Source organism: Typopeltis vanoorti, chromosome 4 (genome assembly GCF_054136105.1).
Source record: "Typopeltis vanoorti isolate ZY-2024b chromosome 4, IOZ_Tvanoo_1.0, whole genome shotgun sequence".
NCBI lineage: Eukaryota > Metazoa > Arthropoda > Arachnida > Uropygi > Thelyphonidae > Typopeltis > Typopeltis vanoorti.
Window position 1 is genome coordinate 47,560,417 of NC_143552.1, and position 288,358 is coordinate 47,848,774.

The window sequence follows — 288,358 nt, forward strand, 5'->3', positions numbered from 1 at the left end:
TTAGTCTTCCACACAAGCCACCAAAAAGAAACAGGAATGTCATATATAGATCATAATGGTTTTACAAGAAACTTTAAAGAAACCTCAGAAATATTCCATATCTCCACACTATGTAATAAAAACTGAGGCTTAATCCTATGCAAAGTTTGGTCTGATTTCATTAACATCTAACAACCGCAGACTTGGGATATGATGCATTATGCCACAGAATGAGAAAGTGACAGCAACAAGTGTAGTGTAGTTACTATATACACATTGGAACAATGTATATATAGTAACTAATATAAGATTTTTTTTTTCTGGTTACTTTATCTGTACTATTTGGAAGTTCTAATATTTGCTATGTGTAATTAATTTTTTTCTAGTCTTTTTTAATATAAGTTTTGTGCTCCTGATGATTTAAGTCAGACAACTTACAAAACTCGAGTTACATTGTTTATTCTAATAAACCTGTTATATGTTTAGAAGCATGTGATCTTAATACCAGAAATTAACTAATATTTATATTAGTTAATTTCTGGTATTTACCATACAAATTGATTCATGCTCACAGCATTCATAGCACATTCCACACACCCACCACCAGTCTAAAAAATGTACTCTTCATCCCCTTCCCTTTTGTTATACCTTTACATAACTTCCAGGGATGGCCTTTCATTCTTTCAATCTTGCTTTCTACTCATTTTATAATCCCATCCATATTAATCTGGTAAAAACTCCCTTATTAACTTAAATGTCTATCATATCACCTTTTTTTTTTCCCTATACACCAAACTGTGCAGTTTACATTCTCTACCTCTCCCCATAGCCAACATTTCACAGTTTTGATATTGCTGTGGTCGCTCATCTCTAGGCTATCTCCCGTGTTTCTACATCAGAAAGGAAACTAGATACATATTTGAGATAACATTCCATGTGTGATTTAACCAGTTTATTATCATTATTATATGGGAAGTTGTATAGAGACTAAAGACTCATTATAAGAGGTACATACTAAGCACTGTAAACAGCACCTATTGTATCTCAGGCAACTTATTCACACTTTCCAAGTATATCCTAATGACAAGTTATTATCCTAAATGTAACTTCCTCTTTTGACTTTTTAGAGAATCTAAGGAAGTTACTTTGTAGTTGTTGTTTAGACTGCACTTGTGAAAGTCTCATTCTGTTCAGATTTCGAAGTCTCTCATTCATTCACACAGTATGTACTCTTATGCTATAAATCAGTGAGCAACAGTGGTCTGTACACAGCAAGTATGCTAGATGTCTCACATATTTAACTGTACTATCATCCTTGGATTGTTATTTATGAGGAGTAAGAACTCATCCCCCCCCCCCTCATAGTACAATTTTTTTTAATGCGACCCCTTGTCACAAAAGTTGCATAAATGCCTAATCCATTAGCAATGTGGGAAGGCTAATTTTTTTTTTTTTTTTTTATATATATTACCTGGTTCGGAAACGCTGCTCTAGGCCATACATGAAACTTTTTAAGGCCATGTCAGGCCTCCAATAAGTAGGATAATAGTCTCATACCAGGCAATGAAATTCATTTACCACTATAAGATGCATACATGCATTCCTATGGCAGAATTCAAACCTGCAGCCTGTTGGTTGGAGAGTGATATACTAACTACTCATCTAACCTGGCCATCAAGATGCTTCCAGACATTGGACAGTGAAACATTGTAACCTTTTATTGATATCAGGTGTTTAGTCATAACTAAATGCTTTAGAAGAAATACATAAGTAAGAAATTTAATCAATTATTTATTAAACTATTTGTTAATCATGTGCATTTATCTCCTAATTTTCGACCTTTGTATGCAATACTTTATCAGCCCCTTATACTGATGTATCATGGTGATTAATATTATTCTATTTTGCAGTGCTTCACTCACAGAAATCTAGGATGGAAAATTCATGTTGTTAATAGTGGTTCCACAATGCAGTTCAGTGATATTGCCTCATCTGTACCTCACATAATTACAAATTTAAGTGTATTTATTGCTGTAATAATGTTGCAGTAAATTAACTACTGTTAACACAGTATTTCCAGGTTTATAAGTATGAAAAATGTTATTCTTCAACCTTGAGGATGATTGTAACGCTGTTATCACTTTTATATTTTTAGGGTGTATATATATATATATATATATATATATATATATATATATATATAATATAACATTGATTAAAATGGCAAATTGTTTAATCACCTAAATTATTGTATTAAAAACAACTAAATTTTATTGCACTAGGTTGTATCATGCAGTTATCAACTGAAGTTAAAATTCTGAAATATTCAGACATATAGTTTTCAGTTTTGTCATATATTTGATTATAAATGCATCATACTATTTCATATTCTGCTGAACATCAGCCTTAACTAGTCATCCACGTAAAGGCTATTTTTTTCCTTCTCTCACATTCACTCTCAAATGTCCATGTTCAATCATTATTTCCTTGCCATATATTATTATTATTATTATTACCTAATATCCCATGGAGTCAAAGACTCATCTGGGAGGTCCTTTTATCATACACACAGCTCATCATACCGTGCTTTAAACACACTCAAAATTCTCTGCAGACACCACACTCTCAGGCAAGGCATTCCAATTGTTCACAACTCTGCATGAAAAAAACCTGCTTCTCACTCCCCTACTCACACCCTCTTTATACAGTTTCCAGGAATGACCTCTGGTTCTCCCCTGATCTCCCACTATTTTCTGTAGAACGTCTACAGCACTGATCCTATAACAACTCCTTACTAACTTGTAGGTCTCTATCATATCTCCCCTCTTCCTCCTGTCCACCAGACTCTGCAAGTATTGATTTGATGTTCTTTTTGAAACACCCTGTATCCTTACTAAGCATAAATTCTGCATCCCATCTTTGTTTTCCAAATTTTAAAACCTTACATTTTGCAACATTGAACTCACATCCCCATTATTGTGCCCAATCACTCAATTTATTCAAGTCTTGTAAGGCCACAACATCTTCTCTACTCTTCATGGTTCATCCCAACTTTGCATCATCCACAAACAACTGAATATCGACATCCAAATCTTCACCAATATCATTAATATACAAGTTAAACAGTAATGACCCTAAAACAGACCCCTGAGGCACTCCACTAGCGACTTTCCTTTTCCTGGATATTGCTCCCCCATACACAACTTGTTGATACCTATCAGATAGCCAGTCTCCAATCCAATGCACCAATCTTATATCCAACCCCCTCTGCTCTAGTTTGACTGTCAACTTATCATAAGGTACTCTATCAAAAGCCTTTGGGAAATCCAATTATATTACTGTGTATCCTTCTCCTCTGTCCAAGGAAGCAGTCACCTTATCGTAATAAGTAAGTAGATTACTAAAACAAGACCTCCCTTTAGCAAATCCACGCTGTCCATCAAAGATAATACCATTGTTGTCAACCTAATTCTGGATCCTAGTTCTCACAAGCTTCTCCAACAACTTAACTATAACACCTGACACACAGATAGGCCTATAGCTTGATGATTAAGTTCTATCACCTCCTTTATGAATTGGTACGATCTTGCCCTCCTTCCACTCCTTAGGAACTTGACCACTGCAAGTCTCGTATTAAAAAAATATTTCAAGGCTGGCATCAACTCCCTGGCACATTCTTTCAGAATACGTGGTGATTATCAAGTCCCACAGTCTTATTTACATCTAGTTTGCTCAACTCCCCATTTACCTCTTGGTCACTTACAGTCTGTCTTTCCTCCCCATCATCAACTGTTCTCAATCTCTTTATGAAGGCACATTCACAAGATTGAAAGACCTTTATGAATTAAGTATCTCCACCACACCTCCCGCAACAGCTGTCTTTATACCATTTTCTCCAATGAATGTCATCCTTCTATAATCATTCTTTCTTTTGCTGGCTACATATCAAAAGAACTCCTTAGAATTCTTTTTGGCTTCATTAGCTAACTGCTGTTCACTTTAGCTATCCTCACCAACCAAGTCACTTGCCTTGCCTGGTCTTTATAATCCTCGCTGAATTGGTTATTTCCACTTCTCTTGTGCTGCCTCCATAATGCCCTTTTTCTCTGTATCGCATGCTTAATCTCTTTATTCATCCATTTCACACCTATCTTATTTAACCTTCTCACTTGGAATATATTTAGACATTGCATCTACTAGCACTGCAGCTAACTCCTCATTCCATGGTACACTAGCAAGCTGTCTTCTGAGCTCTTCATAATCCACCCCCCCCCCCTTGTACTTCCACATATACCCTTTTCTTACAGAGGTCCTCACACTGCTTGCAACCACCCAGGTAATCACCTCATGGTCACTCTCACCAATTGGTGGGTGATTTGACACCTCATTTATAATTACATCCTCTGAGATTACCAAATCCAAGACCTTCAATCCTCACGTGCCCTCTGTTACATACTGTCTGAAGTAGTTATCCCTTGAAAACTCAAGAAACTCATTTTTTTTACTTTCAGTTGCTATCTCATCATTTCAGTCTATATTGCCATAATTAAAATCGTCCATAATGATCATCCTTTTCTTATTTGCTTGGCTAATTTGATTATACATTTCATAGTCACTACCATCCGCATTACCTGGTCTATAACAACATCCAACCAAGTATTTCATTCCATTCATCTCTGTCTCACACCATACTGCCTCAATACCACTGGCACTATTTCCCTCTTGCAGCTCTACTTTGTATGGACATAACTCATTCTCTATCATCAATAGTACTCTCCCTCCCTTTTTTACTCCTTCTATCCTCATGAAACACATTATACCCTTTCATCTCTATTCCTGTCAGGATGTCGTCCTCATCTAACCATGTCTCACTTTTTCCAACAATTTTTGGGTGAACAGACTCAATTAGTGCAACCATTTCATCTTCCTTGTTTCTTACACTTCTAGCATTTGTATACCAAGACAACAGCTATTTCCACTGATACCACTCATTCGATGTGATCTCTCCATACTCAACTGGGGCCATTTCCCTTTCTGCTTATTCATTTTAGAACACTCTTCAATTCCAGCTGTTTCTTCTTGATCCCAGGTCATCCCATTCCTTTTCTGTCTACACATGTTCTCACATCCACCTTTCTCACACACTTTCCTCGTTTCTCTGTTCCTCTTGCACACCCATTCTCTCATTTTCTATACTCATGCCACTCACTTCCTCTTTCATAACCACCTCTATCTCTCCTGTCTTACTCTCCTGCTCTTCCACATCACTTCCCACTTGATCTGATTCATTCTCCGTACTCACTTCTCTACCTTCCAGCAGCAGTCTTTCCAAGCGACTCGCACCATAACCACTCAAATGCAATCCATCTCTCTCTCTCTCTTATATAGTTCACTTCATCCTTAAAACTCATTACACACACATTAAGAAACTGTACTCCCCTCTTCTCACACATTGCAACCAACATATCATTCATAATCTTTGCTCTCTGCCTCATCTCATCACAGTCATTCCTAGGCAACACTCTTACTACCTTTCCTGTCACAAGCATATGCAAGTGATCTTTTGTAATAAGCCAATTTTAATGGTCTGCAATAGCAAAGCTGTATAAGGCATTAGAAGGAGCTTTAATGTAAATAATTTACAGCCTATTCTCACTATAACAAAAACACCACTATTACAAATATACTTTGTAACCTAGTGAAAAAACTTTCTACAACCACTATAACAAATTCATTCACTATAATTAAATATCAACAAAATCTTAACCAAGTCCCTGTAGGTACAATATCATCATAATCCTTCCAGAGATTTTAGGTGTGGTGTCCAGTTCTAGTCTCATTCCATCTTTTCCTTGGTCTTCCTTGACCTCTATGTCCTATAGATAGGTCGTGCTGGAATATCTTCTTGGATAGTCTTGAGATGGTCAATCCACATCTCTCTCTCTCTGTACGTTTTATCTATTAATGAATCTATTTTAAGTTCTGTATGTATCATTTTCTTTTTTGTCCTAGAGTGTAAGCCTGCTGTTCTGTGTAGGAATTTTATTTCTCCACTTTATATTATTTTTCCTTCTGCTGTTTTTAGATTCTCTACTGTAATAAAGGTCAAAGTCTCCACTAAGAGACCTTATTCTCTGCTGATGTTTTACAAGAATAAGGGTCTTTAAGTTCTGGCATTCTTTTGAACTTGGTTGGTTTTAAAAATATTGATGATTTATCTTTAAGAAATTGGAAAATTTAACATCAATGTCAACTTTATTTGTAAATATACATCCAAAGTGTTTGAAGCAGTTAAGTTGTTCTAAAATTTTATTTTCAATCATGATTTTACTTTCGATTGGGGAGAGAGTCCTTTATAGCAATGACTTCCATGACTTATCTCATTTTCCATACCAAATTTTTTTAGCAGTGTTCAGCTATAATATTTGGTCATTTGTAAACAGAGATCCATTATCAAGTTTAAATGCTGGTTTTATATTTTCTTCTATTTCTTTACTATTTTCATTGATATAGATATTAAATTACATTGGCAATGGGCTTTATTTATTATTTTGTTTCCATTCTGTAACTCCTTTATCGTTTCGTATGTCAGTACTGTTGAGAGCTGCTGATTTGAACTTTTAACTTCTTGAGTATTATTAACACCAGACCTCCATTAAGTCAAATGACTCATCATGGGAAGAACACACTGTTACACAGAAAGCCTATCAAACTGTGCTTTAAACTTATTCAATGTATCTGCATTCACCATAATGTCAGGTAATGCATTCCACTCCCCAACCTCTCTCCAGGCAAAGTACCTGTCCTTATGCCCCTGCTCACATCCTCCTTATTCAGCTTCCAGGGATATCCCCCACCCCTGGAATATCTCAATCATATCCCCTTTCTTCCTCCTATTTAAATAGCTTTGCAAACCACATTCCCTCTATTTGTCTTCATATCCCACATCCCACTTCAGATCTTTCTCCACCACCACTCCAAGGTGTCTTTTGTCTTCTCAACTTCTTCCAAAATTTCTCCACCAAGCATGTAGTTTTCATTTTATTGTTCTTCTTCTTTTAGCTCTACAACTCTTTATAGGTTTTGGCTTGCTTCACAATGTTTTTCCATTCTATGCTATTATTCAGTGCAGTACTTTTCTAATTCTTAACTAAGAATTCCAAGGTCTTTCTCAACTTCATCTAACCATCTCTTTTTAGCCTCTTCTTTGTCCAATTATTTTCCATTTATTTTTTTTAACTCCTCTATAATTCATATTACTTATTCATAATTTATATTACTATGAATAAAATTCACTTTAGCAAATCATTCATTATAAACTATTCCTGGTTCCTGTGGAATTGCTATAGTGAGAAGCAACTGTATTTATAAAAGAATTTTTAAATTCACATGTTTATAAATTCATCAATCAATTAAAGGCTTTTTTTTTTTTAAATATAAAGACATTACAACATCTTATGTTTGAGCATAAGATTTAAATTTGCTCTGTCATATAACTTGTATCTTACTTATACCAAACATTCCTGTGCATTTATATTTGTAACAATGATATCATATTTATCTGTAAAAAATGATGTCCATCTGTAAAATGTAAAATAATTGAAATTACTTTTTTGCAATGTAAACATTTTCCTTCAAATTGGCTTAAAATAGACATAGGACTATTGTATTGAGTAATTGATATAGTTAGCTTTTCAGTTTTCTTTGTATGTAGATCCTACTTCTTTAAGAAACTATTCAAATACAATGGGGAAAAAAGCTAATTGGTCAATATTATTTTGAGCCAGTACTTTTAATCCTGTATACAATAACTATTCTGATCATTTTGCTGCACATTGCATTTTCATCGGCTTTACATCTACTCCTTTTTGATAAATAGACAGTATGTGTATTTAATAGTCTAAGCTAGTTACAGTATTAAATGGAATTTGAAAAATGTTTTCCTAAATAACATTTTCCCATATGAGCATTTGTGCAGCACTTCTTTAAACTCAAAAAAATCCATAAGAATTTGTATTTTTTAAATTATCATGAAGATAACATTCAAGAACATGATTTTAGAGTCCTTTCTATATTCACACAGATTCTGTCAAAGTATCTTTCACTTTTAATTTCTTCTGCAGCAAGAATAGTTGTTGGCAAAATGCTATAGAAACATCATCTTCCCAACATCTGGTAATACTGATATATTATACTAGAAAGAAATTATGGTCTTGTCCTCATCCATATTTTAGCCAAGTGTAAGCAAACAATAATTGCTGCATAAAGTATCATTTGTGGCTCTTCAGATGCTTTCTTTACTGAAAGATTGACTTCAACAAAAATTGTCCTCATTGCCCATGATGATGGAAGGCATATATTATTACATAGAGAACATTTTCCTTTATTTATAGTACAAGTCAGCTCTTATTAGACAATGACTCCTATTATCATGAAAAACTTCCCAATATGTTGGAAGTTTATTTAAAATGGATCCTTGAGCACTTTGTGCACTGACTGTTTGCAGTGTCAAAGCAAACTTACGAAGGTACTTTTTTCATAGAAGTATTTGAAACATTTCTTGAGAGTAACATAAACTTACTCAATACACTGAAAACACAGCTGGGTGTTAAGTACCAAATAGACCTGTTCAATTTAAACTATAAATAAAGATGGTATAAATCACTCTTGTTGTAGTCAATTGTTTTATTGAAAAATATAGATATTTCCTCTTTCCTTAGTAAAATTAAAATTTGAAGCTGTAAATACATTTCCCTGAAAATAACATTTACAGTCAGTTCTCATTATAGCCAACACCATCAGAGTGAGCTCATTCGCTATACCACATGAATGTTGTTTAAAACTTGTAAAACTGAGTTGACATACTAACAATAATAAAAGCAGGAAAACACACATAGAAAATCTTGATTTTTAATTGTAAAATTTTCACCTATGTTACACAGGCATCTTCAGCATAGAGTCCTCTGGAATAAGACAAATTCTTTTTATGAGCAGATTTCTTATAGAAGACCTTTATAAGGAAACTTGTGAAATGTTATTCCATTGCCCAAACTTAAATAGATCTGAAGGTCTACATTTCTCTCCTTTAGATAGTACTTTTTCTATCTGCCATCTTTCCTAATTTGTTTAATTATATATTTTAGTTAGGAAAGTGTTGACTGTTTGTTACCTTACTGTAGCTACTATGGTGGCACTTTTTAGAATCTTTCCATTATTTGTGTAATTTGCTGTTCGTATCAGTAATGAAAATTTTACATTTAAAGATTTCTACGTAAGTTCTTCATCTTTTATTATCCATCAATGCTATTTTATTTTAAAAGGAAATTCACCACAGCAAACACTCCACCAAAATAAACTATTCCTTTGGTACTATCAAGTTTGTTTCAGTGAAAATCAATTGTATTACTTTGTTAGATCTGCATAGAATAACATCACAGGAAATCTGCTCTTATCAGCACATTAGTGATGAGTCTTCTGACTCCATGAAGATATCTGTATAATTATAATAATAATAACATTGTACCTCAAACTCATTTTGACTTCTACACTGTTTCTTCTAGAAACACATTCCACTCACTAACTTTCAGAGATGGCTGCTTGTTCTAGCTCTACTAGAATTTATTTATTTATTTATTGTTTATTTATTTTAAATTACTCATTTTTACATACTAATAATGTATTATGTATTAATTTGATGTGCTACAGCATGAGGGCAAAAAAGTTAGGAACCACTATTTTAAGAAACACAAATTCACTTTGGGGGGTGGTTAGGAAAAGTTATAAAGGATTTATAACTTAAAGCATTAAAACTGATGCAATTTAGAATAAATCTGCACTATCTGTAAAGTTTTAAGTGGATAATATTTACTTTAAAATTATTTGTAAAAATATTGCATTCTTATATATGTATCATAATATTACATTTGATAATGTTCTGAAAATATCCTACTAGTAAATAAAATTAAGCTGGGCCCCAGAATGTTAATTAAATTTTTATACTTTTAAAAGAAATAAAATAATACTACTGATTCATCATGTACATTTTTTGAAATAAACATGAAACACAAAAGACTCCTTGTTTGTCACTGATTCTATTTTGTGTATAGTTATACTAGCATTAAGATGGTATGATAACATGATTCCACGATGAGTCTGCCAACTCCATGGAGGGTGTAATAATAATAATAATTCAATCCATGATTTCATGGAATATAGAATGGCTCCCTTACATACAATCTGTTACAGACAAGATCTCAGTTATTATATCAATAAGGCTTTCATCAGTGACTTTCTAACTGGCAAACAAGATTAAGTCTCCTTCACCCTCCAAACCACCCAAGAAACCAGGAATATGCAAGATCAACTGTTCTTGTGGAATTGGCTGTGTGAGACAAACACGAGTTAGCAAAGATATGCATGTCAAAACACGATAAGGATGTGAGGGGAAAATAAGCATAATCATGGACACACAGACATCAAGTATTATGGTACATAATGGACAAAAGTAGCCTACACTGATTACAATTTTTTCACACATAGTATTCAAAGAATCATCAAAGAAATTAAACCCTAATCAATATAACAAGATACTCTACATCGTTTTGGTTGTCTTACATCATAAACACAATGTGATTTTTGTTGGAAGTTTTATCACTTGGTTATACTATAAATTAAAGATGCCAAGAAATTATATTCTTGGTTAATCCTTTATCCAAGTATAAGCAAACAAAGTTTGCCCCTGAACTATTTTCAGGACTGGGCAACTCATATAAAGAAGCTAATGATTTCACATCACTTGCCTTCGTATCCCATAATGCAAAGTACATAATCTTTACAGACATCTATAATAGCATTATGGGAAGGGTTACTCAGACCAGTTTATACCTTCATTGAGGTCTTATCAGTGGGAGCCAGACCCCAGAGGTGATACCTTCAGGCACAAACTTTGTTTGCTTACATGTGGATAAAAGATTAAACCAAGAATATAATTTGTTGGCATCTTTAATTTATAGTATAACCAAGTAGAAAAACTTCCAATAACTGTCTCTAACCCAGAATATTTTAATAAGATGCGACACCTTTTGGTTACTCGTATGTGGAAATATGACTTCTGCATTACTTCAACCAACATATCACCTCCAGGTCTGGCTCTCACTGATGTGCTTTTGTGCAGAAGTGGTTGCTTTCCCTGGGATATGAGCTTTTGCTCTCTTAAGGTTTCTTCCAGATCTAGCTCCCGCTGAGAAGGGGTAAGGGCTTAAGATCATGAAGGAGTTTTGCCTTGAAAGCAACTTTAGTCTCTGGGGGATTGTTGTTTTTTTGGCAAGACCAGTATTGGGACCATGTCAGTGGGTGTTTTTCCCTGGAATATGAGCAGCTCTGCTCAGTGGTAGGGTGAGCCTGTCACTGAGTGGAACAATCTCTCAGTCACTCGTAGGGAGTGGTCTGTGGGATTGCCTCATTTTTAGAGATGACATTATTTATACACGGAAGTGGTCACAACATTGAGATATGAGCAGCTCTGCTCAGGATTGAGCCTGCCAATGGGCTTAGCCAACATTGAGGATCCCTCTCCGTGGCCTTAGTATCTAGTTACTTAGAGTTGTAGAGTACCTCCCTTGATGTTCTTGGAGGTACCATGCAATAATAATTAATGAACAAGAAGTTAGAGTGGTCAGACAGACTACTGAGAATTTTCCAGAGTACAAATGGGCCTAAATCCCTTCATTTGAGTGGGGGGGGGATACAATAGTAAATAAAAATGCTTTTCAAAAGCTATGTTGCACACTATTGTGCAATTCAGCAGTCATCTGTTTACTTTGTATTGGGGACTGCTAAATATTAGTAATAATTACTATACAATATTATTATTATCTAATAACATACTATAAATATGTCAAAATGGAAAGTACATGGAAAAAGTTAAAGTTAAAAAAATGATGTCATAAGACAAATTGCAAGAAAATGTAAAAAAATTAGCATACATTTTTACAAATACTTCAGTTGTGAATGTCATCAACCAGTCATCCCTATCATTGTCACTGAAAGCAAATGTCATTGGAAATGCAATCATTTGATTCTACAAATATACTTGCATCAACAGGCCCTTGCTTAACATTTGTGGAGCAGGAGTACATGGAGACCACATACCCTGTGTAAATATTTAAGTTATGAATCTAGTCAACAAAACACTAAATAAGTTTTATCCTCCTACTTTGACAAATATACTTTCACAGCAACAAAAATCTAAAACTGTGTAAAGCTATGGTTTTGTTTTTTTTTTAAATTGACAAAATATTAAAGATGATTGAATTTATTATTGTGCATGTCTATGTTCTGTTGATCGGATGATGTTTGGATGACTAAATTATGATGTATAAATAAAATATATACATCATAATACATATTCCATAAAATCTATTTTTCCATAATACTGATTCTGAATATTTCATTTTTTATTTAATTTTTTTTTCTTGTGTCTGTATTTGTGATATGCTAGACTCTCTACAAATGCCAAGTTCTGCATTAACACCATCAGAATTAAAAAAAAAAAAAAAAAAAAGATTAGTATAAATGAAAGATACCAAGGAATTATATACTTGGATGAATCCATTATCCAAGTGTGAGCAAACAAAGTTTGTACCTGAAGTATCTTTCAAGACTGGGGCCACTCAAGTGATGTGCCTTGCATCACTTGCCTTAGTATCCCATAATGCAAAGCACATCTCCTTGCAGACATGTATAATGCTATGCATTAAGGGAAGGGTCACTGCCCAATTTAGGGCTCCTCAGTGTAAGCCAAACCCAGAAGTGACACACCACGGTAGAAGTAATGCAGAAGTCATATTTCCATATACAAGTATGTCAAAAGTTGTCAGACCTTATTACTGAAATACTCTGGATTAGAGATAGATGTTGAAAGTTTTTTCACTTGGTTATAACTATAAATTAAAGATGCCAGGAAATTATATTACTAAGGCAACTGATGGAAAGTAATTAATTAGCTTTTATATATAATCTCTTGGCATCTTTAATTTATGTTAAATCGGCATGTTTTTAAGGGGTAATTTCTGAATCATCAGAAAATTTTAAATAAGTCCTTCTTTCAACATCAAAATTTGTAACAAAATACATATGAATTTTTAGGAAATATTTGTCAAAACATTTTAAAGAACAGAATAGAATAAAAAGGGGGAAGAAGGGCACTTAGACAAACTGGTTCTATAACATTAGCAAAGTTCAAGAGAAACTTATCATTGTTGTATGAATGCATTTTGAAAATGGTCAAAATCCTCTCCAAGAAAATGCCATTCTAAAACTAAGCACATTATTAAAAAAAAAAATTATAGGTAGAGCTGACAGATTTTAAAAGGTAATGAGAGAAAATTCTGTTCAACTTATTGAAGGTGTATTGACAGCTGATGTTGATGCTAACAATAATAATAACTGCAATGAAAGTGATATGACTGCTACTGAAAACTAATAATTATTATTGTATGGGCACCTCCATAGAATCTGAAGGCTCAATGCAGAGACCCAATTTATCCACACAAACTATCATACCTATTCTTGATCCCATTAACAAAATGGTAACAACTGACTGGTAACCCACTCCATTCATTCACAGCTCTCCAAGGGAATAATCTAGTCCTCATACCCTTACTAACAACACTTTTACTCAACTTCCTGGGATGACCTCTTGTTCTGTCCCCTCTTGCAAAGTACTGAAACATTTCCCCTGCATCAATCCCATAAAACCTTTAAGTAACTTAAATGTTTCTATCATATCCCCTCTTTTTTACCTATCAACTAACATCTGCAGTCCACACAATCTCAATTTATCCTTGTAGGAAACCTTCCAGAGACCACTCACCATTTTGGTTGCTCACCTCTGAATCTTCTCCACTATTTCCTCATCCCCATGAAACGCAGGATACCAGATCTGAGCACAGTAACCCAAATATGTATCAAGGGCTTATAAAGAGGAATAACTTCCTTATCTCTGCTTATTATGTTTTTCAATAGCGAAGTAATCTTATAGGCTACCTTAGCAATATGTCCTATAAACTTCAACTCTTTCTCTACCACCACCCATAAATCCCTAGCTTCTATTTCCTGGAGTACAGTTTCATCAATATGGTGCACAGCTTATAATCTATTTTTCCCAAAATGTAATTTTACATTTCGCCACATTAAACTGACACTAATTATTATCTTTTGCCCATACTGACAGCCTATTTAAATTATCCTGCAAGCTCTCGACATCGCCTTGATTCACTATTACTCTAATTTGGCATCATCAGCAAACAACTGAATATTTCTTTTGGCTTATTTTCTATATCATTTATGTACAAAATACATAGTAGCAATAAACCTTGTGTCACACCACATCATCACAAGCCTTCACCTAGATTCTGCTCCTCTGTATGCCACTTTTTAATATCTGTCCAGCAGCCAATCTCTTATCCACATAAGTGGCATCATATCCATACCCATTTCTTCTAATTTGCCTAAATGAATTCCATGTGTTATTCGGTCAAATGTCTTGGCAAAATTCAGCCGAATCTTCATATAGCTATTTCCCCTTGTCCAACTCAACTGTCACTCCCTTATAAAATGTTAGTTAATTACTAAGGCATGACTGAGCCTTCACAAAGCTGTTGCCCCTCAGAGTATCACATTCCTGGGATGATCAGAAAGATATGCATCAGCAAATTGGAGGTTAAATGATTGTTATGGGGAACTTTAACTATGAAGAAATAGAGTGGAAAGAAGAGATCACATGACAGGAAGGAAATGGAATTTATACACCTACTGAAAGATAATTACTTTAGGCAGCATGTGATGGAGAGGAATCGAAATGCAACAGTATTGGACCTGGTCATAGGAGCAGAAGACCTATCCACAACTAAGGCGGCTACATTGCCTTAAATTTGGACCATGTGGTTTTGACTTAGGAAATTATGAAAAATGAAGAATATTCTGTCAAGAATGTTTGCATGTAGAATTATAAGGCAAATATGACAAGCTTAGGAGGAAGCTTGAAGCCCTGCCTTGGCATAAAAGCCTGTAAGGAAAGGATGTTAGTAGAGCATGGGAGATAGTTAAGTGTCATCTGTAGGAAGCTATATTAAATTGTATACCTAAGGTAATGAAGGTTAATCAGGTAGGAGTTAGATGGATAAGTAATATCATTAAGCACAACGTCAGAAAAAGAAAATGCTGTGGGAGATATAGAAGGAGAAAGATGACCAGTATGGTAAGGAAAGCAAAATCAGATTACGAGAAGAAACTAGCTGAGCAGGCCAAGGGAAATCCCAAAGAATTCTTTTGCTATGTGGCAAGTAAGAGGAAGAATAACATTAATGAGTGCTGATGATCACGAGGTGACAGAAGCAAATAAAATAGTTAAGTTACTCAGGGCTAAGTTACTCAGATGTCAGTTTTTTTGGGCCTCATACCAAGGCCCCGCTCTCAGAGGAACCTCACACTTTCAAATTTAAGAAAATTTGATAATAAAATTTTTGATGTTTCAGAGATGTATTGATATTGGAAATATTTTAGTATTTAACTATATGTATTTAATGTTTGTAAATTATGTTTAATAATTTACAATTTTAATAAATTAAAAATGTTTAATAATTTGATATAATTTATCAAAAAATCATAATTTTTCTATAAAAAAATATTTTTTGCGAATATTTTGGGACCCTACTAAGAACTTTTCCCAAGGCTCCGTAAAACATCCAGCCAGCCTTGAAGTTACTGAGTGACCACTTTGCAAGGCTATATCATACAAGCGAGGTTAATGCTGTAACATATGTGACAGACTTATTGGAAAAAAAGGTGGATGAATTGGAGATTCTTAAGATATCACATAATCTAAATACTCCTATTGAATTAGATGGGATATCAGCTTGCTTTCTCAGGGAAATGCACAAAGGAATTGAATGCCTCTGACTAGACTCTTTAATTTGGGTCTCAGCTCTGGTAATGTTCCACTGGAGTGAGAAGAGAGCACAGTCACCCTCTTATCGACATAGTAACTACTGGACAGATATCAAAAAGTGGTATGTGGAGGAGCTGAATGCAGGCAAAAGCTGGTAACTAGTGGTTTGGTGTAAGGTTCATTGCTAGAACCACCACTGTTTAATTTGTACACAAATTATATTGGAAATAACCTGAAAGGAAATATTCAGTTTGCTGATCATGCAAAATTAGGCAGAGTAATAGTGAATCAAGACAGTGTGGAGAGCTTGCAGGATGATTAAAATACGCTGTAGTCAGTATGAGCAAAAAGATAATTAGGTGTCAGTTTAATGTAGAAAAATGTCAAGGTATGCATTTTGGGATAAATAGATTAGACGCTGTGTACCATATTGATGGAATTGTATTCCAGGAAACAGATGAAGCTACAGTTTTAGTGGTGGTAGTAGAAAGAGTTGAAGCTTAGAGGTCATATAATAGAATCCACTTTATGAGGCCTTGATATATCCACATCTGGATGACTGTGCTGAGGCCTAGTCTCCTGGGCCTCTTGGGGATGAGGAAGCAGTGCAGAAGATTCAGAGGCAAGCAACCAAGATGGTGAGTGGTCTGTGGAATGTTTCCTATGAGGATAGATTAAGGGTGTGGGGACTACAGAAGTTGGTTGATAGGTGAAAAAGAAGGAATATGATAGAAACATTTAAGTTACTTAAACAGTTTTATAGAATTGATGTAGGGGAAATGTTTCGGCACTTAGCAAGGTTGTAAAACAAGTTCACCTGTAGAAGTTGAGTAAAAGTGTGGTTAGTAGAGGCGTGAAGACTAAATTTTCCACTTGGAGAGTTGTGAATGAATGGAGTGAGTTGCTAGAGACAGTCAGTGCTCTATCTTTTAATGAATTTAAGGAGAGGTATGGTAGATTGCGTGGATAAATTGGGTCTCTTCTGAAGAGTCTTTGAACTCCATGGAGGTGCCTGTACAATAATAATATTCCTATCCACCCATTCCTGAATTCTCTTTTTGACCAATATTTTCTAGTACTTTAACCACCACTTCTGAGATACTGATTTGTCTATAATTTGTTATTGCAGTCTAAGAACTTCCCCTTATGCAAGGGAAATTTTTTTCCTCTTTGCACTCTACCAGAGCTAAGACTTAAATCAGAGCCTAGTCAGAGTCATTGCCTCAGTTCCCTTGCACATTCCCTCAAAACACAAGCTGATATGGAATCTAATCCCATAGCTATGTTAACATTGGGATTCTGCAATATCCCAAGAACCTGGAATTCATCCGCTTCTTTTCCCACTTCAGTCTTTCATATATGTCACAGCATTAACCACACTTGGATGATACTCTTGCAAAGTGATCACTCAGTAACTATTTTATCTGTTTCTGTCATGTCATGATCATCAGTACTCATTAAAGTTATTCTTCCAGTTTTTCTTCTTACATAGCGAAAGAACTCTTGAATTTCCATTGGCCTGCTTGGCTAGTTTCTTCGCATTTCTTATTCTTCTGAAGCTCATGCTTAATGATATCACTCATCCATCTAACTCCTACCTGATTAACCTTCATTACCTTAGGTATATATATTAATACTGCTTCCTCTAGATCAGTGCTTCCCAAACTTATGGATGTAAAGGCCCTTTGGAAAAATTTTAATATTTCACGGGGTCCCCCCCATTGAAAAAAAAAATTGTAATACATACATATTATTATAATATTTATATTCATTACAAGGGAGCCTGTGTAGTTCAGTGGATGTGGTGTTTGCACACCACGACGCTTGGCCGCACGAAGGAAGACTTGGTTTCGAGTCTAGTCGGCGACTAGAGGAAATTTTTTAAGCCTTTTTTCGACCGGTTCCCGAGTTAGTCGATCTCTGGCACGGGCAAGCGGGTTTTTCCTCCCGGAAACTCGGGTTTTTCATCCCGTAAGATCAAGAAAATCGACCGTAGAACCCACATTATTTCAGACATTAAATACATTGTGTTAGGGACCACGAGATGGCGGCACATTTGAGCCATCTCTCTTCACTGTGTACTGCTTAATTGGTGATAGCCTTTGGCCATCTATCTCTGATTGGTGCCAGTGGAGATTGAACTGCCCACTCAGTCTCCAAAATGTTAGATAGGGCTAAATGGCCTCGCCTACTCCCCGTATACAGGAATAAAAAGGCATTAGCTGAAAAAAAAAAACTATTCATTACAAAACATTCACAGCGAATATTGCAAAAATATGAATGAGCATATATTTACTAATATTCATTAAGCGCCGAAATATGCAGGAAGCAAAATTTGTGAACCAACACCAATGTGTGATTTTTTCCATTAAAATATAAATAATAAAAATTAAATACGTTTCTTTTAAAATAAAAAAAAATCTACTTAGTTTTAAAACATTTTAAATTCGTTTTCATTATTTCATGGCCCCCCTCAACAAAATTAACGGCGCCTAAAGGGGCTGTGGCCCACAGTTTGGGAAGCTCTGCTCTACTCTAGCTGACCCTTAAATATATCCCATGCACTACTAACATCCTTACCCTGCAATGTTTAATGCCATGGTACAGATTTAAGCTTCCTAAGCATGTCATAATCACCTGCCTTGTAGTTCCACAAATATCCCTCCTTGATAGAATATTCCTCGTGTTTTACAATCTCCCAAGTCAAGGCCGAATGGTCATTTCACCAATCAGAGGCAATGTGGTCACCTTGGCTATGGATAGCTCTTCTGATCCTATGAGGTCCAATACTCTCCCACCCCTAGTCCCCTTTGTCACATGCTGCCTTAAGTAATTATCTCTCATCAGATATATAAATTCTATTTCCTTCCTGCCATGTGATCTTTCTTCTTTTCAATCTATATCTCCATAGTTGAAGTCCCCCATAATAATCACTCAACCTGTACTCATTGTACTAATTTGGTGAAGCATGCCTTACAGGTCATGTGTGGAACTCCCTTAACTATAGCAACAACCAACTGTATATTTTGTCTTACTGGCCTTAATCTCATACCAGATTGCTTCAAATGAACAGCCAACCTCCTGTCTCCTATTCTTTTTGGGTTGTAATTCAATTGCTATTGTCAGCAGTACTCCCCCCCCCCCATCCTATCTTCTCTAAAAATACTAAACCCTTCACATTCAATCCCTGTAACTACATCATCTGCTGTTAGCCAAATCTCACTAATGCCTATAACTTTTGGCAAGGTTACAATAACCAATGCCAAAAACTCTTCACTCTTGTTCCTGATACTTCTGACATTAGTATATAGAGACTGCAGCATCCCTTTAGTCCGCCACCCACCTTTACTTTCTGAATTGGCTACCCTATTCGATATTTTTGCTTGAGAGACTAGATTCCTCACTTGGTCAATCTCACACTCACATGCTTCATCTGTGCCTTCACGCAAACTCACTTGCTTCCACCCTAATTCCCACCCACCAGCTGGTTGGCCAAGTGTATCCGCTTTCCAGCCAAAAGGCTGTAGGTTCAAATCCTGCCATATGCATAGATGTTTGTGATTATCTGTGAAAATACTAATGGTGGTGGTTGGCGATAGATGGCATTGGTGTAGATGATGAAGGTAGTTGCGAGTGGTGGAGACAGAGAGTTGTAGAGTAGGTGCCCTCCCTCGATGAGTCTTTGGACTCCCTGGAGGTGCTATGTAATAATAATAATTGCTTAAGTTTCCCTGAATTTACACTTCAGCATGCTCAGTGAACAAAGCTCTTTCCAGACACCTAACATCAAAACAATTTAGATGCAGTCCATCAGCATTGCACAAATCCTTCTTTCCATCAAACAGATCACGAGTCCTACATCATTCCTTTTGCACAATCTACGTATAGACTCATTGGCTATCAATGCCCTGCTCCTCAGTTCGCATATATATCATAGCATAGTAGGAGACTTACAATCTTCATCTTTTTGCAGTTCAGTTTTACCTCCTCTAACAATGTTGTCCTTTACATTCTCCCTCATAGAATACGTCTTGCCTCTCAAATCATTTGTACAAATCAAAACAATCATTTCCTTCCACTTACCTTTTTGCACCTGGGTGGCTGGCATTGCCAATATTATTAATTTTTGCACCCAAAAATATACAAAAACAGAAGAAATACAGCTAAAACCATAATATGGGAAAGCTCACCAAGATTCTTGGGAGAGATTTATTAATAAAATAGAGGACATACATGGAAGACATAATATAGCCTACAAAATATTAACCACGCTACCGGCCAGGACGTATATATACGTCCACATTTCCAGGGATGCGAAGTGCATATTAAAATTGTAATACCATTGATATTAAATTGAAATTTATGATGGATACGAAGCATTTGAGGGTGCATATTTGATCTTTAATGGCCGGGAAGGTGGTTAAGGAAATTATACAACAAAGAAAGAGATACAGCAGAAATCAACATAATACAAGGGAAACAATGGACAGAACATTATAATTTATGGTATGATCCAAATTTAATAACTCAAAACAATGAAGAAATCAGCAATGATATAGAACCAATAAAATTGGAAGAACTAAAAGAAGCAATAAAAGTATCAAAAAATAGAAAATCAACTATATTATATGGCATAAATACATAGCTTTGGAAATATCTGGAGAATCGACCAACCTTTGCTGGCAAAGGTAACCTTTGCTGGCAAAGGTTGGTCAATTGGTAGAGCTTCTGCTACTAATGGTTCATGCAAAAAGTTAAGCAAGTTTGAATGCAGTTAGTAGTTGAAAGGGAATCAATCATTCAATGCTGATGGCACACTCTCCCTCGATGAGTCTTTGGACTCCCTGGAGATATCCTCCTATCCTATCCTTCTCGTCCGTCCTAGGACGGGTTGAGTCCCCTCCTAATGAAGGGTTACTGGTGTATTAATGCAGCCGGTTTGCCACTCCTCTGCTGCATTCCCTAAGGGCAATATTCATGACTGTAATCTGTGTGTGCGAGTTCATGGGACTGGTTTGCCTGATCGTGGGATGAAAAACTCCTGCTGTCCATGCCCAAGACCGGCTAACTTGGCTATGGCTGAGGAAGATCCTTAAGCTCCTCACGTCTTCGACGGGAATCAAACCTAGGACACTCCTTTCCCAGGCATATGGTTGTGAAGCACATAGCCATTAGGCTAACTGCGCAGACCTGGTCACATAATAATATTTTCATCACAGATTCTTAAAATTAATAAATAACTGTTGGAGGAAATGTGAGGTTCCATCAGATTGGTTAAAAGGTAAGGTTATATCTATATTTAAGAAAGAAGATAGAGATGATTGTGGAAATTTCAGAGGAATAAGTTTATTAAATGCAGGTTACAAAATTTACAGTAAAATCCTGAATAAATGACTTCGAAATATTGCAAGCAATCTACTCAGAAGAACAAAATGGTTTCAAAAACAGTTAACCAGAAGAACTGTTATCAATACAATGCTATATGCAGATGATCATATTATATTACAAGACAATGAAGATAACCTTCAAAAATCAGTTTATGAATTAAACAAAATAAACCACCAATACAATTTAAAAATTTCATAAAAGAAAACAAAAGTCATGGCATTTAAATGTCAGGATCATATCTGATCCAAAATAGTTATAGAAAATAAAATAATAGACCAGATGGCAAAGTTTAATTATTCAGACTGCATAATAAAATATTTAAAAGATAAAGATATAGATGAAAAAAATAAAGAAATTTCAGAAAATCTGTGGAACAATTAAAATGACTGAATAAAAAAAAACAAGGCAAGAATCTCAGCTAAAATTTTATAAATTAATGGCCACTACCACTCTGTTACGTGGTTCAGAAACATGGATGGTTAAAAAGAAAGATGAAAATAAAATACAAGATACAGAGATGAGATTTTTAAGAACAAACAATGCACAAAATTGGACATATAAGAAATGATGACATAAGAAAAGAACTAGATATTTAATATAAAAATAAAAAGATCAAGGAATATAGAGAGAAATGGAAAGAACATCTATCTAGGATGGAAAGATTATTGATAACCAAAAGAAGTGGACAGATATAGATCAAAGGGAAAGTGAAAGAGAGAAAGACCAACAACAACGTGAAAAGACCAGTGAAGCTAGAACAGGTAAATGCCTAATCCTTGAAGAGAAGAAGAATATATATATAAAAAAAAATCAGCCCCACACACGAGAGGTCCCAAGACCTATGACACGACAGTACCATTTGTGGGTAAGCGAGATGGAAAATAGGAATGTGTTGATGTGCTTTTTGAAAACCAGAAGGTTGTGGTCATTGTGGAAGACTGCTCAAAGGAGCAGAGATGTAGGAAATGAAGGCAGATGATGAGAAGTTGGTTCGATGAGTTTGGAATTGAACTGTAAATGTGTGGTGACTAGCAACTGCCTGTGTTTGTATGAGTACAGGCAAGTGGAGAGATTATAGCGGCCAGTTCAGAAAAGCAGTGCCCACGAAAATACCTGTAGAAGAGGCAATTCGATAATAGAACATGTATGGGGAAAGTGACTGGAGGAAGTGGGTTATCAATTAAGAAAACTGCTCACTTCTGCATACAATCAAGCATTGTGAGGGAAGTTTTAGGTGCTCAAGAATTTGAGCAGGAGAGAAGTAGTTTGGAACATAAAAGCATACCCAACTTGATGGGTTCGTGTCAAGATAGATTGCTTGTGAAAGTTAATGCAAGGAGAGAAAATTGGTCCTAGCTAGCAAGAGGAATATTGTCAAAAGTGAGGGAGAGAGCAGAATAGCCTCTTTCTAGAAATGAGCCAGGACTGCATCTTGGTAGTATTAAAATTCACTAGGTTATCCTCACCCCACTTGAGAACGGAAAGGAGATCAGTGTTCACAAGATTGGTTAAAGAATATCTTGAAGCAGGAGTTACCTGAGCACTACATGGGTTTGAAAATTAAAAAGAGAGATGGAGAGTAGTACTGTTGTCAGCAAAACTATCAATAGGACTGGATGTTGGGGAGAGAAGATCATTAATGTGCAGTAGGACGAGCGTAGTATGCAGTACTGAGCCCTAGAGTACATCAGCATTAACTGAGAAATCTGATGAAAAGAAACCATCCAGGCCGTAGTGAACAGCCAGAGAGGAAGCTGCCATTCCATTCACAAGGGGGGGGGGGGGAACTCCATAGGATCGTAACTGGGTAAAGAAGCCATGATGCCAGACTCGATCAAATTCCTTGGAAATATCAAAAGCGACCACTTGAGTTTCTCAGAACTTTTACATAACTTGCATCAAGGTGGGTGAGGTTAGCAAGGATGTCTGCTGCAGAACGAGAATTGCAGAATCCATATTGATGATCATCAAGTAACTGGTGGGCCTCCAAGTAGTGAAATAGTTGGGTACTGATGAATTTTTCCATTATTTTTGAGAGAATTGAGGTCGGAGCAATGTGATGATGGCTGACTTTTATCTCCCTTTTTGGAAATAGGATGGACAAAAGCTTACTTCCAGGCTATGTGACAGATGCCAGATGAGTATGACAACTTGAAGAGATGATGCATGACAGGAGTGAGTTCTGAAGAAGCATGAGTACAATTGGAGACCATCATCAAGGCCAGGAGACTTATTGGTATTAAGGCTGCCAGAGATTTTTCTGATGTCTTTCTGGTGAAATTTCAGAGTAGGTATACTGCAGATAGTTTGTGAAATGGTATTTCTTCCTTGGTCGTGTATGCTAAAGTTGGAGAGAAAAAAAAAACTGATGCCAGAAGGTCTGCTTTTTCCCCCCTTCAGATGATGTTGCCATATATCATCAGGATGTGAGAGAGAGGAGGAAACAAAAAAGTGGAAGAAGTTGTTACGTCCCACAGATTTAGGCAGGAGACAAGCTTAGTTAGACAAACTTGACCCTTACAAAGCCTGCTCTGGATTTGTTTATTGTTTTTTATTTTTTTTTATTTATTTTTTTTTTTTTTCATCTGTTACGAGCTGTAACGTAGGCTGAGTGAGAGAATGGAGTTTTTGACTGGAGCCATTAGGCATATGTTGAGTTTTTTTTTTTTTTTTGTTTGTTTGTTTGGACAGCTTTGGCATAGTTGTTAGAGAACTATTATTAGATCAGAGCAGATGCTAGAATTGGAAGAAATAATTACACCATGGAGATGAGGCATAAGAGTCCCGAGGTCATCCCAGTTGGCACTGTTGTAGTACCATAGGATACGAGGCTGTGGATGACTGGAAGAAGAGTAATCTATATCAAAGGAGACATGGACAAGGTTATGGTCAGATTTCATAAGAGGAAATTTAACATCACCATTTAACATCAAGTACAAAGAATGGGCAATTTGGGTTAGATCATAGATGATAGCTAACAGTTCAGCTTATTTACCAGCTTGGTCTGTGAAGTTGGAAAAGTCAGTCGGAATTTTGGAGGTTGAAATCACCGAGGAAGATTATCTCATTGTTCAGGCAGTTAGATTGCATATGATCGACTTTCAGAGATAGGTAGTGACAAAGGTCAGTAAAATCATCAGTTTGGAGAATGGTAGAGACAGTAAATGAAGGCAATAAAGTGAGGTAGGGAGATCTTGAGCCAGAGAAGATCATATAAAGGAGATTCCAGTCAGATAATCCTTGGCATGGGATATCAGACTTGACAAAAGCACTTCTTGTAAAAGGCATCATAGAAGATGCAATGAGGAAAGTGGAGGTGAGACATTTTAAAAGGTGCCAGTTCTGGTTTAGTGATAATAGTATATGAGGTATTTTGATGAGTGTAGGCAGTGGTGCACATCACTGATATTGGAATTAAGCGCCTAATGTTAGTGAAGTCAAGTTGGAAGTTTCTTTTTTTATTTTATTATTGTGGAGAATTCTGAGGTTTTGTTGCAGTGAATTTTTTTGCAATTTTTGTGAAGTGATTTTGATGGTTTCAGGTTTCTTGGAGTTTTGTTAAGGAAAATCTTTTAGCTGCATTGACTCTGGGATTTTTTTTTTTTTTTTTTTTTTTTTTTTGTATTTATTGTTGATCATGGTCATGAGTAAACACAGAATGAGAAAATTAAAGAGTAGGAAACATGCAGCAGGAGTGATGGACTCAGGAATAGCCACTCCCTCACAATGGGGAATGGAGTAACCAGACCTCAATCCAAGCATGGGATCGTACAGTTCTCTCTGCAAGCTGCTTTCTCGGACTCTCTCCAGCACAACCTGGCAAAGCAAACAGCAGCAACAGGAGTATTCTCCAGTTGATCAAAAAACCTGAAGAGTTACCATCTGGTTCAGTCTCATGGCCAATGGCCTGCGAAAATCATTTTACAATGGTCTTTCAAATCTGATTAAAAGATTTGAAAGGAGGGAAAGAGAATGGGAAGGCATTCACCCACACATGCAGGAATAGAAAGTGGGGTAACAGAAACCCCTATTCAAGAGAAGGTTCGTGCAATGATTTCATGCCTCCAAAAAGTGGGGTGGTGGTGTTTCATAGGACCATGAAAGACATCTACCACCTAGATGGTTGAGGAGTTCCTGCAAGCCTATTCTAGTAGAGACTATAAGGTCATTAGCAAATGCCTATCATGGTGGCACTACTGCAGAACTGTTGTTATTATTATTATACGGGCACCTCCATAGCATCTGAAGACTCATTCGGGGAGACCCAAACTATCCACGCAATCTATTATACCTCTCCTTGAACCCATTAACAGATAAAGCACTCATAACTGACACTGGCAACCCATTCCACTCATTCACAATTCCTCAAGCAAAAAATCTAGCCTTCACATCCCTACTAACCATAATTCCACAGTTCTGGTCCCTCCAGTCAAGTGCTGAAACATTTCTCCTGTGTCAATCCTATGAAAGCCTTTAAGCAACTTCAATGTTTCTATCAGATGTTGCTAAGACTGATTGTGCACAAGGAATTATAGAGTCAATGTCTAGCAATGCAAAGGACTGTAGCGAATGTAAACAAAATTTGACAAATGGAGTAACTGTTAGTGCATCTCTTTTTTCTCGTCCACCAGTACTCAAGGATACGGTGTTTAGAAACAACGTTAAATGCTATGTTTGTTTAATGTATACCTCAGGCTTTCAGAAAAACATGTGTATGAAGTTAAGGAGTATTTATGTATGTGGGAAATGTAAACTAATTGAAGAAATAATATGTGAAAACATAAGCCAGAATGTGCATGAAAATGTGAATGATTCGGTGATGAGTGAAGAACCGAAGTGCAGTAATAAGATTTTAGGGAAATTTAGGGCACTCTGGAGCTCACTGCAGATGGCACAGAGGGAGATTGGGGTGTTGGATAAGAGAATGGAAAGGATGAAATTGGTATAGAGATGGATGGACAGAGAAAGGTTAAGGTGATGGGTAAGGTTAAGAAAATAATAATAGGGGATTCAATGATTCGTAGAATAAAAACCGGAGATGTCTTTAAAGAATGTTGGCCGGGAGGTACGGTAGAGTGTGTAACTAGAGCTGTAAAGAGAAGTGATGTGTAGATGAAATGATTTTAATAGTTGGGACGAATGATTTGGGAAACAGCATAAATAATGTGGCAAGTGATTTAAGGGAGATGTTAAAGATTGCTAGGTTTAAGAGTGTTAGGATGTCAGTGTGCTGCCCAGACATGATAGTCAAGAAATGAGAAGGAGGGCATTGATGATGAATGAAATGAAATGTTAGCTAGGATGTGTTGGAAAAAAGGGGTGGGATATGTGGATATATGGGAAGAGTTTTATGGGAGAAAAGAATTATATGCCAAAGATGGTCTGCATTTGAATAAGTATGGGAGTAAACTTTTACAGAAGTTACTGTTTAATGAACGTATGGGGTAGACCAGGGAAATGAGAGTTATTAGAAGGGGGAGGGTGCGAGGACGGTTGTCAGAAATAATGGCAGGAAAGTAGAGTTAGCTGTAAATAGTACTAAGGTCAATAATAACTGTGATATGGGGAATCATTGCACTCAGAATTTTAACGGTATTCAGAGTGGGCTAATTCGTACACCGTGTGATTATGGGAAGAAAGAAGTATTGCAGTTTATGTATACTAATGCCTGAAGTATTCGGAATAAGTGTGGTGCATTTTTGTCATTACTTAGTTCTACTTGGCCAAAAATTATAGGAATTAGTGAGACTTGGTTAACTAAGACTGATTTAGTCATAGGGCTTGAATATGAGGGATATAGTATCTTCAGAAAGGATAGAGAGTACAGAATGGGGGGGGAGGAGTTTTACTAATGATAGACAAAGTGTTAATGCCAAAAATGATAGAAGTGCTTCAAGGTGACAGACATGTCGAGGGTAGTTCATTTGAGGCTATTTGGTGTAAGATAGAAATCAACAGGATGAAATATGTTGGTTGCTGCTATAATCCAAGGGATATAAGGAAGAATGTAGATGGTATGCATTGGCAAATTCGTAAGATGAGTGGAGGATGTGTAATTATTATGGGCGATTTTAACTATGGGGACACAGATTGGGAGAAGGAATGGTCTCAAGGAACAAAGGAATTGGAGTTTATACAATTGTTAAAAGATAACTACCTGAGACAGCATGTAATGGAAGGAACAAGAGATTTGAGAGTGTTAGATCTGGTCATATCAGTAAGTAATTTAGATACACTGTCTCCACTTGGGGAAAGTGATCGTGTGGTCTTGACTTGGGAGACCGTATTATATGCTGAATATTCTGTTAAGAAGGGTTATATGTGGAATTACAAGGCTGGTGATTATGACAAGCTGAGAAGTCAGCTTTCAAAAGTACTATGGCATGAGAATTTAAAGGGGAGAGATGTTGATGGTGCATGGGAGATTATCAAGGAGTATTTAATGAAAGCTGTATCTGACTGTATTCCCAGTGTCAGGAGGAGGAATCAGGTAGGAGTAAGATGAACGAATAATATTATTAAGCGAGAGTTGCAGATAAAGAGAAAGTTGTGGTATAAGTATAAAGAAAAAAGGTGATGAGCATTCCCATGAGCAGTTACAAGATACGGGCAAGAAGGGTAACCTGCATGGTAAGGAAGGCCAAAGCTAATTATGAGAGGAAGCTAGCTGATGAGTCCAAAAAAAATTCCTAAGGAGTTCTTTCCTTATGTGGCAAGTAAAAGGAGGAATAACTTTGGAAGGATGACTTTAAAAAGTGTTGATGATAAGGAAATTACAGAAGCTAATCAAATAGTTGAGTTGCTTAGTGATCATTTTGGATAAGTGTACCATCTTGATTGTGATATTGCAGTGCCGCATGTGTCATTGACTGATGAGAGTCTAGTGATAGAAGAATTTGAGGTGCTTAGAATATTACAGAAACTTAATGCTAACACTGCCATTGGGTTAGATGGCATATCAGCCCATGTTTTAAGGGAATGCGCAAGAGAATTAGCACCTCCTCTAACTTGGCTCTTTAATTTAAGCCTCAGTTCTGGTAAAGTCCCAATTGAGCAGAAAGAGGGGGGAAATTATTCCACTACATAAGGGGGGCTCCAGGACTGAGGTAGCAAATTATAGACCAATCACTGTATCGGGAGTGGTGGTTAAGGTTCTGGAGAAATTGATAAAAATTAGAATTCAGGACTGGGTGGACAGCAATATGATACTTTTAAGTTTAAGGGAGATGGTAAATCCCGTATTATTCTACAGCCAGGTACGAAACTCAGATCAAAATCCTAGAGTTTCATGCTGAAAAAACTATCGGCGAGCCCAAGTGTAAGTAATCACTTGGGGTAGTACAACACCAGGGCAACTCGGAGCAAAAACTTAAACTTAGGTCGCCGGTAAAATAGCCTTTTGGCTTGTTATAGTAGTAATAACAATATATAAGTTTAGCAATTTGTTAGTAGAGGTATATGTAAGTTGGGTTCACTTAAAACCTTGATATTCCAGGTTTACCTACTCACTGATGAGACCTCAAAAAGGGTTGAAACCGGTCTGGGTAGTGACCTCTTCTCATAATGTGAAACAGTAATACATCTCCTAGGAGCTGCATTTTACATTATGAGAGAATATTAAGGATAGTGACGGATCTTGCTCCACCTTTGCTCTGAGTTGCCCTGGTGTTGCACTACCCAAGTGATTACTTACACTTGGGCTCACCGATAGTTTTTATTATTATTATTATTATTATTCAGGCCTCCAAGGAGTCAAAAGACTCATCGAGGGAGGTCCTTTCTAAGACATAAAGTCTGTCAAGACTCATCGAGAGGAGGTCCCCCCCCTGAGAAACACAAAGTTTATCATACCACTCCTTAAACCCACTGACCGTTCTCGCTCCCACCACTCCATCAGGCAATGCATTCCACGGCTCAACCACCCTCCACACAAAGAAACCACTCCTTACCCTCTTGCTCACAGTTTCCTTTTGTAACTTCCAGGGATGGAAGTTACGAAAGGAAACTTCCCGCTGATCAACCAAGCGAAAGAACTCCCCAGTGTCAACCCTGTAACCACCTCTCAACAGTTTAAAAGTCTCAATCATATCACCTCTCCTTCTTCTATCCACCAAACTCTGCAGTCCACATTCTCTCAGCCGATCCTCATAACTATCCTTGTACAGTCCTGAAACCATCTTTGTCATCCGTCTTTGTATACTTTCCACAGTTAATTTATCCCCTTCAAATCCTGGGGACCAAATCTGAGAACAATAGTCCAAGTGTGGTCTGATCAGAGACTTATACAACGGAATGATAACCCTCTTATCTCTGCAGGTCAGTGTCCTTCTCATAATAGCAGCAATCCTCTGTGTTACCTTCACCACCTTTGCAATATGTCCCCTAAACTTCAGGTTTCTATCAATCATCAACCCCAGATCTCTTGTCTCCCCTACTTCCTCCAGTATAACTCCTCCCATAGAGTATGCAGCATCCCATCGATGTTTCCCAAACCTCAAGACCTTACATTTTGCTGCATTAAACTGACACCCCCATTCATTTGCTCATCTATCTAGCTTATTTAAATCCTCTTGCAGGGCTACCACATCTGCACTATTACTAATAATCCTTCCAAGCTTCGCATCATCCGCAAACAACTGAATATCCCCCTACAATCCACTGGCTAAGTCATTGATATAAAGGTTAAACAATATAGGTCCTAGTACTGATCCCTGTGGGACCCCACTTGTAACCCTCTGCCTCCTGGAAACTGCTCCACCATACACAACTCTCTGATACCTATCAGACAGCCAATCCTGAATCCAGTTGACCAATCTGACATCCAGACCCATGTGCTGCAACTTAAATATCAGCTTATCATGTGGCACCCTGTCAAATGCCTTCGCCAAGTCTAAGAAAATTGCAGTATATGCCTTTCCCTCATCTAATGCTCTTGTAACTTTATTATAAAAGGCTAGCATATTGCTAAAACAAGAGAGTCCTTTCACAAATCCATGTTGATTCTCACAGATAACATTACCCTCATCTGCCCAATGCTGTACACGGTCCCTCACTACTTTCTAAAAGATCTTAACAACTACTGATGACACACAGACTGGCCTATAATTAGACACTTCCAGTCTGTTACCACCCTTATGCAATGGCACTATCTTACCTTCCTTCCATTCCCTGGGCACCTTTGCCAAAGCCAGACTTTCATTGAAAAGCCACGTTAAAGGTATTGTCAATTCCCTAGCACATTCTCTCAAAACTCGTGGCGAAATACCATCCAGTCCCACAGCTTTACTGACATCCAGAGTACTCAGTATCTGAAACACACTCTCCTCCTGTACCTCCAGACCTCGTACCAGTCCTATCCCTCTAGCATTAAAACTGACTCCTCTAGGATGAAATACTCCAATAAAGTGTTCATTGAACAATTCCACTATGTCCTCTGCATCAGTCACTCTGTTCCCATTTTTATCCCACAATATCATTCTTCCACAGTCATTTCTCTTCCTACTGGCCACATAGCTAAAAAATTCCCTAGGATTTTCTTTGGATCTTAGGGCCAATCTCCTTTCATATTCCAGTTTCGCTTTCCTTACCACACGAGTCACTCTTCTGGCCTGTGTCTTATATTCCTCATGCATCTCTTCACCTGTCTCCTTATATCTCTTCCATAGCCTCTTTTTCGCATGCAATTCCTGTTTAATATTGTTTGTCATCCACTTTACTCCAAATTGCACCCTCTTCTTCACTCGTGGTATACAACTTACCATTGCTGATAACAAATATTCTTTCACAATTTCCCACGCACTGGTGATATCCCGGCCTTCCAATTCCTCCCTCCATGAAACTTCCCGAAGTTGACGTCTAAGACTATTATAATCACCTGCCTTATAATTCCACATAAGTTCCCGTCTCTTTGATACCCCTGCATGTCTATTCATTTTCCAAGTCAAAACCATATGGTCACTCTCTCCAACTGGTGGGAGAGACGTCAACTCAGTTATTATCAACTCTTCTGATGCTATAACCAAATCCAAAATTTTTGAACCTCTTGTTCCTTCTGTTACATGTTGCCTAAGACATTTGTCCCTCAAGAATTCTAGAAATTCCATTCCCCTATTGTTACATGCATCTTCCTCTCTCCAATTTATACTACTGAAGTTAAAATCTCCCATAACAATCATTCTTCTTGCACTTGCCAAACTTAGCTGTCTAAACATCTCCTGGTCCCCATCCTCTGTGCTCCTGGGTCTGTAGCAACACCCCACTAAATATCCTGTCTTGCCTACCTCTACCTCACACCATACGCTCTCAAAATCATTTGTCTCACTACCTTCCAAATTCTCCACTCTTAGAGGACATAGGTCATCACTTATCATAAGCAGCACCCCACCACCACGCTTTCCCCTCAAAAAATTCTGCTGCCCGCCCCCAAGACCAGCTAACTTGGCTATGTCTGAGAATGATCCTTAAGCTCTTCACGTCGCGACGGGAATCGAACCCAGGACACTCCTTCCCCAGGCATATGGTTGCGAAGCGCACAGCCACTCGACTAACCGCGCGGACAAAAATTTCCTCTAGTCACCGACTAGACTCGAAACCAAGACTTCCTTTGTGCGGCCTAGCGCGGTGGTGTGCAAACGCCACATCCACTGAGCTACTCCACTGATCTTTTTCGGCATGAAACTCTAGGATTTCGATCCGAGTTTCGTACCCGGCTGTAGAATAATACGGGATTTACCATCTCTCTTAAACTTAACTTATGTCGCCGGTAAAATAGCCTTTTGGCTTGTTATAGTAGTAATATGATACTTTATAAGGGGCAACATGGTTTTTTTGAAGGGTAGCTCTTAGCAATTTGCTTGCTTTCTATAATGAAGTAACAATGGAGTTGGATAAAGGAAATCCTTTTTCAGTGATACTGCTGGACTTTGCAAAGGCATTTGACAAGATTCCACATAGAACTCTGTTGTATAAATTGGATCAAATGGGTATGGATCTGAGGCTAGTGATTTGGATAAGGGGGTGGCTAGTGGATAGATATCAAAGAGTGGTTTATTGTGGAGCGGAGTCCAGTAGAAGGCAGGTAACTAGAGGTGTGCCTCAGGGCTTAGTGCTTGGTCCTCTATTATTTAATTTGTACATCAATGATATTGGGAATACTTTGAAAGGAGATATCCACTTGTTTGCTGATGATGCAAAACTGGGAAGAGCGATAGTTAATTCAGATGATGTGGATATCTTGCAGGATGACTTAAATAGTCTGACAGTTTTGGCTAAACTAAATGGCTGCCAATTTAATGTGGCCAAGTGTAAGGTGATGCATTCAGAAGGATGAGATCACATGCTGTTTACTATATTAATGGAACTGAACTGCAAGAACTTGATGAGGCTAGGGACTTGGGAGTTATTGTGGACAGAGAACTTAAGTTTCGAGGGCATATTGCAAAGGTTGCCAGAACTTCTCATCAGATTATATGATTATTGAAGAACACACTGACGAGCAGGGATAATGAAGTGATTGTCCCACTTTATAAGGCATTAATAAGACCTCATTTGGATTATTGTGCACAGATCTGGTCACCTGGATTTCTTGGTGATGTGGAAATGATGGAGAGGATTCAGAGGTGGGTTACGAAAATTGTTGCAGGCGGCCTGTGGGATGTCTCCTACGAGGATAGATTGAAGGTCTGTGAGCTTCAAAAACTAGTTGATAGATGTAGGAGAGGAGATATGATAGAGGCATATAAATTATTAAAAGGGTTTTATAGGATTGATACTGATAACTTTTTTAAGACCAGTGCAGGAAGGGAGAGAACGAGGGGGGTCATCCCTGGAGATTGTGTAAGAGTGTGGTTAACAAGGTGTTAGGAGATTTTTTGCTTGGAGGGTTGTAAATGGGTGGAATGTGTTGCTAGAGGTGGTTGTGAATGCTTCATCTGTGAAAGTTTAAGGGGAAGTATGGCAGGTATTGTGTGAATAACGGTTAATATGTCAATGTTGGGTCTCCCACGATAAGTCTTTTGATTCCCACCTTATATAATAACAATAATAATAATATCCCCTCTTTTTCTCCTCTTAACCACCTTCTGCAATCCATACATCTTCAATCTATCTTCACAGGGAACATTCCACAGATAACCACTCACCATCTTGGTCACTCACCTCTGAATCTTTTCCACCACTGCCTCATCCCCAAGAAACTCAGGGGACCAGATTTGAACACAGTAATCCAGATATGGACATATCAAGGCATTATAAAGAGGAATAACAACTTCCTTATCTCTATTTGTTAATGTGTTCTTCACAGTGGCATAGCTAGAGCTTTTGTCACCTAGGGCGGTCCCAGAGTTTGTTGCCCCTCTCAATACACCAAAAATACTACAAAAAGTCAAGACGACGTATAGGGAAATAAATTAAAACACTATATTTTTGAAGTAAAACTTTAATTTCAACATTCTAAAATGTTATTTTTCTTGCTTTTCTGTTAGCAAAATCGTCGATGACATTGGTGAAGTCTATTTCATAGTAATTTTCAGTAAGGAAATACCGTGAGTAGACATATTACTAACTATTATAATAACGGAATTAACTCACGAAAATTATTCTTTATTCGTAGAATTTTCACCTGAGTATCACAGGCATCATCAGTACAGGTACAAGGCTAATTAAACAATAACTGTTATATTCACAAAGTGCCACCTAAGTAGCTAAGGTTAAATTTCCTAAATTTATTTAATTATTATTATTATTATTTATTTTATTTATTTTTAATAATTTAAATTTAATTATTTAGTTATTTAATTATTAAATAATAATTATTTAATTATAATAATTAAAAAATAACAAAATAAAATAATTTTTAGTTTTTTATTTATTTTATAAATATATATATGTGTATACAATTATATGTTAGTACTTTATAAAGCAGCAAATCTTTCCTATCTCCCAAGGGGGAAACACGTAGACCATCAGATCTGTTTAGGTTAGGGGAGTTGAAGTAATGTTTTACATGTTTCTTTGTATAGCCATTCCATTAGGAACCGGCTTTTGTGAATGACTTTTGTCTTGTTCCACTTAACTCTATGTCTGGTGTTGATGGCATGTTCTGCAATTCCAGACTGTTCGGGTTCAAGGTACTGGATGTATGACTGGTGTTCTTCTAACTGGACCTGAGCAGATCTTCCTGTTTGTCTGAAATATGATAATTCACACGAGCAGGGAATCTGGTAGACGCCTGGATAGCTGAGATGTGGGAGCTTGTCCTTTGGAGACATTAGGAATGTGGAGATTTTTCTGATGGGTCGAAAAGCCACACAGATATTTAGTGGTTTTAGCACCTTAGCTATGCGTTCACTAACCCCATGTAAACAGGGGGATAGTTATGTGTAGGTTCACGTATACCTATCCCCTATGTATTTGAATTCTTATTTGAATTTACTACGGTGTATTATCGTGGCTTTCTTCCACCGTATTCTATGGCGGTATCCAGCGCATGGTCTGCAAGACCAGAGTGGCTGTATTGGTGAAACCGGATATAGTCCTTGTGTTCTGAAATTCTGATATTAGCTGTCCTGCCTGTTTGACCAAAGTAGGAAAGCTTACAGCTGCAAGGGACCTGGTATACACCATGTAGGTCTAGAGGGGGGGGTCTTTAGTAGTGCAGATAAGGGATGCCAATTTTTTATATGGTCTATAACAAGAAGTTAAGTCATGTTTTTTTAGGATTTTTGTAATTTTTTTCTGAGGTGCCTCAGATATAGTGGTGATGGATTTAGCGTAATCCTTGTTGTAAGGGGGAGGGGGGGGGGTTGTGGTTTATTGGTTTCAATATTTTTGTGATTTTTTGGGGGGGTAGTCATTGGCTGAGAAAGTGTTGAGAATGTTGTGGTTAGGGCATTGTCATTTGAACAAATAAGTTTAGCCCTGTTGTGTAGTGTCTTACACAACAGGGCTAAACTTATCTGTTCAAATGACAATGCCCTAACCACAGAACTAAACCACATTCTCAGCACTTTCTCAGCCAATGGCTATCCCCCCCCAAAAAAAAAAATCCAAAAAATATTGAAACCAACATTGCCCGCTAGGGGGCACCATCAGGACTTTTAGGAGAAAGAATAGCTTCCTGCTTCGTCCTCATTTACTGTTTGTTGTGCTTGCATGCATGTGTCTTGTTTTTAAGTTCCTGTGAAAATGGCAACGTGACGTTGCCAAAATATTGGAAGTGTATTAAAATTTATTTTAATGTATATCCTAGTATAAATTGTAATTTCCTTAAGCTATTTAGTAAAAATGCATAACCAACGTCTAAGCCTTTCCACAAGAAGTAATCTCATGGGCTACTTTAGCAATATTTCCTCTAAACATTACTGTCTACACTACCCCTAAATCTCTAGGAAATTTCATCTATTTCCTGGAGTACAGTGCCCATCAAGGTGATACACGCTTTGTAATCCATTTGTTCCAAAATGCATAACTTTACATTTTTCCACATTCATCTGATAGCCATTATCTTTTGCGCATACTAACAGCCTATTTAAATCGTCCTGCAAGCTCTTCGCCTAAATTAACTATTACTCTACCTAATTTTGCATCGTCAGCAAGCAACTGAATATTTCTTTTCAGGTTATTTCCTATATCTTTTATGTACAAATTAAGCAACAATGGTCTCAGCATTTAACTTAAGCCACACTAGATTCTTCCCCTCCATGTGCTATTTTTTGATATTTGGATATCTGTCCAGCAGCCACCCTCTTATCCACATAATCAATGTCATATTCATACTAATTTGCATAGCAGATTTTCATGTGGTATTCTGTTAAATGCCTTTGCAAAATCCAGCAGAATCATCATGTAGCCATTTCTCTTATCCAACTCTGTTGCTACTCTATTATAAAAAGACAGTAAATTACTAAAGCATGATCAACCCTTCAACAAAGCCATGTTGCCCCCTCATACAGTATCATATTTTTATCCACCAATTATTGAATTCTCTTTTAGACAAATTTTCCAGTACTTTTACACCATGCATGAGATACTGACTGTTTATAATTTGCTACTGCAATCTTAGAGCTTCCCTTATGCAAGGGAATTGTTTTGGCCTCTTTCTACTCCCTTGGAACTCTACCAGAGCTGAGACTTAAAGAGCGTAGTCAGAGACACTGCAGGTTCACTTGCACATTCTCACAAAACCCTAGCTGATATCCCATCTAATCCCACAGCTGTATTTTCAGTGAGATTCTACAATATTCGAACCTCCAATTCATCCATCTCTGTTCATGCATTAGTGTCTGTCACATATGTTAAAGCAGTAACCTCACCAGGATGATATATCCTGCAAAGTGTTCACCTATTATTATTATTATTATTATTATTCAGGCCTCCATGGAGTCAAAAGACTCATCATGGGAGGTCCTTCCTAAGAAACACAAAGTCTATCAAGACTCATCGAGGGGGAGTTCCCCCCCCTAAGAAACAAAGTCTATCATACTACTCCATAAACTCATTGATCGCTCTCACCACTCCATCAGGCAATGCATTCTGTGGTTCAACCACCCTCCATGCAAAGAAACCACTCCTCACCCTCTTGCTCACAGTTTTCTTTCGTAACTTCCAGGGATGGCCTCTTGTCATCACTCCTTCCCGCTATTCAACCAAGCGAAAGAACTCCCCAGTGTCAACCCTGTAACCACCTCTCAACAGTTTAAAAGTCTTAATCATATCACCTCTCCTTCTATCCACCAAACTCTGCAGTCCACATTCCCTTAGCCGATCCTCATAACTATCATTGCACAGTCATGAAACCATCTTTGTTATCTGCCTTTATACCCTTTCCACAGTTAATTTATCCCCTTCAAATCCTGGGGACCAAATCTGAGAACAATAGTCGAACTGTCATCTGATCAGGGTCTTATACAACGGAATGATAACTGTTTTATCTCTGCAGGTCAGTGTCCTTCTCATTATTGCAGCAATCCTTTCTGTTACCTTCACCACCTTTGCAATATGTCCCCTAAATTTCAGGTTTCCATCAATCATCAACACCAGATCTCTTTTCTCTCAAACTTCCTCCAGTACAACTCCTCCAATGGAATATGAAGTGATCCATCGATGTGTCCCAAACCTCAAGACCTTACATTTTGTTGCATTAAACCGATACTCCCCCCATTCATTTGCCCATCTATCTAGCTTATTCAAATCCTCTTGTAGAGCTGCCGCATCTGCACTATTACTAATAATCCTTCCCAGCTTCGCGTCATCTGCAAACAACTGAATATCCCCTTGCATTCCACTGACAATGTCATTGATATAAAGGTTAAACAATATAGGTCCCAGTACTGAGCCCTGTTGGACCCACTTGTAACCCTCAGCTTCCTTGAAACTGCCCTACCATACACAACTCTGATACCTATCGGACAGCCAATCCTGAATCCAGTTGACCAACCTGACATCCAGACCCATGTGCTGCAACTTAAATATCAGCTTATCATGTGGTACCTTGTCAAATACCTTCGCTAAATCTAAGAAAATGGCAGTATATGCCTTTCCCTCATCTAATGTTCTTGTAATTTTATCATAAAAGGCTGGCATATTGCTAAAACAAGAGTGCTCCTTCACAAATCCATGTTGACTCTCACAGATAACATTACCCTCATCTGCCCAATGCTGTACACGGTCCTTCACCAACTTTCTCCAAGATCTTACTAACTACTGATGACACACAAACTGGTCTATAATTAGACACTTCCAGTCTGCTACCATCCTTATGCAATGGCACTATCTTACCTTCCTTCCATTCTATGGGCACCTTTCCCGCAGTCAGACTTTCATTGAAAAGCCAGGTCAAAGGCACCCTAGCACATTCTCTCAAAACTCGTGGTGAAATACCACCCAGTCCCACAGCTTTACTGACATCCAGAGTACTCAGTATTTGGAACACACTCTCCTCCTGCACCTCTAAACCGCGAACCTGCCCTATCCCTCTAGTATTAAAACTGACTCCTTCAGGATGAAATACTCCAATAAAGTGTTCATTGAACAATTTTACTATGTCCTCTGCATCAGTCACTCTATTCCCATTTTTATCCCACAATATCATTCTTCCATAGTCATTTCTCCTCCTACTGGCCATTATCTAAAAAATTCCCTAGGATTTTCTTTGGATCTTAGGGATAATCTCCTCTCATATTCCAGTTTCGTCTTCCTTACCATACTAATTACTCTTCTGGCCTGTGTCTTATACTCTTCTTGCATCTTCTCTTCACCTGTCTCCTTATATCTCTTCCACAGCCTCTTTTTCGCATGCAATTCATGCGAAAAAGAGGCTGTGTTTAATATTGTTTGTCATCCACTTTACTCCAAATTATGCCCTCTTGTTCACTCGTGGTATACAACTTACCATTGCTGCTAACAAATATTCTTTCATAATTTCCCATGCACTAATGATATCCCGGCCTTCCAATTCCTCCCTCCATGAAACTTACCCAAGTTGACGTCTTAGGCTATTAGAATCACCTACCTTATAATTCCACATACGTTCCCGTCTCTTTGATACTCCTGCATGTCTATTCATTTTCCAAGTCAAAACCATATGGTCACTCTCTCCAACTGGTGGGAGAGATGTCATCTCAGTTATTATCAACTCTTCTGATGCTATAACCAAATCCAAACTCTTGTTTCCTCTGTTACATGTTGCCTAAGACATTTGTCCCTCAAGAATTCTAGAAATTCCATTCCCTTATTGCTACATGCATCTTCCTCTCCCCAGTTTATATTACTGTAGTCAAAATCTCCCATAACAATCATTCTTCTTGCACTTGCCAAACTCAATTGTCTAAACATTTCCTGGTCCCCACCCTCTGTACTCCTGGGTCTGTAGCAACACCCCACTAAATATCCTGTCTTGCCCACCTCTACCTCACACCATATGCTTTCAAAATCATTAGTGTCACTGCCTTCCAAAGTCTCCACTCTTAGAGGACATAGGTCGTCACTTATCATAAGCAGTACTCCACCACCATGCTTTCCCTTCCTATACTGCCAAAAAATGCTGTACCCAGTGACTTCTATTCCTGTTATCATATCCTGTTCTGTCAACCACATCTCAGTGATCTCAATAAATTTTGGTCAGGTTGATGCTATCTGCGCCACCAATTCCTCTCCCTTATTGCGGATACTCCTGGCATTAGTATATAGCATATAAATGCCATTGTTTCTATACCCAGCATTATCCCCTCTAGACTCCACTGGGCTCAGTGTTACCTGATGTCATCCCCCTTCTCCCAAGTACCCATTCCCAGAAGAGGCCACCCCTGCTATCATCCTCCCTGGGTCACACTGACTCGTTCAGAACAGCAATCTCTCCAGATGCCTTCCTCATTCAAATGTAAGTGGTCTCTTGCATACAAATCCTCTCTGTCCTCAAACGCACTCCAAGTATCCACATATTGCAGTCCTATGTTGTCACACATTCTAGCTATTATATCATTCAATATTACCGCTCTTCTGCTCAGTTCGTCATTATCATACCTAGGAAACACACACACACACACGCTATCTTTCCTCTCTGTGTCTTCTTTCGTACCACCCCAAGCAAGAATCTCATATCTCTTGCTGCCCTATTTACATCACCACTCAAGTCATTTGTTCCCACCATCAATCATCTCATCCACCCTTTCACCTCTCTTAACTGCCAAAGCCACCCTTTCAATCGTTCCTCCTGGCAAACACTCCTCATGCATCCTATCTTGAACACCATGGATCATTGAGTCCCCATACATTATACCTCTTACCATTTCCTCTCTCCTATTGTTTCCATTTTCTCCTCTTCTTTCATGCCCATACCTCTCTCTTATTCCCTCTCTCCTACTGTTTCCATTTTCTCCTCTTCTAGCACTGCCATACCTCTCTCTCTCTCATTCCATCTCTCCTAGTGTTTCCATTCTCTCCTCCTCTAGCACTCCCCCCATGCCTCTCTCTCTCTCTCATTCAGTCTCTCTTACTGTTTCCATTCTCTCCTCTTCTAGCATTCCCATACCTCTCTCTCATTCTGTCTCTCCTACTGTTTCCATTCTCTCCTCTTCTAGCATTCCCATACCTCTCTCTCATTCTGTCTCTCCTACTGTTTCCATTCTCTCCTCTTCTAGCATTCCCATACCTCTCTCTCATTCCATCTCTCCTACTGTTTCCATTCTATCCTCCTCTAGCACTCCCATGCCTTTCTCTCATTTCGTCTCTCCTACTGTTCCCATTCTCTCCTCTTCTAGCATTCCCATACCTCTCTCTCATTCCGTCTCTCCTACTGTTCCCATTCTCTCCTCTTCTAGCATTCCCATACCTCTCTCTCATTCCCTCTCTCCTACTGTTCCCATTCTCTCCTCTTCTAGCATTCCCATACCTCTCTCTCATTCCCTCTCTCCTACTGTTCCCATTCTCTCCTCTTCTAGCATTCCCATACCTCTCTCTCATTTCCTCTCTTACACTGTTCCCATTCTCTCCTTTTCTAGCACTCCCATACCTCTCTCTCCATACCTAGTAACTTGACTATTTTATGTGCTTCTGTCACCTCATGACCATTATCACTCATTAAGGTTAATCTTCCATAGTCATTCTTCCTCTTACTTGCCCCATAATGAAAGAATTCTTTGGGATTTCCATTGGCCTATTTGGCTAGATTCTTCTCATAATCTGATTTTGCCTTCCTTTTCATGCTGGTCAACTTTCTTCCCTGAGCCTTGTACTGTGCATGAGTTTGCTGGTCATCTTTCTTCCCTGAACCTTGTACTGTGCATGAGTTTGCTGGTCATCTTTCTCTTTACATACCCTCCATGGCATTTTCTTCTTTTGCGGCTCATGCTTAATGATATTACTTATCCATCTAATGCCTACCTGATTAATCCTCCTTACCATAGGTATACAATTTAATATTGCTTCCTCTAGATGACCCTTAACTATCTCCCATTCACTACTAAACATCCTTACTCTGTAGTGTTTTATGCCATAGCTCAGATTTAAGCTTCTTCCTAAGCTTTTCATAATCCTTGTAGTTATACATATACTCCTTCTTGAGAGAATATTCCTCATGCTGTACAATCTCCCAAGTCAAGACCGCATGGTCACTTTCACTAATTGGAGGCAATGTGGTCACCTTCGATATCGATAGCTCTTCTCAACCTATGAGCTACTCCAATACCCATACCCCCTAGTTTCCTCCAAATGCTGCCTCAACTAATTATCTCCAAGTAGGTGTATAAATTCCATTTCCTTACTGCCATATGATCTTTCTTTCTTCTAGTCTATATCTCCATAGTTGAAGTCACCCATAATAATCACTCAACCTGTACTCATTGTACTAATTTGCCGATACATGTATTTCAGATCATCCATGGAATTCCCTGGTCTATAGCAACAACCAACCATATATTTTACAGTAAGGTTGGCTAGCACTGGAGACCCATTGTCTCCGGTGCTAGCCAACGTTTTTCTGAAAGATTTTGAGGGAAAGGCCATTTTCTCAGCGACACTGACACCCAAAATCTGGCTACATTACATGGACGACATTTTCCTAATTTGGGAGCACAGCCCAGAAAACTTAAACCTTTCTAGGTCATTTAACATTTTTCATCAAAATATAAACTTCGCTTTTGAACCAGAAGTTAATGGTGTTTTAGCTTTTCTAGATATAAAACTTACTAGAACAACAGATGGTCTCAAGATTTCTATCTTTAGAAAGCCAACACACATGCCGATAGATACCTACATGCTTCGTCTCACCACTATCCCCCCCCCCAGAAATTAAGAATTATTACCACACTAGCTCATCGGGCAAGATCCTTGTTGTCAGAAGAAGAGGAACTTCAACAAGAACTTAGTTACCTCAAAAGGACTTTGTTAAATAACGGTTACTCTCCTAAAAATATCTATAATCGTCTTAGTGTACGTAATCAACATAGTAATAAAGATAACTCAAACCCAACAGCCTACATCTTCTTACTGTATATAAGTTCTCTTTCTCCTAAACTAGCAAAAATCCTGAAGAAATTTAATGTTAAAACATATTTCTCCATCTTTCCAAAACTCCGATCTTACCTCCGTCAACCTAAAGTAAAATACAACCTTCTTCAGTTCCCAGGAATATGCAAAATCATTTGCAGTTGCAAATGATTTTATGCAAACCATATTATGGCCAGACAGAAAAGTCCATCTCTCTCTGCCTAGAAGAACATCAACGTGACATTTCTTATAACAGAGTTCGTGCTAGTGCCCTATCTAGCCATTTTATTCTCAGCCAATACCAATGTTGAAGGACGCAACATCAAATAGACTGGAACTTAACTTCAAATATTCATAAATGCTCCGATGAATTAGAAAGACGTATCTTGGAATCCAAAGAAATAGCTCTCGACCCTGCCCATCTAAACAGCAATCTCAGTTACAGCCTGCCCGATTCACATAGCGCTGTAATCCAGTTTTGGAGCACTCGTGATATCATTCATACTCACAGTGCTTCGCACCTTAACTAACGCTCGGACTAAATTTCAAACACAACTACTACTTGTTCTAAACTCTGTTTTGTCTAAAGTACAATATATTTTTAAGATGTTGTTTTCTCCATGGTACTGTATTCACCTGACGAAGTTGTCATTTCCGATGAAACTAGTAGTGAAACCTTATTAAATCTCTTGTATTTTTTCTTGGTGTTTAAGTCGGTTAATAATTATAAACATGTCATTTAACCGAGTCAATTAATCTGTAAATAAACGCACACAGGATGGCCATAATTAAAAAAGTGTTCAGAGCCCTGTGGCGAAAAAATGCATTGGGAGAAATTCAACTAAACTTGATGTAAGTACACTCTGGAACTTGGGAAGGAGTTGATTTAAGTAGATAAAAAAAATAGTACAAAATTATGCCACCAAGGGACATTAGCGCTATAAGAGCATGGTTTGGGATTATTTAAATAATAACTAGAAGAGACACAACAAATCAATTTTCATGTTCATATAACCAATGGCGCACTCAGGATTTAATCTTGGAGGGGGCCGAACACTCAGGATTTAATCTTGGGGAGGGGGGGAGAGTTGAGTAGATGATTTGAGAATACACACTATGCATCGCATATGACCTATGACTGAGCATCTGCAATGATTGCTAATTTCTAAGTAGTATAGAAATAGAAGACACGACGCAACATAAATAAAAAAAATGAATTTTAATTAGGAAAAGATTTTTGGAAAATTTTCTAGTGTTTTTTTCCTTTTTCTTGAGTGGCGCACCCAGGGAGGGGGGTCAAGGGGCACTCCCCCCCAAAGGAAAATTTTCTAGTGTTTTTTTCCTTTTTCTTTTTTTTTGGGGGGGAGTGCCCCTTGACCCCCCTCCCTGGGTGCGCCACTCATATAACTTACCGATGTAGTTCAGTATGCCCTCCTTTCAGATGTTCTAAGAACTGAATTCTGTGAATGACATTTAGTACAGTGGAATGAATGCAGCCCATGAAGCATTGATTTGCCTCACATGCTGTGTTATTCTGTCTTTCATGGTTGTTAAATCAGAAACATTCCTCCCTACACCACAGGTATCAGATGAGATCAGGCAAATAATGTGGCCATGGCGTGGGAAATCATGCAGAGACGTCATGAGGAATTTTGGGCCCTATGGCCAGGAAAGAAAATTGTGCTGTTCTTAAAAAAAAAAAAAAAAAATCTCAATTTTTTCGCTTATGTAGAATTAGCGCCTATGGCCTGGGCCACATTGGCCATAGCCTCACTATGCCTCTGGAGAAATGCACAACTAATCACTCTGTATTTTGGGAAATGTTTTCGTAACATTCACTGTACTGGCAATCCAATGCAAGGTGGCGCTCATCCTGCATGAATATGATAGAGTCAAGGTACAATTGACAGAGACAGTATAAGTCACAGAGCCTGTGTAGCTCAGTAGATGTGGCATTTGCACATCACAGTGCTTGACCCCACGAAGGAAGAAAGACTTGCTTTCAAATCTAGTCAGCGACTAGAGGAAATTTTTCTAAGCCTTTTTCTGACTGGTTCCCAAGTTAGTCAATCTCTGGGACGGCCAAGCAGGTTTTTTCTCAAAACTCGGGTTTTTCGTCCCGTTAACTCAGGAAAATTAACCGTAGAACCCACATTATTTCAGATATTAAATATAGTGTTAGCGACCACGAGATGTTATTGTTGACCGCCTCTCTTCACTGCGTGCCACTTAATTAGTGATAGCCTTGGGCCAGCTATCTCTGATTGGGTACCAATGGAGATTGAACTGTCCACTCAATCTCCAAAAGTTAGATAGGGCTAAATCGACCTCGCCTACTCCATATACGGGAATAAAAAGGCATTAGCTGATTTTTTTTTTTGGTACAAGTCACTAGTTCTGTTGGGCGAAGTTCTTCGAAAATGTACGGACCGATAATAAAATGATGCAGTGAAACCACACCACACTGTGACTTTCGGTGAGTGCAAAGAAGTGTGATAGAAATGCAGCAATTGTGTGAGTTAACACTACCATTAAGATAAAAATGTGCCTCACCACTCCACAAGATCTTCCACAGCTATGCATCATCCACCTCCATTTGAGCTAAGAATGTCAGGGCAAACCATAGTCGAGTTTCCGCATCATCATGAAGCGAAGCTTGAATATGGGAGATCTTGTAGGGGAAAACCTCATCATTGGACGCAGGTTTTCCACACAGAAGAGTATGAAATGTTTAGTTGCCTTGTTATTGCCCAAACACTGCTGAACCCTTGTGCGTTATTCATTCCGTGTTCCACGACGGCAGTTGCAACTTCAATTTATTGACGAATAATCCATTTGCTGCCTGGTCTTGGCCTCACTGCTAAAGGTCCACTATTTTCAAATCGTAAAGTATTTTTTCTAAGATTTGTTACTGTCATTGGACCTTTCCTTCTACCCTTCAAACTTCGGAATTCTCGAAGGGGGCATTAACGTTGTTGATAGTAAAGCTTGACTACCAATGCACGTTCCGGTAAGATGCGATCCATGGCATTTAGTCATATCAGAATGACGCGAATTCGTTTCGGTCTTCTTTATATCCACAAACTCCACATTAGAAACTGTGAGATTATAAAAATGTCAAGCGATTCTAGGGCTAATTGTCCGCTGGTGGCCGAATTTTGTACTTTTTTCCCCCCTGTAAATCCAAACCCCATGTTCCAGAGTGTACTTGCACCAAGTTTGGTTGAATTTCGTCCAATACATTTTTAGCTACAGGGCTCTGAACACCTCTTTAATTATGGCCACCCTTTGTGTGTGTATTATATATAAATATCAGTACCATCGATAGGGTGTAGCATAGAGGCAGCCTTCCTCACGGCGCGGCTTAATAAGGGTGCTCGTTCAGCCATATTGCGGTAGGCGCCGACGCTACGCTAACAATTCCTGTTAGCATAGCAAGTGTGGAAAGAAGTTTTTCCAAGCTTAAACTGATGAAAAATTATCTGCGAACAGCAATGACACAAGAAGGATTGGTTGGTCTAGCAACTATATCGATAGAGGTGGACATAGCTTATAATTTAAATTTAGAAGAGCTTATAAACAGTTTAATTAATATTATTATGTAATCGTTTTGCATTGATGTTTCTCTTGTAATAAAAAGAAAATGGCAATTGGAGATTTTCTTATATTTTTGTCTTATAATCCATCAGGGGCGATATTTAATCGTTTTCCTCAGGGCGCAATCTAATCTAGCGACGGTCCTGATAAATATATATTATTATTGAAGATGTAGGTGATGATTGTGTACAATAGAGTATTCTTTACTGATCACAAATAGCAAAAATCAATTTAAACATTTCCATATTGAAAAATAGCTTCACATTATTCGCTTACGGATTCTTATATCTACTGCAAAGAGAGCGTTCATTTTCTGGTATGTAGCTGATATCGAACGTGATGATAAATTGCTGTAAGTGAAAGGAGATTTTAGTTCAGCGATGAGAATTTATTTCAAAATTAGAAATTTTGTCAATGCTTTTTGTTGTTGTCGTTGCACTGGCTTCATTGAAGGTGTCAAATAAGCAGAAGAATTATTTGCATCATTTGAACTCTCATAAAGAAAAACTAATTCTTGTAGGGTAAAAATAAACAGCGTAATATAAAATGTTTTTGGAAAATATCAATATATCTATATGAATAGACATAAGTCTTAGTTGATTTTCATTATTCTTGATAGCGATGTGTTTAGAATATAAGTGTGCTAGAATAAAAATCTGGTTTTGAGCAGGAGAAAAATCAGTACTACAGAAAATAAAAGTTTACAAAATTGCTTTCAGATGTAAGCTGCAGTTAACAAATATTATTGGAGAATATATGTGAAAAAGTCTGAGAACGATAGCCAAATCTAGAGATATAATGGAAATTTTTAAATAAAATAATAGATTCGACCAAAAGAGCATATAGTGTGTAAGGATAGAAAATGAGTTTCCTAGTCGTCTCGAGAATTTCAAAACAGTTCATAAGAAAACATACAGAAAATTTCTGGTGAATATATATGCATGAATTAACACTCTTAGACAGCTTCCAAATGTGTGAAAAATTATACGAGTATGTACATAAATGCGTGCCAGGAAAACGTTCTATTTATTTAGTTAAAAACGCCTTTCAGTAGAGAACTCTTAAGTAAAAAAAGATCACAGAAAGTTAAGTGATAAAAACGAATCATCATAATCTCGGCTATCCCTGGGCCTTCGCCTGGAAGTATGGCCGCTCACAGAGACAGTCCGTGAATTGACCCAGATAGACTGAATTCGCAGAGCATGTCGTCCTTTCAGTGTTGGTGATAAAAAATAGCTTAGTCATCAAACAACTATGGCTAGTAATGATGTACAGTACAGTACAGTGCAGTGCATACCTCTCCCCCCACACACACAAACAAACTTTTTTCAATCTAATTGGTTCCTGGATATAGTCGTAAATCGAACCCTAATATTCACATAAACTGAGTGTCATGAATTGGAGTTACGTTCCTGGAAATACAGTTTGAACTGTAGAATATAATATAACATAACACAGTCCATTTGTTTATTCTGTAAAATAATCCTCATCATAGATGAGACAATGAAAAACTTAAGTTCTATCACTTGCATCCCAGATTCGTGAACGCTTAAAATTTCACGTTTCTTTCCTAATGTTATTGCTTTCCATTTCTTTAAGAATTTTGTATCCGAAGATTTAATCTTCCCTCTATCAGCTTATTTTTGAGGGCACATAGATGCATGGTACTCTAAATTTTAAATTAAACTGGCAAACGAAGAGTGAAGCAAATTATAACAGTTCGCTTCAACTGCATGTCGTAGGCTTATTTCATTTTCACTGTGAAGCATATCGACAGATTTTTATTTTAATTTTTTAACGCAAAACTTAATTACTGAATTAAAAAAGATCATGTGAAATCAGTTATCAGAAACCATTCACATTAGTGAGGATGTTCAATTCTTAGTTGTGAGCTGCGATTTCAGTCAGTCGCCCACTTGCTGTTGAAGCAAAAACATCCCGATCGCTTCGCTTCTGCAGCCCAGCATTTCATAGTCAAAATGCAAAAAACTTTTGCCAGTCGTAAAAGCGGTCCAATATATTGAGGGCGACAGCGAAGTCACTGTGAAAAATAGGCGCCATGCATATATTACAATATGCAAGATTTTCCTTACCCAGTTGCTGCTATCTCCAATACCAGTAATAACACCAATAGCGCTAAAAAGTTGCTGCATTAAGAGAAACATCGCCGTTTCAGTGAAAATCGGGCAAACAAGGTGAAATTTTATGAAAGATTTGGAATTATGGATGAAGTAGCTATGGCAATGAATTTGGTTGTTTCGGAATTACACCTGAAATAACTAAAACTATGAAGCCAATGTAATATATCCTGCACATTTCGTTTGTTTTCTGACCGGTTTGCCTGTTTTGAGAGTTGAGAAACCAGAGTTTCCGGAGAAACCCCCATCACCCTATATGAGACCAGCCAAACTCGATGAAAATCCATATCAAGGTTCTTCGCGTCTTTGACTTTACAGAGGAAAAATTCTTACAGAACAAGTAAGTGAGGATCTTGTTTTTGGCAAAACTCATTTCTTGCAAATTAGACACCAGAATACACTCCAAAAGCCTGCTAAATCACTAACAGTCTGAAGTTATTGGTCTGAACTGTTCACACTGCCAATTATTGCTCTACATGAAACTTCGTCCCATACAGAGATACTACTTGTTATGACATGCTGGAACTGCATTAATTGCATAATACAGTTTTTCTGACGTGGATGGAAAGGAAAATTAATGTTTGGAATGCCATAACAGCTAGGGTTCCATTTGTCTTACAGAAAAAGCTGTAAGAGTCGTACATAAAACTACAGACAGGCCATGAAAGTTGAGAAGTTATTAAACATATATTTTAATAAAGTACATTCATCTGGAAGAATCCAAGTTGCAGCAAAAGATAAAACATTCACTAGGAGACAGATATTTATAAAACAGATAAAAAACTGATGACAACCTGGGGCCGAGTACGGGTCTCATTATTGCCTCTGTAGGTAAATCGGTATCGACGATTCCGTTTGATTGAAAAGACCCGGGTTCGAATCTCGTGGAGGACTCGAAGAACCTTTATACGGACTTTTGAACTGAATGATGTGAGTCAGTCTGTCCCATAAGGATAGACTGACAGGTTTTTCTCCCTGAGAGTTGTGTTTTTACATCCTTGAAACGCAAATCGGAGACAATTCACAACTATATTACATCGGCCGTAAATAAATAAATAAAAATAAACAATACCAAAACAAACGAAAGAAAACAGAACTTACAGACTGTGAAAACCCAACAACACAATGAACCCAAAATTAACGAAAGAAAATAGAACAGAGAAATTTTGATAATCTGTTATTGAGCACCAACATGAATGCTTGATTTTACACCAGGGAAAGAAAGTCGCTACCACCTAAAGATTTTCGCAACACCCATGGTGCATTTGGATACGAACTCACAGCCTGTTAATTGCGTGTGTCTGTGTGTGCACGCACGTTAAAATGTTGTAATGCAGAAACTGAAATGGAAAAATGTAGTTGAAAGAAGGAAGTTGTGAAAAAGAAGCGTAATTTGAAACGGATTAAGCTAAACATCCTTTAAATACTATCCCAGCTTCAATAGTTTTTAAAATGATTGTCATAATTTTTTGCATTGAAGTTTTTCTACGTCGGGTACGGATGGGATTTTGTACACCTATTAATAAATGCTTTGTTGCATTTGTAACAAAGAATCTACCATTTCCATTTATGTTATTTCGCACCTTTTGCCTACAACAATACTTCATTTTTGATTGTGTGTCATTCGTTCGATGATTGTAACAATGCCTCCTGGTCATTTCTTTGGCTATTTCTGTGAGATACAGATGCTATTTTTTCATACTCTTTACATATGTGTACTGCTAAATAATTTAATATAGATTAAAACTAAGTAATTTGACAAAATATACTAGAATTGGATTAAAATATATAAGTAGAAAATAAAAGTGACTGGAAGTATGACAGGAATTATGCGTGTTTTGGGACGTAAGTATTTTGTTTCATCAAACGTTAACAGAAATATCAGCAAGTTTTTCTCATATAATGGAAATATTTATCAAGTTTTTTCCAATATAATGGAAATATTTAGCAAGTTTTTCCAATATAATGGGAATATTAATCAAATAACTGAAACGATTAAAATACTAGTAACCTATTTCATCTAAATCTGTTTGGATTGTAAACGTACGAATTTATTTTCGTTGAGAAATCGGTTGTAGACAATGTGGTTCAATTCTATTCTCACAAACATCTTTAATAGATTAGTAAACTAACTGAGCAGTAACCTTTTCGTTTCTTGTAGGAATTTGTCCATCTGCGGGATCGAACCCAACTTCACCATCACACGTCCGAGGATTCAGATAAGTAATGCGTTTAAGAAAAGACGGGTCACCAAGCAGATCATTGAAGAAACTCAAGAAGAATGTTCAAGACCAGAATCACCATCAGAGATCTTCCTTTGTAGGTTTTCAAAAAAAGGCTGCAAAGATAGTTTGGGAAGAAACAGAGAATGATGAAGGAAGAATGACAGGAATTATGCGTGTTATGAGACGTAAGTATTTTGTTTAATGAAACCGTATCAAAAATATTGGCGTGCTTTTCTCATAGTAATTGAAATAATTACCAATTAACTGAAACGCTTTAAAATGCCAGCAACATATTTCGAGTCGGTCTGTTTGGCCCGTAAAGGTACGGATTTATTTTCATTGCGATATCGGTTGTAGATAATGTGGTTCAATTCTATTCTCACAAACATCTTTAATAGATTAGTAAACTAATTGAGCACTAACCTTTTCGTTTCTTGTAGGAATCTGTCCATGTGCGGGATCGGACCCAACTTCACCAACTTCCGTATCGATCTTCACCATCACAGATCTTCGCATTCGGATAAGCAATATGTTTAAGAAAAGAGAAGTTACCAAGCAGCTCATTAAAGAAACATTGAAGAAGAAAGTTCAAGACCAGAGATCATCCTTCGAGTAGGTTCAAAACTACCCGAAGAGGCTGCAAACGCAGTTGTGGAAGACAAAGGGGATGATAGAGGATGCATTAAAGAAAATTTTGCTCCTTCCAAGAACCCACAGACTGGCATTGAACTCGGAAAAGAAACTACATTTAAGTAAGTAAAGCCGAAGCATTTTGTGTTACATTCTTAAGATTTTGACAAATTACACGATATACGAGTGTATATTATTATTATTAAAAAGTGTCGCTCTATTTAAAGGAAGTAAATGTATAATTGCTAGAAATTACTCTTTATTATTGCAGTAGTGTTCAGAATGACTTAGCAGTCGTTTTTCATTACAGACCAGATAAAGAAGATTTAAAGACCCATCTGAAAGAACTGAAAAGAAGTAAGCGCCGTCGCAAGTTGAAGGCTAAACTGGAGGCTATGGCTTCAATTGGATGCCTTTTCTCTCTGAACCAGAAAAGTGGATTGTAATCCCGAAGGGATTGAGAAGAGTTGAAAGAATGCGGTCCACTTACTTGCCCTAAGAAAATCAGCAGAAAGGAAAAGTCCAAGGACAAGCTAGAAGCAGGAATAAGCGATTCTCCATTGAGTCAGGGAGAAACAAAGTGGAAACGCAAAATTGGTTTTCGTCGTATTTTTAAAGCGGTGAAATATATTACGTAAAAGAATTTTTCACGCATGAGTGTACTCCAGTGTCTGAGAATTCCCCACTGAAGTTGTCTTACCGGGAAAATGTTGTTTCGCATTTTCTTTTAATAAGGAATTTATTATTTGATATGTGGAAAGAAAAAAAAAAAGCCAAATAATTGGAAAACTGGAATAATCCAACCAATATATAAGGAGATAAGGTGAGTTGGCAGAACTATAAAGGAATTACGTTAATGAATGTGACATACAAAATTTTATCAAGTATGATATATAAAAGATTAGAACCATATATAGAAACAATAATAGGAGAGCACCAGTGTGGTTTAGAAATGAAAGATCCACAATGGATAATATATTGATGCCACGAAATGTATGAAAAATGTTTAGAATGTGATATAAAACTTTATAATTTACATATTGATTTCCAACAAGCATTTGATAAATTAAATAGACAAGAAATGCTACATAACTTGAAAACACTGGGAATACCAGGAAAACTAATTATATTAATTAAAATTACATTAGAAGGATCCAAAGTAGTAGTTAAAATACAAGGGGAGTTAACGGACCCCTTTGAAATAAACTGTGGAGTAAGACAAGGAGATGCACTTTTCAGCAATAATAAATTAAATATTAAAGGATTTATTAATAATAAATTAATACAAATGTGAGCATATGCAGACGATATAGCAATAATAAGTTGCTGGAGAAAAGATTTAGAAGAGTTTGAAGAATTTAATAGAAACGCTAATGAAGTTGGATTACAAATTAACGAACAAAAGACTAAATATATGCAATATGGAAAGACAACAAATAAAAATATTACAAAATAATATATATGTGATTATAGTTTTGAAATTTTAGATAGTTTTAAATATTTAGATTCATTAATAACAACAAACAATAATATATCAGAAAATATTAATAGTAGAATCATGGCTGGAAATAAGTGCTATTATATTTATCCAAAGTTAATGAGTAATAAGATTCTTAATCATAATTCTAAATTAAAACTTTATAAAAGAATTATAAGACCTGTAACAACATATGGATCTGAAACGTGGCCATTATCACAAAAAGATATAGACTGAGAATCTTTGAAAATATATTGATCAATAAAAGAAGAAAAAATGGAACATGGAGAATTAGAACAAATAATGAACTTGAACAACTAATTAACGGTTAAGATGGCTGAGATATATAAAGAGAAAGAATAGCTTCGTTGGGACATATAGAAAGAATGTTAATAGAGTTAAAAAATATTTGAATGGAAACCATTAGGACAAAGGAAGAAAGGTAGACCAAGAAAAAAAAAAAATGGGTTGGTGATGTACAAAAAGATCGTACAACTTTAAGAGTTAAGAATTACAAGAATATTGCACAGAACAGAAAACAATGGCTAAAAATTGTTTTGCAACCTAAAACCGATGAAGAGTTGTCAAGCTAGAAGGAGAAGGTTTTATGGGTGCCCCAAAAAGTGAGTGGGGAGAATGTTATTTAAAGAATTCTAATAAGACTGTTTCACCGTCGCCGACACTACAGCAAAAGGAATAATAGAAAATATATTTTAAAAGTATATTTTATGAATATAGTTCATGTAAGTGATTTATTCCTGTTTTTTTTTTTTTGGGAGGGGGTACAGCTGTCTCCGTCCTGGATTGCCGTGTTTATGGGAAATAAAATAAGAGAAGCACAAAAGGAAATTAATGGCACTTGTAATCTACTGGATTAACTAATGCAAACTGTCGTGCCACCACTGACAAAACTGCATTGCAGTTTGATTTTGAACACTACAGAAGACGCCACTGTCACTAGGAAAATGTTCCAGGACCTTGTAATGCCAATTTTTCTAAGAAAGGCTAGTCTTGTGCTGGATGACAAAATGTTACAGGTACAATACTTTCTACAAAACATTCTACAATTCAAAAGAAATTGATATCCTCTCACAGAAAAGTGAATCTCTTCTACCTCTGTGACCCAGGAAACCAAGACAGAAACTCCCTTCCGTATTAAAAGAAGTTTCCTATATTCTCTCTAATAGAGAAGAGACGGGGAAAGCTAACTCAATTCCCAAAAGCCTGTTCTATGTGGTTGAGTGATGAACGATTTATTATTTTTTTTATGGAGTTCTGCATATCTGTGAAATTAATTATAATAAAATGCGCTTATCATGCAATGAGTTTATTCTCTTTAATTTTCATTCTTGTTCCACACTGCATTTTTGGAACATGCCTGAAAAGTTTAGAATTTTGAGATTAAATATCATTCCTCCAGTGGTGCTCATCGGTTCGAATGGCCCTGTATCTACCAAATCGTGTTTTTGTAATGATAAGGTGGTCATTTATAAAGTAGTATGCAATCAAATGATATCCCTCGGCTGAACACAAAAAAGACTGGAAATATGAACACGTGCATAAAAAGACTGGAAATTTGACAAGGAAGTAGGATTTCCGAGGGTAGTCTGAAACGTTCTCGGCCTCGACCATAGATGGCAACACTATTGGCAAGATTTCTTTTTCAAAGTTAGTACATCTGTCATAAGCATCCATGTGAAATTGCAACTCATTCTATCAAGTAGTTTGTTTCATGCAGCTGTCCGAGCAAAAGTGTTGTCTGTATTCCTTGGAATGGATAAATTTGAGTATTGTGCGGTTATAAAATCCTTTCTAAAAGAATTTATCTATTATTTATAAATATAAAATATAAATAATTATAAAATCTAAAATTCTTTGTAAAAGAAGGTATAACGCCAACAAAAAATTCATTCGAAGTTCATAAAAGTTTATGGGCACTCTTCTCCTTCGTTTTCGACAATTAAGAAATGGACAGCCGAGTTTAAACGTGGATATACCAGCCTTGAAGATGATCCACGTGAAGGACGTCCAAAAAGGTAACAACACCAGAAATCATTGATCAAGTGCACGATATGGTATTGGATGACCGGAGAGTCAAAGTGCGTGAAATTGCTGAGACTATAGGCATTTCAAAAGAACGTGTAGGTTATATTTTGCATGAAGAATTGCAAATGAAAAAAACTTTCCGCAAGATGGGTGCCGCGCTTGCTCACAACAGATCAAAAACGCACTCGCATGAAAATCTCTGAACAGTGCTTGGAGCGTTTTAACAAGAATAAAACTGATTTTGTGCTTCGATTTATTACCATGGATGAGGCTTGGATTCGTCATTACACACCACAATCCAAACAGCAGTCAAAACAGTTGGCAGAAGCCGGTTGTTCAGCGCCAAAGAAGACAAAGTCGGTTCCATCAGCAGGAAAGCTCATGGCATCGGTGTTTTGGGATGCTAAAGGCATTTTGTTTATTAATTATTTTGAAAAGGGTAAAACTATAACCTGGGAATATTATTCCAATCTTTTAACCAGACTAGACGAAAAACGTCGTGAGAAAAGACCCGGTTTGCAGAAGAAAATAAATCATCTTTCATCAAGACAATGCATCTGCCCACAAAGGTGTTTCGGCAATGGGAAAATTAAGGGATCTGCACTATGAATTGTTGGAACATCCATCCTATTCCCCAGATTTGGCTCCCTCTGACTTCTGTCTCTACCCGAAACTAAAACTCTTCCTCGCTGGTCAGCGTTTTTCTTTGAATCAAGATGTGATTGCAGCTGTAGAGAGGTATTTTGCAGATCTTACCGAGAACCACTACAGGGACGGGATAATGGCGCTGGAGCATCGCTGGAATAAATGTATTAGTCTTAAGGGAGATTATGTTGAAAAATATAAATAATTTCGAAATTATAAACTGGTTTTTTATTGTTAGGCAAAGAACTTTTCAGACCATCCTGATAACTGTCAATCTGGAGAAATTTAAGTACATTCGGTAAAGAAATGATGGTACCCTTGTGCAGTGCTCTGGTGAGACCGATCTTGGATTATGGCTTTGGTAATCAGGTTATTTCTGATTATCTTGAAAATAATTTAATGTTCACAAAACGGTCATAATAAGAGTATTGATAGAGTCTATCTTGAAAATTCCAATAGGCTGCTTCGTTTTATGACTGATACCAATTGTGCTATTTATGTCATGGAAAATGCTGGTCACAGACGAGATGCAATAGCAATGCGTCTATAATTCAATAAAGATATTAAAAGTTTTGATTCTTCTTCGGAAGAGGTAATACCGACCGTGGTTTAGATAGCAAGTGGATTGGTAATACATGTCTACTGAAGATGCAAATGATTTGAAGTTGTCTGAAAAAAAAAAAAGGATCCTACCATTGAAGAAGTTATCGAAATGGCAGAGCAGTGAAGTATGAAAGATGAAGAAACTGAAGAATTTCCTACCCTACATTTATATTCCTGACACATTTGAAAAAATTCTCCTTTCTAAAAAAAAATAATAACTATGATTCAAATTTTGAGCTGAGATCGAACATCTCAACCATGGTGAGGAATGACTTGCCATGAGAATTGTTATATAACAGTTCTAATGGCAAGTTATTAGAACATTATATTAGAACAAATAATTATAACAGTTTCATAAATTAGTTTATAGTAATTATTCCACAGACATTCGTCTCAGTTGCACTTAGTTGAGCCCAGACGTAATGGCGCGTGGGGAGGATAAGAAGGTAACGAAGTCAGAAGTAATATGAGGAGTTAATTTTTTAAAGTTAGCTAGGAAATTTGAATAAATTGTCTTTTCTTAAGTTTTTTTTTTTTTTTGTTATAAGCAGTGCGAATTTTACGACGACAGATAGATGTTATGGGTTGAAGGGATAGGTTAAATAAATAGAAATATGAAAAACTGCATGCATGTGTGCCCAAATGTGTTGTAAATGGAAGGAGTATTACCTAAAATTATAAATTATTCCAGATATTTAGTGTTTTGACTGTTAGGATGTCATTGTTGAAATGGGGAAGAAGATAGAAGTATACAGAATGAGGATGAGAACGTTTTGTCTTACAGAAACGATCCTATTATTTCTTTATTATGCAGATATACAAATACATTATTATTTGACACCTCCACTGCGCGAAGGCACAGTGGTCTAATACACGATATAATTCACTATCCACACACACTTATCATTTTAAGGATAACAACAAACGAAGGCCACCAATCTAACTGTAAAATATTATTCCCAATTAATTTTTTTTTTTTCAGACTGTTTGAGAAGGCAGAACGATATTTGTATCATGTAAAAGGTGCAAACTCCGAATAAAAATCTTGTATGTGTCGCCATTGGTATTCTTGTTTTTATTTGTGTCGCAAAGTGATGATTTGGTTTTTGTTCTGATTCATACTTATTACCGTCGTCATGAACTATTATTAAAGCGAAGCATATAATGCAGCTGAATAAAAAAATAAACAATATTCTTTTTATTTTATTAAAAAATACTATGCTCTTATCAAAAATCAATGCATAAAGAGAAGTCCAGTTTCTGTATGTATATCCACATGCGTTTGAAAACTTGCTGTTAGATTTGCTGTATGTAAAATCCTGCCACTATAAATAAGGGACAAGTAGGCACGAATGTATACTTCAGTTTTTTTTTTTTTTTTTTTTGTCAATTGGAGGAGCTGACAATTGACAAATGGTTCAGGGGGGCAATTCATCGCGCGAACTACTGATCGCGGAAAAAATTCGCTGAAAACTGAAATGATATTGCATTGATATCTATATATGAAAAATAAATGCAATGCAAGATAATTTTCGCAATTTTCACAATATAATTTTATTCTCTATTGATGTATTAGTCCGCGCAGTTAGCCGAGTGACTTTTCGCTTCGCAACCATATGCCTGGGAAAGGAGTGTACTGCGTTCGATTCCAGTCGCTGAGGTGAGGAGCTTAGGTTCTTTTTCGGACATAGCCAAGTTAGCCGTTATTGGGCGCGGACTGGAGGGTTTTTCTCCTCAGTTTATCTGGGGTGTTTCCTCCCACAAGCAGGCAAACCGGCCTTGAGAACATAACGCCTCTACAGATATAGGACAGGATGGAAAAAAAAAAGTATCATTTCATGGGTGCCACTGTCATTTAAAAATAGCATCTCTAATAAAGAACAACAACAACCAAACAAAAAACTCTGCTCTGACGACATCAAACAACCAAGAAAAATTTCATAAGAAAGATTCTGGTAATTGGATCACGTTTATTAAGATAAATAACGATAAAAAACAAACCCGACAAGTTTCGTAAGTCAAACGACTTACATCTTCAGGGGTTATAGGTAACTAAAAGTTTAAACACAAGAAATGAGAAATTACTCAAAATAGTTCATTCTATGCAGTTGTGGCAGTCTAACTGTTCATTAAATTAAATATCCGAATGCAGATTCAGTGCAATGCTAAGTTTGAACAATGCTGGATGCTGTCACGTTCTGTTGTCCACGTTCACTTTGTCCGAGGTCTGACTTAGGTATTTTTTTTTTTTATCAGCGCTGACCGCCTGAAAAAAAATCGCTGAAAACTGAAATGATATTGCAAGAAAAATTTGCTGTACAGCGTCAATAGTGATTCAAATAGTCTGGAGGTATGGAGGAGTGTCTGGATTTGCTAGTGGCCAAGTCTGCAGCGAACTCTGAGCTACGCTGAATGAGCTATGATAGCATCATGCAAGTGTCTTCAACTCAAGATGCCCATCGAAACATCTTGTGCGGCCTACAAAGATTTGTAATGCCGGATTAGGCCACTAAGAACCTGAACAGGGTTTAAGTTTGTGGCGTAGATAGATACCGTTTTCGTGGTGACTTTCGAATTTACATATCTGCTAAATAACGTACACAATTATTTCATTTGAAGAACAAAAGTGCCATTGGGCCCAGAAAATTATTCATTTTTTTAAATAAAAAAACGTGATGTTATAAGAAGGAAGGAATACGCTGAGATAATTTCATTAAAAAAATGATAGCGTTTTAATTTTTATTAAAATTTAACTTGAAGAGAAACCCTAATTATTTGGCACAGGAGGAATTATTTTGAAAAATAAGTTCACTGTAGCATCACATAATTAAGAATGCAGTTAGAAGAGGACGATATGCAATTATCCAAATACTAAGGATAATGTTTAAATTTTTTTTTTTTTTTTGTTTGATTTAGAATATGGCGGAATATACTCTTATGCTTGTGATTATTGCAGTCTGACTATCATGTGCTTGCTGAGAAGTCAACAATACGAGAATAAGTCAACTAAGCACTTACATTGTCATGAAAAAGATCCAAGAATCTTTCTTTTGTACCTGTTAAAGGATTTTCTTTGATCCGCTGCTGGAGATGCGGTTGTCTGAAAAACCCCGTCGCAGAAGTGGGATTAGTGCTTTAAATCCGCGAAGGTTTAATCGACTCTGCTTTCTGCATGACTGAACGCTAAAGAAGTAGGAGGAGAGAAGTGCAAAACAGACAGAAAGGTGAGAATAGGAATGATCAATGGCTTTACCGACTCCGCCTTTCGTGTATTGCGACACAAAATACAGATTCTACATTTCTTACCAGGCTTCATGTGTGGTAGAATACACAGTAAACATGCAAGAGTTACCTACTAACAATCGTAATGTATGATTACAGATAAAACCTGGTGGTGGCGGGAAGTTTCAAATCATTTTTCAAATTCAGATTTGCTAACAGTTCCACTTATTAGTTTTTCAACTTTGAAAATATTTGGACAAAACATATTTCAGAGGATCAAATAAATTTCAAATAAATTTTGAAATATATAGACTTACCTCGTAGGCATTCCGTTCTCTTATGAACAGTTACTCACTGGAGAATTAAGGGTGTTAACATTTTCTGAGCTCTGCAGTTTTTCATTATCGGACATGAGTATTTGAAAGGTGCTAGTGAATGGAAATAAATCTAATTGTACTATTTGTAGGGGTATACATTACATGTACTTAGAATATTTATATATAATATAAACTAATTTAATTTAAATATTTATACATAATATAATATAATATAATTATATACAGTATTTAATATTATATATAAGGCGGGGTCTGACAATAAAGTAATATGATAGCTGGAATCGATAGCAGCGGTAGTATGATGTACTAAAGTACAAAAATGAGCGACAAACATTTGGACAACGACTCAAGTTTTTAATGAAACCAGGATAAAATTAATCCATGTTTGCGAAGCTGACTGATCTAGCTCTAGTATTTTTGAATAAGGAGATATTACATGAAGGTATGAAAAAAAATTGTTAATGCTCAACAATTTATGCAGAAGTCCAATATTGCAACATAAGGAAATTTTTTTAAGTGAAAAACTATTGAATAAACGATGAAATAACAAAACTTGGAAAGCAATTTTTTTGTAAAAAAAAAAAATTGCCGTATCCTAGAACACCCTCCATATTTATAGGGCCTAAACTCTCTTTATTCTTAAAAAAAACTGTCTCATTTCTTATGTTTTTAATGTTAACCCTATCCACAAACGATTATTGAAAATCCATATCACATCAGGGCTACACTTGTAAGATACAGACGTAAATCTGTTGGAAAGAAAATTATATCAAAGGTTATGGAAAGGAATTTGTGCTACTTCGAATGTTATCACTAATTTTTAATGTGAATCTCACCCATGAAAAGCTGGAAGCCTATCGTACATTTCCGTTGGTGGGCTAAAGCTAGATAATCCGCTGCTCTAAAGGCAACCCACTCTTGATTGGAGGGCGACTACTTTATCCGTTCGGTCAACCGGGCCAGCAAGATTACAAGATAATTTATTGAATATGAGTTACCTCTGACCTCACTTCATTGCTAAGGAAAGTCCCCCCCGGGGGGGGCTATTTCTTCCTGTTCATCCTGAGAGAAAGTGTGTATGAATGAATGAAAGACATCACGAGAATCTATGCTGTGTCTAGATTCGAACCCGCAACCTTTTGCTTGGAGGGTGGACGTTAACCACTCGAATAACAGCATCAGGAACAGTTATAAGTGTCACTGCCTTGCATTCACCAGTCTTGAGATTTATCTTTGGTGAGAAAGCAGAGCCAGTTCGTATACCATCCAAGATAAGTGAAATCTTTAATAAGCACTTTAAAAGTTGAAGGTGAATTAGTTGATCTCATATGGTGAGAGAGTTTTTTATCTTAAAAAAAATTAAGGCAAAAGGAGAACTAATTTACAGATATAATATACTAGCCTTAGTTGCTTCTGTTGTAAGGCAAAGGACTGGATTAAAAAACAGACGGAACCTACTTATTTATTTATTATTATTTTTTTTTTTTAAGCTGTAAGTTTTAATTTCTAGGAACATTTTGGGAAGACTGAAAGAGAAAGTTCAGTGGTTTGCAGTTGAACTGTAAACGGATTTAGGCAGCTGCTGCTTGTGATTTAACAGCCTTAGTTAAGAAATGATGGATGACAGTTAGTGACCTAGCTTCAGTGGAGGTATCTGTAGAAAAGAATGAGTGGGAAGTGGCGGTCATTACTCGACTATATCCTTAACTGTGGTGGAATCGTCATTAGCTGGTGTCTAGGTGAAACAAAGAATATCTTTTGCTTTTATTTGATAATCGGAAATTGGCTAAAACGGTATACCTACTATACATACTATTTAGATCTTTCTGCATTTTCCTTGCAGAAAGCATATATCCACTCCATTTTTTTTTTTTTTTTTTTTGACATTCCGGCTTTGTCTTTAAGCTATTTCCTAAAAGGCTCCCAAAATATTTATTTTCATTTATTATAAAATAAATATTTAACGCCTTTTATTCCTAAACCGATCTGGCAGTCTGTGTAGCTCAGTGGTTTTTCGTGTTTTTTGTGTAGTTTTTCGTCCCGTAAACTCAAGAAAATCGACCGTAGAACCCACATTATTTCAGACATTAAATATATTGTGTTCGAGAGACCACGAGATGGCGGCACTTGTTGAGCCGTCTCTCTTCACTGAGTGCCGCTTAATTAGCAATAGCCTTTGGCCAGCTATCTCTGATTGGCTACCAGTAGAGATTGAACTGCCCACAAAAGTGTCCAAAAGTTAGATAGGGCTAAAACGGTCTCGCCTACTTCCCTATATGAGAATAAAAAGGCGTTAGCTTTTTTTTTTTTTTTTATTCCCAAAAACTAAATCAAGGCTTTACTTAATCAAGTAAAGCCTTGATTTAGTCTTCACTGTTCAGGAGATCGGAAGGCAGCTGATTCCACCCTTAACGGAACACTGAGAGTAGAAAGCTATCATTTCACGTCAGCCATTTCGTGGACCTAAACCATAGCAGGTATATATTATTATTCAAAATCGTGTATGCTGTATGGTAGAGTTTCTAGGTTTAAATCTATACTTGCCTGAAGCAACCAAATGAAAAATAAACGCCTAGAAAGGTTTTCTGTGGAATTCAATTTTTCCCTATAGTTTATTTCAAAACTTTAATTTGCATTATAATTCAGGAATATATATATTCACAATATTGCTTTGATTTCTTGGGGGAGGGAGGAGACGATCGCTTCTCAATTTCTAGATATGCAGCAGTAAGTTTGTTTTTTTTGGGGGGGGGAGGATCTTGGTTCTCCCCTACACCCACATGATAATAATAAAATATACGGAAAAGTCACAGTCGGGTTGCGAAAAAGGTATGCCTATGTGTGTGCGTATAAGCGCTGGGAAAAAAAAAAAAAAAAAAAAATCGCCTGTCAGAATTATTTAGTTTTTCTGAACAGGAATTATGAAGCTTGTTGTACTGTACATTTCTGTACTACCTTTGAAAAGTTGAATTTAGAAAGATGACAAAGCATTCTAACTGTTATTAACAGAAGTGCAAATACTTTGGATTACTATTAATAATAGTCCAAAGATTTGGACACGTGATCATTATTAAAAATAAAACCACAAAAAAATACTCGCTTCATGTTGAAAGATTTATTTGCAGAACAGCTCTCTTCTTCGATAACCAGCTACACTGGTTATCAAAAGCTAATTCAAAATACTTAGTCATTTTGATTTTATGCGATAAACACCTTAATAATGTCGGAGTGGATAACCAACTAGGCTGCGGATGGTCTGGAACGAAAAACATTCATGTTCACCGCGTGAATAGCGGTGAACATGAATGTTTTTCGGTAGCAAGTAAAATTCATTGCCCGGTTTTAGACCACCGTCAACACTACTCCCTTACCAGAGGCTTGAATCCCTTGGCAGGTTCATGGTATATGCAATCTTTTAAATTTAACTTGCTAGGAAATATTCGTAATAGTATTTCTTTTCGTTGTAGTTTTGTAGCACAAAAAAAAAAACAACGTATTTTGTGATATTATATACAGTATATATTGTATATCATATGAAATTTTTGGCTCCGGTTACTGGGAGAATTATATAAATCTTTTCACGAAGTGAACCGTATTAATATTTTTTCTTTAAATGACCACGTACAACGGAATACTTGCGTTTAGAAGTTTTAATTGCATACATTGTTCGCTCAACTATTAAGGGCATCTTCAGTGCGAAATTAAAAATTAAACAAGCCACAAGTAACTTAACTGAACCTAAAATGTTCAGGTTCGTGAAACAACCTGGACTTGCCAAACAAGCTATATCTGTCAAACACGGATTTCTTTGACAAAAGACAAAGTATTATGTATAAAGAAAGCTGTAAAATAATTAAAATGAAATATATATTGATCTTTAATTGACCATGATTTATAAACATCTAATACCAACAAGTTTTGCCGACAGGGCTGTCCGGCTTCTTCAGGGCTTATAACGGTAAGAGAAAAAAAACTCAAAGTGGCTAGTACGGAGAAAATTGAGTAAAACTAATCGTATAAATTAAACATTAAAACAGAACGTGTAACATTTACACGCATGGAGCGTGTTGTGTTAGTCACTGTTATGAGAGCACGTTCTGTAGTTTTGAGCGAAATTAAATTCTGGCAGACTGAGGATCTTAAAGGTTTTCCATATGCCGGCTATTATCATTCCCTGGTTTCTGTTAAGATTTTCTCCAGGACAACGGAAATTTTATAGGTAAGGCATGGAGCTGCTGTCCCAATCAATGGTATGGTTAGTAATCGCGAAATGACGGGCTAGACCTGCGTTGTCTGTTTTGTTGTTATTAACATCTGCTATATGTTCTTTTTTTTTTTCGGATTTCGAGGCTTCTCGACGTCTGTCCTATATAATTTAGACCACAAGCACATGGGATGTTGTACACTCCAGCGTGTTTGAAAAAAGCATTAATGTCATCTTTTGGGGATCTTAAAACGTGACGGACAGTTTTGACCGGTTTGAACGCAATTCTGATGTTGAAAGGCTTAAAAAGTTTTGCGATCTTTTCGGACACTGTACCTGCATAAGGAATAACTATTGATGAACAGTATTGAGTGATGGTAAGTTGTTGTTGTGGAGGGTTTCTATGAAGAATCTTGTTGATTAAATTCCTTGGATAGCCATTTATTTTTTTTTTTTATTAATGTCTCTGATATATGAGTAATTTCATCATAGAGTTCTTTTTCTTCTGAGATGATGTTCGTGGCTCTATTTTTGAGCATATGTATTATGCTGAACTTCTGGGAAATATGGTGAGTTGATTTGAAATTAAAGTAGCGTCCAGTGTTTATAGTTATTCCTTATGCAGGTACAGTGTCCGAAAAGATCCCAAAACTTTTCAAACCTTTCAACATCGGAGTTGCGTTCAAACCAGTCAAAATTGTCCGTCACGTTTTAAGATCCCCAAAAGATATTAATGCTTTTTTCAAACACGCTGGAGTGTACAACATTCCATGTGCTTGTGGTCTAAATTATATAGGACAGACGTCGAGAAGCCTCAAAATCTGAAAAAAACATATAGGAGATGTTAATAACAACAGAACAGGTCTAGCCTATCATTTCGCGATTACTAACCATACTATTGATTGGGATAGCAGCTCCATGCATTACCTAGAAGATTTCCGTTGTAGAAATTTCAAGGAAGCCGTTATAGTTCTCCGTCCATCGTATTTAAGAGAAAATCTTAACAGAAACCAGGGAATGATAATAGTTGACATATGGAAAACCTTAATAAGATCACTCACAGTCTGCCAGAATTTAATTTCGCTCAAAACTACAGAACGTGCTCTCATAAGAGTGACTAACACAACACGCTCCATGCGTGTAAATGCTACACGTTCTGTTTTAATGTTTAATTTATACGATTAGTTTTACTCCATTTTCTCCGTACTAGCCACTTTGAGTTTTTTTTCTCTTATCGTTATAAGCCCTGAAGAAGCGGGACAGCCCTGTCGGCGAAGCTTGTTAGTATTAGATGTTTATGGTCAATTAAAGATCAATATATATGTCATTATAATTATATGTTTGAATGACCAAATATAATCTAAACAATGAACAAAGCTGTAAAATCTTGCTATTTCACCCTCATCATAGATTCAAGTCATCTTTTTATGGGAAATTGTTCTTCCTCACAGATGGCCCTAGTTATTTTATTTATTTATTTTTTTTAATTAATACCAACGCCGTCGGGACTTTGTAACAGGTCCAGACTACGCTAACAATTCGAACATGTCAGGCACGTTCTCATTGTTGATCCCCAACTTTTGAATCCGTACTGAAGATGACCTTGATGGACTGGACGAAAATTTTATGTAAATAAAAAAAATAACACACAAGTCCGTGCGGTTAGCCTAGTGGATTTGCGCTTCTGAACCATATGCCTGGGGAAGGAGTGTCCTAGGTTCGATTTCCGTCGACGACGTGAGGAGCTTAAGGATCTTCTTCAGCCATACCCAAATTAGCCGATCTTGGGCGTGGACAGCAGGATTTTTTTCCACCAGTTTATCTGGGGTTTTTGATCCCACAAGCAGGCAACCCGACCCCGTGAACACACGGGCTACAGTCATAGGATATCGTACGGCAAGGAAGGCAACGGGAAACCACCTTGCTCATAATCATTTCCCTAGTAGGGGCGGCTCGTGCATAGGCACTGCGGAACTGCAGCACCCCCAATTTTTCTTGATATATAAATATATTTATTAATTTATTTATATTTGCTTGTAATATTTAATTTTATCATCAACAATTCTATACAATTCTCTTATTTTGTATAAAAAATAATAAAAATCCGTCTTATAGCACTTAGAGGGGGGCGAAGGACGCTAGCAGCACTGTGTTTACCACAGTGTCATATTGCTACGCGCGCAAGCATATGCACGTCATAGTGAGATGCGAGCTATTAGCGTAAAGCGGCACTGTTCGTCGCTCAGTGGAAATGCGCGACGGCCAGTAGTCGAGTATTCGTAGCGCTTATCGTGTTTACTCCGTCTCTTTAAATATTTGGACATTACAATTAAAGACATAACATTTGTTATAGTTTTTATTGTAGAACGTTATTGGAGTTATGATAATGGATTTTATTTTTAAGTAATTTTGAATTATACCAAACTGTATAATTTTATCGATAATAAACAATATTTTTTCATGTTTAATTTTTTTTTAAATTTTGATATTTTATCCAAACACGTGTACACTGTACTTACAGTGTGTATATATATTTCGAAAGTTGCAGCAACCCCACGATTTCGAGCCACGAGCCGCCACTGATGGTAGCATATAGCTACTGGCCGTATCGCTGAAAGAACAGACTAGAAAACTTATAACGTCGTAATAACTTTTTAACTTTTAAAAATTGTTCAACAATACACGTAGTTCGAGTACTGTTCTGATACCTGAGGTAATAATATGTGTAATAAAGGTTTGGTAATTCCCCAATATCTAGGCATATTGGTCTATCAAAATCGTAAGAGTCATGTAAAACGTCCGGAGAACTTAAGAAAATAACCGTCCTCCATTATTTTAGTTGCTTGAACCGTACGTTTTGGCTAGTAGGATTGATTTTCTTCTGAATGCCCCGGTTTTCCACTCACAAACAAAAAAACATGCTTTGATCCATTTTATGCAGGTATAAAGAAGAAATCCGAGTAATTTGTGGATTGGATGCCGTTGCCATCCTATATAACTTAAGCCTCCTGATGAAAAATCAATAATAATATATGTTATGAACAATATATGCCGGATATTTCTGTGGGGAAAAGAACACTGTAAGCTACAAAATTTACAGAAAAAAAAACAAAAAAAAAACTATGCATCATAAAATACGATAATCGTTTATCAATCATTGCATTCCCTTAAATTAAATCACTCTCCGCTTAAACGCCCTTATATATATGAATAAGTTGATCATCACGAACTTGACTAATGCCAACTATAAGAATCACAGTAAATCTATTTGGTGCTGTTCTGAGTAATGCCAGCTACACAATGTTATTACGGATTAGATCTAGGTGCTGTAATTTTCAACGATTCATCAGAAAGACCTGGCAAACATTTGATTATCTTTCCACCACTTGTCCATCCATATATAGAAAGTCTATCAACAGTTCGATAGATATAAAATTAACAGCTGCATGTGCTTAGGAACAGAGGACGGATGTGTGAAAAATAAGTTCAAAAATATTTTCATTAAGGTTAGGACAATGTTTACTGGACCTTCAAGTAATTTATTGTTATAATCTCAACAGAAAAAATTACCATTACTTACGATATTATGACCTTCACTTGAGTCAATCCAGTCAAATGTGCATTATATATTTAAAAATCCAGTAGTATATTTTAACTAGTATAATCAAATAGATGTTTTAAGAAATATAATAATTTCACGAGCTCCTAAATGCGCCGAAAGCCGACAAAATAATAATTAGCGTATGCTGGCAGAATACCTGGTATTTCCCTGGGAGGGTACCTCTGGCCAGCTCAAATATCATCAAACTATCATCATAACGCTAATTGCGGATATAGACCATATTGGTCTGTCCCTGTCTCATTATCCATCTAATATCCTTTTTTTTTTTTTTTTTTTTTTTGAGGTCTACCGGTCTTCTCTTTCCAGTAACTAGAATAATATTAATCATCACATGCAATTACCTGATCTTACCCTGCCTAAAACAGTGACAAAAATGAAGTGTTTGCCTTTACGCAATGAAATATTCCCACGACTCCAACTTTTCCTCATAAAAGTAACAGTATCTCGAAAACAGATAAAAACACATTTTAATCTTCACTTACAAAACAAAAGTACATTTGTAACAACGGAGTCGCAGTCGTCATTACCTGACAAAATTAAAATCTAATTTAGGAACCGAGCGGACGAGTTAAGCACCTTGCAAAAGAAAATAAAGACCTCGAAGGTCACAGCGACTGTTCAAGAAAAAAGGTATGCCGCTAAATGGTGTCGTTTAACAAAGGTTGCCCGCAAACTAAGTGTTTTATAGTACCGTTTAGCGCTCTACCACAAACCACCCTTTAATGGAGAAACAGGGTGGTGCCTAAAAACTGTCACCAATAGCCCCTTTAGGGGCAGTAGTCAAGCCTGAGTTGTATATCTTGTCCGATGTCCGTTTGTTGACATGAATACGGTTAACCGCAACAGACCTTTGGCGACCACAAATGGCCTTCAGATAATTGATTGTAGGTGCGACATTATTTAAGTGAATATTTTTACTAGAGTGTTTCCAATATCGGCTGCTAAAATGCTTTATCGAGTGCTAGTGATGCACAGGTACAGCGGAGATTATAATAATAAACGTCTGCTAATGGAATAGCACCAAGACTAATGGTTTCACAACGTTATAAATTATTAAAATACTGATACCTGTGGCTTAGTGTTTTACGATGTTCCTGTATATATGCTAGTAGAAAACGAGATTAAGTAAATTACGTTACACTGAACTGGATGATTATAAAACTGCCGCACATTTTATTAATGACTGTATTTCTCTTTTCTTTTTTTTAAATTATTTTCTCGTTATCTCACGTATATATATATATATATATATATTATAGAAAAGTAAAAAAAAAATCGTATACAAAAAAAAAAAAAAAACCTCTCGCTCCTTGAAATTTGTCAATTGAATTATAGTGTTGGTCTCTCTCTCTCTCACACACAATACCATTAAAAGATAAAATCTGTATAAAAAAACGAATTTACTCTCAGCTTAAAATGGCAAATTAACAACATTTTGTTTTGATAGAAATTAAATATAAATTTATTTAAATTTCTGAGTGCTAGAAATGAAAATATAAAATATAAAATGGCGATATTATATTCAAGCGATTCTAAATAGACGTAGCAGAAACTCTCCCATAATACTTTTTCATTGCAAATCAAGTATTTGTCTGTTATAACCAAATTTTCATTTATGTTTCACTGCTTTATTAAGTACTGTCGAAGTCAATTATACGACAGAAAGCACTAATGGGATAATAGTTTGAAATTCAGAGGTACATTTAGTAAAATCCTACATTTCCATAAATTTAAAAATACTAGTCTTTTTTTTTTCAAAATTTTCTCATAATATGAAAGATAACATTAGCAGCTCTTGTCAACGGTGTTTATATTTTTCCTAGACAGAACCTATTGGTTATAAATAACAAGGTAGGTGGATCCAGGCACGATGTAGCCAATAAACATTCGAGTATTATCAAACACCCTAGGGAAAAGCTACCAATGTGAGGTAACAGCCAGTACAAAGACATCCCATGAGACTTATGGTGTCAGATTGTGCGCAAAGTCAAAATGATCAGTTCGCACGACACAAGGCTTGGAGGACAAGCAACGTGATTTGTTTCTGTAAAATCGGAAAGTATCTCGAGAGGTACGCCGACGTTAGCACAGGCGGTTTACGATCCGGATTCCATTCGTTGACAGCAGTTACCGAATATTTATAAATAGTTAATATAGTTTAGATTATGCAAATACTATTTGTATATTATTTCGTACGACAGTTGTGTATTTTATATCTGCGATATAAGTGAGCATTTCCAGGATTTTCGTGTGTAGTTATATAAAATTTGAACAGCTAAACTATGTTCAGCTCCAGTGATAATTCGCTTCTGGCTAACATGAAAGAGGAGAATTCAAATACTGCTACACTTCCGTTATCGTGGGCTCATCTCACCATGAATCAAAGGTAGGCTAAATATACTATTTGCTTTCCTATTCAAGTTTTACAAATTCAAATCTTTAAGTATCTATACTCTGATTTTCATGAAATTAATATCAAATAATAAATTATACTTGACATTATGTATAATATGAAGACAGTTAATGTTTTTTTTTCCCGCAGTTCTTAATATAGTTTAGTACCAGATAATCTCTTAATACAATAGTTTAATCCGAATTCTGAGAATTAGGATTAAAATGGTAATCCTATATTACGAACACACTGAACGGATTACTTTACTCGTTAATGGGTTTCAAAATCTGTGGGGAAAACAGAGGAATAGTATTCTCCCTGTTGTGAAATACAACTGACCATGAGAAAATATTCCTGTATCTGGTTTCAACCTCATTTATACATGCAATCTTACAGCGAACCTTATTGCATAAACTGTGGTTAAATCAGTTGAGTAGCGAAAAGGGAAATGACATTTATCCCACGCTGTCAATTAGGGAAGGTGACTATCATTATCTATTTCGCATATATTCCAACATATGATTCTGGGGAGCAAAAACTTTGCCTTTACTTCGAGCGATACAGTCCTTTGTTGATATCATTTTTTTTTTTTTATCTTACATAACCTGCCATTATTCTTTTGATAATATCGGCAGGTCATGATAAAGAATCTCAGAAAGCTTACAGCGCTCCCCATTCTAATTCAACCTCCAATAACAAATGATTGATTACTTAATCAACTTAAGTAAATTTGAAGGTTATTGCTTTCGTAGTGTAGTGACATGGTTATCATAACCATATGGATATATTATACACTACTATGAAATAAAGATTTGGACAGTACTATATTTCAGAGAAACCTAAATTGTACACACTTCAATAGTCCGTGGGACCTCTTTGGCCTTGAACACATTTTCATCAGATAATTTCTAATTATTATATTAATGCCACGAATGAATAGGCTACTGATATCGCACATCCTATGATAACACCTTTCAAAGTTCTAAGTTTTCCAAATATTATTAATATGCACTAGTACATTCGACTCTAGATGTTTTTGTCTTAAACAGCAATATAAAGGCACGTGACGATAAAAATATACGTATCATATTATATAAATCAAGTGGATATTAGATCCAGCATTATTTCAATGCCGAATGTAGAAACTATTAAAGTTTCTTACGAAATTTGACCAGAGAGCTTACGGTAATACACTTACGAGTTGCCCCAGCGCGGAACTTATAGAAAAATGATCGCTTGCCCAAGCGTCCATATGTTCGCCTTCTATTGGTCCATTTTTTAGTAAATACGTATATGTTTCATTCTTATACATGGGATGCCATATTTATTTCAGCATAGTGTTTCCTATTAACTCAGGTTCAAGGTGGCTTACCTTCCAGTATCTGAACATTACTGTATGACTGAACTGTAAAGAAATGTATAGTTAATGAAACGTAATTAATCACTCGATTTCCGGAACATATTGTAGGATGTTAAATACCCTTAAAAACAAAATTAAAAAAGACCCTTATCCCTTGTGGTCGATACATTGCACAAGATGATAAACGGCGTTTTCCCTCTTGATAATTCTATATGGGAATGTCGATGCCACATGCTTTCGTGGGTCAGATTAAATATTGAAATGCAACTTCTGTGCCATGAGCTTCACAGCGAATGAAATTTTGAATTCAATATAAAGTTCTTTTAGTAACGATGCGGATGTAAGAATTGAATGTTCTCGAGCTAATCTATGCCATAACAATGTAACCTCTTGGATATCGATGATATGAATTGACATCCTTGGAATCAAGTGCTTTAAAAAATTTTTCCCTGGAAAAAAAAATTATTTTATTACTTGGTATTCCACAACTTCTGGTAAATTTAGACTCATCTTTGCCTTTATAGATGCCATGAAGGCTACTGACAAAATATGGGGTCCCTGTAGGCAAAAGTACAGAAACTGATGAATGTAAACAATTCGAAGCTTTATTTAAAAACACATGCTTCTAAGAAAATTAATATGCTAAGCTGACCAAGATTTCTACGTGGTATCGTAGTTTCGCTCTTACTTCTACTGAGAGGAGCTCAAACAGCCGTTGAAAGTGAACACTATAACCTCACATGAAAATTCAGCTGTTATAAGATTTTTTTTTCCCCATAGCGAATACGGCTGCAGTTGCACTATAACGAAATTGTATTACTGCTAACCTAAATTTACTTAACTATTTTAAAAATATTAAAACGAAAAATGACAATTTTAATAATAAATAGGCAGTTTAATTTAAATAAAGTAAGTGAAAAGTGAATCAATTTTTTTATTTCTCATGGTTTTGGTCTGAGTGATATTGCATTTGATTTTGATTGATTGCATCAGATTTTAGTGTAAAACATAAAAAAATCCCGACGATTTCGTCAAATCTTCCCTTCCTACTTGTTTTCGATTAATAAGCTGGAACCGGCAGTACAGTTTTTTGGTCGAAAAAATTCATGCAGAGACAAACTGAGTGAGTGTACTGGTGGTGGGTAAAATCAGGGAATCTCCTGTACATCACTGGATAACTCGCGGATAGCGAAGCGTCTTTATATATAGATACGAACCTATAGTACATTAATGCTATGTGTCCGCAAGGTAAGGGTTTATGCTTGAATGGATAAGTTCGTGGTTTGCTTGCATTCTTTTAGTCGATGGACCTCCAACAAATCAGAAAATGTCACTCAACTTTGAAGACCAACGAAAAGTTTCCTCTAGTTTGGAACCACAATTCATACATATGTTTTCCACTGAATGTATTCTCTTCGTTACAAGTTTTGAGTGAAAGACAAATGACCTAGCCGAACTTTATCTAGTCTTACATGAAAATCTCTCCATATGTTAATTACTGAATATTCAATCTACTTGTTTGATGAATAAAGACACCCTTGTGACACTTCTTATTTCGACACCTTCACCTGACTTGTTCATGCTTTCATTACCTGCTGCTGGTTTCTCAAAGCAAGCAAGATGTAACCGATTTGGAAGTAGCGTTAAAGCTGATTAAAACGAGTCTGAGTTTCCTTTTTCATGCCATCAAGGTCAGGACTAAGCCCCTTAGGATAAAGTTATTATGCTTAGCAAACACTTTGTCTCTCTGCCTCTTACCACTCCTTCTCATTTACCGCTAATACGCGTGAATACATTCCATTGACTAAACAGTTAACGCTATTTGCATGTAACACACGTAAAGTTACATTTCAGTCAAACGAAAATCTTCAGATAAAGCATTAAAAACTATTATTTGCGAAACTCTCAAGGAAGTATATTTCACATGAAATGCTGCAAGTTAAAAATAATTTACTTTAAAGGATGAGAAAATGAGGTTTGTTTCCATTTTGCTCCCGTAGTGCTGAATTCTCGTCTGCTTTAAAAAAAGATATTCTTGTGGGTTTTTTTTTTAACGATTAGAATTTTTACTATCAGTAACGTGCATTAATATGATTCCTATATTTTATTGGCATTGTTAACGGCAGAGGTAGCTAAAAGAATCTCGGCCGCGGAGAATTGCAAATAATTATTTAAAAACATTTTTACTCCAGTCATATGCAGATAACCATTTTGAATTCAATTCGGTCGAATTGAATTCAACGTCATATATCTCAAAAAATATCTAATAAAAATGTGAAATAAGTACTGTAAAAGTAATTAATAATTATTTGGTACTTTTGCTGCCATTATGATACACGAATTTCAGAACAAAATTTATTCTCAAAATCAATGTCAGTAAAACTGCCACTTCCAGATTGCGGCCATTTCTTGTACTCTCCATATTTTTTAATATATATATATATTTTTTTTTTAATATATATATATATATATATATATATATATATATATATATATTAAATGAGAAAATGAATATGAGAAAAAAAATATACACACAGAGATATATTGAGATGTCACATAATTTCAGACAAAACAGAAAAAACAGTCAACCAACAAAGGGTCGAACTTGGTTGAATTCAGGCCGGCACCTTTTATTGTAATCCGATTAAGCCGAAATGCTCAACAGATCTTAAGCAGTATTAGAAAGTGCCACATTCCAAATATCATTAAAATTGGTTTAGACGAGTATAGGTGTTGGGTATATGGCTGGGAAAGGAAGATGAGGGAAAAAAAATGAAAAACAAAACTTTTTGGGCATTTTTCGCTATTTACAAAGTATTTTAGTTAATTTTATTAATTGGAATTAACGCACAAAATTCAGCAGCCTGTTTCCCGTAGAATGTCAATAACGAAGCGATAATATTCAACTTATTATTATAAAGCACTATAGAAGATTGAATTTTAGCCCTATGATTCTTGTAATAGCATGACTCGCTATAGTAATTGGCTTGGTCACTGCTGCGTTTAGTTACCACTGTCTAAATTTTATTAACCTAAAGAATTGTAACTAAAATATTATAAATAAAAAAAAAGTTGATCTTTCAAATATTTTTATTAATATACATTATAAAATCGGAAATAATCTAATATGTTGCACGTTCTATTTTTTTTTTTTTTCCCCTTCAGCATGAATAGATTGAATGATATACGTCTATTGAAACTGTGGTGAACACAAAATTGTTTTGTGTTCACCACAAGATCCAACCGATAGTCTCAGTGGTTCCTTTTCTGAGTGATTTATTATTTTAATGTAAATCCCACTGACGAAAGATTCCAAACCGATAACAGATTAATACGGCGGATGGGCCAAGGATTAGATAATACGATTCCTTTCTCTAGAGACCACACATGAATTGTCTCAAGCTAATTCAGTCCTCCAATAAGCGGGAAATGAAATTCATATAACACCTAAAGACTCACCTCCATGCTCGCAGTGAAAACTTGACGTATGACCTATTTCAGGGCTGTCCAACCTTTAGTAATTCGAGGGCCGCATCATAATGCGTATCTGGTAATTTGGTGAGCAGCAGCGATACAACCTAGAGAGCTGAACAAACGAACAACACTAATCGCGCGCTCACGTTCCCCGTGAGCGGCCAGAGCATGCGCGTTAGAAAAAAAAACAGTATAAGAACATTTTATATATAGTACGCATTCCATTCAAATTATTATTTTATTTTTTACGCTCGTGAAAATCAAAACCCACAGGAGGGCCGCACAAAATTGAAGTGCTTTGAACAGCCCTGACCTATTTGGTTGGAGAACGGGTACGCTATCCAGAGCCAACTAGGAAGATCTTTACTGTGTTAAGTTTTTCTAACAGGACTTTTTAGACTTTGTGATAGATACTAATTAGGACACTGCACTTGATTCGGATGTGATTATGGAAAATTCATTTACATATGGGACTCCCCTTCCCTCCACACAAATACATGCTAATTAAAGTTCACATGCATATCACCACTCATGAACTGACGTTTTGACAAACATCTTGGACAGAGTCAGATATAATAATTAATCTGATTATACAGACTACAGCTGCTTTTTTTTAAATATTAAAAATGTGAGTGGTATCACCGGAGAGGGGTGGGGATTTGAACGGTCTCGTGATACTGATGCGAAATCGCTTAGTATGAGTTACGATCGTTGTAGTCCACTGTTACTGAAATATCTAGTACATCTTACACACACCACTGCCCCTGCGCATAAATCTTAGAACCGTGGTTCCGAGACTAATACTGGTGACGCCAGTGTATAACGCTAGTTCTACTTTCTTATGAATATCTCTTGTTAGATTAGCACTGATAAGAAAGTTGAATGGTCATGGTTTAGGAGATTTATTTAATTAAATTACCCATAAAGAACTAGTGCGCACTGGCTTAAACATTCATTAAATAAATAAAAAGAGATGCAAAACCCAAAAGTTTTCGGAATAGCGGTGAATTACATATTTCGTCATTAATCAGTTCAACAAAATCACTGCTTAGTTTTGTTGTTGTTCAATTCATCACGAAAGGTCGAAAATCGACAGCACATTTACAGCATGCACACACACACACACACACACACACTACAGTCGCATACGGTAGTTTAGATCTGAGATATGCAAACTGCTTTAGGAGAGAATATTAAAGCAGATGGAGTTTTTCCTTTACGCCTGGCCGCAGTTTTTAATATTATTTTCCTACTATGAAAAATGAAATCAGGTGCCTGTGTAGCGTTAACTTCCATGGCAATAGATCAGCAGAGAGGGGAAGTTATACCTTCGATTATTGTCGCTGACTACAGAAAAATTTTCAAAGTCAGGTATAAAATAATTCTGCCTATTCTCTTTTTGAGGAATGAAATAACGTTAGAGGATTTTATCTTATAATATGAGAATATATCAAGTTCGCAACTTTGACCTCTCGCTTGTGGAGAGAGAGCCTTGTTTTAAAAGTACGAGTAAAACAACAATACGTGACGCTGGTCTTCGTTTTTTTTTATCTCATCAAAAAATAAAGTCTGTTCGTAATCAGCAATTTGTCGAATTATATTTTTAACGATTTATGTTAATATGCGGAGTCTGAAAATTCGAAACTTCTAAAGAATTTGATTTCTTTGTGATGTGACATTTTCTAGACATCTCTTTCCCCCTCAGTGTGATGTACTGGATACATGTTCAATGCCTTCCCCCCTCTTTAAATTTCCACAGTCACTTTTAACGAAATAAAATTGTTGGAAATAAATACGTATACTTCGTGGCATACTGAATAGGTACGACTTCCAGTGTATGCAGCTTTTGTAGATTATGACAGGCTAGGCTTGCTTCACATAAGATTACAAACACTTAGTCTGCTGAAATATTGAGGGCTCCTCCAACAGACCCTTCCTTCCATCACAAAGTGAGATACCAACACTCAATGGATTGATCTGGATTAGAAATTTTTGAATAGACTTGCGGCATTTGATTTTGGAGCGTTCACAATATATACTGTTTTCAGCTTTTAGCTGTGAGAAGATGAAGCACTAACTTTAACTAAAGTGATTTAGAACTCTAAGAGCGCTTCGAAGTCAGAACACTATTTGGATTCTTCTCCCCCCCCCCCCCTCACGAAATATTTATCATGTTATATGCAAAAAACGTTATTGAACAGCTAGCATATTAAGTTTGGATCCATAGACTTTCGTGGCATTGCTTATTTTAAGGAATGTTTTATTATTAATCCTATAGTTCATGACTGCTAATCCCGCTTGGTAAGGAATTCAACAATAACGACGTGTAGTTGTAACTACAGAAATACAATCACATAAATGTTGAATATTGTATTTGTCATTGGTTGTCAAATGCATTTTCAAGTACCTAATCTGGAACTACTGTGTGTGTGTGTGTGTGTGTGTGTGTGTGTGTGTGTGTGTAAAAAATAAAAATAAAAAAATTGTCGAAAAAAATAAATCGAAGAATTTTACAATCCTTCGATTTATTTATTTTTTTTTTAAATTAATTCTCGTAAATTGAGTACAATTTATAAATATTGTGCCAAACCATTATATGGTACAGTAAAAAACACGTTAAATATTTGATGAACCATGATTAAACGTTATCTATGCTATAGCGTAGTCTCCATAGCAACGCTGAGGATGGAGATGGGTAAGTAGCGTGCAATTTCACAAGATCGTCTCGTCCATGTGAGGTACAGATCTATTTCTCTGCAGGATTTACAAAGACTACGTCAATCACCGCTCGAGAACATGAAAAAATATACAGGCCACGCCACTGAAGTATACTGTTTTACTAATCACGATGAATCAAAACCATTTCAACAGGCCTTAATAGTAAAATTCCGGAATTTAATATGAATTCTTCCAAGCAGTCGTACCTAGAAGGACGGCTTTTCTGATCTCTTTGAACGCTAACGCTAACCGCAGAGATTAGAATAGGCGGTAGTTGCAAAAAATACGACCCCACATTGCAAGAAAACCCAGGATTTGAGTTGTCAAATGAATGTAGAAAATCTTATCAAGTTATAAAAATGTTAAATATATATGCAATGAGATACCATCAGAACAGTTAAGAGAATCAACACACTTCTCTGAACTGAAATACGAGGCCCGTTTTCAAATTCAATACATTTTAGTTAAGTGTTTTGAAAATGTTTTCATCAAATGAGTTATGTGGTAGACGTTTTCAATTTTCTGGCAATACCACCATGAATGTTGACTGGCTCATTTACATAAAACCTGCAGAGTGGAAGCATTGATATACAGTATATGAAACCGATAAATAGGTGGAAGCCTTTGACTGCATTGACAGTATTGAACTGAACATTACACTTTTGACCTTCCTTCCTATTTGAAATCCAGAGAACTAGTTAAGTGGATCTAGAAAGTTAAGTGTCAGTGAGAGATCTTTGAGCATATCAAGAAAACCGCCTACAGATGGAATTTCAGGGAGACTCTTCCAAGAAGTTACATCATTGTAGATATTTTTTGTCAATCTCACCCATGAAAAGTTGGTAGCATGGTAGCTACACTATAGTACAGTATAGTATACCTACGAGTACTATACTATAGGTACACTTTCAGGGATAGTAGCGTTATTTAACACATTTAGTAACTCGGATAGGCTAAGCATATCATATTTCATATTCATGAAAGAGATGGTTTAAATACAACCCCTTCCCAGCTCACATAATTTGATATTATGTTTCCTAAAGTCTTTAAGGTTTGATGATAGACACAGTTGTTTGAGAGTACAGCGCTGTGGTTAATGATATCACAATATTCTGAAAACAGTGACGTTAGAGGAAAAACAACAAAAAAAGTTGTTACAGATAGTTATGGTGACAGCGCTCGACTGTCACCCATTATCGAGAATCGTTCAAAAACGTGTTGAATATAATTTGACATTTTTGTGACTATTTTCGATACAGTGATGTTCTCAAAAACACTATTACGTATCCATTCTCTCTGATGCCAACCACAGCCTTTTCCCCTTTAATAAAAAAAAAAAAAAAGGGTAGAGGGCAAAAAGAAAAGCGAAACTTGTACGCAGTGTCAAAAACTTGCCTACTGTGTCGACGTTTCCTGCTGATCTGGACTGGAGCTACGAAGTAGTCAAAATGTTTTACATAATTTGTAAGCATATCTTACGCTTTTCTCTCTGATCTTCTGAGGTATTTGAGTTTAGGAGTTAATTATTAAGCTAAGGGAATGGGGAAGTTACCGCACAAAGCAATCTCAACTGTCCATTAGTTAGTCTAACGATAGGGACAAGATTTTCGCATCTCTCCCCCACCACACACACGCGGAGAACGAACGTATTTACAACATATGCAAATTCACACTATGTCAGCTTGGTTGAGTGAGTAATAGCGGTTCTCCGCCCAATAGCCTGCGGGTTCGAATCGAAACTTGGGCATGGATGTTTGCGATCATCTTTGGGTGGTAAATAATTTCACTGCCCGATGTGAGACCACCGCCTTCCTTATTCGATCCAGGAAGAAGTTCCAAGTTTGGTCTTAAGATAGGGTTTCCAGATCATGTAAAAATAAATGAAATAAAAATCCTTATTATTCCCACGGTACTAACGTATTATAGGTGTACACAACCTTTCGTGAGTGGAAGTCGCATAAAAAATAAACAAACTTAGCCCACGGTCTTGGTTATCTTAGGCGTAATATAAATAACCCGATAAATCCCGCTGGACTAGTTTTTTGGTTCAAATTTTTAAGATCTAAGAACGCATGTATAATTGAGACTCTTCCGAAGAAAAATGAGATTATTTTGGAATTAAAATATTTTTCATTACATGAAATACAAGTAGAATGATATGATGTATAGATAATATTCCTTGTAGATTAAGTATATCATGTGGCAATATAATGCAATGATATTTTTCAAATCACGTTGACTAATTTCCGTGTGTGTCAAGTGTCATCTCCATCCAGTATGGTTGGCTATTATGGATCTCCATATAGTGTCGTATCTTGGGCTGCTCCCCGCACAGTGCAGGCACAGCCAGTTCTTTATGTTTTTGTGTGTTGCTCTCTTCCTTTCTTTCGCTTGCCATCAAATTTTTCTTCTAATAAATCTTTTAAGACTTTCATGCCCTACAATATATATTATACCCCATTGATCACAGTATTAGAAACTAAACATTTTCCAGGGTATATTTATTTATAGAAGTATACGAATAAACTGAAAGACATTAATAAAACTGGAATAAGATTCAAGCGCATCAGACAAGTGGCATTTAGAATAAACTGGTTGATGGTGTTAACGAAGATCGTTAACATCGGGCATAAAAGTTCATGTAAATACCTATGGAGGAGTTGAATGCGAAATTAATAAAGGCAAAGCAATTTCATAATATAAAAGAAAGGAATACCGTGTAAGAACGATCAAGCTTTGGCTTTGATTACCTCACGTTTCCGGAAGAAAAACTTCTCTGACTGAAAATCATGGCTTGTTTTTCACGCATCTAACAAATATTTTATTGAATTTGGTATTTATAATTTTTACAGAAATTTGTGGTCTTCAGTTTAGTTAATCGGCCTTGTTTTAATGATACTATCGAGCAAAACGATACACAAATTTTATGTTACAAATGACAAATATTCAAAAATATGTAAGCCCTCCCCCCCCCCCAAAAATGTATATATATATTCGTAGTTGGTGTGAGACAATCAACCTTAATCTGCTCACTGGAGGACTAAACGTGTTTCGAAAAACGTACCATGTATGATTCTCTCTCATATTATATATATATATATATATATATATATATATATATATATATATATACAGGGTGTTCGGGATAAATTTGACATATTTATAATTAATTATATTTTTCCGTAAGTTACATGTATTAACACACACTTCTCTTCATTTAAAAGTTTGGACCCTTCTTCATTCATATACAAGATGTCAGAAAGGATGAATAGCTGGAACCCACCTGAATCATGGAAGAGAATAACTTGTATCATGATGATTCGTGCCCGCCATCAAAATATGGATATTACGACTGCTGCCCAATGCTCCCTGAATACAGTAAAAACAATCAGGCATGAACTAGAGACTTGCAATGGTGACTACGAGGATGTAGCAAGAAGAAAGATCCCTAGCAGACGATCTGATTGCGTTCGTACAGCAGAATTCCTCGCAAATCTGCAGGAACAGGTGTTGAAGAACCCTGGCATTGGAATTCGGGCTTTGTTCGTGGAGTTGCTAACTGTAGTCAAGCCCTGGTTAACAAGGGTAGCCAATGGTAGGCCGTATGTATGGCAGCAGGATTCGGCCCCTTGCCACACCTCTGGGAAAAGTCAAAAATGGTTGTCTGAAAATTTCTACGACTTCACCAGTCCAAATGTTTGGCCTCCAAACTCCCCAGACCTTAACCCCATGGATTATTTTGTATGGGGCGCAGTTGAAAAAGACACCAATCGCACTTCCAGTAATACAAAAGCCCAGTTAATGGATAAAATTAAAACAGTTTTTGCGGCCCTTCCCAGGGAGACTGTAGCATCAGCTTGTTCGAGGTTCCGAAGCAGAATTGAAGCTGTGATCGATGCTAATGGTGGTTATTTTGAGTAAATCTTGTTGATAGTATTGTAATTAACTCTGCCTGTAAGGTTTTTTTGTCAATTCATTAAATTTAATAGATACAAAGAAGATTTTCTTTTTCCTTACGAAACTGTCAAATTTATCCCGAACACCCTGTATATATATATATATATATATATATATTCCGAGCATGCAGTGCACACCCGCGGAATAGCAATATCACCGATATATTTTTACATTTATTCCTGTTAATGACTCCCCTAATTGCTTCATGGATTCTCATGATTACTAAAATTGAACATAATATACTAATGCTTCATGAAGCCAATTTTCGATGCGTTAACACTGCATCACATTCTCGTTCACAGCCCGGGTGTGCGGTCACAAATAGGGATACCTATGAGCCCTTTGAACAGGCGTAAAGATGGCGCAACGGATCAAATTCTTACTGTTCCAATGGTTTTAAACCACCAAGAAGGCGAAGCAAGGCGTACGCTGAGACAAACAGCACCCAGAAATCAACGGCTGTAACTGGTTATTGTGTCGATCAATCCAATTGAACGCTGTCATTTGTCATAAGTTGTGTTTTTTGAGTTTCATCTGCTTTAAACTTCACGCACGCAAATATTCGTGAAGTGTGAACAATCGTGTTTAGGACACCGATATAGATTAGTTTTTAATATATAATTTTCTAGAAATAATTTATAACTTTTTGTCCATATTTACAATGGGAAACATGACGATCCTGAATGTCCCGTTTTCTGCCAGATCTTTTGCGGATTGTATAATTGTAGTTGAAGGAGGTTGGAACTTGTATATAAATAAGTAAAACTAGTTATTTCAACCTTTCTTTGATTCATTTCGGAAAAATAATAATTTCCCAATTGGTTACATTTTCCCGATTTCTCTGCGTATTATATGGCTGCATTTAAAAATCGTAACAAAATTCAAATTATCCGTGTCTCACTCTCTAATCTCACCACGAAGCGTAAACTCTGTGCTTCTCACATAAACGGCATGCGTGATGCACAGCTGTTGTTCATTTGTCCTTTAGACTTTCCATATTTAAAATTATATTAATTGATAAAGTAAAGCATTCAAAGTTATCCTACAATTAATTGCACTCGACCGATTAAGATGAGTGCTGAATGCGGTATGCACTCTTAATTCATACACCAATAAAAATGTAATCTACGGTCAAATTAACGTGAATTTTGTAGCGCGGGTTGCATAAGCCACACAACAGCATACCCAACCGAAATGGGCACGAGACGATATTTATTTATTATAGATTTGTGATAATGAATTGCATTGCTTTGTTTTAAATAACTTTTTTCTGATTGCGTCAGGTAATTTCTACACCTGTCAATTTTTGACTAGTCTTACAAGAATCACGTTCTCCGAGGCTGAATGGTGTGTTAACAAATAGTTGTTTCTGGTATCTGATTTTTTTTTTTTATTAAACTAAGGAACGCCAAATAGAATAGTTTCATAATGTACAAGATAGGTGCGATTTAATCTTAACAATATTGCAGTGAAATGTTGCAATTAAATCGGAAAGACAAACTTGTATATATATTTATTTCTAGACAGGAGACTAATTCATCGCCGGTGTGATAATACCAACCCGCTTACTGGAGGCTTAAAGTGGCTCGAAACGCGTACCATGTATAGTCTCTAGAGCAGCGTTTTAGGATTATCCAATCCTTTACTGAGCTAAAATATACGTTTATGACCTTTCGTGTGATAGTGGTATTCATATTTTTTTTAAAATATAATTACATTGACTAATTCCACTGTAAAATAGTAAAACCAGTTCATATATTTAAATCGAAGCAATACTTGAAAGGCAGCCTTAAACAAAACTAATGATCATTATTACTTCGCCAAATCTTTTTAAGAATCTTGTACGTTAAGCGAAAGCGAACTGACATCAAAGAGGGCATTTACCGTATTGACATATCTTCGGAAGTGAAAAGGCTTTTCTGAGCAAGAAAAAAAAAATCAAAATTGTCTCAGCAAAATATGTACAACCACGTTGCTGCTAAAATTAGCTATGAGTTTATTAACAGGCATGGCTAATTTAAAAAAAAACTTCATAAACTAACAAATCTCTCCAGTGTGTGTGTGTGTGTGTGTGTGTGTACACACACACATAGCACCTATATAGAGGTGCATACAATAATTATATGCACCCTTTTGCGTTGCAGTATTCTTAAGCTTATTCTGATTTCCCACCCGAGGCTCGTTGTCAGTGTTTCCTGAAATAAGAATGCAATGCGTGATCTCATTATTTTACTCAAGGCCATAATACCGAGAGATTAACTCGCAGCCGCTGCTCTATATACTGAAGTTTTCTAATTTAACTAGATTTTCGACAGCTTTAAGACGCAGCAATTTCACATGCTTTTGTATCAGTTATTTTATCATTTGTATTTCTAGAGTTCCAGTTCTAGCTAAAACAACGAATGGCATTGCTTTAAATTCGCCGTCTGTCAATGCACTTACTTTCAGGCAACAACCTATTCGCAACGACGAACGTCTGCTTCTCATTCCTGTACTGACCAGAATCGTATTCAGTTAACAGGAATTACCTTTCGTTTCGTGATTTGAGGTAATCTCCCTTTCATCTATCATTCCAGATCCGTTCATGAATACGCATCTCTATGACGCTCCTCCCTTTTCACTATTTTTCAAAAGCTATCGCTCACAGTCCCTTTACTATCGTCACAGCTAACATCTTTACTCCTGATGTTTTTACCGGCCACTGAATCTGAAACTTCGCAGAAATCAGTTGGTTCTATAGAGGCATTCGACTGCCAATGCCGATCCTCTTCAATTCTGTGCGTATAGTTCGATGAGATATGGGTCGAAAACAGCCTCCATTAAACGATTTGGTCAATTGCTGGCATATAGGAAGCTCTGTTTGTCCATACAAGTCTTCTCGGACAAGCAATGTGGGTTATTTTTGACCACAGTGTTTAAACACCAGGAATCTCACGTTTTGAGAAACCAGTCAATTCTGCTGTTTTCAAAATCGTGAGTCCAACCAGATGGGCACCCAGAATAAGCTGTTATTCGAACTCCGAAAAATCCTTTGTTTTTCCCATTGTGATCAAACTGTTGACGATTACTGATCGGCAGCATTCTTAAATAGTTGCCTAGATTCTGCTTCCCAAACTTATGGATGTGAAGGCCCCCTTAGAAAAATTAAAATATTTCACGGCCCCCATCGAAGAAAAAAAAAAATCGTAATACAGACATATATTATAATATTTATTATATTTATATTCAATTCAAAACATACACAGCGAATAGTGCAAAAATCAAATGCAAATATTACATTTTTAGCATCTTACATACACATTTGACATGGCACACATTTAGTCTTAAAACATTTTAAATCTGTTTTCATTATTTCACGGTCCCCCTCAACAAAACTAACGGCCCCCAAGGGGGGCCGCGGCCCACAGTTTGGGAAGCGCTGGCCTAGAACACGTGGTGACGCACTTCACGTTTATCTGCATAAAGGTTTCTAATTCAGTGCCTGGTATGTGTATAAGATGCATTTCTTAATATTAATATGTATAAATGCATTTCTTCCAACAGTTATGTTGGACCTCTTTTAAGGACTACAAAATTATGTGAGCAGGAGAAAGTTGGGAGAACAGGGTAATACAGAAGGCACAAGAGCCTCGTGCGTCTGTGCATAAGTACAGCCCTGACTGCCTCGATTATTCGACATCTCAGTTTATTCGACACGCTTACATGATGTCATTTCAAGCCGGTTTCATCTTATCTATTTACAGTGTTGCAATAAGTGCGTATTTGCCACTGTTGCCTCTCTATCGCTGTTCGTTTGTCTGCGCTATTGAATCATACAACTGTGACGGCGATTTATTTTTCAGTTTTTTTTTTTTTTTTTTGTAAAAAAAAAAAAAAAAAAACGCAAGCGAAATGAAGAAAAAAAATTGGGATTCTTTTAACTGAGCTAAAAACCTGAAACTTAAAAAAAAAAAAATAAATAAATAACAAGACGAGTCGATGTGAAACCCGAACTTGGCATGGAGAGTTACAGTTGGCGATTGGAATAAATAACTCCAATTATGGAATAAACACTAGAAAAAATATCTTGGTAAGATTTTAAATACTCTTCTTGATGTAATAATGGAAATGATATGCTAGACATGCTAAAGAAAGTGAACTATTTACTGGATCGCAAAATCATGGGATAAGATTGAACCACGAAACCTGGTAAGATGGAGAAATTGCCTCGGAAAATGGTGATAATCTGCTGCTTCTCTTACAAGAAATTCCATGTATGAGAAAAGCAAACGATAACAGCATGCAGGAATGGATGCAAAAAGACGAGCAACAAGAATCACCTGATCATGACACAATTACTATGGTAAGTGGAATGAGACTGAAGATGAGGTGACTCCACGACTACCGTAGGACTAGACAAAACAAGTCATAATGAAGACGTTAATGCCCTTGAGACAGTACTGGCTTACGCTGAACACCAAGAAGAGGCGACTGCTACTGATCCTCCTGTTGTTGAGACGCTGGCGGGATCTCGCTGCAAGGAAGAGAAATAAAAACACTTTTACAATGGCTACTGTATGAAGAAGAAACAAAGATGCAAATTGAACGGAAGTTCATTTTGCATTTTCCCTCCCACATCTGCCATCTCTGTATTATCCAACGTTTTCGTTTATCTGAGCATCTGTCGTTCCCGTTTGTCTGATATGGGAGACTACTGTACTAATAAGTAAGCGAAACTACAAGGGGTATGTTTTCTTGGTGAGAAAATATAACAAAGATTGTACCAGTTTTGCCTGGAAAAAAAAAAAAAAAATTCTCTTCTTGTTCTAAATGGAAACTTCAGCATAGCAACAACACCTTGTTATCTTGTTACCTGATCAGTTTTTCAAAGTTCAAACATTAGTCACTAGTAGTAGTACTGACGTACTGGGTAACTAGACTGCGCAAGTAGTATGGGATGCACTTCTGACCAGATCAAGATCAAGAGGAGATAAGGGATCGTGTCGTGGGTGTTTGTCGTTATCAGATATAGATAAGTGACGTCATTTGTTATTTCTAAATAAGTGACGTCATTGTTTTGAATGGAAAGGAAGATATATTAATGGGTAAGGAATCGTGTCGTGATTGGTGGGACACTTTTGACCAGATCAAGATAAGATAAGGAATCGTGACGTGAATGTTTGTTGTTATCAGATGAAGATAAGTGACGTCATTTGTTAGTTGTAAATAAGTGACGTTGTTGTTTGAATGAAAAGGGAGATATATTAGTGTATAAGGAATCGTGTCGTGATTGGTGGGACACTTCTGACCAGATGAAGATAAGATAAGGAATCGTGACGAGAATATTTGTTGTTATAGAGTTTGGAATTTCGCTGGGGCCCTCATATGTCAGGGACATCACGTGGTGTGTTTGGTTTATTTATTGCATTGTGGGTGATATTTAGAGATAAGAATCTTGACGTTATGTGTTTGGAAATTTCTGGGGAACAGATGTCTCTCTGGATGTCTATAGATGGGTGTACTAATTTCCAATACATTATGGGGTATTTCTTTCCTGTTAAAGGGTGGGAATTCTTAGAGTAGAGTCGTGATGGGGGCCGTGTTTAGGATTTTCTGAATAATTAAATTATATGCTAATGTCACTCAAACATACAGTGTTTTTTTTTTTTTCTTCTATTGATCGCTGTACTAATTTTCCAATACATTTTGGGGTATTTCTTTCCTGTTAAAGGGTGAGAATTCTTAGAAAAAGTTGTGATGGCGGCAGTGTTTCGAGCTTTTCTGAATAATTTAATTATATACTGGTGTCCCTCAAACACACACACTTTTTTTCTTTTTTTTTCATAGCTCATCCGTATTTTCTTCTACATTCATATTCTAATTCAAGTTCATATTTTATTCATAATTCATTCGAATATTTTCATTTGTCTAAATTAAGATCTTAAAGTTCAATAAATAAATAAATAAACAAAGCTTGTGTGAATTCACGGTGATTTCAAAAGTGATCTTACTTAAACATACATAACACATAAACAACACTGTTTGTTCTTTTAAGTTTACATGGCGACAGTATTTCGAGCTTTACTGAATAATTTAATTATATGCTGGTGTCTCTACGGCATTTTAAAATAAATAAATTAAAATAAACGGACAGTTAAATGGATTGCAAAACCTTTTGTATGTATTCTAGAAATTCTAATGATAATTTAAAATTGCTTCAAGCTTTCCAGAATGGCTCTTCTAAATACGAATATTCCAAAATAGTTGAATTTTATATCCACACCACAACACAAACACAAAAACGAAATTTTTGTAAATACTGTAACCTGAAATAGTTTAGTACTTCTTACTTTAGATTTCACCCCGTAGGATCATGCTATGTTATCGTCATTAGCAATATCCCCCCAGCGAGCGGTTTTCTTCAAAGGGGTCCTTCATGAAGATGACGAGTCATATCCCTAAATTGCGGTATTGTTCAAAAGGTATCATTTTCCCAAGTTTGGATGTTTCTCAAATACCTACATATGACTAAGTGATTAGCATTCACATGATTGTGATGACACATATCCCAAAATTATTCATTCTTTGTAGGAAATTATTGCTGTAGTAAATTAATGCTTAGATTTATTTTTTTAAAACCAATATTGACTATTAATTTTACATGCGATTCCTCGTGCTCTTAACCTATTTCTGTAACTGAAATTTATTTATTTTATTTTTTTTTTCTTTAGCATTAGTAATTTTAAGTAACGGAAATGTGACAAATAAGGTTTTGAACTCGCGTTGCATTTTCTTTTAGAAATTTCTTTTGCCAGCACAACAAATAAAGTTATTTCTTATTATTTCAAATGAATATTAGCTCTGTAATATATACTTGGTTAATTTTCTATGTTACCTTTTATTTGACTGTAATATTATTAACAAATGGCTCTGTAAAATAGCCAAATTCTTACAGTATTGTAACTTTACAGGTGAAATCTTCACTAAAATTCTGGCTATTAATTTAATACCTGATTATTCCTTTTGCTTCCAAGAGTTGACAGTTTCTTAAAATATTTGAGGGCTTACATGAACAAATAAGACTTTTAATTCAGTGAGTCAAAAAAAAAAGGTCTCTGGTTAGTTTGTGGCATGAAATTTCACAAGGAAAAAAAATGTTATGGTCTTACTTAAAATTTTACTTAAATTAAACTAAGACCAGAAGAGCCATTCTGGAAAGCTTGAAGTAATTTTAAATTATCATTAGAATTTCTAGAATACATACAAAAGGTTTTGCAATCCATTTAACTGTCCGTTTATTTTAATTTATTTATTTTAAAATGCCGTAGAGACACCAGCATATAATTAAATTATTCAGAAAAGCTCGAAATACTGTCGCCGTGTAAACTTAAAAGAACAAACAGTGTCGTTTATGTGTTATGTATGTTTAAGTAAGATCACTTTTGAAATCACTGTGAATTCACACAAGCTTTGTTTATTTATTTATTTATTGAACTTTAAGATCTTAATTTAGACAAATGAAAATATTCGGATGAATTATGAATAAAATATGAAACTGAATATAGAAGAAAATACGGATGAGCTATGAAAAAAAAATAGTGTGTGTGTTTGAGGGACACTAGTATATAATTAAATTATTCAGAAAAGCTCGAAACACTGCCGCCATCACAACTTTATCTAAGAATTCTCACCCTTTAACAGGAAAGAAATACCCCAAAATGTATTGGAAAATTAGTACAGCGATCAATAGAAAAAAAAAAAAACACTGTATGTTTCAGTGACATTAGCATATAATTAAATTATCCAGAAAACCCTAAACACGGCCCCATCACGACTCTACTCTAAGAATTCCCACCCTTTAAGAGGAAAGAAATACCCCATAATGTATTGGAAATTAGTATACCCATCTATAGACATCCAAACAAAACATGACGACAATGACGGATGTGTGTCACCCTGGGAAAATTCCAAGATATCTTATCTCAAAAAGATCGCCCACAATTCCATAGGCAAACCAAAACACCATGTGATATCACAGAGAGACATCTGTTCCCCAGAAATTTCCAAACACATAACGTCAAGATTCTTATCTCTAAATATCACCCACAATGCAATTAATAAACCAAACACACCACGTGATGTCCCTGACATACGAGGGTCCCCAGCGAAATTCCAAACTCTATAACAACAAATATTCTCGTCACGATTCCTTATCTTATCTTGATCTGGTCAGAAGTGTCCCACCAATCACGACACGATTCCTTATACACTAATATCTTCCTTTCCAATTAAAACAATAATGTCACTTATTTACAACTAACAAATGACGTCACTTATCTACATCTGATAATAACACACACCCATGACAAGATCCCTTATCTTATCTTGATCTGGTCAGAACTGCACCACCAAATCACAACACGAATCCTTATCTCTAACATCACCTATAATTCGATACGCGAACCAAAACACAAGAACTGACCTCACTGACACAAATTCCCCCCCCAACCCCCAGGGAAATTCCTAACATTCCAAACTCATGACGTCATCAAATGAACAACCAATCACGTCACGATTCCTTATCTTATCTTGATCTGGTCAGAAGTGCATATACTACTTGCGCAGTTTTTCGGTTAAAACAAAGTGATGACAAGATTCACTTCCTTTTGCATGCTTACAAAAACTGATGAGAAAGATGGGAGAAAAAAAAAACGATCCTGATTAGCAAATCAATTTTTTAATACTAGTATTGAATGATTACCTTTCCTTATAACAGAAGTGAATTTCAGCAACTCGGATTTCAATAATAAAAAAGCCTGCCAAAGAATAGCAAACTTTATCCGCTTTTTCCCAAAATAATGCCGAAAACACATTAAAAAAACTTTCTTATAAACGAGAATTTAAAATAAACAATGTTTACATCATGTGATTTGAGCACGCGTGTGTGGGAGGGGGGGGAATTGTAGAGTTAAAACGCCATTTTAGGGAAGAAATTCTACCTTTTTTCGTTTCAGACCAACGACCATCTTCAGCTGAATAATCCCTCAGAAACTTTTCAAGCGCTGTGACGGTATTCGAAACCGCGTCTTTCCAACTAAAAGGCATACATCGCGACTATACTACCTCACAGCAGACAATGAGAATAATCTAATTTAATGTATTATTTTTGATAACTTTTCCAAAGCTAGAATTTTCAGCAACGACAACGCCCTTTGGATGGAAAGAATCCCACGACGGAAATAATCTTCATAATGGCTTTTCAACTAAAGTTGAGCGAGTTAGTCGCCCTAGAAAAGGTTGTTGCAGAGGGTTTTCCTCCCATAAACTGGCCAGAAGAACACATGCGCTTAACAGATTGCGTATATTCTTCTGACCTACTATTAGTTTCTTCAATCGTAATGGAAAACACAACACAACCCAATACTTTGTTGTCCAGAGCTCTAAGAACCAAGGAAGTCCGTAATTTCATATCTGAATTACTCTGGGTTAGATTAAGTTACATGTGCAACTGTCAGAAAATATTATAATAATTTTCCGTTACTATATATTGAAAATTATTTTCAAGACGTGCATAATATTTTTAAAGAAAGCAAATATTTTGTCCTGCAGACAAGCATTGTCTAAGGTGGAAAATGGCAGTTTATAACATTATATTTCGTCATCAGAGAAGCATTTATCTGTTGCGATTTTTTTTTTTTCTCTTGTGGTCATTGCATACCTCAAAGTATCAACAGATTGCTCATCCATCTGCGGAGTAAATTCAATAAATGAAAGCATATGGAGGACACCATTAACTGTTTGTAGGATATTCTTACTGATTGTTTGGACACAAGATAATGGCTACAACAATTCGTTGCGCGATAGATTTAATGTTTTTGTGAATAGCTGACAAAATCCCTATTTTCCCAGTATAGGTGGAGTTATTTTAGATTAGTAGTCATCAACCTTTCATTTTTCTTCGTGAACTCCCCTTTTTATATAGAAACTGTCATTATTTGTAGTTAGATACCTCATATTAGCACACAAATAATGAAGTATTTTTGCCAAATGTTTTTTGATTGAAACAAATCTAAAATGAATAGCTTTTGAATTTGTCTTTTGAGGAAGAACCTGTTTTAAAAAAGGGGGGATTCAAAAGAAGAAATACTATTTGAACATTGTGTCTGCATCCAGATGGTTACATTATTTTCAATTTATCGAGATGCCAATTGAAAAAAAAAAAGCTTTCTAGAAAATATCTACGCAATTTGAAAAAGGAATAATTAAATTAAACCGCATTTTAAAAGCGCTAGATGTTTTAAAAACTCCAGACCCTCAAAAGCTCAGTGTGTAAAATCTTTTTCAATTTTTTTTTTCGTTTAAAATCACCCACAGAAAAAAAACAAAAAAAACAAAAAAAAAAACGTTAATACACTGTAGGAAGCTAAGGATAATCAAGAAACTCACTTTAGCACTATAATACCACTTTAAATGAAGAACCTTCATTCATATGAGTTTTTCATCTGAATGTGAGGTAAGGGCCATTCTCATAGGAAGTGACAAGAATTTCTTGTGTTTTTATCCCGAAAAGAGAAATAATCAAACGGCTATTGTTTGATTATTGCCTTGCTTCCGCTTCCATTTCAAACAATAACCAACACAGTAACAAAGTAACAACGATGTTAAGTACTCAGTTACCGAAGCCAGCTGGATTAGTTATGATTCTTCGAAGGGAGTGGGAGTCTAGTAGAATTTGGTCATTTGTGGAATGCTCCCTAAACGGAAGTAATCTGTGAGGCTCAGTGATATTTATTTCCGATGTGATCAGATGCAACCTATTTTCTCACAGAAAATCAATTAAAAGTATAGGTCATGTTTTTCCACGACAGCGTTCATATCACTGACTACTTGATCATGCACAAGCAGTTTGATATAAAAAAGTGACTTTTTCGACCGTAAAGAATCTTATGTAATTTCAGAGAATGAAAGCCTGCTTTTGTAAGTTTGTTCCTAAGTTCGAATTACCGATTGAGAACATTGATGAGTGATGGCGAATTATATCCGTCTTTTAGAAGTGCAAACATCCACACTGCTATTTGATGAAACGTGATTTGATAAATATTTTGACATTTTCAAAACATTCGTTAACTGTTCATAATTTCATGCAAGAATTTACTTGTAAATAGTGAAATAAGAAATTCGCAGATGTATACTATGTTGAAATAATGTAGTCGACAAGATTTCAAGGAAACTTAAATCACACGCACCTACCTATAGCGTGGGGATACATCCTCCTTTGGCCGATGATCATGCTGTCCTCTTTTTAGTATGTTTTCCCCGCAGTTTGTGATGAGTCAGGTGCTTTGAACTGTTCTCTCTCTTCTGTATACACGTAACCATCAGGCCATGTAACGTTAAATAAATACAATAGCTTGGCTCATCTGACTCTGTTTATCCCAAAGATGGCCTATGGAGGTGAAAAAGAAAATGACTGTCGGTGTATGTTAGTCAAGTTTTTTCATTATTATCATTCATGCTTTATCTCAAGTCTCAACAGCACATTTTATTGTTACACGATGTATTGAAAACAGACGCGGTCCAGTTCCGTAAAATTGTATTATAAATGTTGCGTATTCGTCTACATCCATCCTTTCAGGCAATACAATCAACCCTAGTCAATACATTGATAATATTCAGATCCTGACAAAATCAGATATCTTTTTTGGGCGGACTTACTCCTCTAGTCTTTTCTGGCATAAACATGCTATGTTCATAACTTCCTCAAAAAGTTTCCACTCAAGACACGTGCATCTGCTAATACAGCAAATCCCAAATCTACCTAATATTAGATTACTTTTTTCATACTTGAGGATGGTGTCCCTAAAAAGGTTGACAATACAGAAAAGGGCAATCCCGTTAAAATATTATCTCTCCCACTTACCTTGCCATAGGCGTTCTGTTTTTACCTTACTTCATAAGTATTTTCAGGAGCGCACTGCCAAACTGAAAACGATCGTTACGCCTCTTTCTTTTTAAGTCAGTGAAAATACGAGAGGCTGTTGGTTAATATCTACATACATTTCAGCCTTAAACATGCTGTATCAAATTCTTCTCTTTCATACCCTACCGCTGTTCTCTGAAACGGCTTTCCTTATACTGTATTCTAGAACTACAATCTCCTGATTCTTAATCACTTGCTCATATAGACTTATATGCTATAGGTTTTTTCTATCTATCGCATGTCAGACGATTCAAACACCATCAAACTTGAAATATTATGCAGTTGGTTGCAACACATTTAAGTATTCGCCACGTACAATAGCTTATCCGCTATTGTACGTGGTATATCGTATTGTAGTTGCGATATATTGTAGTGTATATATCGCAATTAGTCGCTCAATATAAAGAACTTTCAACCCTCTATGAACAGCCAAGATTTCTTTATATATCAGTATTGTAGTCTGCGCAGTCGATTTCGCTTGTTAATTTTTGGCTACGTACAGCTTTCTTTCAGTAGAAACCGAGTGGAGCTTTATGTTAATATTTTTCTACTGAGATTTCCGTTTCACTTTTCGAGCACGCTTGATGTTAGTTTCTGGATTTTTCTGAGTTCCCTGGCTGAGGTAGAATCCTCGCATTCGCATCAGCTAATAATGTTGCTTCCACTACTGATTCGGGATGATTCCATCTTTTATGAAAGTCACATCCATACATGTTCAAAATTGGACACTAATATGCCATCCTATGATGCATCTATTGTGAAGTCCGTAAGTCTTTCTGATGAATAAAGTAATATTAAATAAATAAATATTATATTTGGCTATTCCAACTGATGACTGGTATCTATTTCAAGGATTTCAATGACGATGTTACGAGACAAGCTTTTTAATATATATGTTTATTTCTGCTGACTTAAAAATAAATAATAGTCTGAGATGCAACCTTTATCATTAAGAACAAAGAACATAAGAGGAGAGTTCCCCCTTAGCCAGATGCCACATTTACGCGGTGTTCATTGACGCAAAAAATCAATTCAAGCCATATTTAATACTTGATATCTGCATACTGCATATGCAGTATTTCAAAATGGGGTGGATATCAAAGTTAATTTTCTCCTTTTTAAAGTAAAGTCACACGGATGTTACTTTAACAGTTTTAATTTTTTTTCCCGTTTAAAATTATGCTTAACAAACACATAGTCTGCGCAGTTAGCCTAGTGGCAGTGCGCTTCGCAACCATATGCCTGGGGAAGGAGCGTCCTAAGTTCGATTCGCATCGGTGACGTGAGGAGCTGAAAGATATTCCTCAGCCATAACCAAGTTAGCCGGACGTGGACAGTAGGGTTTTTCTCCCAGTTTATTCTGGGGGTTTTCATCTCGTAAAGCAGGCAAACCAGCCTTGAGAACTACAACTTTCTTTAAAAAGGATTCAAATATGAACGCCTTTTTAAAGAAAGCTGTGAAGCTATTTTACACCGACCGAATTTAAATCGAAATAACTCTCTCTCGAAGATCTGGGAGACTTATTTTATGTAATCATTAAAAAAAAAATCAATTATCTTAAATATTAATTAATTATCATTTTCTATCATTTCCTAGCGCGCGGCAACAATGTATTTTAATAGATGATCCACCGAATGTTCGTTATTTGTATTCCATTCCTATAACTGTTTGAAACGCTGAAGATGTACTATTAGTTTTAGTATGAAATATCTGTACCTTATTAATTAAAAGTTATTACTGTGCTCTTACGTGTTCTTTTAATAAAGAAACAGAAATTAGGAAACTCACCCATCAATAAAATATTACTTTCATTGTATAAGAATAAAAAATATTATGAAAATCTAAATAAATAATACATAGATCTTTCCCTCTTTTACCTTTACGGTGTCGAGGGTTTCTATTCCTTATAACCGCAACCGTTATACGAGGATAAGGTGGTTGGCCTATGCCTCCCAGTGTATCCTATGTCTGTAGAAGTGTTACGTTCTCAAGGCCGGTTTGCCTGCTAACGGGAGGAAAAATCCCATATAAGCTGGGGAGAAAAATCCTGCAGTCCTCGCGCAAGACCGGCTAACTTGGCTGTGTCTGAGAAAGATCCTAAGCTCCTCATGTCAGCGACGGAAATTGAACCCAGGACACTCCTTTCCCAGGCATATGGTTGTGAAACAACCAGCCACTCGGATAACCGCGCGGATTAATACATAGATACATAATAAAATTATATTTTGTGAAATTTATCTTGCACAGTATTTACTTTTCAAATATCGGTATCAATGCAATATCATTTCAATTTTTTGGTGAATTTTTTCAGCGATCAATAGTTCGCGAGATGAATTTTTCCTGCGATGAACTGTCCGGACACGGAATCCATCCCACTGTGGCATGGATATTTGTAAACCTGTTTGTAATTTATCTTGTTTATTGCCACGCGGCTAGTAAAAAAGGCATCGTGTTTGGTTGAGCAGGGCTTCTAGTCTCTTCCCGTGCAGTTTTATTTATTCACATAAAAACGCACGTACCCAATGGCTTGTGTCCAAAAACGCGAATGTGGACTCTAAGAAATCCACTATGGATCGAAACAATCTCTTTTTCATATATTCATCAAATAAAGTTAAGTACTAAAAGCAGATTTAAACACCCAAAATTGTGAACTGAAAAACAAAAATAATATTTAATAGGATATAATCAACCAGAAATAGCAAATTTTTTTTTGTTTTTCCCCCATGGCAATTAAATAAGATAAACTACTCCACTCCCCACTCCATTTAACATATTATGAACCAGGAAGCAAGCTCATGAGTTTTTTAAACCCAAAGAAACCAGTACTCGGTCATGTTGTGGCTTCCAGTGCAGTTTTGTTTGTTTATTTAATTTTTTAAGTCTTGACTTCTTAAAATACACATGGTTTATTATTATTATTATTAATTATTTTCATTATTTGGTCGAATCGGCAGGGACAATTGAATTTAAGACATCCCCAATAATAGAAAAATAATCTGGCTTCAGAGAAGGAAGATCTTGCATGGATAATATCTTTCTTTACGACAAAAATCTCAAAAAATTGTTAGGAATAAAGAGCTCCATTTAGTTTTTGTAGATCTGGAGAAAGCTTGATACTGTCCCAAGGAAGACAATGTGACAGATATTGAAGAGAGCAGGAGTAGATGAAGGTACAGTATAAAATGGGTGCAGAGAATGTATCGGGGATCTACGCCTGCTATAAAGATTGATAACAAGCTTACATAAGAATTTACTACTAGTAACGGACACAAGCAAGGATGTTGTATGTCACCAACGTTGTTTAAGATCTAATTGGATGCGGGTTTGGATGACTGTAACAGATGCGATGGAATGGTTACATCCATAGGAGACCAAGTCCTACATTCTCATTTTCGTTGATGATCTGGTAATTTTCGCACAGGACAAGGAGGATATAGAATACCAGATGAGAAAATTATTGGATACGTATATTTGGGGTCTGCAAGTTAATTTGTTAAAAACTAACTAATTACCTACTAGTTCGAGGTGGGAACTATAAAAATCAGTGGATGCCTGTAAATATCTTGGCACCATGATGGATAATTCCGGCCAGTGTGAAGTGGACATGGCGTTTCGAACAAGACAGGCACGAGCAGGCTATTAGAACCATGAATGGTATTTTATGGAGTCATAAGGTCTCAAGGAAAACTAAGAAGATGCCGTGGCATGTGTTTACAGAGCGTATAGTGGCCTATGGATGTGAGTGCTGGCCACTTATTAACAGCCAGAGGAGACAAGTAGAAGTTATGGAAATACATTACTTCAGACGAAGTATGAGAACTACCCGTATGGATCGTCTAATAAATGCATATATTCGAACAGAGATGAAAGTTGAACAGCCTGTTGCGAGGAGGATAGAAGTACGTGCTTTGAAATGATATGGGCACGTTTAGAGAATGACAGGAGAACGATGGCCATTGAGAATTTGGACATGGCGGGGGGGGGGGGGATCCAGGGCTACATAGAAAGCTACCGTTGAGAAAGAGATGGGGAGATATAGGATGAGTACTGAAGGAATCGTACAGATTAGAATCTGAGAAAACAGGCAGCAGCTGATTTTCTCCAAATCCTGATTTTTTCCAAAATCGCGTATTATTTCAGCTAACTATCAAGTCATCTACCAAATACTATGCCATCACTACCTTCACATATCCAGGTATATCAAAATTAATACTCTTTTTAATAAAAGAGTAAGTACTTAATTTTAGCCAAAGGTTGGAAAATACAGAGGCAGCTACATGAAAGTTTTAGAGATATTAATTGGATATAATTTTAGCTTGTTTAGGAATTAATAATTTACTTTTATTTTAGGTTACCGATATTACTGTTGCAAGCTATGAAAGAGCGATCTAAAAATCTTACGCATTCATTCTGTCAGGCATATCATATAATCTGAGAGATTGTTCTCTAGTCTATTTGGTTAAAAAAAAAAAAAGCTTTCCCCAGTTTGGAAAAAGAAATTATAAGGAAAAATAAAAGAATTGATTTTAGCTTGTTTAGGAATAACATTAAGATATTTTATTTTGGTGCGACTTGGACCACTTTAATGTAAACAGAGCTGTGAATAAGCTTTCCTTCCCCGCTCTTTCATCAAGTTTGCCTTCACTTTATGAGAGGACGCTAGCTTCGATCGATAAGTATAAAACTGAATTGTTTTTTCATATAATTCCAATGTCAAACCAGAAAGCAATCATCAAAGAAACGCATAACAACTCCCAGTAAGTGGAATACTCCAGTTCATAATTATGAACTGGGAGGGGGGGGGGGGAAGGAGCGGAATGATTTCGGATACTTTAGTTCTCTTTGCAAAGAGATCTGATTTCTTCTGGGTTCTATGACTTCAGTCAGCGATGCAATCTGGAGCTGTAGGTTATAATTTGTAGTGACGAACTACACATACACTAGTATGTCAATGAAAAAAAAAAAAAAAAAAATTGCTTATATAGTTAAATACGGGACTCACTCTTTTTTTTTTTTTTTTGCTATCATGATTTTTATTTCTAGAAAAAAGCTGCTTAGCGATAGTATCACCGTCTTGTGCGCAACGATGGCTAAGTAACTATAGGATAAACTGTCTGAATAAGTGGAGTGTAACGGAGTAACTGCCATTGCTCACAAAAAGCAAGATTAAAATTCAAAGCAATCTAAACATATCCCACAGATGTATGTTATTCAGGATACATAAAAATAATGCACACATTATCAAGTTTGCTCTTGTTATTAGATTTGTAAATAATTGACATCATAACTACAATATTACAACTGAAAGACCGTAGAAACCAAGATAATTAAAAGATCCGGAAAAAATGATGGAATTACAGATGCCAAATACGTAGAAGATTATCTCCCTACACTAAGCTCTTCCCCAATACTCTCTCTCAAATCATTAGGTGACAAAGATTCCCAATGAGGTAAACCAACAGGTGTAGGTTCGACCCCCCCCCCCCCGTGGCACAGATGTTTATGGGAGTAAGTAACAGATCATTTTCAGTAAGACTTTAATGGATGGAAGCTATAAGTGGCTCGAAAGGTACTATGTTCGCTCTCTAGAGTAGGCTCTCTCAAGTATGTAATCTTTGCATCTTTCAAAAACGCTTCAGCCTCAGGATTGAGAAAAAACCTATAGTAGTTAGAATCCAGGGTTCTAATTACTATAGGTTAACAACTCTCGTGGGTGAGAGTAGCATAATGTGTGTAAAATTGTGAACCTGAATTCACGAAACTCAACAATATTTCATGCTTTTCCCATACAACAGTTTTCTGATGAGGTTCATGTTGCTCCTGTTTGGCTCTACATAACCAAATAGATTTTCAGAGATTTCTATACCCTTCAGGCTTTATGCAAATCTGATATTATTTATCGTGTGCTTCCTGTCTTAAGGCGATGCGGCTCCCCCCCCCCCCCCTTTGTAACTATAGTAGATATGAATACAAGTGGCCATAAAGTTTTTTTTCCTTAAGTTGTATGGATTTCTGTTTAAACCAGATGCAAAGAAAGGGCCAAATTTTCTAATTTCCTGGTCAGACAGCATTTATTGTTTATGCTTTTGCATCAGGGTATCTGCTAAAGCGCTGTGCTACTAATGCTCAAAGTGTCTGTTATTTTTTTTTTTAAGCTTAAAATTTAGGATTTATAAATCTTTACTTTTTTTCTGCTGCCATTCCTGGAAGGTCATACGCAAACACAAAATAACCGACAAAAATCTACGCTTCCCTTTCACTTTTTTTTAATACAGTAAAAGTCAGTCATAAACAAGTTGTCAGTAATCAAAATAATAAACTTTATAACTTACTCATTAGGACAACTTTTTTCATTCCTCTAGTATTTGAGAAACGGAAACATCACTTAGAGATTATGACTGTCGAATGTTAATTCAGGACAAAGCAAGAAGATCAAATAAAACAGAATTAACTGCAATACAACGATTATGATTAGTCGCAAGTTCTATTAACAGATTTCGGAATATAGTACGTTATTTTATGTTTAATTGTCAATTGCCAAAAGGGATCTAATAATTCGTGCAACTTGTTACTATTACTCCTATACGGTGGGAAGCTAGTTCATCTTGAACATTGTGCCCTCCACTCACTGACGGCATAACATGAACATTATTCGGATTCATTTCTTTCACAGTGGTATTCAGTCATGAAAATAAATATCAGATGTCAGTACAGTACTACCATTGATAATACTATGTTGCCAGTAGAATGCGGCTAACTCAGAATTGTGAATGAAAGTCAGAAAAATGGAGTCATTTTGCAAAAATAATGAAAGAGCAGATATGACTGGTAGAAATATTTAGGCAGTTGTAGAAAATGACCTAAACAAAATATTCTTTTATAGATCATTACGGTACTGACAGTGCATTAAATAAATAAACCTTTTCATAACATGGAGCGAGTGGTGCATAACTACATAGAGGGGGGGGGAACACTTTAGTAATGGTATTCATACCGGAATGATCATCTCGTGTAGATATAGAGTTTACTGACCGGTAAAGTTTGTGTCTTCTAACTTTAAAGGAGTAGTTATGGTACTTTGTTGCATACCGTAATACATGCGATTATTCCTCGTGCTGTTCAAAGTCGTGATATGAAAGACTACATACCAACTTGATAATGTCGCAAAATAACGAACGTAATACAAGAACAGTAACTCTTAATTAACCAATATGCTTCATTTTATACTATTGAGATAACGTTTTTAAAACGTTAGATTAGACCAGTGGTTCTCAAAGGGTGCGCCCTAGAAGATTTCCGGGTGCGCCCTGTGGTATTCAGAGAAATATGTGTCCAGATATAAAAATAAATAGTTACTCTACTATACCTTTTCATTACGGATATACCGCTCTTTTTGTCAACACATCATTATTATGTTAATTAACAGCGGTTTTTTATATGTTTATTATATGTTATAATAATATATAATTATTATAACATATTTCTCAGAAATTTGTATATAGTGCGCCTACAATTATTTGTAGGATTTTAAATGCGCCCCGACTTCAAAAAGTTTGAGAACCACTGGATTAGACTGACTAACTTTAAAGATTGGCGCCTTCGTAGTGCAGTTGGATGGATGATGCAATATACATTCTTTGGTTAGAAAAGACCTGGGTTCCATTTTTGTCGCTGACCCGAGAAACACTCTCTCGGATATAAAAAGGCATTTTAACCGAAGGTGACATGATTTTTATCGAGTTTTCACCCGATAAACCTGTGATCGTAATACTGGCCTGTAATAAGATGCTTGAGCGAAGGATTATGTGTACTGTCCGACCACAAATGCGAGATCACTCCACACTTCTGCGCATGACAGAAGGCTAATCCATTCCGATAATAGGGTATCAATGTGTTTCGTGGGATGAGTGTTTATTATTATACGTCAGAAAATGAGCTTTTCTTTTATGAAAATTCTAGTTTTTAAAGTGTAACTAGTTTGCTTGTACAACAGTTGGGAAATTTTACGTATAAAGCGCGCGATTTCGCGTGTTGGTGACGAATTCGTACATCGCCTTATTACTTTCTCCCCTTCAACATGAATTGACTCTTAGCAATCTGCCAGCCAGGGTTCTCGCATCTGTGATCTGAAAGTAGTCTAAAGGACTGAGATGTTGATATATATATATATATATGTGTGTGTGTGTGTGTGTGTGTGCGTGTGTGTGTTTTGGGGGGGTAAGTACGACATGGAATTTTTTTGGTAAGTACGACATGGAATTTTGAAGGTTGAGAAAATATTGGGAATCTGGAATATCTTGCTCTTGAACAGGAAAATGCCTGGCAGATAAAGCAACTGCGGGCCACGAATCGGGACCAAGCTTCCCGGTATAATAGCCAAGCAAGCAAGCAGTACCTCTCGCAGTTATTAACCAGCAAAATGACTGAATATCTCTTCCAGTTTTCAGGCACCGTTCCGTGCAGTCTTATTTTCTTTATATGATATGACGCCCATCCTTTTAAAGATTGTAAATCGATATAGTACATAGCGCCATGGTGTTTTTTTTTTTTTTTTAATTTATTTTATCTCGCTTCTATAATTAGAAGATATCCTCATAATGCCATATTTCTGTAATACCTCATCACTCTTCTATGGATAGTCTCAGATTCATAAATTTACCTTTTAAAACAATGGACATTGAGATACTTCGAGAATTAAAGAGAAAATAAAGAAAAATAAACAGAATACACCTAAACCTCTTTTTATGCGATTTTTGTTACGAGAATTCGGAGTTATGCGAATTGGGATATCAAAAATATTTTTTACGCGATTTTTATTCACTTTTACGAGACCAACCTAAAGTCTAAGTTAGGAAATAATCCGTAATTCAAGAAAATTCTAAGAATTTGTAGAATTGCATTCTCGTTTCAATTAAGAAAATTCTAAATTCTTACGAATTTCATTTATTGGGAATTCCTCGAATTACATAACTGACTGCGCATAAAAAAGCAGTTCTTAGCAGTTTGAATTTGGTGTTTGAGTAGACAACACAGTTACCGCATTTTTTGCATTTTTTAAGTGAAATCAAAATAAAAATCGCGTTATGAAATTAATAATTTTGCCAAGAAATAATAAATGGTAAGCTATATGTAATTTTCAAACTTTCATTTCATTAACCGAAGATTTTAATCCAGTCCTCACATGATGTTGCCGCTAACAAAAAAAAAAAAAAAAGGAAAGCCGTTTCCTTGGATATAAAAATTCAAATTTTAGATCGTCTTCAAATTGGGGAAGGTGCGACAGCTGTGGGTAAGCATTTTTGGAGTCCGTGAATCAACTGTCAGATCTATAAAGAAAAATGAAGAGGCTATTAGAAAAGCGGTATGTTCCGGTACAAAATCGAGTGCGAAATTATCATCATACACAGGAGATGTTGTTCTAGAAAAGGCCGAAAAAGCTTTAGTGATGTGGATAGAAGATAAATGTACAAAAAAGAATGCCAGTTGACGGAAATTCCATCAAGCAATCAGCATTGAGATTTTATGAACAGATTAAAAAACTGCAGCCAGATACTTCATCTCAATCGAGGAAAAAATATGAATTTCATGCAAGTAATGGTTGGCTGGCTAAGTTTATTAAAAGACATGCTCTTCATAATATAAAAAGTAAAGGTGAAACGGCTTCTGCTGATGAAACAGCTGCTAAAGCATTTTCACAAAAACTTGCTAAAATAATTGAAGATGGAGGTTACACTCGTGAACAAGTTTGGAATATGGATGAAACCGGCCTTTTCTGGAAAAAAAATGCCAAACAGAACTTGCGTATCAAAAATGCAAAAAACTGTTAGTGGAGTCAAAGCAACAAAGGGTCACATAACACTCCTATTTTGTTCGAACGCTTTAGGAGATCGGATGTTAAAACCACTGATCATAAATCGATCATTAAGACCACGGCCAATGAAAGGCGTAGATTTTCAAAAATTGCCAGTTCATTGGATGGCCAACAAAAAAGCTTGGGTGACCATTGATATTTTCACTAAGTGGTTTCACAAACATTTTATGCCAGAAGTTAGACGCTATTTGAATGATAAGGGTCTCGAATTTAAAGTGCTTTTGATTCTCCATAATGCACCCGGTCATCCTGCCATAGAACACCCAAATGTGAAATTTTTTTTTCTGCCGCCCAATACCACATCATTGCTACAACCTTTAGATCAGGGTATCATTGCGACTTTTAAAACATTATGTCAGACGAACATTTCAGTACGTTTTGAACAAGCTAAATGATGATGAAACACTGTCATTTATGGATGTGTGGAAAAGATTTTCAATTATGGATTGTATTGATCAGGTTCGATTATCGTTATCTGAATTGAGACCAGAAACTATGAATGCATGCTGGAAAGCTATTTGGCCCGCATGTGTTAAAGAGAATGCTCCTGTTCCCTTCAATCATACTGCAGAATTCCCCAATATAATAAGTTTGGCATGTGAAATTGGCGGAGAAGGATTCGATGATCTTACGTCGGCAGATATCGAAGAATTGTTAATTGATAAACCTCTTAGCGAAGACGAAATAGTGGAGATTGTTTCTGAGACTCCTGAAAGCGAAGAAGTTAATGATAACGATCAAGATAATCCTACTTTTACTGCTGATATAATTAAAGAAGTCTTAAACTGGCCAGCAATTTAGGCAATTATTTTGCCCGACATGATCCAAATGAAGAACGTGCTGGGAAGTTTCACGTGAGCTTAAGTTGTTAATGCCTTCATACAGAGAATTATATCGCGACTTATCTAAAGCATCAACACAGCGATTAATAACTGAGTTCATGCCTAAAACGACTGAAACACCCAGTGGTACTTTTGTTCAAGACATGACAAGAAGAATTCCACAAGTTGAGGCGGAAGTCGATGACGATAATACCATATCTAGTAGTTCTGGTGATATTACAGTCTCACGAAAACAAAAGCTTTCGTGTTTATTGTCAGAAACTGATAACAAATAACATAATTTTTTTATAAAATCCTTAGCAAACAACTGAAATGAATATGTTTTTTTTTAAGTTATTAAAATTCATTATATGTATGTGTGTTCTCCATGAAATGTAAATAAAAATCTTATGATCCTAACGAATTTAATGTTTGTTGTTTTCATTATTTTGCTTATATTTCTGGTTTGGAACCAATCTTCACTTTTTCTATGGAGTCGGTAGTTCTTTTTACGCGTAATTTTTTAGGAACGTATGTATCGCGTAAAAAGAGTAGGTGTAACTTACAGATTTACTTCATTACAAAAACTTGATTACTACTTTGAGGTTTAATGAAGCAAATATGAAGAGCTAACCTTGATACATTCTTCTGGTTTTTACAAGTAATCGGAAAACATTGAGCGATTTAATGCGACGTAAGGCGTTTTGAGAGATTAGCAGGAAAAATTGAAGTAAGAATGAACTAGAACATAAACGTAATACATTCGATATCAAATTAATTGATTTTAAATAAGTTACACACACACACAACAGTAGCGAACAAATTAATCCGAACAAGCCGAATTTTCGTTTTGTTTTTGGATTTGGTTCTGGTCGAATGCTGCGTGTTTTAACTGTCTCTACGATGTTTATTAACAGTGTTTAACAACGTAACCTACCACCGTTAATTCCTTATTCGACCAAAATTCCACCGATAGTTGTGGTTGTACATATCATATTGTAAACATTTCTTTGTTAATAAACCCGTATTTACTTCATAGCATATATCGTTGCAGTTATTCACTACTTTTATTTTTTTAACAGAGAACACTTTTGGATGACGTAAGTAAAGCAAAGAATTATGTGTCGAAATCGGATGTACGATGTGATGCCAGCACTTGCAATATTCTGAACTAGTTAAAATCAATAGATCATTAGGGATTAATTGTGAAAGGAAATTTCCTGCTCAATTATGATGAATTTCCCAGAACAATTTAAGCAACATAAGAAATAACTATAAAATGAACGATGCAACCTTTTAGATATGTTTGCGAAGAAAAAAAAAATCATCACCTTCATTCTGATCATAATTTTTCAGGGGATCTTAAGTAAGATCCCCTCTTCCAAATATGATCAAAATCTGACCATATTTGGATGTTTTTCGTTATTTTCAAGTTGCTTTAGTGCTTTTTAACTGGATTTAACTTTACAAAATCTGGCATATTATATCCTGACTAAGCTTTCTAGAATAAAAGTGCCTGGCTGATAATATTCAACCTAGAACTGGAGTAAAAGAAGGTCGAATTTTGTTATTAATGTAACATATGTAGTCTGTCAGTTACTCACTGTAATACTTAGTTTAAGATTCACTGCCACGGTTTGATAATCCTATTTAATAATCTGATCGTAATAAAAAAAGAAGTAAAGCAATATTTAAAATAGGTTCTTTTTGCATTGTATTTCAAAAGTTACGGGATGATTTTTTTTCCCCATCTGGGATTTGGTTATGGTACACTAGATGAAATGGTATACTATACCATTTCATCTAGTGTACCATAGTATATCTGTAAACTGGTCCTACCCTACTTTCTATCTTTTCTTCTTGCCCCCCCCCCCAAGTGCTATTACAGTATTCGAGGACTAGGGATGAATCTTTTCTATTCTACTATTTCCTTTCGCTTATGCAGTGGGAGTCCGCCTTCTCTATTGGATATTCGCCTCGCCTAGTAGGCGAAGACAAGGGAGAGGAGATGAATACCACCTGTCCTTAAATTACCCACTATTAGATATGAAGGAAAGCTTACAGAATGTCATGCTAGCTCGGTCGTCGTCAGGACAAACAAGGTCCGCATCATCTTTTGGAGATACCAGAAGAGATAAAAATGTGCTACTAGTGACAATGCAATGACCTTTCCATGCATATAAAAATATTTAAACATGAATTTCGTATGAAAAACAGTTTTATGATCGGAACATGGAATGTTAGATCTTTATAGCAACGTGGTCAACTCAAGATTCTGCAGCAATAATTAGCACGCTATGAATGGTCCATCATTGGATTATGTGAGACAAGATGGGCAGAATCTGGAGAATTAACAACAGAAGAAGGAAATTTCTTCCAAAAGGATGGCAAGAAGGACTTTTCCTCATCCAAAAAATATTAAGCACTGTGTCATAGACTTTAAATCTGTAAACAGTAGATTTGCAGTAGTAAGACTAAAGCGTAAACTACTAATATTTATCATACACGTATATGCAACAGCAACTTTGTATAATGATCAGGAAGTGGATCACTTTTCTGACCAGATCAATAACATGATTCGTGAAACACATACGAAAGACTTTCTAATAGTACAAGGGGATTGGAATGCAAAAATCAGATTAGATATAGCAAGGAATTTTCTTCCCGTTGTATGCGCTTCTGGATTAAGAGAAACAAATGACAGGGATATGAAACTGACAGAATTTGCTTTGCAGAATGATCTCACCATAACACACACCTTCTCCGTATAAAAAGGTTATGAAAATAGACCTGGATCTCCCCAGATGGACGAACACGGAATATAATTGATTATAGTTATAAAACCTGTATAAACTCACCAAGAACAAGATCTTTCCCGGTGCTGATACTGGAAGTGACCATAATTTAGTCATAGTAACATTTATGCTGAAATTTGGATTTAGACCCACGAGAAAAATAAGTGAAAACGTTTAAGCGCAACTAGAATCAAATACCACTAAAGAATTGTTTAAAACAAATCGTGCTTCTGCACTTTCTGGAATCTCTGCTGACTCTCTTGGTCATGATACCTCTTATCAACAGTTTAAGGACAGTTATTGAAGCAGTTGAAAATATCCTGGGAAGAAAATTAAGTATTAATAAACCTTGGATTACCCACGAAATATTGCAGCTTTGTGATCAGTGGACCAGTTCGGCACATTGGAAACAACAATGAACAGTTACTTAAATATAAAGAGCCAATAGGCTTCATTTCGGCGATATAAACATTATTCAAATTAGGGGGATATTAAATCCCACATTGTTTTAAAACCGAATAAGAAGCTCAAAGATTGGAATCAGAGAGTTTCATGCCGAATATAGTAAACTATATAGTAAATAGTAAACTATAAAAGTATCGGCGAATACTAGCGTGAGCTAATGCAAGTAGTCTTAGTACGTAGTACAATCTCGTTCAACTCGTTGCAAAGGTGGGGAAAGTTCTGATCGCTATTCTTGGTATTTTACATAATGTAAAAACACATTTCCTAGGAAATGTATGCTGTTATTACATTACGGTGGGAGGTCACTACCCAGACCGGTTTCAGCCTTATGAATAAGTAAAGCCGTCTCTAAAAATTCGGACGATCCCTAGGCCACTCAATCGTGGGCGAAAGACCGTCCATCTCAGTGATGGCCTTCCACCCACACGCCAGCAGAACCGCTCAAATTCCGAAGAAAAGCATTCACCGACAAAGCCCCTCACCGGACCGTGCCGGAAAACACTTGCCCCGGAGACTCAAATTGCTCCCTTAAGGCAAAAACCTTAAGAGAGCGAACTCATAATAGCCCCCCACCGGTTTCAGCCTTTTTTGAGGCTTCATCAGTGAGTAGCTAGACCAACTAGATACAAAAGGTATAGCGAAAAGAACTTATATACTCTGCTATACGAGTTGTCAAACAGGTGCAACCATTAAGTTACTTAAATATAAAGAGCCAATAGGCTTCATTTCGGCGATATAAACATTATTCAAATTAAGGGGATATTAAATCCCACATTGTTTTAAAACCGAATAAGAAACTCAAAGATTGGAATCAGAGAGTTCATGCCGAATATAGTAAAGTATAAAAGTTTCGGCGATTACTAGCGTGAGCTAATGCAAGTAGTCCTAGTACGAAGTACAATATCGGGTAACTCGTTGCAAAGTTGGGGAAAGTTATGTAATAACAGCATACATTTCCTAGGAAATGTGTTTTTACATTATGGAAAATACCAAGAATAGCGATCAGAACTTTCCCCACCTTTGCGATGAGTTGCCCGAGATTGTACTACGTACTAGGACTACTTGCATTAGCTCATGCTAGTAATCGCCGAAACTATTATAGTTTACTATATTCGGCATGAAACTCTCTGATTCCAATCTTTGAGTTTCTTATTCGGCTTTAAAACAATGTGGGATTTAATATCCCCTTAATCTGAATAACAATGAACAGTATAATTATCCGAACAGACAGATTAAAAAGGAGGTAAAGTTTGTTTAAAAAAAAAAAAAAAGGTTATCCAAAGAATGCGAAGAAATTCAGGATAATCTTCAGAAGAATAGCTGTACAATAGCATACCAAATAATTAAGAAATTAACAAAGCCTTTTGTTGGTAGCAGCTGGATAATTGGAACAAATATTACTGATTACAAAAAATATTGAAAAGATGGTATGATTATTCAAGTAAACTATTCAAGTGTGATAATAATCTTGGACAAAAAAAAAAAAAAAAATTAGAGAGAACTGTCCTAATGATAACAGAGAACAGTGATTATTCTAAGTAGAAAGCCTTTTAACATCAAAATCGGGAAAAACAGCAGGAACTGACAATATTCCAACAGGATTACTCAAAGAAGGGGGGGGGGGAGCATTGTTAGTTCACTCCACAAAATTTGACAGCAGGTGTGGAACACTCAGATCTTGCCAAAAGATTGGTGCACAGTTATCCTTATTCCCATTAAAAAAAAAAGGAAATATCAAAAAAATGCAATAATTTTAGAACAATTAGCTTCATCAGTCACCCAAGCAAAATATTTTTGGACATCTTTACTCTCACGTATTGAAGCAAAAATGGATTTCAAATTTTAAGATTTCAGGCTGGATTTAGAAAGAAAGGGAGCACAATTGACCATATATTTACGCTCCATGTGATTAGAGAAAAATATGTACAACATAATAAAGTACTGTGTCATAATTTTATTGACATACAAAAGCCTTTGATTCTATTTGGCATGCCCTTTGTAAAATTCTGCAACATTACAGAATAGACAACAAAATAATATGACTGACTGAATATCCCTGTACTCATCTTCTGAAATGATGGCTGAAATCAAGGGGAATTATAGCACTCCCTTTCCAATGGAGCGTGGAGTAAGACAGTCATGCAAATTATCACCAACATTAACTACTTTCTCGAATATGTTGACATTACGAAGCCTGCACAGCTGCGATATTGGAGTGACAATAAGAGGAAGAAGAATAGACCATCTAAAGTTTGCTGATGATATTGATTTTCTTGCGTAAACAAATCAGATCTTCAGGAAATCACCACAAAAGTAGCTTATATTCTTAAAAATATGGCTTAACCATGAATACCCAAAAATCAAAATGACATATCTGTACTTCTTGATCAAAAAGGAAGTTGTGTACAGAAACTGAAAAAAATTCTACTTGAGGATTATTTCAGTTTGCAATCTATTGCAAAAGCAACAACATAATTCCAAACTATTCATCGATGGCTTGATCTTCCATTACAGAGAATGGGCACCGCGCAAGTCAGCCCCCCCCCCTCCCCCATAATTATTCAAAGTAGTGTTTGGCTTGGATGTAGTAGCCTGTATGCGGAATCCAATGTATGGAGTTCGACAGTTCAGTTATAACCCATATAGCTGTGGACGACTTGAACTCCTGAAAGGATGATGTTATCAGTTTCTATATTTTACTGGCATCAACTATAATTGATCTCAAATATTTAAGTTTTGCTGCAATCGCATGAAATAATGATTTATTGTAGCACATGATAATACTTCACTGCCATCACTATAGAACTACAGTCATTTAGCGTACATTGCACTTGCCGTACAAAGTGATCTGTCATCAGTTCAAGAAAGAGGAAGGATGACACCTAAACATTTTTTTCAAAGTGCGTCGTCAGACTCGCTGTCGAAAAAGGGTCTTGTAAATCCTATTTATTCAATGCTTCTCTTTCGATGTTTGCTACTAATCTAATAAAACCTAGTATCACGGTGTTACATACTATACGACGTTAATGTTAAACAAAATAGACAGTACAGAAAACAATCACTTTCAGCGGTTCAGATTAAAATAAAATACATTTTGTGCTATAAATGGGAGAAAGCATTTCTTTAGTTAAGTACACAAAAGACATTATTTGAAAAGTCAGGTAAGAGAGAGAGACAGAGAGACCACATTTTCTGGTACTATAAAGTCAGATCAATACAATTTAAATTTATCTCTGCTGCCATTCTTGACCTTTAGTTTCTACGCTTTTTTTTTTTTTTTTTTTTTTTTTTTAAAGTAAACTGTTGAATCAATGTTCGCATAAGGTGAGCCATATTTCAACATGATGATTTGAAGAATTTTCTAAATTGTTTTGCTCATTATAAATCGTTTTAAATTTGAGGTTTTTTTGGGGGAGGGGGGAATAGACTGATTAAATTCTGAACTTTAAAGAAGGGCAACAAGAAAAAAAAATTGCCGGTGACGAATTAAGATCCCAGGATACCAATTCCGCATGGAAGGAAGAGGGAGTTACAATAATTATGACACTAAATAGAATTTATGGACAAACTAAAAAAGTAAATAGTATAAAAAAGGACAAAAACGGATGATTTATTATAGTAAAAAAAATCGTCACCTGTGCATACAAGAAATATTCGTAATTAACATTATGCTACCATATACAGTATATTCTTTGTGCACATTGCTTGAGATGCTCTGGTCGTCCATGCATTTCTAAACTCTCTGCCGTTCGTGAGTGTTTTGGTATTGTTTTCTTAAATACTCCAAAAAGAAAAATACTCTGACGTTTGCTATTGACATTCTCCTATTATGGAATTTATTATTTTTATCAAGCAGTAATGAAAGCACAGTGGTAAAAAAACACTGACGAGGCATGCAGTCAGGAATACATATCCATACCTGAAGTAGAAAAAGCCTGAAATGTGGAAAGGCAGCAGGAGTAGATGATATTCGACCAGAAATGCTCAAGTATGGAGGTATAAAAAGTCTTACAGTAGATGCATTGCATAGTTCAGAAGGTCTGGACAGAGAGACGAATTACAGATGATTGGAGTAGAGCTCTCATAGTACCCATATATAAAAAGGGAAATAAAACTGAATGCGAGAATTACAGAGGTATTTCCTTATTGAGTGTTCCTGGAAAGATATATGCAAGTCTACTTGAGAAACGGTTGAGAAGGATTTGGGGAGAGAAGCTTGAAGAACAAGCTGGATTCAGGCCAAATAGAGGCTGTCAGGATCAGATTTTCACTTTACTACAGAAAAAAAAAAGAACTTGACATTGTCAGCATCCAGGAATGCGTTAGCAGAGCTAATCTCAGGTGGTACGGTCACTTAAACAGAATGGGAGAGGAAAGATTAGCAAAACAAGTGTTCTCTGCCAGGTTGGCAGGAAAGAGACCCAGAGGAAGACCAAGATATAGGTGGATTGATATAGTTAAAAGTGCCTTAGAAGATAGAAATATAACATCTGATAATGTTGAAGTCTTGGCAAGTAACAGACTGATTTGGAGGAAAATTGTAGATAGGGGGTTAGTAATGATGTAATTTTTCATGTAGTACTATCATATCCTGTACACCCTTTTAAGGTATATATCAGGAATTTGATGATGATTATTATTATTTTTATCATTTACTTCTCTTTGCTCTTGCATTAACCTCCGATATCCCCACCCCCTTCAGTGACAAGAATTCAAAATTCTGCAATTTCAGGTTTCTGGCTCTGCCTTTTCCCTCAAATATAGGTATACATTGTCAATACGTTTGAGCAGGGTGTTCCCAACCCTATGCCCGCGGGCACCATGGCGCCCGTCAACCAATTTGTGTGTGCCCGCCGCTGTTCAACCGTGTGCCGTATAGTTTGAAATAATCACACAACAATTCATGGCATGCTATATGACGCATGCGTTAATGACACATGATGAGTATTAAACGCTGCAATGTAAAGCAGACGCACATTCGAAGTTGTTCATTCCAGTTTAAGAACTGGAATATCATCATATTCTCCTAATTATGAAGCACTGGCCAATGAAATGCAATGCCAAAAATCACACTAACTTACATATATATTTAAATTTTTATATAATGTAAACTTTTAAGTAATAAAACATTTGATTATAATGTAAACTTTGTATGTATTCATTTAACAAAAGAATTCAAAAAATTTGCTTGAAAAAATAGATGGTGCCCGTCGCCCAATCGGTATTTTAGAATGTGCTCTAGGAAACAAAAATGTTGGGAACCCCCTGCGTTTGAGAGTTGACATGAAAAGTTCCTGCATCAGTGGGACTCACACCAAGACGGTCAAACTCATTTTCGCTCTCCTTCAAACTACTGTACATCTCTTCGTTGCCGTTTTAATACAAGGAAAGCAAGTATGAAAAACCCAATGCAGAATTAGGAGTAACGCCACCGTTTCATGATCAGGTAAATGCTGGTCACCTTAAAACTAAATATGTTAGATAGCAATTACAGCCTTAAATTATACAAAATATTCTTCCAAATTTTGATTTCACGAGACCTCTGTTGCTGTTCCCGCTATCTTAATACGAGTACTGCTAAACGTCAGTGTATTCCTCAAATAGTGACCGAATTTCATGCAACTATTGGGCTAGAAATACAGTACTATTGTGTTTCGTAACACGATGAAAATTAAGCTACTGAAGATTAATATTTTACATGGTTCTGAGATCAGCAGTGTTTTGAAAAAAATATTAGAGTCTTTAAGTTTCGGTAATTATGTTATCTCAGCTTCATTCCAATTATCAATATCTTTTCCCTTAAAAAATGTTCATTGATGGAATCGCCTTGACTCAGCGCATTTTGGTTAACGATAGCAGTCGATTATTCCTTCTGGTAAATTCACATTTACCCGCAAGGAATAATCGACTGAAACAGTTCTAGATGCAAATTTGCAATCTTTCCATTTTCATATCTTCACCAGTGAAATATGGTTGATAGAAAACTTTTCGAAATTTACTTTTATAATATCGAATACTGCTACTACTAAGTTTACTACTAATAGAGATCAATTTGGTGATAGTTTTTGTTCATGAGCTGAAAACAAACTATATGAAATTAGATATTTCTTTGGAGAAAATATTCAAATATTAATTCGAATGAGACTTGGGACATTTATCTCCTAGCAGTTAACGCTTTTCTCTCTCTCCACACCTTTGAGTAAATTACTTTAGCAATGTATAACTCAAAAGTCTGGCCTTGTGGAAATTTTTCGGAGCCAAAACAAATGCACTAAAAATGTATGGTATATTTTTAAATTTGGTGTTCCACTTGGTTATGTAGAATTAATCAAAAGATATGCTACAAACTAAAAACAAATTACATTATATTATATTTTTTGATTGAAGTGTTTTGTTTTTTTTTGTTTGTAACAACAATGTGACTGAATATTTGCATAATTCGCGAATGCTAACTTTTTATAGTACATTGAATATATCTTTAAATTATAGTTATTCCAAATTGCTTTTCGCTAATTCGGTCTTTTATAATAATAATAAAAAAAAATCACTTACCACAAAGTAAAATAAACATCAAGTGTGCTCCGATATCGTCAGATTTTTTACAGATATAAAATTAATCATTTGCCACTGAAAGTCTATTCATCAAGCGGTGTACTAGAGGCAGGAAAACATCGGAATATGACTTCTCACTTATTTGAATCCTACGTTCTGATGGAACCAATATACATGCATATTGTTTTTTTTTTTTCCTATTTTTATAGCATTAAATATGTCAGGAAGTTCTTTGAATGTATTTGGCATTGTTTTATATTTCCATTGGTACATAGCCTAACCTACAAAAGGAAAAAAAAAAAAATAAGCAGGGTTTATTTGCAGGACCAAACATTTCACCTTTTTACATCTGAGCTACCACACGCGCAAGATATGTGTGGTTGTACTTTACGCGTGTGCTGAATTATCTTCAGGATGGGGGGGTGTCCAGTAAATTTAATACGGCACACTAAATTACTTCAGAACAGCGACTCTTAACCAGAGCATCGTAAAAAGAAACGGATTAAACTGACAACTATTATTCAATAAATTTTAAATTAAATATTTTTTGTTCAAAAGTTATTATATAAATAACTTATTAACAGTAATACAAAATAATGAGATCTTAATAAACAGCATAGTGTTTTATCGTCGCCTTGTTCGACTAAAAAAATGAAATGCAAGAAAACAATCAAAAGTTAGGCTCTCATACATTCTGGAAAAACAGAATGCACTACTACTAGGTTTTTCTTAAAAATATAAATATTAGAATAAGCTGTAATTTTTCATAGGGGTATATCTGAAGCCGCTTCCTGTGACTAACGGTTATCAAGGGTAAAATTTTTTTGACGAGTGGTTAGAGTTGGTCTTTCGAACAGGATTACGTACACAAGGAAACTTCCTCAAAATATAACAAGACTTAGTCCAAGACAAAGTTTTAATACCTCTTTCCTGCAGAAGACATGCCTGTAAAGTCATGTAGAAACTTTGAAAGGTTCGAATTTTGAAAAGAGAGTTTAAGAAGACGTATGGCTCTTCCTAGATAATTACAGACTTTTCCTGTTTTTTGTCAACTGCAGTTCTTTGCAGACTAATTTTTATTTATTTTATTTTCTTTTTTGTAAATTTCCTTCTTGGTGAGAAACATAAGTATTATCTTAACTTGTATTCATTTCGTTTACGAGACTTCAAATATTGACTAGTGCTAAATACCTGAAGACACTATTGTAAGAGATAGGCCAAAAATATCACAGGGGAGAATTAGAAAGGTTGAACGTATTGTGAATAGAATGGAATCTCATAAGGAATGTTTAAGTAAGGGAAATGACTAACTGTGTCGCAAAACACATATATTATTATTATTACACGGACAATGCAATGGAGTCTGTCGACTCATCGAGGGAGGCCATATTATGCCAAGCACTATCAAACATTTGCGCAATATCTATCATACTTCGCTTTCAGCTCAACAGACACTTACAACAGACTCTGGCAACCTATTCCATTCATTCACTACTCTCCAAGAAAGTCCTCACACCCTTGCTGACTACACTCCTGCTCAATTTCCAAGGATGGCCCCCGGTTTTCTCCACCAGACCTCTTCAAAACGTTTCTCTGTGTTAATCTTGAAACCCTTCAGTACTTTTTATCTCTCAATCATATCACATCTTTTTTCGCCTGTTAACCAATTTCTGTATTTTAATAAGGCGCATTCCATAGGCCTGTCACCTGGTTCCTCTCCACCTCCTCATCCACAAGAAACAAAGGTGACCAAATCTATGTACAGCAGTCATTTTTGGCGAGGGAGAAAACATGCTGGTAGCAATCATCCTAAGTAGCAAGAACAGCCATTCTGCCGAAACAGACAAATATATTGTAGACAATATATTTGTCTAATTTTACTAATGCAAAATTAATCCACAATTAAAAAAAAAATGGGGGAGGATAATGTTTATGCGATGCTAATAAATGGTAAGTGCAAATACACGGGTTTATCATGAATTTGTTTTTAAATGTCAGTTTTTCTACTTATAACCGAACGCTGTATTATATGGACGAGAGAGGTCATAGACAAGAATGGTATATACTCAAAAAAACTAAGAACAATATCCTTTCTTGAAGGATTTTATATATATATATATATAAAGTCTGGTGAGAAGCTCTTGTTCATAACAGTGATTGGCCAACTTGTTCAGGGGCTTTCATACAAAATTCCACAAAAGAAAAACAAGATAATTACCACTAGAAAGTAGGGGTAGATTAAAAGCTTTAAATAAAATTTTCTTTCTATAATATATTATTATTATTATTATTATTATTTTCCCACCAATTATAAACAGTTCTTGAGACCACAGAAAAGTTACATAAAGGCGTTGATCTTACCACTGAGGCACTTCCTTCGTGCAGCCTATAGCAACATTTTGTTTGGTTTGGTTTATTTGGCACAAAAACAACAAAAGTTATACTGCGCCATAGTAAAGGTTACGGCTATACATAACCAGTTAAAGAAAATTGAAAACGATATGCATGTTCAAATTATAAGTATTTTCAATTAAAAGTAGGTTAGCCAGCTCACATAGGTGACAGTTTTTCTTCTACATAACCTGAAGATATGCAATTTACTGCTATAACGCACGTGTTTCTTGCAGAGCTGCTTGCCGTAACCCCAGACAGGTCGAGAGGATATTGCCAATGTTTGGCAATATCATCTCGACCTGTGAATGTCTTCGATGGCAGATGATTTTTATCACTTGTGAAATAATCTCTGCTTACTGGAGGTCTGAAACTTAAAAAAGGTCCATGTTTGCTCTCTCTAGAACGAGGATTGCGGATTATCTAATCCTTAGTTCATATAGGACAACGATGAGTGGTACAGATTTCTACACCATTCGTGTAGTTGGGATTAGTATTATGGAAAAAAAAACATCGCTGCTGGTTTCTTTGAAAATAAATTTTTCGCCACACTTTTAATCGGTGAAGGGAAAGCGATAGAAATATTAAATTCATTAATTTCTACCTTAAACTCCTGAACAAACGATAATTTAATCCTTTTCTGAAATAAAGAATTTGCAAAATTAAGTGCACTGATAGCATATATTTATCAATGAATGTTTCTTTTCTTAGTATGAGTCTCGGCAAAGCTGTATTTGAGAAGTATCCTCCCTCAACACTTCGAAAAAGCAACTTTTTCCAGTTCAGTATTGCCTTGTTCGACAGGATAGGTCAACTGGTTGAGGTTTTAAGGGCGTCTTTCGTACGCTTTGTGGAAAATGACCTGGTAAGTCGTTTAATGCTATTTTAACAAAATGAAAGATTCTTGAACATCATAACCTTATTTTACCCAATTTCTTACAATTCTTTCGCCTTGGAAAGCGAAACAATCTGAAAACAACTGAAACACTTCTTAAAATATTATTGTTAAAGCCCAATTCATAATGTTCAATATTCTGTAATATAATTATTCATATGTCCGCGCGGTTAGCCTAGTGGCTGTGCGCTTCGCAACCATATGCCTGGGGAAGGAGTGTCCTAGGTTCGATTCTCGTCAGAGACGTGAGAAGCTCAAGGATCTTCCTCAGCTATAGCCAAATTAGCCGGTCTTGGGCAGCAGGGTTTTCCCTCTAGTTTATCTGGGGTTTTTCATCCCGCAAGCAGGCAAACCTTCCCCGTGAACACACGGATACAGTCAGAAATATACCTCCCTAGGGATGCAGCAGAGGAGTGGCGAACCGGCTGCATTAATACCAGTAAACCCCCTCATTAGGAGGAGGGGACTCAACCCGTCCTAGATGGATGAAGATAGGAGGAGAATTATTCATAAGAATCAAACACGGTCCTAGTTTTTATAAATTAATTCAATGATTGTCAATAATTTACCATGAAGACTGTACTGTATCTTAACTATTATCTTTCAGGAAATTATACCGTATACTAAATATTAATTAATAATAACTTTAATTATTACTTCCTATATTTTGGCAATTTCGAGCAATTAGAACATAAAAAGATAACATAAACAAAACAGTAATGTTATAATAAGCAGATGATATATACCTTGTTGGAGAAAACACTAAAGACATCAGAACAATATATCAAAAATGTTGCTGAAAAAACTATCATTACAAATCAACCAAGATAAAACTGAATGTTTAAATGTAATCAGAAATCACAATCAATGGGAAAATGACCAGTTAACATTATAACCTGAAATTTAAAAGTGCCGCCTCTTTCAAATATCTTGGAACAATGATTACTCGAGATAATAAAATTAGTACAGAAATAAAAGCTAGAATACATGCCTCCAATAGATCTTATAATTCACTACATCATTTATTATCTTCCAAAATTCCATCAAACAGAGTTCAAACAAAAATATACAAGATAATCACTGTTTTATATGGAGCAGAAACTTGGAGCATAACAGACCAAGATGCAAAAGTGTTACAGATCTTTGAAAATATAATCCTTAGAAAAGTCTATGGACCTGTAAGAGATAGAACAACAGGTGAATGGAGAAGAAGAGATAATCAAGAACTATATGAACTCTATAGATCCTCACTTCTAGTTGATGAGATTAGAGCATGCAGATTGAGATGGCTTGGACATGTTGAAAGAATGGCTAAACAAGCATCCAAGATGAACCACGGAAAGCGACCCAGAGGTAGACCGCGGATGCTTTGGGAGAATAATATCCAAAAAGACAGCTGAAATGAGAATCCAGGACTGGAATGCAAGAGCTCAAGACAGAAAGGAGTAGAAAAAGTTGGTACATGCAGCAAAGAACATTGAGGTTCAGATAGCTGAAGAAGAAGAAAAATATTTCGTCAACGTTACATTGCCATCATCAGGGATCACAGAATAATGCTATGTGCACGCAGGCACTAACACTGGGTAAATGAGGCTAGAGAAGGGCAACCAAAGTCGGGCCTAGATTCTAAATGACGACTCCTAGTGGGCTAAACTGGGTGGTCTTGGCAGTTAGACTGGAGAACCCAAGTGAAAAATAATAGTTATGAATGGCCAACGTATAAGTCTTTCAACCAGAACTGTACTTTATCAAAATCTCGATGAATGATCTGAATAATTATATCTAGAAAACACACTCTCCTCCCAGCTTCCTCTAGAATGGGATCACGAGACGCTTCCTTTCATTATACTTACAAGTAAGTTAATGGATATAATATCGGGGGAAATAGCGGATACAACAAAGTCTCAAGAAGATAATGCGCTTTTGTAAATATTTCTCAGATATTTCCTATTTCATGCGATCGAGTAGTATGGATCCCTTTACCATTCAACAAGCATTGGTTCTGTCTCGGTAGTGTAGATACGACGGTGGTCTGAAAAGTTCTCGGCCTAACAAAAAAAAAAACGAATTTATGATTTCAAAATTATTTTTATTTTCAACATAATCTCCCTTAAGACTAATATATTTATTCCAGAGATGCTCCAGCGCCATTATCCCGTCCCTGTAGTGGTTCGACAACACTTTTGCTTCTCACTACGATCTGCAAAATACCCCTCTACAGCTGCAATCACCTCTTGATTCGAAGAAAAACGCTGACCAGCGAAGAAGAGTTTTAGTTTTGGGAAGAGATACATTAGAAGTCACAGGGAGCCAAATCTGGGGAATAGGGTGGATGCTCCAACAATTCATAATGTAGATCCCTTAATTTTCCCATCAAAACACCTTTGTGGGCAGATGCATTGTCCTGTTCTGCAAACCGAGTTTTTTCTCACGAAGTTTTTCGTCTTGTCTGGTTAAAAGATCGGAATAATATTCCCAGATTATTGTTTTACTCTTTTCAAAATAATTAATAAACAAAATGGCTTTAGCATTCCAAAACACCAATGCCATGAGCTTTCCTGCTGACGGAACCGACTTTGTCTTCTTTGGCGCTGAACAACCGGCTTCTGTCCACTGTTTTGATTTTGGTGTGTAATAGTGAATCCAAGTCTCATCCATAGTAACAAATCGACGCACAAAATCAGTTTTATTCTTGTTAAAACGCTCCAAGAGCACTGTTCAAAGATTTTCATGCGAGTGCGTTTTTGATCTGCTGGGAGCAAGCGCGGCACCCATCTTGCACAAAGCTTTTTCATTTGCAATTCTTCATGAAAAATATGTGGTGGGAGTGGGTGGACGGTTTGTGAATGTATCTGCCTGTGTGAGTTGGTTTTCTATATACAGTGAAGGAAAGATTACCATTACGAAGGCGTGTTACTAAGGTTTTAGGAAGGGTAGATTATTATTATTTTCCTTTTCCATCGTGAAATGCCTATAGTCTCAGCAATTTCCGCACTTTGACTCTCCGGTCATCCAATACCATATCATGCACTTGATGAATGATTTCAGGTGGTGTTGTTACACTTTTTGGACGTCCTTAACGTGGATCACCTTCAAGGCTGGTACGGCCACGTTTAAACTCGGCAGTCCATTTCTTAATTGTCGAAAATGAAAGAGAAGAAGTGTCCATAAACTTTTATGAACTTGGAATGAATTTCTTTTGGCGTTAAACCTTCTTTTACAAAGAATTTTATAACCGCACAATATTATCAATTTCAAGGGATACAGACACTTTTATTTCAGACAGCTGTATAAAACAAACTACATGATAGAATGGGTTGCAATTTCACATGGATGCTTATTACAGATGTACCAACTTAAAAAAGAAAAAATCTTGCCGATAGTGTTGCCATTTATGGTCGAGGCCAAGAACTTTTCAGACCACCCTCGTATAGTGCTAAGTGAAGTAGCGCTCGAGGTTTTATTCATCTCAACGTTCCGCTCATCCTTTTCCATAATGGCGACTTCTTAAATCCGTAAACAAATAAAAATAAAATTAAAATAAAAAAGAATAAATCTGATGTTATATATCATTAAGGTAGTTTAAATAATATTTTCGCAATATTAATATTCTGAAATGTATCCATTATTGCTAAAGAAAATGCAAATATTAATTAAAAAAAAAGAGTACCAGAGCGTGGACTATTTTTAAGATAGTTTCAGCAACATTTGTGATTTCGACATACTTTTTCCAGTATTGCTGTTTTTGAGGTACATAACTTTGTTCCTTTTGATAAATAGACTAAAATATACCTACATCATGATTCGATGCACTAAACCGTACAGATGTACTGTAAAACTCCCTCCATAATTCTTCAACTGGGAATGAAATTTTGGCATAAACCAAAAGCTAAAAGCGCTATACTGAATGTCAATACAAAATCATGGTATTGTATCTTGTTCTCTCTCTCTCTCTCTCTCTCTCTCTCTCTCTCTCTCTCTCTCTCACTCACTCACTCACTCACTCACACACACACACACACACACACACACACACACACACACACACACACACACACACACACACACACACACACACACACACACACACACACACACACACACACACTTCTTATTTTCTACTAGCAGGCAAATTTTTAGAGTGAGGAAGAGATTACAAAGTTACACACCTTCGGCATGAAATATCTAGATATTACACCACTTAACACATGATCTCTGTTCAGCAGTCTCCGTATATTCGCCTTTTATTAGTATCGGATAAAGGGAATTACTAGCCTGACGGCTGTTTTTAACTGTACGTTCTCTGCCTAGTATAGGTACGGACTACCTATACTAGACAGAGAACGCGTCTTTTAAGTATTGCAATATCAAGATAAACATGCCGAAGGCTATTTGGTCTATACTAATTGCGCTGCAAACAGATTGCCTGTTTATGCGGAAGGAAAATCAGTTTTCAGGAAGAAAAACCCTACCATCATCATATGCGATTGTCTAACTCACCTTCAGTTGAACAGCCCTCATAAAGGTAACAGCGTCCTAGATAGGATTCGCAAAGATTTTAGTTCGGAAAGACTAAATACAAGGCGGGTCTTTTAGAATAAAGAGCATCCTAAATACCGACTGAACACTTCAGAAATTTAACATACAGAAACACTTTGATTACAGTGTTTCTGAATGCGTAGTAAATTACAACAAATGAGTCATTTTTTATTCCCCTCATTTCTTTTTAATACGCTTCAAATGTCGAAGGGAAGCTCTTTTTATCATGCATTTTGATTTTTTTTTATTAACTAAAAAAAAAAAAAACGAGATGACCGCAAACCACAATGCGACCGCCAGATGCCAATAGGTGAATTTGATGTAGGGTCTATAATTGATTTAATAAATAATATTCAGTGAATATTATTCATATTGCGAGAATGTCGGGACTCGGAATAAATAATATCAAAATGGAATAGCTGCGAGATCGGTCTGTCTGTATCAGTAGCAATGTCGTATTCGAGGAGGCAGAAAAGCGAACAATTTAAAAGAGTTGCTTCGATGATGTTACTTTTGATACCAGTATTGTTACTGCTATTATGACACAGTTCGTTTGGTAGCACTGTTGTAAAACCAAATGCATGGAATATGCATATCACGCAACTCGGCAGATACCAGGAGGGTTTAAAAAGATGGACACGGGATTTTGACCTTCATAATAGTTATGAAGAGAAACCACTATCTCCATGTGCTCTGGCTGTTAATATACATCTACACTGATGGCACTAACCTTGTCCCAACTTCTCTTGCTCGTGAAGCTGTACTACCTAAAAATTGCAATGCTGTTGCCACCAGGGACGAATGCTGGTCTCGAAATTCACGCTTGCTCTTGTTATCATTCAGGCAGTGAGAGGTGTGATTGAAATCTAATCAGCGGAATAATGAATTACTGATAATTTAAAACTATATATTTAGAAATTTATGTACATTTAATCATACAAATATAACATTCATTTTACAAATGATATTCTGTCTTTTTTTCAATTTAGCTAACCTACTTGAATACAAATTCTACCCTACGGTTCTTCTTTATGAAATGGTCAATAACATCGTCAGAAAAAGTTGGTTGCAACTTAATTTTCCCAAGCAACACGCACACTTGTAAAGGCTGGCTGAAGCTCACTGGCTAGAGCTACCTTGACTGCGTATGGCCTATGTTTAAGAAACAGAGTGAGACTACGTGAAGGGAGCGGAAATGACGATGCACGCGCATGAAATCACAGTGCTACAGCGAGGACCAGGAGGCTCCGACAACCGAGCAAGCCAAGGTAGCTTTGACTAGACGAGCAAGCATCGGCCTTCGATACACAATGCAAAGCTCAATTATTGCCACGCAAGCTTAAGACGTCTTTTGTCTACAAAAATAAAAGCCTAAATGCTTATAAATGCATGCATTTATTAACAAATAAACATTACTTCTTTCTCAAGTAATGAGCTTGCGCAGCAAGCATGGAGCATTCGCCACTGATTGCCACTATCAATGAATTTCGTCGCCCGAACAAATGTCGACAAGGTCCACTATCTCCATGTGCTCTGCAAAAATGATCAGTCGTTTTGAAGAAACGGGATCGTCGGAAGTTAAACTTGGTAGAGGTCGCAAACCAATCAGTTCACAAGTGAATGAAGTTTCTACTGCTGTTGTGCAGCAGGCCATGAATAACAGCACTGGTTCTTCCAGAGCACGTGCTGTATCAAGACACATGGATGTGCCTTACACAACTATTTGGAAAAGTCTACGGAAGATTTAGAATTTCTTCCCATTCAAGATAACCCTGACAAAGGAGTTGCTCCCGCAGGACTTTGAAAGTCGACTGGCATTCGCTTTAACATTACCTGCTAGAGTGGAGTTAACAGTTTTGTTTATCATTGGACCATTCTTTCAGGACATTCGCCAGTCTGGTCCTGAGGCCTGCCAATTACTGCCGAGAGGTATCACGATATTATAAACAATTTTGTTGCGCTACGGCAGCGTCTGTGAATGGATTCAGTCATTTTCAAGCGGGATGGGGCCCTTCCACACATTGAACATCGTACAGGAGGTTCTTTGAAAACATTTTCACAAAAGCCAGCGTGATCAGTAGTGCGTTTCCCACTGCATGGCCGCGTCGTTCACCTGATCTGACCCGCTGTGACTTCTGGCTCTGGGTATAAACCATATCTCAAAGACATGGTTTATCGGGATCATCCTGATTACTTGGCAGAGCTGAAATATAGCATAACGAAGCTTGTGTGCAACATTAATCACGACCAGCTGCGTGCTGCCGTTGAACAAACTGTGGAAAGGATGAAGTTTGTGGCATATACCGGGAAGGGCACACATTGAACAATACAGTCCGTGAATGTATAACGGAAGTGAATAAAAATATGTTATTTATGCTTGTGTTGTTTTTTTCCTTACTCACACAGAAAAATTATTACATCTACATTCAGTACACCATACATCATACAGCGCCCATGGTAGGGAATTTTGGAACTATTTTTTTTTTTTCCTTCTCAGATATCGCTTCCGCATGACGCACAATATATTCCTGCAAAGTTTCGCAGCATTTGGGTCAATGGGTGGCACTTTACAATGCCTTAAACAGGGATACTTTAATTTTGATCAACCCGTATCTGTCCTAGAAGAATACGATTTCTTCCGCCACCTTTTCCTTCATTTTATACAACTTAAGCTGAATTTTCCAGAGGAGCTTAAGCAACAATATACGGCACCTGTAGAGGCGCTTATGACGTATGCGACAATCCCCTTAATATCCGCTTTAACGTTTGTCCACCTGGGATTAAATTATCGGGGAAGGGGACGTAAAACCTGAGTAATGATGAATTTCCATTCGTCGAAATTGGTTGAATAATGAAATCTGTAGATGTGTTAAAACCAATTAATTAAAACTAATAATTATTAACTGTATTTAGCATTTTCAATCTGGAATGCTGTGTCTTGTTGCATATCACTGTCAATAAAACAGTAGCACCGATAATATTCAACTAAGAACCCAAGTTACTGTGGTCGAATTTTAGTCCTGACTCTTGAAAAAAAAAAGAGTTGTCACTGTTATTCAGATAATATATTTTCAAGAGTCACTGAACTGATAACGTAGAGCACTATATTTTGTTTATTATGTACCATACCTTCCATTATAAAAGCAAATTCGTTAACTGAAAATAAATTAGTAGTGTACCACAAAAGTTCAATATACAGGTAACCCCCCCCCCCCACCCCCGTATAACACAGCATTCCTACAACACGGTTTGAGAATTGGGGAAATCTTCGTGCAACAAGGGACTTGATGAGAGCTTTTAAGAGCAAGCACCATCTCATTCGATATTTTTCATTCTAGAGTGCACATCGTGTCAGATTTGCGTACAGAATTTTAGAATTTATTAGAATTTTAAATTCATTTTGTTCATGGAGTATTAAACATATTTTAAGACTGTCAATGTTTTCTTCTTTGTACTATTCTTTGTATGTATTATTGAACCCTTGTTTAAACTAGTGTTATATATTTCTTTTTTGTGAATTAATTTGTAGCCCTGAATAATGTCTGCCGGAAGTAAAAAAGTACCTCTTAAAAGACATTTCATCTCGCTAGAATTAAAAATACAGATTTTGGACAGTCTTAAAAAGGGAAAAAAGCATCATATGTTGCAAAAACCTTGGATTTAAATGAAGCAACAATACGGACCATACAGAAAAATGAACAGAAAATTAGAGCTTCCGTTGCTGCAGATTGTTCTATCTCCGCAAATATGACAGTCATCCCAGAGCACCAATACTTGAAAAAATGGAAAAAGCTCTTATTATTTGGATTGATGACTGCTTAAAAAAAAACAAAAAAAAAACAGATCCTACTGGACACCAATGTTATTAAACATAGTTTTAAAAATTTACAACTACCTAACTAATGACTTTGTTGTTAGCAAAGATTGGTTCAGCCGTTTTAGAAAACGCTTTTCATTACAAAACATAAAAATACAAGGGGAAAGAGCATCAGCTGATAATGAAGCTGCCAAAACTTATCCAAAGGAATTGCAAAAAATTATTGAACAGGGTGGATATACAACACTTCAGGTTTTTAATGCCGACGATATGAGCTATTGGTGGAAAAAAATGCCCAAGAGAATATTTATTTCAAAAAATGAAAAAGTTGCACCAGGTTTTAAAGCATCAAAAGACCACGTAACATTACTTACGTGCAAGTAACGCTTCAGGCGATCACATGGTAAAACCCATGCTAGTTTATAAATCCCTTAATCCTCGTGCAATGAAAAACCTAAATAAGGGTGCTTTATCGGTATATTGGACAGCAGATGAGTAGTTACCCAAAGCTTGGGTAACTAGTGATTTATTTAAAAAATGGTTTCTAAACTGTTTTGTACCAAGTGTGGAAAACTACTTAATGCAGAAAAATTTAGATTTTAAAGTTCTACTGATGTTGGATAATGCACTCAGCCATCCGAAAGATTTAAATCACCCAAATGTCAAAATAACTTTCTTACCACCAAATACAAGTTCATTACTTCAACTGTTAGACCAGGGATTTAAAACTAATTACATCAGAAAATCGTTGCAATGGGTTTTGAATAAAGTCGACGAAGAATCTATCGAAGTCATGGCTTTTTACAATTTTGGACTGTATAAATCTCATAACTTCATCCATCAAAGAAATAAAACCGACAACGTTAAATGCCTGCTGGAAAAATATATGACCAGAGTCAGGTCAAAGCGAAAATCTAATCGAGCCAGCAGAAAACAGAATGGATGCAATAATAGAACTTGCTAAGTTTCAAAGAAGAGACTGATGAAGAAAATTTGGTGGAAATGGCTTCTGGGAAAAACCAAATTAATTCAGAGGACGATAGCACAGATGGAAACGATGAAGTTAAACATTTTGCCCTAAAAAGCATAAAGAAAGGCCTAGACTTAGCGAACCAGTTATATTTTCTAAATAAAGATCCTTTCACTGAAAGAAGCACAAAATTTAAGAGAGAACTTCACAAGTGCTTAGCTCCATACAAAGAAATTTATAAAAGATCTCCCAGCTAAAAGCAAACAATCGAAAATAACAGATTTTCTGCAAAAAAGTAGAGCATAGAACTCAAGATGCTGCTGAAGAAAGTCAGAAGATGAGGATATTTTGCCAGAAAGAAAACGCCCTCATTTAATAGTGCTTAGTAGTGATGACGAAGAAAACATTTAATAATATTAATATGTAATACTTTTGATCAATTATTGTTTTAATAAACATACATTTCATGTTAAAAAAGTTTAATTTTCTTGACCAAAAAGCTCTGGAATGACTTTTAATGGGATTATATTGATCAAGTACATATAATAAACAACTATGTTATACCAACTATTTCACCAACTAAGGCTGTTGGCATCTTCAGAGTATATAACTGATGCAAGGCACTAAAAAGTAAAAAAAATGTTACAAACTATAATCAATGGATTCCAATTATATTAAACAAAGAACAGAGTGAGTACAATACATGCATAGAGCGTGCATGATATCACTTGTTGTTATTTAGGAACGTTCTATAGTTGGCACTATAATTCAGTTCTGGCAAGTTGAGGGAACTAATAAGGGTCTTCAAGATCACGGGCAAGATTAGTCCTTGGTTCCTGTTAAGGTTTTGTGTACAGCGGGCAACTGTTGTGGCCTCCTTAAAAATTCAGGACCGGAAGTCCTCCCCCATGTAAGGAATTGTGCTTCTATCCCACTCTATGGTATGGTTCGTTCTTGAGAAATGAAAAGCTAACCCCGATTTTTCTTCTCTGTTATCATTGACGTCACCTATGTGTTCTTTTTGCCTAATTTCAAGGCTCCTTGAAGTTTGACCGATGTAATTCAAGCCGCACGAGCAGGGTATGTTATAAACTCCAGCATATTTTGAGAAAGGATGGCTATCTTTTGGAGATCTTAAGAATTGTCTAATCGTTTCTGTGGGTTTAAAGGCCACTCTTATTTTATGTGGTCTAAGGAGTCTAGCAATCTTATTGAAAACTATCTCTATGTATGGAATGACGATGGTAGAAATATAACGTATATCATCTTGTTGTCTTTGTCGGGGTTCAGAGGAAAGTATCTTGTGGACGAGTCTTCGAGGAAATCCATTCATGGTAAGGTTGGTGGATGTCATGGATAGTTCTTCCTGGAGGTCTTGTTGATCTGTTGTAAGAAGAGAGGCACTGTTCTTCAACATGTGTACAATACAAGTTTCTGAGAAATGTGGTGGCAGGAAGTGAAATGTAAATAACGTCCTGTATTGGTAGGTTTGCGGTAAACTGAGAAGTTGATACCACCATTCGGAAGCTTCTTAATTAAAGTGTCCAGAAATGATAACTGGTTATCTTTTTCAAGTTCTAGAGTGAATTTGATTGTGAAAGTCGAATAGGTCCTTTTTTGTGTGGTTCCAAACTATACAGATATCGTCCACGTATCTCCACCATACTGTGTGGTTTAGGGTCTGTTTGAGATAAGATTTCACTTTCAAAATCCTCCATAAAGAGATCAGAACAAGATAGAGAGAGGGGCTACCCATTGCAAGGCCAGTCAATTGCTGATATATGGTTTTATTCCATAAGAAAAAGTTTGTTGTTAAACAATGGCAGAACAGAGAAGTAATGTCTTGTGGGAGCAAACTTCTTAAAATGTTGATGACTTCCTCCACAGGGATGTTAGTGAATAGAGATGTAACATCCAGGCTGGCGAGTAAATACGTATTGGAGATAGAGATGTTGTTCAGTTTCTCAACGAAATGTTGCGAATTTCGTATATAAGTATCCGAATTATGGATGTGAGGTTTGAGGAGGCCTACCAGGTATTTAGATAACAAATAAGTTGGTGAATTGATTCCATCCACAATCGGGCGTAGTGGTATTTCATTTTTATGTACCTCAGGAGCGCCATATAGTCTTGGTGTTAGTGGATGCATGGATTTCAATCTTCGTTTTAAGTTTATAGACCAGTTCACCATGTGACGTATTAAATCGTTGGTGTCATTGCGATTCTTTAGTGTTGGGTCTGTGACTAGGACACGGTAGGTTGATGTATCCGACAATAAGCTGTTAATCTTATCTTCGTAATCACTGGTGTTTAAAATCACTGTTGAATTTTCCTTATCTGCCTTCAATATGATAATGTCTTTCTTTTTCTTCAAACTATACAATGTTCTTTTTTCCAGAGTAGTGATGTTTTTGTTAAGAGTTCTGGAAGATGAGAGGATGATACTACTTTTTAATCTAATATCATTAGCTACGGATTCCAGTAACGACGAGACTGCCTTTTCTATATTACAAATGATATCCACTTTAGGGACATGATGAGGTGTTATCGCAAAATTAAAGCCTTTTTTAAGTATATTGATCTCTGGTTTTGTTAATACATGATCCGATAAATCAAAAATAACTTTGCCGTCTGGTAGAGAAGGTTCTGACTTAAAACGTTTTGTATAAAGATCGTTAAATTTTTTGATTTAACGATTTGATATGCATGTATTGTACGCGCTCTGTTCTTTGTTTAATATAATTGGAATCGGTTGATTATAGTTTGTAACAATTTTTTACTTTTTAGTGTGCCTTACATCAGTTATGTACCCTGAAGATGCCAACAGCCTTAGTTGGTGAAACTAGTTGGTATAGCATAGTTGTTTATTATATGCACTTGATCAATATAATCCCATTAAAAGTCATTCCAAACATACATTTCTCTTAGTTATAAAAAGAAAATTGTATAGTTTTTTTTTTTTTAACTTTAGGAACCTAACCCTGTTTTTTGTACCACGGCATTTTTTAGGAACCTAACGACCGTGTTATACGGTTTACCTGTATACAGTATTCCAAATCAGGGTTTATTTTCTTTACTTTACTCCCCCCCCCCCCCATCCTGTTTCGACAGAGATCATGTATAATTTAACAATAAAGGGAAAAGAGTTAACGTTCGAAAAATTCCACTCTTTTTTTTTTGTTGGAATTACATTTTTCATCCTGTGTAAAAGGCATATATATATATATATATATATATATATTTTTTTTTTTTTTTAAATGTGAATCCCACTCACGAAAGGTTGTAAATCTATCAATGTGAGGCAGTGTGACGCGCACACACAAGCTTGTCTCGTACAAGGATGCAATTTCGTTTTGTTTTTTATATCCAGCAAACAGATAAAGCGGCTTGAAGAGCAAAACGTTTTTTTTCCCCCACTTTAGTGCAGTGCTTCCCATCACTTTTATGCCACACATTACTAAACGCAATATATTGTAATAATAAAAAATAAAAAAGCGTTTATAAACTTTCATATCTAATAATTAGAGCTGGACAAATACGCTCGCTCTTGGTGAGATTTTGCCAGCAGGCGGGTAGATGCAGACAATAAGAGGATGTTTTTATATAATAAAAAAATAACTAAACAATTTTAACGAGATGCAGAATAATGAGCAATACAAGGGGTCATTCTGGTAACAAAAATAATGTAACAAATTATATTTTCCAAAACATCAATTTTGTTCTTATTTATTGACTTCTAGGAACAATTTTCACTCAAAGATTCTCCAAACAATGATAAAATACCGCTAATCACTTTATGCAACTCCTATTGACTTATTGGATCATATCATTAAAAAACCGGGGGGGAGGGGCTTAAGTAAGTGTAAGTACTTTTTTTTTTCATGACGAGTAGAATTTCGGATAACTTTTCGAGTCCTGAATAATAAGTTTTAACTGGAGAAAGGATAAATGAGAAATTATTAGCATTACTGCTGCAATCAGGACTAATCAAGGAAACAATATCTGTCATACATTGTGCGACAGATATTGTGTTTCCTTGATTAGAAACACAATATCTGTCATACATTAACTTGATTCAATGGCTGCAAACTCCACTTCATTCATTGATGCATTCCATTTGCTAGACAAAACAATTTATGCCTCACTTTCTTATGCACCACACTTTTATAAAAATTTTCAAGAGTAGTTTTTTGTCCCTTTCTTCTTCCTCAGTCCTTGCGAAGATGTTCCAGGTATCTATCTAATATGCTCCTCTTAAATGAGAGGAGAGGCATAATATGATTGAGATATACCATCTCTTCTCCGCCTATTCACCAAGATGTGCAAATTACATTTCCGGAACCTATCAATAACCAATATTCCACAAGCTTTGCTATCCGCCTCTGAACGTTTTCCAAGACTTAATCATCTCCCGAGAGATTCAGGCGACCGAATCTGTGCATAATAGTCCAAATGTAGTCTAGCTAATGTCTGGTATAGTGGAATGGCCATAAACTTTCATTTATTGCAATTTTCAGTTAATTTGTTTAACAGTACTGATATTTTCCCAATACTTCCTGTTGGCATCCTCAAAGTAGAAATAAGGAAGTGATCACTTGGATTCGATATCTCGATATATCGAGATAATTGGTAATAATAAATAAATAAAAAAACCTCTGGGTTTTAATATTTTCCTTCTCTCTCTCTCTCTCTCTCTCTCTCTCTCTCTCTCACGCACAGTTAAATTATTTATTTATATTTATTTTAGCAGCTGTAGAACATTTGAAATGTTGGAAGCTACCCTTTTCTTTCAGCATGGATTCATAATTAGGCTCGTGCCCGTATGATATCAGGATAGTGTGATGTTTACATCACTATTGTGGTGTATAGCTCAAATACCCAACTCATCAAGTAATTCCAGGCAATTTTCAAACTCAAAAATTCTTCTGCTATTTTTACACACACACACACACACACACAGAGAGAGAGAGAGAGAGAGAGAGAGAGAGAGAGAGAGAGAGAGAAAATTTTAATACCGAGTATAAAAATAGTGACTATAATTTATTAATATGTTTTGTTTCAGGATGTGGGACAAATGCCAACCAATAATGGAGTCCATTATAGGCTTTTGCTACGCTTTTGTAACGGTAAGTATCAATAAACAATATTATCCACTAATATGTTGTAATTGATCATCTTAGGGGTTCACTAACTCTAGGTTAAAAGTCTCAGATATTATTAGTTTACTATGAATGAAGGTTTATCATCCGGCAAAGCAGCTGAGAGAACCTGCTCTCCGAACAACAGCTATACTAAATTATAGAGCAAAAACTTACGATTTAAGCGTCTATTCGTAGTTTTTTGTTTTCGTCTTCGAATCGCGTGCGAACTCGATATACACCAAATCAACTTTATTTGTTGGTAATAACAACAAATCAGAGACAATACATTTCCATGTGAGGTCTAATACTCGAAGCATTTTTAGTTCAAAACTAGCCCCTATTACATATTTTCTCTTTTTCTCGTAGTGGGCGGTAAGGCTTGTCAACGCTGCGAACGCTGTAGTACAGCTTGCATGGCTGTTAATCTGTCCATAGGTCTACAGTTCACGTGCGTGTTGACACACAGACAGAGAGAGTGAAGAGAATGCCGGACTTTGAAGAATTCTACGAAGGGAGTGCAGTTACCAGTTTGTTGACCCTAATGTTTTCACGGACCGATTTTTTCTCCCTGTTTCTTAACTTGCTATTTTTTTCTTTTTTGGCAAGCGGATAAAAATTAAATATTTAAAAAATGAGCCCCCCCCCCCAAAAAAAAACATCGTTCCTTTTCAGAAATACATAATACAATTTAAATATTCACTGTTAGATTCGAAATATAAAGAATTAAATCCCGAACTACAACAGATATGATCGAATTACAATCGTTCTGCTTGAACTCATAATTTCATCATGAAACTGAACTTTTCTTTGCGTAGAAACAGCCGATCTTAAATCTATCTATTTATTCATCCATCTTTTTGTTCTAACGGATTGTACACTTCTTTTTACAGTCCTAAACATATTTCTGATATTTTTTATAGACGGGCTTCCTCAAATCCTCAACACACTTGCAGTCTTTTCTTTATCAATTGTAAACCACTCCTCGTTTCAACTCCTTTTCTTCTTCTTCTTTTTTTTTTTTTTTTTTTTTTTTTTTTTTTTTTTTTTACGGGTACCCAATTTACAAAATAATATAATAAGTAGAATGAAAAACACGAAGACTCAGAAAATGTTTCGAAATTACAATCAAAGAAAATGCGCCTTCATTTTTGTGATTACGTTTGGTGTTTTCTGGGATCAAAAGTTAATATTGATACACGAAGAACGAAGATTTGAAGATTTAGAACATGTGTTTATTACGGCAGATAATTTCACAGATTCTTGCCCGAGAATTTGCGTTTTTTTTTTTTTTTTTAAATTCTTATGCTTTTCAATATCATCAGAACAGCATGATTCGGTAATAGAAATATCAATACGTACATCTGTGAGCCAATTTTATGTGCCTAGTTTAGGCACGCAGAATATTTATCCACATTATATGATGTTGCATCCTGGCATCGTGATTCTGTGAATATTCATAATGATCAAATTAAAATTAACATTAGATTTATCAATAAAGTTTACTCGTCCATATGTTAACATACTGAAGTGATGAACATTTAAAAATTTTAAATGCTATTTAAATCCGTAAATAATAACGTTTGGTGTTTTCTGGGATCAAAAGTTAATATTGATACACGAAGAACGAAGATTTGAAGATTTAGAACATGTGTTTATTACGGCAGATAATTTCACAGATTCTTGCCCGAGAATTTGCGTTTTTTTTTTTTTTTTTAAATTCTTATGCTTTTCAATATCATCAGAACAGCATGATTCGGTAATAGAAATATCAATACGTACATCTGTGAGCCAATTTTATGTGCCTAGTTTAGGCACGCAGAATATTTATCCACATTATATGATGTTGCATCCTGGCATCGTGATTCTGTGAATATTCATAATGATCAAATTAAAATTAACATTAGATTTATCAATAAAGTTTACTCGTCCATATGTTAACATACTGAAGTGATGAACATTTAAAAATTTTAAATGCTATTTAAATCCGTAAATAATAATAATAAAATACTATCTATATTGGCAAAATCTCAATATGCGTTTTATATATCTTTACAGATGTAAGACAGGAAGTTGACTTGTATATTCGGATTGTTGATGCAGAGACTAAGGAGGTAAGTTACAACTACTATGTACTACAATGACACACTTGATAATTATTTTTCCCAAAATGCCCATTTCCCCTCTTTACGTGCCACGCTATGTTTCTGATTAAGCTCGATACTGATTTATTAAACATCAATAAAGAAATTTACATAATTTTGTAAAATCCAGTTCTCTCTCCATAATTACTAGGCGAAAAGCCCTATTTCTTTTCCATCGCACAGTTTTCAAAATCTAATGAGTGCCGACTCTTGCTCGTTCCTTTGATTAAAAAAAAATATCGCATTACTAATTGTGAAATATACTGTTATCAGTGTGAATTGGAATAAAATAGAATGCGGATGAGATTATAGTGATAGATGGTAGGAACGAAATGAGAGGTGTGAATTTGAGGAATGTCAGTGATTGTGCTGTAGAAGAGTGCGAGAAGGAAGACAGTGAGTATGTTGGAGAGTTGAAAGACAACAGTGATGATGATACCAACAGAGAGAATATGTAGGAAGATAGGTCTAGAATATGTGGATGTATAAGTGCATGTAATGACAGCAGAAAGAGATGTATGTAAGTGACGGGTCGCATGTGAATCGGAAGGAATGGAGTCAAGTTGGAGAGTGATCATCTGATATGAAGTGAGTATTTGAAGACCGAAAGCTTATTGGTAAGAGGTGATAAAGAGAAGATGACGTGACAAGAATATAAAGGATAGAAGAGGAAAAACAGGGTTGAAACTACTACTTAAGATAGCAGAAGAGTTGTACCCGCTCAAGGTTGAGAACTAAGAGAGAAATGACACTGACAGTTTTCAAGGTGTAGGATTGGGAGGTGGGGGAGATGGGTAGAACAGGATATGAGTGGAAAATGTTTAGGCAAAGTGGCTTAGCAATCATGAAGCAGGTATTTTTATTTTTAGAATTCTTGGGAAACAATCACTTTAAGCAGCACAGAGAGAAAACAGATCAACACTGCAATGGCGTTAGCTAATAAATATTTGATAACATAGTATTCCTAGAACGAGACAATAAATAAATTTCGAGTGAAATGGATGATTGTAGCAAAGACAGATAGAGGAAAGTGGAGAACAGTTGCATAACGAGTACAAGGTTCAAGCTAGGAAAGTAACCAATACAGTGAGAAAAAAAAAGGGGGGGGGGACAGCATAGAATTCAAAGGAGTTTTGTCATCATGTGGTCAGTCAGAGAAGAAATGACTGGAAGAATGATCTTACTGGATGGAGAAGATGCGGTGACATTACAGGGCTTTTCGATTATCACTTCATCAGGGCATTCAATGAGAAAGAACACATTTAATTCAATTCCTAGAGGGAGGAAAAGGGTTGAAGGACTGCAAGTGCATGAAATTGATGTATCAGAATAACGAGTACAGTGCTCAGGATATCAAGAAGGGGGACGATATTTCCTCTTGTTTTATGAGAAAATGCCAGGGTACTGACTGTGTCAATGACTGTTTACTTGAAAGTCTTACAACTGAAAGAGTTCCTTGACAAACTGCATTTTTTACGTGGTGGTTAAGATTTTGCAAATGTTAAATGCTAACTCATGCATTACTGAGTAGATGAAGGGTGAGATTAATTTTGGAGAAAAAGACGGCAATTTGTTTTATATGACCTGCCTTTAAATCACTGATAGAGATTCGAACGGATATTATTATTATTACATCACACCTCCAGGGAGTCCAAAGACTCATCGAGGGAGAGCATCTACTCTACAACTAATCGTCTCACTACTCCACCAACTTTCATCATCTATCACCACTAGTACTTTCACAGACAACCACAAACATCCATGCCCACAGCGGGATTCGAACCCGCAGCCTTTTGGCTGGAGAGCGGATACGCTAACCACTCGACCAGCCAGCCGGCCTGGTTGGTCGAGTGGTAGAATATAATTCAGCACTAGTTGGATGAAATTTAACGATTTTTTTTTATGTGAATCCCCTACCTACGAACGGTTATAAACCTATATTAAATTAGTATTAGTGCCGTAGGTGAGCCTATGATTAGACAAACTTCTCAACTGATAAAGTACTGAACTTCTTCAGGACCCCAAAATGACAAACATTCATACCAAAAGATTTCTAACGCCCAGCCTCTTGGACGGAAAGCGGTACGGTAAGTTGGTAAACCAGGAATTATTTCAATTAAAATTTATCGAGTCATTTTAAATTTTGGTTTAGATAGGACCATTTGCGGCGGCAAAATTAGGCGAAACAGAACTTAGATTTGTATACAAAACATAGGGCAGCAATTGAAGAAACGAAGTAGACAATGGAATTGTACACCACTCATTAATAAACAACTGTATGGTAGAGATAATTTTGTTTTTATTTAATTTGATTAATATTCTCCAATTAAAACAAAAATTTAACTAAAAGACATCTTCTCTAGAGTACCCTCAATACCAAATTGTACTGAATTATATCCTGTCAGAGCCGAGCTATTGCAATATATATATACTGTATTTTTCGATACCTTTTTCCCTGCAAATGGTCTGATGAAATGAAAATTTGATTGGCTAAGCAAATTTTTCTTTAAAGAATTCAAATATCAAATTTGGGTAGAGGTAAAAACTTGCTTACGAACCGGCAACGACTCTGGTATTGCGAAACGCACCAGGAATTGGCCCTTTATATATTGACAATATTTATATATTGTCAATATATAAAGCTGATGTTACAAATTTTTGATTCTGTCTGCGATCATCTCCTGTTTTACGCTGCACAAAGATTTGACGTTATCATATAACATTTGACGTTGCCCAGATAATTTACTTCCACTTATATAGCGAAATTTTATTTTCTTATAATACACATATTTCATACTTGCAGCTAAAGTTGTGACTTGCTCCTAGAATATCGTTTCAGTACCCCCCCCCCCCGCAGCAAATGCTGAAAGATGTATTTGTTTCCAGTTTCTTCCCTCTGCTAGAAAAAAAAATAGAAAATCAGTTTTATTTCCATGTAATGAACGCCAGTAGTATCGGAAATAGAATTTATATATATTGCTCAGATGAAGTTATAAATCTTACTGAAGAGAAATGAAAAATTTAAAAATTTCCATAGGAAAGAGCAAACAAGTGATATGCAATTTCATTCATATTCATGACTGATACGACAGTAAGGAAAATAGTACCTGAACTGTGGCCGTAGGTAGGGGCATTTAAGTGAACAACTGATGCAAAATTGATGAAAAGTTGATGCAAATACTGTCGTGGAACGATTCTGTACTGATGAATATCTTTTTTTTAAGGGAGAGTAATACATCCTTAAAAATAGACCAATACTGAATCATATGACAAATGATTTTAAATTCTTCATTTATGTGACACAGCAAATCGACTAATGAAAGCATGACTTAAAAGCAATCTTAATGGGGGAGGGGAAATAACATGGAGCCAATTATTTTTCTATAAAAGAGAATAATCTAGATTGTTTGAAAAGCTATCTTATGGTTGGAAAGATGTCGGAGGGACACTCAATGAATGAGATACAAAACAGCAGGAAGGTGAATTCTGAATAACTGAATTCGTCGTGGATCATTCTCCTTCTCCCTCCCTAAGGAAAATACTGTCCACTTAAAAAAAAAAAAAAAAAAAAAGAAAAGAAAAAACTCTAAACTTGTATGACTGAAAGATGTTAACTCTGTTCTGTATCGATTAGTACGACCTATTTGTGGCCGCAAGTGTTTCTACCATTCTTAATGCGTATGAAAAGCAAGTGTTTCCAGCATCTCTGACTCCGCGCTGACGGTTCCGTGATGCCTCTGCTGACAGTTTTAAAGCGGCCATAGATAATGTAGTGCTTGGGGTGACAACCCTGTCGCTGTGAGACTGCTGGGAACTACACGTCCTTCCATAAATCTTCTGTCTTTTGATTCTACTTCGTAACGAAATCAGGGCACAGTGGCGTTACCTAGGTAACGCAGTATCGCTAATCCCTGCAAAATTAACGGCGTGCTAGCTGAAGATCAAACGTCAGCACTGACAATGGAAGGAAGGGGCGACAGAAATGAGCACGTGTCATAAATTGTCAATATTTTCTCATTTTACTTTTCATTCTGTTCTCGAAAATAAAAGTTTACTTATTTGATTGTCAGATTGCGCTGGTCCCTGAGATTATAACTTTCTTTTATTTTGCATAATGGTTATCAAAGGATCAAAGAGAAATTTCATAAGACAAAAATAACAGTTTTTCTTTTAAATAGGTTGTGCGATACGAAGGGCAAGACAAGAATCCTGAAATGAGGAGAGTACTCTTAACGCACGAAGTCATGTGTAGGTAAGTACAGTTTATATTACTATAACTTTTACCTAAGACTGAAATCAGGAAACTTTATATAGATCTTGAGATCCTGTTGTTTAGTAATGACACCTTGCTTCGAACGAGAAAAATAATTAATGAAATACTTAATTCAGGAATACTCACGCCTGCTTAAAATGTCTATGATACACGAGACTGCAAACTTAATTATGCTGGCAGTGTTAATCCCTGTGGTAGATGGAACTGTTTCTAGTTCTTGAAAACAATAAGTACCAAAAGTAAAACTGCTGCCTTCAAGCCCAGCCATCCATCAGCAGCTCCCTCAATAGGATCCAAATTTATGAACTGAAAAACAGTATCCATCGCCTTAAGAATTTTGCGTTAAGAGGTTTCGTACGAATGCTATAGGCCAGCATTTCTCAAAGTGCTTCGCAGATATCTTGGGGGTTGCCGAGACCCTTTTAGGGGATCCGAGAGGTAAAAACTATTTTTATAGTAATACTATGACGTTATTTGCCTTTTTCATTCTCATTCTCTCGCGAGTGCACAGTGGAGTTTTCTTCATATACTTCAACCAAAACAACATATCACAGCAAATTGAATGCAGAAAGAGAGAAACCCAGCTGTCTTCTATTAAGCCGGACGGACATCAAAGAGATTTGCAAATATGTAAAACAATGCCACTCTTTTATTTATTTATTTTGGAAAATACAGTTATTTTTCATTAAAATATTATGTTAATATGTAATGGGTTTATTATTGTTATTTTTAAATGAATTAATAAATAAATATCTTAACTTCTCAGAAAGAAAACTTCCAAAATTTCTCAGTTTCAATTTCTAATTGCGGTAAATATCGATAGATCTCTTTGGGGCCCTCAAATTTTAAGAGTATACAGGGGTTATGAGACCAAAACTACTTGAGAACTGCTGACTATAGAACTTAACAGATTGAGCAGCATATTTTCACTCAATTTTTAGGCTTACTTTATTTACTAAAGCTAGTAAATAATAAAACTAATACACATATAAAAAAGGTTCCATTAGCGACCACGACTACGATTATTATCACAAACTACCGAATCCGTGTTTTTCAGTGAAAAATTTGAGAACGGTGAAATTAATAACGGGGTATCAGAAACAATTTAACGTAAATAAAATATCGAATAAATTACGAATTAACATCACACAGAAAAATTTAGAAAAGTTTCAAAGCTAGCATGGGAGTATAAGGAATGAGGTGGGTCTGTAACTACTCTACGAACAGAAGAAAATAAACGTATATATCTGGACATATATTTGAACAAATTCGGTACACGTGAGATAAAGATAATCAACTAATGGTGAATCAAAGCCACAATGAAGAACTAGGAAGTGGTACTCCATATCCCCCCCACACACACACAAACACACACCGACAGTTACACACACACACACACACACACACAAAAAAAAAAAAAGTTTTAAACCTAGGGGAAAAAAACAACAACATTCAGCTAAGATTTAGATAATCTTAAGGACCTATTCTAGAGATCAAATATGTATTTTGCAGGCGACTTCAAGCCTCCAAAAACAGGAATGGCGAGCTCACACCAACCGAAGAAAATCATCTTCCGCCTAAAGATATTTTACAGTTAAAAATCATTGACCTTATTATAATTTTGCTATAATTTATATATTAAAAAATAAAGACGTCTTCTTTCGTATATATTTCTTAATGATACTTTTGAAATGCATAGTTCTGAATGGTTAAGTGTAAAAACTACACAAGGCATGCTGGGTTATTGGTAGTATACGATTTCGGTACATTTCTCTTCGAAAGAAAACTATTGGTTCCCAAAAGATTACGATACCATAGTTCTCTGTCTTCTCCTCAAGACCTGTGTTTCACTGCTTCTTATATCTGTTGAAACTGAATTCTCAAGCTACAAAAGAATGTTTTGGAAGAAAATCTAATAATTTTTAAGTTTTATATACTTATTAAGCATCTTTTCATTTACTTTAACAGTCGTTGCTGTGACAAGAAGAGCTGTGGGAATAAAAATGAGACACCGTCCGATCCTACAATCCATGATAGGTAAGTTGAAATGTATATATCGTATTCGTTTCATTAGTTTATGGAATTCAGTAGTAACTTTGATTTGGCCTGACTAGCAGTTCTCAATCGCCGTGTTGCGAGAAGACACTCAGTGCGAGAGAGCTGGTAGCGATATATTAAGGGGAAGTTCATGGGGGAAACAGAACGCAGTTCTTGACGGGAAAATACTTTCGGCTAACTTGGAGGACAACAAAGAAGCCTTATTCAGAAAAACCTTGCTTTCAATTGCCCCTATGATCGAATAGTATCATCACCAGATTTTCAGCCAATTTCATATATATAACAGTGGCGGTGGTTATAAAGTAATGGTATGGTGAATATTTTACTGGAAAATGCTACTTAGTCTTCTGCAACACCGAACTTACTTAGTCCTCATATCATTCAACACCCAACCACACATCTTACATAAATGGCGTGCCCTGTAGCTTAGTTGTAAGGACAACGTGGCATTGACCTTTCATCTGAAACGATCTGGATGCAAAGCTCGTCTGAAGCAAGGATGCGGAATTTGCATCCGCAAATTCAGGAAAATTATCTTTTTCCTAAGCAGTAACCAATTAATAATAAATTTACATATTAAAAAATGGCTTTGTTAAAATTATTTCACCCTCACCACGAACAAACACCAATAATAAATGTTTCGTATCTCACAGAAATAACGCGCGCAAGCATACGATACACTGCCCAAACGAGAAGTGTCGGAATCACTTGTAACGTGCAATGAGAAGCGCAGACGAATATCGGAGAGTCTAGTTGCAATTGGCTGAATGTGATAATTCCGACACTGCGTTAGATCTAGTGCATTTGTTTCGTAATCTAAAGCGTTAATCGAACAATTCTAATTATTAACTATTCAATCAATGTCAAAACATAAGCTGTAACCTTTAACATGTGGTATTGCATTTATATAATGTTGTAAGTATTGTTATTATTTATAAACACAAACAAAATTTAATTTTTTCCTTGGGGGTGCTGCAGTGTCGCGGTGCTTATGTACAAGCCGCCACTGTAATAGATAAAAATGCATTTAATGTAGACTGCAATACCCGTGGCCTACCAATAAGCCCTGGGCTCCATGAAACCATATACTTGGCCTTACAGTTTAAGGGACAGATAGTATCATTTTGAGGTAGGATTTACTTGTCAGACTTCTAAGTTTTTATCAATTGGAGCGTGGGCATTCAGATGAGCAGGATCCAGGACTTAGGCCACGCCTCTGGGAGAAAAAACCCTTGCCTCAAGACCTGGCTCGCATAAAGTAACACGAGGTAAGCGGTAGTAATATGTTCCTTAAGTTTGGTAAACGTAAATAAATTTTATGTTCGTGCATATAATTTCGACTGCCCTTGACAGTTTCATGGAGACTCATTGGGGAGATCAGTTTTGACCTTCCCAATAGGGGGAAAGGAAAAAGGAACAGGATATAAAAAGTGAATTAAGAACGTGTGTGTGTGTAAAGTATATTTCATTCTACATTTTTATATCAAGCAGAGTTTCATTTTTTTTTTTTTTTTCAGGAGATTCTTGAAATTCTTCCTGAAGTGCAATCAGAACTGCCTTAAGAATGCCGGAAATCCGAAAGATATGAGGAGATTCCTGGTAAGACTTAAAGAATATCAAAAAAAGAAATAAATAATGGATTTTTTTAAAATTTTATTTTAATGGATTTTTCGGACATATGAAGCTCATTCATTAAAGATGAGGAGATTCAAAGTTTGGAAATCATATGATTAAAAGTGTTGTACAAATGTCGCCACAATAAATTTGTTTCCATTCCTAAAATTGTTATGCATGTTGGCATTGAGCAAAAGAATAAATAACACGAAATGTGTATAAGCTTCTTTATACACTAAAGAGCTGTTATGCTTCTTTAATTTTAAAACATCCAAACTTTGAAAATTAATATAAACCTGTGTCCCTTCCTGAGGTCGAATCATTAACTCGGACCTGAGGAAGATTCCGTCCCATGATCATATTTTGAATAAACACTTTAGAAAGGAAGAATCAGGACGAATCCCCCCTCCCCCGCGCGTCCCAAATGGTGTACTCTTTGCAGAGAGAGCCTCGATTTTTCTTCTACGGCACTGATTATAACTGTTACCTGTCGCTTACTACAATATGAAATTCCAAAATCAAATGTAGAATAAGATAATATCAACATAATGTTGATTAATCAAAATTATTTTTTTTTCCATTTCTCTCTCTCTCTCTACACTAAATTTCGTTTGTGACAAATGCGAGGTAATTTTTACATTAGAATAATTTCCCACTTTTATTACTCTGGTAAAGATGAGTGCTCAATGTTCGAATACAATTAAGGGATATTCGTTTGAATTGGGGGGAGGGGCAGTACATTAGTATGTCATCGCAGAATATTTAAATAATGCAAAATCACTATGGTTGGGAGGATTTAAGTTAGGATGCTATAATCTTGTGTATTCAATTCATTAAAAGTTATAATATTAATGTTCCGTCCATGAATAATTCTTGTTTAATCATGTATGACATTTGATGAAATGAAAATATAAACAGCACAAGGAATGAATTAAGCAATAGTCAAAATACTTCCAAAATTTCGTTTTAGTCACAGAGACATCTGCATGGAGTTTTAGGCATCTTAAGTTACAACTCAGGCTTCCTACCAGCGCCCATAAAGCCCTCTTCACAGCTAGAACCCTAGTCTACTAAGTATAATTTTATTTTGTGTCGGTTGTGTGTGTGTGTGTGTGTGTTTACAAATTAATTTTTGTAAATATGCACTTTTGTAATTTGGTGCCTGGAGAAAATTTCCCACATGTTCCTCCTAGAGTCTACATAGTTTATGCTCTCTGTTGAAGAGAAAGAATAAACGAAACACCATTTATCTTTATTTGCCTATATACCATATTGTATATCTACAGCAAGTCATTATGCAAGTGCTGGGTGAGCAGAATGCAGTGCCTGAATATGTTGTGAATGCTAAGAGTGCGAATGAGCTTCGAAATAATAGATATGTTGCAGGTAAGAGAGATTTTCCGTAAATCTGTGAACTTTTGTAATATATGTATACATCTTTCACACTGAAATGTAATATATGTATATTTCTTATATAATGCACGTAATTGTTAATGATATAAACCTCTCTCCCTTGACGAGTCTTTGACTCCAGGAGAATTAATGTAATAATAATAATAATAATAATAATAATATAATTTCAACATATCGATTTTATCACTTGAGAAACTGACTAAATAACGCATTCCAAATAGGTGGCAATTTCTACAACATCAAATACCAGTGGACCAGTATTAGCTTATTCAAATAAGATGTTTGTGCACAATAACTCTAAGCATGGTAGAAAGTCCAAACCAGAACCAAGTAAAGGTAGGAGGAAAAAATATATTCTTGTAAAAAGACATTGTACAGTTAAACATATATCTTGACAATTTTGCTGTACTTTTTCGTTATCATGTTTTAAATATTAGTCTGAAATACCTAGCAGATTAAATGTTTTAATTTCATATTTCTAACATAAGCAGTTCAAGTTGCACTTTCATGCTTGGTAAGATGAAAAAATAAAAGTGTAAGCATTAATAACTCACTTCACCTGTTACATGGGAAGAAACTTAACTGACAGTGTACAAATCGTTTTTATTAGTAAGCATACACAAACGAAACTTTTTGAACCTATATTGCCTTAGTATTCTGAGCAAAGGAGAAAATTTTATTAATACTGAAAAGGTGTCATTTTTATAATATGCAATGTACTAAAACGCTATAATAGAGGAAGGAAGGTTAGTACAAACTCCCAAATTCCATTTGGGAATTTGTACAAAACAGTTACATTTGCGGTGAGAAATTTTCTACATTTCATACAGCATTTCATATAATTCAAGGAGGAAAATACCAGTGCCTGTATTTTAAACAATAATTATTTAAAAAATCAACGTCCAGTTTCCCGCCTGATAAAAAAAAATGTAAAAAAAAAAAACTGTTAAGAACTTTGAATGAGAAAGAAAGGGGAATTCAATACAAAATTTGAAGAGCATCATTTAAGGAAATGGAGACAGGTATTTTTGAAGTTTATTCATATACCATGCAGGTTTTGTTAAATGAGAAAGAGGAATGTGGCAAACTGAAACGCATTCATTTTTGCTACATTCCACTCTATTACAATTCATTTGAGATTTCAACATCAGTTATTAAGTTTGAGAATAAACCAGTCAAATGTAGTGATCAGCTAGCAATATTGGAGAGTCAATTTAGGTCTTTGTACTCGACTTGATCACATACCCTGAATATTAAATATTTTATTTATAAGGTAGAAATCCCTACTACAATGAATTCTGTTGCTGTCAATTTAAAAGGTTGAAGGTGGGGAAGAAACTGACCAACTGCCCACAGTTAGATTAACTCCACTGCTTTGGGGGAAAAAAAGTGTAACATGAAGTAACTAGCTTATCAGGTCGTTACTTTCAGATATGTTTTGATGTTTCTATTACATCGGTTTTTTGCAGATCTTATGTGCAAGATATTCCAGAACAGCAGTGGCTGGATGGAAATTCTGTATTGAAATCTGTATAAATGTTAGCTAAGCCACCTCCATTTTTGTTACAATCGTACCATTTACACACAGGAAAAAATTATATATTATTATTTTATTATTATTATACAGGCATCACATGGATGATAGTCTACTGACTCATCGCGGGAGACCCCAACTATCCACACAATATCATTATACCTCTTCTTGAACTCACTGAAAGATGAAGCACTCATAACTGATTCAGGCAACGCCTTCCATTCATTCACCACTCTCCAAGCAAAAATTCTAGTCCTCACACCCATGTTAACAACACTCTTACTTAATTTCCAGGTATGACCTCTTGTTCTTCCACCACTATCCCACTGCTAAAATATATCTCCTGCATCAATCTTATAAAAACCTTTTAGTAACTTAAATGATTCTATCATATTCCCTCTTCTCTACCTATCAACCAACTTCTGTAACCCAAAACTTTCAATCTATCAATGTAGGGAGCATTCCTTACACCACTCACCAACTTCTGAATCTTTTCTACCATTCCTCATCACCAAGGAATCCAGGTGACCAGACCTGAGTACCGATGTGGATGTGTCAACGCTTTCTAAAGAGGAATAAATAACATCTTTATCTCTGTACGTTAGTGTGTTCTTCAATAACCAAGTAATCCTATGAGCTATCTTGGACCTCTGAACCTCAACTCTGCATTCACCAACGCCCCCGCGTTTCTAACCTCATCAATCTGGTGGTGCACAGCTTGTAAGCTTTTAATACCAAAATAATAACTTGACGCTTTTCCACATCGAACTGACATCCATTATCTTTTGCCCATACTGCCAGCTTATTTAAATCATTCTGCAAGCTCTACATCAGCTTGATTAATAATTCCGCTACCCAACTTTGAATTATCAGCAAACAACTGAATATCTACCTTCAAGTTATTTATATATATATATATATACGGAGGTAGAGGTTTTTCGTCCCCGAGAACAGGCAAACCAGCCCCGTGAACACACACACACCTTGCTGCATGCCCTCAGGGGATGCAGCAAGATGTGACGAACCGGCTGCATTAATTAGCTGCGAGCCCTCTTGGTGGGGGGGGGGGGGACTCGACCAGTCCTAAGATGGATGGATGGATGAGGGGATATGATGAGATGATGATATACGTTTATTAATCGAAGAAATTAAAGAGTGGAAGCCGAGAGATACTAAAATAGAAGAAAACTATTATTTCAACGCACAACTAGTTTCGTCTTTATCGGGTGCATAACATGAAAAGAGAAATACAAAAAAATATACACACAAGAGAACAACAGCTATAAATTAAGTTGCAAACGTATTAGTGTGATTCGAAAGCATTCTGAATGCCATAGTATTGTTGGCCACATTCACGCGGTGGGCATGATCTCGTATATGCCAGAGTTAGATGGCTGAAGATTGACAATCAGATAGGTTAAGCTAAGGTTAGTATTACGATGGAGCCAGATTGAGAAGGCAGTTTCTATTGATTCCACAATTCTTCTCTCAAGCTCATTATGACATCTAAAATGTTTTCTGATTTGTTCCAGATCACTGGATGAATGATAGAATCATCGTTAGGGTGAGCAGAATTAAGAACGTGACTAGATAGTGCTCTGGCTCTAGTTCTGCCATATCTGATGTTTTTCACATAAAACTGAATGGATTTCTTCACACTGCAGTTATACCAAAGATTCTTCGATACTTTAGGCAATCATGTTTCGGTTTAATTGTACCAAGTAAGGAAAGAGTTTGGATAGAGTAAAAAAAAAAAGTCCGGATTTTATTGTTTTTTATATATAAAACAATACTACTACCCTGAATGTAATAATATCTAGAATTTAGGTGAAATTATGTTTACGTTTATCACTGGAATTTATGTTTGTTTTGGTTTCAATCAGATTAATTATTGGCAGAATATTTGAACAATTGATATAATTTTGCACTGGATGGCATTTAATGAAATTTGGTTTTAACTGCATAATTTGTAGTGGCAAAATTAGGCAGAACAAAATGATGTGTATACACAAGTCAAAAATGGACGATGCTTCATAAACCTTTGCTTTAACTTATGATAAATTCATTTTTGTATATTATAAATCATAAATTTGGAATGAATATCAACAACTGAAATACCACTCAGGATAATTTCAAACTACATTGTATGCAACTTATATCAACTACTGAGCAGAACCTCTCTACTTCCCTGGAAGCAAGCTACCATCAGCGGGAGCCAGATCATTACATTAACCTTGGTATCCCAGAAGGGATACCAAGGTTAATGTAATAAAAAACTCATCTATTTCCCATATATAAATAGTGAAAAGGTGTAACATCTTATTATCAAAATACTGTACTCTGAATCAGAGATAGATATTGAAAGTTTTTTACCTCTATATACAAGTAGCTCAGTCGTGAAGCATCTAAATTGTCTACAGTACAATCATAGGAATAACGAGCGAGTATTACAATACAATAATGTAATGAAACACACAATTTTATGAATATCTACAGGTATTTTCTTACTTGTTCGAAAATAGCCTGGTTATAAACAACTTTGCAAGTCACAGGATAAATGTCAATAAAAGGAAAGTGTATATATAATAATTTCATAAACTCGAATTAATTTTAATTCACAAATTTTAAGCTGGTAGTCCCTTCAGTATTTGATTTAGGATTTATTGCGTGATTTTTGATGATAGTTACCGAATAACCTGGGCTCGACCCCACCAAAGCAAAATAAATAAATAAAATAATAATAAATAAATAAAATAATCAAATTAAAAAGCAAGTTGGGCTCCTCTTATATGCATACAGCTATAAAGAGCTTTTAAAGGCCAATGAGCAGAACTAGATGGTTATTACTGACATCAGAATTAGAGATGGAGACAGGATTGCAGATCAGTTTTATTTTGGGGTAAACTGGATTCTTAAATGTTTCTTAACCCTATGTTCTTCATACGAGTTATGACTGTCAAAAACTCTTTGGTTGGAAAGATTAAACGTAATAATAAATTGATCAAACATTGATTTTATTTTTTCAGGGGAATTTGAGTTAGCCGGTTTCAGACAATAGGTGTAAGGATTTTTTTATTCTCCCATTGAAAATACCCATTTGATAGGTATAAACAATTGCTTATCAGATGGAGCTGCCTCACCATTAATTCTTTTTAAAGCTGTCCTTTGTAATAGTAACCATTAATGAATTCCGCATATAGGCATATTTCGCCTAGTGCCCTTAATTAGTTCCTGTTAAATAGAACAGTATGGCACAAAAAAAAAAAAAGAAAAAAAATACTAAACTTCGACCCCCCCCCCCTGCAGTACACTTGGTGTGCATGCTGCAGTCGAACAGCATGTCTCAGAAGAGCACGAGTAGAGTTTAGGTCATTACATTTAGCAGTAGCAACAGTGTTGACGCTAGAAGAAAAGATGTTTACTGTTGAGCATTATTTTTGTTCATACGGAGTTGGTAGAGCAAATGGTCCAAGCCAACGAATGGTAGTGAGTAGTTTGTTCGTCGTTTCCGTAAGCGTACCCCAAGCAATAGTGTTATCATTGCCCTAATTGAGAGTTTCCGAAGTACCGGGATTGTTCCGCCACAATGCAAAGGGCATTCAGGGAGACTGCCCTGAATGCCCTTTTCTGTTAACACAAATGAGAATCACAGGCGTGTGCTGCAACAACTGTTGCAGTCAACGCCGAACAGAGGTAAAACTTGGGATATCGAAGCGGTCACTACAAAGCATCCTTTAGGAGCTAGGTGCCTTTTCGCACGTCATTCAGGTGAATCAGTGTTTAACAGCAACGGATTACGCTGCAGGCCGGGAACACTGTGCACGCGTGCTGGTGAATATCTACGATTCCGTCGTTGCATTTCCATCTAAGCAGTCATGTAAACAGACGAACCTACAGGTTTCTTGGTTTCTGGAGACCTGAATTTGTCCAAGAGAAACCTCTTCACACCGAGAAGGCCACAGTATAATTGGGCCGTACCTCATTGAAGAGGGTGGTGTAACCGTGACCTTGAATAGCGAACGCTACATCGAGAACGTGTTGGTTCCGTTCATCCAGGATTTGCATGTAGTGCGAAAAACATTCCATTTCGTGCACAGGTATTTCAACAGGACGGAGCAACCTGTCACATATCACGTGGTTCTAGAGCCTATTCATCAGAACTTCCCCGGAAAGCTCATTTCGAGGTTCACAGAATTCCCGTACCCTTCACGTTCCCCTGATCTCGCGTCACATGATGCCTTCGTTTGGGATATGTTGAAGGAATGGGTATTCTACCATGACCCGCCTTCAAACCTTGATGAACTAAGGGATAAAATTATACGATATGTCCAGCAGATGTCCCAACCCTTGTTCTCCAAGATGACAGAGAACCTTCGCATGCGGTACGAAACCTATCTCGAAAGACAAGGTGCCGATTTCGAACACTTAATCTACTGTCGTTAATGCTTTATTCGACCAAGATTCCATCAATAGTTGTGGATGTATATATCATCATGTGTAAATAAACATACCTTTGTTTGTTAATAAACCCGTTTACTCCATTTCCGCTATATAATAGCGGAAATGGCTGTCATAAAAAACAATGTAAATTTGTTTAATTTGTGCCTTTATACTACTCGACTGCTAATAAATCTGCAAAATGATGTAAGTACGTTTATGTATTCTGATACTTTAAATTAAAATTATAAATCACAGCTTAATGTTCCCACAGTTGGGAACATAGAGCTGTGGTATTATAATTATACAAAGATGATCTTAGGTATAGTATTATATAAAAGCACTTATAACAATCCATTTTTCTTTTCTTAGTTGCTATATGTTCTCTAGAAGTGAGCAATATTAATCAATACAGTGTTAGTTGTTTACTGATAATTGGCGTGTTACTAACATTTAAGTTAACCTATTAGTATAATCAGGGCTTGAAAAATGAGTCGGCTACTTCTTGTGACGAATAAAAAAAATCAGAAGAGAAGTTTCAGCTTAATCGTCAGTTTTACTTACCAAATGAAACAGAAATAGTTTTTTGCATGTTTACCTTATCGAACGTTTGGGAAATGCTGGCCATTATAAATGCGGTTTGTCGATTATTGCTGATTTCGTAGTCATGAGATACGCACGCATCACTTTAATTACTTTTAATTACAATTAATTGTAATTGTAATAAATTGCAATTAATTACATTTTGGGGGGGGGGGGGTTATGATACTGAATGTTTTCAACGTTTATTTATAATGGCAGAGAATAAACTGGTTTTCTTCCCATAACAGTGATTCAAGATATAAGTACCAGAAGCGAAAACGTAGCAACAAAAAATATATTAATAAAATAATAAATGGTCTTGTTAAAGATGCCAAGTTATTTTAAACATGGTTTTACTCCATTTCCCAAGTAAGCAAACAGACAAATAAGTGAAGTTTGCGCCTGCGCGTATTGCAAGTCTTGCAATACGTGCAGGTGCAAACTTCACTTATTTGTCTGTTTGCTTACTTGGGAAATGGTGTAAAACCAGGTTTAAAATAACTTGGCATCTTTAACATTTATTATACCCAAGGTAAAATACTTTTTACATTTATATCTCATTCTGAGATTTTTATTTAATACGGTTAAAACACCTTATGGTAACTTGTTCTGGTAAAATACTAATAAGCTCTCTATTACTAAAATCTTGGTATTTCTAGATTCTCCCACTGATGAGACCTCGTTAGGGGTCGGAACTGGTAGGGGCTGGCTTTGAGAGGCTCTGCTTGGGGATAGGTTTTTGCCTGTCTCTGAGTAGGGTCACCGCTGAGATTATGGCTCTGGCTGTAGTGGGGTGAGCCTGCCACTGGGTAGAGTCAACGCTGAGAAGTTCTTCTCGGTGACGGGGTGAGCCTGTCACTGAGTGGAACAACGCTGACTTGGACGGTCTTTCGGCCACTATGGAGTGGTCTAGGGATCGTCCTAATTTTTAGAGAGGTCTTTACTTAAATACACCTCAATAAACGAGAATAAAAAAAAAAAGACAATAAACCTCGAAACCGGTGAGATTGCTAATATGAGTTCGCTCTCTTAAGGTTTTGCCTGAAGGGAGCAATTTGAGTTTCCAGGGAAAGTGTTTTCCGGCACGGCCCGGTGAGGGGCTTTATCGGTGAATGCTTTTCTTTGGAATATGAGCGGTTCTGCTCGGTGGTGGTGGTGGTGGAAGGCCATCACTGAGTGGCCTAGGGATCGTCCGAATTTTTAGAGACGGCTTTACTTCATAAGGTCGAAACCGGTCTGGGTAGTGGCCCCTTGCCTTTAATACATAGCATCATACATCTCCTCAAGGAGATGGGCTGTGCATTAAGGGTAAATATTAAGAATAGTGATCCAAGCTTATTCTACCTTTACTATAAGTTGCCTTGACTTGCAGTACTTTGAGGGTCAGCTAGACTCGCAATACGTGCAGATGCAAGCTTGACTTGTTTGTCTGTTTGCTTACTTGGGAAATTAGATTAAAACCATGTTTAAAATATCTTGGCATCTTTAACATTTATTATAGCCAAGGTAAAATACTTTCTAAATAAATGGTCTTGTATCACTTATAAAAATGCATGACGTTTTTCTTATTAGACTGGTAAACATGCTAATATATAAGTAGTTGTTAACATATTAATTTCAACACTGGTAGTTATATTGGGTAAAAATTAACCACAGCATTAACAAAAAGTTAAATTTATCAAATCCGAGATTAAACACGTGACTATGATATATTAGACGCCCGTGGACACACCCAGGCTTACATCTGACTAATGAACTATTTGGCTTACTTCAATAAGCCAGCACATTATTTTTCAAGCCCCGAGTATAATGAATGTTTCCCGTGCAATTAAATCTTTTTCGATATCTATCTAAAAAACATCCATTTGAATCATTTTGGATGATCATCTCACGCTGTTTCCTTTTAATAAAAACAGAGCCTGTCATCCAGTCAATTCATCCTGCAGAAGGATGGGCCACAGGGGGAGAATACGTAATTATTGTTGGACAAAACTTTTTTGAAGGCCTAAAGCCAGTATTTGGAACAGTGATGGGCTGCGGGGAGGTGAGTGGCAGTTTTTATATATACATTATCAGGGTCGATGAGAGTAGGGAAAGGCAATATAAATTACCAGGACCTAGTGGTTCAAAAGGGGCTCAGGGCCCAACTATGCTGTCTATACTTTTGTCTTTCTCAGCAGTACGATCATTAGATTGTCTGTGCTTGCTCTGAAGTGGGAGTTTTCACCGGTGCCGAACTCCCCCCTCCCCTCCCCTCTCATCGGTCCTGTATATTACATGTAAGCTTAAAATTTAAAGCAGATTCTATTAAATTACCATAATACCAAGTAATGAGACTACTCAGTTCACAATACAGTGATCTCTAATTATATAACCTTATAATAGCCAAACCTTCAGTTAACTGATTAGGACATCCATTGTCCACTGTGACCAGAACAATTAGTAGATCACTGTATTTGAGAATATTATTCATTGTTTAATTATGGGTTCTTTCATTTTCTTTAATACTGTATTTTCTTTAAAACATTCATGTTTCACATGAAACATGAATGATACAAATTATCTTGTCAGTTGGCAGTGGCGCACCCAGAGGGGGAGCGCAAGGGGTCCGGGCACCCCTCCCCAAAGAAAAGGAAAAAACACTAAAAAAATTTCCATAAATCTTTTCCTAATTAAAATTCATTTTTTTTTATTATTTATGTTGTGTGCTACTTATGAATTAGCGATCACTGCAGATGCTCAGTTATAGGTCGTATGCGATGTGTAGTGTGTATTCGCAAAACGTCTACTCAACTCGGCCCCCCCAAAGGTTAAATCCTGAGCGCTCGGCCCCCTCCAAGATTAAATCCTGAGTGCGCCACTGTCAGTTGGTATTATTAATGAACAGAAATACGAGGCATGTTCAAAAAAAGACCGAACTATTTAAATAGCCCGCCAACCGGCACAGAGAGCGCGCTGCGGCTACTGAGTACACACACTTAGCCGCAGGTTTTGACAACAAACTGCCATTTGTCCCGTTCTGCTATGAACATTAGTCCTCGAGTTACATCCGCTGAAGTGAGTACGTGCACAAGCTGTTTGTCGGATTAGTGACAATGAAAGAGCTTGAAGAATAAACGTGTGTGTGTGTGTGTGTGTGTGTGTGTGTGAAATTTTGCTGCAAACTTGGTAAAAACTGAGACGTGGGTTTATGGCTATGATGTTGAAACCAAGATGCAATCGTCGCAGTGGGTGGGGAAAGGGTCTCCTCGACCAAAAAAGCACGGATGAGTCAGTCAAAGATCAAGGTGATGGTTGTGTTTTTTTGATTGGAAAGGCATTGTCCATTATGAATTTGTACCACGTGGTCAGATGGTAAACAAAGAGTTGCACCAGGAAGTTTAGGCGCGTTTGAGGAATGCTGTGTGCAGGAAGAGGCCTGAATTGTGGGAAAAACCAGATTTGGATGCTGCACCACGACAATCAGACATTCGTTGTGCCCCATTCACCCTATCCTCCTGATTTAGCCCCACCAGACTTTTTCCTGTTTTCCAAACTTAAAACCACTTCGAAAGGACGTCGTTTCCAAACTATAGAGGAGATTCAGGAAAATGCATTAAGAGAACTGCACGCCATCACAGAAAGTGCATTCCAACAATGGAAGAAACGTTGGGAACGGTGTATCGCCAGCAGAGGGGGGGGGGGGAACTACTTTGAAGAGGACAGTGCTTAAAATGTTGTAAAATGAGCAATAAAGTCTTTATAACAAAGTTCGTTTTTTTTTTTAACATGCCTTGTACACTGCATTTTTATTCTTCTGTTGTCAATACAGCTATAGCAATCAGAAGGTTATTATGATTATTACAGTTATTCTTCTGTTTTATCTGTCAAGTCTTCATATCTTTAAGATTTTGGAATGGGGGAACTGACTAATATTTTCTCCCCAAATTTAATCCTGGTCGGATTACACAATTTGGCTTGCTACTTCAGAGCCTATTATACCAAATAATTTATTAATACTCAACTGTACTAAAATTTTCTTCTCAAAATCAGTTTGGGTCAGATTACACAATTTGGCTTGCTACTTCAGAGCCTATTATACCAAATAATTTATTAATACTCAACTGTACTAAAATTTTCTTCTCAAAATCAGTTTGGGTCAGATTACACTTTAGAGCCTATTATACCAAACAGTTTACTAGTAATAGTAACTATATTTTGCAATACAAGATTGTACTATGAGATGAAATTACTCGGGTTTTTAACTTTTCGATTCAGAAAAACTGATCAAAACTTTGACTATATTCAGAGAATTATTTTCTGTATATAACAGTAATATGCTAGACCAACAACTAGAATTTAACTGTTGTAGTTTTAATTCTAGTTCTGAGTACATAAACGTTTTAGCAATTTTCAACTGGTTCATGAGTTAGTTGATCTCTTTCTCCTCTCACAAACTTGGATTTTTAATCCCATAACTCAGAGAAAATGGACCACAGAACTTTTAAAGTCTGAAGACTACGAGTGTGGTCAGTACCGTCGACAGGGTGTAGCATGGAGGCAGCCTTCCTCACGGCGCGGCTTAATAAGGGTGCTCGTTCAGCCATATTGCGGTAGGCGCCGTCGCTACGCTAACAATTCCTGTTAGCGTAGCAAATGCGGAAAGAAGTTTTTCCAAGCTTCAACTGATTAAAAATTATTTGCGAACAGCAATGACCCAAGATAGATTGGTTGGTTTAGCAACTATATCGATAGAGGCGGACATAACTTATAATTTAAATTTAGAAGAGCTTATAAACAGTTTTATTGTGCAAAATCCTCATAGAGCAAACATTTAATTAATATTATTATGTAATCGTTTTGCATTAATGTTTCTCTTGCAATAAAAACAAAATAGCAATTTTCTTATATTTTTGTCTTATAATCCACCAAGGGCGATATTTAATTGTTTGCCTCAGGGCGCGATCTAATCTGGAGACGGCCGTGAGGGTGGTCAATTAGACATAATTTGTCTTTTAAAATAGCGAAGTAAATATTGAAAGAGATTACAGAATCACGAAATACACGTCATTTGAATTAATACATGAATATGAAGGGAAATTAGCCAAAAAAAAGTAGTGGTTAGTTATAGCATCGGTTCGAATCGCTGGTAGCCATGAACTCAACTAGGCAAAGTAAAGGGTGGTCACCAGCTGCCTACCATTTTCCAAAAGTAAGCGCTAGAGCTCCACGTTTTTTTTTTTTTTTTTTTTTTTTGAAATAAAAGCATTCGAGGACTTTTAAAAGCTCTACATATTCCATTTATAGAATACACTTCTTATTGTTAATACTACTGCTGGATAATATTTTAATGTAATGACTGATTACTAATCATTATCACTCTGCAAAAATTTTAAACATTCTTTAAAAGAATATCATATTTTAATCCATCAGATAATTACACCAAATGCAATGAGAGTCCAAACACCACCACGCACAGTTCCAGGGACTGTGGATGTTACTCTCACATGTAAGTCTAGGCAGTACTGCAGAGATTCACCTGGAAGATTCACCTATGTCAGTAAGTAATAAATTTTATATTACCAAATTATACAGTAATTACATGCTTACTTGTATCACTTAATTAATTTATAGTTAACAGAACTGTATCGAAAGTTAACTGAAAGTAGTTTTAAAAGATTCTCACTCACTCTTTTTTGTATAATAAATATACCTCAACCAGATTTGTTTTTTTGGAATAAATTTAATCATCTTACAGCCTTGTTAGATGCTTCTCAAATGTAATGTCTTATTTTCCTCTCTCCCTTGTTATGTGCAATAAGTTATTACAGAATCTTATACCAAACTAAGAAACTGGAGTTGAAATTATTGTAATACCATGCTTTATGGCACTTCGCTTTACGACGGTTATAGCGACATGACGCTGCTGTGAATCAACTGATGCATGACGTTATTCGCTACAGCTCCGAGTTTCGCTGTGAATTATAAACTGTTTATAACTACTGTATTTTATTTTATTGTTGTTAACAATGGAAGTTGAAATTCTAAGTAAGGATACTAGTGCTCTAGTGAAAAGAAGATGTATAAACCTATTACATTACATTCTAAGATTAAAATTATTACATTTAGTGAGGGTCAGAGGGGGGGGGGGAAGGGGTCCGGGCACCCCCCAAAGAAAAGGAAAAAAACACTAGAAAAATTTCCAAAAATCTTTTCCAAATTAAAATTCGTTTTTTTTATTTATGTTGTGTGCTACTTATGAATTAGCGATCACTGCAAATGCTCAGTTATAGGTCGTATGCGATGTGTAGTGTGTATTCGCAAAACGTCTACTCAACTCGGCCCCCCCAAAGGTTAAATCCTGAGCGCTCGGCCCCCTCCAAGATTAAATCCTGAGTGCGCCACTGGTGAGGGTGGTGTATCCGTACGCAGAGATAGGTCAGGATAAACTCACCTTGCATTACTGTTGTTAAAAAAATAATAAGTTCCTGTTGAAATGAAAACTGCTACCCTAGTTAATAGTACAGTTATATGTAAACGAGACAGTCTTACTGCCGAAATGGAAAACCTTATCATATTTAGCTTACCTAAATATGATAAGAGCCTCTGCAGCTCGGTTGGTATAGATGAAGCCCTTTGGTCGGAAAGACCTGGGTTCGATTTTCGTCCATGACGTGAGGAACCTTTATCTGGGCTCTTTCGACTTAAGGTGAGTTAGCCAGTCTCATACGAAGGTAGAGGTTTTTTCACCTGGAAACTCGTGTTTTTCGTCCCTCAGAACAGTGAATGGCTCGTGAACACACACACACACGGATCTACAGTCAGAAAATACATACTTACTCCCTCACTTAAAGGGCTCAACCTGTCCTAAGGGACAGTCGAGGAATGGGGAGAATCCCACACGAAATTAAAAAACAAAACAAAAAAAAAGATTTAAGTTTTAAACATACACGTTTACTTTTCCTGTACAACTTAAAGCAGGTTTAAGTTTTCCATTGTATCAGAGCGCGTGTGTGTGTGTGTAAAAGGGTGCACAAAAAGGATCAGAGTGAAGAAGTAACAAAAAGCGATGAAAGTGCAAGCATATCATGCAGGGCTGGTCATCTCGGGGGTGCAGTGGGTGCAATGCACCCGGGCTCCACGATCGAGTGGGCACAGTCGGTACACATTTGCGGAAACGTATTATATTTCTAATGTGTTTTTTTTTTGTTTTCCTGTGCCAAAATCATTTGCAGGTAAGAGGTTTTACAATACGTTCATTTTGAATCCTTTAATTTTTACCTTCGAAAATTATTTTAGGGCCCCCCAAAAGAAAGGTTTCTTGCACCTGGGCCCTTTTATAGAGAAGGCCAGTCCTGATATCATGTTACAAGAATAAAGCAGAAAATAATGCACTGCAAGTTAACAAATATGTTTGTAAGCAAACAAGATGGAAGAGAGGGTTGAGTGAATGTGGCATGATAGCAGAAAGCTTTATAACAATTAGTGCCTAGATTGGAAATCAACGAGAATATAATGTTGTAATGAAAGTTAAGGAAATCAGAGAGGCAGAAGAGAAAATCAATGAATAAGTGATGATATTGCAAAAGATATGAAAATAAACAAGGTTGAGCATTATTGTTAATGGAAGATTTACAAGGTTGAGGAATGAATTAAAGTAGAGTGAACATAAATCAGAAATAAGCCATCAAAAACTTAAAATACAGAAAGGCAACTGCAGTAGATGATATTCAACCAGAAATACTCAAGTATGGAGGTATAAAGATTTTGCAGTGACTAACACTGATAATTCAGAAAGCCTGGTCAGAAGGTCAAATTATGATAATTGGAGTTGAGCTTTCATAGTATCCACCTATAAAAAAGGAAATAAAGCTGTATGTGAGAATTACAGAGGAATTTCTCTACTTAGTGTTCCAGGTAAGATTTATGCAAGTTTACTTGAAAAAAGGTTGAGAAATATTGTTGAAGAGAAACTTGGAAAAGAACAAGCTGGGTTCAGGCCGAATAGCAGCTGTCAAGATCAGATTCACTTTACGACAAATAGTTGAGAAATCATGGGAATATGATAAGGGTCTGTATATTTAAGTTTTGTAGATCTATGGAAGTGTTTTCACTTGGCTATGCTACTAATTATATATTTGGTTTAATCCTTTATCCAAGTGTAAGCAAACAAACTTTGCGCCTGAAGTATTTTCAGGACTGGGGCAACTCATGGTAAAGGTGGAGTAAGTTCTGATCACTTGCCTTAGTATCTCCCATAATGCAAAGCACATCTCCTTGCAGACATGTATAATGCTATGCATTAAGGGAACCTACCCAGACCGATTTCGATCTTTATTGTGGTCTCATCAGTGGGAGCCAGAGGTGGTGATACTAAGGTGGAAGTAATGGAGAAGTCATATTTCCATATACCAGTTGCCAAAAGGTGTCACACCTTATTATTAAAATTCTCTGGATTAGAGATAAGATGATGGAATTTTTTTCACTTGGCTATGCTACCAATTATATATTTCGTTTAATCCTTTATCCAAGTGTAAGCAAACAAGTTGCCTCAGTCCTGAAGCATTTCCATATACCAGGCAACTGGTATATGGAAATATGACTTCTCCATTACTTCCATCTTAGTATCACCACCTCTGGGTCTGGCTCCCACTGACAAGACCCAAAAGGGTTAAAACCAGTTGGAAACTTGTGTGATGGATAGCAATACTGTAGCCAGTGAAGTTCTAACTGAGGCTCGGCTGTTGCTGTTATCCAGGTAGAGGGGTAATGGATGGCAATGCTGTAGCCCATGAAGTTAACTGAGGCACAGCTGTTGCTGTTACCCCTCAGGTGAAATATGAATAGCTCTGTTCGGTGGTGGGGTGAGCCTGCCACTGGGTAGAGACAAATGCTGAGAGTGCTTCTCAGTGACAGGGTGGGCCTGTTACTGAGGGGAACAACTCTGAGTTTTGATCCTTCGGGTCACTCATTGTTGGGTAATCTGGGGGATCTCACGAGTTTTTGAAGAGGTAACCTCGCACTTAATACAGGGAAACTGGTCTGGGTAGTGACCTTTCCCTTAATGCATAGCATTATACATCTCCACAAGGAGATGTGCTTTTCATTATGGGATACTAAGGCAAGTGATGAGAAGTTATACCACCTTTGCCCCGAGTTGCCCCAGTCCTGCAATTACTTCAGGCACAAACTTTGTTTGCTTACACTTGGATGAAGGATTAAACCAAATATATAATTTTATAGATCTAGAAAAGGCATATGACAAGGTGCCCAGAGAAAAGCTTTTCAAAACACTACAATTATATGGGATAAATGGAACATTATACAGAGCAATGCACAGCAGCATATATTTAAGTTGTAAGTCAGCAGTTAGAATTGAAGGAAATCTGAGAAGATAGTTTGAATCCTTGATTTTACAAACCATCTCTTATTCATAATCTATATAGTTCACATTATGAAAGAAAGTGGGTCTGATATTAAAATTGGAGATGTCAAATTTAGTTCTTTGCTTTATGCAGATGATGTTGTATTCCTAAACATATCTAGTACATGTCTCCAGGATTCTCTAACTAAATTGAATAACAGCTGTAACAAATGTGAAATGAAAATCAGAAATAAAATGAACTAAAATATGAAAAGAGACAGAAATGCTGAATGCATCAACTGCATTCTGAATGGAGAGCCTACAGAACAAGTAAAATATTTCAGATATTTAGGCACAGTTTTTAGTGAAGATGGCAAGTTAAATCTGGAAAATAGACAACAGAATAACTAAAGCTGGTATGGTGGGTATTATAAACTGAATATATTTATTTTAATTTTAATTTGAATATTAATTTTAATACATGTATATATAAACTTAATAAATTTATATGGAATAAGAGAGAAATTAGCGAAAACACCAAACTAGCAGTATATGAGACAGAGTTCAAACCGGTTTTTAAGTTATGGATCTGAGAGTTGGGTTAGAAATAAAGCACTTGATCAAATATTAGAGACCAGAGATATGAGGGTTCTGAGAAAAATTAGTGAAGTAGATGGCATCAATGGCAGAATCATATTAAAAATTAAGATAGTAGAAACTTTGTTAGCATTCACAAATGTGTAAGGTAGTATGGCCACTTAAATAGAAAAAAGGTTAGAAAACATAATCTTTGTATTTGATGCCAAGATGGCAAAGAAACCCAGAGGAAGATGAAGGTCTAGGTGAATTAGGCAATTCGGTCAGAATTGCCTTAAAAGCGCAAAATGTTAGATGTGACAATATTGGAATGCTTACAAGTAATAGACTAATTTGGAGGAAAATTGTGAATAGAAGATTAATAATGATGCAAACTTAATCATGCAGTGCTGTCATAACAGCCTGAACATCCCTTGCATATCACAAAATAGATGAGATGATGATGAAATACATCAATTAGAGAAGATAATGACTCTATGAAATGGAAGATTGAAAATATCTGTGTGAAGATGTGGAGTTAAGTACATGATGCCAGCAGAAAGATGAAAGGTGTGAAAGTGGGGGGGGGGGAGAGAAAACAGTGTTATGTATGCAAAGGACTTAATTGTAAATGAAGTAAACAAAATGGTATTAAAGATTAATTTGCAAGAGGCAAATTTACAGAAAGTGAATGATCTATGAGCTGTGTGACTGATGCAGCACAGAATATAAGTAATGTTGAAGACTTAAGTAATAAAATGTGAAAGTTAGAGATGCAAATAAATTATTATTTTGGTAACTTCCATGGTATTTACAGGCTCATGTCTTTATCACAATAAGCTTTTTGAAATAATTTACACTACCTGCATTCAAAATGGACCCCAGCAATGCATTCCACTCACCAACAACGTTTCACTCAAAAAAATCTACTCCTCATGCCCTTCTTCATGACATCTTTTTATAATTCCTTATGTATAAATCTGATAAAATCCCTAACTAACTTCCAAGTCTCTATCATATCTCCTCTTTTCCTCATATCCCCCAACCTCTGTAATCCGCATTCCCTCAAATACTCTTCATAACCAACACTTCAGAGTCCTGTTATCACTTTAGTTATTCGTCTTTGGACCCTCTCTAGTGTTTTCACATCAAAATGAAAACCAGGTGACCAAATCTGAGCACAACAGTCCGTATATAGTTTGCCAATGGCTTATATAGAAGCACCTCCTTATCCCTACATGTCAAAGTAATTTTTATCACAGCAGCGATACGATAATGCAGTTTTTGCAACATTTGGATGTGGCCTCGGAACTTCAGTCCACTGTCTACCATCACTTCAGGAAGTGGATAAGATTCAGGATCTTGGACTGAATTCAGTACAGTAAGTAGCCTTATACTTTGTATCCCAAAGTGTAATACCTTGCATTTAAACTGCAAACCCCAGTCATTTGTCCAAGCTAAAAATCTATTCAGATCTTCCTGTAGAGAATTAACATCCACAATATTCCTAATAATTCTACCGAACTTTGCATCATCGGCAAACATTTGAAGATTTCCAGTCAATTCACATGAAATATCATTAACAAATAAGTTAAACAGTAGGGGACCCAAGAACAGAACCCTGAGGCATGCCACTGGTCACCTTCCTTTTCTGAGACACTGCTCCATCAGGAACAGTGTCTCAGAAAAACACAACTTGCCGGTATCATTCAGAGCCAATCTCCGATCTAGCTCACCAATATACTATCTATTTCTATCTTCTGCAGCTTGTATATCAATTTTTCGTGTGGTAATCAATCAAATGCTTTTGCAAAGTCCAAGAATATCACTGTATATAATTCTCCCTTATCCAACCCATTTGTCAACTTATCATAAATCATAAGCAGATTGCTGAAACAAGACCTGCCCTTCACAAACTCATGCTGACACCATCATAGAGAATCTTATGTCCATCAACCTAATCCTGTATTCTATTTCTAACCAATTTTTCCAACATCACAACTGTAAATATACATTTCCAATGGATCACAACTGTAAATATACAGACTAGTCTATAATTAGAAATTTCTGTTCTCAAACCATGCTTGTGGAGAGGTATTATTTTGCCTTCTTTCCACTCCTTAGAAACCTTTTCCACTACAAGATTTTCATTAAATAACCAGGTCAAGGGCATGGCTAACTCTTTTGCACATTCTCTAAAAATACGTGGTAATATGTCATCCATTCCCATAGCCTTATTAACATCTAACCCAAGGAATACTTGATACACCTCTGATACTTTCAACCTTTAATTCTCCTAATCTTTGCCTCCCTCCTACATGTTGCACAGCATCGTTTACACCACTATGATATACACTAATGAAGTGTCCACTATTATCATTTGCTATGGTTACTCTGCTACCATAATTATCCATCAGTATCAACCTGCCATAATTATTTTTCCTCTTGCTTGCCATATAGCAAAAAAAAATCTCTTGGATGATTCTCCAAGAGAATTTGACCTGACTGGCCAACCTCCTTTCATATTCTACTTTTTCTTTTTTAACCATGCTTGTCACTTTTCTGGCCTACACTTTATGTTCTTCACACATCTGTTCACTGCAAACTGTCTTGTACTTCCTAACAACTTCTTTTGTAATGCTGGTTGCTTGATTTCAATGTTCATCCATCTCACTCCTACTCTATTTATTTGCTTAACTCTTGGTATACAGTTATGCAATGCTTGTGTTAGATACTGCCTTATCATTTCCCATGCAGTCAACATCTTTTCTACATAATTCGTCAACCCAATGTATTGATGCTAGTTGACTTATGGAGCTTCTCATAATCATCCACCTTATAGTTCCACATATAGACTTTCTTGATAACTTATTCCTGTTTAACTACCTTCCAAACCAATACCTCATGATCTCTTTCACCAATTAGTGGCAGTGTTGATACCTCATTCACAACCACATCCTGTGAAGATATCACCAAATGTAACACTGATCAACCTCATGTTGTTTCCATCACATGCTGCTCAGATAGTTATCCCACAGAAACTCAACAAATTCACTCTCCTTGTTTAGTAACAAGGAGAATGAATTTGTTGAGTTTCTATCATATAACAGCACTATACACTATCTCTTCTTTCAAAACCACATTCCTATAATTAAAATCTCCCATTAGGATCGTCTTCCTTTTATTTGCCCAACTAATTCTAAACATTTCACAATCCATGTTTCCTGGCCTATAACAGCATCCTATTAGATATACTATTATATTGATCTCAAGTTCACACCAAACAGCTTCAAAATCTTCATACATGCTATTGTTTGCCACTTTGACTCTTGAAGAACAATTCCTCTGCTACTATTAACAATACTTCCCCTCCACTCCTTCACTTAACCAAGTTTAACTTATGCCAATTATCTTTGGGCATACTAATTCGATCAATGCTACAAACTCAGGCTCCTTTATTTCTGATACACCATACATTAGTATACAAGCATAACAATTATCCACTCTTTGAGGCCATCCCATCAACACAATCACTCTTTACTTTCTCTGCTATAATGAACTTGTCTCTTCATTCTGACAATCTCCGTTTCCCTGATCCTGACTCTAATTTTCATTTGTATTCTTATCATACCCACCGCTTTGCACTGCATCACTCTGTCCTGCTATAATCACTTCCTCACTTTTTTTTATCCATCCTCTTAATGTTCTTTCACAACCTGCTTCTCGACCTCTCTCTGACTCTTAGTGGTACTAATTTCATATGAACCCTGTGTACTCTTAGTAAACAACAAACAATCGCTCTAAACGACTAGCACCAAACCCATTCGGATGCATTTCATCAGCTTTGAGTCAATCTAGCTTCCCTTCAAATTCATTCCATACATTCTCAAACTGAACACTCTCTGCTTGACACAATTCAGCCATCTTGTCATTCAGTATCACTGCTCTCCTTCTCAGTTCACTACTGTCATATCTGGGCAATAAACACACCACTTTCCCCAATGACACTATTATTCTTTACAGTCTGCAACGGCTGCATCAAATCCCTTTCCAGATTCTTTGTCTCTCACAATCCAAGTCATTTGTGCCAACCTCTAATTCTGATGTCCGTTCCTTCCTTCTATGCAAAGCATCTGATATTCATTTTATTGTACCACCTGGAAAATATGTCTTAGGCACTTTATTTTTTTACCATACCTTTAATGATTGAGTCACCATATAAAGCAACCCTATAATATTTAGATACCTGCTTCTTCTTATTAACCGCCTTGTCATTTATATCAGCTATTCAATTTCCTCCCCACGTACATTTAATCTGACTCTTCATTTTCATTAACTCTTGCCTAAACTCTTCCATGTCACTTCTATTATTACCATTCACAAGCACTCCATCCTTCCTGGTAACACCACTCTCATTTTTGGAACATCCTAACCTTTTACTGCACTTCTCACATACTATAATATGTTCCTTTTTTTATTGATTATCTATCACTCCATAAATCTAACATTTTTGGACGCATACACAAAACAATTGTCACATTGTATCCACTGTGAAAAATCCAGGGAAAACTTGACTCCGAGTTGAGACTTTCCATGTCGCTGCCATATGCTTTTTTACTGCCGCTACTGCCATTTTTGTAACATTAACTAGCACTTCCACGTTAATCAAAATAAAAAATGAAGTGAACGCAATACCACAGTACAATGATTATATCCAGTCTGGCTGCCACAAAAAAAAAAAAAAAAAAAAAAAAAAGCAGTATTATGCAAAGCAGTATTATGCTTTCTCTTATTGATACAAGAAGAATGTACAAAAACAAAGACCTTGCCAGGTATACAGAAACACATAACATCATCAATAAAAAAATAAAAGAAGCCAAGGAAAACTGGATGAAAAATTTATGTACTGAAATTGAACTGCTTCAGAAGAAACATGATAATTTCAATCTGTATAAGAAAATCAACGAAATTTCTGGAAAACTGAGGAAAAAGCAAATAGTGTCTCTAAGAGACGAAAATGGAAAAATAGTTCTAGAAGAAGAGAATAAAGCACAGATTTGGATAAAATATGTAACAGAACTTTTCAATGATACTAGACAGAAGCCTATAAATATAAAAGATAACATTCAAGGACCAGCAATCATGAAATGAGAAATAGAGAATGCTATACGAACAAGTAAAACAGGAAAAGCCAGTGAACCAGATGGTGTGCAAACAGAATTTTTAAAATTAATAGAACCAGATAACATCAAACTTCTTGAAAAACTATTTAATAAAATATATGAAAGTGATGAATTTCCATCAGATTGGCTCAAATCTACATTTGTCACTGTCCCAAAGAAACCCAAAGCGAATTCCTGTGGTGACTTCCGACTTATTAGTCTAATGAGCCAAACATTAAAAATATTTTTGAAAGTAATTCAGAATCGTATTTATAGAAAAAGTGAAGAAACTCTAAGTGAAACACAATTTGGCTTTCGGAATGGTTTTGGTACTAGAGAGACCCTTTTCTGTACCCAAATATTGATACAAAAATGCATAGAAAAACAGAAATCTGTCTTTACGTGTTTCATAGATTTTGAAAAAGCATTCGACAAAGTCAGACACACTAACTTAATAGAAGTCCTTCAACAAATAAGGCTAGACGAACAAGACAAAAGACTAATAACAAATCTGTATTGGAATCAGTCAGCTACCGTTCAATTAGACAACATTACCACCAGTGATATTGACATCAAAAGAGGAGTGAGACAAGGATGTGTGCTCTCACCACTCCTGTTTAACATATATGCAGAGGTAATCTTTAAAAAAGCATTGGAAGAATGTTCAGAGGGAATCACAATAAATGGAAAGATTGTTAACAACCTTCGATATGCAGATGACAACGTGCTAATTGCAGATAATATTATGGATCTCCAAAAACTCATTGACAGAGTATACATAGAAAGCCAAAGAATGGGAATAAATATAAACAACAACAAGACAAAATACATGATCATCAGGAAACATCCAGCCTCATCAATGAAACTGACACTCAATGGGAAAAATATTGATCAAGTGTCAAGATATAAATATCTTGGTTGCTGGCTTAATGAACGGTGGGATCCAGAAATAGATATAAAGACAAGGATTGAAGTTGCATGGCAGTCCTTCATGAAAATGAGAACACTATTCTGCAATAAAGACTTAAACATGGAAGTCAGATGCCGAATGCTGAAATGCTACGTGTGGTCTATTCTGCTCTATGGAGTTGAAACATGGACATTGAAGGCGACAACCATCAAGAAAATCGAAGCCTTTGAGATGTAGCTATACAGAAGAATGCTAAAGATATCATGGACAGAAAAAATTACCAATGAAGATGTCTTAAAATCCATTGGCAAAGCTAAACATCTTGTACAAATAATCAAGAAACGAAAAACATCATATCTTGGCCACATCATGAGAAACAGCAAATACCAACTTCTACAAACTATTTTGATAGGAAGAATTGGTGGCAAAGGAACTAGAGGAAGAAAAAGAATATCATGGTTTGACAACATCAAGACGTGGACAGGAAAGAGCAGTGCACAACTGCTCAGATTAGCACAAGAGCGCAGTTTGTTCGCCAAGATGGTCGCTGACCTTCGATAGAAGATAGCACAATAAGAAGAAGAAGATGCAAATAGGCTATATCATTAAGGGAAAAAAAAAAAAACACTTTTCAGAACACTATTCAAATACACCACTACTTCTTCTTCACATGACACTCACATTTGCAAGGTTAAGAAGCAGGTTGTGAAAGGACAGGAAGAGGATGAATACAAAGGTGAGGAAGTGATTATAGCAGGGAATAGCAATACATACTATACTAAATAGTACAAAACAGTGGGGATGATAAGAATATGAATGAAAATCAGAGTCAGGATCAGAGAAACGGGGATGGTCAGAACGAAAAGAGAAATGCACCATAGCAGAGAGAGTAATGAACATTATTGATAATCTAGAGTTGAGAAAAAGAACTGCAGGGATATGTAATAAGAGGGGCCTTGAATATATGGGAAAATTTGAGGGTAAAAGCAGCGGTGCAAAACTTTTGTATTCAGGCAGAGAAAAAGAGAATGTGACTGAGCATGTAAGCTATTAAGATAGGTGTGAGATGAATAATAGCAGAGTGAGGAATGATCTCGACAGAAGCAGCAAAATTAGGTGTTTTGTGGGATGATGGGGAGAGGAATTTTAGGAATTGCCAAGTAATTGTGCTATATAGAAATTCCAGGTGTATTGGAAACAGAGCAAAGTTTATAGTGTACAAATTAGTAAAATGTGGTTGAACGAGGATGACATATTGATGGTAACATGAATGTTATGAAAAGAACCGAGGACCAGGAACAAGTTGTTATGCTTATCTGCAACTACTACATATACTGGGATTAAAGTGGGGGGGGGGGATTTAATGCCATAATTAAATTATTTGGATTATAAATTGTACACAGCTGATTGATATACAAGAGAACAGAATGCCATAGCCTTTTCTGAAAAGACAGAAAGGAAGGACAAGGGAATGTAGTATTAATGATAATGCAGATGGGTCACGTTTTTATCAAGTGGAAAAGAAAAAGAAGCAAGTGTTTTTGAGACTGTCTGATGTGAGGTTGAAGCGAGCCAAAATATTAAAATATTTAGTGGTATGTTGTTATAAGCTAGGATATATTTAGGAAAGTAACTGTGAGCATTTAGGCACTAATCCTTTATTTATCTAGAGGGTTAGTGAGTTACAGGGTAGTGATAATTATAGTAGACTTTAATTTTGGCAAAAATGATGGAAGAGGAAACTGAGTGTGCAGAAGTAAGGAAAATAGTCTTGAGATGCTTAGGATTTACTGCTTATCACGTGTTGGAGAGAAACAGGAGAAACAAGTGTTATTTAGTAATGACATTTCTGATAACAGAAAAAACGATGCTGCAACCAGTTGGTGATAATTGATTTTGACATGAGAAACGGTTAGATTGTTTCTCATGTTTTTTTTTTCAAGTTTCATTGGAAAAAAAAAGATATATGTAGAACTGAAGAACATGATACAATGACATGCTTAAGAAATGCTAGTGAATTTCCAAAGCTGATGGGAGGGGGGGAGATTAGTGACTTTAACTGGTTTCCAGATCAAATGATGACAATATTAGACTGTATTCTTTAAGTTCAAAGAAACAATACAGTGGATATGAAATGGCTAATTCATAATATTAATCAGGAGCTACAGAGGAAAAGAATGTTATGAAGAAGGAGATATAAAGAGGCAACACTTGGTAGCTGTATTAACAATATGTGATATAGATAAGGTCTGCACGGTTAGCCTAGTGGCTTTGCACTTCGCAACCATATACCTGGGGAAGGAGTGTCCTAGGTTCGATTCCCGTTGACGACGTGAGGAGCTTAAGGATCTTCCTCAGCCATAGCCAAGTTAGCCAGTCTTGGGAGTGGGCAGTAGGGTTTTTTCCCCCTAGTTTATCTGGGGTTTTTCATCCCGCAAGCAGGCAAACTGGCCCCGTGAACACACACGGATTACAGTCAAGAATATCACCGTTATGGGATGCAGCAGAGGAGAGGCGAACCGGCTGCATTAATACGCCAGTAAACCCCTCATTAGGAGGGGACTCAACCTGCCCTTGGTGGACGAGTAAATGGATGGATGGATATAGATAAACTAGAAAGTCACAAGTGGTAACAGGAAGAGAAATTATGTGAAAAAAAAAGGAGAAAGTCAAGCTCAATCCTAAGAAATTTTATAGTTATGTTGTTTATAGTAGAAGAAAGGGCAAGTATGGAAGACCAATTTAGTTGGAAATGTCACACAAATAACATCAGATGAGGATATAGTGAAAATGCTCAACATTCTGCCAGTGTATTTCATGTCAGAGGGAGGGAGAGGCATTGAATAAGTGTTGGAAGTAGTGGAGAGATTTAAGAAGGCTATGGGAGTACTGAGATGTGCAAAGAGCTAAAAGTAATCTTGACTTGGTTGCTCAGTGAAAACCTTGCAACAGAAATATTTCCTGTACTGTAAAAGTACATGGAATGGGAAATACTGCCACTGCATGAAGAAGTGATGGGGGGGGGGGGGATCATTCAAATTTGAGGTGGCAAACTATAGATCAGCATGTTTTTCACGTGTAGTGATAAAGATGCCAAATCTTCAGAGCATGGATTTGTTAAAAAGTAGTCTTGTTCTAGTTATCTGGTTACATTTTTATGATGGGCAGATAACCATACTGGACAAAGGAAATACACACGAGTACTTTTAAATTTTATAAAGGCATTAATTAGAAATATATACACGTTACCACAAGAATAATGTTTAATTTGCCAAATATTTCGGTCTGAATATTACAGACCATCTTCAGTGGCTACATAGGAATAGTTTTAAAAAAAAAAGTGGAATACGAACAATTGATCATTCATACATAGAACACACTGCGTGATGTGATATCGCTAAGTATTAGAAGAGTAAACATTAAAAAAAATAATAATTAAAGATATTAATTCAGAAATTCATATAATGATCTTAAATAACATTATACTGATAAAAAAAAAAATTTAATGTGTCATCCTGATTAAACTTTCCCAAATTTTTGATATAGATATACAGTCATTACGATTCAAGTAAGGACATTGAAGTAAGGCCTCTACACTTTCTTTAAATAAACGTTCAAATTTGTAGCGACATCTATGTTAGCAAAAACTAACTGTTCAACTTCTCATTTATTACAGAAGGAACTTTCAACTATCAAACATCACATGGCTTCTCCGAAAAGAGTACACAACATCTTTTCGATTCTTACAAACCAACACAGAACAACCAAGATTCAATACGTAGAGTTCCAATTCCTTACATTTCTGGGATTTCAGAACCAATTTCGAGAATTCTAAAGAAATATGATCTAACAGCCACTTATACACCTATAAACAAATTATCCACCCAGTTTCCTTCATCTAAAGATAAATGCTCAACCTTGTCTCTACCTGGTGTGTATCAAGTTCCTTGTAATTGTAATCTTTCTTACTTTGGACAAACTGGACGTTCCATAGAAAAAAGAATTCAAGAGCATCAGTCAATTAAACACAACAAACCTGAGAAATCTGGATTAGCTCACCATGAATTAGAAACAAACCACAACATCCTTTGGTCCAAGACTCTCCTCCTACACAGACGTCGCTACAAATCTGAACATTTATTTAAAGAAAGTGTAGAGTCCTTACTTCAACGTCCTAACTTGAATTGTAATGACTGTATATCTATATCAAAAATCTGGGAAAGTTTAATCAGGATAATATTTTTTTAAATTAAATTTAAAAAAAAATTTTATTTATTTTTTATTTTTTTTATCAGTATAATGTTATTTAAGATCATTATATGAATTTCTGAATTAATATCTTTAATTATATATTTTTTTTAAATGTTTACTCTTCTAATACTTAGCGATATGACATCACACGCCGCGTTCTATGTATGAATGATCAATTGTTCGTATTCCACTTTGTTTTTTTTAAAATTATTCCAATGTAGCCACTGAAGATGGTCTGTAATATTCAGACCGATATTTGGCAAATTAAATGTTATTCTTGTGCTAACGTGTATATATTTCTAATCATAATGTCACAAGTATCGTTAAAAAATCAAAAGGCATTAATTACAGTTGGTGGGGGCGGGTGGAGAATATTAACATTAAAGTTGAAGATCCAGACTTAGTATTTTTTAGGGGGGGGGGGGGAAAGGCTGAGAAATGCTTAATATTTTATTAATATAATTTACTTCAAATTTTCACTGACAATATTTATTTTAAATTTCTGAAAAATACAGATTAAATAGTAAAAACTAAGCTTATTTGATTGAAAATTCATTTTTTTTTTTTTTTAAGTTTGATTTAATAGGAATGAGGCAGTTACTGTGCATTTTGAATTTACTGCTACCATGTTGAAGGAACAATGTCTCAAAGGAGAAGGGCGACAAGTGTGGTATTCCATGTTGTTTTATTCTGGAGCCACCCTTGTTTAATTTATATATTTATGATATGCTTCAAGCTTTGAAGAAATCTTTGGTTGTTTGTTGATGCTAAACTGGGAAGAGTAATGGCAGAAAATTCTGATATGTAGCTTCAAGAGGATTTGAATAAGCTGTTGTAATGTGGGGAGATGAATGTAGATATCAGTCCAATGTGACCAAAAGTAGACAATGACTTTTGTTATCTGGTGCTAAATCACCAATCTTATTCGAGGCCTGAGGAGACTTGAGAATGTTCCATTTTGATCTCTAAAGCAAAGTTTCAAGAGTTTCACAATACTGATATACTATATGTTTTCAACCTTTTTTTTAAGTGGGATTTACATTCAAAAAAGTTTAAGGTTGAATGACATGTATTATACTAGTTGAAATGGACTCAAATGTGGAAAAGGCAAGGAATTTTTGAGTGCAGCATTAATGTTCCAAGGGGGGGGGGGACATACTACAGAAGTAATGAATGAGAGGAATGGGACATTGTAAAATAGGGATTAGAAGGTAATAGTTACCACTGTGCATGGATTTGATCATTTCTGGATATCTAGGAGGTAAGGAAACACTAGAGTGTTCAAAGGAATATGACAAGATTGTCTTTTAAAATGATGGAGTGCTGGCTGGATAGATTGAAGGATTCTGATTTGCAGAGTTTGGCAGAGGGGGTAATATGAGTGAGAGGTAAATTGGTAAGAGTATTCTATCAGACAAATGTAAGAGATGAGTGGAATGCATTGCTAGAATGAATGGTAAGTGCATCAATGCTGAATGTCTTTAAAGCAAGATATAATAGTGCTTGTAGTATGTAAGTGTGAAGACCTCCTGTGCTGAATTTTGTGACTGTGAAGGCCTAAAATAATAGTAACACTAATTTGTACATGATGCTGACTGAAAAACTGCTCTAATTTTTCAGTCAGACATCACAAAGATGAAGCAGTAAACTCATAATTAGTAAATATAATTCTACTCTTTTTAATTATTTTCTCTTGATCAGTCTTCTTTAAGAAAGTGATTACATTTGCATTTGACTAGTGAACCATAAATAAGATTACTAAATTATAACTTCATTGCAGCAAACAACTTTGGCAATGTGGACTATTATTTCCAAAGGTTAGCACAGTTTATTAGGCTTCCAGGAGATCCAGAAAGACTGCAGAGGGTAAGAAAGAATTTCAGTGTGTAAAAGTTAAGACTGCAGCATGGAAAATCCTATACTCTAATTAGTAAATATAATTCTATTCATTTTTGTGCATTTGGGATTTACAACCACAACGTTTTGATGCTGTAATGAAAATTTCATTACATTTCCTAAAATACTTATTTTTTGATGTGCTAATTATCTCAAAACTAAAGCATTTATTATTATCTGAGAAAATGAAGACTGGTAACTGTGAAATTACAGTGTAAATGATCATAATGGAATAATAGTCAGGATATACTGTCAAGTAAAGTGTGCCAATCTTTCTTTATGTAAAATGTGCCAATCTTTCTAATGTAAAATGGACTACCTTCTTTGTGCCAAAGAAGGTAGTCCATTTTACAGTAGTTTACAAATCTTCGATATGTGATACAAACACATTTACTCCATTATTCATTTTAACATTTTTCCTTTTTGCTATTCATTTTCTACTTATTGTGTTGCAGTGGGGAGAGGAGTCACTGTTAGTGTCCTAAAGGATGCTTTAGGACACCATTCCTAACTTTAATCATTAAAAACATTGTTTGGCAATAATCCCACTTTGGATCCAAATATTTGCTTCAGAAAGTGAAGTTACTCAATCATTAAAATCTGCATAAAAATTCATTCTACCATGAAGAGCTGGTTTAATTATTTTATTTTTATGTGACTCACACCCATGAAAGGTTGTAAACCTATAGTACATTTGTAGAATGGATGGACTAAGGTTTTTCAATTTTTTAAAATTAATTTTTATAGTTTTGTACTTTTTTTTATTCATTTTTATAATTTTTTGTACTTTTTTATTCATTTTTACCTAGTACGGAAGCTCTGCTCTAGACACCAAATATTGGTCTCTATAGCAGAATGAGCTTATATAATTTCATAGGTCTTTATAAAAAAAAATTCCTTGCACTTCAGTGGTTGATTTTTTTTTTTAGCTGAATGTTTTGATTCAGCCATAGATAAAACTGGATGAAGATGGAAAGTATTTGTATTTCTAATCTACTGCTTTTATTCATGGTTTTTTTTATTTTTAACTGCAAATTATATCTGATCTAATGTAAAGTAACATGTTATGTGTGAGGACATTTCATTTCTCATTATTCATTTGCTGGAAACTCAAGATGAAATTCCATTGACGAGAAGAATTTTATTAGTCATATTTCAGGCAGGGCTAAAATAGTCAGTCTAAAAGAGAGTAATTTCGTTTAACAACAAAGGTATTTTTCTCCTGTAAAACAGATAGAACTGACTCATAAACACAGATGCATCTACAATTACAAACATACCACGGACATCTCTGGCACCAAGGGAAGGTAAAAATGAATGCCATTAATGCAAAACATTCTATAATGATTTTCCAAAATTAACTGTTGTGTCTGTTAAATATCCAGTCAGTAAGAAAAGAAAGCTAGTTGATAAACATTTGGTAACTGTCATCTGCATTGTCTTTTTAAATCATTTAAAATCCATACACATACATGATGTCTAATAGATCCTCATAAAAAACTGCAGTGATAAGCATAGATGAAGGCCTTCGACATTTTTGGAAACAGCAAGCAACTCATCAAATATTAGAAACTTGGCACTTCCTTCCACTTTCCTACCAAGAGATTGTATATTTGAATCTCACTGCAAGCATGGATATTTCTGAATGTCTTTAAGTTGCAGATGAATTTCATTTTATCACCCAGTATAAAACCATCATCCTAAGACTCTGATCAAACCACACTTAGACTATTGTTTTCAGATCTGGTCCCCAGGATTTGAAGGGGGATAAATTAACTGTACAATGTTAGTTATGAGGATCGGCTGAGGGAGTGTGGACTGCAGAGTTTGGTGGATAGAAGAAGGAGAGGTGATGTGATTAAGACTTTTAAACTGTTGAGAGGTGGTTACAGGGTTGACACCGGAGAGTTCTTTCGCTTGGTTGAACAGCAGGAAGGAGTCATGACAAGGGACCCGGGTTGACACCGGAGAGTTCCTTCGCTTGGTTGAACAGCAGGAAGGAGTCATGACAAGGGACCATCCCTGGAAGTTATGAAAGGAAACTGTGAGCAAGAGGGTGAGGAGTAGTTTCTTTGCATGGAGGGTGGTTGAACCATGGAATGAATTGCCTGATAGAGTGGTGAGAGCGAGAACGGTCAATGCGTTTAAGGAGGGGGTATGATCAACTTTGTGTTTCCTAGGAAGGGACCTCCCATGATGAGTCTTTTGACTCCATGGAGGCCTCAATTATAATAATAATAATAATATTAGAAGTCTGAAAAAGTTCCATGTTTGATCTTTGGAGCATAGTTTCTAGATTATTTAATCCTCAGCCTACACACAATATATGATATATGGTAAGTTCACAATTACAAACTTTCATGAATGTGATTCACAAAAAAAAAAGCATTGCTATAAATATGAGTTTCATTACATATTAAAACAGGAATGAGATTCATGTTAATTTCAATTATCAAAAAAAAATTTGTTTATTGAACTTAAGGTCTGGTCCAGTGGTGTAGCTAGAGCTTTTGCCATCCCCCTCTCAATGCACACCAAAAATACTACAAAAAAAATCAAAACGATGTATATGGAAATAAATTAAAACACTATGTTTATTTTTGATGTAAAACTTTTACTTCAATATTCTAAAATGGTATTTTTCTTGCTTTTCTGTTAGCAAAATCGTCGATGACATTGGAGAAGTCTATTTCATAGTAATATAGGAAATTCTTAATCAATTTTATTTAGAAAAACTCCTCTCACAACTAGCAACACTTACAGCAGTTGTGAGGAAAATTCACAGCGGTATTACAATTTGGAAATGAGTTCTCGAGACTATATTTTAGAATTAACTGCAAAAGTTCAAAAAGTTTCAAAGTGCCGCCTGGGGTGGGAAGCCCCCCCCCCCCAAGCTACGCCTCTCTGGTCCCCAAAACAACTTTCCCAGAAATCTTAAGCTTCTGGTTTACAGTATGAAAGAAATTCCAAGATTCCAAGTTCTATGAAAATGGAACATCATCTGAATTGAAAAACTGCGTCAATGTGTAGCATACTCATTGTATGTTAGAGTTTAAGAGTTTAGTATCATGTTATTGCTTTGCAATTTCCAAAAGTTGCAATAACTACTCCGCACACACTCCCTCATATACAGTCCTTACAGGATCCATCTAATTCAATCTGTTCCCTTAAAATGTTGGGGAAAAAAATACTCCATGAGGAAACACTTCACTACCACTGGCAAGATTTTTATTGAAGTGAAATGACTTATTAACACATCGACTAAAAATGTTTACTGACAGAAACTGGGGAGCAGCAGTAAGCAGAATTGAGATTATGCTAAAGCCCTGTAAATGTATTTAACCAATGCTTAGTTTAATAATAAGAGCACAGCATGCAGAACTTTTGAAATAACCCTTGTAGTCTTTCATTCAAAATCAAGATTGCTTGATGTTTTTTTAACAATTTTTTTTGAATCATTTTAATGGCAAAATTAGGCAAAAGAAAACTATGTCTCTAGCACATATATGAAAAAACAAGGGTCTAGGTTCAAATGCTGTGATAATGAATATCATCACTATTAAAGAACAGGGGCAGTTCGTGCATAGGCACTGCGGAACTGCAGCACCCCCCAATTTTTCTTGATATATAAATATATTTATTAATTTATTTATATTTGCTTGTAATATTTAATTTTATCATCAACAATCCTATACAATTCTCTTATTTTGTATAAAAAGTAATAAAAATCCATCTTGTAGCGCTTAGGGCAAAGGACGCTGGAGCACTGTGTTTTACCACAGTGTCATATTGATATGCACACAAGCATATGCACATCATAGTGAGATGCGAGCTATTAGCATAATGCGGCACTGTCCGTCACGTAGTTCCACTGTTGTCTATATGCAGTTTGCGCCAGTAGTAGAGTGTTCATAGTGCTTATCATGTTTACTCTGTCTCTTTAAATATTTGGACATTACAATTAAACGATTTAATTGTAATGTCCAAAAATTGTAAATCCATTCCTTTAATTACAATTAAAGGAAAGGATTTTATTTTAAAGTAATTTTGAATTATACTAAACTGTATAATTTTATTAATAATAAACAATATTTTTTCATGAAACCAAACAAGAATGTTTTATTTTTAAGTAATTATGAATTATACCACGCTAAAATTTTATCGATAATAAACAATATTTTTTCATGAAACCAAACAAGAATATGTTTTATTTTTAAGTAATTATGAATTATACCACGCTATAATTTTATCGATAATAAACAATATTTTTTCATGTTTAATTTTTTAAAAAAATTTTTACCATAATTTTGATATGTTATCCAAACACGTATAAGTGTGTATGCATATTTCGAAAGTTGCAGCATCCCCACGAGCCACCACTGTTAAAGAATGTAATTGCACTTTTTTTATGATGGTCTACAATCCTTCCCTTTCTTGTCTTATTTTAAGGAAGTTTATAAAACTGCAAGAAAAAATTAACATTTTTTTTACTTAAATATAAAGAGCTAATAAGCTTCATTTCGGCGATATAAACAATATTTTAAATTAAGGGGATATAAAATCCACATTGTTTTAAAACCGAATAAGAAACTCAAAGATTGGAATCAGAGAGTTTCATGCTGAATATAGTAAACTATAAAGTATCGGCGATCACTAGCGTGAGCTAATGCAAGTGACCCTAGTACGTAGTACAATATCAGATCAGACAACTCGTTGCAAAGGTGGGGAAAGTTCAGATCGCTATTCTTAGGTATTTTCCATATTTTCCATAATGTAAAAACACATTTCCTAGGAAATGTATGCTGTTATTACATTATGGAGGGAGGTCACTACCCAGACCGGTTTCAGCCTTTTTTGAGGCTTCATCAGTGAGTAGCTAGACCATAATACCAAAGTGTATAGCAAAAAGCACTTATATACTCTGCTATACGAGTTTCCGAAGAAGGTGCAACCATTAAGTTACTTAAATATAAAGGGCTAATAAGCTTCATTTCGGCGATATAAACAATATTTTAAATTAAGGGGATATAAAATCCACATTGTTTTTAAACCGAATAAGAAACTCAAAGATTGGAATCAGGGAGTTTCATGCCGAATATAGTAAACTATAAAGTATCGGCGATCACTAGCGTGAGCTAATGCAAGTGACCCTAGTACGTAGTACAATATCGGACAACTCGTTGCAAAGGTGGAGTTACTTAAATATAAAGAGCTAATAAGCTTCATTCGGCGATATAAACAATATTTTAAATTTTAAATTATAGTTTACTATATTCGGCATGAAACTCTCTGATTCCAATCTTTGAGTTTCTTATTCGGTTTTAAAACAATGTGGATTTTATATCCCCTTAATTTAAAATAACATTTTTTTTGTTCCTTATGCAGTAATGTGAAAAAAATGCAAAATAACACTGTCAATGTTTTGCATTTTTTTGTTGTCATTACATTCATAAATTCCATTTCATTTTCACTCCATGAAGGGGACCTCATTATTATGGCAGAACAATAACCTTAGAAGTGTGATGTCTCTTTAGTTCTTTGCTCAACATGACATGTAAGGTCTGTGTGTGGTACTGGTATGAAAAAAGCTAGGTAGGTAGTGCAATCTTCAAGATTTCTGTGTACCAGGATATAGCATTATTGGGTGATCTTATTTAATTATAAATACTTAATAAAGTATAAGACTCCTTTTAAGGCTCCTTTAAATTTGAGGTCCACATAGAAAAAGAAGGTTCTGAAAGTATCCAGGTAATAATGAAATGAAGGCCCAGAATGTGAGCAATCATAAATTATACTGTTAATTTTTTCTCCCGTCACCAACATTGTCACACTATTTAATAATAAACAAATGCAAAACAGATTATTTTTATTGTGCTAGTTCTTTCAGAAAGTAGTACACATTATTTTAGGAAGAGAAAGATGTCATATTTCTGTTTACCAGTACATTGGTATTCAGCAGTAATTGTATTGATAACTCTGTCTGCTAGTATGCTCTCCCAAGTGTTCCTTATACAATAAAATTATTATACAAGTTCTTCTAAAATTTCTGAATGAAATGCTTTTATTTTATAAGCAGCATACTAGCAGAAAAAGTTATCAGTAACTAATTCAGTATCAAACTGTATATGATTACTTGGCTCAATGTACTCTGATTTTAAATATAAGAAATTTCTTACTGACAGGATGTGATTATGAGAAGGGCTTTGGAAATTGTAGAGAATTTCAGCACTGCTCGAAACATCACCATACATTCTCCTGGTTACCAGTTTTCTACTTCAGGTTTCCATGCTGCAACTGTCATGACCCCTTTTGCATCCTACAGAGGCCAGATTGCTCACAATATGCAGGAGACATGTGTTGGTAAGTCTTTTATGCTTTGCTTATTATTTTATTACACTATGGTATTCTTTATAAATTTATAACAATGGATGGATTTTTCTTTTTACTTTTTTTTATTTGATTATGAGTCATAGGGGGGGGGGGGAGTTTTGTGAGGAGAAAAAGGCCTGCTTAGCTTAAGATGATGAGCTAATGTAATCTCACCTTAAAAAAAAAAACCTAATAAATGTCACATTTGAATCTAAATCTCTGTGAAATGATTCATAAGGGGGACTTGCTATACAAAGAGCAACTGATTATACAGGGTGTTCGGGATAAATTTGACATATTTATAATTAATTATATTTTTCCGTAAGTTACATGTATTAACACACACTTCTCTTCATTTAAAAGTTTGGACCCTTCTTCATTCATATACAAGATGTCAGAAAGGATGGATAGCTGGAACCCACCTGAATCATGGAAGAGAATAACTTGTATCATGATGATTCGTGCCCGCCATCAAAATAAGGATATTACGACTGCTGCCCAATGCTCCCTGAATACAGTAAAAACAATCAGGCATGAACTAGAGACTTGCAATGGTGACTACGAGGATGTAGCAAGAAGAAAGATCCATAGCAGACGATCTGATTGCGTTCGTACAGCAGAATTCCTCGCAAATCTGCAGGAACAGGTGTTGAAGAACCCTGGCATTGGAATTCGGGCTTTGTTCGTGGAGTTGCTAACTGTAGTCAAGCCCTGGATAACAAGGGTAGCCAATGGTAGGCCGTATGTATGGCAGCAGGATTCGGCCCCTTGCCACACCTCTGGGAAAAGTCAAAAATGGTTGTCTGAAAATTTCTACGACTTCACCAGTCCAAATGTTTGGCCTCCAAACTCCCCAGACCTTAACCCCCATGGATTATTTTGTATGGGGCGCAGTTGAAAAAGACACCAATCGCACTTCCAGTAATACAAAAGCCCAGTTAATGGATAAAATTAAAACAGTTTTTGCGGCCCTTCCCAGGGAGACTGTAGCATCAGCTTGTTCGAGGTTCCGAAGCAGAATTGAAGCTGTGATCGATGCTAATGGTGGTTATTTTGAGTAAATCTTGTTGATAGTATTGTAATTAACTCTGCCTGTAATGTTTTTTTGTCAATTCATTAAATTTAATAGATACAAAGAAGATTTTCTTTTTCCTTACGAAACTGTCAAATTTATCCCGAACACCCTGTATATATATAAACTTGTATTTAGTAAGTTTTATAAATAAATTTCACCACTTAGACATTTTAGACCTTATTCAAGCTGAATTTCCTAATATTTCAGACCAGTGGCTCACTCGGGATTTAATCTTGGAGGGAGCCGAGTACTCGAGATTTAATCTTGGGGTGGGGGTGGGGAGTTGAGTAGACGATTTGAGAATACACACTACACATTGCATACGAATATTATCAGTATCAAACTGTATATGATTTGACTATGACTGAGCATCTGCAGTGATCACCAGTACATGATACCCGTGATCTCTGGCCTCACTCGAGCAAACAAAGTATCACCCAAGCACTACTTCGTTCGCCTTACGTTCACAACGGCCATGATTCCCGAGAGCCAGAGGGTATTGAATACCCGGTATTCCCACCTTATGTGACCGCTAATTCATAAGTAGCATAGAAATAAAAAAAAACGACACAACATAAATTTAAAAAAAAAAAAAGAATTTTAATTAGGAAAAGATTTTTGGAATATTTTCTAGTCTTTTTTTCATTTTTCTTTTTGGGGGACAGGGGCCCCTTGGCTCCCCTCCCTGGGTGCAGCAATGTTTCAGACTTGTTTAAGTTCAGCATGAACTTTGGCTATTATTTGTTTCGCAAGGAAAATTCTACAAACAAATAGAGGGTGGCCAAGAACTCTCTACTTCTCCCCCCCCCCCTCAGCTAATTACTTCATGGAAATCTTTGAAGAGACAGCCTTAAACTCTATCCCACATAAATCCACTGTTTAACTATGCATTGTCAATGATCTGTTCTCCATTTGGCTACATGGCCTGGATACTCGCAACATCTTTTTTTAAGACAACTAAACAGTTGACATCCCAGGATCCAGTTCACCTAAAAGGAAAATAACAACAGCCTCCCTTTCCTGGACACTTTAATTACATGCTGGCCTGATGGATCCTTGGCATTCTCTGTTTAGAGTATGGAATTATTAAAATTATATAATAGGGCTAAATTAATTAGATCAGATAACAGAGACACTGAACTTGACCACACTACAAAAACCAATAGCTGCAATTCTCACCATATCCAAAAAATATTAAAACCATAAACACCCCTCCCCCCTTTCCAGAACAGAAACAGACTACACTAAAGCTATCACTATTCCATATATCTGAGGCACATCTGAAACACTAACAAAAATCTTAAAAAAATACAACCTTACAACCACTTACAGACTATATAAAAATTGACATCTCTTGTATTATAACAGAACAGATTTTTGAATTATAACAAAATAGAATGGCATGTGCAGTAATTAAATGTTTGCAAACCTATGACACGTATCAAAAGTGATTCATAAGCAAGATGATATTCATTCCTACATCTGCATGTAAAAAAACCAAAATTTTAACTGTTATGTTATGTGTCCCAGGGAGGATGATAGCAGGGGTGGCCTGTTGTGGGAATGGATATTTGGGAGAAGGGCGACGATGTCAGGTAACACTGAGCCCAGTGGAGTCTAGAAGGGATAATGCTGGGTATAGAAACAATGGCATTTATATGCTTTATACTAATGCCAGGAGTATCCAGAATAAGGGAGAGGAATTGGTGGGGCAGATAGCATCAGCCTGGCCAAAAATTATTGGGATCACTGAGACGTGGTTGACAGAAGGGGATATAATAACAGGAATAGAAGTCGCTGGGTATAGCATTTTTCGTCAGGATAGGAGGGGAAAGCGTGGTGGTGGGGTACTGCTTATGATAAGTGATGACCTATGTCCTCTAAGAGTGGAGGCTTTGGAAGGAAGTGAGACAAATGATTTTGAGAGCATATGGTGTGAGGTAGAGGTAGGCAAGACAGGATATTTAGTGGGGTGTTGCTACAGACCCAGGAGCACAGGGGATGGGGACCAGGAGATGTTTAGACAGCTAAGTTTGGCAAGTGCAAGAAGAATGATTGTTATGGGAGATTTTAACTACAGTAGTATAAATTGGAGAGCGGAAGATTCATGTAGCAATAGTGGAATGGAATTTCTAGAATTCTTGAGGGACAAATGTCTTAGGCAACACGTAACAGAGGGAACAAGAGGTTCGAGAGTTTTAGATTTGGTTATAGCATCAGAAGAGTTGATAATAACTGAGATGACATCTCTCCCACCAGTTGGAGAGAGTGACCATATGGTTTTGACTTGGAAAATGAATAGACATGCAGGAGTATCAAAGAGACGGGAACTTATGTGGAATTATAATGCAGGTGATTATAATAGTCTTAGACGTCAACTTCGGGAAGTTTCATGGAGGGAGGAATTGGAAGGCCGGGATATCGTTAGTGCGTGGGAAATTGTGAAAGAATATTTGTTAGCAGCAATGGTAAGTTGTATACCACGAGTGAAGAAGAGGACACAATTTGGAGTAAAGTGGATGACAAACAATATTAAACAGGAATTGCATGTGAAAAAGAGGCTATGGAAGAGATATAAGGAAACAGGTGAAGAGAGGATGCGTGAAGAATATGAGACACAGGCCAGAAGAGTGACTAGTGTGGTAAGGAAAGCGAAACTGGAATATTAAAGGAGATTGGTCCTAAGATCCAAAGAAAATCCTAGGGAATTTTTTAGCTATGTGGCCAGTAGGAGGAGAAATGACTGTGGAAGAATGATATTGTGTGATAAAAATGGGAATAGAGTGACTGATGTAGACTCTAGGACATAGTGGAATTGTTCAATGACCACTTTATTGGAGTATTTCATCCTGGAGAAGTCAGTTTTAATGCTAGAGGGATAGGACAGGTTCAAGGTTTAGAGGTACAGGAGGAGAGTGTGTTTCAGATACTGAGAACTCTGGATGTCAATAAAGCTTTGGGACTGGAAGGTATTTCACCACGAGTTTTGAGAGAATGTTTCAGGGAACTGACAGTGCCTTTAACCTGGCTTTTCAATGAAAGTCTGGCTTCGGCAAAGGTGCCCAAGGAATGGAAGGAAAGTAAGATAGTGCCATTGCATAAGGGTGGTAGCAGACTGGAAGTGTCTAATTATAGACCAGTCTGTGTGTCATCAGTAGCTGTTAAGATCTTGGAGAAAGTAGTGAGGAACCGTATACAGCACTGGGCAGATGAGGGTAATGTTATCTCTGAGAGTCAACATGGATTTGTGAAAGGGTGCTCTTGTTTTAGCAATATGCTAGTCTTTTATAATAAAGTTACATGAACATGAGATGAGGGAAAGGCATGTACTGCAATTTTCTTAGACTTAGCAAAGGCATTTGACAGGGTGCCACATGATAAGCTGATATTTAAGTTGCAATACATGGGTCTGGATGTCAGATTGGTCAACTGGATTCAGGATTGGCTGTCCGATAGGTATCAGAGAGTTGTGTATGGTGGAACAGTTTCAAGGAGACAGAAGGTTATAAGTGGGGTCCTACAGGGCTCAGTACTAGGACCTATATTGTTTAACCTTTATATCAATGACATTGCTAGTGGATTGCAAGGGGATATTCAGTTGTTTGCAGATGATGCGAAGCTGGGAAGGATTATTAGTAATAGTGCAGATGTGGTAGCCCTGCAAGAGGATTTGAATAAGCTAGATAGATGGGCAAATGAATGGGGGGGGTGTCAGTTTAATGCAGCAAAATGTAAGGTCTTGAGGTTTGGCAAACATAGATGGGATGCTGCATACTCTATGGGAGGAGTTATACTGGAGGAAGTTGGGGAGACAAGAGATCTGGGGTTGATGATTGATAGAAACCTGAAGTTTAGGGGACACATTGCAAAGGTGGTGAAGGTAACACAGAGGATTGCTGCAATTATTAGAAGGACACTGACCTGCAGAGATAAGAGGGTTATCATTCTGTTGTATAAGTCTCTGATCAGACCACACTTGGATTATTGTTCTCAGATTTGGTCTCCAGGATTTGAAGGGGATAAATTAACTGTGGAAAAGATACAAAGACGGATGACAAAGATGGTCTCAGGACTGTACAAGGATAGTTATGAGAATCAGCTGAGGGCATGTGGACTGCAGAGTTTGGCGGATAGAAGAAGGAGAGGTGATATGATTGAGACTTTTAAACTGTTGAGAGGTGGTTACAGGGTTGACACTGGGGAGTTCTTTCACTTGGTTGAACAGCGGGAAGGAGTGATGACAAGAGGCCATCCCTGGAAGTTACAAAAGGAAACTGTGAGCAAGAGGGTGAGGAGTGGTTTCTTTGCATGGAGGGTGGTTGAGCCGTGGATTGCATTGCCTGATAGAGTGGTGAGGGCGAGAAAGGTCAATGAGTTTAAGGAGTGGTATGATAGACTTTGTGTTTCTTAGGGGGAACCTCCCCTCGATGAGTCTTGACAGACTTTATGTTCTTAGGAAGGACCTCCCACGAGAGTCTTTTGACTCCATGGAGGCCTGAATAATAATAATAATAATAATAATAATAATAATAATAAAGGATGTGTGTTATGAAGAGGCTAGTATCTGCATGCAAAAAATGGTTTCAGAACATTCTAGTTCTAATTTAGCATTCCTCTGGAGGAAAATTTATACTTGTCAAACTGCGTTCCTTATATACATGTTTAATTTATTATACTGATCCTAAAATATGTAAAAAATAAATTGAAATGAATAATTTTGGAAATTAATAACTAAAGTATATTATTATACACTGTATATTACAAACAGCAAAAAATAAACAAAACTGGCCAGATAATTTACTTTAGCTTCAATATAAAAGACATTATATATATATATATGTATATGTATATGTATATGTATATATATATATATATATATATATATGTATATATATATATGTGTGTAACTCCCACCCACAAAAGGTTGTAGACCTATAGTACATTAGTACTGTGGATGGGCTAAGGATTCTTTTCTATTTTTTACATAGTCCAGAAACCCCTGTTCTAGAGACCAAGCATGGAACTTTTTTCAGTCCACTTCAGGCCTCCAGAAAGCACGGAAGTGGTCTGTCTTGTACCAGGATTCTCTCCTGGTACAAGACATTTTTCATGAGGAAAAATATGTCATATTTATAAGACTGATTAAGTCACCCTCAATCAAAAAAGTTTTTATAAAGATTCTTCCCAACCTAGATAAGATTCAAACTCGGGTCTTTCCAACCAAAAGGTATGTCATTATTGATGGGCTACTGAAATTCTCTAATGATATATATACAGTGGTATGCATCATAAGTTTTTTTTATAAAATTATACTTGACAAGAAATTATATTCTTGTTTAATCCTTTATCCAAATATAAGCAAACAACATATATGATATATCTTCATGAGTAGGCTACTTGTATTGACTGTGTAGTGACCCTTTCCATAATGCATAGGCAGTGTACATATCCAAAAGGGAGGGTGGTATCCATTATGGGATACTGATGCACTAGATATGAAGTCAATAGCTAGTATATACCAGTAGCTTAATTGTGAAGATACTTTCCTTCCAAACTTTGTTTGCTTACACTTGGGTAAAGGCAAATAAGAATAAAGCTTCTTGTCAAGTATAATTTAGTTTATTGGTATGCATGTTAGAATATATTCTCTTAATTTTGTTGTTTTTAGCAAGCATGTGCATGTTTATATCAGCTTTTCAAAGAGCCTGTATTCCATTTTTATCCTTAACTCTGTTTTTGGGTTTCATTAAATTTATTTAGTGAGTTTTGTATCAGTATTGTCATCTCTGCAGGACTTATTTATGCTTGAGTTTTTGGCCATGCAACATAAGAAGTTATTATTCAGTTTTTAATAAATGCCAAAGAAATACATTTTCTTGAATGTCTAAATGAAAATCTAAATTATATTTGTCAATGAGAAAATTATAAGTCAAAAAATCATATCTATAAATGTCAAGAATTTAAATCCAATGCAGTGATTAATACCGCAAATGACAAATGTTAGTCAATAAACTTAAATCAATTTTTTTTAAGTGCTATATATCTATAATGTGTAGATATATAAATTTAAAGCAGTCACATATTGCACATAAAAACTTATTCATTACATTCAGAAACTAGACACAAAGATGTGTTGTATGATTTGTTCAAATAATTGCTTGAGAAAATTATATTTTACTTGCTTATTTTCTAGACTATAACAGAAGGCACAGTGACAGTGACTCACCTCACAGCTATGGGTCAGGCACATCAAAAACGCCCAGTCCACAAAGTCCAGGCAACAGTTACAGCCTCAGTCCAACAAGTACAAATTTTTGTAGTTCAGGCAGTCTGGAGAGCATTGCAACATGTGGAACATCATCTTTGTTTAATGGTGAGATAAGTAATCTGCAAATGAAAATATTTTGGTCATCTAGAAATGAAAAATCTCTAAAGATTACTTAAGATATAAATATTTGATTTAACACATGCATGCTAGCAGGCACAGATCATTATTTTTGTACTTACTTAAGGGATGGGGTGTGAGAAATTATCTCGCACGTTCTCTTTGACAATTGACATTAATGTCTTTAGGGGTGAAGTGAAAAGCTTTTCATATTCCCCGCTATCTGTTACGGCTACAGTGAGGGTAGAATTTTATGAGCAGTTCGCATGCCCCAGATGGGCATGGATATTATGCATCGCTACAGGAGGTTAAAATAGCTTTTGGTCTTCTATGTTTGAATATATCCGTTGCATTGTACGCTACTTTGTTGAACTAGATTATTGGGATGTGTGGACGTCTTTAGGAAGAATTTTGTTGCTAAAAATTATAGGAAAGAGAAATTATAAAGAATATTTGTGTCTCAGATGGAGTTAATTATTTCTGACAAACGACAGTTTGTTAGAAAGTTTTTTCTGACAAACTGAAAGAAAATTCAGAAAGTCAGAAAGGGAGTTCAGTATCATTCGCAAGCACTTGTTTTGTACACGTTGAAGTTTTATAATTATTTTTATATTTTTAATTAGTTTTATAATTTTATAATAATTACTCGTTAAAGTATTTTTCAGTAACCAAGTGATTTAATGAGCTGTTTTAGCCACTTTTGCAATGTGCCCCCTAAACTTCAACTCCCTATCCACCAACACTCCCAAATCCCTGGCCTCATCAATCTCCTGGAGTACGGTTCCACCAATGTGATATACTGCTGCTAATCTTTTCACTCCAAAATGCATAACCTTACATTTTGTCACCTTAAATTGACATCCATTTTCCTTAGCCCAGTTCTCCAAACTATCCAAATCATCCTGCAAAATTTTGACATCCTGTGCACTCACAATTGCTCTACCCAACTTTGCATCATCAGCAAACAAGTGAACACTTCCTCTCAGATCTTTCCCATAGCATTAATGAACAAATTGAAAAGTAGTGATCCAAGAACAGAACCCTGTGGCACACCACTAGTCACAAGCCGTCTTTTGGACTCCACTCCTAAATAAACCACTCTCTGGTATCTCTCAATCAACCACCCTCCTATCCATCTCACCAACCCTATATCCATCCCCATCTGCTCCAGTTTACTGATTAGAGTTCCATGTGGTATCCTATCAAAGGCCTTGGCAAGGTCCAGTAAAATCACTGAAAACCCATTAACCATATCCAGTTCAGTCATTACTGTGTTATAAAACGTGAGCAAATTACTGAGGCATGATCTACCCTTCACAAAACCATGTTGTCCCCCCATACAGTATCCCATTTTCATCTATCCAATCCTGTATTCTTCTCTTAACTAGTTTCTCCAAGACCTTGACAACGATTCCTGATATGCTAATCGGTCGGTAATTTACAACAGCAGTCTTGGAACCTCCTTTATGCAGTGGAACTATTTTCCCCTTGGACTAACCCAGACCTGAAAATCCCATATGCGAGGAACTGGTTCAATATAATCTTTGAGTGCTGTTAACAGTCTTTCCCATGATATGTAGGAATGAGAAGGAGGAGACAGGTATTGGGTTGTGATCAGATGACAACTCATTTATTGATTTTAGGCTGTATTGAAGATTAATATCCCACAGGATAGCTATATCCAGGATGTTAGCAGTGCCAAACGTACTGAGTTGGTTCGGTGGGGCCTGCCACAACAGCATTGTTTGATCCTATGTAGTTGGAAAGGCTGCAACCGTTCTTGTTGGTGGATCTGCAATTCCACGCAGGATGCTTGGAGTTCAGATCTCCGGCTATAATGGTGGGTTCTCTGATGCATAAAATGGCATTTAGGTCAGAGTGTAGTAGAGTTTTTAGGAGTGGGTTGTAAGCAGAGTAGATTTTCAGTCTGCCAGCCGATCTGGTGAATACTTCCATGCCTGTGATCTCAAGATTAACAGTTGGAGGGTTGTTCACAGAATTGTGCTTGATGTAATTTTTAATGAAGATGGCAGTGCCGCCACCTCTGTAGATCAATCTATTGTTTCTGTATAGGTGGTAACCTCTTATTTTAGGGTTATCTGAAGGTCTTAGGTGTGATTCACCAATTAATATAACATCTGGTTGATACCTGTATGCGAAATCTTGGAGCTCCAGAATTTTGTGTTTGAGGCTATTTGCATTCCATGCAACGATCTCAAGGGAGGCTGGAATAAGTTTGTTTCTATTCATTTATGAGTGCTGTGAGGATGACCTGGGTTTCATGTAGAAATCTTTTAGTGGAGGTTGCAGGTTTGTAGGTGCTATTGGCTGATTCTGTTCTGGTATTGATTTATTTGAACGGGCTGCATCGGCATAACTTCTTGTTTGCCTTTGGCTCCCTTTATCTTTGAAGGTCTCCAATTGTGACTGCTGAGCCTCCGGTTGTGGTGCATGGGCCTCTGGCATTCTTGTACTGTAGGAGGAGGGCTGTTTATCTGTATCCATCCATCTATTCTTTGGGTGCTAAATGCATCCTTTGTAGTTTGCGGGATAAGGGCCACCACAGTTGGCACATTTGGCCAAGGTGGTTTTTGGTTTTGTGCAGATGTTGATTGGGTGGCTATCCCTGCATTTTAGACATTTAAATTCAGCTTTACACAGTTTCTGGGCATGGCCAAACTTTTGGCATCTGTAGCATTGCCCAGAAGATGTCCTTTTCCAGAGTGGTTCTGATGTGATGATGAGTCCACAGACTGTTTTTAAGTTGTAGATATTTTTGTAGATGTTATGATTCTCTACCAGGACCAACAGCATAGGAGTCTTGTCGGATCTATACATTCTGCTGACCTTGACGACTGGTGGCAGATCTTGTAAATTAAGATCAGCAGCTATTTCTGCTGTGTCAATGTCTTCACTGACGTCATGGAGGACTACTTTTAAATTTTTTTAGGAGATGAGCATGAAGGTATGATACCGGATGCCTCTGTCATCCATTTCTTTAGTCTGTCACTGTTGGTTGGTATGCCTTCATCCATGTTTTTGGCCTTTATAAAGCCAACATGCAGATTGGACATTGTAGATCTTAGAGCTGCCCATCTGTGCTTTTCTCTTAAGATGATCGGAGGTGCCTTTTCTTTAGGAGAAACAGTGGCGTCCGAACCTTGACCATATTGTTCCATTTCATTGTCTTTGTGTGGTTCTTCTGTTGTTCTTTGCTTTTTGCATGTGTGCACCTGTACAAAGTCTGAGGGAGTGGAAGTCACCGATTCTAACTGATCTTCTATTTTCTCGGCGACAGCATCTGTGACGCTTGCAGGGGGAAACGTATCATAAAGTTTCACTTTTCCCGGCCAATCATTGTTGAGTTGTTCACCTAGTCTGATAAATTCGTGATATACTTCTTCAAATATCGTCTCGTTCAGCTGCTTTTCCATATCTGTCAAGGTGAAATAACTGAGGAGGGAAAAAAAAAATGCTTACTGTGCAGTTGTAGCCTGACCGACACCTCTGCAAAACTTGGAATCTTTTGAGGAAGAGCACTCATAAAATGGCAAGATCTTCAGAACACCACATTACAGCTTAAAATAACACATCTAGACAATCACAATCCTTCCCAACTACCTTCAGTTCTCAATCTTCTCCACGTTCTCTTTGCTGCAAGCAAGCACACTATGAATTGTGGCTTGTGCTTTCCATTGAAACCAAAGCTGTGTAGGATCAATTGATTTAAGGATAAATAGGTAACCAGTAATTAAGTGTATTTTCATATTTGGATAGTATGTTAAATTATTAAAGAGTGTGGAAATTATATGAACCAATATTATTATTATTATGTACATTTCCAAGGAGTCCAAGAACTCAGTGCAGGAGGGTCAACCCACCAGCCATACCATACAATCCTTCATTTACATGCTAGGCAACATTTACACAATATACACAAGAATCATGCATAAGAGTGTTGTGGAAAAGATTTGATGCAGAAGAATAAATATCCAATAACTGAGAGGATTTCTTTTATATAGGCAATACAGTAAAATGCCATGGGCGAATAAATTATATATGAGAATATAATCTATATTAATGAATCACTTGTACATTTATTATGAACCTAATTAAAGTAATACAGACAAAAGGGTCATTGCATAACAAGTAATCATTAACAACATTGAACATATTTGTAGCTTAATATGTGGTTACTCAGAGAAGCAAATTTATGTGATCATAGTGTGAGATAAGATGATTCAGCTGGGCATGGCATTAATCATGTATGTATTGGTAAAGGTCATGGTGAATGAAACATTTTAGTTTGAGAATTTTTAATCCTCAAACTGCAGGTGATTTTTGAAAATTGTCTACAGCAAAAAAACACATAAAAATAGCAGATCATTAAGCTTTATATAAGATTTGCATTTTCAAATCTAGAGATGTACTAGAGGCTTTATCTGATGTAAAAAAGAAAAAAAAGTGAAATATAATATGTATTAAATTAGAGAAGTTTTAATTTTTTGGTTTATTATCTAAAAAAAGTAATGTTTTTTTTTATAAAAACAAAGTAAAAATGAAGAAGCACAATAACAGCAGCTGTGTTTTTGTATGTAGTTTTAAATTTTCATTTCCCATTTACTACAATGAGAACCCAAGGATAAGAATAAATCCAGTCATCAGCTAAACTTGAACATTTTATAAAAAAATACTGATTATTGCATTTGAAAAATGCAATAAGAGTTGCTTATTGCATTTTTTTACATATTTTTTAAACATATGCATTATATTTGATATATAATGCATATGTTTTGATATGCATTATATATCAGGTTTAGAAACCCACTGATTCTAATAATAAATAAATTTTAAGTACTTGAAATATTAATATTGAAGTCTCACTTTTGTGACAGTTTTATGTGAAAAGACCACACTATTGAAAATACTTCAACAACATTTTTAACATGAAAACTGCACCCTTAAAGGTTCATAAGCATGAAAAATGAACCCAATACAGAAAGTATGCAGTTAAGCAAGCTCTTGCTGCATGATTTATAGCCAAGCAAGTGCTGGTAAATTTTTAACAACCAGCTCACTTAAAAAAACATAGCAAGTTCTCCCTTTGTGAAAATTACAATCCCCTGAAAGTATAAATGAATTTCATTATCAACAAACATCCCCTTAATTAGTGTACCAGTACCTGGTAACATGGAATAGCATTATTTTAAGAATAAGTAGCTCAGACAAAATTAAGTGGATGTTTGTTGAAAAATAATATTCCTGTTAAACTGCTAACAGAGATAATCTCTACATAGGCTGCCACATAAGGAAGGGGATTGGGAAAGGCAGCACAAAGGATTCTAAAATAAGCATGCCCAGGCTTTATTTTACATATCATCATATACAAACTTATCACCCACATGCTACTAGCCATTCCAGATTGAAGTGTGTACTGCGCTGCAGTTCATGGCCATTAGTTGATTTAACAACTGGCTCGAAAAATTCTTGAAAATTTAATGATCTACTTGCATGAGCCAGTGTGCACTGGTTCCAGAATACCACAGCATACAGCTCAGCACCAGTGGTGAATTCTCCATGCTTGCTATGCAAGCTCATTACTTGAGAAAGAAGTAATATTTATTTGTTAATAACTGCATGCATTTATAATGCATTCCATTTAGGCTTTTATTTTTGTAGACAGAAGACGTCTTAAGCTTGTGCGGCAATAATTGAGCTTTGCGTTGTGTATTGAAGGCCGATGCTTGCTCGTCTAGTCAAAGCTACCTTGGCTTGCTCGGTTGTTGGAGCCTCCAGGTCCTCGCTGCAGTGCTGTGATTTCATGCACATGCATAGCCATTTCTGCTCCCTTCACATCGTCTCACTCTGTTGCTTAAACACAGACCACACGCAGTCAACGTAGCTCTAGCCAGTGAGCTTCAGCCAGCCTTTACAAGTGTGTGTGTTGCTTGGGAAAATTAAGTTACAACCAACTTTTTATGACGATGTTATTGACCATTTCATAAAGAAGAACCGTATGGTAGATTTTGTATTCAAGTAGCTAAATTGTAAAGGATAAAATATCATTTGTAAAATAAATGTTGTGTTTGTATGATTAAATGTACATCAATTTCTAAATATATAGTTTTAAATGGTCAGTAATTCACTATTCTGCTAATTAGACTTCAATCACACCTCTCACTCCCTGAATGATAACAAGAGCAAGCGTGAATTTCAAGACCAGCATTCGCCCCTGCTCAGCATGAACATATTAATATAACTAGGACTTGGATTGAAATGGTTTGCCAAAACAGTACTTTCTAATATAATCCTCTAATATACAAAGAACATAGACATTCATTGTGAAACTGTTTTACATGTAGCAAAACAGCATTTTATTAGTCACTGAAAAAAACTCACGGGATTACTAAATGCTAGAACATGAATAACAACTTTCATTATCTCAATTAACAGATAATCAAGATTATTTGTCTATTTAAATATAAAGAAAAGATATGCATTCTTTTTTAATATTTATTTTTCTTGGGATAATTAGGTTACTTTTTCAATCTGTGGTATGTGTAGGATTTCATTAATGTAGGAAGGGATATAATTTTCTTAAAATTAAGTTTTTTCTACTCTTATGAGGTAGGTTCCAAACGTTTCCAACCTGATGCACAAAATTCATGCCAATTTTAAAATGCCATGCATGACAGATAGCACCATCTATGGGGAGCTTAGCGTACCAGTATCAACTCTCTACCTGTATCATTCAGTTGGAGGCACTCGTTTGACCAACTCATGGCATGCTAAGTGGCTGTAACATTAAAAATTGAATGCTGCGCTGCGATAAAGTTTCACCAAAGAAGGGCTTTCTCGAAGTACTATCAAACAGCTACTGGATGATGTTTATGGGGGTAGCTTCTTCTTCATATTCCACCATAAAGGAATGGACCAAACAGTTTTCCCTATGAAGAGAAAGAGCACTGGATGATCTTCATGATGGTAGGCCTGTGGAAGTAATGAGGAGGAACTGCTCGATGACGGATGGGGCTTTCTATAACAATTGTCTTTTGCATCATTCATGAGAAGCTTCACATGACGAAGGTCAGTGCAAGGTGGGTGCCCCAACTTCTCTTCAATTCAGAAGGAGCATTGTGTGACCTGTTCCTGCAAGTTTTTAGTGCTTTGCCAAGGGAATCAGAGAGAAGTGTTGGAATCCATGGGATGGCACAAACTAGGCAAAGCATCACCAAGAGCACTCAGTTCACAAGAAGATCATGGCAACAATCTTTTGGGATAGCCAGGGAATTCTCTTGATTGACTTCAAGGAAAGGAATACCACTGTGCATGCAGAATATTATTATTCACTTCTGAACAAACTGCATGATGCCAAGGAGAAGAGATGAAGAATGCTGAGTCATGGTGTTTGCCTGCTTCCCAACAATGATCCAGTCCATACGGCTATTGTTGCAAAGGCTGCAGTGAAGGACTGTGGTTTCCAGGAGATTGAATGCCCACCCTACAGCCTAGATCTAGCACGAACTGACTACTACCTCTCCTCAAAACTGAAGAAAGATCTTTGAGGAAGAAAATTTGTAAATGATAATGAGGTGAAAGATGCAGTTTTAGGTCAATATGCAGACAAAAGCACAGGCAATTTTTTCAAGGGCATAAAAACGTTAAATCAAAGATGTGAAAAGTGTGTTGAAGTAAAGGGAGATTATGTTGAAAAATGACACAGTTGTTTTCTTTCTATCACCTCTAAATGTTAGTCAGGCCAGAAATGTATGGAACAACCCTCATATATATATATATATATATATATATATATATATATATATATCAATCAGTATTCTCTATCTTTCTTAAGGTAGAGGAGATTTTCAGATCCCCAGTGGACTCTTTATGTGTCACTAAATGAAAAATTTATCACTGATGATTATATTGATTTTGGAAGGATAAAGAAATGATTTTTTTTGAACCAACTAATTTAATTTTTTTGTTAATTCTTTTGCAGGTGTTGGAACTGTGAGTAGCTCATCGTTTCCCTCTGTGACTCCTTTTACCATTCCTTCATGCAGCAATCAGCCTTTTACAAGTTCTATTATAGCAGACACAAGGTAATGGTTTGTATTCTTGCCAACAAAATGAACAGCTGGGAAAAATAAGCTTAAATTCAGCATAATATTTTTGTTACCTATGAATGAAGAAAGTGATTGCTGGATTAGCCATGAGAGAAACAGTTCTGCTAAGAAGAGCATTCCATGTGTGGTTTACATCCTATGTCTAATGCCTTGGCTGATGTTACAGACAATTTTAGGACATTATTAAACAAGAGGAAATAAGGAAAATGATTTTTCATAGTATGGTTATCATTTGTGACAAATGTACAAATAACAGGATTCAGTAACAATGCCAAGAAACAGCTGTTATCTTTCAAATAACACCTCTTTCAGAATGCTAAAAGTCAAAGGTACTGCTCATATTCCTTTAACTACGGAAAGTGATAGGAGGGGACAATCTGCTTATGTATATATGTAATGTTTATGTTCTCATTAGACATCTTTATATTATCCAAAGTATCTTGTTATATTACAGTGGAGAAGGAAGAGAGTCCCAAAGTTTTGTGATAAGAGTGGGAAATCATTACTCTTTTTAATATTCTTTGTAAATTGGATATTAAGATAGAAATTAGCTGCCAACCCAAGAACAATTGTATTTAAAAAAAAAAACAGAAAATCGAGCAGGACTGCTGTCTTCATTCTCTTAAATGTATACTGAAAATACACCATTACACACCAACAATGTCACAAGGCATTTGTCATTTAAGTGACCATACTATAGCTTCATTATACAAGTCAGGTTTTTCTCACCACCATGTTTTTATGACTTGCTCTTTATTTATTTAGGTTTTGTGAAAGGGGTGTAATATAAGGTAACAGATGCTGATAACAAACAGTAATCAGCTATTGCCATAAAATATACCTATTTTTGATTAATAAATACAGCCTTTGTTGTGAAATGTTATTTATTGCTACTGTTGATCCTTCAGTCCAGTATAATGCTGTTATCACCCCCCCACACACACTCCATGTAATCAAGACTTATGAGAGATCCTTGCTCTTAATACAATGCTGGGATTTAAATTTCTTACTGTTTCTGCATTGACTTCCCTTTCATGCAATCTATTACACTATCTGGGGAAGAATGATTGTCACTCCCTTGTTCACATCCTCCTTATACAGCTGTTACAGGGGATGGTATGTAAGTTGTATCACAAGGAAGGGTTCTTCCGCCCTACAAAAATCTTCCCTGCATTAACTATCAAGTTAGGAAGTTGATAGGAAAGTTGGAAAGGCGTTTTTATCAAAAAACATCTTCCCAACTTTACATGTCTCTGTCATACTGCTCATTCCATCCACCAGGTTCAATTTATCCTCATATCCAACATTTCAGAGACTACCTGAGCCACTACTTTGGACCCTTTCTAATTTTTTTTTTTAATCTCCTATAAAGCCAAGTGACTAAATCTGCACCATACTCCAAATATGCTTGACCCAGACATTGTTTAATTTCTAAATTTCTTTATTTGTCATCCCCCCCCCCTGCCACACACACACACACAAAAGCTTCCTATCTTTGCCAAATGAATGTATGGTATTATCCTCATCTTCCAAATTTGAAATCCTTAGACTTTCTCTGTTTAAATCTCTTTCAATATCATTTTCATATAAATTAAAGAATAACCTTAAAACAGATTCCTGAGATACACTACTAGTAACTTTTTTTATTTTGGGATACAGCTTCGCCATATACATCAACAACCAGCAATTATCTTTTATCCTTACATAAGGGGGAGGTGAATCAATATATACTATTGTGAAATCTAGATATACTTACAAAATATACTATTGTATATCTGATCATCTCCCATACGTTCAGCACTACATAGGTAAACTCTTAGAACTTTGTGTGTTCAAACCAGTTTGGGATCTAGGTACCTCAACCAATCTTCCTGACACCACCACCACCATAATTTCAAATTGGTTTGGTTTGTAGAGTGAAGTCTCAGTTTTGTGACTCCTTTTTTAGTGGACCCCTCCCCTCCCCTCCCACAATTTCAGGACCTTCCCTGTTAAACATTGCAAAGGATACTTGGAACAATTCATTAAAAAAATTATATGTTTTGACGTCTCATCCCATAATTAACATTGTTTATTTACTTCTTTGTATACTTCCTGCTAGCTCATCTCTAGTTCCTCTTCCACCATTCCATCCTCATTCAAGCTCTATACAGTATCACACTTCAGACCATATTTTCAAACTCTTATTCCTCCTACCCTTCAAAAATCCTTCCAACATCTATCAGTAAGCTCCTTTCATTAACTTATCATCCTTCTCCAATTTAAAAAAGGTTTTACAATTTGCACTCCCTGATCTTCTCTGGTAACTTCCATTTAAACAGCCTTGAAATAACTTTAGTTACCTGCCTTTGTAGCCTTTCTATGATTCCTATAACACCATGAAAACTAGTTGCCCAGATAAGTATGTACAGTGGTTCAGATGTGGGTTGATTGGTCTATATGTATGGAAACTATAGCATCCTTGTCTCTGGCAATCAACATTTATCTTTTCATACCAGCAGTACTTTTGGAGGTATCTACTCTCCTGGAAATGTGTCAATGAAACTTCAAAACTCTGTCCAGTATCACACTAAGATCAGCCATCTTCTCCACTCCTTCCAGCATAATGTTCCCTAAGTACAGTATGCAGCCTTCAATTTCTGAATTCCATAATGGAGAACTTGACATTTAGATACATTAAACTGATATCCCACTTTACTACCCACACAGTTACTCAATCAGAATTCTCTTGAGGGGACCATGACCTTCAGTTCAGTTTTTCTATTCAGCAATATCATCAGCAAACAGCTGAATATCTCCCTCTATGAAACTGTCGACAATATCATTTTTATATAGGCTGATTTGCAGTGCTGCACATATCTTTTCAGGAACTGCTCCTTCGTGTACAACTCTCGCATCTTTCTCTGAGTCAGTGGTCTATTCAGTCTACTGTCTAATGCCAATATAGTATCTAAACCATAACCGTTTTCCACTCATGGTACTCAATGTTTCATCGGTAAATTTCACATAAAAAAGAAATCTAATTGTGAACATCGGTTGAAAATCCTAGAATTCACACATAAACGAACCAAATCTTTCTTAATCATGTGAGTTGATTTCGCTAAGCATATTATCAGAGAAAATTGTTTCAATTGCAGCAAATTTAGACGACCAATTTATTTAGTGAATACAGCATAAATGGAAATTTCGTAGCCATGATATGATTTTTCCAAGGGAAAAATAAAGTCTGATAGAAAGAGATATACATAGCAAGTAAGGAAACTTATAATATTATAAGTTCATAAATATTATAATTTTCTGTCCGGTAACGGGAGAGAAAATAGTGAAATTGCTAGGATAACGGAACCGGATGAAAATTATCACAAAAATTAATTAAAAAAGTCTGAATAAATACAAAAGTTTAAAAAAATCTATAAAATTCTTTATTTATTTATTTCGCGATTAAAATGGCGGTATGTTGAAAAAGGTTACAGGTTATTTCCCACTTTCGCTTTTTAGTTAAAACTATATTAAGAATTAGTTTTTCATTGTTACAATTGTAGCGTAGTACAATAAATAACAATATGATATTGTTATTTATTGTACTCCGCTGCTTCTTTATTTACACGAGATTAAAAAAAAAAAGTATAGGTAGCATTTAAGAACAAAGTTCAATATGCAGCCACTAGATACTCATTCAATCTTGTGTCGTCTTCAAACAAGAAGACAAGCAAAACGATGTAACCAGAACTGTCAAACTTCGCTTCCTGACAAAAATTCGCTCTTTGTTATGAATACAGTACTACATGCAATTACATGGGGGAGGACGTTAGCGACACGACATATCCTTGGGGACCCCACACCAGCTAGCGTTATCACGTGAAACGTGGTAGATAATACAGCGTTTTCCCATCCAGTCCCCACATGGTGGACTTTCAGCCTCGTCACTGAAGTCTCAAGATATACCAAATCAAGTAGCGATAATTTACAGTGAAAGGGTGCATTAAGAACGCCTCATTAGTTTTCATCACTATAAAGTAGACAGGAAATTGCTTTACCGAAGAGCGAAAATTTTACTTGAAGAAATGAGGGCATTGTGGTGCATTCCGTACCTATTTCCGAATATTTGAGGATAATAAAACTTTCAAATCGGCAATCTTTATAATCGCTTACAAATCTGAGCAATTCGCTTCATGGTTGCAACTTAGCGGTTAGAATTTCAGGCTGGCCTTAGTCTAAAATAAACACCTGAATCAGAAGCATCGCAAATTCCTACTAAATTATTATTTATTTATTAATGAAGCTGGTTACTTATATTCAGCATTAAGTGTAATTATTAATACCGTATTATGGGGAGGAATTTAAAAGATCGTGTTTCAAGAACGACTCGTTAAAACTGAATCTTGTAGCAAGTTCATTATTGCTACAGTTATATAGAGTTTAATAAAGCAAGTTCCGTTAATTTGGTTATTGCAGAGTACTGAAATAATGAACAAGCAATCAATCCCTGCAAGCATTAAGTTATTTGTTACTACGCAAGATAGTTTCACACAATAGGATTAACTTTGTTTCTGTTTTTCATACTTCATATAAAAGTAATAATTACAACATGCGAATTAAGAAAATTACCAAGGTGTATGCAATAGTCGAGTTTTTAACAAGGAGTAAGCCTTGCGAGAAAAGGCATTACTCATAACGCGAAGAAAAGCTCTTGTAGCTGAACATGTAAATTCGAATGATAAACTTTTTAGTTCAACCAACGTGGATAAAAGATATACAACAAAACGCAAAAAAATCTGAAAACAGTGGAAATTATTTTGATTTATAATCATGTTCTTTATTTGAATGAAGAGTCAATATGCAGTTTTTTGAAAATTACGATGGGACAACTGGTACAGCTTAAGGATTTATTAAAATAATTTTGATAACTACAATTATGATCATGTGTTTTTATCGTAGTCCTGCCAGATGACAAAAATACATCATCTATTCTTAATTTGAATCCGGAGTCAGGAACTGACTTGGAATACAATAATGGAACAGGTGTCTTATGTCCTTGATGCACGAGAGAGGGGAGAAAAAAGGGCAGAGTTAGAATGGAGTAATAGATGGCCCGATCATCCGATAAAATGCTGTGTGGGCAGTGAATAAGTACTATACATTGAAGCTAATCCACAGCTATTGTGTGATTTGTGGGGGAAAACAATAAAAACATGAAGTGGCTAAGAGGAATAACTTGTTCATTGTTCTCGCTCAGTAGACTGTGAAAAGAACGCCATCTGGTTACAAAAGCATGGATCTGTGTAGTCATCGTGTACTATCATAGGTGGTAGAGTTTTGCGTCATTAACCCGTGTCACACCACCTGTTCAACTTGTGTTTGTGGGCTGGAGAGTACAGGGATTTATTGCTTTGTGGATACGTGCGGTAGGTCGCTTGCCAGGCTAGGTCTTTTCTATTCTCTTTTCATGAATAGATTAACCCAGAGGCAGTCAATCTAAGGTCCTCCAGTTAATAATATCAGGCGAAAGTAACGAAGACGCTACTGCAATGGAAAATTATGATTGCTGTATAATGCGTTATTAAACAATAACACCTTTTCACTAATATATGAATTAAAGTAAAAAAATTTGATCTAAAGATGCCCAAAAATTAATGAAAAAATTGTAGATTTCTTATCGAACAAATAAAATGTACTCGCAAAAATTAATTTAAATTTTATGAAAGCTTTTATTGTTCAAATAATCCAAAATGGAAAACTTTCCAAAATTTTTTATGTAGAAATGTTCCAAAATGGTATATCAGGTTATTTAATACATATAAACCACGTTCGAATTAACTATCGGTTCGATTTTTTTTATTGGAATTAATCAGATAAACTTAATTTATTGTCCTAAATATTTAGGGCAATAAATGTAGCATAATATGACAGCTCCTAACTTAACGTGAAATCGAATATCCTTCCCTTAAATTTTTAAAAATCTTGACAATTTAGGGGGAGGATGTTACGCTAGAAAACACCTTTTACTAATGAATTTTTTTAACTGTGTTACATAATGCATAGCCAACGTGTAGTCTTGTTACAAACCAAATCTGCGAAAGAATGGATAAGAATTAATAATAGCTTAAATTTAAAAAACATGAGTTTATACAGAGTATTATTATAAGGAACCTCTAAGCAGTTAGACAACAAAGTTTGCAGAAAACTTTCAGTAGGCTAAATCTTGGTACTATAATTATATTTTAAGGAAAGAAATTTGCTTTAAAAGCATCTAAAACACGGTAATCCAGAATTATGAAGTTTACATAATCTTTGTTAGAGTTGCTTTGTATTTACTATTCAAAAAGACAGTCTTCGAAGAGCCCATGTATTCATATTTTATTAGTGCTTTTGATTTAAGGATTAAGCTGACGTAACAGCATTTGTTTCGAATGATTTTGGTTATAATAGATAACGTCTGAACATGAGATGCTGTGGATTATTGGTTCCTATTTGACCTCCGAGGAGAATCAAAGTTCAAAACGGCGCCATTCCACGAATGCCCTCCAGGTGTAATATCGGTGAAAAACTAAACAACAAAAGCATTAATAAAAAGGGACGGATAATGCTTTTTATTATTGTTATTCTGTGTAGCGAAAGCTCTCTCTCTCTCTTTCTGCGCAGTGTATGTTGACAGAATATACACCAGGCAGTTCTGTAGTCAAATCGGTCACAAAATTTGCAGAGTTTTTCTGTTTTCAATACCAAGGCAACTGGTACTGAAAATCATGTAAGCTCCGTAGATTGGCATCAATAATGACTCCCAAAACTTTCTTGGCATAATTGTAAATTGTAGGTTATGAGGGCAGATTGAGAGTATGCGGACTACAGACTGGTCAACAGGAGAAAGAGGGATGAAATGGAAGTCTAGAAACTTCTGAATGAGTGTTATAGGATATCATCTGATGAAAGTTTTCGTTATATGGAAGGTAGGGAGAGAACGGGGGGGGGGGCATTCTTGGAATTTCACGGAGTAAGAGCTCGATTTTCCTTTCCAACTTCTTATTTTCTTTCTTATTGGAAAGAGTTTGCCTCTTAAGTGAGTGCATCTAGTATGAATGAGTTGAAGAGAAGATGTGAGAGCTGGTTTGGATGATATATAGTTTCCCTTGATGAGTCCTTGAGTTTCTGGAGGTCTCACATAATAATAATAATATCGGTTTGCCTACTTGATGGAATGGCAGATCGTTGAGGAATGAACTTCTGTCTCCCCAAGAAATCAGAGCATCATTTGAATTTTTGTTAAAAAGAAGTTATGAAATGTATGTACAATGTACACTGCGTGCGCGATGTTCTGTATGTTACTTAACGATTGTTAATGAGCCAAAAAGTTAGTTCGAAAATATATGTACAGTTGTTAAGTGAACTTACGTTCACTTAGCAATTAATCTCCCGAAGGAGCTATTAACACCGGCTCCCAAAGCAGTACAACTCCATCACTCTAAGCTGATAAGATAGTAAAGAACTCAAATACAGAGCACATTTTTTTGCATGACATATGTATCATTAATGATTAGAACTATGGACCAGAACTATTTTTTTCCGTTTCATCTTAACTCGCTAGGTTTATCCGCAATATTCGTTACTGCTATCGTATTTAACTAAAGTACTCGAGAAGCTAGTCAATTTATTTACTGTCGATTTATCATGCTACTACTTCAACACTGGACAGCAAACCAGAGAAGCTTAATTAGAGAGAATTCTGTTATAAGCATACAAAGAGAAACACCAGCAGTGATTTATCTGGAAATTTCAAACTTTTCCAGTCGCTCTCACAGTGCTATCTCTCTGTGATGCTTGATCACAGAAAGATAGCACTGGTAGGCGGGTAGCACAATTATGCATCTTCGCTACGATACACAGGTTATTAACGGGTTATTAAACTAAATAATAAAGCCAATTCCGTCTTGCATACGGGGAATGCACTATTTATATACTGTGCTCGTTCAATGCACGCTAGGAAAATGCAAAACGTCCAACGATGCAACTTAATTTCGGGTGAAGCGTTCCAGAATTACGCTAATCGAAAATTAAATAATTATAAAAAAGCTTTCTCTCCTCCCCCAAACAAATCCATACAGTTATGGATCATGTTACATCGTGTTTGTTAAATGCATTACCAAATATATGGGGGGGGGGGGGGAACACTACTTGAGACCTGTCCAAGATTAAAGCATGAAATCAGGAGAGCCTGCCGATTGATGGAACAGGTTGACAAAACTAAGAAGGCAACACCTAGATACAAACTTTTGAAACTTCTTTTTACAACCAAGAATAATGACGTTGTACTATGGTTTGGTATAAATTTCAAAAATGTTCGTTAAAAAAAAAAGGGGAGAACCAATTTTCAGGGATGTATGTTACCACAGCTTATTAATTCTTTGTAATGTAATAAATAACCGAATTTGCTCAAATAATTCGAGTTCCACCTTGTTCACGTCGACTTTTGGTGACCCCGTAAATGTAGGCTCTTCATCTCTTGTTTCTTTCTTCCTCCAGCGACAATTTAAAGTTGGTAATTTCCTTTATACTGTCTGTTCAATTCTTCTGCCATCTTTCGCATATCCTCAGTCTTTTCCAATGATTCATCTGCTCGCATAATATGCCCAAGTATATTTTCTGTTTAATGCTTCTAAGAAGAATTTCATCTTATGTTCTTATTGGTTATTCCAAACAGGCTATGGGAATTTTTGAGAATTCAAAATGAATCAGTTCTCATTCCTCTTAATGGTCCAGATTTCCCATTCATTCATTGTCAACGGAAGCTGCTTTAACAATTCTATATTTAGTGATGGCCGTACCGATTAGCTGTATATTTTATTCTTTTTGTCAAGCTTGAGAACCCCCCCTCCCCCGAAGCTACCCCTTTTAATGCCAGTCTTCAACCGTTCAACCGCCACTAATTTATCTCCTTCTTCCGAAATGTGACGACTGATCAAATATTCGTAAAACAGAAGTGAATTAAGCTTGGTTTTTTTCTTTCTTTCTTTCCTACCCTGTTAACAGAATCAACCGCTCCGGATCTTCCTTGGTTTTTGCAATGCATCATCTGCATATTTCAATTTTTTTTTTTTTTTTCAAAATTTCTAATCTTAATTCCTACTGGATCTTGATCCGATCCATCCATTCTCATAACCTATTTACGATAACAGTTAAAAATAGGGGCAACAATATACATTATTTTCTGTGCTCTTGCACTGTTTCTTTTCGACCAAAAAATATTTATAAGCTCTGTATTATTTAAAAACTAGTATTTTTTAGCCTGGCTCCCACTGACACCTCAATAAAGGTCAAAACCGGTCTGGGTAGTGGCCCCTTGCCGTTAATACATAGCATCATACATCTCCTCCAGGAGATGTGCTTTGCATTAAGGGTAAATATTAAGAATAGTGATCAGAGCTTATTCTACCTTTACCACGAGTTGCCTTGACTTGCACTACCTGCAGGGTCAGCTAGACTTCCAACACTTGCAGGCGCAAACTTGACTGATTTGTCTGTTTGCTTACTTGGGAAATGGAGTAAAAAACCAGGTTTATATTTAAAATAGCTTGGTATCTTTAACATATATTATACCCAAGGTAAAAAAACTCTCTACATATATATATTATATATATTTTCAAAATTCATTTTTACTCGGTTGGAATATTATAAAAAAAAGGTTTAATGACTATTACCGAGAGAAAAGATGACAAGATATATTTAAAAAGATACTACTAGTTTACTAGTTTCGTTACATGAACATCCTCAGGTATCATAATCAAAGAAGTATATAAAAAATTACAGAGACTTAAAATTGTACTAACAGAACAAGTATAAAAAACAGTAGCGTGTTTGAAAAAAATGCAAGTATGAGTTCCAAACAAACGAATGCTACGCGCTGTCGCGAGTGCGCCAGTACTGAACAGAAGCAACGTGTGCGTCAGAGAGATTGTAACTCAGGCTGTTGTTGATATGAGAGGAATCTAGAGAAATTTCCCTAGATTCAACAATCTTTCTTTCGAGTTCATCGTAGCACACATGGATGTTAGCAGTTTGAGTCCAGTTTACAATGTGCTGGCGGCCTTCGTCTGAGTTAGCTGAAAAGAGAACGTGGCTAGAGAGAGCGCTAGCTCTAGTCCTGTTATAGGAGATATCTCTACGGTGTTCATCCAAACGTAGGATGGATTTAGCAGTCTGTCCATAGTATGGCTTTCCGCAATCACACAAAATCTTGTATACTCTGGAAACTGAGTAGGAAGATGTTTCTGTTTATGTTTGCAAAGTAATGAACGAAGTTTTGGAAGCGTAGTGAAGCACGTTTTGAAGTTGAATTTCTTGAGAATCTTTGCCAATTCAACTTCAAAACGTGCTTCACTACGCTTCCAAAACTTCGTTCATTACTTTGCAAACATAAACAGAAACATCTTCCTACTCAGTTTCCAGAGTATACATGATTTTGTGTGATTGTGGAAAGCCATACTATGGACAGACTGCTAAATCCATCCTTCTACGTTTGGATGAACACCGTAGAGATATCTCCTATAACAGGACTAGAGCTAGCGCTCTCTCTAGCCACGTTCTCTTTTCAGCTAATTCAGACGAAGGCCGCCAGCACATTGTAAACTGGACTCAAACTGCTAACATCCATGTGTGCTACGATGAACTCGAAAGAAAAATTGTTGAATCTAGGGAAATTTCTCTAGATTCCTCTCATATCAACAACAGCCTGAGTTACAATCTCTCTGACGCACACGTTGCTTCTGTTCAGTACTGGCGCACTCGCGACAGCGCGTAGCATTCGTTTGTTTGGAACTCATACTTGCATTTTTTTCATACACGCTACTGTTTTTTATACTTGTTCTGTTAGTACAATTTTAAGTCTGTAATTTTTTATATACTTCTTTGATTATGATACCTGAGGATGTTCATGTAACGAAACTAGTAGTATCTTTTTAAATATATCTTGTCATCTTTTCTCTCGGTAATAGTCATTAAACCTTTTTATTTTATATTATATATATATATATATATATATATTATATATTGGGATGAATACTGATATTTTACAATCACGTATTTTTATCCATATGTGTTGACAAATTTCTTTTAATATTCTTAATATCTCATTCCAAGTTGCCTTCAATAATTCCATTCATACTCTCCAGATGTCCCTTTTGCCAAGTCGGGTGCCAGTCTTTCTTTCTTTCTTTCTTTTTTTTTTTTTTTTTTTTTTTTTTTTTTTTTTTAACTCAGCATACGTACATTTCGAAAGGAAGTTTCTCCTTGCAAACGTTCGTGTGTTCGAGTATAAGAAACGTCTTTCTTATACAACTCATTTTACATATTCACTCCATCTATCTTTATTTCACTTCGTCCTCCATTAATTTTTTTAATACCTTTTTTATTACTGTCAATTTAGAAGGCCTAACTTCCCTGTGATTTCACCGGATTCGTAATACTTTCATTATTGAAATGCTTCATTTTTATTCGAAAAGTTTGCATTCAGCTGTCTAAGCTTTTCGTGAAATTTCAGATTTCATTTCTTTTACTGTTTTAAGAGCCTTTTCTGATTACAAACTTTTCCAGTGGCGGCCGGTGAAAATTTTAAGTGGGGGTGCTGCATATACAAAAAAAAAAAAAAAACTTTTTTTTTTCCTAATCAGTAACGAATTTATTAATAAATAAATTTACATATTAAAAATTGCTTTATTAAAATATTTCATCCTCGCCACGAAGAAACATTAATAAAAGTTTCGTATCAATAGCAATGACAAGTGCAAACGAATATCGGCGTTAGATCGCAGTGCATTTGTTTCGTGTAACGATAATTGAAAAAATATTATTCTTTTCATATTTTCAACAGTGATACTCGTCATAATTCAGCCTTGTATATATAATAAATAAATAATTATATGTTATTTTAACAAAATAAAATTTACAAAAAATAGTTCACCAGGCACACTCATATCTCACAGAAATAAGGCGCGTAAGCTTAATAAAAATACACTGCGGTTTGAGCAGTTACAGTTGGGAATGACGTAACGTGTAATGACAAGAGCAAACGAATATCGGCGTTAGATCGCAGTGCATTTGTTTCATAATCTAAAGCGTTAATCGAACAATTCCAATTATTAACTATTCAATCAATGTCAAAACATAAGCTGTAACCTTTAACATGTTCTACTGCATTTATATAATGTTGTAAGCATTGTTACATTGTTATTATTTATAAACAAACAAAATTTAATTTTTTCATTTTTTTCCTTGGGGGTGCTGCAGTGTCGCAGTGCTTATGTACGGGCCGCCACTGAACTTTTCCTTCTCACTGCTGTAATTAAATATTAAATTATTTTTTTCATTATATAATTCTAAATGTCTTCCTTTTATTATCCATATTTTTCAACTTTAGCTGATAATCATTGCAAATGAGGAATCAAGTGAAATTTTTTGGAAAACACTGTGACAACAGATGAAATATAAACAATTTAAATAACTAATTCTGTTAACGCCTTTTATTCCTTAACCATGCTACCGGCCAAGACGTCAAGGTTATCATGAATGTGTAGTGCATATTAAAATTGTAATACCATTGATAATTGATTGAAATATATGATGGATACGAAGCGTATGATGATGCGTATTTGATCCACAATGGCCGGTAAGGTGGTTAAAGGTGTACGCGGAACTATTTTAATTATAACAAACTTTTGGAAATCGGAATCTCGAATCTTAACCGCAACCGAGCCTATGACTATCGATGATATTAAAAGCATCAGAGAATACGGCAGATGACTTACACCATCTCGTGATCCTAGACCATAACACTGCTATGGTTCAAAACAATTCAAGTATATTTTAGTTTCTGACGGATAATCATAAATTTCCGCAAATAATTATAACTATTGGGTACTTTATACATGAATAAATATTTGTTACTTATTGATAGGGTGTAATTGATGAGATATTGTTTAAATAATCGATATTTATTAAATTTAACAAATTATACATTTTAGCGTGAAATAATTTTAACAAGAATAGCCAAAAATGCTTCTGTTAATGTTAATTTTTAATAGGGCGTATGGTCTCCATTAACAGCCAAAACAGCGGTACATCTTGATTGCATGGACCGGATAAGATGATCAAACAGTTCTTGTGGAATATTTCCCCACTCTTCTGTGAGAACAATTTCGAGTTTTTGAAGCGATCGTTTCGACAAGTCTTAACATGATTTTGTACGCAGTTGCGTGTTCTACACTGTTGTATATTAAGAATATTTTAAAATAAATGTGTTACAAAAAAAATGAATAGTCTAAATGGACACATAAATGTGTTACATTTGTAAATTATTTTTATAACTTTATAATTTACAAGAAAATCAAAACATCCGCTGATTGTTTTGAGCAGTGTAGTATGCATCCTATGGTAGATTTTATTAAGATGCAGGGTTACATTTTTCAGGAAGAAAAAACGTTACTAGTTGTGCAGAGATTGATTATCTCGAAATTCGGCTGATAAAATGTCTACAAAACTTCTATTCAGCGTTTTTTTGTTTTGTGTATTTCCTGGCAACCTAGCATCATGGTACAAGAAACGTTGCCACAAGACTACAAATATCTCATAAACAATTTAATGACCATTAAAATTTCAACACGTCATTAGAAGTATAAATAGTTTACATTCCATTGGGATCCAAAATTAACGCTTTCCTTTATCATTTGCTAACACAAATTTGTAACAAAATTCCCATACAATGATGAAATTCTTCAAAATAATAGTGCAATCAATACAGTGAGGGGGGGGGATGATCTTCGACAATAATACGCACTCTTCTTGAAGGATGGGGGGGGGTATACAGAGAGAAAAAGGTCCATGAAATATGGGTGTATTCTGAGTGTATGCATCACACACACACAGAAGACAACGACATCGCCCTTCGGGTGCATTCGTATGAAATGCAATTATGCCCGAATGAAGAGGCAAGTGACCTCGAGTGAAGCTTTATATACATATTTAAAATATTAATGCCAATCCATATGTACATTTTTCATATATGGCTTTGTCTTTAGTTCATTATTAAATATGGTTATCTTTACTGTTAAACTACTTATCAAACTAATTTTACAGTACATTGTCAGAACGGCATTCAAATGAGACACACCTACTTCATGTATCATTTCTGACTACCCGAGACACAGTCAGATCTGTAAACTGACCAGGTAACTAGTATTTCTATTTCTTTTTAACGTGAAGTGATTGATCACAGGAATTTTTAATTTGTTTCAGGTGGGCAGATATTATATCACATATTAGTATAAAACGTCTACTTTGAAGAAAATTATTTTTACAACAGATTAAAAAAAAAGAAAAGCATGTTGAGAAGTATGTTGATAAACGCAGTCTCGGAAAGAAATCACCAAAAGGAATTAATGTCGTTGATGTCAGTATAAGAATTTTGTTATTTATAAGTCAGTTCACTTTTTTTTTTCCTGTTAATCACCCAAGAAAAGTTATAATCGTTTAGTATAAATTAGCGCCGTTGATGGGCTCAGGATTACATAATCCGGTTTGTTATATCTGGTCCACGCACGAAATGCCTATAGCATAGTGCCGTATGTGGACAAGAGGAATAGAAGAAAGGAGGTGTCTGTTCACATTTTGCTTGAACAACTAAAGATAATATCTGGGGAAGGCAGAGTGAGGGGGGAGGACTTTTCCAAAGGACGGAAGTTAATATAATAAAAGAAGTTGGTTCGGTGAGTTTTAAGTTGGACTGTAAACCATGGTCCAGTCAACAGCATCGAATCAAAAATGGTGTCCTGAAAATAAACCATATTTCAAATTTCGTACCATGATGGGGGAGGGGAGAATAATGTAAATCAGAACAAATGTTCCAGAAATAAATTAGAATTTTATACGTGACATAACTTTAGTACATCTGAACAGGAAATTTGAAATGCAACTACTACAGCAAAATATGATTTCTGCAGCGAGACATCAAACCTCCTCCAGGGACAAAAAGCTAATCTGAAATTCATTTTTCGGGAATCGATTTAACACTTAATCTTTACCGCAAGGAAATTATTATTATTATCTGAGACCAGCAGGGAGTCAAGGACTCATCGAGGAAGACTATAAATCACCCAAACCAGCTGCCATACCTTCCCTTAAATTCATTCACACTAGATGCACTCACTACCCCTAAAGGTAAACTATTCCACTCGCTCACTGCTCTCTGGGAGAAAAACTTAACTCTTACTCCTTTCTTGACTGTGAACAAACTTAACTTCCATGGATGCCCCGTGTTCTCTCCCCACCATCCATATAACGAAAAATTTCATCAGATGATATCCTATAACACCCATTCAAAAATTTATAGCCCTCTATCATATCACCCCCTCTTTCTCATGTCAACCAGAGTCCGCAACCCACATACTCGCAATCTGTCCTCATAATCTAAATCCCATAATCCGGATATAATCTTTGTAACTCTTCTCTGCACCCTTTCTGCAGCTTCTTTATTCCCATGGAACCCGAGAGATCAAATCTGTACACAATAATCCAGGTGTATCAAACCCTTATAAAGAGGCAAAATAACTTCCTTATCCTTACATGTCAAGGTTCGCTTCAACATCACAATTATCCTCTGAGTTGTATTTGCAACTTCTGCTATGTGACCTTTGAACTTCAAAGGTCACATAGCAAATATCCACCAATACGCCAAAATCCCTTGCCTCTTCAGATTCTTGTAGCATAATCCCGCTAATATAATATAATATGCCGCTGGAACTCTGATCATGCCAAAGTGCATAACTTTACACTTACTAACATTAAACTGACAGCCATTTTTGTTGGCCAAATTTCCGGATTATTCAAATCATTTTGTAGGTGCTGAATCAGTAGCATCCCTGATTGCCTTGCCTATCTTCGCATCATCGGCAAACAATTGCACATTTTTGTTTGCCCAAATTTCCAGCTTATTCAAATCATTTTGTAAGTGCTGAATCACTAGCATCCCTGATTGCCCTGCCTATCTTCGCATCATCGGAAAACAATTGTACATCTGATGTTAGACCCTGCCTGATGTCATTAATGTATAGATTGAACAATAATGCCCAAGAACTGAACCCTGAGGTACACCACTGGTCACCTTAAATCTGGCAGATTCACACCCACTGTATACCACTTTTAGATATCTGTCTGAAAACCGTCCTCTGATCCAAGTCAAGAGTTTGTATTCCAATCCCATATTCTCCAGTTTATGCAACCGGCTTTCGTCTGATATCCTATCAAATGCCTTAGAAAAATCCAATATTATCATAGTGTATAAATTTCCTTTATCCAACTCGGTCATAACATTGTTATAAAATATGAGCAAATTGCTAAAACATGACCTTCCTTTAGTAAACCCATACTGCTCCTTGCTATCATGTTTGGCTACCCATTTCTGTATGCGAATTCTTACCAACTTCTCTAAAACCTTCACTACCAGAGATACTGATAGGTCGGTAGTTAGACACATCAATTTTTGCACTACCCTTATACAATGGAACTATCATACATTCCTTCCATTTCTGTAGTATCATTCGTGAGCTGAGACTCAAGTTATACAAACATGTGAAAGGCCTAGCCAATTCGGAAAAACATTCCTTTAGAATGTGCTGATAATCCATCTTATCCAGGTTATACAACAGCTCTTAAATCTCATTTTCATGAACCTCTAATTCTTCATCCAATGTAGCAGTAGCACTGTGCACCATGTTACACACACCTGGTTGATACATCTTAGCAAAGGAAGCACTCATTAAATGAACAAAATCATTAGCTTCCGACACTCGAGTACCATCTGCATTCAATACTTATTCTTTCTCATTCATTCTTTCTTTCTTTTGCTTGCGGCATAACGATAAAATTCTTTTGGATTGCCTTTAGCTTGCTTGCATGGCCAATTTCTTTTTATACTCCGATTTAGCTTTCCACACGTTTCTACTTTTCTGGCATGAGCTTTATATATTTAACTCCTCTCACTCTTATTCTCACGATATTCTTTCCACATCATCCTCTTCTTCTTGTGAATCTCTTGCTTAATAAGATTGCACATCTATTTCATCCCAAACCCATTTTTTCTTCGAACACTAAGGATACATTCAGATACCGCCTCATTTAAGCACTTTTTCAAAGATTCCTATGCATTACTGACATTTTTCCCATTCAGTAACCGATACCACGGGAACAAAGATAGTATTCTCCTAAGTTGATCATAATTTCCAGCTTTGTAGTTCAGCACGTAACCTGTTTTAATCGGAGCATCAATACAATTAGATGCTTCCCAAGAAAGCACAGCATGATCACTGTCACCAATTGGTGGTAAAATAGTCATATTGTTTACAGAGACCCCTTCTGACGCTATGAGAAAATCCAACACTCTCTGACCTCGAGTTCCTTCTTTCACATGCTGCTTGAGAAAGTTGTCTCTCAATAATTCAATAAATTCCTCCTCTTTCTTATCATGAGATTTCTCTTCTACCCAATCAATGTTTGGAAAATTAAAGTCACCAATAATGATCATTCGTTTGGTACCCATAAGGCTAAATTGGCGATGCATTTCTTCGTCCCCTGCAACTGAGTCACCAGGTCTGTAGAAACATACCACCATATATTTCATTCTGTTAACCTCCACTTCACAGCAGATAGACTCAAACTTACCGCTACATGGGACATAGTTACCATCATTGTTTTCTTGTATTTCTACCCTAACTGGACTTAAGTCATTTGATATCATTAGTAGTACTCCTCATTCTCTCCTATCTCTTCTGTCATCACTAAAAATAGTATACCCATTACACTCGATCCCACTTACCTTATCTGATTCTGATAGCCATCATTGCCAGGCACAATTTAGCGATACAATTCCTGAGGTAATCAGTTATTACTTTAAGATAAGTACATAATCTGACATACTTTGAAAAATTAAAGGCGGAAACTTAAACTTACTTGAAGTAAATTTATTAGCTTTAACATTTTCGCCTAAGTATTAGTCATCCTCATTACAATAAAATTTATAGCTAATAAATTTATTTCACATAAGTTTAAGTTTCTGTGTTTAATTTTTCTAAATCAGTGATCATAACAGACAGGTACCCAAGTATAAGCAAACAAACTTTGCAGACGAAGTATATAGAGGCTGTTGACTTCACATCAATTGTCTCAGTAATCAGTCATATACAAATTCATTGAAAGAAAATACATATACCGGTATATAAAATAGTTGTCAATACTTACAATTACTCTGTGGCTATCCGTTACGCAACTTGCAAACTTTAGCATGGATACACTGCGCATATTATTACAACACCCAAATTCAATATTCACATCAACAAACTACACATTGCCCTTTTCCATTTCTGGTTGAATAATGACAGAGACACCTATTAAAACTCTACAATTATTAGAAATTTTAAATATTCTCAGCGCTCTCTAGCTAACAAAAAAATTTAATAAATAAACACAATTCCAAGAGAATACTAAAATCACACGTATTCACACTCTGTATACATTCTTTTTTATTTTATTTTATTTTTCTAACAGGTGCCAGCAGCTATATAGCTGAAATCTAAAAAATATAGCAAACATTATTGTAGTAGCAATATTGTAATAGGAATATATTTAAAAAAAACAACAACCCATAAAATGTAAACAAAACAACAATAACGCCTCATATAACACAATGTCGTAGATGTCATACTCCTTTGATTATCGACTCCATGCTGCAAAGTTTTAAGTTAATAGCTGTGCTCTTCAGTTCAATTTTATCTAGGATTAAAATACAGTTACCTGCTGATCGCATTTTTTTTTTAAATATAGACAGAAGGTAAATGCGGCAGCCAAGTTTTTTCTGATATTTTTACTTCAAAGCAACTATTTTCCCTTTAAATTCTATAAATTATAGAATTATATAAGTCTATAATTTATGGAATTTAAATTAAATTAGAAAAGAAATTCATTATATTCGACAACAATTATATTTTCTTCATTCATATTTACTCTGAAGTACGCAAATATTATAAGTTTGAATGTGAAGTAACTTTACGTGCACACTTCTTTTATATCCATCATGGCTCTAACAGGCACTTAACTGTCCGCTGCCTTCCATTACGGTAAGGAAATACACGTATCCTTGGATTTTCTTACCGTAATACGAGGATAATTATATTTAAGTATTCTTGTCTGTAATGAGGGACGAAAAACCCGAGTTTCCGAGAGAGAAAAAATCTTCTGCCTCTGTATGAAACCGGCTTATTCACCTTTAGTCGAAAGAGACCAACTAAAGGTTTCTCACGTTATGGAAAGGAATCGAACCCAGGTCTTTCCGACCAAAGGGCTTCGTCTATACCGACTGAGCTACGGATATATTTTATTCAAACCAAAGCATCCATGTACATTCAAAATAAATATATATACAATTATTTACAATATATACATTTGTACATAGGATGCTTATTCTAATTGGCATTTTGATTTTCATTTCTTGATATCTTAATAATATATATATATTATCTACAATTTATTTTCCTTATTTTTAACATCATAATCTGCTCAATGTCTGCTTCTTCCTACAGCCTTTTTAGATGAGCTGAGCAGTATTTTTCTTTTAGTGTAACATAACTTGAATATCTATGGAATTCTGTATTATGAATTTAAGTTACCAGTCACATTTCTATTCCCATAGATCGTATTTCCTTCTTATAATGAGATTCCTATATTTTTTGTGGTATATTTCCAATTACATATGGGATTCGATCTACGTTATTATCTCTTGTTAGGAGACACTTTTCCTTAAACCTATGTAAGGTTTGTTTTAACATATACAACTTTGGATTTTTTTATTTTTAACTACTCTGACAATTGAAATTCTTTCCATATTTATATATGTATATACATACACACACACACACACACACACACATACATACACATACATATATACCTATTACTACTTTACATATAATACATATTCTATACATATGATTATTTTACCTATAATACATATAATTATTCTTTCGGAGACACTTCTTTATAGACCTTTGTTATATTTGACTTGACATATACAGTTTGGATTATACATTATTAACTTATCATGAAGTGTTTAGCGCTATTTACATATACCATATTTATACATACACATGTAGTTACTTTACATATCATAAATATTCTTTACATATAATTACTTAAAACTTGTTTTTGCAGTATATTATTACATGGTTTATTGCTTCATTATTATTTTTGCTTTAGCATAAAAGGAGAGGGTTACATTTTGGCAGAGAGTTGAGTTACCCAGAGGATCAATGTCATCAAACTCTTCTTCCACTATATATACTGTCATTGACATTTTTGATACATAAAACTAAACTGCAATCTCTATAGTTGACCAGTAGTATGCACAAAACTACAACTAATTATAGTGTAAAGCAATCAATACAAGTGGTTATACAGCTTAATGAAAAAGTGTACAATATGCTTTTCATTCGCTTATGTATATTTATTTTATCCCTTCGCTTTCTACAAAAAGTCGTGTATGGTTTTGTTTAAGTTTTCTATTTATGGTGGGTCCTTTATTTATATGATTTGCAGTTGTTCTTCGAATTCTGAGATGAGACCTATTTGCCGCCATTGATGTTTTGTTATTTTGTTTTTGTTTATGGTATCTGTGATTGTTTCTTTTAATATGTTGTTTATTTTCGTGAGTATGTCTGGTCCTGTTTCCCTTCCGTAAATTTTGTCGCATCTGTATGTCCAAATCGAGTACATGGTTGTTATAATGATGATTGCTTTAGTTGTGTTAATGTTACCTTCGTTTAACCAGTATAATGTGTTCTGTAAAGGGTTCTTTGTGTTTTATGAATGTTTGAACCTTGTTCCATATTTGAGAGGTGTGAGGGCAGTACATCATTAAGTGGTAAAGTGTTTCTGGTTGGGGGAAAAAATTACATCTGGCAGGGCCTTGAGCTATGGAGGCACTGCTTCTTTTATACAGTAAAAATAATTGATTTTCCACCAGTTGCCCAACGACTCACTGTACCTAAACACTCCACATTTTCTAGGAAGTGAAGTGAAAGTTACTTAAAGTGAAGACTTTTATTAGAAAAGAAATTAATTATATTCGACAATGATTATATTTTCTTTATTCATATTTAACTATGAAGTATGCAAATAATTAAAGTTTGCATGTCCAAACTTTTGAAGTTCATTGAATGGATTACATCGTGAAACCTTGAAGAACTATTTTCTCGCTTGAGTCAACGTTTTTTTCTGACGAAAATCCCAATGGGAACGTTTCTCATATGGCACATAATAATGCACTGTGTCATTCCGTTGAATTCTGTACTGGCAACTTACAATCAAAAGAAGGCACAGAAGAGAACAAAGAGCGGGCCGAACTTCAAACTTAAGATGAAAGAATCATGCGGAATGCTTGGGGGTTAAAACCTTCGTGCGAGGTAAAAGGAGGCAGTCATTCAGGCATTTTTGGTGAGCCCAAGCAGAGAAGAAAAGGCGAGACAAATTACCCGAAGCACCTTCGCTTGGAAGTTTTTCTTTTCACTGTGGGAGAATAACTTTTTTGCCGGAGCTGTATATGAGTACTGCAGGGTGCAGGTCACAGTCCGCTATTTTCCCGATGCGACATTTCTGAAGCCAGATTTCCTGAAGGAAGCTCAAAATCTGAGATGAGAGAATTGCCTTAGACCTTTTTTGTGTAAGACCTTTGATTGAATGTGCGATACAGAGCTTTTGTAAGTAATATGCCTTTGTACAATTCCTCTTATAATGTGTTTTAGTTGGACAATTAAGATTTAGATTAACAGTAACAAGAAGTGTCATTAAGAGAATCTATTGGCATATTTGAAGTTGATATACAGTTTGTAAAAGTAAATAGAGAGTTAGCTAACCTCTTTGCAAGTATACTAGAAGTTTAATAAATGGAAATTGTAAACAGAGTAAATAAGTTTTTGAGTTAAAAAAAGTTTTTGCGATCATTTTTAAACACGTTCCAGAGACAACAGAGGGTGTGTGCTGCTGCTATTTGTATTAATTAGTTGGGTAAGAGCAGTTTCTATAGCACATAAAATAGAGCATTTGAATTTCAAGTTTATTATTATTTATTAATTAAATTTATTTTTCAGTTCATTTTTTTTTGTGCATCAAGATTCTAGTCATTTTAGGGTAAAATGTCGAGTAAAAAAGTGGATGTTAGCGAGCATAGCAAGTTATCTTTACTATTTATTGCCTCTACGTTTTAAATAAAGTGGAATTATTATGCTTATTACTGCAACTTAAAAAAAATCAAAGCTGGAGTTGAATAAATCTTGTAATAAATAAATGTTGTAATTCCATAAATATGATGATTTTTGCTATAATTTTTATTACCGAAAATTCAAAATTTTTAGTGAGAATATCTGAACATTACAGTTCATGAAGTTCCAATTTTTACCTTTATTAGCAAGCTTAATTTGATCATTTAAACTCTTTTTTTTTTTTTAAAAAAAAACTTTTATCCTTATACTAAATTATTACTAAACTATTATACTAAATTATACTAAATAATAATGACACAAATGTACAATGGCTATATGAACAAAGAATTAACCAATATCTAGATAAAATAAAACAAAATGAAGAAATAGAATTAGAATGGCTTAATATAAAAACGATACTAAATGCAGCAGCAAATGAAAGCTTAGGAAAGACCAAAAAATTCAATAAAAGAAAAAAACTGAAGATCTGGGATGATACAATCAAAGAAATAATCAAAAAGAAAAAAGAAGCCTATCACAAATGGTTAAGCAGTAAAAGATTAGAAGATGAAATAGAATATAAAAGAATAAGAGCCATAGCTAAAAGAGAAATCAGAAAAAGACATAGAGAATCATGGAATAAATTTGTTTCAATAGAACATGATTTATATAAAATAAGACCCAATGTATATAAGATTCTGAAACACCTAAATGTAGATACCAAAGAAAACATAAAATTAAACACTGAATTGAAATTAGAAGAATTTCTAAATTACTACACAGAACTGTGGACAGACAAATATTTTAAAAAAGACAACTGGCAAACAATTAACGAAAATGAAAAGGAAATAACTGAAGAAGAATTAGAAATCAGCCTGAAAGAAACAAGAAACGGAAAATCACCTGGAGAAGATAAGCTAGGTTCAGAACTATATAAATATGCAGGAACAAGATTCAAAGAAAGACTCTTATTATTTTTAAATAAAATTTACTCAACTGGTATCCCCCCAATAGAATGGAAAAAAGCAATTGTGATTCTTATCTTTAAGAAAGGTAATAGAGATGACCCTAAAAACTATAGAGGTATCAGTATACTAAATTCCTGTTACAAAATATATAGCAGAATCTTAAATAACAAACTAATGAAATATTCCGAAAACTTTATTCTAGAGGTACAGAATGGATTTAGAAAAGGACGATCATGTATAGACCCAGCCTTTTGCCTAAAATTAATAATAGAGAAAAGAAGAGAATATAATTTAGAAACACATATTGCATTTATTGACTTTGAAAAAGCATTTGACAAAGTTAAAAGAAACACATTATTTAACATATTAAAAGAAAGACAAATACCAAATAATATCCTAAAAGCTATCACAAGTATATATGAAAATAATCAAATACAAATAAGATTAAATCACGAGCTATCATATACAAGAGAGATAAACCAAGGGGTCCGACAGGGATGTCCCCTCTCAGCAACTCTTTTTAATATCTACTTAAATGAAATAATAATAAAATGGAATAAAAATTTACATCAAGGAATTAAACTTTCACCTACAGTTAACTTAAACACTCTCCTCTTTGCAGACGACCAAATAATAATTACAAATTCTGAAGATAGCATACAGAAAGCTATTCTAAATCTAAATGAGATATCCAAAGATTATGGTATGATAATATCAACGGAAAAATAAAAAACTATGGCCTTTAGAGGACAAGATCCAGCAAGAACTAAAATAGTAATAGATAACAAGATCTTAGAACAGGTGAATTCATTTAACTACCTAGGATGTATGATCACATATGAAAATGAAAAAAGATATAAACGTAAAAATTGCAAAATATTTAAAAATAACAGGTGTAATTAACTCTATATTTAAACCAAACCTAGTTCAAAAACAAACTAGGCTAAAAGTATACAATACATTAGCCTTAGCGGTCTTAATGTATGGAAGCGAAATCTGGACAATAAAACAAAAAGACAAACAAAGATTAACAACAGCAGAAATGAAGTTTATGAGAAAAACTGCAAAGTATACCCTATTTGATCACAAAAGAAACGAAGATATTATGAAAGAATTAAACCAAGAACCAGTAATAGAAAAAATTAAAAAATATAAACATAAATGGATGGAACACGTTCAAAGAATGAAAACAGAAAGATTACCAAAACAAGCCTAAAGTACAAGCCATTAGGAAAAAGAAAACCAGGACGTCCTCTTAAACGATTCAACGATGACTTCTAAGGCCGGAACAGGCTATGCTAGGCCTAAATCCTTAATACGTATGATGATGATGATGATGACTAAATTATTACCATACCTTTTAATATTTTTTCGGTATTCTGAATTTTTGTAGCAACTATGATGCTTGTCAACGAAGCTTGTCAAACAAAATCAACGTTCTCAAAATCAATAATCAACACTGTAATTGAAATCTTTAACAGAAAGATTTTAATTACTTCTTTCTTTAAATTAATTATGATTCAATTACATGGAATATTTAAAAGTGTAAATAATATATATATTTAGAATTACATTAAAAGATTTTAAACTATTTAGAAAATTTAATATTAAATATAAAGTATCGTAGAAGTTGCATAATTATTGATAATCCATCGATATAAGTTAGTCATTTATTTATACAAAATGACTTACAAGGTTGCTAGTTTAATATTACCAAGATTTTTTTAATATTAATATTTATTGTATACATGTGAAATTCGTTTATATTTTTGGGAAGAGACACAATAAATAAATTGTGCACCAAAAAGGATCAAATATCGTAGAACAGAAAAGGAAATTCCAAAAAACGGTAATTAAACCGATAGTTTGGTTACCGCTATTTGGCTAGTACTTGTAAAGCAGTATACTGTATACAAGTGTATATACTTAATTATATGGTTGAAGTAGTTGTCGCAGTCGATAAGAATATATTATTCAATTAATTATTATTCTTATTTTACTGTTACTCGTTTATTTTAACAAAACCAAGATACTACTGTTTCTATTTTTGCATTTTTTAAGCTTTTAACCTAATTGTTTATTTTATTTATATGTTTATTTTGGATTTAATAAATATTTATTTCGCTTTTGATAGATTAATACACATAATGATGCCAAGAAAATTTGAATCCGGAACTAGTAAAAAACGACTTAGAGAAAATGAAAAACAGCTAAATAATGAAAAGTGGGCAATTTTGCCTTTCTTGCGTTCTGAAAATGAAGAATTTCGTAGAACTGAAGTTGTTCTTCACAGTTCTCGGAATGAAATCGAAACATTGGTATCATTATCAGGAGGAGATGAAAGTGAAAATGAAGAACATCAAAATGATGTGGAAAACATGGAAGGAGAGAAAGAAGTAAATGAAACAGATCAAGAGGATTCTGAATAAAATTTTCAATCGGAGTCTGTACTTATGCAAGCTATCTCTTATCCTACCGATATAGCAGTGTGACCACTTACTATTAATGAACAGTTTATCGAGCATATTTTAATAAATATGTCCAGAATGTTGATAAAATCGAAAATTTAAAAAAAGAACACACACAGAAGGCAATAGAATATATGTCAGAAATGTAAATATATCACATTTTTACTGTAAAAAGGCAATGGAACAAAGGAGAAACGAGAGTGGCTAATTTTTTCAGAAACCAGCAAAGCAATTTACTGCTTTGTTTGTAAATTGTTTTCTAAGTCAAATAATAGCTTAATGAAGGGTTTTAATGACTGGGGAAATATAACACGAACCTTATGTGATCACGAGCATTCTACTGAGCATATACGAGCGATGTACACATATCGCAAAAGAAAATCAAGTTCTGTAAATAGTCAAATTGATTCTGAATTGATCAAACAAATACAATCTGAAGAAAATTATTGGAGAGAGGTTTTAAAAAGAATAATAGCTATAATTAAGTTACTGAGTAAACTAGAGCTTGCATTTAGAGGAAATACAAATGATATTTTTTTCTGATTCTTGCGGAAATTATTTATCGTGCTTACATTATTTAAGTGAATTGGATGATTTTTTTAAAACATCACATGAAAATGTACGCCAACTGTGGTTCTGGCAGATCAAATTATCTTTCTTACCATACTTGCGATGAATTCATAGCGTTAATAACTAAAAAAACAAGAGAAATATTAATAATATCAGAAATTAAGGAAACTGCTTATTTTGCAATAATACTCGATTCAACGCCAGACATTGCCCATAATGACCAACTAGCTATGATATTTAGGTATGTTGCCGCAAATTCTGACATTAGAGAAACATTTATCTGGTTCATCAGAATTACACAACATAATTCCTTATATTTAGAAGAGGTAGTATTAAAAAAATTAGAAGAATTATCTTTGGATATAAAAATGTGCAGAGGGCAAAGCTATGATAACGCTGTCAATATGAAAGGTATCTATACAGGTTTACAAGCTAGGCTGAAAAAAACGTAGTTCCCTCTGCACATTATATACCGTGCTCTAGTCATTCTTTAAATTTAATTGGCAACTATGCCGCGGAATCTTGTCCGGAAGCAGTGCAATATTTTTGTTTTATTCAAAATGTATATAATTAATTTTCATCTTCAACAAAAAGATGGGGTATACTCCTTAAACATTTAGAAAAAAAATCTTTAACAGTTAAAAGACTAAGTGAAACGAAGTGGTCCGCAAGAGTTGATGACGCTATATTGGCTTTGAAACGTGGATATAAACAAATTAAAGACGCATTACTTGAACTATCCATTTCTCCTCATGAAAAACCTATTTCTAAATTAGCGAGCACATCATTGGCTGAACATTTTGACAAACCAGGACAGCAATTTTAACAGTTATGTGGGACAAAATTTTACAACGAATAAATGCTACTAGTAAATCTCTATAAGATCCCGATATGGATTTGTTTTTAGCTAATAATTTGGTACACTCTTTAGTTGGTTTTATTTTAGATATAAGAAATAGTTTTGCTGCTGTAAATGAAGAAGTGAATTTATTAACAGGTGAGACAAAATTTAAAGATGAAAAGGAAAGAGTTAAAAAACGAAAAAAAAAAAATGAGTGACGGAGTTTCACAATCTGACAAATGAGATTATATTACACGGGAAAGAAAATTTCGCTGTGAACACTTTTAGCGTCATTTGCGATAAGCTAATTTTGGAAATTAATGAAAGAACAAAAATCTATTTCGACATATTAGATGTGTTTGACATTTTTTTGAAGGAAGATATAGATCAAGACAAGTACAAGACTAGTATTGATAAAATTTTACAAACTTATGGGACTGATATTGATCCAGAAAAATTTACTGATGAAGTTAAGCAATTTTTAATAATGATAAAGGAAGAAAATTCTTCAATTAAAAATGTGTACAAATTTATAAACGATGGGTTAAGGTATACTTTTCCGAACGTAGAAACAATTTTAAAAATATTTTTGACGATGCCTATTTCAAATGCAAGTGCAGAACGCTCATTTTCAGTGTTGAAACGAATAAAAAAATATTTAAGAAGTAACTTGCACCAAAATAAAACAAGTGACCTGTCGTTATTATGCATTGAATCAGATGTAATGGACTCGATCAATTATGATGACATTATAGTAATATTTGCTAAAACCAAAGCCAAAAAAAAAAACTTTTAGATATTAATTTTTTTTATTTAAATTTGAACTGATTTCTTTTTATACTTTTTTAAAAATGCAAATATATGTATACCAGTGTTGTATTGTGTTATTAAAATGAGTTATTATGGAAATGTTGACTTTTATTTTCAATAAACTAAAAAAAAATGCTTATTTTTGAAGACCTCATAATGATGTTGCGCCTCGGGCCTCCAAAAGTATAAATGCGGCCCTGGTTGCATCCAGATCAGCTTTGCTATAGAATAATTTTTCTATGTTTTGATGAATTACTTAAACTTTCTTAAATATCGTGGATTTTTGCTTTGGAGAATTCAGTGAAGGGAGAACATGTTGGACAATTAACAAGGTATCAATAATTATATAAAAAGTAAAATAAACAAAGCAGGGCAAGGATTTTTTTTTTTTTTTTTGAATGGTTAAACAACATTTCTAGGAATTTTTACTTTTAAAAGCACTTCAGATGATAGAATATCGTTTAAGGTATTAAAACAGCAATTACTGCATTTCACTGTAGTTGTATTTCATTTAATCATGTCATTTACTAATTAAAGTGTGCCACTAGAAGTCGAGTAATTAGACCAACTAAAACATTAGCATATCAATATACTGTAAATTAATTAGCTACTTCAAGATGTATACCAAGTACTATTAATCTCTGAAAAGAAATGACAATACTTCATGCTTTTCTTCTCGGTAAATGTTCTGATACTGATATGCCGATTTGGTTTTGGACATTTTCTGAGCATCAAGATTAGCGACTATTGGATAATATAGAAGCGCATAGAGAATAAACGTAAGATACTTTGTTTCTTTACTTATCTCAGTATCATAAAACAACTTTTACACACACACACACACACACACACACACACACACACACACACACACACACACACACACACACACACACACACACACACACACACACACACACACACACACACACACACACACACACACACACACACACACACACACACACACACACACACACAAGGAATACGTGGATAAGAAACCAAACCAAAGACTCTGACATCATAGGAAGAGTGAAACATCTGAAGTGGCAATGGGCTGGACATATTGCTCGAAGACAAGATCAATGATGGATAAAAGAAGTACTGGAATGGATTTCACGAGAGGAAAAACGACCACGACGACGACCTAAATCACTGTGGATTGATGATATCATCAGATTTGCAGGAGTGACATGTGATAGAGAGCCATGGACAGACAGTTTTGGAGTAATCTTGGAAAGCCTTCAACCAGCAGTGGAACAATGGCTGAGAATGATGATATATATATATATATATATACTAGGGGCTCTACCCTCCCCCCACCTGGCGCATAAGGCGCCCAACCTCCAGAGTTCCGGGCTGGTAAGACGGTAAGCCGTTAAGCTGGGCTGGTAAGCCGGAGACAAAAAAACATGACATGAAAACGTGACACAAAACGTTTCAAATTTGAGCTTATATATATATATATATAATTTATTTATTTTTGATTCAATAAAGTTGTCGTATATTCTTTGTCGGATCCATAATTAGCAAGTTTCTTTTTTTAAATTACTTTTATTTTTTTTTAAATTAGTAGTGGGGAGCGCATCCTATAATCATTTCGCATCATGCGAAATGATTATAGGATTCCTAGATAGAATGTTTAGAATGATATTTCCAAATGGATACCCCCCCCCCCTCCCGAACATTAACTTCTCTTCATTTTTAATAATAAAATTCTGAGCTTTTCCTTCTGTACTTAGTGTTCGAGAACTGACTTTCTGATAAGGGGGCTCTTTCTGTGCATTTACATGCGAATAACCGTTTACAAGTGGGTTATTCTGCTGCTCCAGGAGATGGTGTTAATCGAGCATATTCAATGATGAAATCTCGCTCTATTCATTAAGCGTTCGAAACAGCAGTCGACTCATGGGACCTCAGAAAAATAGACTCGTAAACCAATTAAGCCAACGGATCGTCGCGGTCTCCCTAAAGACCTTATCGTTATCTATGATGTCACAGCAGACGACAACACTACTGAAACGCTTCTAAAGATGCGAGCCTTCCCGAAACCTGCCTCCTTTCTCTTCTCGTTTATCTATTCCGTGGCAACTTGTGAATAATTAACACCACCCTGACAAACCGCCACCCCACTGGAGGGCGTTAACCTGTGCTGTGCTTTTCAAAGTTTGGTATCGTGCGCTGAACGAGTAGCAGTAATCAGCCCGCTCGTGCTTGTCGATTCACGAGGGATTTACTGATCTTTTCGGCAGTTTCAGGTATCAAGAAAGGATGATTAGAGAAGTCAGAGTTGCAAAGTTGTTTCTCGCTAGAGAAGGGGATGGGGAGGAGGAGAAAGCCGAAGCTAGTGACGCGCAATATCGGGAAGTGGGCAGGTGGTAGTTAATTGAAATGCCGAAATTGACAGCGAGATGACAAATTAACATTCCATCCAAGTTGCTGGCATCGTTAAGTCCAGCATTATGTTATGCAGTTTTTCTTCAGCTGTTAGAAAACTTTGTGTGTGTGTGTGTGTGTGTGTGTGTGTGTGTGTGTGTGTGTGTGTGTGTGTGTGTGTGTGTGTGTGTGTGTGTGTTTAATTAAATGCCTGCTACCAAAGCAGGTTTCATTGAACATTTTTGCCAGTTTCATGAACTGTAGCAATTCAGAATCTTATTAATTGCGTCTGGTTTGATGATATTTATTCCATTCTTTGTTTTTCCCGTGAACAGCAAAACATCAAATTTCATAATCTGGTGTATTCACCCATTACAATTTTCCTATTGATAAAATATTACAATCTATCATAATATATTGAATATGTATGAAATCGTGTGAGGTAAGTGGGGGAAAGGTTCTCATTAGCCGTATGGCATAGAAGTAGATAGGAAGATATTTCCTCTTCCAGCACACCATAACGGCGGTTAGCCTAGTGGCTATGTGCTTCGCAACCGTATGCCTCGGGAACGAGTGTCCTGGGTTCGATTCCCGTCGCTGACGGGAGGAGATTAAGGATTTTCCTCATCTATAGCCAAGTTAGCCGGTCTTGGGCGAAGACAGCAGGGTTTATTCTCCCAGTTTATCTGAGCTTTTTCATCCCACAAGCAGGCAAACCCGTGAACACACGGATCTACAGCCATAAATACTTAACCCCCCCGTGAGGGGCTCAACTCGCCCCAATAGGGACGGGGGAGAAAAGGGAGGAAACTCCATATGAATAGATAAATTCCTCTAAAGAAAAAATTGACATTCTTTTTAGCCGCAAAGTTTGGAAAGTGGCATTTCTCCACCGTTCTTACTGTTGCAGATGTTTTCTTATCCTAAATTATTTATTCGTATGTAAACAGTATAAATGTTTTCTACAGCAGTTTTGCTAAATTTAAAACCAAAGTTGCAAAGTTTAAAACCAGAATATCTTCCGAAGGGAAAAAAAACGTTTCTGTCTGTCCTCGAAATTGACGAACTCTAGATAGATCTTAAAGTTCTTTTATTCATCGACTAGAAGCACACCTGTAGGGTCTTTTCTTTCTCCCCCACTTCAGATATAGAGGTTAAGATGAGCTACTTACCACAGTGAAAAATGTATTGTCTTAATCCAGTTTATTGTTTATGTAATGATAATGTTCATGAAAAGAGAATTCGACCCCTGCAATTGGAATTTTACTGAGTAACAGAGAGATTTCGACATTTTCTCCCGCTTCAAAACGCGATGAATAATGAATTTTTTAAAAAAAGGTTTTCCATTAATTGAAGAAGTTATTAAATAAATACGAGGAGTCGATTTCATTGGTTCTTGAAGTTTCCCATAGTCTCTGCGACCAAATCTTTGTTAAGTTGGGACATGTGTGTGTGTGTGTGATCGTCAGTAAACAATAACTTCCCATTGCGTCAGACAATTCCAACTTCCTGGCTTTGCATTAACTTTGTCCGAAAAGAAATGTAATGTATCTAATCTTTAATATATCATATAAAGCTGGGTTAGATTTCGTGGTGGTACGATATGAATATTTCATAAGGACTTTACAATGCAATTTCCAGCTCGAGGTTTTTCATCCTCCAAAATAATAAACTGGAAAGAAAACATGCACAATTTACAAATATCACGCATCCCTTTCTTGTTGTTTCAATGCAATCTGAGCAAACCAAAACGTTCATTTAATAAAGTTAAACATAGTTTAATTAAAGATCTGTATATATATATATATATATATATATATATATATATTTCATAATTTGCATTTACAGTTTCTTTTCTTTTTATTTTTTAATTTTCTTTTTTCTTCTTTTTTGTTATCAGCAGGGAATGCTGAATGGATTTATTTCACTTTTTCACATTGCTATTTTAAAAAATAATCGATAATAATAATAATAATAATAATAATAATAATAATAATAATAATAATAATAATAATAATAATAATAATAATAATAATAATTTAACTTGGGAATGGCTTTAGCAGGGCAGCATCGAGAAAGAGACAGAAGGCCTGATACTTGCTGCTCAAGAACAAGCACTACCAACTTGCAAAATCCAGTGGAAAACACACTGTTGAAAAAGTTATTGAAAATGAAAATGCCACGGTGTTATGGGACTTTAAAATCCAGACAGATAGATATCTTGATCATAATATGCCAGACATCACTATAGTAGAACAACATGTGTGATTTATTGATGTTAGAATAGCTGGGGATGTAGAGTGGAAGCAAAAGTCCATGAAAAACTGGCAAAGTATAGAGATCTGGAGATTGAAATTCGACGACCTTGGAGCAAGAATAAAACAACAGTTCCAATTGTCATAGGAGCTCTAGAGAAATGCCAAGAACTTTATGAAACATCTGGAAAAGTTGAGCCTCTCAGATATAACATAATCTCAAATCCAGAAAAGAGCACTTTTAAGGACACTTCCCATTTTACGACACCTTGTCGATTCCTATATCTTTGGATAATGCCCGACTTGGGCCCATTTGCCAGTCAAAGATTTCATGATTATGTGTCATGTTTGTTGTTACTCTTTGACTGTGACCACTGTTAATTTTTGACAATAATAAAGTTTATTATCCTCATCACATACAGTATACTGAATATTATAAATATACAATTGGAGTATTACCATCACATTTCCGTTCACTACAAATATTCTGTACAGATTAGTTAAGTTGTTAAGTAAACTCCGCCTTCGTTTTTTTTCCCTATTAAAGAATGTTTTTCCAAACAACTACTTGAACAATTATTTTATCTTTATGAATTTAAGAATGTATTTTTAAGACCAAGGTTTGATAAAGTAGTACGTAAAAGAGTAAATAAATCTATCGTCCTTTTCGAATATAAGGCGAATCACATTCGTAATTTATATAATTTAAAAAAATATACTTATATTTAGTGCGATGAATTGGCTTATATTACAATTTCTTATATATATATATAAAATATATATATATATATAGAGAGAGAGAGAGAGAGAGAGAGAGACGGTATTTTGAGTGTTCTGGAGATTTTACTAACACATCTATCATACTGATGGTGCTCTATCATTTGCAATGACTCTGGATTATCAGACTTCATGATCACCCTTCCCTTATCGTCAGCTCGCCTCCCCTTTATCCTCTCCCCGTCCATCACTTGTCCTTAGATATTCAGATGAAGACGGATTGGTCTGTGGCAGAACACGTTAACTGTCTCCCAGTGACAGGCAGGCGCACAGGATAGTCGAAATTTCCGGGTGATGATGGAAGAGATTTCGTGAAAAAGTAGAGGGGATTGGAAGAAGATATTGATGAGAGAGTAGTGAATTGTTTCAGTGAAACAGATAAAATCCAAAATTTCCAAAAACCAATATAAATTAATGAAATCAAACTCAGTGAATGGTTTTTATAGGTGATTTTGTTCCGTGCATTTTACGTTCTTTTATTCTTTGCCATGATGAAATCGTGCTAAATGTTACGCACTAAAATCATTAGTTATCCTTTTCCGAAGCTTCAGTTTTTCATTTTTTTAAGAATGAATTCTGTTGATAAGAATGAGGTAAGGGTATAATCAGGATTATCTTCTGTTATCTTCTTTATATTATATATACATATTCTGTAAGTTCATAGGAATAAAATGAAAGGTAATGTGAGAAGATTCGACATTAAATTTTCAATAATGATATCATAGTCTCGGTAAATTTAAAACAGAAATAAAAAAAATACTTATTTAATTTCCTGTTTTTTTTATTATTATTATGAGAGTAGGTATTCATTGAAAATAAATAAAAGAAAGGGAAAGATGTTTTCCTTGAACTTTATCTAACATTATCCAACAGTTTCAATTATTCTCAGCATAATATCCTCTCGGTTCACACACACACTCGCGCCGCGCTTCTGCAAACTTCTAATAGTTTTAATAAGTCCATCACGATAGAACTAAGAGTTTTTTTTGTTTTTTTTTCTGACTCGAAAGTAACTTCGACATTTGATTCTTCCTAGATGCTACTTTAATTTAGGAAAGACATTGAACTAAGACCGGGATCTATTGGTGGCTCAGGACTGAAACCATATCAATTGAATCTCCTTAGTCGCTCCATATCCACTTTTGTTACGCTGAGGCTTTGCATTGCTATGTTCGAGGGAAAACTGTTGTATGTCAGGGCGTGCTATTCGAGATACATGATTTGTTCTATTGCAGCGTTCACAGTTCAGTGTAATACTATTATACATGAATTCTGCAATTCGCTGCATTATTTACATCCCCAAAATGCATAAACTTGACCATCTCTTGCTAGAAGGGGTATTTAGATGTGGTTTTGAGGTAGTTTGACAACCACTTTATCCTCAACCTATTTAGTTCTATAACACTTAGCTAGAATATAAACGTTATGAAATGTAATTTTATATCATTTTGTCGGCCTGGATGGCCATGTGATTCATGTGGATAGGGTGCTCACTGTGGGCATGGATATTCATGTAGATGAATAGAATGACGAATCGTGTAGGATGACGAATCATCCTACGTAATGAAAGTCTGCAGTGAGTGCCCTGCTCAACCAAACATGTAAAAGTTTCATATTAGGTTGAGCAGGGCTTTCGGATTATCGAATTCATGTCTCACCTCCACAGTACTAATACTAATGTACTATGCGTTTACAACCTTTGATGAGTGAGATTTATATTAAAACTATATATAAAATTTTTAACAAAACTTATAGGACTGTATTGTGAATATCTAAGCTTATGAAAATTAATAATTTTCTTATGAAAATGTTACTGGCGTCTAGATCTTTGGAGTCACGCAAACAGTGACCTCGCTTACTCCCCTCCCCACTTCATTGATGTCAATGATAAAAATCAATCTGTAAACGCTTTCTGTAGTTAAAAATTCAGTCTTCATTTTATTGCACTGATATTTTTTCGCATTGTGCTGTTTCCATTGCTATAATTAAGAAACATCTAGTATGGAAACGGCGAAACTTTTCACAAGGCTGAAAAAGGCATTGAAAGAATAGTGCAATTTAGTCCACAAGGCTGCAATGGGTTTTTTTCTTTAAAAAAAAGTTCAGAGCTAGTTTAATTTCAAAGAATCTCACAGACGAGATTCTTTGAAATTAAACGTTTATATTACCTTTTGAAGATAATTTTGCTATTATGAAACTGTCTGGGCATGATGATTGCTGATATGAGGACACCGCCACAGGAGGCTCGCTATGTTTTTTTGGATTTACTGCCGAAGTAATTAAGGCGAAGGCCAGTGTATGATGTCTATTAATCTGCAGGTATGTCTGTTTTATGGAATGAAATATCCGAGTTTTCGGAAGTAAAAGCCATGCCACCTCTCTGTACGAGTTTTTTTGGCTAACTCAGACTATAAACTTTTTAGTTGAAAACCTTCATCAAAGGTTCTTCACATCGTATACAGGATTCGAAGCAGGGAGGGTGTATTATTATTATTATTATTATTATTATTATTATTGTTCCGAGAAACTCCAAGGAGTCGACAGACTCATCGAGGGAGGCCCTAACATCATGTCTGGAACAACTATTCAACATTCACACAGTATCTATCATATCTTGCCTTGAACTCATTCACGGTGTATATGAACAATATTGGTAATTCATTGTTCTTATAGGAATAACTGCTTCAGATGAGATTAAAACCCTGAGATAACTAAAAATTATGATCACACGAAACGTTCACTAAAGAAAATACTATATAACTGATCAACAGCTGAAATAACTATAAATAACTGTAATCTATAAAAAAAAATAACTTTTGCTTCACACGACAAATGATATTTGAAAATATTTTATTATGGAAAATAGTGTTAAGCACACGCTCGCAGAGACATTTGAATTAGTTCTGTTCGGAGAACAATTCAATTATACTAACAATTGTCTTCTTTTCGATCATTAGTCAAGTAAAGATGCAGTTCCATTCCACTCAAACAGCAACCACAACGTGCAGGGCTTCTAAATAGACTCCTTTCTCTCAATAGACTTAATATTGCTCTAATAGTGTCAGGCTCAGCTGTAATGTATCATTTGTAAGCCCTCCGCCACGTAAGGAAAGGGTTTCGTCGGAATGCTATAATCTGTTATTTTCACGTACCTGGTTACGAAGTATATGTGGTTTACTTCTCAGCCATTTTTTAAAAAATTTATTTAAATACATACATGCAAAAGCTTACAATCACTTATATAATAAAACTGTTAAAACCATGGAAATTAGTTGAGCAATTATTGTGTTTTGGCTAGTTTTTATAAATACATCGCAGATATATTTATTAAAAATGAAATAAGTCAGAAAAGCTGTTAATTGGCCTTTCTGACTTACTTTCATCTTATTCACGAAATCCACTATACGTTGACTTGCATAGGCCACATATATTCTTCCCTCCATCTCATCCTTGATATTCAGATCACAACGATACATTATGTCGTCTAATTATTCCTTATCCTCTAATATATGATTTACATTTTTGTATGGAAAATATTTAACTTTTGCATTGATTCAAACTCAGTATCTTCCTAGGCTTGTGGCTCCCATTGATGAGGCCTGAATAAAAGTAGACACCCTTTCCAGAATGTGTGTGTGTGTGTGTGTGTGTGTGTGTGTGTGTGTGTGTGTGTGTGTGTGTGTGTGTGTGTGTGTGTGTGTGTGTGTGTGTGTGTGTGTGTGTGTGTGTGTGTGTGTGTGTGTGTGTGTGTGTGTGTGTCTTATCTATCCAAGAAAAGTTATAATTCTATAATGCATTAGTACTGGACGGGCTAAATGTTTAATAATCAGTAAGTCCTGCTTTACTAAAGACCAAGATCTTAATCGAGCAGTGAAATTCAGTTAGCAAGTTAAAAAAAAAGGTTACATTTTGTTATTCAAATTGTGATTAATCTGTGACTGTAATAACATCTCCACCTGCTAAAAGCGTAGATTACTAGTTTAGTGCAGAGGTCTGACTCTCTGCAGTAAACCAGCCACCTCTCTTTCTCTCTCTCTCTCTCTCTCAAATAATTACATTATTTGTATGCTGACAAATGAGATAATTATCCATCTCTACTCAATTCCTATGGAAGCACTAACGTCTCTCTCTCTCTCTCTCTCTCTCTCTCTGTCTATCTCTGTCTCGTTTTTCAAGAAGAAAGAACGTTCGTTTTCCTAATACCAGGTACTTCATACATTACATATACAAGTGGAGATGAACTGCATCAGAGGTGAATAAAGAAGTACGGAGTGTGCCGCGCCTTCTCATGATATTGAAAGCCTCTCTCTCTAATGAGGATTAATGTCGACGAACCCTATGCTGCCTCGGCATCCAAAAGTTACATTACTGTGCTTGGAATGAACAGGGAGAAGAGTTAGATCATTGCCTGTCTTTGTAATTGCACTAGTTACAAGCTCGCGAATTTTCTTATTATGCCTAACTCATCGTGCATTTGTGATGACACAAAATCATGGACTTTTCTTAATATGAAACTTCATAGCAACGTTTCATGTTTTTTTTTTTTATAAATAAGAAAAAGCTCTCTCCGGTGTTATTTTTAATTCTGATCTCTGTTTAACTCTCTCTTAAAAATGAATGTGTGTGCGTGTTTATAAACAATTATATATATTAAAAATATAAACAAATAAAAATAATAAAATAAAATAAAAATAATGAAATAAAGAATATTTAAAAATAAATAAAGAATAAAATATAAGCCACCGTAGCGCACTTGAAAGAACGACTGGACAGCGCACTCTTCGACTGAAAACACTACAATACTTGTCTTATATTAACTTTTTTCAATTGAAGGTGGGACAACCGAGTTATGGTGACAGCAGTTTTTTCTCCCACCCTCTCAGAAATACGGGTTTTTCATCCCTCATACGGGAATCGCCAGAGAAGACATGCAATTAATTTAACAGCAAAAATACTCTTAATTGGCGGTAAATGTGGATTAAACAATATGGGTGGGCGAAGTAGTGCGTAGTATAGTCTCCCTCGATGACTCTTTGAACTTCATGCAATGTCACGTAATAATATTCATAATGTTATAATAATAATACGCAGTGCTTTTTTTCTAGAAAAAAAGATGACGGAACTCACATCGTGTTAAGCTTTTAACAAGATGTGATATTCAATCTTAATTTAAATGAAATATAAAGCAGTTGTGGCTGTCACGGAGTAGCATAAATGAATTAAATATAATTTATCTTCAGTATTTTTTATTTTAGACATGATCAAATGTAAAATTAAACAAACAAATTAAAATATACAACCCAAGACCAAATATAAAAGTAAAAGTAAATTTCTAAAAACATTATATAATTTAAGAGAAGTTCATAGTGTTTTCCAACGTTTTGTCCAATTCTCGTCGAACAAATCGTCTCGACTGCTATCTTTGCTCTTAATATCTAAGGCCGATTGTCGTCCTCTAAGTAACCACAGATCAACATACTTTGAAGGATCGAAAAGTCTTAAAGATGGTCCGACGAGTCTGATGATTAAAAGTGCCGAATCTGTTTTAGTCTTCAACGAAGCTCTTGTTGGGGGTGATAATTAAATTTATAAGCGAAAATTCGCGTTCACATTCACTTGATGAAATGGGAATGGTATTCAGAGCACGTAACAAACGCAACAGTTTTTCTGGGTATGTCATATCGAAAATGTATTCACGGAATCCACGAATCATTTCTCTTTCACTTAGTTGCAGTCAGATTGACAAATTTCTAATTTCTGCCTCTCCGAATGTTAGCTGAGCATCAGTATCTTCATGCCAATGTTTTTGGTCAAGCACGCGAGCAAGTGCTAGCTCAACATCTTCGCTATCAAGCAACCTTTTTTCAAGTGACTCTTTCAATTTGGTATAAAATGTTTTTGGTTCAATAGGAGGATTATTTTTTGGAGTTTTTCGAAGTAAAACTCCACGAAAGCGAAGATCGCATACAGCAGCTGCAACACGTTTATAAAAGGGTCCAAAATTCTGTTTTCTTTCTTCAAAAACTTGTACAACTGCATTTATTTTTTGATTTGCCTTGTAAAGGTTCATGTCACTGTCTTGCAGGTCCAAACTTACTTCAGACAATTCTTGGAGAACGTCACACATCAATCCTAGATCCAATAAAAAGTGTGTAGATGTTAGTTTTCTTCTTAAGCCATCATAAGTACATTTATCGTTTTTATCTCTCCTAGGATCATGCATCTCATCTTTAAAATGATGCACTTAGAGATTCAAAATTATTCCACAGAGACTGAACCAAAACTGAACGGAAACTAGATGACACCCATCGAGTACTTAAAATTCTTCTAATTTTCAGCAGCTCAACCTCTAATGATTCTGCACATAAATGCAACTCTCTGGAATGAACGATTTCTTTAAACACTTTTTCTCATTTCTTCATTTACATGATTCACAATATTAATACATGCATTTATTGAATGAAGAATACGACCCATTTCAATTCCATTCAGTTCTTGCAGATCAATTTCACTTTCAAAATTATGGAATGATTGGTTTTCCTTTGCTACTTTATATGCAGTTCGAAACATTTTTACGGTTATTTCTTTTTCACGAGATAATGATTTTAAAAATACCTTTTTAACAGTCTTTTTTTTCGGCTTCACAACCAATTTTTAACACTGCTTTATGTGCATCAGATTCTCTGTGATCGATTTTTTTTTCGAAGTGAGCTCATCTGTAGCTTCCTATCTTTGCCAGAATATGTAATCTCATTGTTGTCCCATTCTTTGGAAATTTTCATTCCCATCTTTGTTTCACTTCCAAGAGGTCTAACTTTTCTGCAAGGCGTACAGCCAAGTTTCTTTTTGTAAATATACATCCATTCATTTTTCGAGCAAAAATCATTTTTTTGATCTAATGTCCAGCAATTCGGCCAGTCATTTTCATTTTGACCTTGCTCCTCAAGATTAGCTTGAGATGATTCGAAAACATCAACTGGCACTATTATTTCCGTATTTTTTGACGTCGTATCTGTTATTATTCTGGGCTTTTTATTAATGGGACCGGTGGTTGAGAAGTCATTGGAAATCTTTTTCATTTTCAAACTTGGGGGTCAGACTTTTACATTAAAAAGTAAAAAAAAAAAAAAAATGCTTAAAGGATATGAAAATAATGACGTTAAATTTACGTCAATTCAATAAAGATATTTTTTAGATAAATAAGTGTTTTACCGAAAATCTTACGCATGTTGTCCACACGTCCATACAGCCACAAACGTAGATGCTAAGTAAATAAATAAATAAATCTCTCTAAGGGAGATTTATTTATTTATTATAATCTATTTAGAGCCTTAGTAGATGCTAATGGCGTGAGTTTGCGTGTTATGTACGCGCGAACATAATTTCAAAAATTACTTTTGAAAAATTGAAAAAAACTATAAAAAAAATAGGTTCCGGAACGCCGTTCCGGTGCGTTACGCCAGAAAAAAAGCACTGATAATACCTACATAAATAAATAGAAAAAACCCAGAAACGCTATTCCAGAACAAAAGAACGCTTGCCGAGAGAAGCACAGCACTCAAGCACAGCATTTAACCAAATACTTGGAAGAACAAAAATGCTTATGATAATCAACAGAAGTTGAAACAAATAAACAATAACATGACATAAGTCTTTTCATGTGCTAAAAGTAACTTGTAATAGAGTAACAACTATGCTGTTACTCTATTACAAGAGTAATCGAATTATTGCAATCGCAAAAGATAAACCTGGGAAGAAGATATTTTATCTTCTTCCGGGTTAATCCATTGATATGCATGAATCATTTTCGGCTGCTAGACTGTTCGGTGCAAGAAAGATGTATACAAGAAAACCTCGCTTAATGCGAATTCCATATGCGTGATTGAGTGAATGATACTATTTTCGCTTTAAGCGGAAAATAGTATCATTCACTTATCAGTTAACGCGATTTTTGTTACGTTATGCGAAATTTTTTGTCGCCAATCTGCAGCGAACGGAAAAGCTGGAAGTCATTAAGAGACATGAAAGTGGCGGTAGTAATACAATGATTGTGCTAGACCTGGGATACAGCGAGTTTAAACTTTGACTATATAAATAAGTGCAAAGAATACAAAGAACAAGGAAAAGTTGCTGCTACTGCTTCTTTAATCCTGCAGATCACCCGAAATAGAAGCCATTTAATGATCGAGATGGAGTGTCTTCTATAACTCGATTAAGGGTTATAACCAAAAAGAATACCTCTTAGTACAGAGAATATTCCGGCAAAAGCTCTCAATGTTTTTACCTCATTGAAAGAGACCAAATTTCAAGAGGAATGGAAGAGCTTTACTGTGAGTTTAGGATGATTTCACCGTTTTAAAATCGAACTGGGCTGCATAACGTAAGAATAACTGGGGAATCTGATACTGCTGGAAAAGATTCTGCCGCCAAGTTTCTTGAAGAATTGCAAAGCATAATTCAGGAGGTTGGTTTTGACGATCGGCAAATATTCAACGTCAACGAAATTGATCTCTTTTGGAAGCGTATGCCAACAAACTTCCCTAGCTAAAACTGAAGCATCTCACCAGGATACAAAAATATCTAAAGATCGTCTTACGCTTTCATTAAGAGGCGATGCAGAAGGCGACTTTAAACTCAAGCCTATGTTAGTTTAGCGTGCGCAAAACCCGAGATCTAACATTATTGAAGAAATCAGCAATTGGAAAAGAACTTGATTTAATGAACTGGATAATGAAGATGTGAGAAACTTGCTCGATTCCCATTCAGAACATTTAAGCGAGAATGATCTCCTTCAAGTAGAAGAACAGAGTACATATGAAGAAAAAAATGATAAGGAGTACGAACAAGAAGAGAATGTTACGACTAAGAAGCTAACTGCAAAAGAACTTGAGCCAGTTTTCAATCACACTTAGCATGCTAAGGAAATTTTGTTTGATGCTGATCCTGATATGGAATGAAGCTTTGAATTCCGCCGAATTCTTGATAAAGCTATCGGAAATTGCATGGCCAGATGAAAAAGTCGAGCACGATTCAAATATCTTTATTTATTTATTTATTATTATTTCTTTTTTTTTTTTTGTAAAAAAGTAGCTCAATCAAATGTTTAGACATTAAATAAAATTTTAAACAATTGATTTTTATTAATTTTGATGATTTTATCCTCTAACATAGCATTTACTGTAATATTGTTTTCCAAATTTACGCTACCTGATGGATGAATTATAATTATTCCTATTGTTTATTGTCTTCACTTAATGTGACTTCGCTTAGCGCGCATTAATTGATGGATTAATTAATCGCATTAAGCGAGGTTTTCCTGTAAGCAGCTTTGTTCCTTTATTATTATTATTATTGTTATTAAAAAGATGAAGCATAATATAGTTCCATTTCAATATATAGTTCACTAAGAGACATGTATGAGGGCATACTCTTCTTGAGGAGTATCAAAAGCAATAGACTTCTTAAGAATCTTGCACATTCTTAAGAAAATAATGATGATGGGTTTCTTGTTCCATTTTGTTCCCAACTGTAATAACTGCTCAAGCTTCTTAGAGAAGGTACAGTTCAAATCTTGTATAACGAGGCATGATGGTTTCTAGTGAAATTTTGATTTGGTTTATATCTCCAGTCGAGGAAGTGAAGGTGTTCTTGTTAGAGAAATACTTTGAATCATCAGAACTATGGATGATGATCCTTATTAGTTATAGAAAATTTTCACTTTTGGTAAATTAACGTTTCATTTAGAGATGAGCTATATCAAAAGATTTGGGGAAAAAGTAGTGCAGCAATTTCGTTTTTGGAAAACGTGATTTTGTTTGGATAAAAGTTTATTTCTCTCTCTCTCTCTCTCTCTCTCTCTCTCTCTCTCTCTCTCTCTCTCTCTCTCTCTCTCTCTTATTGAAAAGAAATCATTTGTTGCTTATAGTACCACATTAAGGATGAGTCACAATAAAATGTAGGTAACATAAAAAAAAGCGAAAAGTTGGTGATCTACAGAGCAAATGTTTTAGGGAAATTTTAAGAAAAGAGCAAATCTAACAATAATGGAATATACCTGTTGGAAATAAGAAACGTCTCATTGACTATGTTACTATTGACAGCGATATCTTCACCGTTTCATAATATAAGAGATTTGAAATAGGGAGTGATCACCATTTAGCTTTGAGAGGGAGGAAACTGAATATAATGTTGAAATGGAAAGTGTGTAAGAAAGTTTTAAAAAGAATTAAAGTCGAATAGCTTTCAGAGGTGAACTTGAGACTCAAATACACAAGAAAAAAAAAACAGTTTTGAAAACAAGAATCAATCATTAGAGACTTAATGGCAGACTCTCAAGAGACATTGACCAATTCATTCCAGAGAGACATGTCATGAAGTTTTTTTTTTTTTTCCCAAGGATAGAAAAATACGAATTTCGATGCTGACTCTGTGAACGAAGAATACGAAAGCGAAGGAACGTGTAAAGGTGACAAAAGCAAAGTAGACTTTGGTTATAATATCGAAGACAGATATCATGGAAGTTGCTGAAAAAGCATGTGAATGTAAGAATTGCAGAGGAATTTCCCTACTGAATGTTCCAGGTAAGATTTATCATGCATACGTGAGAAGAAGGTGAGAAAAAGTATGTGGAAAAAACTTGGAGTTCTCCAAGTTTGTAACCCAGTTTACTGTTCAGCAGACTGGGTTCAGGCTAAACAGAGGATGTCAGGATCAGATATTTCACTTTAAGATAAACAGTTGCAAAATCATGGAAATATAACAAGGATCTATATTTAATTTTTGTAGAGCTGGAGAAAAGCTGTTCAGAATGCTATAATTATATGGTGTAAATGGGACATTATATCGGGCAATACACAGTTTATATTTGTGTTGTAAGTCAGCAGTTAGAACCATGAAGAAGGTATAAAATTCTGACATAGAACCAGTACGATATGTCATCGCCACTGTTATTCATCATTTCTGAGGATTTCATTTTGAAGGAAAGTGTCCTTAAACCTGATATTGTAATTGAAGATGTTACATCAGCTCTTTATACAAACGATATTATTCTCTTAAATAAATCGAGTGCAAGTCTTCAGGATTCTTTGATTAGACTGAATAACTGTTGTAACATTGATGCAAAAATCAGAAGAAAAAAAAAGACAAAAATCCTTGAAAATGGGCAGGAACATGGCATATATCAACTATATCCTGAATGGAGAACCTATAAAACCAGAGTAAAATATTTCATCTACTTCGGCGCATTTTTAGAGAGGATGGCAAACTAAATATGGAAATAGACAATAATAAGCAAAGTTGGTATGGTGGCGAGCTAATTTCATAAATTTATATCCAATAAGAACGAAATTAGCCAAAACACTAAAGTAGCTATATATATGTGACAGTGTTGAAACCGATTTTAACATATGGATCTGAGAGCTGGGTTAGAAATGAGCACTTGATCAAAGGCTAGATGGTATCCGGAGAGTTTACCGAAAACAATTTATTACTATTACTATTACTATTACTATTATTACTACGTGACACCTCCAGGGAATCCAAGGACTCATCGTGGGAGGGCACACTACTCTACTTCGCTAAATACATCTCATCCTCTCCACTACTACTTAATTCTCCAACTACGACACTACTACTACCATCAACACCGTCTATCACCCATCATCACCACCAACAATAGTATTTTTTGTCTGTAAATTGCGTGTATGTTCTGAAGGCTGATTTGTCTGTATGCGGGATGAAAAACACGGGTTTCCGGGAGAAAAAAACCCTGCTATCACCGTATGAGATCGGCTAACTCACCTTCAACTAAAAAAAAGTCCATATAAGGATTCCCCTCGTCACGACGACAATCGAAGGGCTCAATGTTCCGTTGTTCTTCCAATTGCGCTACGGTGGCTTTTAAAAGGCAATTGATCGAAAGACAATTCCCCGAAAAAGCAATTCACCAATCAGCAGTTAATCGAAAACTCTTTTGTGGGCCAGCGTTTTCTAATAAATTTCATTAGCATATTATAATAAAATGCATTATGATAAAAATAATAATAAGCAACCCGAAAATTTTGCTGATAAATGTCTTGTATCAGATTCCAAATTACAATTTACGTACGGAATATTTAGTAACTTTCTTAACAGTATTTCTGAATCGTCACAACAAAAGATGGATTGATAAACATCCTAAAATCGATAACGTTAGATTCTGACATACAAATCATTATTACGAATTAAGATACCAAAGCAATTTTCAAATTAAAAAATAAAAACAGACAAATTCAAAGTAGAAAAAAAGGAGTCATGATGTACGGTAAGAAATAGGCAAAAGCATAGCCCAAAAACCAGATCTGCAAATAAACTACACGAAATCAACCTTTAAATATGCAGCCGATGTTGTTATTCTTGCAGAATATAGAGCACAACTGGAAAATATATAAAATTTTAGATGAAGATATAAAACTTTTGGAATGAAAATCAATCTAAGAAAAACAAAAAGAACGAAAACAGGAAGAGAAGGAAAAAATTTCAATAAATTAAAAAAAATCATATACTTGAACAGGTAAAGCAATTCAAGTATCTTGGAAGGCTCATTACTCATAACGTCGACTACAGAAACAGTATACAGAATACAGACTTAATATAGGATTGTCTAATATGAATCAATTAAACATAAATTAAGCAAAATATGAAAAAATAACAACATTTCAAACACCCTCAAACTAAAATTCTATAAAACCATTACTATACTTACGGTAACATATGGAGCTGAGACACGGAGACAGTCAGAAAGAAATACAGAAAATGACAGCATTCGAAATGAAATGGTTAAAAGAAATCATTGACTCACTGGTCAGCAAATAAAACAAATAAGCAGTTAATTACGAATTACTACAGAAAAACAACAATTAAGATGGTTTGGACACCTGCAGAAAATGTCTTCTTAGAAATTACTTAACATAGCCTTGAACGAAATCATTGGAGGAATAATCATCAGTGATTAGGGATGCTAAAGGCATTTTTTTTATTAATGATCCTGAAAAGGGTAAAATAATAACTGGGGAATATTATTCCTATCTTTTAACCAGACTAGACGAAAAAATTCGTGAGAAAAGACCTGGTTTGCAGAAGAAAAAATCATCGGCTCCTTCTGACTTCTATCTCTTCCCAAAACTAAAACTTTTCCTCGCTGGTCAGCGTTTTTCTTCGAATCAAGAGGTGATTGCAGCTGTTGATGGGTATTTTGCAGATCTCACTGAGAACCGCCACAGGAACGGGATAATGGCGCTGGAATAAATGTATTAGTCTTAAGGGAGATTATGTTGAAAAGTAAAAATTATATATATATATATATATATATATATACGCACACACATACACACGTACATACATACATACATACCTTTTAGCTTATGTGTACGGTCATGGAGTACAGCAAAAAAGCCATCGATGGGGAGGGTGTGTCGATGAATGGATTGGGCACAAAGGTTGTTATTAACCATATTTGATTAATTCTAGCATATGCTGTTTATTTCAACAAGGTATTATTTGATATTATTTGTGCATATATGTCACGAGTTTTTAAACATCTTTATTCAGAAATTGGTCATTTTCAACTATCAAGCATACTGTGCACTTATTACTGCATTTGTCTACTTCCCCCCCCCCCCTCCTTTCAGCATGATACATTTCTTCAGCTTCTTAATTAGGAACGGATACCAGTCGAGTATAAGTAAGGTTAACTTCAAAAACAGTCACCAATGCTCTACTATTTAAATTTCCGTCTAACCGACGGCATAGGTGACTAGTCGCAGTTATGTTTTTTCTACAGGTACACACAGGTGTCACGGCGCCTTTCGTCGATGATAAATTGCTTAGAGAATGGAGGTGACAAGTGGGGGATTGTCTGGTGCACGTTTTACAGTAAACGGTATAAAACAGTGGCAAACTTTTGCTGCTGAAGCGGTGATTTTTAACCTTCTAGTCTTTTCCAGCTTCCCTGCCGTGATTTCCCAGGAGACTACTAGGATTTTAATGTGATTGTTGCTAGGATAGAAAAGCACTGCACAAGGCCCTACACAGAAGGGCAACAGATTGGAGAGACCGAGCAATGGAGCGAGAAAACAAGCAACTGAGGAGAATTTGGTAGAAAATTAAAGGAAGGGTATGGTTAGACAGCCAAAATCATGGGATGTTTGCCTTCGGTTTACGAGAGAAGCGTAGTGGGAAGACTAAAGGTAATAGCAAATCCAAGACAAATATTTTTGTTCTTACCGTTTATTACAATTCACAACTAACCAAGAGGAAAGGCACAATTTTTGAATCATGAATTATATACACTGAAAACAGTGACAATTTAGTTCTTCAAAGGAATAAATGAAACATGAGTGATTATTCCCAAGGATAATGAATACGTTGGTTGGAATTATAGTATCGTATATGCTTACTCTTATGTGATTAAATATATCATAAGTTTCAGTAAGGAAATACCGTGAGTAGACATATTACTAACTATTATAATAAGGGAATTAACTCACGTAAATTATTCTTTATTCGTAGAATAAAGAATAATTTACGTGAGTTAATTCCGTTATTATAATAGTTAGTAAATATATCATACAGATATGTTTATTAGTCATATCAGAGTATAGTCGATCAATCTGAAAGACTGGCTAGTTATATCGTTGAGGTTTGTATCGGTTATGTTGATTCAGCCAATAATGATTGCTAGCAATTACAGAATAATAATAATAATTGTTTATTTTTGCGAAAGACTCTACCGTACTTTTAAGATGAAAATATGTCTTATGTTAATGTATTGACGAGAATTAGTTTAGTAATTTCTCTGCAAATACTTAAAGATAAATAAAGAATTCTGTGCAGAGAAATAAAAAAAAAAAATGAAATCAGTTTTATTATTGATTCATTCTCTAACATTCAAAACTAAATTTTTTCGTAATATTTATAAATAACATTTCAAGACAAAATAATCATTGAATTTTAATTTATAATAAAAATAATGCATTTATGATAGATTGCAGGGAACTTTCGATTATTTGGCATAATGACGGAGAATAAGATAAAGGGGGGGGGGGTCTCACCAGTGAGCAATGAAATTTATCTCTCACCTAATGACATTCACAAGCATCCATGCCCATGACAGGATTCGAACATGGATAAGCTAACCACTCGGTCAACCAGGCCTGTAGTTATTTTCTTTCAAAAAAAAAAAGAAAGAAAGAAACTAAGGGTAGTCAGTCTTGAACCAAGGCCAAATATATCTCCACACCGTCTGAGAACTGTATTCATAAAATCTCCCTTCAGTATTTAAATGAAAGAAAATTTGAAAAGGGGTCATTTCTGAGAGCCAACCAGTTGAAACTAATTTCGTTCTTTATCCCTTGAAACCGTTTATAAAATTAGCCTATAAATGCTCAGACTATAAATGCTATTTTAATTCAGCACAGAATTCCCTCTCCGTATAACTAGGAGTTTACTGATGACAGCCTCTGTAACTTAGTTGGTATTAACAGTGCGATTTGGTTGGAAACACTTGAGTCCGAATTCCGTCTAGAACTAGAAGAAGAAGCATTATTATTATTATTATTATTATTATTATTATTTTGAATGATAATAAACCTTTTGAATACAGAAAAACTTACAAACTACAACAGCCTGAAAAGAGCTCTAAGGATATACTATGAACAAGAAACACGCACCCTAAATACCATATAAACTTAATGAAACACAATATATTCGTTCAGGCTTCCCGTTCAGCGACGCATCAAGACACACGCATCGCGTGCGTGCGTGCGTGTGTGTGTGTGTGTGTACTTGCGTGCGCGAATTTCTCAATCAACGGCTGCAGTGGAAATCAAACCTATTAAACATATATTTGATTTCGTAGCTTCCCAACACAGCAAACAAACCAATAAATAATAACTAACTGGTGTCATCCTCAGATAAACTTAACAAATAAGTTTCGATGATGAAAGCTGAGAAATTACATCTCATCCAAGATCAATAAAAAAAAAAAAAAAAAAGAAAAGAAATCCAAATCCATAATCACATTTAAGTGCTGTAGTTACACCGCTTAAATATACCTAGTAAATCAAAATTGTAAATATATATAACTCATTGTTAAATGAATAAATGCTGTATTATTATTATTATTATTATTATACAGGGGAAAAAAAGAAAAGAAAGAAAAAAATCTGTACGAATTTCATTGTTATATAAAAAAAAACAGAATTAAACCTTGCAAATGTGTAATCTTATGTGTCGTAAATATGAAATCACAATATGTAATCATAATTTTAATAATAAAAAAGGATTGATTTTTTTAAAAGAAAAATATGTAATCAAGTATGTATCATATGCAATCAAATGCATGTAATGTATGTATCATATGTAATAATAAAAAATGTAATAATATGTACTAATAAAAATATGTAATAATAAAAAATTATTTTTATTATTTTAAATCTGAAGGTGTGTTGACTGGTATCATGCGGTGATTGAAAGATTTTTCTGCCAGGAAGCTGGGATTTTTCATCCCTCAAAACAGGAAATTCAGTCTGAAGAACACATGCTATTGACAGTATCAACACTGACCGCATTGTCTTACTAGTTTCGGCCATAATCCCAGATAAAAACAGCAGCAACAACGACTGTATATGAATTAATAAATTTAAGATTATAAATTTTTATAAATGTATAGTATAAGTTGGGGAGGGTGTTTGTGTAGCTTTATGGCAACATTTCATGTTCTATAATATTAGACATCCAGAAGAAAGATCGTTACATGTTCGATTCTAATCGCTGACTAGAATATCTCACACTTCGAAAAAAAAGCCTAGGAAAAGTTCATCTTTCCTAGAAAAATCCCCATTTGCCTAAACCAAAATTACAGTTCCATATCGCTGGTGTACGCAAATAGGGATTTTTCGCCAGAAACTTGGTTTTAAAACCTGCAACTTAGAAAAATCGACCGCAGAACTTACACACTCACACTATTTCAGAAAACAATACCAGTTAGGGTTAAGACTAATGAGATGGCAGCAGTTGTATACCGCATTTTCTTGACTGTTAAGGAAGGGAGGGACGGCCACCATCGATATATATATACAGGGTGTTCGGGATAAATTTGACAGTTTCGTAAGGAAAAAGAAAATCTTCTTTGTATCTATTAAATTTAATGAATTGACAAAAAAACATTACAGGCAGAGTTAATTACAATACTATCAACAAGATTTACTCAAAATAACCACCATTAGCGTCGATCACAGCTTCAATTCTGCTTCGGAACCTCGAACAAGCTGATGCTACAGTCTCCCTGGGAAGGGCCGCAAAAACTGTTTTAATTTTATCCATTAACTGGGCTTTTGTATTACTGGAAGTGCGATTGGTGTCTTTTTCAACTGCGCCCCATACAAAATAATCCATGGGGTTAAGGTCTGGGGAGTTTGGAGGCCAAACATTTGGACTGGTGAAGTCGTAGAAATTTTCAGACAACCATTTTTGACTTTTCCCAGAGGTGTGGCAATGGGCCGAATCCTGCTGCCATACATACGGCCTACCATTGGCTACCCTTGTTATCCAGGGCTTGACTACAGTTAGCAACTCCACGAACAAAGCCCGAATTCCAATGCCAGGGTTCTTCAACACCTGTTCCTGCAGATTTGCGAGGAATTCTGCTGTACGAACGCAATCAGATCGTCTGCTATGGATCTTTCTTCTTGCTACATCCTCGTAGTCACCATTGCAAGTCTCTAGTTCATGCCTGATTGTTTTTACTGTATTCAGGGAGCATTGGGCAGCAGTCGTAATATCCTTATTTTGATGGCGGGCACGAATCATCATGATACAAGTTATTCTCTTCCATGATTCAGGTGGGTTCCAGCTATCCATCCTTTCTGACATCTTGTATATGAATGAAGAAGGGTCCAAACTTTTAAATGAAGAGAAGTGTGTGTTAATACATGTAACTTACGGAAAAATATAATTAATTATAAATATGTCAAATTTATCCCGAACACCCTGTATATATATATATATATATATATATTAGGATAACCAAGCAATTTTATATGCTTGGTTATTTTAGCACCTAATCCCAAGTATGCAAACAATTAAGTTTGCGCCTGAAACAAAGTTCAAGTCTAAAGATGGTACAACACCAGGGCAACTCATTGTAAAGGTGGGTAAAGCTTTGATCACTATTCTTAGTATTTTCCCATAATGTAAAGCACATCTCACTAGAAGATGTATACTGCAATGCATTATGGGTGGGGTCACTACCCAGACCGGTTTCAACCTTTTTTGAGGTCTCCTCAGTGAGTAGCTAGACCCTAAATACCAAGGTTTTAGTAATACAAAGCCTTATCAACTTTACCTATATAAGTTGCAACAAGGTGTATTAAGTTTTAATAAAAATCTCTGGAGGAGATATTGATGGGAATAAATTTTTAACTTGGGTATATTGTATATTAGGATAACCAAGCAATTTTATATGCTTGGTTATTTTAGCACCTAATCCCAAGTATGCAAACAATTAAGTTTGCATACTTGGGACCCCCACCCATAATGCATTGCAGTATACATCTTCTAGTGAGATGTGCTTTACATTATGGGAAAATACTAAGAATAGTGATCAAAGCTTTACCCACCTTTACAATGAGTTGCCCTGGTGTTGTACCATCTTTAGACTTGAACTTTGTTTCAGGCGCAAACTTAATTGTTTGCATACTTGGGATTAGGTGCTAAAATAACCAAGCATATAAAATTGCTTGGTTATCCTAATATACAATATACCCAAGTTAAAAATTTATTCCCATCAATATCTCCTCCAGAGATTTTTATTAAAACTTAATACACCTTGTTGCAACTTATATAGGTAAAGTTGATAAGGCTTTGTATTACTAAAACCTTGGTATTTAGGGTCTAGCTACTCACTGAGGAGACCTCAAAAAAGGTTGAAACCGGTCTGGGTAGTGACCCCACCCATAATGCATTGCAGTATACATCTTCTAGTGAGATGTGCTTTACATTATGGGAAAATACTAAGAATAGTGATCAAAGCTTTACCCACCTTTACAATGAGTTGCCCTGGTGTTGTACCATCTTTAGACTTGAACTTTGTTTCAGGCGCAAACTTAATTGTTTGCATACTTGGGATTAGGTGCTAAAATAACCAAGCATATAAAATTGCTTGGTTATCCTAATATACAATATACCCAAGTTAAAAATTTATTCCCATATATATATATATATATATATATATATATATATATATATATATATATATATATATATATATATATATATATACTACAACTACTCTACAACTCTCCATCTCCACTACTCAAGCCACCAATTACAGAACCGCAAGTATACCATCATCACCAACGCCATCTACTGCCCACCATCCAGGGCTGACCCCAGGAATTTTGTCGTCCCGTGCAATAGCATATTTTCCCGCTCCTTCCCCCTAAAAAACCTCTTTTAACGACGTTTTAAAAGCCATGATGTTAAGCCAGGCTTCAACATGTCTGATAATAAGTTCTGAATAGGAGCATTAACTAATGAAAATTCATAAGTTAATGAAAAATGATCATAAACAATATTTTTTACAGAGAGAGAGAGAGACAATTAACCCTTTAACGGTGGAATTTTGTTATGAAAATGTAATTAAAATCAAGCGAAGATGAGTATACTCGACAAACACAGAGTAAATGCATCTGGTGTAAATTAACTTTTAATAATTATGGCAATTATTAAAAGTTAATTTATTTGAAAAATGAATAATTTTATTTCTCCAATATTCATTAATATCACAAATACTATCAAGACAACCTAAAAAATATTGTTTTTTAAAAACCATGAAAAATCCACGAACATAGAAAAAAGTATAGCAATTTGCGGTACGATTATAGTTAATATAAATAGGATTCGACGTGCTAAAAAACACTACAAATTAGGAGTGCATTGTGCGATCTATTTTAAAAGTTTTTCGTGGAGTTTTCATTATTTTCTGGGGAAAATTAGGTGCCGTTTGCACAGTTCTCACAAGAAATTATTTGAATTGCGTGCAATGGCATATCTTGCTTCGTATACAACATTATTTTCATAAAAAAAATGCAAAAATCATTGATCATTAGATTCCTTTATAACAATAAGAGTAATATATTTTTAAATTTTTACTAAAATTTTAATTTTTGTCACAAAGGGTAATTTATTTTTTCACATGACGAGTATACTCGTCATTACCCAAAACAGCGAGTTCTAAATACTGACGAGTATACTCGTCGAACACCGTTAAAAGAAAGAGAGAAAATAATGTATTACTTTTAACTTACATGTAAGTAATGCTCATCACGTCATGTAGAATGAAGACCTGCTAAATCACAAACACGTAATGGTAAATAATTTTTTTTTTAGATTTTAGAACACGTGTCATGTGTCTTAACATTAGTTATTTTACATTTTCACAGTTAAAATGCAAACCTGTTGTTTAAAACTTTCATATTCGCACAATCACAAACAAGGCCAGTATCTTCAGTTTTGAAGTCTTCCAAAACTATAAGCTGTAGTTTTGGAAGACTACGCCCGCTGATTGAGAAAAAACAGCGTCCGCATTTAAAGTGTCGTTGAAGATTGCTTCAGGACCAGCTGCATTCCCTGGGTTCACGGTCCAGGGGTGTAGTCCTAAAAGAAATAGTGGAAACAAAAATCGAGAGCACGAAGTGCGGCATCATCATCATCATCATTATTATTATTAATATTATTATTATCATACAAAACAGTCAATAAAGTATATAACAATAAAGAAGATACTGATTATTATGTGATACTATCATTAATATAATATTACTATGTAACATGAAAAAAAATGTAATAAATTATTCTTATTATTAAAAAATTATATAAATAACGAGTTTACATTGTATGTTTGTTAGAATTAGGAAATATAATATTTTAATTGCATATGTGTAAATACTGTTGTATAATCACTTTCTCAAACTTTGAAAAAAAAAATTGCAAACTACAACATGTAATATTATATAACTTGTGTAACTCTGAACTATATAATTGTAAATTATTACTGTGATTTTATTTTAAAAAATAGCAAAAAAACTATGTTATCATCATTATTATTGAAATCTCATTATATGTAGCACTTAGTGCTGAACCTTGTAAAATAATATACTAAATGTTACTCAAGATGATCATTGTAAATGTGTAAATATTTGAGAGATCAATAAAAAAAATAAAAATAAAAAATATTATTATTGCGACGGCCATATGGCAGAGAGATTGCCTTGTTTTCCTAAACGAAAATGACAAGAGCGGCAAGCTGCTATATTTTGACCGAAAGCTGGAAATGCATTATAAGTCTCATTATTATAATTCTTTTAATTTATTATAATGAATTGAAAAATTTTGATAGTTTTAAAAAAGTACCAGGGCATCGCCCTGGCCCGACTATACCCCAATGTAAAACACGAAAAGACACAGTCATCACATCAATTTTAGCACTGCAGTGCGGACTGATCGGATTCTCTCTTACAAATAAGAAACAACCGAAATCGCACAAAATAACGACCATTGTCACGTCGTACAAAATTTCAAATTAATTCAATCATTCTGAAATTTTATATATTATCTAATCTTGTAAATTTATATTCATTAAGAATATGTTAGTGTACTTTCATTAAGCAATTTTGATAAAAATATGCATGTATTTTAACCTCAGGTCAAGGTCAACAATGGAATCGGAAATAAATGCAAGATGTTCTGCTATTGTCACGTCGTCCATATTAACACTGACAGTGCGATGTTAAACGCAGCATAATACTACATTATTTTAAATGATTATGATTTTTAAAAAGTATATAATACAATGAAGTTTTATTATGTAAAAATTTAACTAACGACATCCTGAAGTCTGCTTTCAGCAGAGAAGGAATAAATTACTTTTTTTATGATTTATTTTTCGTATAGTTGAGGCCAATTTTGCGGTCCTAGAAAACTTTTCACTCAGTGCAACTGCACCTGTTTCACCGGCCCTGCCAACCCCCCCCCCCTCTCCCCCAAGTATTTTCGCAGACAATCACTAAACGTCCATGCCCAAGGCGGGATTTGAATCCGCACCCGCAGCCTTGGCTCTATAATAGCAAAAAATCGCAGAAGTTTATTGAGTGTTTTTAACTAAATATTGTTTGCATTTCGCTTAAAAATCTTAAAAAATTCTTCAAATTACTGACATAAATTTAGAAGGTAGGATATATCGTTTTCTTTTCTTCCTTTCTTTCCTTCCACATCTAAATTGCAACCAATCTTCTGCTTGACCTACTTTCCTTTCTCTACGACTCTGTCCCCAATTTTAGTGTAACTGTGAGAAAATTATTAAAAAGATCTTATTAAAGGTCCCTTTAACAATTGTTTAAGTTGTTTAACGCAAGAAATAACTACATTCCAGCGATCGAAATCGATGGAAAGATGCTTTTTGCAGAGGAAGCCACTCATTACAATTTCTTCCCTTCATTTTTAATCCCGTTAAGATGAATTCTCAGTAGATACGTCAGAAAAATCCATATTCCCAATTTACTCGAAACGGATCGAACAGTACGACCTGTAAACATGTTTGCAAACTTTACGAATCCTTCCTCCCCACGTTTTTTTTTTTTTTTTTTTTTTTTTTTGGAACTGCGATGTAATTCTTGTATGAACACGACAAAATATGATACAAGCACATTCCAAATTTGATGGAAATCGGCGGAATAATGTGCCGCCCGATTGAGGCGTCTGTGTAAAAATCTGTGCATTTTAAGTTTTTCGTTTTTTTTTTTTTTTTTTTTTTTTTTTTCCAAAATGAGTTTTAATTTTTTAAAACTAAAAATTTTTTCTTATCAGTTGTATACAACACATTAAATTTGGCTGGCATTATCCAGTTGAATACCTCTCTCGAAGAAAAGTGAGGGATCGATAATATTTCGCACAGAACTGAAGTTACAGCAGGTCTAATTTCGTCCCTACAGGATTCTTGTGATAACATTAGTCAATAACTTGGAACAGGGTGCTGTCGAGGTCGTGAATAAATATATTATTATTATTACTATATGCATATCTTCACGGAGTCGAATGACTCATCGGGGGCGATCCACACTAACCATTATTCGCACATCTTTTCAAACTTTTCACCGTTGGGGAATTCACAACTACGATCTGGCAATCTATTCCACTTATTCATCACACCGCAAGCAAAGAACCTAGCCACACACACCTTTACTAACCACACTTTTACACATCTTCCAGGGATAACTCCTTGTTCTCTCTCTCTATTCGTATAGTGAAATTTTCTTTTGTGTCAGTCTTACAGAATCCCTTTAGTAACTTAAATATGTAGTTATAAATAAAGTTATACATAGAGCTTTCTAGATTAAAAAAAAACAAACAAATAAATTGTCTAACACCTTTTATTCCCCTTTGGGGAATAAAAAAGAAGACGATTTTGGAATTCGATGAGCTTAGCTGTTGTCAACAGATAAGCTTGTGATTACTTGATGATACAAGTATCGGAGATAGTGTAGTGTATAGCAACTACCGCCATCTAGTGATCCCAAACATAAAATCTCGTGCGTTTTCTGAAACTGAATAGATTCTGTCGAATTTTGTTAGGTGGAGGAGGGGGATTAAACCTCGAGTTTTCGGGACGAAAAAAAAAAAAAAACCTCTATACTGCTGTGCCAACGATTGACTAGTTCGGAAACCAGCCGAAAAAATCTGAAATATTCCTGTAGTCGTCAACTAGAATCGAAGCTGGAACGATGGGTGAGATGTAAATTCATTTACACATCATTGCAGGAGAGGAGTTCTTAGGATAAGTCATTAGACTGCTTGGAGGTGTCCCGTACAATAACAATAATACACAGTGATGCCCGCCTTACGACTATCCCCTCATAATACTTTTCAATTATGATCAATAACCATTTATACGACGTCGCATTCTCTGATATAATTATTAGAGAATGCGACGGTTTTAGCGACATTACGCAGCCTTGAATCAACCGATGCACAGTTTTCGTGAACTGTTTGTTTACGACATCGTTACTCATTACATCTATTTTTGTTTTGGTGTGAATTACAAACTGTTTATAACTATTATTTTATTTTATTTTTGTAAATAATGGCAGATAAATTCAAAGTAAGGGCGGCGTTCCAGCGAAAAGAAGAAATCGCGTAAATCTCTTACATTACATGCTAAGATCAAAATTATTTAATTTAGTGATGATGCTGTTTCAAATACTGAAATAAGCATTAAACTAAACTTACATTACTGTGGTCAGAGTTATTAAAAACACGTAAAGTGAAATGCTACATTCGTTATCCGTAAACATGACAACCATATTGCCATCATATTGACAATCAAATGGAAAAACTTTTAATGGATGTGGAACGATGGCCAAACTGGTTGGTGTGTTCCTTAAGCCAGGTGTATTGAGAATAATTTTTTCGTTTGCGAAAATTCATCTAAATATTTTGTTAGAGTAACTGACGTAAATTAATGCTTTATTTACGTTAATTCCTCACATATATATGACTGCTTAAAAAGGTTATTAAACCATTACATGCATCTAGAAGGGAAAAAAAAAATTTTAAAATAAATTAAAATAAATATATTACGTATTATTACGTAGAGAATGATGATAAAACATACAAATTTCTGCATTTACTTATAAGGATTACTTGTAGATATTATATTATATTATATTAACTCCCCAACAAGAGAAGAAATACTCAATAACTCACTAACACAATCATGCATTGATCATATCAACACACGGGCTCCCATTCATACATTTTTATTAATCAGTAATTAACAAAAATTGCCGATCACTACTTTGTCTCAACTTCGTTCTATTATGTTTCCTACCCCCCCCTCCCACCACCACAAAAGTCGAGAAAACTCGAATCATACTAAAAAGCATTGTCGATAACCAAGTAAAAAAATACAGACTGGAATTCCCTACTTAAAATAAACGATCCCGTAACATTATACGAGAATTTTCAACTAAAGTTCACAGAAATATACAAAAAAGCAACAAAACCTACACAAATGAGGCGACAAACAGACAACAATCCATGGATAAATGACCACATACTAAATACTATTACTGTAAAAGAAAATCTATGGAAAAAACTTAAAAAGTCCCAGTAACACACATTTACAAACCTTATACAAAAATACAAGAAATAAACTAACAACAAAAATTCGTAGGGCAAAAAGACGCTACTACTTCCAAAAATTCATGGAATATAACGACAACATTAAGCAAACATGGGCTACGCTCAACGAATTAGTAACCCGAAAAAAGAAAACTTCAGCACAAGATTTTATTGCAAAAAGCTTCGGTCAGGACACAAACCAAGAGGAACTAGCAGACTCATTCAACCATGCTTTCACAAACAACATCACACAACTCAAAAAAGACAAACTACCAACGATCAACAAAAAACTACTGACACAAAGTCAACAACAAGTGTATTTTCCACCCATAACAAAACAGGAACTGAAAGAAGCAATCCTACAACTAAAACCAAAGACCACTCCAGGAATATACAAAATAAGACTCACAGACTTTATAACACACTTTGAACAAATAAATCCAATACTTTTGAAACTCGTCAACATAATATTCGACACAGGCATTATTCCACAACAACTAAAAACTGCAGTAATTACGCCAATATACAAACACGGCAAAAGAAACGATACTCAGAACTACAGACCAATAGCTACACTACCAGTCACCTCAAAAATTCTAGGAAAAAATAACACACCAGACTACAGAACTATTTACAGAAGTACAACATCATCTCACAAAACCAATACGGCTTTCAGAAAACAAAAAGCGCCATTACTTTATTAGAAGACATCGCCGACACAATAAACAAAGCTCTCGACAAAAACAGTACGCCGTCCTTATACTGCTGGACCTAACCAAAGCATTTGACACACTTGAACATGACATACTACTCACCAAACTATACTCAATAGGTATAAGAGGAACACCGCATACATGGTTCAAGAACTACCTCTCAAACAGAACATAAGTAACAAAAATAGGTACATGTCACAGTCGGAGTATACAAGTAAAACACGGTGTACATCAAGGTGCCATATTATCACCCACTCTATTCAACATATACATTAACGATGTTCATAACATATCCATAAGAAGTCAGATATTTCAATACGCAGATGACACTGCACTACTAGCAATCCACACAGACATTAACACAGCTCTCTGCAAAGCACAACAAGACCTAAACGAAATCACAACATACTTCCACCAAAACGCAATTCTAATCAACGGCACCAAAACACAGATGTTGATAATACACAACCCAAGAATCATACGCCCCTCATCACAATCGATACATGGTCACACATACCGCTGCATTAACAACAAAAATACCTGCCAATGTTCCGAAATCAAACCTGTAACATACGCAAAATACCTCGGTCTATATAGATTCCCACTTAAATGAACAAAACATATACAATACCTACACACCAAACTCCGGATCATCGCAGCAAAACTCTTCCAAGTTAAACACATTATTCCACCCAACATAAAAAAAAAAAAATTCCTATATCACGGTATCTGCGAATCCCTACTCAGATACGGAATAAGTCTATGCAAATACATCAAACAGCCAACCTAACAAAATTAGAAACACTACACAGGAAAATCGTGTCAACAGTGATCTGGACACCTTACACGCAACAACCAATATCCGACAAGCACATGGCGATACACAGAATTCTGAGCACTAAAAACCTGAAACACTACATGACATTAACAAGGAATTACTTCAACATCACCTATCGAAACAACAGAGACACATATCGTATAACACGACCTACAACAACTCTCTACATCCCCACACCCTTCAACAACTCATACGGTTCTTTCGTGAGATCACATCAGATACCCACGCAACTCAACAACCTACCAAGAAAGTTAAAACACGTAGATAACTACAGAACATTAAAAAACGAACTCTGGAAAATATACCAACAAAGTTAAGAAACCATTAACGCTAATATACACATCACAAATCAGTAACATCCAATGCCTACATCCCATACATAAACAGTAGCAACAACACAAATAGTCAAGGCTAAATCCCACTCTCTTCATAAAAGCTAACCCAAGCTTCGAAGTAGGTGGGATTAACTTGCCTCACTCATCTACAAGTAATCCTTATAAGCAAATGCAGAAATTTGTATGTATAATCACTCTTTCTCAAACTTAAAAAAATAAAAATAAAAATAAAAATAAAATAAAAAATTATACAAAAAATTCTGTACAATCTTCATTGTTAATATTAGAAGAACATGTGTTGTAAATACATAATATAAAGGCAAATATTTTGCCTTTATATTATGTATTTACAACACATGGATTTCAATTCATTTCTATATTGGATTTCAATTAAAAATTTTATTTGAAATCCAATGTAGAAATTGCAGCACTTACTTCTGAACTCTGTAAAATTGTAAGTTGCAATGTCACTCAAGATGTTTATTGTATGTATAAATATTTTAGCAATCAATAAAAAAAAAATATTATATTGAAAACTTGCCAAAATGATATGTACAAACAGTTTAGAAATTAATAAAAATATCATATTAATATCACTATTCTGATTTCATTACTTATTTAATTACTATGGATGTATCTTATTCTTTTCTAATACCTGTCAAATTTCTAAAAATTCCAATAATCTACAGAATAATCTTAGTCTTGAATATTTTGGCTTAGTAGAATTTCTCTTTTCTCATCCCGACGTGCTTACTTAAAGTATAAAAAAGTGATTTGTTATGCAAGTTTGAATTATTAGAACATAGAAGCTGTTGGTTCATTCAGCCACCAGCGACGTCTGTCCATGAAAAATGGGTTATAAATTTAAATAACTAACCGTGCTTTTATAAGGGATAAATTAAGTGTATTTTCAGAAGGTCTAGATTTTGCAGTAACACCTTGTCGTCTGTATCATTTACACTTTACGTTAGGTATGGAGAAAGGTATTAGGGAATAACATACAGTTGACGTAAGAAGCTAAGAGTTGAGATTGCATAGATTCTGTATAAAGCTACCCCCCCCTCTGAATATTTTTGTTTTATCTGAATCAAAAGCACTCCGTTCTTTACGCCAAAATAATAACATTGTAATAACGAAAAAACTGTAATCTATGTGGAGCATTTGAGTTTGCTGTCAATCCCCCCCCCCCAAACTATATATAAAAGGAATCACGTGTAACCAAGAACAATAACTCATTCGTATTGCATAATACAATGTAAACATAAAAATTTTGTTTCTCGCAGTTGCACAGAATTTATGTTAATTTTTCAAATCGACTAGATATATTCTCAGAACGTTCAACATTCCCTGATCTGGTTCCAGTGCTTTATATTAGCTTCGTTTCTTAAGAGATTACATTGTTAAAGATTGCTGGGAACAAAAGTTAAGTTTCCTGAATAAGTAAAGCATCTTGTCTGAAGTTTAGATGTTTATCATATTTTAAGCAATATCATCACACGTAAACTATTTAACGTAGTGCCTTTGCAGGTCGTTGTATATCTAATACTTAGAGTTGTAATTTATTTTGTCTGGGTTACAAAATATATAAACTCGAGAAAGTACGCCGCACATACATATGAACCGACCGATGATTTACTAATGATACCTATCATGGCAACTTGGTAGAAGTTCATTTACTGTAACAACCCCTCATTTTTGATATCGTCAATATTGGTTACTTTATTTATAACTTTATATTTGCTTTTATATATGTGGTTTATCGTTGCTTAAACATGCACTTTATTAGTACGGTGATGTATTTACGAAAAAGTAATTTTCTTTCCCATCTTCCATCACGGAACACAAGCCCACTGGTTAGATGTGATACAAAGTGCTACCTAACGTATCAAAATTATCGTGCATAATCTATTTACCATCTGATTTCTTATACTGCTTTTTTTTTTTTCCATGTTTTATAAAAATGAAACTTTTCGGTGTCTGATTTTATCGAAACTACGCTATTGGCATAATACAGTTAATTATTTATTAATCGTTTTTCCACTTAATATTTTGTCAAAGTTGAACAGTTTTTTTCTTTTCTTTTCTGTAATTCGAAAAGTAACATTATGCAGCTCAAAGTAGGTCCCCCCCCCCTCCACACACAGTCCTCTGATAACGTTTAGTCCACATACAGTGCGTTCCTATGTAGATAAATTAACAGAGTTAATATTTCTCTTTTTTTTTGGGGGGGGGGGGAATGTAAACATATGCACTTAGTTGATAGATGGATTTCACTAGACCACTAGAGTGAGATCGTCCCACTGCTTAATGAATGTCAGGAGTGGCTTGAAAAGTTCTATATTTAGTCTCTACAGAAGGGTTAGCATTATCTAGTCTTAGGTCACATATGGTACCAAATGTATGATAAATTTATAACCCTCTAGTACGGGTATTAATGAAATTTAAATATATATATATATATATAGAAAGTTTTTTAACTTGGGTATATTATGCATTCAAGATACCAAGTAATTTTATATAAACTTATATAAAATTACTTGGTATCTTTAATGCATATATATATATATATATATATAAAAAAAAAAAAAAATCAGCTAACGCCTTTTTATTCCCGTATATACGGGAGTAGGCGAGGCCATTTAGCCCTATCTAACTTTTTGGAGACTGAGTGGGCAGTTCAATCTCCACTGGTACCCAATCAGAGACAGATGGCCCAAGGCTATCACTAATTAAGCGGTACGCAGTGAAGAGAGACGGCTCAAATGTGCCGCCATCTCGTGGTCTCTAACCCTAACACAATATATTTAATGTCTGAAATAATGTGGGTTCTACGGTCGATTTTCTTGAGTTTACAGGACGAAAAACCCGAGTTTCCGGGAGGAAAAACCTGCTTGCCCGTGCCAGAGATCGACTAACTCGGGAACCGGTCGAAAAAAGGCTTAGAAAAATTTCCTCTAGTCGCCGACTAGACTCGAAACCAAGACTTCCTTCGTGCGGCCTAGCGCGATGGTGTGCAAACGCCACATCCACTGAGCTACACAGGCTCTTATATATATATATATATATGACTTCCTTCGTGCGGCCTAGCGCGATGGTGTGCAAACGCCACATCCACTGAGCTACACAGGCTCTTATATATATATATATATATATATATATATATATATATATATATATATATATATATATATATATATATATATATATATATATATATATATATATATATATATATATATATATATATATATATATATATATATATCGTGTTTTTATTGACTTTTTTTAACATAATCTGGAAACCCTGTTTCGGAAAAGGAACATGGAAATACTTTTCGCTATTTCCACGTACCCGGTTAATGTTATATCATATTTCTGTTATTAAAATCGGCTAATGCCTTTATTAGTATTATTAATAAAAAAAATCATAACGGCTTTTATTATTATAACCTAAGGGCTTGAAAAGAGAGCTGAAACTGATGCTATATAGATATTATAGCGAGACTGAAAATTAGAAAGAAATTACAGCACACAAACTTATAACGAATTTCTCTCAAAGCAATACAAGCACACAAATACGCCATATTCAAATCCATCCCGCCCCTTCAAAAAGGTTAAACCGTGAGCATGCAGTGGTTGTCCTTGGGCTCATGTACTTGCTTCTGTACGTTAACCGGAAAAAAATGCGCCCACCCACCCACACATATATATATATTTTCCAATCATACAATCTGATTCTCTACTGGTAGAGACTGAAATGCGACTGAAATGAGACTGAAATTGGGGTGTGGGTATATGGTTTGGGTTTCTTTCTACAATGATTTATAGTCAATTATGTAGTTCGTATATAGTTTTGCTTATACTGTGATAGTTCGAAGAAGTTGTTCGTATCAGAAGAAAAAACAGTAAATACCCAGGTGAGCCAATAAATATGAGCGAAATTGATCCCATTGATTTAATTGAAACACTAGATAGGAAACTGGCATTAAAACTGCTAAAAAAGTTATTGAAAAAATTCGAAGTCGAATGGCCGGGTTTCCTGAACCTGTATTCCATGACAGGAAATGACACGGAAGGAGAAGACAACTCCAGGGTAAAAAAAAAAAAAAAAATTAGACTTAGTGATTTCCTTACCCACAGATTATAAAGAAGTGCACCTGGCATAACAGCAGAAACGCACAGAAATGGCAGGATGGAGGAGGACGTCCCTATTACTGACTCCTCTACCTCTCCCAAAGAGAAGGTATGTCTGATTATCCTGCGGGAAAAGCGCAAATGGAAGACTCTAAGGTAGGCGTACGTATTGTTTTCAAAGGGAGAGTGTAGTTTTTTTTTTTGTTTGTTTTTTTCAGGCCATCCCGTCGTTTTAATTAAAATGTCAATTTTGTCCCGTTCTTAATAAAAACTATAAATATACTTTAATAATAATCAATCATAAATTATTATTCATAACCTATAATCGTAGGTTTGTATCAATATCATGCATACCAGGAATTTGTATAACCATGCAGTCGCATTGCTCGATACTAAATATCGATATTTGCAATGATTTAATCAGAGAAAAATAAAAAAATACATGTTGGCAACACTTTCGCGTCTCAGACGCGGCGTCTGCTGTAACGTTAGTTTTTGTTTTGCCTGTATGCTAACCGGTGGCTTCGTTATTCAATGCCGGTGGTTTAAATTTCTTATTTTTTAAAGCTTTAAGTCAATGCTTGTAGTATCAAAGAAGCGAAACTGCAGTTTTAATGACGATCTCCAGAAAGAATTCAAATTTATTAAACCGGACAAGCTGTGTAGTGATGGAACAAAAGTGGCCAGAAACATAAAGATGCTGAAAAGACTCTGGCTTCAATTAAAAATATCAGCTAGTTTATGGTGAGACGTGATGGTGATAGTGAACGCGAAAAAATTGCAGCAAGCGAAAGCTCTTGTTGCTTATCATATCTTGCTATGCGTCACAGCCAAAGTTGCCCCGCAAATGACTGCTTGTCGACATTGGTAAATAAAATTTGTGAACCAAAATTTTCTTCGGCACGTAATAAATCAGAAGCAGTAATTACCAACGTTTTATCACCATACATATTGGGAGAAGTAATAGAGGATTTGAATAAAACAAAAAGCATTACACTCAGTTTAGATGCATCGAATAAAAAAAGACGTCAAACTTTTTGTAATCGTTGTGCTGTACCGTTTGCTAAATTATGGTGTTCAAGACAAAATTATAGACTTTATTTCCTTATCTAGTGAAACATCCGACCTACAGTGTGCTATGTTGAAGGAAGTAAGTGACAAATTTGCCTTACAAAACGAAATTGTTGCTTTGTGTGCAGATAACACGAACACCAATTTTGGTGGTTGCAAAGAGTTGAAAAACTTTTGTGACTTTGCAGGAAACAATTACGCTAAATTGTTAGAGCATGGAATTACAAGATTTTTGTCCTTGGGTCCATCAATTGACAGAATTATAAGCATGTCTGATGCGCTCCGTTCTTATTTTCCTTCTCAAGGAAAATACCCTGTTATGCTGCGAAAATTGTTTGAAGATCCCTGTTTGAAATTGTCGTTGTCATTTGTAAGAGATCAAGTATCAGCGTTCCAAACATACATTAGCTTAATTGAAAAAGATAATATTTCGGCTACACAAGTAGCCATGAACATTAAAAATCTTCTAAACAATTTAGAGTCCAGAAAAAGTGAAGTTTTCTAACTACTGATGTCAAAAAACAACTGAAAATGTTAGTAGATTCAGGAGAAATTAATGAGGTTAAGTTTTTTTAGTTAGTTGAGAATTTCTATGAAACCAGCTTAGATCATGTTCAACAAGTGAAAGTGCAGTTTAGGAAACACTGAGAAGTTCAAGTGGATGCTACTAAGGAAGACACCTAAATGGAAAAAAATACAGGACAGCTTGAACGAGGAACTCATCACACACACACACACACACACACACACACACACACACACACACACACACACACACACACACACACACACACACACACACACACACACACACACAAGGATCCTCATAAAATCTATAATTGTGAGGTAGTTGGATACATGGAATAAAGAAAACATTCCAGTATCTGATAGATGGGTACAGATTTTTTTCTGAAATGAGCGAAAGACACCTAGAGTTTCAAGACTTTTGTAATTTGTAGAGTTTATTCTTTTTCTTCCAGGAAGTACAGCAACTGTTGAGAGAATATTTTCTGTTATGAACAGTATATAGTCAAAAGAGAAATCCAGATTAAGTGTTGAGACAATTAGGGCTATGTTAGTTGTAAGACAAAATTGTGCCATGGAGTGTTAGAAGTTTTATGATAAGGTGCTGAAAGACCGAAATTTGCTGCGTAAGATCACTTCATTGTAGAAATATTCATAGTACGATCGTGGTGAAATACAGTCCCTCTTCTACGTCTACCTAAATTTTTGTATGGGTTCTGTCACTGAAGAATAATGATGAGCTCAATATGTTTAAGGAATAGAACTTTTTTTTATCATTTACTTTTTCATGAATACAGAATATTATTACATAACCCCCGTCCGGTTTTTGCCTTAAGGAAATATGGTCAGCCAATCTAAGCAGCATAACTGCCCTTTCTACCCATGCCACAGCTATCAGTTGTCTCCTAAGTTTTTCATAAACATCATCCTCGTAGTTCCATGTACCCTTTCTCGGAGAAGTTTTCATATAGCTACATAAGGTGTAGCTATATGAAAACCTTTGATCACTCTCAACAAGTGGAGGAAGATTAAACCTTCCATTCACCATTGCATTTTATGATGATATAATCAGATATAAGTCTCTCAATCTTCGTTAAACTTCATTACTCGTATATATTTCCTAAGATGGTTGTTTCACAAGAACTCAAGAAATTCATTCCCCTTATTCCCTGATGATCTGTTTATTCTAATAATATTACCATAATTGAAATCCTCCAAAATGATCACTCTTCTCTTGCTTGCTAAGTAAATTTTCTTATACATTTCTTTGTCCACATCCTCCACATTGTCTGGCCTACAACAACATCCAATTAAATATCTCGTCCTGTCAACCTCCACCTCACACCATGCTACCTCAAATCCACTCCCACTGTTTACCTGTTGTATTTCAACCTTGCACACTATCATCATTAATTGCACTTCCTCCTTCTTGTCCTTCCTATTTTCTTGAAATGCATCATACCATTCCATTTCTATTCCTGCCAGGGTATCATTTCTACCCATCAATTTTAACTTATTCCAATTATTTTCTGGCAAATAAACTTAATGAATGCAACAATTTTATCTCCTTTAAATGCCATCCACACATTAACAAACTGCACGCCTTTCTCCTCATGGTTCTGCTAGCAGATCATTCATCAATTTCAACTCATCACTGTCATACCTGGGCACTATTAGTCTTCCTCTTCTCAAAAATCTTGTGATATCCATCTTGACATTCATCCTATGCCCAACCAAATGATTTGTTCCCATCACTATCACTACTAATTCCCTTATATGTTTACTTCAATCATGCTGTTTATCATCCCTTCTGGCAAACAGACCTTGTGTCCTCTCATCCACCACATTATAAATAATAATAATAATAAGAATTATTATTATTACTACTTAGCACTTCCAGGGAGTCCAAAGACTCATCGAAGGAGAGCACCTACTCTACAACTCTCTGTTTCCACCACTCAATCCACCAACTATAACGAATCGAAGCTACCATCATCATCATCTACATGAACGCCATTTATCGCCCACCACCACCACTATTTTCACAGACAATCATCCACCACCACCACTATTTTCACAGACAATCACAAACATCCATGCCCACGGCGAGATTCGAACCCGCAGTCATTTGGTTGGAAAGCGGATACGCTAACTACTTGGCCAACCAGGATTAAAATTCAAAATCTTTTAGTTTTTTTTAATTTTAAAAGTTTTAATTTGTTTTAGCACAGCGCCACTCCTGAATTATTTGCCTTTCTTTTTTTTTTTTTGTTTCATTTTATTCTTCTGCATGCATCCATCAAACAGCCATCCTGATACTGCATATACCATGTCTCATCTTATTTCTCACCTTAATCATCGGATTCTTCAAATTTTGCATTCTGACAATAGGGCTTGCTTTTGTATCTGCATTCATGCCTGCTTTCTTTCCTGCAATCATCTTTCTTTCGTCACACATTAATGTTCTTTTAGTGATCAAATGACTGAAAGAACAAAAGTGAACATGACTACAGGAAGAAAAGAGAGCACGAGTAAAAGAAAAGCAAGCGTGATTACAGAAACACAAGAGAACACGAATGGTTCTCTTGTGTTTCTGTAATCACGCTTGCTTTTCTTTTAGTCATGCTCTCTTCTCTTCCTGCAGTCATGTTCACTTTTGTTCTTACAGTCATTCTTTTCTGTCTTCTGCCTTCTGTCTAATATTCACTCCTTGTTCTTGAATCTCATTTAGCATCGTACAGTTCATCAAAACATCACATTTTCTGAAGATTTATGCCATGCCACTGGTCTTATTCAATCTTTCAATAAACACATCCGCATCCATCCATACTATATATCCAACAATGAACCTTCTTCGAAAAATTCACACTGTCTATCACACTCAATTTTCAAGCAACCGATCTCATTGTTCTTGTTTCCACTTCTGATAACAAAGTGAGGAAACAGGAAACCGAGACTGAAACTACTGTAGAATCCACAGTGTTCAACAAAAACAAGCAGCTATGTGGCCAAAGGAACACCGTCATTGGACACAAGACCAATAGAGAAACGATCACACGAAATGATGCATCTTGGTTCCCATTATTTCACGAAGACAAGAACAAAGGTATTCCACACAAAAACAACACAAAGCCATGGGTTAATTGTGCTTAATCAAAACAATGTAACTGTAGTGATCTGATAATGTAGGGCACATTTTCTTGACACTGTAGAATCCACACTTAACAGTAGAAGCATAATAGCTTACCTTAAGCATTATTGCTGACCACTTCCATCCATTCATGTCATCATTTGCACTGCATATATGATGGATACTTCCAGCAGGATAATGCACCATATCATATATCATCAAGCAAGATCTCAGTCTCAAACTGCAGTATAGTATGATTTCATTGCCACACTTCCATGGAGTCAGAAGACTCATCTAAAACCTTGTAGAGGCAATTTCAAGGCTCAAAGTAGTCCATCATGCCATCAATTGGGTATCACTAATGAACTGGCCACTCACTATAGGTATTATATTGGTCTGCTGACTCTCATGAGGATTGTGGTAGGTCTATCTCTTTGGCAATATATTGAAATATTGGGCTATAACAGTCAACAATCAGTGATATCATACCGAGATGGACGTGCAGGGAACCAACTGCAAGTGCTATCTCAGTGGACGAACTACCACACTCATCGAACGTGACTGTAGAAAGCAAAGTTCCAGGCATCGTCTGGAATACAAATCTGCACAAAAACATTCAGAGCTGAAGCCCACAACATAGGTTGTCATAGTATGATCACAATGTGCAAGCCCTGCATTATCCGAACCGACATACAGCGTCGTCTACAGAGAAGCAAAGAGCATGTACAGTGGGATGTGGAAGATTTGGAAAATGTGAAATGGAGCAACGATTCATGCTGCACCGTCTACTGACAAGATGGATAGGTGTGGGTGTAGAGGATGTCCAGTGAGTGTCTCTTACCTGAACTATGAAATTAGAAAGTGGCTGGTATGGTCCTATTTTTCCTGGTTTCGCCTCAGATCTTTGTTTGTGGTGTCACAAACAGTAAATCCGAAAGGTATCTGAACATTTTAGACAATGCAATGCTTTCTACTTTGAGGCCATTCTACAGGAACTGACCATTGTCTCTTTCAGCAAGACAATGCACTGTAATGAGGCTGCTGTTGTAGCTGCATGGTTTGTGGACATGAACTTCATCACTCTTCACTGGCCTCCATAGAGACCTGATCTCAATTCCATTGAACATCTGTGGGATGAACCTGGGCGTCGGGTGAGGTCAGGGGACGTGTACCCCTGAATGGTCCAAAATAACCATTGATCGCTATCGGATACTTGTGGAAAACTTGCCCCGTAAAGACTGCTGCACTGATTATTGCAGCAATTGTTAGTTTACGTGTGTTCTTTGACTCGTTTGCTGTTTGAAGGACAAACCGGGGCATCTTAGGTAAATCCATGATAGCAGACCTTAACTGAAAAATGGTATTATATAAAGAAAAAAAGGAAAACAAGATTCCAACCAGATTTTCCCAAATATGGACAAATGTTATATCATACTATATATTAAAACAAATTGTGTGATGAATCTCGTTTCTACATTATTTTAACATTCTTCTCAGTTGGACCGGAATTTGACCCACTGATTACTCATTACCTCAAACTAACATTCGTTCTCTAAATAAAATAACGCATTAGTGCTATTAATTAATTTAGCTAATAAGGGGAAATAAGGGAAATTGATAAGGAAAAATAGTTCCACTGCATAAAGGAGGATCCGAGACTACTGTTGCAAATAACCGACCGATCAGCATATCAAGAGTCGTTGTCAAGGTCTTGGAGAAAGTAGTCAAGGGAAAAATACAGGAATGGATTGATGAAAATGAGATACTGTATGGGGGGGACAGCATGGCTTTGTGAAGGATAGATCATGCCTCAGTAACTTGCTCAAGTTTTATAACACAGTGATGGCTGAACTGGATAAGGATAATGGGTTTACAGTGATACTGCTGGACCTGGCTAAGGCATTTGACAGAATACCACATGGAATTCTAATCCGTAAACTACAATATAAGGGAATGGATATAGGGTTGGTGAAATGGATAGGTGGGTGGTTGATGGAGAGATATCAGAGAGTAGTTTATTCAGGAGTAGAGTCCAAAAGACGGCCTGTGACTAGTGGTGTGCCACAGGGTTCTGTTCTTGGACCACTGCTGTTTAATTTGTTCATTAACGATATAGGAAGGAATCTGAGAAGAACTGTTCATTTGTTCGCTGATGATGCAAAGTTGGGTAGGGCAATAGTGAATGCAGAAGATGTCAAAATCTTGCAGGACGACTTGGATAGATTGGAGTTCTGGGCTAGGGAGAATGGATGTCAATTTAATGTGACAAAATGTAAGGTTATGCATTTTGGGATGAAAATATTAGCAGCAGTATACCACATTAGTGGAACTGTACTCAAGGAAATTGTTGAAGCCAGGGACTTGGAAGTGTTGGTGGATAGGGAGAAGAAGTTTAGGGAGAACATTGCAAAAGTGGCTAAATCAGCTCATCGACTCACTTGGTTGTTGAAAAATACTTTGACGAGCAGAAACAAGCAAGTTATTGTACCTCTGTACCGAGCCTGGATAAGACCTCATCTCGACTACTGTGCACAGATTTGGTCACCTAGGTTTCTTCTTGATGGGGAGGAGGTGGAGAGGATCCAGAGACGAGTGACCAAGATGATAGCAGGTCTATGGAATGAACCTTATGAGAACAGGTTGAAGATTTGTGGGTTGCAGAAATTAGTTGATAAGCGGAAAAGGGGGAGATATGATTGAGACATACAAATTGCTAAAGGATTTCTATAGGATTAATTCAGAGGATATTTTTGAGATCAGGACTGGTGGTGGGAGAACTAGGGGACACCTATGGAAGCTCGGAAAGAGCGTGGTTAGCAAGGGTGTTAGAGTTGTGTTCTTTAGTTTTAGAGTGGTGAATGAGTGGAATAAGCTGCCAGAGTCTGTTGTGGGTGCTATGATGGTGAGTGAGTTCAAGGCAAGGTATGATAGATACTGTGAGAATGTCGTATAGTTGTGTGGACATGATGTTTAGGGCCTCCTTCGATGAGTCTAAGGACTCCCTGGAGTCGCCCGTAATAATAATAATAAAACTATTTATAAAATTTCACAAAGGAAACAAATTGGGGAAAAAGGAAATGCTATTCTGAAGTCCCCTACTTCCTTTTATTCCCTTATAATGAGTAGGCAAGGCTTGTTTAGCCCTATCCAACTATTGGAGACTGAGTGGGGGTGAAAGTTCAATCACCAATGATAGATAGCCAATCAGAGATAGCTGTCCCAACCCTATCACATAAACAGTATCTGATAAAGATAGAGAGCCAAGTGTGGCCATCTCGTGGTCCCTAACTGTAACATAGTATATTATTTGTCTGAAATAAGTGCGCGTTCTACGGTCGCCTTTCTTGCATTTATCGGACGAAAAACCCGAGTTTCTGGGAGAAAAAACGTCGCTTGACCATACGAGAGTTCGACAGTTGAAGATACAGGTTTAGGAAAAGTTCCTCAAGTCAGCAATTAGAATCGAACTTAAGTCTTTCTTCGGGAGGCCTATCGCTGTGGAGTACGAACTCCAACTCTGCTGAACTAGATAGGCTCTCTGAAGTGCCAAAAGTTAATTATTAAGGGGAAGAAATCTATATTAAAGATCTCTTCAAAATATTTTATATATACATTATTTTTAAATTATGGCTATCCCTACGATCGGATAGAGTGTGCCTTTTCCATACATTTGTCAACTTTGTAGCAATGGATAGTAGATGCAGTGTGTATAAGTCTTCCAGAACATCCCACAAGTACTCAGCTGAAATGAAATCCGGTGAATTCTTTGGCCATTCAAATGTCTTCCATCAAATTAATTCCTTACAGCGTAGTTTCAGTGACATGGTATTATTGTCTTGGATGGTATCGTCTGGATACACTTGATCTGATGCTAGATGGCACCAGGGGCGCGCCGGCCATATGTGCCACAGGCGCCAAAGAGGAGGAAATACTTTAAAAAAACGTTTTTTTAAATGTTTTTTTATTGGATTGGGGGGGGGGGTAGGGGCGCAAACTGAAGTTTTGCACACAGGCGCCGGACACTACTGGCGGGCCCTGGATGGCACATACCATACGATGAAAAATGCACAATTGGGATAATAATTCTAATCACTGAAACATGTCCCATACAGTGGTATCAAGCTGGCCTACAGAAACCATATGCGGGAATCTATCAACTCCTGGTCACCGATTTGTAATAATAATCTATGGCTGTTTTGAGTGTAGGAAGGTAATGTCAGTGTTAAATTAGTCCTAAGTTAAGGATTGCAAATACTTATTCTTGATCCATCATTGTTTCAAATATAAAGCAGGATCAATAAGTCTGGTCTAGTAACGAGAATGCGGTTTTTAGTTTATTTTTGTTTTTAAACGGATACGTGTCACTTAAATTTCATAATAAAATAGATATTATTTGGGGATCAGACTTTATTGATATCCAAGATGCTATTTTCCTGTGAGTAACGAAAAGAGATAAAAGATGGCAGCACTGTTCCACACTTTGTGTAAGAGTGATCATTGGAGCTGCGATGCCCAGATATTCAATATTATTGGGTAAATAGAGCTCTAACATTAATTATGTAGCTATTTGGGCGGGGGGGGGTGAGACAGGGGCAAAGATATTTGTCCATATTTTTATTATTATGATTTTTTTTTTTTTTGAAAATGCACAAGTGACTTCTAAATTGTTTCTCCAATGCATGTGGCATTTTCATTATACAATAATACAGAATGAAAATAACAAGAACAACAACAAAAAAAAAAAAAAAAAAAAAAAAAAAAAATTGAATTTTTTAAAATATTTATAAATACAAGTTTTAATTTTTGAGTTTTTTTTTCAGGCAGGATTTAACGTTATTGTGGCTATAACCAGTGGTTAAATTCTAAAGGAATAAGTTCCGGGGGCCCCTATACAAAATTTTGAAATCTCGTCAGGACCTGCGGCCTTTCTGTTGTTGAGGCTCTTGATGATTTGGTGTACTTCCTTTGGTGCAGCGTAGCTTGTGTTTTCTTGGCTGCTGGTTTGATGGAGTGCACAGCGGACATGCCTGTGTATTTTTCCAATGAAGTGCAAGTCCGCATGGGCATAGTTTGGGCTGAATTGCAGTTCCAGGGCGTCCGCGAAGGCTTCTGCTTTCTCATCGTCTCGGTAGGCTATGCCCCTTTCTCCCTGGATTGGCTGAATGTTGGGGCGGTCGCTGCGAAGGGCTTTAGTAATTTTCCACAATGAGTTGTCTTCGGTGTTTAAGGAGCTTAGCTTCTCCTCCCACAGCTGGTTCTTGTGATCTTTGATCGCATATCGGACTAGGTTTGTTGCCCTGTTTAGCTCTTGTCTATCCTGGGGTAACGGCGTCTGATCCTGTTTTTGCTGTGGATGAGCTTTAGAATCTCTTCTGAGAGCAGGTTGGCTTGAGCTGGTGTGGTAACGGTGGAAGCTGCGTGCTAGGCCAGCTTGGATTGTGCTTTCCAGTTTTCTGATCGCTGTATCTATTTCTTTAGGTGAGGAGATGGTTGGAACGGGTCCTGTGAGGTTGCGGAGAGTTCAGCTTTTTGAAATGTGTGGAGAACTGCCTGGAAATGATTTCTGTTTCCCCGCCTAGGCTTAGTAGTACCGGATTGTGGTAGGAGCTAAGATCATTGACTACCTGTAACTGGAATTGGTGCGAGGTGTTCCTAAAAATGGCTATATCCAGCACATCTGGTCTTGCCAGCGGTCCGTAGTGTGTTGGTTCGGCGGGACCTGCTATGATGATGTTTCTTGTCATAGCGAACGTGCGTAGGCTCTTCCCGTTGTTGTTGGAGTTCCTACTGTTCCATGCGGGATGTTTTGCGTTTAGGTCTCCCGCCACAATTGTTGCTTCGTTTGTGTCGAGGAGCTGGGAGAGATTCGAGGCTAGTAGTGGTTTGCCTGGAGGGTTGTAGACTGAATATAGCTTTAGGTTACCTGCATAGTTGGTGTGTATCTCAATTCCAGATTCTTCCAGGTTTGGAGTCGTTATCTTCTTGATCTCGTATCTTATGTCTTTTTTGACAAAGTTAGCCGTTCCACCTCCTCTGGCATTGAGTCTGTCATTCCTAATTAGTGCGTGGTTCCTTAGTTTGGGGTTGTCGCACGGCCGAAGGTGCGTCTCGTTGATTAACAGGATGTCTATTCTATGTCTTGCTGTAAATTCTTGTAGTTCTAGGAGTTTGTTGTTTAGGCCGTTGGCATTCCAAAATGAGATCTGTATGAAGTTGTTCGAACCAGGCGTATTACTCATTGCTTATCATTGTGAAGATGACTTGAGTGTTTTTTAAGAACTTGTTTGCATCACTCTGATTGGGGTTGGTCTTGCTGAAAGCCGTTAGCATCTCCCCCTAGGGTGGCAGTTAGGATAGCAGCTGTGTTTTGACTGTTGCGCATAGGTTCTGCTGATTTAGCCTTTGAGGTGACTGCTGCAGCATATGAGCTGTGTGATGTTCGCTGATGGATTCCTTCTTCAAGGGGTGTTGCACGTTTTTGAGCTGGTGGAGTGCCTGCTTTTCTGTTTCTTGCCAGGTTATCTGGGTGGAGAGTGCAGCCTCTATAGTTGGCTGAGTGTGGGCCACCGCAGTTTGCACATGTGGTTGGAGTTGTGCGTGGTTTGGAGCATGTTTGAGTGGGGTGACTGTCCCCGCACTTCACACATTTGTACTGCGCTTTGCACAGTTTCTGTCCGTGCCCATATCTCTGGCAGCGATGGCATTGTCCTGCTGTTGCTTTCTTTCTGAGTGGTTCTGTTTTAATCCTGAGATTGCAAACTGTTTTGAGATCGTAAATCTCTCTTTGCTCCTTACTAATTTCCACGAGAACCAGCGGCATGGGACGTTTGTCTTCCCGGTACATTCTTGATATTTTTATTGGCTCCAGTCATTGAGATCTAAGGTCGATGGCTATTTCTTCGGACGTGATTTCTTCTACCCGTCCTCTGATGACAACTTTTAGGTTTTTTTCGCTTTTCAGTTCGAAAGTATGGTATGGGGTCTTTAGCTCGTCCATTAACTTTGTTAGCAGATGGTAGTCTGATTTCCCTTCGGGCTGGATACGGACTCCTTCGTTGGAGTTTTTGGTTGTTTTGAATTTAATCTCGGAGTTTCTCATGGCCTCCGAGATTGTCAACCATTGTTTTTGTCTCTTAAGATTACCGGCGGGACTCGTTCTTTGATTTGTGCCGCTCTGTCCATTGGCTGGTGTCCCGGTTCTTCGAGTGGTGTCTCTTTTCGTCGCTTTTTTTTCTGCTCACTGTTTGGTAGTAGTCTGGTTCTTCTGGGGGTCTGGGTATCTGTGGCTGGGTTGTTGTCTCTTGTGTCATCTTGAGAAGTGGTGGGGAGAGGTTGTGAAGGTTGATAGTCCTCAGATTCGACTTCCGCGATTTGATGGATCTCTACTTTGCCCGGCCACTTTGTATGTAGTAGGTTTCCTACATGTCGGAAAATTGCAAGCAGCTGCTTAAAGTCTAGTTTATCGTACGGACTGTTCATGATGATTAAGCCTAGTCTGTAGTTTGCTGTACAATATTCAGAATCACTATACTTTGTGATCACCTGTCTCAATCTTTACCTTTACCTTACCTTACCTACTTACCTGAAATTTTGGCATCTGCAATATATACAGTATTTCTTATATTTATATTAATAAAATATTCTCAAATAACTCTGGTTTAAATAACTCCTCTATCGTATCCCTCTATCTTATCTCCAATCCCTTATCTCCCGAATTCAAAATTCAAAAGCTCAGAACTTCAAAACGGCTTAAACTGCTGCCTGAAGAAACACTCAGAATAGTTTAAAGTCTTTGATCCTTATGCTCCGATTCCCCCCCCCCCTCCTAAATATCAGAATTCGTTTCAAATTTCGGCTTATCTTTATATACATATATATACTAGAGAGCACCTTCCCCTGACGCGTACGGCGCCCAACCCCCCGTGTTCCGAACTGGTAGGCCGGTTCTCCTTGAATTCTGATGACTCGAATTTTGAAGACTCGACACGGAGGGTAGCCCCTGAGTTTCAAAACGTTTCAAATAACTTGACAAAAAACGTTACACAGAAACGTTACATAAAAACGTTACATAAAAACGTTACGCAAAAATGTTACAGCCTACATCCGTTTCAAGCCGACGTCACATCCGTTTCCAATTTCAGCTTATCATTTTATAGTATAGACTAGATATATATATATAAATATGTTAAAGATACCAAGCTATTTTATACGTATATAAATATAAAATAAAAATAAATAAAAATAGCTTGGTATCTTTAACGGATATTATACCCAAGGTAAAAAAAACTTTCTATATATAGTGCACGCATTGAAAAGTACAAGCAAAATTCGATGTTTCGTGCAAATCAGCCCCAGTTTTACAAGAAAATTGATTGCTGCAGGAATGATAATCTTAAAGAAAATATAAATATAAATACCAGAGACAAAGATAATACACTTAAATTTTGGAAAAACTTATGGGAAAACCCTAAGAGGCATAATAACAAGGCAAAGTGGATTGAACAAATTACAAACGAATCTTAAGAACGAAAAATGGACCAATTGAAAATAACAACTGAAATGGTTCAAAAGCAAGCTAAAAAGATAAAAAATTGGTCAACACCCCGGAAGGATGAATTACATGGCTACTGGTTGAAATATCTAACAGGCTTACACGAAAAACTTGCTAACCAATTTTATGATGTTTTAGAAGGAAAAAAGCAAAAAAGAGTGGCTCACAGCAGGGAAAATGTTTTTGATCATAAAGGATAAATAAAAAGATCCAAACCCAGAAAACTTCCAACCAATAACCTGCCTGCCAACAACTTTCAAGCTACTCACAGGCATATTGGCTGAAGTATGCCTGTGAGTTTTTATAGTATGCCTATAAAATATACAGCTATCTTAAAGCAAATTCTCTTTTCCCAATTGAGCAAAAAGGTAACAGCAAAAATTCAAGAGGAACAAAAGACCAATTGCTGATTGATAAAATGATTCTGAAAAATTGCAAACGTAGAAAAACCAACCTTCATATGGCTTGGATAGATTATAAAAAAGCGTTTTATTCGGTGCCTCATAGTTGGATCTTAAAATCCACAGTATTCGGTATCAGCGAAAACGTACAAACATTTTTGCAATCCAGCATGAAAAACTGGAAAACAACGTTAGTTCTGAATAGAGAAGAAATTGAAGAGGTAAACATAAAAAGGGGTATCTTTCAAGGAGACTCATTATCTCCTCTATTGTTTATCTTGTCATTGATCCCCTTAACTAGAATTTTAAATAAAACTCCTCACGGTTATCAAACTGCGCAAAAAAGTGCAAAGATATCTCACCTTCTATACATGGACGATCTGAAGTTGTATGCAAAATCAGAGAATGAATTCGGATCATTGCTTAATACTGTGCACATATTCAGTCAAGATATATAAATGGATTTTGGCTTAGACAAATGTGCAATTGCTGGATTAACAAGAGGAAAGTTTTAAGATCTGAACGAAATCGAGCTGCTCAATGGTAAAATAATCAAGGCAATAAAATTCGAAGATAGCTACAAATATTTGGGAATTTTAGAAGCATCAGGAATTCTGCACAATAAGATCAAAGAAAGCAGAATACATAAGACGACTAAGAAAACTCCTTAAGTCAATGCTTAATGCTGGAAATTTGATAAAAACAATTAATACCTGGGCCATACTTGTTCTGAGATATTCAGCAGGCATTGTTGAATGAACCCAGCTAGAGGTGGAAGATTTAGACCGAAAAACTCGAGAATTAATGACAATGCACCATGCCCTCAATTCTCGCAGTGACATTGATAAGCTCTATCTATCACCAAAAAAGGAGGTAGAGGATTATTACAAGCAAAGCAAATTATTGAAGAAGAAAAACAAAATTTGAACGATTATCTGCAGCAAACAACGGAAAAATTTCTAATTGAGGCAAGGAAAGAGGGTTTATTTAAACCCATTGAGTCAAAATTGGAATACAAAACTAACCAAGTAAAAGTGAGAACTGAAAGATGAAAAAATAAGGCATTGCATGGAAAATACCTTCACAGCATAGAGGACAGGGCTGACAGCAACTTGACCTGGCAATGGTTGATAAATAGAGCACTAAAGAAAGAAACAGAATCGGTAATTTTTGCAGCGCAAGAACAAGCCATTAAAACCAATGTTATGAAGGCAAAAATACAAAAAATTCAAGAAGACATGAATGTAGATTGTGCAAAGAAAAGGAAGAAACGGTAGATCACATTATAAGTGGATACAACAAAATCACACAAATTGAGTACCGTAAAAGGCATGAAAACGTAGCTAAAATTCACTGGCATTTATGTAAAAAATGTTTGGGTTTAAAGTATCTAAAGACTATTAGAAGCATAAGGTTCACCAGAAAGTGGTTGAGAATGAAAAAGCTAAAATACTTTGGGATATCAAAATCCAGACTGACAAAAGCTTGGACTGTAATACAACCGATATAACAGTGGTAGAAAAAAGTGATAACAGGGGTGTTAAGTTTTTCAAAATATCAGTACCAGGAGATACTCGGATTGAACAAAGAAAATGAAAATTTTACAAAGTATCGCGATTTGCAAGTGGAAGTTGAACGAATCTGGCAAAAGAAAACGAAAGTTGTTCCCATAATAATAGGTGCTTTAGGCGCCATCCCTAAAACATTGAAAAAACATCTAGAAGCACTCGAGTTAGATGGATAAAAAATTGGGCAGCTGCAAAAGGTCGCTTTGTTCGGCACAGCTTTCATTTTCAGAAAGTATTTTCACAACTCATAGGTCCTTGGGTAGGGTTCGAATCAGTGGAATATAACCAGCCTTTTACTTAAGACTGAGGAAGCAAATCAAGCTTTGATGAATATTATATATCAGCGGCGCACTCAGGATTTAATCATGGAGGGGGGGCCCGAGCACTCAAGATTTAATCTTGGGGTGGGGGCTAATTGAGTAGACGATTTACGAATACACACACTACGCATTGCATTCGACCTATGATTCAGCATCTGCAGTGATCGCCAAAACATGACAAATGGTATAGAAATAGAAGACACAACATAAATTTTAAAAAATCAATTTTAATTAGGAAAAGATTATTGGAAAATTTTCCAGTGTTTATTTCCTTTTTCTTTTTTTTTAGGGGGGCCCTAGGCCCCCTCCCTGGGTGCGCCATTGTTATATATATATATATATATATATATATATATATATATGTGTGTGTGTGTGTGTGTGTGTGTGTATTGTTATGACAGTTTCAAATATTATTGGAATTAGGTTGAAATGAGTTAGCATCAATTGACTTGCTTTTATCTTTCAACTCAATTGTCGGCTTGCTTTTATCTTTCAGTCGCTCGATCTTTTGTTAATACCGCACCAATCATATGCACGTCTTAATAACCTGCCATTGCTGTATGTTTTGTGTTAGGCTTAATTACCATAAAGGGAGAAAAGTCACAAAATAGAAAAATGTTTCTGGTCCGGTGCGTAAAAGAGTTTTGGGGACGGGCTCCGGAGGGTCCCCCCCTGATGAATTTAACCACTCAGTAGAACAAACTTACGAATTACCCGAATTCATACTTGACAGTATGTAACTAATATTAAACGCTTTGGATATCAGTTTCCTGTTTGTAAGCTCCGACAGTAAAAATAATCGAATAAAATAAAATTATCAGCAAGTAAACCATATATCGAATTGTTATCACATGGCTAGACTGATACGTAACACGCGATTCGTTATCGCGCATAGTATGTTCATTTCCAACAGATCTTCCATTTTCTCAAACAGCCTTTCCATTATTTTTTTAAATGTATTTATATACAAACTCATAACAATAATATTATGTTCAAAAGTGTTAAATCAGATAATCGTTATGCATAGATATTTAATTAACATCTTCTTCGCCCATAATAAGAATCTAGTTCTTTCTTACATAAATTCACGGCTTCTACAGCCTGCCTGTCGCTTGATGCTACTACATATTTTTTAACCATACTATCTGTCAAGAATTAACTTCGTATATTTGTTCTGAACTTCTTTCCTGATCTTGATTTCTGTATCTTTTTATTATGTCTTCTTGTTGAGCTTGGTTCGCCCAAATGCAATAATTTCTGCTATGTGTCTTAAGAACACACCCTAAACCAACTAATAAACTTTCATTATATGTATAGTTAATTTTTATTTATTGGATTATCTAACAGGAGACAGAGAGGAGATTTAATGTATACAATATATATAATATACTTTGAAATACACTTTGACAAAAGTATTTGTACACCTAGTTGTGGTCGAAAAAATGTGCTTTAATTACGTTTCTGTTACCGCCTGGGACCACCTTTGGGTCTGAAAGAAAGCAAGTAACTACCATTCGGGGCACGTTTTCAACTAATTTATGAAACGTCGCAACAGCCATATTCTTCTATTCCTCGCGCAAAACTTTCCCCATTGCTGATGCGGTGACGGCTGCTGTGCTCTGGAGCAAAGTCGGCGTTCTAATTCGTCCCAAAGATGTTTGATGGAATTGATGTCTGTACTTTGAGTCAGACAGTCCAACACTTCAACATTGTTTTGTGTGGAAACCAGTCTCGGATATGCTTCCAATGCTGTGGAAGTACCTCGGCAGTGATTCTTGTAATGTTTCAGTACAACAATGTTCCATTCCATACTGCACTACTTGTCCGAAACTGGTTTCCACACAAAACAGTGTTGAAGTGTTGGACTGGCCAACTCAGAGAGTAGAGATCTCAAACCAATCAAACATCTCTGGGACGAGTTAGAACGCCGACTTCGCTCCAGACCACAGCAGCCATCATTTTCCAACTATCTGAAGTCCCGCAACGATGTGAAAGACACCAGTCGAAAAGTCGTCTGGCTGAGGGGAAGGGGGAAGTGATGTGTGACTTGTTCGCAGCAGCTCTGCGGACAGTTCTAATACTGACAGATGTCCCCGCAGAATTTTTCAAGTTATCTGCGAGGTCTGCCACTGGTGACGTGCCGGTTGCTCGAACATTCCGAGACAGAACTCGCAAGTCTCGGTCAGTGAATGTTGGTGGCCTCCCACACAGGATGTTTTCCTGCTGTGGTAGCACCATCAACTTTCTATCTACGAATGACATAAGCAACGATGGATTTCAGTACACTGAAATGGTAGCAATGTCACGGACAGAAAGACCCTGATGTGACACCGAACTACCATCCCATGTTGGAAGTCTGTCAGTTCAGCTGACCGTTGCACTCGACATAGAGTACAATACAAAAACTTTTATAATCAGACTTACGCATACACTCCCTTAAATTTGCATGGCACGTAAGTATTATCTGTAAGATATTCAAATAATACTTTGGTCAACATAATGTACATACAATCCCTCCATGCATAAGTGAATCGTCTCTAATGAACATCTTCCGTTTTTTTCAATATCACCTGAATAACAACTTCTATAATGGTATCATAACTGCCTTTCTCCTGCAATCTGCTAAACTTTACTAGTTGTCTTGTTTGTATGAGTCCTAGCCTTCAACTCCCCATCAACAAAATTACCAAATCTTTATACTCATTAACACTTTGTAAAGCTCATCCATTCAACATATATCCATTAGCTTCATGCCAAACTGCATATATTTTCATGCATTTATTTTAAGTACCACTTCTATATTCTTCCAATCTTTTAAGGTCAATGTGTAAAGAACATTAAATTATCCAAATAAGCCGACTACGTAATCAGCTTCATTTCTTCAACAAAGAGAGAGAAATGCTACTCTTAATATTTTAACGTACATAATGCATGAAAATGCTGAGTCACTAAGGTAGATCCTAGAATTGATTGCAGTAAATAACGTAAATAAAGTTGCGCATGTATAAAAATGTTATAGCGCAGTGTGTGCTCTTGATATCCATCAATTTCTCATATCAATATCACATTATTTAACGCTGGTATTTTCTTATCTGTTGTTGGTCACAGATGCCGTTCTGTCGCCACTTTATATCATGTTTCATTTATGTCACATCCCATCGCTCAGCTGCGTCGACAACAATCTCTGTGTGATAAATTTATTGTCTCCGTAGTCATCATATTTTAAGGAACGAACTAGTGACTCGAATGCGGTTGGTTTTAATGCAACCCACTACATCTGATCTCCAAAGCAGCAAGTTGTCAGTTTACTACTTATTCATAATATTCTTAGTATAATATATTTTTGGAATGCAAGATTAAAAGGAACAAAAATAACTGTAATTAACATATGTCATTAACTTATACGTGTGTAGTCTAGGAGACAGTAAACAACATCATTTTTTAACTTTTTAGAGACTGATGAGCCAATATCTTTTATTTATTCAGTACAGTATTATAAGTTTGAATGAGAAGTATAACTGCACGACTTACTGTTAATAGTAAGGCATGCAGTTTGATGATTTTAAACTGACAAATCGTATGATTGTAGAATGTAATATATGCAGCCATGAAGTAAAGTCATTTCTGTTATATATTTTTTCATTCTGAGCTTATGCGAAACTTTTAACCAACCTTTCCAATACTTTAACAACCACTCCAAAGATACTAATTAGTCTGTAATTTGCTGCTTCTGACTTGGCGTCACCTTTATATAATGGAAATATCATGCCCTCTTTCCACTCCCTCACACATCCACAATCTGTCTTCAGAGGGAATATTCCACAGACTTGTAACCAGCTTGGTCACTCTTCTCTGAATCCTCTCCACCACCTTCCGATCCCCCAAAGAAATGGAGGTGACCAAATCAAAGCACAGTAGTCAACATGTGGCCGAATCATAGCCTTATACAAGGGTGGTCTGAAACGTTCTCACCCTCGACCATAGATGGCAACACCATAGGCACGATTTTTTTGCTATGTTGGTACATCTGTCATAAGCATCCATGTGAAATTGCAAGTCATTCTATCAAGTAGTTTCTTTTATACAGCTGTCTGAAGCAAAAGTGTTGTCTGTATCCCTTGAAATGGATAAAATTGAGTATCGTGCAGTTAAAAAATTCTTTGTAAAAGAAGGTTTAACGCCAACAGAAATTCATTTGAAGTTCATAAAAGTTTATGGGCAGTCTTTGCCTTCGTTTTCGACAATTAAGAATTCTGCTGCAGAGTTTAAACGGGGCCGTACCAGCCTTGAAGATGATCTACTTGAAAGACTTTCAAAAAGTGTAACAGCACTAGAAATCATTGATCAAGTGCATGATATGGTATTGGATGACCGGCGAGTCAAAGTGCGTGAAATTGCTGAGACTATAGGCATTTCTAAAGAACGTGCAGGATATATTTCGCATGAAGAATTGCAAATGAAAAAGTTTTACGCAAGATGGATGCTGCGCTTGCTCGCAGCAGATCAAAAACCCACTCGCAAGAAATTCTGTGAACGGTGCTTGGAGTGTTTTAACAAAAATAAAACTGATTATGTGCGTCGATTTATTACTATGGATGAGACTTGGATTCACCATTACACACCAGAATCCAAACAGCAGTTAAAACAGTGGACAAAAGCCAGTTGTTCAGCACCAAAGAAGACAAAGTCGGTTCCATCAGCAGGAAAGGTCATGGCATCGGTGTTTTGGGATGAAAAGGCATTTTGTTTATTAATTATGAAAAGGGTAAAACAATAACCGGGGAATATTATTCCGATCTTTTAACCAGACTAGATGAAAAAATTCGTGAGAAAAGACCCGGCTTGCAGAAGGAAAAAATCATCTTTCAACAGGACAATGCACCGAGCACAGAGGTGTTTTGGTAACTGGAAAATTAAGGGATCTGCAATATGAATTGTTGGAACATCCACCGTATTCCCCAGATTTGGCTCCCTGTGACTTCTATCTCTTCCCAAAACTAAAACTCTTCCTCGGTGGTCAGCGTTTTTCTTCGAATCATGAAGTGATTGCAGCTGTAGACGGGTATTTTGCAGATCTCACTGAGAACCACTACAGGGTTCTCAGTAAGAACGGGATAATGTTGCTGGAGCATCGTTGGAATGAACGTAATAGTCCTAAGGGACATTTTGTTGAAAAAGTAAGAATAATTTTGAAATTATAAATTCGTTTTTTCATTGTTAGGCCGAGAACCTTTCAGACCACCCTCGTAAAGAGGATAATAACCTCCCTATCTTTACTTGTGAACGTGTTCTTCAGCATCCAAGCAATCCTCTGAGCTATTTTGCTAATTCATTCAATATATCTTCTAAATATCAAATCTCTATCCACAATTAGCCCCAGGATCCCTAGCCTCGTCAGTTTCCTGTAAACTAGTACCTTCAATATGTTACGAAGTGTGTACTTTTTTCATCCCGAAGTATGTTAAATTATATTTTGTTACCTTATATTTTGTTACGAAGTACGTTACCTTATATGCAGTGGAAAATAGTTCCACTGCATAAAGGAAGTTCCAAGACTGCTGTTGCAAATTACCGACCGATCAGCATATCAGGAATCCTTGTCAAAGTTTTGGAGAAAGTAAAAAAAAAAAAAAAAAAAAAAAAAAAAAAATCAGCTAACACCTTTTTATTCCTATATAGGGATAGGCGAGGTCATTTAGCCCTATCTAACTTTTGGAGACTGAGTGGGCAGTCAATCTCCACTGGCAGCCAATCAGAGCTAGCCCAAGGCTATCACCAATTAAGTGGCATGCAGTGAAGAGAGACGGTTAAAAAGTGCCGCCATCTCGTGGTCCCTAACCCTAACACAATATATTTAATGTCTGAAATAATGTGAGTTCTACGGTCGATTTTCATGAGTTTACGAGACGAAAAACCCGAGTTTCCGGGAGAAAAAATCCGCCAGCCAGTGCCAGGGATCGAGTAACTCGGGAACCGGTCGAAAAAAGGCTTAAAGAAATTTCCTCTAGTCGACGACTAGATTCGAAACAAGATCTTCCTTCGTGCGCTCAAGCGCCGTGGTATGCAAACGCCACATCCACTGAACTACACAGGCTCCGTGGAGAAAGTAGTCAAGAGAAAAATGCAGGAATGGAAGATGAAAATGGGATTGAGTATGGGAGCAGCATGGTTTTGTGGATAAGGGTAATGGGTATACAGTGATACTGCTGTACCTTGTTAAGGCCTTTGACAGGATACCACATGGAATTCTAATCAGTAAACTGCAGCATATGGAGATAGATATAGGGTTGGTGAGATGGGCAGGAGGATTGTTGATGAAGAGATATCAGAGAGTAGTTTATTCAGGAGTAGAGTCCAAAAGACGACCTGCGACTAGTGGTGTGCCGCAGGGTTCTGTTCTTGGACCACTACTATTTAATTTGTTCATTAACGATATAGGAAATGATCTGAGAGGAACTGTTCATTTGTTTGTTGATGATGATGCAAAGTTGGGTAGAGCAATAGTGAATGCATAAGATATCAAAATTTTGCAGGATGCTTTGGATAGATTGGAGGACTGGGCTAAGGAGAATGGATGCCAATTTAATGTGGCAAAGTGTAAGGTTATGTATTTTGGGGTGAAAAGATTAGCAGCAGTATACCACATTGGTGGAACTGTACTCAAGTAGATTGACGAGGCCAGAGATTTGGGAGTGTTGTTGGATAGGGAGTTGAAGTTTAGTGGGGCACATCGTAAAAGTGGCTAAATCAGCTCATCAAATCACTTGGTTACTGAAGAATACTTTGACAAGCAGAGACAAGCAAGTTATTCTTCCTCTGTATCAAGCATTTATGAGACCCCATCTTGACTACCTTATCCAGATCTGAGAGCCAGGGTTTCTTCTTGATGGGGAGGAGGTGGAGAGGATCCAGAGGCAAGTGACCAACATGATAGCAGGTCTATGGAATGAACCTTATGAGAACAGGTTGAAGATTTGTGGGCTGCAGAAATTGGTTGATAGGCAGAAAAGGGGTAATATGATTGAGACATTCAAATTACTGAAGTGTTTCTATAAGATTAATTCACAGGATATTTTTCAGAACAGGACTGGTGGTGGGAGGACTAGGGGCCATCCATGGAAACTGAGGAAGAGTGTGGTTAGCAAGGGTGTTAGAACTAGGTTTTTAACTTGGAGAGTAGTGAATGAGTGGAATAAGTTGCCAGAGTCTATTGTGGGTGCTATGACTGTGAATGAGTTCAAGGCAAAGTATGATAGATACTGTGTAGATGTTGAATAGTTGTTCTTGATATGATGTTTAGGGAGTCCTTGGAGTTTCATGTGATAATAATAATAATAATAATATTAATAATAATAATTTTACAACATTGAATTGACAACCATTGCATTTTCCACACTGCCAATTTATTTAAATCATCCTGTAAGATATCGAAATCACCTTTATCAAGTGTTGCCCTCCCTAGTTTTGCTACTTCGGCAAACAACTGAATATCCCCATTCAAATCTTCTACTATATCAGTAATGTATAAATTAAAGAGTAGTGGTACTAGTTGGTCCTACAGAGCCCTGGGATACTCTACTAGTCACTCTCAATCACCTTGATTCCACTCTGTCATGTACAATCATCTGATATTTGTCTATCTACTCCAATCAATGCCACCAACCTCATATACATTCACATTTGCTTCAACTTATGAAATAGTTTTATGTACTCTTAAAAATGGTTCGATGGGAGTAAGGAGTTGGGACTGGGATGTGTAATGACTTTAAGTAGTGGTCTGCCATTTTTGCTTTAATTTAATTTTTGTTTTAATAAAAGTCCATTTTCTCTAACAGGAACGTTAACATGGTCTATACAGGATTGTACTATGTTTTCATGTATGCTTTCCTATCTAGTATGAGATAAAATGGTTGCTGTTAAGCCAGAGTTGAATAATATATCTAAATTAATACCTTTAATGAAACACAGCTCTCGACATTATAAAATAACATTACGGCTTACACATGTAGCCAAACATTATATAGAATTTTATTTAAAAATTCCAGTATATTTCATCCAAGGAACTTCGTCAGGGAGACAGAACGTTAACAACATTCAAAAGATGAATTACAATAAGGAGTCATAAGTCATGCACATATTAGTTCCTGTCTCGGTGGGAGCTGAAGTACATGATATTATACTATTAGAGTTCAATAGTGTAATGGTGTAATCTAGCTCGCCTCCTTGTGGTACACCCTGGGTAACGCTAATTGAGCTAGAGCGATTTGGCAGCCAGTCTAATACTTCTCCAGTCTAATAGTTCTCCTGGCTAAGGCATGCAGTCAAACAATACTGATTTTTCTAATTTTATTGATGATGCTGAAAAAAAAACTGGGATTTAGCCTTAAGATGTGTCAACTGAATATCGAGGGAATTAACAGAGCAAAATGTGACTATCTCTGCAAACGACTACAAGAAAATAACATTGATGTTGTGCTTCTTCAAGAAACACATGCTGAAGTGGTTTAATAGAAGAGAAAAAATAACTGGTTACACTCTGATTGGTGCTACATACCACAGGTATTATGGAATTGCAACATATATGAAGGATGATATAGAAAATGCTTCTGTCCTGACAACGAGATGTGATAACGATACCCATTTGTAAATGTGAAAATTCACAACATAACAATAGTCAATTTCTATAAACCTCCTTTAACATCATGGTCTATAGATGTGATACCTACTTATCAACATCCAACAGTATAGATTGGTGATTTTAATAGCCATCATGAGGAATGGAAGTATCATGATAACAACGACTGCGGGACTACCCTCGTTCAACGGGCAGAAATAAATAATATACACCTTGTATTTGATGCCAAAGATAGAAACACCTTTAGATCATCAACATGACAAACAGAGTCTAATCCAGTCTTATGTTTTGTTTCAATAAACACAGAAGGGCAAACATTACCAGCAAAAACGATATGTACTTTCTAACTTCCCACACAGTCAACATCGACCGGTGTTACTGGAAATTGGTATGTCACTACCTATAGGAAGATCCTTTCCACGACCGCGTTGGAATTTTAAAAAAGCAAATTGGAGAAATTTTGCGAATGAATTGGATAAATGTGTTCGGTGGATACCTGCTAGAGTTGCAGAGTACAAGAGATTTGTAGGAGCAATCATATCAACTGCGAAAAAATATATCCCTAGAGGTTACAGAAAAGATTATGTCCCCGGATGGAATGAAGAGAGTGAACATCTCTACAGAGAGTTCCTGAAAAGTGAAGATCCTGAAATAGCAGATGAATTACTACATAGCCTGAACTTATCTCGAAAAACAAAATGGATTGATACGGTTGAAAATCTTGACATCAAACGATCAAGTAGAAAAGCTTGGAATCTTCTCCAACAACTATCCACAACTAATCTATCTAAAAGAAAAAGCACAATCATCTCCCCTGAGAAAATAATAGCTAATCAAATCGTTAATATATCAAGGGCACCTAGGCACCGTGAACATACCAAGAAAGTTAAGAAAGAACTTAGAGATATAAAAATGAATGCCCTTGCTTTCTCACAATATGCCTCAATCTTCACTATAGATGAAGTAAAAACCGTCGTAAAAGATATTAAAGCTGGCAATGCCCCAGGTTTCGATGGTGTCCATCCTGAATTTCTAATTAACAGCGGGCCAAATACTATAAAATGGCTGTGAATTATTTTCTGATATAGTATTGACCGGACCCAGTTTAAGAAGTCAAAAATAGTTGCTATTCTGAAACATGGAATACCACCCCAGGAGGCAAAAAGTTACAGGCCTATTGCTTTATTGAGTTGCACCTATAAAATGTTAGAGCGCCTCTGTAAAACAGATTGTCCATACCAATTATGCAGCATGTCCCGATTGAGCAAGCTGGTTTTAGAGGAAAACGTGGTTGCTGTGATCAAGTTCTCACTTTAACATCATACATAGAAACTGGATTTCAGAAGCAAGAAAAAACATCAGCTGTCTTCTTGGACCTAACAGCAGCCTATGATACAATATGGCATGAAAGTCTTATATACAAATTTCTTAGCATTGTCCCATGTAAACGGACTGCACACTTAATTTCATCCATGTTCACTGAAAGTTTCTTTCAAGTTATATTAGGAAATAAAATGTCCCGACAAAGAAAACTTAATAATGGTCTTCCACAAGAGTTAGTATTGGCACCCTTACTTTATAACCTATACACATATGACTTGCCTGCTACCATCTCACGCAAGTTCTGTTATGCTGATGACACTGTAATTGCCATTCGACACAAATACATTAGTCAGGCTGAAGACGTACTTACAAAAGATCTGAAAACTATAGGTGAATATTATAAAAAATGAAGGCTCCAGCTCAATCCAGACAAAACAGAAGTATCAAGCATTCACCTTAATAATCACATGCAGATGTCACTTTACATATCTTCTTTGAAGGATGTTTACTACGACACAATAAGTTTCCAAAGTATTTGGGCGTTACTCTGGACCGCACGCTCTCTTACAAGCAACACCTAACAAACGTTTCTGCTAAGTTAAGAACCCTTAACAACATAATACAAAAACTAATAGGCACGACATGGGGAGCAACAGCCGACAATCTGAGGATTACCGCTCTTGGTTTAGTTTTCTCTGTTGCCGAATATTGCTCACCAGTGTGGCTAAATAGCACACGTTAAACTTGTTGATAGCCAACTAAATAATACAATGAGACTGATTTCTGGCACAATCAAATCAACGCCCACACACTGGCTTCCAGCTCTTAGTAACATTGTTCCACCGAATCTGCGTAGGACTAAGGCTCTCTTAGAGGAGTATAAGAAAATCTTGGAGAATACAGCGCTACCAATACATTTAGAGCTCCCAGACTTGAGTGTACGACGATTGAGATCAAGACATCCACCACTACAATTAGCCCAACTACTACTACATTCTAACTTTGACTTGAAGCAAGTGGCAAGAACAGTGGGAGAGCCATACAGATGACATCACAAAATTTTCTCTCAATGAATTACAAGAAAGTTTTGATGCTTGCTCACACCTCCCACGAAAATCCTGTACTCAGCTTAATAGAATTCGAACTTGTCATGGTGTATGTGCGGACATGCATTTTAAATGGGGTAAACGACTATCCCCGCATTGTGATTGTGGAGTTCAGAGACAAACTGTGAACCATATTGTGACTCATTGTTATCCCAGAGCATATTCAGGAGACAAATTGGACTTTTTAAGTGCTACACCCGAAGCTATGAACTATCTGACCAACATGGATGTAACCTTTTAATTTTATTGGTTTTTAAAATTACTTTTGAATTTTAATTTTATATGTTATTAAAGTGACAGTGTATTGTACTGCATGTTTTGATATTCATGCCATACGAATAAATACATTAGAGTTCAAAAGAACAATTCTAAAAAAGTTGCGGAGATTAAAAAATAAAAATAAAAAAAGTAACACTAAATAGTTATCACTTCCTAAAACTTGTGAAGTAATAACTATTAAATGATTTCGCAGAGTTTCACACGTTTCTAAGAAAAGACGATCGAATTTGAACTTGTTGGAATGAAGACGTTCAGTACGGGTCCGAAGACCTCTGCATAGTGTCAATAGCTTGCGAAGCAAGACCAGAGATATCGGATTCCAAAAATCTAATAGTGTTGATGTTCTTCAAAAGGTGGTAATGCATTCTTTGTGGATGGTAGAAAGGAAGACATTTTCCAAGCTGATTTAAAGGAAGTGTGTAGAGTGAATTTTCGAAGAATAGTTGCTATTTGTTACCGAGGGTCCTTTAAGATAAGGCGTTGAAATTCTTTTCACATCAGATGTCTGGTGGAAGGATGAGCAATAATTTTCTGAATGGTAGTTTTGTTGTATCCATTACATATCAGATTGTTAGAGAGTGTGTAGCTCAGTGGATGTGTGGCGTTTGCAGACCACAACGCTGACTGCACGAAGGAAAACTTTGTTTCGAATGTAGTCGACGACTAGAGGAAAATTTCCGAAGCTTTGTTTAAACCGGTTCCCGAGTTAGTCGATCTCAGGCATGGGCAAGTGGGTTTTTTCTCCCAGAAACTCTGGTTTTTCGTCCCGTAAACTCAAGAAAATCGACCGTAGAACCCACACTATTTTCAGACATTCAATATATTGTGTTAGGATTAGGCACCACGAGATGGTGCCATTTGTTGAGCCGTCTCTCTTCACTGCGTGCTTGTTAATTAATGATAGCCTTGGGCCAGCTGTCTCTGATTGGATACCACTGGAGATTGAACTGCCCACTCAGTCTCCAAAAGTTAGATAAGGCTAAAACGGATTCATCTACTCCCTATACGGGAATAAAAGGCCTTCGTCCCGTAAACTCAAGAAAATCGACCGTAGAACCCACACTATTTTCAGACATTCAATATATTGTGTTAGGATTAGGGACCACGAGATGGTGCCATTTGTTGAGCCGTCTCTCTTCACTGCGTGCTTGTTAATTAATGATAGCCTTGGGCCAGCTGTCTCTGATTGGATACCACTGGAGATTGAACTGCCCACTCAGTCTCCAAAAGTTAGATAAGGCTAAAACGGATTCATCTACTCCCTATACGGGAATAAAAGGCCTCAGTTGATTTTTGTTTTTAAATTTCATTCAGTTCATTTAACAAAACGGTATCAGAATAGCAGATCGTATTATCCCTATGCATATGGCGCTTGATAATACCCATGTTTTGTGTTGAATGATGGTGGGAAGATGAGTGAATGTTTCTACCAGTAAAGCTTGGCTTACGATAAACGGAAAATTCAACATGACCAGGGGGATTACGAATAGTTAAGTTATTCAATACTGGATAGTTGGTTATTGTACTCATGTTCAATAATGAATTTGATAAGGTATAAGTAGTTTATTTTCTCTAGGAACATAAAATAATTCTGAATCAGTGTGAAACCTGATCACGAATATATCATCAACCGATCTAATCATATGCGAGGCTGAGGGAATATAGTATCGTAGAATTTTTTCTAGAAGTCCATAAACCTTTTCCTTCAATTCCTTCAAACCAGTTTGGAAACTGTCTTCCTTTCTATCATCCACAAAGGATGTATTACCACCTTTTTCCTTACCAGGTGGATGTGAAGTACCCTAGTGGTGTTATCTTTGTTATTTTGGAGAGACTGGCTATTTTGCATTGATTAGAATTGAAGAACATCAAGACTATATAAGATTTTTGGAATACAACAAGTCTGATTTTGCTTTGCACGTTATTGATACTAGGCACAGAAGTCTTTGGATCCAGACTAAACTCCTTGATTCCAGCAAGTTTAAATTAGATTTCGCATGTTTCTGAGAAAAGAGAAACATGCGAAACCGTTCGAAATCGTCTGAACTTGAACTGGTCAGATGCATACCGGTATCCAAGTTTGGAGAAGTCATTACTATTAAAAAAAAATAATCAGCTAACGCCATTTATTCCCATATAGGGAGTATGCGAGGCCGCTAGACCCCTATATGACTTTTGGAGACTGAGTGGGCAGTTCAATATCCACTGGTAGCCAATCAGAGATAGCTTGCTACAGGCTATCACTAATTTAAGCAGCCCACAGTGGAGAGACAACTGAAAATGTGACGCCAACTCGTGGTCCAAAATCCAACATAATATTTTAATGTCTGGAATAGTGTGGGATCTACGGTCGAATTTCTTGAGTTTTCGGGACGAAACACCAGAGTTTCTGGGTGAAAAAACTGGCTTGCCCATGCCGGAGATTGACTAACAAGGGAACCGATCGAAAAAACCCTTAGAAAAAGTTCCTCAAGTCGGCGACTAGTATTGAGCTTAAGTCCATCTTCGGGCGGTTTATCGTCTGAAGAGTGGGAGTGCAAACACCAGTTACAGTGAGCTCGTTTTTTTTTTGTTTTTTTTTGTACTACACAAGTTTTGCAATTGTTCCTTTGAACTCTAATAGTACATAATAACCCGATTCCCTTTCGGTCTCTGCGGATATGGGTACGGTCCAGCACGAAAATCACACTCTCTCCCTCGGATTTTCAAGGGCCGACAGGAGCGCTCCGGACACCGCAGGAGGCGCGGTGTTTTACGGGGATAGCATCCCTATCTCCGGACGAACCGATTCCAGGAGCCAAACCCTTACAAAGAAAAGACAACTCTCCCCGGGACTCCCATCGACTTTTCCGAGTTCGGTTGCGTTACCGCACTTAGCCCCAGAGGGGCTGATCTCCGTGTCCGGGTTCGGGAATATTAAAGTCAGTCTACCTGAAGAAGTTGATTGGATGAAATATATTGGAGTTTTTTTAAAAAAATTCTGTATATTTTTTTGCTCCATGTGTAAGCCCTAAAGTTACTTTATAATACAATATCTACCAATAATTGTCCGGAGACTCCTATTATTTGAGGTTATGGAATATTCCAGGTTTGATAATAACATAGAATCCGGTGTACAGATATTAGGATGCAGTATTTCATTGTGGCAGTTGAATACAGTAGTATGGCAACATGACCTAAACTCAATGACTTTGAGAGAGGTGTCATCATGGGCTGTCCATATTGGTGGCATGTCCATACGTGCCACTGCCGCTCAACTGGAGCTTCCAAAATCAACGATTTGCAATGGATCAATAAATGAAGACGTTCTGGCATCATTAGTGCTGGAAAACACCCAGGACGGCCGCCGAAAATGACTTACAGAGGCAGGAGGGTGCGAAAACGAGTGGAAACAAAAACTGGCACAGACCATCTGTGATGATTTTCAGAGTGCCAGTAACACATAGCGAACACTAATACTGTACGAAAAGAACTCCATTTCTATGGAAGAGAAGCGGCACACAAGCCGAACCATCACAACAATGAATAAGATGGTTCGACTGGACTAGTGCAGAG

At 35.8% G+C, this 288,358-nt stretch overlaps 1 protein-coding gene across 1 annotated transcript; it reads left to right on the plus strand.

Moving 5' to 3' along the window:
- Positions 1 to 69,327: 69,327 nt before the first annotated feature.
- LOC150107283 (transcription factor COE2-like) lies at positions 69,328 to 211,912 on the plus strand. The gene is made up of 16 exons (XM_090391773.1): positions 69,328 to 69,431; positions 116,513 to 116,666; positions 131,085 to 131,148; positions 133,219 to 133,274; positions 137,483 to 137,556; positions 139,546 to 139,614; positions 141,153 to 141,234; positions 142,884 to 142,998; positions 147,582 to 147,589; positions 151,134 to 151,259; positions 154,628 to 154,754; positions 171,238 to 171,323; positions 177,536 to 177,713; positions 184,991 to 185,170; positions 193,182 to 193,284; positions 211,891 to 211,912. Exons 1-16 carry the CDS (start codon positions 69,328 to 69,330, stop codon positions 211,910 to 211,912), a joined length of 1,548 nt encoding a protein of 515 aa, XP_090247899.1.
- The last annotated feature ends 76,446 nt before the right edge of the window (positions 211,913 to 288,358 follow it).

What these genes read in the sequence shown, in the direction of transcription:
- LOC150107283 (XM_090391773.1), top strand. Translation starts at nt 69,328, where the DNA reads ATGTTCAGCTCCAGTGATAATTCGCTTCTGGCTAACATGAAAGAGGAG. An exon ending in GCTTTGTGGAAAATGACCTG is followed by an intron (nt 116,667 to 131,084) that starts GTAAGTCGTTTA and finishes GTTTTGTTTCAG; the next exon opens with GATGTGGGACAAATGCCAAC. An exon ending in ACGCACGAAGTCATGTGTAG is followed by an intron (nt 137,557 to 139,545) that starts GTAAGTACAGTT and finishes TTACTTTAACAG; the next exon opens with TCGTTGCTGTGACAAGAAGA.